At 34.3% G+C, this 288,358-nt stretch overlaps 14 protein-coding genes and 4 long non-coding RNA genes across 33 annotated transcripts; 15 read left to right on the forward strand and 3 right to left on the reverse strand.

The window, feature by feature from the left end:
- Nucleotides 1–467: 467 nt before the first annotated feature.
- spz5 (spatzle 5 Toll-1 receptor) lies at nucleotides 468–6,932 on the reverse strand. Of its 2 annotated transcripts, XM_015322537.2 has the most exons (8): nucleotides 6,468–6,932; nucleotides 6,146–6,391; nucleotides 4,846–5,000; nucleotides 1,721–1,810; nucleotides 1,466–1,636; nucleotides 1,224–1,385; nucleotides 903–1,148; nucleotides 468–804 (listed from the first exon to the last, which is right to left on the reverse strand). In XM_015322537.2, the coding sequence occupies exons 2-8, from the start codon at nucleotides 6,188–6,190 to the stop codon at nucleotides 630–632; spliced, it is 1,044 nt and encodes a 347-aa protein (XP_015178023.1). In that variant the 5' UTR covers nucleotides 6,191–6,391; nucleotides 6,468–6,932; the 3' UTR covers nucleotides 468–629. The 2 variants fall into 2 exon arrangements, with proteins under 2 accessions (XP_015178023.1, XP_089030769.1); XM_089174643.1 differs by having other exon boundaries at nucleotides 1,466–1,621; nucleotides 6,146–6,932.
- Nucleotides 6,933–7,075: 143 nt separating this feature from the next.
- Nucleotides 7,076–9,830, reverse strand: betaggt-II (geranylgeranyl transferase type-2 subunit beta). The gene is made up of 7 exons (XM_015322464.2): nucleotides 9,481–9,830; nucleotides 9,265–9,363; nucleotides 9,061–9,165; nucleotides 8,494–8,850; nucleotides 8,231–8,375; nucleotides 7,972–8,147; nucleotides 7,076–7,884 (listed from the first exon to the last, which is right to left on the reverse strand). Exons 2-7 carry the CDS (start codon nucleotides 9,271–9,273, stop codon nucleotides 7,672–7,674), a joined length of 1,005 nt encoding a protein of 334 aa, XP_015177950.2. The 5' UTR covers nucleotides 9,274–9,363; nucleotides 9,481–9,830; the 3' UTR covers nucleotides 7,076–7,671.
- Nucleotides 9,831–9,971: 141 nt separating this feature from the next.
- LOC107067190 (WD repeat-containing protein 43) lies at nucleotides 9,972–13,211 on the forward strand. 3 transcript variants are annotated; one of them, XM_015322463.2, is made up of 8 exons: nucleotides 9,972–10,127; nucleotides 10,204–10,435; nucleotides 10,786–11,283; nucleotides 11,381–11,828; nucleotides 11,908–12,217; nucleotides 12,316–12,560; nucleotides 12,634–12,797; nucleotides 12,871–13,211. In XM_015322463.2, the coding sequence occupies exons 2-7, from the start codon at nucleotides 10,253–10,255 to the stop codon at nucleotides 12,777–12,779; spliced, it is 1,830 nt and encodes a 609-aa protein (XP_015177949.1). In that variant the 5' UTR covers nucleotides 9,972–10,127; nucleotides 10,204–10,252; the 3' UTR covers nucleotides 12,780–12,797; nucleotides 12,871–13,211. The 3 variants fall into 3 exon arrangements, with proteins under 3 accessions (XP_015177949.1, XP_015177946.1, XP_015177947.1); XM_015322460.2 differs by having other exon boundaries at nucleotides 12,634–13,211; XM_015322461.2 differs by having other exon boundaries at nucleotides 9,988–10,127; nucleotides 10,236–10,435; nucleotides 12,634–13,211.
- A 2,609-nt stretch (nucleotides 13,212–15,820) lies between these two features.
- On the forward strand, nucleotides 15,821–18,504 carry Hex70c (hexamerin 70c). Its single transcript, XM_015322459.2, has 6 exons — nucleotides 15,821–16,093; nucleotides 16,240–16,570; nucleotides 16,653–17,065; nucleotides 17,142–17,458; nucleotides 17,532–17,887; nucleotides 17,988–18,504. The coding sequence occupies exons 1-6, from the start codon at nucleotides 15,872–15,874 to the stop codon at nucleotides 18,395–18,397; spliced, it is 2,049 nt and encodes a 682-aa protein (XP_015177945.2). The 5' UTR covers nucleotides 15,821–15,871; the 3' UTR covers nucleotides 18,398–18,504.
- A 2,043-nt stretch (nucleotides 18,505–20,547) lies between these two features.
- HEX70b (hexamerin 70b) lies at nucleotides 20,548–23,217 on the forward strand. Its single transcript, XM_015322458.2, has 5 exons — nucleotides 20,548–20,827; nucleotides 20,961–21,710; nucleotides 21,793–22,109; nucleotides 22,194–22,549; nucleotides 22,633–23,217. The coding sequence occupies exons 1-5, from the start codon at nucleotides 20,621–20,623 to the stop codon at nucleotides 23,040–23,042; spliced, it is 2,040 nt and encodes a 679-aa protein (XP_015177944.2). The 5' UTR covers nucleotides 20,548–20,620; the 3' UTR covers nucleotides 23,043–23,217.
- Nucleotides 23,218–24,552: 1,335 nt separating this feature from the next.
- Hex70a (hexamerin 70a) lies at nucleotides 24,553–27,473 on the forward strand. Its single transcript, XM_015322456.2, has 6 exons — nucleotides 24,553–24,842; nucleotides 25,058–25,394; nucleotides 25,609–26,018; nucleotides 26,118–26,434; nucleotides 26,524–26,876; nucleotides 26,942–27,473. The coding sequence occupies exons 1-6, from the start codon at nucleotides 24,624–24,626 to the stop codon at nucleotides 27,337–27,339; spliced, it is 2,034 nt and encodes a 677-aa protein (XP_015177942.1). The 5' UTR covers nucleotides 24,553–24,623; the 3' UTR covers nucleotides 27,340–27,473.
- A 317-nt stretch (nucleotides 27,474–27,790) lies between these two features.
- Nucleotides 27,791–29,058, forward strand: MagR (Iron-sulfur cluster assembly 1 homolog MagR). Its single transcript, XM_015322457.2, has 3 exons — nucleotides 27,791–27,943; nucleotides 28,272–28,325; nucleotides 28,550–29,058. Exons 1-3 carry the CDS (start codon nucleotides 27,833–27,835, stop codon nucleotides 28,802–28,804), a joined length of 420 nt encoding a protein of 139 aa, XP_015177943.2. The 5' UTR covers nucleotides 27,791–27,832; the 3' UTR covers nucleotides 28,805–29,058.
- A 138-nt stretch (nucleotides 29,059–29,196) lies between these two features.
- Nucleotides 29,197–35,375, forward strand: l(2)41Ab (lethal (2) 41Ab). The gene is given in 9 exon segments (XM_015322454.2): nucleotides 29,197–29,898; nucleotides 30,125–30,494; nucleotides 30,497–30,746; nucleotides 30,838–31,081; nucleotides 31,153–31,563; nucleotides 31,823–32,344; nucleotides 32,423–32,713; nucleotides 32,786–32,944; nucleotides 33,272–35,375. Coding segments are annotated over 9 exon segments (2,709 nt in total). The 5' UTR covers nucleotides 29,197–29,664; the 3' UTR covers nucleotides 33,500–35,375.
- On the reverse strand, nucleotides 34,842–143,050 carry LOC107067182 (uncharacterized). 2 transcript variants are annotated; one of them, XM_015322452.2, is made up of 5 exons: nucleotides 142,910–143,050; nucleotides 87,168–87,828; nucleotides 80,814–81,022; nucleotides 38,112–38,255; nucleotides 34,842–37,642 (listed from the first exon to the last, which is right to left on the reverse strand). In XM_015322452.2, exons 2-5 carry the CDS (start codon nucleotides 87,552–87,554, stop codon nucleotides 37,480–37,482), a joined length of 903 nt encoding a protein of 300 aa, XP_015177938.1. In that variant the 5' UTR covers nucleotides 87,555–87,828; nucleotides 142,910–143,050; the 3' UTR covers nucleotides 34,842–37,479. The 2 variants fall into 2 exon arrangements, with proteins under 2 accessions (XP_015177938.1, XP_015177937.1); XM_015322451.2 differs by lacking the exon at nucleotides 142,910–143,050 and adding an exon at nucleotides 142,419–142,572.
- On the forward strand, nucleotides 109,307–118,100 carry LOC149031783 (uncharacterized). Of its 2 annotated transcripts, none has more exons than XR_016177368.1 (3): nucleotides 109,307–109,690; nucleotides 114,926–115,223; nucleotides 117,546–118,100. It is a non-coding gene; the product is annotated as an uncharacterized LOC149031783 (long non-coding RNA). The 2 variants fall into 2 exon arrangements; XR_016177367.1 differs by lacking the exon at nucleotides 117,546–118,100 and adding an exon at nucleotides 116,333–117,145 and having other exon boundaries at nucleotides 109,311–109,690.
- LOC107067183 (uncharacterized) lies at nucleotides 138,506–163,837 on the forward strand. Of its 11 annotated transcripts, none has more exons than XR_016177365.1 (11): nucleotides 138,506–138,772; nucleotides 142,892–143,975; nucleotides 146,335–146,508; nucleotides 147,128–148,710; nucleotides 149,005–149,294; nucleotides 149,368–149,635; nucleotides 150,137–150,305; nucleotides 150,397–152,400; nucleotides 152,961–153,245; nucleotides 162,541–162,677; nucleotides 163,438–163,837. It is a non-coding gene; the product is annotated as an uncharacterized LOC107067183 (long non-coding RNA). The 11 variants fall into 11 exon arrangements; XR_016177362.1 differs by having other exon boundaries at nucleotides 138,507–138,772; nucleotides 142,572–143,975; XR_016177366.1 differs by lacking the exon at nucleotides 138,506–138,772 and adding an exon at nucleotides 138,889–142,120.
- A 37,528-nt stretch (nucleotides 163,838–201,365) lies between these two features.
- Nucleotides 201,366–201,960, forward strand: LOC149031784 (uncharacterized). The gene is made up of 2 exons (XM_089174723.1): nucleotides 201,366–201,608; nucleotides 201,737–201,960. The coding sequence occupies exons 1-2, from the start codon at nucleotides 201,423–201,425 to the stop codon at nucleotides 201,776–201,778; spliced, it is 228 nt and encodes a 75-aa protein (XP_089030849.1). The 5' UTR covers nucleotides 201,366–201,422; the 3' UTR covers nucleotides 201,779–201,960.
- Nucleotides 201,961–203,218: 1,258 nt separating this feature from the next.
- LOC149031785 (uncharacterized) lies at nucleotides 203,219–203,803 on the forward strand. The gene is made up of 2 exons (XM_089174609.1): nucleotides 203,219–203,436; nucleotides 203,569–203,803. Exons 1-2 carry the CDS (start codon nucleotides 203,272–203,274, stop codon nucleotides 203,617–203,619), a joined length of 216 nt encoding a protein of 71 aa, XP_089030735.1. The 5' UTR covers nucleotides 203,219–203,271; the 3' UTR covers nucleotides 203,620–203,803.
- Nucleotides 203,804–204,799: 996 nt separating this feature from the next.
- LOC149031786 (uncharacterized) lies at nucleotides 204,800–211,814 on the forward strand. Its single transcript, XM_089174726.1, has 5 exons — nucleotides 204,800–205,019; nucleotides 206,557–206,787; nucleotides 206,925–206,970; nucleotides 211,393–211,535; nucleotides 211,670–211,814. Exons 1-5 carry the CDS (start codon nucleotides 204,858–204,860, stop codon nucleotides 211,703–211,705), a joined length of 618 nt encoding a protein of 205 aa, XP_089030852.1. The 5' UTR covers nucleotides 204,800–204,857; the 3' UTR covers nucleotides 211,706–211,814.
- Nucleotides 208,105–208,627, forward strand: LOC149031787 (uncharacterized). The gene is made up of 2 exons (XR_016177314.1): nucleotides 208,105–208,358; nucleotides 208,485–208,627. It is a non-coding gene; the product is annotated as an uncharacterized LOC149031787 (long non-coding RNA).
- LOC149031788 (uncharacterized) lies at nucleotides 210,316–210,927 on the forward strand. The gene is made up of 2 exons (XM_089174660.1): nucleotides 210,316–210,558; nucleotides 210,691–210,927. Exons 1-2 carry the CDS (start codon nucleotides 210,370–210,372, stop codon nucleotides 210,739–210,741), a joined length of 240 nt encoding a protein of 79 aa, XP_089030786.1. The 5' UTR covers nucleotides 210,316–210,369; the 3' UTR covers nucleotides 210,742–210,927.
- Nucleotides 211,815–214,347: 2,533 nt separating the features above from the next.
- LOC149031789 (uncharacterized) lies at nucleotides 214,348–214,907 on the forward strand. The gene is made up of 2 exons (XM_089174812.1): nucleotides 214,348–214,514; nucleotides 214,672–214,907. Exons 1-2 carry the CDS (start codon nucleotides 214,389–214,391, stop codon nucleotides 214,711–214,713), a joined length of 168 nt encoding a protein of 55 aa, XP_089030938.1. The 5' UTR covers nucleotides 214,348–214,388; the 3' UTR covers nucleotides 214,714–214,907.
- A 3,922-nt stretch (nucleotides 214,908–218,829) lies between these two features.
- On the forward strand, nucleotides 218,830–219,254 carry LOC149031790 (uncharacterized). The gene is made up of 2 exons (XR_016177325.1): nucleotides 218,830–218,981; nucleotides 219,100–219,254. It is a non-coding gene; the product is annotated as an uncharacterized LOC149031790 (long non-coding RNA).
- The last annotated feature ends 69,104 nt before the right edge of the window (nucleotides 219,255–288,358 follow it).

Raw genomic sequence — 288,358 nt, forward strand, 5'->3', positions numbered from 1 at the left:
AAGTAGGATTTGATATTACCGTTTGTCAGAAAAGTAAGTTTCTTCTTTTTAATTATAAAAAACAAAAAACAACAAGTTTATTATATTATCTACAGTGAGATATTCACAAATCTACTACTAATAACAAAGGACTTAAATTATAGAAGTTCTAATTAAACGTTGTCGAAAAAAAATAGAATAGTTTTCTTTTCAATTTTATCTTCTATTAAACAGATTCAAATCCCTACTTTTTAATCGCTACTTTTTAATCGATTTCTTATTCAAATTTTCTAAAATCCAACGAAAGATGCATTTTAAAATTCCGACATTCTTCAAAAATCTACTTTCAATCTTTACAAATCTTACTTTCATCATTTCATTTGATCAACTCGTAATAAATTACTTTTTTCAACATACGACTTCCTGAATTATTTAATATATTTATAAACAAACTTATTGCATCTTAATTAATTAATTAGATTGTAGAATCCAGCCATATAACGACACTTTATTATATTTTTATGACTTCTTACCTTATGTCATACCAATATGAGAATTTACGATGATATTTCTTCTCAATTTCCTTACAGTTATTATATATATATATATATATTTTTTTTTAAATATTATTAATAACTATATTATTATTATTATTCGCCGTTAAATTTAACCTGACACGAACAGCCATGTGGAAACCAAAAAACATCGGTGTAAAGTCGATTGCCGGTACCTTCTAAGGCAACCAATCTCTTTTGTACGAACTGTTGTTGACATGTGCTCGTGTATCCAAGAGGAACAGAACATAAACCATTACAAGTTTTTGTCCTATAAAAATTAAAATTTGTTATTATACATACACGAAGTCATTGCTTGTAAAGTATTAAAAGCGCAAACAAAAAAAATCAAATGAAAAATCAACTTACAAACACTTTTCACTTTTAACTAACTGCGAGTACTTGTCGTTTTGTTCTAAAAGATTAACAACATACATCCAGTTACCCCGACTGTTAAGGGCAGCCCTTGGTGCAATGTACTGCGCTTCGGTTGGACAAAGAGAAATAGTATCGATATCTGTTTGTCTCTTTCTTCGTTTTGTTTTCAAATTTACAAATTGTAAAAGTGGATTCTCGTGAAACGTTCGTGGTGTCACTTTATTGCTACGTGCATACCTAAATCGAAATACAAAATTGATAATAAAAACATCGATCGATTTTTGAAAAATATTAACATTCAAAATGTCTTACCCGTTGTTCGTCCACCAAGTTTGATCTTGTTTGAATGTATTTAAAGATGGCGTTTGGGAAAATACAGGAAATTCTGAATGCTGTTGTGGATGATACTTTGATAAAGATCCTGCGTCCAACAATGGATTTCTTTCAGGTCTCGAAGTTGTTACATATTTGTATCTGATTTATATAGAATTTCATGACGACATTCCGATGTTATGATTAATAGATAAAACAAAACATACAATTATTATATTTACCCATTGTGATGAGTATTATTAAACAAAGACCCGTATATTACAGTTGGTTGTCTATTAACTGGACGATGAATTGGTAAAATAGGCAAAGACTGTGAATATAAGGTAGGAGCATCCTGTCGTGGATACTCATAGCCTTGATGATAATCATGCGATGGGCTGATATGATTATTTCTTTCATTAAATGAATATAGATAGGTTTGTTCGTAATATCATTTTTTTCTTTTATTAACATTATCTAAATATCATTTAACAAACCTGTATGGGTTCAAATTCTCATTAGATTCATCCCTCAACGCCGTACTGAAGTCAAAGCTACATTTATCGATGAGAAATTTGATAAGTTGTCTGTAACATAAAAAAAAAAATAAAAAAATACAAGAATAAAAGCTCATAAAACTCACATACTATTAAAGGTAAAATTTGTAAAATTTCTTAAGTCATGTGTCACCTAAAAGAAATGTCGTTGCAAAAAATATTGAAAAATATGAGCAACGTTTTATAAAGATCGTAAAGATTGAAGAACACGTTGTCGACACAAGTATCACGTATGCTAATTTCAAATTCTAATCGTTAGTACATAAAACATGAGAAAACAAAAAAGAAAAAGTAAAGAAGAAGAAGAAGAAGAAGACAACAACAAAAAAAGAATGTTTACACGCGTTCCATATTACAAACATCTATCTAATAGACTTTCAAAACGATCGGGTCAGAAAGTTGACGACTTCTTTCTGTCATTTATATTGTCGAAGGAAAAAAATGTCAACGGTAAGATGGTTGATGAGGGAAGGGGGGTGGGGATAGTTAGAAAAAAAAAAAAATTCGTAATTTTATCTACGTGTGTAAGACGAATTTAACATGTCGAAGATGTATACTGTAGGTACATAGATCTTGAAACTTTCTCCGTAGACGAGAAACATCGGCTAAAGGTGTTTCCGATGTTTAATTCATAGCCGGCAGCTATAATGTATTTCTTTCTTTTTTTTTCTTTCTTTCTTTCTTTCTTTCATTCGTGACCGTTATACAACCTCGAGTATTCTTTAACTATGATTAACTGTAATCTAGAATAATGTTTATCTCTTGTCTTGTCTCTCGTCCTCGCTTTTTCTCAATTCTAACGTCTTTCTAATAACGTCATAATTAATCTTCGAATGAATTTATTAAATTAGCTACATTCATGAATTCATCATTCAATTATATATCGTAGAATATCTATCGATATTTTTTCATTCGAATATTTCTATCTATTCGTGATAAAAAAAATATTCAATTTGCAATTACAACGTTAACGTACGATCATCGTATCGTTTGTTAACAATATATAATATACATTTTTTATTTTATTTATTTATTCTCACGAAAGTAAGAAAGAGGTCGACCGGACTTACGCGCTTCTCCGAAGTAATAAGAAAGCATTGCCTTTCACTATGAATCGATCTAAGAATAGTGACCACGATGAATTTATTTCTACATTGAGTGATCTTTGTACTAAGTCGTAAAAAAAAAAAAAAAAAAAAGATAGGTACTCGTGGGAGTGAAAAATAAAATATCGAAATGAAAAAAAGAACATAAAACTATCGTAGTAATAGCTAGATTTTTATAGATTATCTATGATTACTTGGAAACAATAATAAAACTTGATATAGCGTGATAAGTAGTTATGAAACAGATACATTATCAAACTAACTACTTGATGAATTTATTAAATGACATTTTTATTCAATTAGAAATACTAATTTATCGTCTGTTTAACAATCTGTAATAACTACGTGAAATAAATTACTTAATTGAATAATCAATGTGTCTTACGAACTAGTTAATAATATAACTGAAATAATTAGATAGAAAAAAAAATCGTATTGTATTCAATTAGAAGAGTATGAGAGGAAGGGAAAGATAGTGTGAAGAGTTAAGAAACTACACTTTCAAAGACTGTATAATTGTAGATGTGTGGTTACTCAAACGAGCATATACACTTTTTCCCAACCACCTTGCTCCTGTCTGTTTGACATGTGAGATAATAATATTACCTATCCCTAGTAATCTCATCTTGAATGTAATAGTCGAAAGCAGGGCATGTTCTGTCATTTCTACGTATAATACATAACATCCTGAGAAATTTCGTTATGAAATTCCTTTTCGTTTTCTATCATCGTTCATTCTTGTTGGATCTTTTACAGAGATTCCTCTTTTTCAATTTTTTTTTATCAAACAAAATTATTTGAAACAAATTAATATTCATTTTAGGCGAATGATAATATTAATACGTAATAATTAAATTTAAATACAAAATTAAAAAAAAAAATCAATTTCAATTTTCGATTGATAAAAATACAATAAATTACATTAAAATTGAAATATTACGTGGACTGGAAAGTAATGTCCAATTTTGTATATTTTTTATCAAAAAATATCAAAAACTTTGATTGATTTTGATCAATTTGTTATTAAAAATGTGCATACTAGATGATGAAAGGTTGTTGATAACGAGGTTGATTATGTTATTGACTAAAAATATAAATTTATTAGAAATGTATTCTTTTGAATTTAAGGTTAGAAAACAACGTTACTTTCCAGTTCATCTAATATTTATATTTATAACTATTACGTCAAACAAACAAAAAATAAAATAAACAAAATTAAATGAAGAATTAATTGATATTACAGTAAATATGTATAAGAAGGTGTTATTTAGAAAAGAAAAAGAAAAATCATCATTTTCGTAACGGGTTTGATAAATATCTTGACAGGTGTCTTGCATGACCACCACATCAAGGCCACGGTCATAGTCCGATGATCGTACAACAAAACTCATGGATAATATTGTGTTGTAATTTTCTTATCATTGTTTCGTATCTTTCACTTCGTTACATTTTACATAACATTTACGCGATTTTATACGATTCTAACTACATTATTTCTCTCTCTCTCTCTTTTTTCTATTGTAATGAGAATTTCGGTGAATGAATTGAAAGATAAAATAAAATAAATACAAAAAGGTAAATACATAAATAAAATTAAGTTAAAGAATATCGAATTATGGAACCGTTTCTTCCATAACTTTCCCTTCAGGGAGGAAGATTTGACACGCACGGAAATCATTCGTATGCCATACGAGTTTCGGAAACGTTCGTAAGAATTTCAATACCTGGAAGCGGGCCTGACTTCAATTTTTTTTTTTTTTTTTCTATTTATTTCCTTTTTCTCCTTCTCTTTTTTTTCGGTAATAGTATTAAATGGGAAACAAGACAAAGCTTCATTCGTACAACATTGACAAAAGTCAGCAGTGATATTACATCCGTTAATACATTATCTCATTTTAATTATGTATTACGAATGTAAAATGAAATATTTCAATATTTAAACTTGCTATTTTTACTTACTGTGGATAATGATCCAAAGTTTCGCAAAACGTTTGACCAGGTTTAGCACATCCTGGAGTATGTCCTGGAGGTGCTGGAACGAAGGGTTCATATTGTGGTCGTCCAGGACAACCATATTCCGTACAAGGTTCACCTCGTGTTCCCACTAAAAATATCTTACGATATTTTTTATTTTTTTTTTTTATTTTTTGCATTTATTTATTACAATGAAATTCAAATTATTTGTTATGATTAATAGAAATAGAAATTATTAGTCATAATTGTTAAATGCAATCTTATATGAAATGAGACTGTTGTTAAGCATATTATAAAACTTATATTTACGATTTAATTATTTTTCTTGATTTTATTTTATTACGTTTACTATGTTTTTTTTTTCTAATTTTTCATCTCGTTCATTTATCCTAAATCGATAGAATTAATGATATATATGTATATCTATGAATGAACATTAACATAAAAGAAATTTCGAAACCTGCAAAGAACATTGATAAGACTTATTCTTCCTGTCGATTCGAAAGTATTGTATTATACATTGATTTTAAAAGTGTCTTTTGTCGTTCACGAGGTCGTTCCACATTCACGAAACCAAGAGTGACTCAACCCGGATTCGTAGAACTAAACTCGTTCGAATCTATCGTTTTAATGGTTACCACAGTAAACATAAATTATAAACTCATACATAATAATTACGATGTTAATAGCATTATAATTTCTTCTTCGCAAAGCGAATTTGTTCCAGTTAAAGATAAAAAAAAAAAAAAGAAAAAAAGAACAGCACGTGCAAGGCATTAGAGAATAAAAAAGGAAGAATGAAACGTTGTTACGATGAACAATGATGCTAGTGATCGATGTGTATATTTTTCTATTAAGGATTATTATGTTTTCCATTGAATTTGATTAAGCGGAAATATACTTTTAATCGCAATTAATTTTTTGTTTTTTTTTTTTTTTTGTAATTAATAGTATGGAATTCTGATGTAACATCTTTATACAAAACGAATGAATTGGTATTACGTTAATGATCTTTCTTTCCCTTGACTCATCGTATGACATCGTCTAAGCTATTAACAAGTTGTCGATCGTCGAATGAACGCTAAGAAAACAAGTAATGAAAAATTATTATAATTATGAGCCGTTCTCTTGTGCGATAGAAGTAAAGTATACAATGAATTATATGAGAAACTAACTTGCAATAGTCAATGTTGATCGATACAATACAAACGTTAATATAGAAAATGTATAGTTAGTCAAAATAATATAATTATTAAATGAATGAATAAAATCGTAAAATACTTACAAATAGGAATAGTTGTGTTAGAATAATTCTCGTCTCTCGATCCATTATTGTTTGTTTGTTTTTTTTTTTTTTTTAAATTTATTCGTTCTTTGCACGTCTTATAAACGTGTCGATCGAATTATAATTTTAACGATTTTTTCTTAACGATCATTTATTATTTATATATATATCACATAAAATAATCAAAATCAATTCCGTTTTTGATCGCTGAATAATTGTATCGAACAAAACGCACGTGTTCGACAGCTGAAACCAACAAACTATAATTGTAAAAGATAATTTACAAGATCGTTAAGTAGTTAACAACACGATTACGAATTACGTTTTTAAAAGGAAATCACTTAGTCGAAATAACGAATAACACCGTTTGAAGAACGGTCCATCCAGAACGGAAGACGATTATAATATAATGATTAATAACGTTATGTGTTCGATTGATGATATATATTAACGTTGAAATAATTGTTAATATTGAAAGAATAATATTCCCTTTGATACAATGGCAATAATAATACGATTTCGATAAAACGTTCAATGACCCGTTATCAATATCGATTAATTAACAATAAGAGTATAAAGATCGGGCTTTTCTATGTTGAGTAGTTTCTTGGTACGGGGCCTAACGCGTTTTGTCCCGCTTCATTTTACGCGGGCCGGTCTTAGGCCAGTTAAAGTCAGTATGTCCACGCACATAGGTTTACTCATAGTCGAAGGTGGGGTAAATACGGACATGTATACTTTCACTATGGTCAGGAACGTGGACCAATTGAGTATATCATATGACTCACAATACTTATTACAGATTCATTAGATTTTCCTGTTTATTTATCTTATCGACATCTTTATTGAAAAATATATTGATTTATTCATTTTATTCATGAATTTGTTTAATTTATCTCTCAAGTGTAAACAAAATGCATCTTTTACGAATCCAGTAGAATTAACAATTTATTTGTTAAAATTACATTCTGTAGATATTAAGATTAAATAATAGACGAGTAAGGACATCTGTGAGACTCTCCAACAAAATAACTTTATGTGAAGCAGGATAACGTAAAGCAATGGGAAATTGAATAATTTCTTGACTGGAATTCTTGATTGGAATGAAATATCATTTACATTTTTCTAGATATTAAATAATTTCTTTTACAATCATTTTTTCTAAAAAAAAAAAAAATGTTTATTATTGCAATAAAGTTATTAATAATATAAGAGACAAATACAATTATCAATTTTATTTTGATTTGTAATGTTTCTGTTAATAATAATTTAATGTCATTTTCCCTTACCTAAAATATTTTGTATAATAAATACAACAAACATAAAGGAAAACCATATAAAACATAGAAACAAAAACCATATATAAAAAAAAAAATAATAATGATTTACCCAGAAAAAAAAATCTTTCACCTTTTAAATTGTGATATATAATGTAAATATATTCTTAAACTTTTTATAAAGTAAATTCATTTTTTAAATCGTTCATGTGTGTGTGTGTGTGTATATATATATATATATGTATTAAATCATGTTTCCATTCGTGCTGGTTTCAAACCTAAACGATCTACTACATATTGTGGTAAACAAAAAGTTGGATTAACTTCTTTCAATGGATAATCAGTATGGAGTAACGATAACGCAGCAAGTCCGAATAAAGTATGAAAAGGATCAGAAACATCACCAGGTCTATCGCCAAAGCCTCCAATTTCGGTATCTTGACACGACAAAATAAAACTTATCTGTTGTATAAAAAAAATGTAAAGAAATATTTGTTGAATATTTTCTTTTAATTAATGATATTATTTATATGATGAAAAATTACTCACTAAACGTTTTTTATCTATCCAATGAAGACGATTTAAAATTGTAAGCGTTGAAAGAACCCACCAAGAATAACATACATCTGGTAATTTTTCTGGTCTACCATTGAGACCACCCGATGGAAGTTGTCTTTCACACAACCACCAACCTAAACGATCTGCATCTACTAAGTGTAAATGTCCTAAATATAAAAAAGAAACTTATATATATATATATAACAAAATTCTATGTATATATTATTTATAATATTATAATATGAATTACCCGTAATTGATAATAATCCTACACAGCAATAAATTAAACCAGCATGACTTTCAGAACCAGGTTTAGAACCAAATCCACCATCAAAGTTCATACATTTCATTACAAATTCTACTGCCTTGTCCACATCTATAGCATCTAAACGATTCTAAAATTCAAAGTTATATGTTTTACATATCAATATATTGAAAAAAAAAAAAGAAAAAAAGATCTTTTTTTTTTTCAATTTGAACATCTGTTAATATATACATTGAAATATTTCTTACCAACAGTGTTAAAGTAGTAACTGCACAGAAAGAAAATCTAGTATCTATTTCACCCCAAATATCACCGGTAAAACTACCATCCGGTTGTTGCCTTTCTTTAACATATTTAACAACTTTTTCTGTATCAATTACATCTAATGCATCATAAAGGCATAATATTTGGACTGCACTTAGTGTGTAAAGTATATGTGGATCATGATGTACACTAGGAGAAATCCCACCGCTATCGCTTTGACATTGTTTGATAAATTCTAAAATTTCCTCTTTCTTGGTTTCATCAAGTTTTCCCATTAAATCTAATGCGGTAAGGCCCCAATACAATCCAGACATTCTTAAATGTTCCGTCATACAGTAATACTAAAAATTAACACATTAGAAGTTTAATTAATTTCATCCTAAATTAAAATTCATTGTCAAAAATGAATGTTTACAATTTTCAAATGAAAATTTTAGAGTCGCTGTAGCTATTTATCTTTAAACTGTATATATATTGTAGATATAAATGTAGACATATGTTAACATATGGAAAATCCTAAATACTAAGAACTAAATGTAAATAATACTTACATATTCATCTTTACTGTCTCCAAATTTCATGAGATACTTAGCATGTTTGTCTAATAGTAATTCTGGGAGAACAGGTGGTAGTTGAACATCGTGTGTCAAAATCGGCTAGAAAAAAAATATATATATATATATAAAATTACATTAATATAGAAATATATAAATGTATATATGTATATATAACCAAAATATAACAAATCTACAAACCATTTTCATATTATATTGAATATATTTCACTTATAAGTGATATCAATGATATATTTTAATATTTAAGGCTTCTCCTTAAACGATCTCTCTCACAGTGCACTGTAAAATAATAATAAACCAGTTTGTCAGGATATTATATAAATAAACTCTAAAAAAAAAAATTAAAAAAAATAAAAATTAAGGACAGGTATTAAAAGAGAGAAAAAACAATCTTACCATTTATAGGGTGTGTCTCAAACAACTTTCTCATTAAAATAATATTCCAAATACATATTAATTAGAAGATATATAAATATTAAAAATATCAAGAAATTCTAATCAATTCTATTAAAACAACTACAATGAGTATTTGACATCAAGAAGGTAAATCGGTTAATAAAAATAAGAATATAAGGATATCATATTAAACAGATAAAATCATGAATAAACATATTTAATAAGATTATTATAACTATAATAATTACAAAGAAATAATAAATATTGTTTAAATAAAAGATTTGGTCATTTCATTTAATCAAAATAATGATTTTAAGTTAACACGTATATATGTATTGTAATAAAACGTCCTTCTCTTTCCTTAGCTTTTTTTAATAAGTAGTAAAAGTAAGTGTCTGCACAAATCTGGACAAGTTATGCAGTTACTAAAAACGATTTGAGCGCTCCTACCGGCACTTTTAGAAACTATCAATTTAAGCTTTTCATCATAACAACTATAACCTATCTTTTCTACATAATGCCATGGGTTGTTAGCCCATGTGGCTTTATACTTCGACTTTATCAAATTCTTTTTTTCAACAGCCTTTGCCAACACGAGTTGTACTATCTAAATTTTTAAAGTGGAATAAATATTTGACTTAACAGAGGTAAATATTATTATCAGGATATTTCTAATGAAATTAATATGCACACACTGATATTTGAAATTAAACTTATTTACAGTTATACTTTAGAACTATTACAAATATATATAGAATCAGAAGATACAATAATGGCGAACATCACCGCTTGTACCGCGTTTTCTCACGATGGACAATTTTTCGCTCATTGTGGAATTGATGGAAAATTAAAAATTTGGGAGACAGCAACGAATAGACTCAAGCAAGAATATATACCTAATCTACATCTTAATTCGCCATGCAGTGTATTATGCTGGATTTCTGTAAATATTCAGGTAATAAATGTAACGGTATGCCATGTGTTTTTTTTTTTTTATTATTTGTCTATTCTCAATTATATCAATGTAAATATTAATTTTTAATTGTCGCTTTTTTGTTCTATTATTAGTTACTATTAATTTATTCATCTTACAATTATGTATAACATTTCAATTATTTCTTAATTATAAAACTTTAATAGATTTTTATAATAAAATGAATTTAGGTTATAGTAGATCTAATGTGAATATTTATTGAAGTACATATTTGTTCATTGATATAATTTAAATATTAAAAATAGTATTTTATTGCATCAAAATATATTATAATTATATTATTATTCATTAATATTTTAATATTATTCTAGCCATCACCATGGAAGAAACGCAGGAAGAAGGGGATTATGGAAGAGGTGGAACAAAAAGGAATTATTGTTATGGGATCTGTAAATGGAATGATCACTTTATATGATGTTGCAGCTGCTGCTGTTTGTGGTCAATTAGAAAATGGCCATTCTTCGTGTGTAACAGCATTGACTTGGTCTGCAAATAATGGTTTATTCACAGCTGCAGATGATCATTATATAATTGAATGGAATATGAAAGAAAATGGTATTAAATCTAAGTGGAAATCTGGTAAGGCAAAAGTTACAGCCTTAGAAGTAACGCAAGACGGAAAATCCATAATTTCTGCTGAAAGAATAATCAAATGGTGGAATTTATCTACGAAGCAAGTTATTCGGACTTTTACTGGACATGCTGGACAAGTTACTTCTTTAAATGCAATAACAGTGAATCAAGATACCAGTTATTTAATTAGTGGTGCCAGCGACGATAGATATCTTAGTATATGGTCACTTGATGAGGTATATTTATTATACAACATATGATTATCATTTGTATTTTTAACTAAATAGAAAATGTCACATCGATTTTTAATGATACTATTTTCAATTTGATTAGACGAAGAATGATAAGTGTTCTGCTGCTTCATTAACTATGCAAGATGAAGCCATGTCTGTTTCTGTACACGTGACTGAAGAGGATTCTCAGATGATGGTATTAGCCATTACTAGATCAGGACAAGCACATGTTTTTAAATATCAACCAAATGGACGTTCCAAGCCACTGAAGCCAACGCTAACAATTGCAGTTGCTTCTGATGGAAATCAAAAAGATGCTGTACAGTTGATTCCTATTTTTATGGCAAAATTGATAGAAAATGGAAAGTTATTATTAGCGTATGGTTCTTACATAAATTTAACATTTGAAAAAATAACGCCAGATTATTCGGATAAAATACAATATTTAATACGTTCTGAAATAAAAAAGACAAAAGAAAGGAAAGAAGAATTAATTACAAAAGTAAAAGCTGTCATTACGGAGGATAATGTTGAATATCTTGTTCCTGGTTGGTAATATATAATTTTTGTTTATTAAAATTTCATTATATTTCCTGTCAGCTAATTAAATGTTATTGTTACTTTTAGGAGCAACAAATACAACGACTAAAAGAAATAGGACTAGTTCGGCGGGTTCACAATTACCTTTAAAAGATAGATTAGAAAATCTTAGTTTTAATGTTGAAACTAATTCTACAGGTAAGATACCTTTGAAAGGAACTAATATGATACAGTTACTAATGCAAGGACTAAACAGTAAGGATAGGACCATTCTAAATAATGTATTATATACGAAAAATGAAAGAACAATTAGAAATACTATTGCCAGATTGCCCGTCCAGGCAATAACACCTTTGCTGAAAGAATTATGTACTATGTTACAAGGCAAAACTTATCCGTAAGATATATATATATATATATTTTTTTTTGTAATTAATAATGTTGTTAATTATTAAGTATTGTAATTATTCATAAAATAATGTTTTTTTTTTCTAGGAGTAAAATAGCTACCATGTGGTTAAATACATTGGTGACAACACATGCAGCACATCTTATATCGCATCCAGATATCGGAGAATCACTTAGTCCTATCTTATGCTTGATTGATGCGAAGTTAATGTTATTAACTGAAATATCCAAATTACGAGGACGAGTTTCACTTGTGACAGGACAAATATCCGGATGTAAAGAAGAACAAGACACCATGATGGATGATACTTTACTTGTCTATCAAGATGCTGGTAAGAATTTATGATTAATATTATCTTATATTTATATTATCTTAATGTTTAAAATCAATTTGTGTTTATATAGATTCATCTGATGAAGGTCCTGCCGTAGAAGATGTTGATTTAGAAAGCGAATCGGATGAGAATTGGGAAGGAATTTCGGATCAAGAAGAACAAAATGAAAATGATAAAAGTATTATATTTAAAGAGGAAGATGATATGAGCAGTTGAATTTTGTTTGCCATCTCTGTACGATTGTTTGTTATAAATGTTAAAAGTACAATGCTATTAGTACAGATTTTTATATAAAATTTATTTCTAGAATCGAGTTCCTGAGAAGTGTAAATAGCAAATACAAAATCTGTTGGATAAAACCTTTAAGTGGATTGCATTTTCAATCCTTTGACATCTCTAGATTTAACTCTGAAATATATTTTAAAAAGTGATCGTGCAATCTGCTGAGGGATTATGCCAAAGAATTATTCATAATATTTATGAGTAGACTTATTGTAAAGACTGATATAAGATGACAGCTACATTTATTTAATGTAGTTCTTAATCAGAAATGACTTATTCATACTTTTTTTATATTACTATATCTGTTAAATATATGGTAAGCATAAGGAAGGTGTATATACATAATAAAGAAACATTTATTTATCATTTCTGTTTTTTCCTTTTTTTTTGTTGTTGTTGTTGTTTTTATTTATTTTTACGTTAACCCAAATTTTGTTAACGTGTGAAAAATAAGATAAAAACGACAATAATTTTTGAACTTTAATTAACAAACTGATTGCACGATTTTTACTTCTTAGATGAATATTTAAAAAAATCTATTACTTTTATATCGTATTATTAAATTATTATTATTATTATATTATATTAATCTTGGATATGCACTTGCAATGCAACTGTATTTGAATTGAAAAAGAGTCAGTTGTTTAGTTCAAATAAAACAAAATAAATCGTTGAAACATATTCTGTTGTTCAATATAGTTTTCAATAACATTTTATTTAACATCGTTCAATATTATGTAGCATTCGGTATTGAAAGAATCATTTGTATTCGAATTTATAATGAATAAAATACAATATGGATAATATAACTACTATGAAAAGTTTTCATTATGTAATGACTAAGTTTGCTAATCTTCTGATTACATTAAAACAAAAAATTGGTAAATTACGAAGCAACATTCGTGAAGATATAAATAACTTCAAAAAAGATGATAATGGGAAGAATCAATATATTGTAACCTCTAATACAGAAACTCAAGCTAATGACAAATCTAAAATATATCAAATGATAATAGATTTGGAAAAACAATTAAATATATTAGTAAATATTTTTAACGTGCGTAATATTTGATTTCGATTTTATATATATATTTATATTTTAATTAGTGATAATTTATTACGTTAACATAAAATTATTGATAAAAAAATAACATCATATTTGTTTGATGTTAACTTTTCATTAAAAGTATATTTGAAAAAAGATGACATAAAAATATGGATATTTTTATTTATATATAAATTGTAATAATTATTTTTTGTAGGACTCATGGCTTCGTATTTTTCTTTATGTCAGTAATTACGTATGTACAATTCCTCTATCCAAACAAGATCGCGAAGAAATAACACGAAATATTATTCAAATGCATAAAATAACTTTTCCCAATTATGATGGTGATTATTTGCGAGATAATGAAAAATATTTTCAAAAAGGTAACATTGTTTTCGATTTTACGAATCTTTATGTATTATTCAAAAATTTGCAAATACAAATTTTTGTACATTCTTACAATAAAATAATATTTAACGATAATTTTACTTTTATTTTATTCGTAGAATATCCTAATTTACAAAATGAGACGATAATTTCTCAAAAATTTCGAAGACAAAGAAAATTGTTCGAAGAAAAAGAAGAAATAGAATATTGTTTGAATTAAAAATGTACGAGAATGTATCCATACATATTCTAACAAATAATTTTTCCATATCTTATTTTTCTTATTATTAATAATCTTGTGAAATGATAAATGTGCAATAAATCAAGTTATGAAGTGTCAATTTAATCACTCATTATAATTTAAATGAGGGTTAATGAGGTGTAGATAGTTCCCACTCCATCCATTTTTTTTCTCTCCCTTTTCGTTTTCTTTTCATATAATTATAACGATTAATGATAAATAAAAGATTATGACATAATCTATATTTTTTGCAAAAGATGTAAACAGGCACATGTACGTACAATTTAAAAAAGATAATCGATGATTATTCGTATTTGTATAATATCAAGGCCAGAAAAAAATATTGCATAATTAATTAATATTATCAAATTTGTTTTTTTTTTTTTTTGAACATATAATAATTTTGCATATTTGAAAAAAGAAAATATTAATTTTAGAGACACCAGAGACACGAAAAACTATCTTCAACTAAATATAAAATGATTATAAAGAAAATATTAAAATTCATTTCATGAAATTTTGATGATGACAAATAATTTATCGAGCATGTAACAGAGATAAAAATAACATCTGTAAAAAGGAAGAATTGAAAAAGTGAACAAGAGAAAAGAATTCAATACTCGAAATTCGAAATAGTCTTTTTTTTCTCCGTAATTGACATTTTAGAATAATCTACTTAATTCTAGTAAATTTATTAGCAATGAGATAATATTATAGCGATGACTTTAAGAGAAATGGAATTTTTCCAGTTTGGAATTTTTCTGTTTTTTTTTTCTTTTTTTTTTTGTAATCGTTTTTTATTTATAATGTATTGGATTCATTCTAACAACTTTATCTATAACAAATTTCTTTAGATTTTTCTAGTTAACGAAATGATACATAAGAATAATGCAATTCTTGATATATATGAGACTTTACTATATAAATATAATATAATGAAATTTATAAAAAATTAATATGTGAAGTAAGAAAACAAAAATTACGATATTTATCTAAAGATTTCCGAAAATATTTCAATCATAACAAATATTTATCGTATAAAGAGAAAATATATTTATTTCGTCAAACTATTTACGACACATCATTTCAATTAAATGGACATTTTAAATATCACAATAAAGTACTTTTCAACTGAAAAACATGTATGATTTGTTTTTGTAATGTTGTTTAGCCATAAAACGATTGATTCAATCATCTTGACGAACGATGAACATTTCAGGTCACAGGTTACAATGATTACAACGAAAAACCACCGGTATAAAAGCGAGGTCTCGTATACTGATGAAGCATCGTTCTCCCTAACACAGTTGGGGTAAAGATCTTAGTCAAAAGGCTAGAAATTATAGAAAGATGTTGCTGAAGGAAGTGCTCTTCCTAGTCTTGGCGGCATTATGTCTGTCAAATGCCGTCAGTATTAAAAGTCACACTGCTGACATGGATTTCATTCACAAGCAAAAGAAGATCTATGAATTGCTGTTCTACGTGCAACAAAACGTACTGACCGATACTGAATTTTACAATGTTGGACGCAACTATGAAATCGAGAACAACGTGGACATGTACACAGACAAGGTAATATAATCCATCATATTTCATTTTTACATGAACACTAAAAACCTAAGATCAATTGGATGTATCAAACATTTCTTTAATTGATTTTATTTTACATTTATTATTTCAACATTTTCATCTTATAATATGATCATTTTGATTTGCAGAATATCGTCAAAGAGTTTGTATATTATTACAAACATGGCATGCTTAGCCGTGATGCTGTTTTTTCCCCATTCCACGAAGAGCAACGTAACGAAATGATCCTATTGTTTAAACTTTTCTACTACGCTAAAGATTTCCAAACCTTCTACAAAACCGCTGCATGGGCACGTCTTAATTTGAATCCCGAAGTTTTCTCGTATGCTTTCTATGTTGCCATTTTCTATAGGCCCGACTGCAAATACATATATCCCATGCCACCCTATGAATCCAATCCTAGCTATTTCTTCGACTCTAGTGTTATCCAGGAAGCACACCGCATTAAAATGACACACGGTACGAACATCGAATAATTCTTTTTCAATTATTGTTCGTTTAAAAAATCTCTTTTATTTCTTCATTATTTGTCTATTTATAGGTTTAACTCCTACTGGTAATACGGATCACACTGACACTTACATAATCTACAATAATTACACTGACAGATCCTACTACGATGAAGATTATAAATTAGATTATTTCATGGAAGATTTTGGCTTGAACAGCTATTATTACTACTTCCGTCAAATTTTCCCATTCTGGTTGAACAGCAAGGAATATAACATTCCTCAGGAATTCCGTGGTATTTTCTACCTGTATATCCATCAGCAACTGATCGCTCGTTATTATTTGGAACGTTTGTCAAATGGCTTGGGTGAGATCGAAGATTTTAACTTCCAGAAAGCATTCTATCCAGGATTCTATTCTTCCATAATGTTCCGTAATGGTGTTGTAATGCCTCAACGCAAGAGTTACTATAACATACCTTATTACAAAAACTATTACTTAAAGGTCAGTGGAATGCAATAGGAAAAGTAGTGTTACAACAATAATGGATATACTTATTTTTATTTCAATTCCTTTATAGGACATTGATATTCTGGAATATCGTATTATAAACGCCATTGATTCCGGACTAGTTATGGACCACAGTGGCAAGTTCGTGAACATCTACACACCTGAAGGTTTGAACATTCTCGGTAATCTGATCGAAGGTAACTCCGATACCTGTAACTCACGTTACTACGGAATGTATGAATCGTTGGTAAGAAATGTTTTTGGATACGACTTCGACTATGCGAACAAAAACAAGTTCGTACCAAGTGCTATGCAACTCTACAGTACTAACATGAGAGATCCTGCTTTCTATCGTCTCTTTAACAAAATCAGCAACTTTGTATACAGGTGAGCATAACAAATAGATGCATCCCAATCGTGTTAGAATTTATAATCTAATTTAATATATGTGTATCTTCAGATACAAAGAAAATCTACCAGTCTACTCTCAAAACGAACTCAACTTCCCTGGTGTCAAGATCGAATCCGTCAACATGGACAAACTCTGGACCTACTTTGACTACTGCGATGCAACAATCAATAATGCCGTCTTCTTTGATAGCTTCAAAGAAGGATTATCCCTGCGCATCAAGGCTCGTCGTTATTGCCTCAATTACAAACCATTTACATATCATTTAGGCGTAAATTCTGACAAAGATACTAAAGCAATGGTTAAGATCTTCCTTGGACCCGCATTCGATAGCATGGGTGAAGATTTAAGTTACCTTCGCAAATACTATAAATACTTCGTAGAACTGGATCAATTCATTGTAACGCGTAAGTAAAAATAATTAATATTTCAGCAAACGTTTATGTGAACACAACAACAATGTTTCAACAAACAATAATCGTTTCTCTTTACTACTTCTTTTTGCAGTTAAACCTGGTATGAACAATATTGAACGTAAGAGCAGTGAATCTGTTTACACGATGCCAGACATGATGTCCAGCGATTCATTCTACAAGAAACTTCAAAAGGCTGCCAGTGGTGGCGAACCATTTACTTATTACGAAAAACTCTATGCATTCCCTGAACGCCTAACTCTTCCCAAGGGTACACCCGAGGGTATGAAATTCAAATTGTTCTTCTACCTGACTCCATACGACGAATCGAAAGTAGTGAAAATCGAACTACCGATCTTCGGCAAACTCTACTACGATGGCAAACCATGCGGCTTCCCTCTTGACAGACCAATGTACACATACAAATTCTTTACTCCCAACATGTACTTCAAGGACGTTTACATCTACAACACGAAGGATGCTGAAAAGTTCTCACACTATTAAGACTTAATGACAATTAAATCAATGGTTACTATTTCGTACCACCATGCGACTGTTAGTTTATAGACAAATTCTGAAAATAAATGTTAAATAAATTAAATATTCCTAAATTGTCATTTTATTATATACATTCTATATGATTTTTCTCCTTATTAATACATTATTAAAAATATGTTTTATAGATATAAAATTTAAAAGAAGAATTGCTACTAAAGTAAGTCGATCATAGTCGAAAACAAAATTTCAACAAACAAATTCAACTTATTATTAAAAACAGAAGGTCATGGTTCCTTTTTGAATGTGTCAAATGTCAAGATTTTAGCAGATAGATAATGACACATTTTTTCGAAAAATAGTCGATCATATATATATATATATGTCATGAAATTGGTTACCTCTGTTTTAGAAGAAATAACTTGATTTATTAAATAAATAATAGTAATAATAATATAGATGTAAACACTTTATTAATTATATTATTATCAATATTTAAACGTCTATTAATTATCTTATTATTAAATATTAGCATTTTAACGTTTTTATAATGAGCATGCATTTTAAAATTATCAGAATTGATTCTATAATATAAATTATATTATATATATATATATAGATATTAGATTACGTTTTTACTGAGCATGCATTTTAAAATGATCCGAATTGATTCTATAATATTATTATTATTATCTCCTAGAAATGTTTATTTTAACAGAGAAAATAAAATTGAATTAATTAACATTTAATTTTACCATATAAAAAACGAGTGTAATTAATAATGTATAAATATTACGAGATAATTTCTCTCAGCGAATCATTTATATAATATTTCATTAATTTTTATATTCAACTAATATTATATAAGAGTTATACACACACACACACACACACACACGATGTAGTATAATACATGAGCGGGTTGAAAAATTTTATATCTAACATGGAAACACATTTTTATTTCTCGACATAGTTTCAAAATTTTTAAACAAGAATAAATTCAAAACTTTTCAACAAACTCTAGTGTTGTATACTTTTTACTATAAATGCATTTATATATAATATTATTATATGTGCTCTTATAAGTTTATAAAATTAAAAGTAATAAATTTATATGTACATGAAAATTATAACACTTTTAGCAATATATTTATTATTTTATTTAATTATTTTACGTTTAGATTTAAACCAAAATTTATATTATTATTGCAACTGTTTTCTGATTAAAAAATAATAACTTTTGATTTTAAAATTCTAAAGAGAGATTAATTAGAATTAACTTACGTCTCATTTAAACAGTTTTTTTTTTTAAAGATAGCAGTAAACATTATAAGATAATATGTCAGAGAAAAAATATAAAAAAAAAAAAAGAAATAAAAATAAAATAAGAAAGATAAGGAAAAATATAAAGTTAATTATGTTATTAATGTACTTATATAATAGTATGCTTACAAATGCATCAAGATAGCATATCAAATTAGAGATTCGATGTTATATTTTCTTCATTCTTTTTATATTTTACTTTTTAATATAAATATAATATACTTTTATGAATATTGTTTTTTTAATTTTCAATTCATTATGCTATTAATTTAAATAAATACATCATCATATTATACTTCATTTAAAGTATTGTAAGATCATTCTTGACTATACCTATATTTATAATAATAATAGATTTATAATAGAAACATAATTATTCTATATTTTTAATAATGGAATATTTTTCTTAAATTTGTTTTTTACTTTTATAAAATATAATATTCCCTCTCTTAACGTACAAATCGATAAAATCAACTTGGATTTTGATACACTTTCTGGAATATTTCACAAGAAACGAATTAATGAGATAATCGGTATATCGGGAGGTCTCGGTTATATTGTATGTCAAAGGGTAATTAAGATTATACTTCTATTTAACTCAACATATTCCTATTTTTTCTTTCTTTAATATTGGTGATCCACAAATAAAAAAAATTGTTTATTTTATATAACTATAGAGATTATTTATTAATAAATATCACCTAATCATCTGCTCATGTATTTTGTCTTAATCCAAAGTCAGGGGGTTGTCAACAGGTCAAAACTGATATTAAACATAATTTAGGGTATATAAGAGACAATTAGCAATAGTGGATTACGTTTCATCTTCGACAAGGAATCACGAACGGATCGTACTTACGGCTTTGGAAAAGAAATTTCAATAGGGTAAGAGGGAAAGGTGATAAGAAAATGAAGGTAGCACTATTATTCTTGGGAGCGTTTTGCTTAACAAGCGCTTACCAAGTTCATACCGCTGACAAAGCGTATCTAATAAAACAAAAAAATGTCTACGAGCTATTTTGGCACGTTGATCAACCAACGAATTATCACCCGGAACTCTATCAAACGGCTCGCTCGTACAGCATTGCAGACCACGTTGACTCCTACACTGACAAGGTAATTCTATCTTTGAAATATTTAACAATGAAGAACAATTTTATTACTATTTATAAAATTATTTGAAAGAAATATTATTTCCTTAGCTGTCTGTTAACATCGTTAACTGATTTTTTTATTTGCTTTTTTAAAGACTGTAGTAGAAGAATTCCTTCAACGTTGGAATCATGGAATGCTACCACGAGGAAGAGTCTTCTCCGCCATGTATCCTCAACTTCAAGAGGAAGCTGTTAGCTTCTTCAACCTTTTATATACTGCTAAAGATTTTGAAACCTTCTATAACACTGCAGTATGGGGACGATTCAATATGAACGAGCAAATGTACGTTTACGCTCTTACCGTTGCTGTTCTCCATCGTGACGACACCAAATACATGCGTGTTCCACCTGTGTACGAAGTTATGCCACACTTATACTACAACTCAGATGTCTTACAAAAGGTATACCATCTTGGAGTAGGTGAAACAACCGTCAAGAAAACTGCAGGTGGTACTGAATATTACATGATTCCCGTTAACTACACTGGTTGGTACCTTCAAAGAAATGATGAATCAGAACAAAAATTGAGCTATTTCACCGAAGATGTTGGTCTTGGACAATACTATTTCATGGTTAATCACGATTTCCCTTCCTGGATGAACAGTGTTCAATACAAATTACCTACTAACGTTCGAGGTGAAATGTACTTACAAGGGCACAAACAATTACTGGCCCGTTACTATTTGGAAAGATTGTCAAATGACATGGGTGAAGTTGAATACGTTGATTACTACAAACCAATTCCTACTGGATACTACCCAACAATGCACTTTAGCAATGGACTCCCATACCCTCAGCGTGAAAATTATGCTATGGTACCACTTAACAAGCATCAATATGTACAGGTACGTGAGAATATCATTACTTTATAAAGTAACAAATTAACCTAATTATTTCACTTACACAATTAAACTTTCAAATTTCTAGAAAGCTCAACAGATTGAAACCCGTATTGCCAATGCCATTGATTCTGGCTATGTCGAAGATGTTAACGGTCAACGTGTCAATATCTATACTAAGGAAGGTTCTAATATTCTTGGAAACATCATTCAAGGAAACGCTGATACAATAAATCCAAAATACTACGGACATTATGACTGGCTTAATAGAAAAATCTTTGGATTCAGCTTGGAACCAGCTTCTAAATACCAAGTTGGACCTAGTGCATTAGAAGTCTACAGTTCAAGTACAAGAGATCCCGTCTTCTACAGCATGTACAAGAACATCGTCAATTACTACTTAAAGTTCGTATTTAAATAATACGATATATAATAAAAATAATCATTTTATATATAACATAGTATTAATGAGATAATTGTTTGTTTTAGTTACAAAAAGAACATGCCTAGTTATACAAATGAAGAACTCGCTTTCCCTGGTGTTAAAGTTGAATCTGTTGCTGTGGACAAATTGATGACGTTCTTTGACCATTTCGAATCTTTACTCAGCAATGCTGCTGCGGTAAAAAATCATAAAGACGCTCAATCCATGCTGATCAAGGCACGTCAATATCGTCTCAATCATAAGCCTTTCACTTACCATATTACTGTCGTAAACAGCGATACTAGAGTAAAAGGTGTAGTACGTGTATTCCTTGGACCCAAATATAATGTACATGGTCAAGAATTAGACATCAGCGAAAATTACATGAACTTTATTCAATTAGACCAATGGGTAGTCGATCGTAAGTATATTAATTATCGTTCGATCTTTAATTTCATTTCTTAAAGTAAACAAAATATCAATTAATTTTTATTTGAATTACAGTTAAAGTTGGTACCAACAAGATTGAACGCAACAGTCATGAATCGTCCTACGTTGTCCCTGATGATGTTCCTAGTGATGTTCTCTACAAGAAAATGCTTAAGGCCATCGAAGGAGCAGAAACTTATACCTACACCACGAAACCTTATGGATTCCCAGATCGTCTAATGCTACCTAAGGGCAAGAAAGAAGGCATGCCATTCAAACTCTTTGTACATATCTCTCCTTATGATGAAACCAAAACACACCAAGTTGAATCATCAATCTGGGGAACTTACACCACGGATGGACGTCCGATGGGTTATCCACTGGACAAACCAGTTAAAGCATACAACTTTAATTTACCTAATTTGTTCTTCAAGGATGTTGTTATCTTCCATAAGCAACTTGAAGAATTGAATACTACCGGTTAAAACATTCTTAAACTTGTTTGAATGTTTTATCAAAAAAATACACAAAAGAGAATTCAAGAAAAAGACTGCAGAGTTCATCGCTAAAAGTACATAAAATATTTATCTTCGTTAACTTCTTATACAGAACATCACAATGTTTTAAATAAAATGTTTCACTTATAATTGACACCTTAAATTTCGTGAAAATATTATTTTTTTTTTTTACCTCTACACTAATCCTATTAAATAATAAATCAGAAGACGATTTAAAACATACATACATACATACATACATACATACATACTTGTAGTTCATTAGCAGATTGAGAAAAAACCGGATCCATAAAAGATGCGAGGTCATAATTAACAAAAAGTTCATACAAATGATTAAGCATAGGTCAAGCTTTTATCGAAACTTGAAGAATAAATACGCGATAATGGTGGTAGGTATGTCATTATTCCGTACAATTATAATCGATTTTTTTATTATTGCGAATAAATACATTGATAAAATTATAACAAGCTCAGTTAATTACATATTTTAATGATTTATTTTTCAAGCCCAGATGTTCAACCAGTCTATCCCTTGTTTTGTCCTTTTCATTAATTCTTCCGTTACAAATCATATTAATCGTGTAATAGAGTAAACTATATTATAATTGCATAACTAATAATAACTTTAACAATGATATTTCATATGTTTATGTTAAATTAAATAATCTGTCTATAAAAAATATTAATACGATTATAATATGTTTTCTAACTAATAAAGATCAATTTATCAAGAGAATTGTTTATATCGCGACATTTGCAAAATAGAAATTTCAAGATTAAACTTATGTCAGAAGTCAACTGGATATCAGCATACTTTTCTTGATAATATATTCACGCGTTCGTTTTAATCTCAGGTTGACTCCATTATCTTAATAACCATCAATTTAATTTTAGCCTGCAGATATGTTTTTATGCATTGAATGTATCTTCATTTAATGAATAAATTAAATGTAGATTACAAATATGTAAATTATTTTTCTTTATTATTTATCGTTAAAGTTGATCACATTTAATAGATTTATTTTCTATAAGTGGTATTTTGCTTTTGAATAATTATAAAATCCTTTAAACAACTTAAAATTTAGAAAGAAGCTTGTCTGCACTTATATTTCACTTTATTTTATTTATAAATAATTCTATGATAAATTTTCTTTTTAAATTTAACAATACTAGTTTAAAAAAAAAAAAAGATACGATTTTTTAATATAAATATTCTTCTTTGATTTTCATTTAAAAAATAACGTAAAAAGAATAAATTAGTATTAGTTTAATAGATAATACGCGCGATAGTATGCAAAATAAAAAAAAAGGTATAAATAATTACACCATTAAAAGATCTCAACTGGAGTAATCACTGGTAAACATGACCGTTAATACCCTGTATCATTTTTGTACGTTCTTCCTTGCAAAATATATGAGTCGCCCTTATGACCTGAGCCATGTTGATTAGGAAGTGATGATACTATAAATATGGATGGATTCTGTTGTTGTGCATAGAATTGGTGGAGGAAAGACAGCTGGTCACTCTGAAAGTCTGTTAAACTAATCATGTACAGGAACTTGGTAGTTCTGGCCGTCCTGGCCTTCTGCCTTGTCTCTGCTGAATATTACACTGTTCAAACGGCTGACAAAGTGTTTTTATTAAAACAAAAGAAGATATACAACCTTTTGTATCACATTTCACAACCAGACATCGTCAATCCTGATTTATATACTGAAGGTCAACAATATAGTATTGAAGCCAACATCGATTCCTATACCAATCAAGTATGTAATTGATTTTAAAAAATAAAATCATATTTATACTATATTTTATATGTTATGAAATCAGAATAATTATGATAGATATATTGTGAAGTTTTTATAATCTAACATATTATAAAAATATACAATTAAATAATTGGAAACAAATTAATGATTTTGCAATTATATGAATTTATTGATTATATATAATGATAAATATAATTATGAAATATTTTTAGGATGCTGTGAAAGAGTTCCTATATCTATACAAACATGGAATGCTACCACGTGGCAACGTTTTCTCAGTCTATTATCCTAAAGTCCTAAAAGAATCGATAGCTTTGTTCCGTTTGTTCTATTATGCCAAAGATTTTGATGTCTTCTACAAAACAGCATTGTGGGCTCGCATATATATAAATGAAGGCCAATTTGCTTATGCTCTTTACAATGCTGTCATTCGACGTCCAGATACTGTTTATATTCAACTTCCACCTCTCTATGAGATGTATCCTTATGCATTTTTCAATTCTGAAGTTCTTCAAAAGGCAAATCACGCAAAGGTCTTTGGTAAACTAGGTAAGAAAAACAGATCTTTGAAATAACGTTATTTAGAATTTTGGGGAAAAAAAACTGGTTTTGTTAAAAAAATAAAAAATAACATACGTGAAAGTTTATTATTATGTAGATAATAATAAATTTCAAATTTGATTAAATTAACACAAGTTTTTAGATCAAATTTATAATTTATTGTCAGAGCATAAAGAATATATTTTTATTAATAATATTTCAGATTCGCAAAAGTCACTTGGATATGACACATACATTATCCCAGCGAACTATTCTGGCTGGTATTACAAACAAGAATATGATGGAGAGAGCAAACTAAATTATTTCACTGAAGATATTGGTTTGAACTTGTATTACTTCTACTTCAGACAACAATACCCCTTCTGGCTGAAAAGCGAAGAATTTGAATTCCCGGTTTATCGTGGGGAAGAATATTTGTACGGACACAAACAAATTATGGCACGTTACCACTTAGAACGTTTATCAAACGGTCTTGAGAAGGTAGAAGATTTTGACTGGTCCCAAGAATTCTATCCTGGATATTATCCAACCTTGACTTATCACAACGGCCTGCCATTCGTACAACGTCCACGCTGGAGTACGTTCCCATTTTACAAATACAAATATATCAAGGTATCTACCATTCAGTTTATACAAAATATACTATTTCCATGTAATTATATTTGTATAATAGATTAAAATTTGGGTGGGTCATTTTTCTATTATTTTCAGGATGTACGCGAGATGGAATCACGTATCACTGGTGCCATTGATTCTGGTTTTGTCTGGGATAAAAATGCCAAAATGGTCAATATTAATAGTCCAAATGGTATTAATATTCTTGGAAATTTAATTGAAGGTAATGCGGATTCATTCAACTACGATTTCTACGGAAGCTTAGACTATTATGCTAGAAAGATTCTTGGATATAACGTGGAACCTGCAACACCGTACCAAATTATACCAAGCGCTCTTGAAGATTATGCTACATCTTTAAGAGATCCAGCTTTCTATCGGCTCTACAAGAGGATCATCTATTATTACTACAGGTATTGTTTGTTAATAAATATGTCATATCACATTAAAACATTACATTCATTATTTACATTAACAACATTATTTTAATGGATTTTGATAGATACAAAGTACGTCAGGAGCCTTATACTAAGGATATGGTTGTTTTCCCAAGTTTCAAAGTTGAATCCTTTGCTGTGGACAAATTGTCAACTTACTTTGATCAATTTGATACATCCCTTAACAACGGTTTGGTGGTTGAGAGCCAAAAAGAAGCTGAGAGTTACGTTATCAAAGCAAGACAATATCGTCTCAATCACAAACCATTCAATTTCCATATAACCATTAATTCTGAAAAAAGTGCCAAAGTAGCTATTCGCATTTTCCTCGGACCTAAATATGATGCACGTCATAGATTACTTAACTTTGAAGAAAACTTCAAATATTTCTATCAGATTGACAACTGGATACTTGATTGTAAGTATTACAATTTATATACTGATTTTATTTTACTTTTACTAATGTGATAATTATTTTTACAGTAAATGCCGGTATAAACAAAATCGACAGAAGCAGCAAAGACTGTTACTACTTATCTCCTGATCCGGAACCTGGTGAAGTTTTCTACAAGAAGATCGAAAAGGCTTTGGATGGCTCAGAAACCCTTAAATACAACGAAAGAGTTTATGGATTCCCAGAAAGGTTGCTTCTCCCTAAAGGAAAACCAGAAGGTTTCCCATTACGTATGTTTATCTATGTCAGCCCAGTATTAGATGAACCTAAAATTTACTCGTCTCGAATCTTCGGTGATTACAAATTTGACGATAAACCTGCTGGATTCCCCTTGGATAAACCAACCGTTAATTTCCACTATGACGGATCTAACATGTTATTGAAAGATGTTTTCGTTTTCCACAAGGATGAAACTGAAAAGTTTTAACAAAATAATTATTTGATTTATCATTTACGTAATTCATTACAAAAATGTTAATTTTTATTAGTGCATATATGCGTAATATATACTTTCATTTTTCACGCTAAATAAAATCTTATTTTATGAAACTGTAAAAATAATTTATTTAAATTTATACACCTTATCATTTAAACAATTTTAAAAACATGTATCAATGTTATAATATTATTATAATATATATATATATATATGTGTGTCAGTCACTCGTGACGGACGCGACTTAAACGTAAAGTTGAACGTCAGTCATCGGCTGACTGACACTAAACGGAAAGTTAAGGCCGCGTCAGTCACGGATGACTGACACATTCAACTGTTTTATCAATACACAGTAACGCCTGTGGCCTGATAGGTTGATTTTCCTAAGAATTTGCGTGACGCTCAACGTGTTAACAATAAAAGTGTATCACTGCGCCATCTTACAAATGTAAAGTAGTTCATAAACTTTTTACTATTTCATATTATGAACAAACTACAGTGTATTTTACAAATGGCGTCATCCATGATGGCTGCCGCCACTGTTCGAGCTGTCAAAGGACGAAAAATTCTTTCTACGAGAGCTGCTTTGACATTAGTTAGTATTTAAACAATTAAAAATTTATTATCTTGTTTCTAAATATAATATATATGCAATTATGTTTCGAAAATTTTTTCTTTTATAAATGAAGTACAATATAACCTATAATTTTTATTATTTTAGTATTATTATGAAGATAATAAAAACAAATATGATTGTGCACAAATCATTATTAATTTTTATAATAATAATTCATAATTGCTAAAAAAAAAATGTTTCTATCATTTGACAGTACAATATATGTCAAAATACAGTAATGCCTATTTTAAGAAACAAGTTAGTATTATATATAGAATAATTAAATCTATATATTTACTTATTTCAGACACCTAATGCTGTTAAGAAAATTAAGGAAATTTTGGAAAATAAATCAGAATATGTAAGTACATATTTAGTGACTTTTATGTATGTCATATAATTATTACATAACATAGTATATTAGAATAATACTACATTAGTAAAATCTAAATTCACAATATAATAAAATATATATATATATATATATATTTAAATATTTTACATTGCGAAATAGAATGTTATTATAATTATTCTCAATTGTTAGTAGTTTTTAAAGAGCTTCCTTTCATGTGTTAATACTTACAGATTGGTCTTAAAGTTGGTGTAAAACAAAGAGGTTGCAATGGACTGAGTTATACATTAGATTATGCTAAAGAAAAAAGCAAGCTAGATGAAGAGGTGGTACAAGATGGAGTTCGTATAATAATAGATAAAAAAGCTCAACTATCGCTTCTTGGAACGGAAATGGATTATATTGAAAACAAACTAAGTTCTGAGTTTGTGTTTAACAATCCAAATATTAAAGGGACATGTGGATGTGGTGAAAGTTTTTCAGTATAGTCAATATTAGTGCTATATATATATATAGTAGTCATTTTAAATTGTTTATTTAATAGTAAAATATATTGATTTAATTAAATAACTATTAAATTTTTGAGAAATATAATCATTAGGGTATGTACTCAATTTAAAATGTTGTTTAAATTGTATATTTATTTTATTGTTTGACTGACGAACGAAGATAATTGTCCTCGATTTTAGTTATGAAGTAATATAAATTATTTTATGTTCAAATAAATCTATAATATTGTTTATTTATAAAGCTTTTCTTTAACTTAGAGTTTGATATTACTTTACATATGTGTGTAGACTACCACTTATCATAGTCAACCAATTTTAGGTTATGTATCCTTATGTATATATGTAAAACTAATCTTTTTTACTCGTTTAAGTAAAATTAATATAAAATAATGTAAATATAAATAGAGATGAATATTCTATAGAAATAAAAATATACATTTAAAACTATAATAATGTAGTAATATTCTATCTTGTAATGAACTCTGAATTGTATAAAATCTTATAGTACTTTTTCCTTTATACTTACATATATCTGATTCTTTTCTTTGAATGTATACTTATATTTAAGTCGGATTTTTCAATACATGCATTTATTTGGCTATTACTTTTATAATACCATAACTCGTGACCGTCATGTTTCATAATAAATAATCATTTGAATTAATCTATTCATGAGTTATTGATTTATAAGCATGTACATACATTATACGTTACTATAGTAACTCACACAATCTATTTGATCATCATAAAATATTAGATACATACCTAGTACTTTGAAGTTTTTTGTAGAGTTAGTGGATCTTTTATTTTGATTAAGCTAGCCTATTAAATATTGCACAATGTGTGAGACAGAAGTACAGAACCTATCATCATCCCTTAAATATGATTCATCTACATTTAATCAAATAGAGAATTCAAAGAAGCTATCCAAATCATTTTGGTTAGGCAAAGCCTCTGTACAGGCTCCAAATGTTATAGATCCGGATGACGCATTGATGAAAAGATTTCAAAGTGCACTAAAGGAACATCTTCTTCGCCTAAATAATAAACTTTCAGAAGAAATACTTGATCTTGTAAGAAGAATATTAATGTACAGTATGTTTTTACTTTACCCCCCTATAAAATTACAAATGCTTTAGTAATTTTTTATTTTCATTCACCAATTTGGTTGTTACATTTTATTTTCTGTTTTTCCTAATTTAGTTCTTGTTAACTTGTCAACAGTTCTTTCTACAAAATTATTTTTGTTTTTTTTTTTGATTAATTAATAGTAGTCTGATAAGAATAATAATATTTTAGGAAGCAATTGTAAAATCTATCAAAAAGAAACATGAAGAAGAAAGTCTACAACTTTATTATGCACAACAAGAAATTATGCAACAAGAAAATACTATTGAAGAATACAAAAATACGTTGATGAAACTGACATCTTTGCGAGAAGAAAAAAATCAGAAAGTTAATGATATCAAAGAATTGCATAAAAAAGCAAAGGAGAAGATGCAGGAGGAAAAAGACAAAGAAGATAAACTTTTGCGTGATTTGCAAAAAATGACCGCCTTACAAAATCAATTTGCCAATTGGGAAGAAGAAATGAAACAATGTTTAATGATTTCTAAGAAAACATGCCAAAAAGATGCAATTCTTCAGCAAGAATTAATTAATGAGAAACAAAAAAAGATTGCATTTTATTTAAACTTAGAGAAGAAGTTTGGAGATTGGAAGAAGAAATAACCAATGTTAATGAACAAGTACAACTAAAAATTAAAGAAAAAATAGCAACAAGTCAATTAGTTGCAGATGCAAATGCAGATTTAGAAGCTTTGCATAGAGAACATACAAATTTAAGTAATGCATGGAATGGAGTTGTGTTAAATATTAGTAAACGTGATAAAATATATGATCAATTAACAGAAGAACGCCAGTAAGTTAATGAGATAATATATAGAATCTTTGTTAATTAATTATAAATAAAATCATTAATATAATATTATTTCTATTTATAAATTTTGTAGAAAAATGCATGATTCCTTCAATACATTGCAAACAGAAATAGAAAAATTAAAAAAAGAAACGCTTAAAGAATCCGAAAATAATGAAAATTTAACATCATTACAATCAAGAGTGGAAGATGATTTAGCAGTTATCACAAAAATGGTTTCAACTGGAATTGAAAAAATCAATAATCTTGAATCTGAATTAATTAGAATTACTAAATTTGGGGAACAAACTCTGAATGAATATAATTTTGCGAATGCTGTATGTATATTCGTATTTTCAGTACTTGAAATATCATTGATTTTAATAATAACTTATAGATATTTCTTTAGGAATATCAAAATTATTTAAATAAAGAAGAACAAATCGATAAAGAATTAGCTAAATTAATGAATTGGAAAATGGAACAAGAGAATCTTATTTTTGAGAAATTAAAAGAAAAAATTACACACGACAAAGCAGCGCGTTATTTAAATAAACTTTTAATGAATACTAAGAAGATGATACAGGAACAGGAACTTTTAGTTGTTCAAGTAGAAAATTCATATGGAAAGAATTTATTAGAAATGGCGAGATTAAATACTTCAATAGAAAATGAAAAAATCGAATATCAAGAACTCTCGTTAAGAAATAATGAAAAGGAAAAGGAAATAAATGAATTGCAAAAAGAAATAAAAAAATCTGACGTAACAATTGAAAGAAAACAAATGAAAGTTATTAGTTTAAACAAAATGATTGATCAGGTATGTTTTCTTAACTCTTGTACCGTTGTTGAGATGCCTATAGATGCTTTTAACATTAGCTCATAGTATACTGTTGGTATTTATAATGCATACATATATTTGATCACCTAGACTGTTAACGTATTTGTAAAATGTGCATAGGAAGATAAAACTTTACTGTCAAAGTATATTCTTATCTATACAAATTTATTACAGTAAAAGGATTAAAACAATTTTATAATTACACTATATAAAAGTTGAATAATATTTTTTACTGTAGATTTTAGAGAGTAAAGGTGGTGAAGAAATCAGTCCGCAAGATTTAAAAATACTTACTTTAGAAAAAAATATTCAAGAGACCGAACAGAACAATCAAAGAGCACAACAATTTTGGTTACGCCAGCAAGGATACATGGTTACATTGAGTCAGCAAAGAGATGAGCAACTTCAGCAGCTTAATCTTCTTAACAAAGAGGTTACGATAATGAAGCAGAAAAATTTGAAGATACAATATCAGTTAGAAAAATTTGAGAAGGAAGATGCAAACATGAATAAAACAATAAATTTGTTGCATCAGAAACTTTTGCAATTAAATACAAATCTTGTTGTTCAAAAGGAGCTTAGGGAAGAATTAGAAGATAAAAATTGTATTAAGAAGAATGAATATTTGACGTCATTGGAAAATGCAGAGTTTGATCTTATAAAATTACAAAGAGATTTACAAGTATTAATAAATGAGAAAGCAACTTTAAATGAAGAACTAAGTACAGCACAGAGAGAAAGCTTATCTTGGGAGAAAAAAGTAATTTGTATAATATTATATTATTCAGCGATGCTACAAATTTGTATTGATTTATCTTGATATTTTCTTTTTCTTCAGGTTCAAATAATGCAAGAGACAAGTAAAGAAATAAAAAGTGAACGCAGTAGTGGTGGTGATATAGCAGTAATGAAAAGTGAAATTCACAGAATGGAAATGCGTCTTTCACACTTGAAAAGAGCCCAAGAAAAATTAATTAACGATATGGAGTTTTGTGTAGGAAGACGAGATGTTATTTTGAATAAAGTTATGGGCAAATTGAAGAAAAATCCTAAGGAACAACAAAATCAAAAAATAGTCTTTACCAAACGTATTAAAGAGCAGAAATTAAAAATAAAACAAATTTTAAAGGTGCTTTTTTTTATTAGATTAAAACTGTTTTAAAATCGATTAATTTTGATTTCATCTTATTATTGCTTTTAGGAAATGAAACAAATAGAATCTAATATATTACAAATGGAAGAAAAAATGAAAGAAATGGTAAAAGAATTAGATGAAAAAAGACAAGCACTAAAGGTGATTGAAGATACTATTCCTGACATAGATCAAGAAATCATGAAAATGGATATGCTTAAAAGTTATGTAAGTTAAATCAAAGATATGCAATTTTTTATTAAACGAAAAATGATTTTTTTCTAGGCTACGCCATTACGTAATGGCTTCTTGCTAAATAATGTCTAAGGATAAATAATTATTAAAGAAGATTTTTTTTTTTAATTTAAATTGACGTTACAATGTGCAAATATCTTTAATTCGTATTTGTAGATGAATTTGTATTCTTGTCATTTAGTATTAGCTTATTCTTTTGCTTTGATACACTAATATCGTTAATGCACCTTGCTATAGAAAAGAAGAATTTACAAATGAAGTTTTTATCGTTTTATAAGTATAATTTATAATTATTTTCAGAAATTAAAATCATTAGTGTTTAAACAACGTAAAGTAAAATTGCTTCAAGACATTAAATCCGGTCGTTACAAAATGCTTTTTAAGAATGAAGCGTTATTGAACGATGAATTACAAAACGAACGAATTCTTCACAGCTATTTAGTAGATGTGATGGAGCAAACAAAGCTGGATTTTCCACTTTTGAAAAATAGTATACATAAAATAATATTGACATTACAAATATTGTAATAAAATAAATTTCATTCGATTAATGCAATAACTCAAATCTTTACTTCAAACTTTTTGTCAACTATCGTTTAAAAAAACATTTCAATGAAATTTTTTGAAAAAAAAAAAAAGAAAAAAACGATATTATTACCTTCAATTCGTAGAATTTATTATATTTTTTTTTTTCATCGTTGTAAAAGCTGAAAAGAGAGAAGATGATAAGATGCGGTAATAATTAATAAGCCACATTCTCAATACATTTTTTTTTTCTAAAAAGTTGTATTTTTATTAATTAATAAACGTGTTCGTATGTGTGTCCGAGTCTTTCCGTGTAATAGTATTTTACAAGAGGCTTGCGAAACCGCATTAAAGATGTCCGGTCCCGGTTTTTAAGAAAAAATCGAGATAAATCAAATAACAAAATTAACTAAACGCAAAAGATCGTCGCCGATCTGTGCGCGCGTTCGCCGAAGAAAAACTGAGGACGTGTCCTGTCGAAGTTTCAACTTCAGATACTGTGGTGCGCGTCCCCCGTTTCCATTATATTTACACACATTGCCTCGAGATCCAAGAATGCCGCCTATTATTAAATGACAAAATAAATACTATTATTATAATAATAATATATATTATTGAAATTATACATAATGCAAATATTATATATAATATAAATATATATATATATATATATAATATACATATCATTACTATAATTATTACAATTTATATATTATTATTATTATAATAATAATAATTATTACTTATTGCAGAATTCGAGGATGCAGTTCGAGCATTATTTATTCCAGGAATCGAGGAATGTCGACCCTTCTGGCGCATTTCGAACCTTTTCTTATTGCTGTCTTTTTAAACGCGGACCTACGAGTCAAATAAGCGCGCGAAACATACGATCGATCCGCGAGACGTTTAAATAATAGCTGTCAATATGTTGAACATATGTTGAATTTGCTTAAACAATTAGCAAAACTCAGTAATAACACATTTCAAATAGATAATAAATTGCGATCTTAGAAAATTAATAAAAGCAAGAAGAAATACATTGAACAAAATGGTAAAAAGAAAAAAAAATGAAAAAATCAAGAAACTATAAATCATGTTGAAACATGTAATTTGTTAATATTAAAAATAAAAAATTCATAGCACGTCATCGCGCGGATGATAGGTTCGTTGGGTTCGCGCGGTGGACTCGTCGTCGTCGTCGCTTATTCTTTTGTCAATAGTAAATACATAACCATTTATATCACACAAACTTTTAACAATATACAAAATGGTACCCTATGTACAAGATTAAATTACACGATCCATCGGCGCGGCACTTCTTCCTCTCAATTTTTTTCTTGCACTCTCTCTCTCTCTCTCTCTCTGTCTTTTGCGCGCGCTCTCGCTCTCTTTACAAATCAATTTGCTGAGTGTTGGATGATTTAAAAGTTTAGATCCAGCGACCGATGACATATTTAACAGAAAGAAAAGTGCATTGCTTGGTCTGAAAATCGGTCGTTAGATCAACGCGCAGAACAATTATTTAATTATCTCTTTCTCTCTATCTCTCTCTCTCTCTCTCTCTTTCTCTCCTTCGCTCCAAAGATTGCCGCGTCGCTTTCTCCAAAAGTCCTACCTACGAGCCCTTAATATTTATTTTTTGTTTTAAGTACGCAGAGCTCTTGAGACAAAAGTTCGCTAATAACGGAACGAGTAAACGTATAACGATCGAGGTGTTTTTTTATTTTCTCTTATCCTTTCCATTATGGTACAGTTTACATCAAAAACTTGTGTCTTTAGTTTCAATATCGAGAGCTTCGAATTGGCTCGTCATCGGTGTCGCATTTTAGCTTCTCCCTCGTCTGTTCATCACGTAAAACAGAATTGGAAGGGATAAAAGCCTGTCCAACATTCGAGAAACGACATTGGCTACGTGCGGTTTATAGATTATATCGCAACGTGTTATAAGATTATACATTTATGTTACATTTATTGCGGATGATCGTAACCCTGTCGCTTGAAAAAAACAAAAAAACAAAAAAAACAAAAACAGTTTCTTCATGTCGTGCATCCCCCTTTTTTTATTCTTGCGCCTCGTAATTCAATTCGAGTTTCAAAAATGTGCGCGTCTCTCCTATAGAAAATAAAAACGATGTTCGTTTTTTTCTTATTTTTTTTTTATTTATTTTCTTTCTTTCTTTCTTTTTGTTTTTTTTTTTCGCAATGTATCTCATAGTCAGTGATCGAAGAAATATACGAAAGCTCGCAAAATGTCATAGATCGATGCTGATGCAAATTTCAAATTGCTTCATGCGTGACCCCCATCTTTTTATTTTTATTTTTCTCTCTCTCTCTCTCTCTCTCTCCCTCTCTTTCTCCTTTCTCTCTTTCTTTCTTACTCTGAAACACACATACATGCAAGACTTTGACATGATTCATTCACGGGAGAAGAAAGGGGATCCATACATTTACATCTTTCTACATTCACAGCCGTTATTCGAAGGCAGCAATTGGCTGTAAAAGAAAGCGTTTCTACTTGTCGTCGATGTGACCATGTGCAGAAGATACGTATTTCTGATTCTTGAGAGAAATTCGCGTTTATATAACCACTATGAATGTAGTGTGTACCACTCGTGCATTCCTCGTTCAATGAATTAAATCGATAATCTTCGTTAATAAAAGAAAAAAAATAAAATAATTTTATTCGCGTAACGCGAATGGAGTTCCGTTCAATTATTATGAGTAAAAGAAATAAAAAAAGAAAGAAAGGGAGGACAGAACAAAGATGGGGAAAGGATGAGACAGAGAGAGAGAGAGAGAGAGAGAGAAAGAGAGAAAGAGAGAGAAAGAGAGAATAAATGACGAGAAGCAAGACAACGTAGTAACCATCGAGGAAGATTAAAATGACGGTTTCAATCGTTTAAGAGTCTTAACGTTGGTACGGGGTTTCACCTTGCAGCAAGAGACACCATTAACGATCACGGGAACAAGGAACGCTTAACGAGTTTACGGAACGTGCTGCTCGGCGAGACGAAAGGACTGATAATTTTGAAAGAAAAATAATTTTCTAAGAGTCGAGGTATTTGAAATGGGTCGCTCGTTTGAATCGCCCAAGTTTCTTTATTGACGTTCATCGTGCATCCCTTCTTTGAGAATTTTCTGTCGTCTGCTGCTCTTCTGTGCGTTTCGATTTCTCGGAGGAACATAACTTGAAAGCTTAGATCGAAAAGGAAAGAGCATCATCCTTTTGACTCGTACACGTACACCGCCGAACATCGATTGAAGGAGCAGAATAAAGAAGACAAGAAAGCAGACGTGTTGGTTGAGCGAAGAGAAAAATCGACGGCGACTCGTCCTCCACGCGTGCACGAAAAGTTTGGCGTTTCTACTTTTTTTCGAGATCGAACGAAAAAGCAACATGGCAACTAGCGGCCAGTAGAATTTAGTTTCCGACGCACTTGCGACGATCGAAAGATCCATAACATAGTATATATATATATATATATATATATTTATGTATATATACGTACACGTTGATTTTCAATCGTCTTACAAAACGCACATTCTACTCCCGATGCGAACACGCATCACGCACGCCATCTTTTATTGACGACATTTTCTTACAACGAGAGAGGAGGACGTGATCTCCGAGAGAGAGACGCATGCTGGAGACGGGCCTGGCAGAATACCACCAGGTCGAAGGGGTCTGTTCAGTCACAAGGATCCTGCGCCCACGGCGGCCACTCTTGATAGCTGCCGGAGGATGGTTGTTGCATGTGCGTCGTTTGTTGAGCCGCCAGACCCGGATGCACGAGGCTCATCTGATGGTGTTCGTGATGATGGTGGTGATGATGATGATGGTAGTGCTGATGACCCGGCGGAGGCGGCGAATAGGGATCCCCTTCTACGGCAACGTCCGCAACGTCGACCTGCGTTGGTACGACAACGGGCGTCGCTTGTGGAGAGGGTTGAACCTTCTTCGGGCGACCGACCGGGTTGCCGCCTCATTCGCGGCTCCTTCGAGGCCGACCGACCTTACCTTTCCTTACAGGTGCACCACCGTTTCCTGCTGCTGCTGCTGCTGCAGTCGCTGCAGCGACGCTCGATGATTTCAATATCTTGTGCCAGTCCGTTTCACAAACCGGTGAACCGGACAATAGATAGTACCTGAAAAATTACATCAACGTTACTTCTATGTTAGAATACTTAATGAACATTTTTATTGAAAAGTCTGAGATAACTTAGAACAATTGATCTGACCAAAATCTGAATTACAGGATAATCGAAAATATTAGAAAAATAATTTTCATTTTCAATTGGTAAAGATCGCCTTGAATGTTGTAAAAAACAAAAAAGGGTGATGGAATTTACGATACACGAGTAGTGTGTACGAGGAAATACTCTGTGTAGGCCGTGTCTCTTTACGGATCTAGAATCCGGGATTATGGTTACAGCGTATCGGTGTTGTTCGGATATTCAAAGGATTAGTTCTATGCAGCAAGCTCGAATAGCCGAATAGTTTGATTACCGGAATGTACTATCGCTTTTAGCTTTTTTTTTGTTCTACCTAATGGACAGGCTAATTTGTAGTCCTTCCTATCTGAAATAAAGCAACAACAATGGCTTCCTATCTCACCTGTCGCCCGAAACAAGCTGTCCACCACATTTGCTGCAGGTGAAGCACTTTAGATGAAACACCGATCCACCCGCCCTCATGACCATTTCATTGGCAGGTATCGGATTGCCACAACCTGTACAGGCACCACTACTGCCAAATATTCTGAAACAACGAAAAAATAATATTGTAAATTGTTAATGTCATTATGATCGACAATAAGTTTTGTTCTTTTCTTTTCATTTAATTCTTAATCAAGTATTAAAAATTTCAGTCGTGTCGTTGCAAAAAAATAAAACATGTCAGAGACAACATTAGTTTTATTATTTTCATGTAATGCTGAAAGTTATGTTTAATTGGTTCGATCATTTCAATTAAGTTGAATTTGCTATAATTAAAGACGTAGTTTTCCAAGAATTACTTGACTTGATAAACACATTCTCGGGATAATGTTCACAGATAGAAGAACAGATTCCGAAGATCGGTGTGTATCGTAGTGTACGCTTGGTTGCATCGTCGACAAATCCTGATAGTAGAGGAATCGAACGAGGAAACGGGCGCCCAATTAGAGCGAACCAGGGAGCCCCGGGGATGACGTTCTTCGAGCCGTCTCAGCGCAAGTCGACGATAAATATGACGCGTTTCCAATTAAATCTTGCGCCAGTCTCGCCGCGTACAAACACTTTCTAACTAAATGAGGTTAGGCTAGCGACGGCTGCTGCTGTATACCTCATGCAGAATTCTCTGTATGCAGGTATACATGTATACGTATACATAGTAGGATATATATTATATATATATATATACATGTTCTTTATCTTTTTCTTTCTTTTTTCCATCATTCTCTTGACTGTCTCGCTCTTAAACGTGTCGTAGGTCGTCCCTTTCTAGTGTTCTTCTATCGCTCTCTTTTTTACTCCCATCTACGTTTCTCCCTTTCATTCTGTTTCTCTTTCTCTCTCTCTCTCTCTCTTTCTATCTTCCTCTCTCTTTCGTTCTTTCTTTCTTTTTTCTTTCTTTCTATCGTTTCCTCGCCAGTCCTCTCGTCCTATCTCTCGGCAGGGCAAACGAGCACATCGATATAATAAGGTGTTGTAAATGCGCCTTTTAATTGGCAGTCTGGCCAGATAACTCCGGGACTGGAGTGCACGGCGCGTTTCTATCGGCGTGCAGCACGGTTCTCGTACGAAGTAACGGTCCTGAGTAGATAACGACTCCGTTCTCTTCTTATCCTCCTACCAACAAGTACCCAACCATTTTCTTTCTCTCTCTCTCTCTCTCTCTCTTTTCTCTCTTCATCTTCGCTTTCTATATATTTCCTACGTTTATACGTTTAATGCTAGAACAGTTAGGCCAGAGAACGGAAAATCAATTTTCAAGTTGCACATCAATCTAGTAGAGATTTCTTCTAAAGATTACGATAATAAACGCATATATACACGTATATTCAATGATTTTCTTTAATGGATAGTTCGAAAGATGATTTCAATCATTTTTATATATAAACGTATTTTTTTTTTTTTTTTTTTTTTAATTAAAATAAAATCTAACACCCCGATGTGTCTAAGGAAAAAAAGATAATACTCGTCGCTTTCGAGTATTTGCTAATCCAGTCTGTTCGTCATTATATCGTAAATTGCGAGACTGGATAAAGGAGGCAGATGAAACCTTTTCGTTGAATCGTCTTGTTTCATGTTACCTGGAAAGAGAGAGAGAAAGAGAGAGAGAGAGAGAGAGAAAGAGATAACGCTGTCGCTTTTCCTTTAATATTGAGTTCTAATGAAACATGGGACAATAAACAATAGATCTTAGGAAAGCAATCATTTTTCATTCTAATCTCGTGTCATCAATAACTCTCATGTTTCAGTCGCTTTATTTACCGCTATTCTTAATTTAGATAATGGAAACAGGTTGTCAATTGGTACTGGACGTTTGCATAGATCTATGATGTTTGTCAGTTTACGAGATGAATATGTTAACATTGTGTATGGAAGGAAGTGAATGTACAATTAGTATAAGATGTATGTGACGTATGTTTTCAGTATGTAAAACACTTACGAAAGCGTTTACTTGATGTTCTTTATTAATGTAAATTGTTAGGTGAATATTATTAAAGTCAATTAGATACATGTTATACATATATATATCTTAGATGTGCGTCTCTTTCTGAATAATTATTCAATCGTAATAATAAAGCTAATTAATATTAATATTATTATATATGGCATGCGTGTTTCTCTTTAATTAATTAATGAGAGAACAGACTGAATGATCTCATGGGAGTTTTGAGAATAATGGTTAAGTACAAAGTTATTTGCGAATATACTTTATTTCATTTTATAATGAGATTTGTGTTAATGCAGACTATATTCATTTCTACATAATTAAAATGAAAATTCTGCTTATCAGTCTACTATTTGCTTATTATTGTGAAGACAAGAAAAAAAAAGAAAAAAGAAAAAAGAAAAAGAAAAAAAAAGGCTGAAATATTTTTTAACGACATTAAGACCACATTTCTGAAGGATTACTATAATTTTTCGGTTAGACTCTAAGCAAACGGTTGATCGTTAAAATTACATTTTTATTAAATGAAAGATATTAAATGCCAATTAAATTGACACGGGAATATTTCTCAGACAAGTTCCTATCGTAAAGTATTGTTAAAATGTTGTTGTAAAGAAAAAAAGAAAAAAAGAAAAAAAAATGTATTTTATGATCGGTATGAATGTTGGTTGACGGTAGTTAATTCCGCTCATTAAATTTAATTCAGTTGAAAATGAGTTAAAATTAATGATAAACGTACTACCTACCGGTGGCCGGGCCAGTGCGTTTAAAATAAACGATGCAATTATTAATAATTATTTATTTTTTATTTTTTTTATTTTTTTTTCACAGAAATGAGAGAGTCTATCGAAAGGTGCATGTAAACGTTGATAAAACGCGATGAATCGAAGGTTAGTAAAGAAAAAAAGAAAAAAAAAGAATAAAAGAAGAAAAAAATCCAAAAATAAGAAGATAAAAGAAATGAAAAAAAAAAAAAACAGACCTGAGCGCAATTTCCGAAACATTCTCGCTAATTACCTGGCGGTCCTGTTACACGGCACAGTAGTCTTAAACGCGAGTTTGGCCTTCCTTCAATGTGGTGACAGAGACACACAGCTTGCTTTCCACACTAACGCATCAATACGCACACTCTCGCGTCCAAGTTAATGGCAGTCAATGTTTGCGGTGCGGTTGCCGAGCGCATAGCGAGGCCTCGTAAAGCCCGATGTTTATGCAGCAATTAGCTATGTAACGATACGCGGATATGTCGAATCAAGATTCGAAGGGAACGTACACGTTTTCGAATCCAACAACGGTGTTCGTTCCACCACCGTAGCGCATCATCTCTTTCCTTTTCATTTAACTAAGATGAAGAAACCTTTTCATTTCCTACATTAACGGCGGCTATAATTATTCAAGAAATTCCAATGGTTATATAGACATTTATATCTAATTGGAATGTACTATCTTTCTTTTTTTTTTTTTTTATTTTGTTTTTTTTTTCTAAAAAGGTATGTATACTCTCAGTTGATTATATAAACTTCGGAAAGTAATATAATAAATAACAATCGATAAAAGAAATTTGATCGACTTTCATAGATGACAACGAATCAGTTTACTTTTGAATTTCGAAAAGAACGGTACGTCGAATTTATATACTATCTGTTTGTAGACTATAATATACATTCTTTTTGTGTTTTATAAATAGAAGTCTTTCATGCATTAATAATTTGTCTCGCGATATCGATTAGAAATGCAGATAAAATTAATTGATTATAATAATTGTTCTTCTTTCAACGGGGGGATAATTAAATTGCAGTATCATTTCTTTGTGTATTATTTTTTTTTCCTCTCCTCTCCTCTCCTCTCCTCTTCTCTCTCTCTCTCTTTCTCGTTTTTATTAATTTTTTTCAATCGGCCCCCATACACCTTCGACGTAACTACAAGCTTTAGTACCGTCAATAAAACTCCACAAAAATTACGGTGAAAAAGTTTAAACGAGAGTCTTTATCACCCACACCCACACACAGACACACACACACACACACACACACACACACACATACACACTCATACAACACATATATACAATCTCGACGCGCGCTACTTCCATAGCCCAACCCTGAAGCGAATCCATTAACCCCATAATTTATTATCGCCTAAGTGAATACGTGCACGAAACTCGTATCCCTCCGAGCCTGAAATCTCAAATACGCAATTAGCGTTAACTCAAGGGGCTCACTCGATGATTTTTCTCTCCCTCAAACTCGATCGTAACTTCGTCGAACGTTCCTATCGCCATATTCGATCGCGAGATTATCGTCCGTCCTCTTTGCCGGACGACACAGAGGAAGGAACACTCCTAAGAGGAGTGAGAAAGAGAAAGAGGAGACAAATAATAAAAAAAAAAAAAAAAAGAAAAAGTCAAGTCAAGTTGAGTTAAGTTAAGTTAAGTTAAGGAAAGGAAAAGGGACAGAAGAAACAGAACAACATCTCATTGTCGTTTTAATCCCTGGTTTTAGCCATCATCGAGTGTAACAGGTTGGCATGAAGGTACTTTTGAAACGACCCGTATTCGCTAGCTCTCTGGACGCCCAGCAGTTTGTTCCCTCCAAAGTTTCTACATTCATATCCACGCACATGGACTACACTATTCTACTCTTTCTACCTCTCGAGAGTGAGTGAACGCGCGCGAAAGGTTGCCAGGACGGATCGGATTGGATTCGAGGTTTCTCGTTATTAATTTAATTACCGCCTGACAGTTCTATAATTAAATTGCTAATTTATCTGTCGGGGATCTGCACTGGCGGGATCTCTCTCTCTCTCTCTCTCTCTTTCTCTCTTTCTCTTCTTTACTCTCACTCCACTGGCTGGCAGCTCGATGATTGCTCGCAAAATGACGTTTCAATTCTTTCTTCGATTCTTTTGTTTTATTTATTTATTTATTTATTTATTTCATTCGTTTCTTTTTTTTTTTTTAAATGTTCTTCCTCGACGTTTCCTCTCTCTCTCTCTCTCTCTATCTCTTTTTATTATTTTATTTGTCCTTATCTGTTGATCGCTATATTTCTATCTCTCTCACACACTTATCCTTTGCTTTCGTTAAAATGAGTAATATTAAAATCGGTCGAGATCGATCTTTCGTAGTTTGACGATACTTCGATGTACCACCGCCGTCAAGCAGTTAGTTCCTCTCTCTCTCTCTCCCCCCCTGCCCCTCTCACTCTACTTTTATGGCTGCTCGATGTATCTTTAATGATTCGACTTGTTCGCAGTTAATTATCAAGCTCTCTTGGTACTCCATAGATGGAGTAGAATGTCAAGTAAAAACGATAGAAGCGTGTATTCACGAAGCACGATACGCTTCGTTTCCGAGCTACGATGATGGTGAGAAAGGGATAGGTAGAGAGAAATAGGAAAAGAGAGAAAGAAAGAGAGAGATAAAGAGAGAGAGAGAGAGAGAGATAGAGAGAGAGAAAGTGAAGAAGAGGATTTTAAGCGAATGGAAGAAGGAGAGGAGGAGATGGAGGAGGAGGAGATAAAAGAGAATATTACGGCAGGTTAACGTTCCCCCTTTTCAAGCGAATATGGTTCATGCAATTTTTCACAGTTTATCTTTCTTATACTATTTTTCCCCCCTTTTGTTTTCTTTTTTTTCTTTTCTTTTCTTTATACTCATCTAATTAAATAATCATAAGGTGAAATCAATAAGGTGATAGCTGCTACTCGGCCAAGGACTTCTTCGATTTGATAACAATAGTTCAATTAAAATTGACTATAGATTAACTTTTATATGAATACCCATTGTTACTCGTTAAACGTGTCTCATTCGCATAGATATTAGAAATTTAATTAGTCATTGAATTAAAACTATTACAATCTACGTAGCTGATAACATTTAGTCTCATTTTCTTTTAATACTTTTGCACGTAAATTACCTTTGTCCTAAATTTTATATAGGTCAGTATTATCTCATTCAATTTAGCGAACGGTGGAAAGGGATACTCTATCATTTTGAGTTATAGCAATAAATGAAACGCTGAGTTCTTGTCGTCTTAACTGAAATATACTAAATTCTACTTTACGAGATAAAAGTAAAAAGTAAAAAAAAAAAAAAAAAAGTAAGGAAGAAAAAAGACGTGACTTTTGGTAAAGTGGAAAAATAAGAAATATGATTTTTTGTTTTGTTTTAATTATCTCGTCAGATCTTTCAGTTTAATTTTGTTTGTATAAATCATTATTAACGCGTCACGCTAATTACATAACAAATAATTGAAGAGAAAATGTTTATCTTGCACGGACATTGCACGTGAACGAATAAAATCATGTCGATCGAGTAAATCGAGAATGGCGAATTATTAAATTCCACAATAGGAAAATGAGTCTTGTGTCCAATGACGAGCGGAGTAACTGTCGGTTACGAGGGGTTGCAAAGGGGTTTTAAACTGGAAAGTGGACGTGATGCGGGAGAGTTGGAACATAATTCCAATTAGTTCAAACTGACTGTCTGCAATACCTATGCCACGTGGTGAATATATACCGGGTGAATATAATCTAACTGAACCGCTATTCTCAAACGTATTAGTTACATTATTAACGTGTTTTTTTTTTTTACCATTATCTTTCGTTGATCTTACAGATCACTTTAGAGACGTGTTCAAATTTAGAAAATTGTTTGTTCAACATCATATTTTAAAATCAAATTAAATTAGATAATTACGATTGATACGAATATTTCTATAATAGTCCGAAATAGTCAAAAGTTATATTAGTATTGATAATCAAGAGATAAGTAGGGGAAAATTAGGGGAGTAGATAGGGTGAAATTGTCAAGGTCGAACGTTGGAACAATGATAAGAATGACAAGCTTGAAGGGGGAGAGTTTAACGTTTTGTTAATTAAAAAAAAAAAAAGAAAAAAAAGGGATAGTAAGACTGTTCGAACAATGGGGCACGTAGTCGCACGAAGTACTAACGAATCTGTTTAGACAGAGCTCGGATCGAAGGCGAGAGGTTTGTAGAAAGCAATGGGGGTTGAGGGTGACGGTGGGGGTTGGAGGGTGGAAGGAGAAAAGAAGAGAGATAGAGAGAGAGAAAGGGTAGAGTAGTAGAAGGGTAGACGAGTTAGCGAACGAAGCAGGGAAGCACCAGCCACGGTCGATCCAGGAATCTTGGATAAACGGACAAACGAACCAAATAATTACGCTAATTAAAGTCGCCCAATTTGCGCTTTAGACAATTAAAGTGGCGAGGGTAAGGTGGTCTAACTCATTAGTAGGTACGCGCGCGAACTATCGCGTGTGTGTTACTCGTACATGCACACACACACCATGCAGAGAATGCATTTGTAAATGCGTTCATTCCGACGCGTTCGCGCGTCCCTATGCTTTTCTCTTTCTCTCTTTTCCTGTTACTCTCTTTCTCTCTTGTTAGCATCATCCCCCGTCGTCTGAAAACTGGAAGAAAAAGATAGAGAGAGTGAGAGAGAGAGAGAGAGTGAGAGAGAGAGAAAGAGAGAGAAATTATAACTTTGTGCCAGTCGTATTACGATGCGAGCCACTGAAAATTGAATGGCGTGGACTCGATTCGACGTTTCTTGTTTTTATAATGTACAAAGCCTTTCCTTCCGGCGTCTCTTACTTAAGTCAATAATCAGTTTACTTGGCGTTTAACGAAGATATACATTAAAAAGCATTAAAGAATTACGAAACGAGGACACAGAGGATGGGATCAAAAGAATACGATAATTATTGAAAATAAATGAAGAAAAATTATTAGAGTTATTGGTGTTGGCGAGAGTTAGCAACAACACTTGTAGATTTATTTCATGTCAAAGAGACTTTTTCAACAGTTTAGATATTAAGAGAAAGAGAGAGAGAGAGAGAGAGAGAGAAAGAAAAGAAAAGTAGCTTTATTGATTTCATTTTAGATTCGACTTGTTCTTCTTCATCTATATTTTCAATCTTTTCTAAAATTATAGTATAAGAATCATTGAATATTTTAATATTCGTGAAATTAGTATGATGGTAAAATTAGATAATACTATTAATATTTATAATAATATATATATATATATATATATATATATGTGTATGTGTGTATAGTTACGGATAGATTGTGTGCCACGTCGTATCATAAAAAATGACTTTCTTCGACAATAACACTCGGTAGAGGAAATCGTATGCAAAAATATTCCTGTAATCTTTCCGCAAGTTGTTTTCTCCGTGGAGTTCCCGATTCACATCGGTGTGTTCTTTTCCGTTCTAACACACAGTTGAAGGCAATGTAACTACGGCGGGACAACTCGTGTAAATTTTGTCGTACAAATCGTTTTACTATTCCGTTTAATAAACCAAGTATTATAAAACGTTTTTTAATTCGAAATAAAATTGTTGCGAATATTCAAGGGACGGAAGAATAATTTTCCTCCCTATTGTTTCATTTTCTTCGCAGAAAAAAAGAAGAAAAAGAAAAAAGAAAAAGAAAAAAAAAAAAGAAAAAAAAAGAAAAAAAAGAAAGAAACAGAAAAGGCATTTTTTGATTAATTTTTAATTTCGTATAAAAGTTTCGTTTGTTGTATAAGAGGGGCGGGGCGGGGCGGGGCGGGTGGTATGCAGTGGTGGTGTACTCGTATATATTATGGTATTTACACACGGAGTAGTATCGTGCAATTGTCTTTAAGCCAGTCGAGTTTAATTTTCCGGATAATAACGATTAATTCGTACGGTGAGGCTTCCAGTTTTAATTAAAAAGCGACACAACGATCGTTCGTAGTCGTGGCGTAACGTATGACGACGACACGTTTCTTCGTTCTCTCTCTCTCTCTCTCTTTCTCTACCACCCACACACCAACCCTCTTCTCTCTTTCTATCTTTCCCACCCCCCTTCTTTCACGAAACGAAATAGTCGACTGGCAAATTAAATTGAAATTGACTAGGTCCAGTAATGAGGTGGCCCGCAGGAACAGCTCAGTGTGCTCTGGCTAAGGTATTTTAGGTAGTGTGCGTTCTAGAAAATGAGTTCCGACTTAACAACAAATTGCTTCGGTGAGCTTTTTTCACTACCACCTCCCCAATCTCCTCCTCCTCCTCCCCCTTCTTCTCCTCCTCTCCCCCTCTAACCCTACCCAACCCATGCGAGCGAGCGAACGAACAAGCGAGGAGGTGCGCGTCCCTCCTCGTATCCATTTATCTTCGATCTTTTTTCTTCCGTCTCCTCTCCTATCGTATCGTCCCCGTTGTCGAGCTGCGACGGGTTCTAATAAAGCTAATCGATATAAAAAGCCGCATTTCCAATATCCATTTAATTCAGTCAATCAAAATTCCTATTAACTCGTGAGCGCAATTTGGCCGGATATATCGAACAACGCGCGCACATATTAGAAGTCAGCTGAGATATTGGGTCGGGCCCTTTCTAGCGATGGCTACGAACCATTCGAGAATTCAAACAACATTCTCTACAAATATATATATATATATATATCGTCGAGTCGATCGGATTAATTATTATCGAACCTCGAAACGAAGTCGACTTGAAACTCGGACGTACCGAGAAATTGATTTTAATCGTTTCCTATTCTCTATCTATCTGTCTTTCTCTCTCTCTCTCTCTCTCTCTCTCTCTCTTTCTCTTTTTCGATTCTTTCTCACGAGACAACTCGCTCGTTCAGAGGACCCACTTAATTCGAATTCGAGTCGTTGAAGAAGAAAAAAAAAAGAACAAGAAAAGACAGAAAAAAAAAACAAAAAGAGAAATAAAATGATTGTAGTTTTCTACGCTTCTCTCTTCGTTTTACGTTACGTTACACGGTTCGAGGCCATCAGAGAGAGAGAGAGAGAGCTTGGGGCGCATCTTCGATTGGCCCAATCTTCAACTCATTTTAATGTAATTAACGTTTTGATTGCATGCTTTGTTTCCTCGTCTAACCTCATCCCGCAAGCCCGTCACCTTACCCCCTCTTATCCCTCTCACTCTTCTCTACGTCAAGCCCACCACCACCACCACCACCACCACTACCACCACCACCCCTGAACCTACAACACCGAAGCAACCCTGCAGTAGGAGCATCGATCAGTCACGACTGCCACTACGAGTTCACGTGCGCGCGCGCGCGCGCGCGAGCAAGCAAGCAAGCATTCGTTGTCCCTTCTTCGTACTACACACGTACAACCACGAGTTTAGAAACGAATACTATTACTACTACTACTATAAGAACTACTACTACTTTCTCTTCTCCCTTGCACTCGAAAATTCTTCGACGTTCTGCTTCTCTCTCTCTCTTTCTTTTTCTCTCTTTCTCTCTCTCTCTCTCTCTTTAACGAGAAACGTTTATCCACCGTCTTAAGGTAGTGTTTACTCGAGCACGAGTAGGTGAGGGGCTTATACAGCTAGTTTTCTGTATGAGAAAAAGAGAGAGAAAGAGAGAGGTAGATAGTCCAGGCAAAGAGTCAGTCTTTCTCACTCTTTGCCCTCCTCTCCTCTCCTCCTACACCTCTTCCCCCTCCTTCACTCTACCAGGAAAGAAACGGCTAATTTAAATGAACTAATTAATCGAATCACTAACTTAACCCATATTTTTATTATTTCTTTATTCATATAATTTTTAAATTTATTTTCTTTTATTTATATAATAAAAATATCACAAATATATTTTGAATATACATCAAATAATCAAAAAAAAATAATCACCATATTTTTTAATTTTGATTTTTCATGTCCAATATTATATTATATAATATTATATAATATAATATTAAGTTTTATAATATTAAGTTATTAAGTAATATAAAGTTTAAGTGTATAATATTACATTTCATATTTAAAATAGATTTAGTATAGTTATTTTTATTTATTTGATTTTACAAATCTAATTACAATTTTATAATTTAATTTTACCTACTTACTATATCAATAGTTCGATAGATCGATCTATCGATCTATCGATAGTTCGATATATCGATTGTTCGATAGATCGATATATCAAAGTTCGATAATCGATATATCGAAGTTCGATATATATCGATAGATCGATAATCGATATATCGAAGTTCGATATATATCGATAGATCGATAATCGATATATCGAAGTTCGATATATATCGATAGTACGATAATCGATATATCGAAGTTCGATATATATCGATAGTTCGATAATCGATATATCGAAATTCGATATATATCGATAGTTCGATAATCGATATATCGTAATTTGATATATATCGATAGTTCGATAATCGATATATCGAAATTCGATATATATCGATAGTTCGATAATCGATATATATCGAAGTTCGATATATATCGATAGTTCGATAATCGATATATCGAAGTTCGATATATATCGATAGTTCGATAATCGATATATCGAAGTTCGATATATATCGATAGTTCGATAATCGATATATATCGATAATCGATATATATCGATAGTTCGATAATCGATATATCGAAGTTCGATATATATCGATAGTTCAATAATCGATATATCGAAGTTCGATATATATCGATAGTTCGATAATCGATATATATCGATAATCGATATATCGAAGTTCGATATATATCGATAGATCGATAATCGATATATCGAAGTTCGATATATATCGATAGTTCGATAATCGATATATCGAAGTTCGATATATATCGATAGTTCGATAATCGATATATCGAAGTTCGATATATATCGATAGTTCGATAATCGATATATCGAAATTCGATATATATCGATAGTTCGATAATCGATATATCGAAATTCGATATATATCGATAGTTCGATAATCGATATATCGAAATTCGATATATATCGATAGTTCGATAATCGATATATCGAAGTTCGATATATATCGATAGTTCGATAATCGATATATCGAAGTTCGATATATATCGATAGTTCGATAATCGATATATATCGATAATCGATATATCGAAGTTCGATATATATCGATAGATCGATAATCGATATATCGAAGTTCGATATATATCGATAGTACGATAATCGATATATCGAAGTTCGATATATATCGATAGTACGATAATCGATATATCGAAGTTCGATATATATCGATAGTTCGATAATCGATATATCGAAATTCGATATATATCGATAGTTCGATAATCGATATATCGAAATTCGATATATATCGATAGTTCGATAATCGATATATCGAAATTCGATATATATCGATAGTTCGATAATCGATATATCGAAGTTCGATATATATCGATAGTTCGATAATCGATATATCGAAGTTCGATATATATCGATAGTTCGATAATCGATATATCGAAGTTCGATATATATCGATAGTTCGATAATCGATATATCGAATTTCGACAGATCGATAATTCGATAGATCGATATATCGAAGTTTGATAGATCGATAGTTCGATAGATCGATAGATCGATATATCGATAGTCGAATTCAGGTTCTCTCCCTCTCGCTTTCTTTCTTTCCTTCTTTCTCTGATTTTCTATCTCGCTGCTGCAAATGAACGAGAAAGAGTGTGAGTGCAAGAGAGAGAGAGAGAGAAAGAGAAAGATAGAAAAGGTTTTACGAAATCAGGCAATTATTGTCAGTATAGTCTGGGACATCTGCCATGCCAGGCGGTGGTCTCGCTGGGTTCGATTATACGCGGGAAGAGAAAAAAGAAAAATTCGAACGAGAGTGGCTGCTGGACCGACAGCGGCTTTTCGATCCTTCGATAGCTTCTCTTTTTCTCTGTGTATGCATGTGTATATATATCTGTGTGTATGTGTGTGTGTGTGTAAAAAGGTAAGAGCAGAAAGAAAGAGAGTAGGAGGAGCATGTGTGCTCGGATCAAACGATGCCCTTTATGTTCCTACCTTACGAAAAGTTTAGTCTCTTTTTATTTTGTTTTTCTTTTCTATCTTAATCTCTAACCCTTTATCCTCCCCCGTCCCCCTCCCCTCCCCTCTCCGCCCCTTACCACCATCACTCCAACCATCAGACTAGCTTGAGTACATAAATTGGTCTAAGAATTTTCCTCCAGTAATAACGTTTATATTATAAAGGCTAGTCGTAACGTTTTATCATAATAATTTTATTTTTTTTTATTTTTTTAAGATACTACAAATAATTCTTGAATACAGATAGAAAACTGTATAACTATATTATGTATATTCGATTATTGGAATAATTATACGATTAAATGTACGTTTCTTATAGAAATGATTGATATCCCTAAGGCAAATTTAATACTTAAATACCTGTATCCTGTATCTAATTAATTCAACCGTACCTCTATGGTATAGTAGTAAAAGTCTGACAGACACGTACAGAACCCCGTATCTTACTACAAATTTTTGACATTGATCGAGTATAATAGGATTAACAAAAAACAAAAAACAAAAAAAAAGAAAAAATCAAGATCATTATCTATGATAATAATAAGATGATTCTCTCTTTCTCTCTCTCTCTCTTGAAAAATATTCTAAACAAATTTCTATAAATAATAACTTTTACATGTATATATATATATATATATATATATATATATATCATCATTTTATTCTCAATAAAATGTACGATCGGTGCTTTTTATTTGAAAAAGAAAAAAAGGGTAGCAACTTCTTTTGTTTTTTCTTTTTTTTTTTTCTATTATACAATTCGTTAGAAAAATTGTCGATAATACCGAAAGTCACGAAATAGATAGATGGATAGGGAGGGGGGAGGGGTATGGCATGTGGAGGAGGAAAGTCCGTAAAGATAATCGATTCGTAAACGAGACACTCGTGCACGGTGGTTCTTTCTGTATTCCCTGAGTTATTAATAAGATGTTTAAATATTAAACCAAATGGTGCCTTTATAATCGCGCGGGGGTTATTACCCTGATACATTGATATAATATCTATGTGTATATATATATATATATATATATATATATATCTATCCTATAAGGCACGTTCTCGCGCGCGTGAACGTTGGGTATACGAAGTACCCACACGGTAGCTGGCCGTTTCTCCTCCTACAAGAGAATGTATAATTCGAGATATCGACCGGCCGTCAGCCATTTCGACATTCTCGCGTTTTCGTTTCGTCCCTCGTTTCTACGTAAATTAGAAAAGACTTTTTTTTTCTCTTCCTTTTCTCTCTCTCTCTCTATCTCTCTTTTTGTCTTCTCTTTTGTTGTTGTTTTTTTTTTCCTTACTTATTTATTTTAACTCGCTATGAAATGATAATCAACTACGAGCACGACGTGTATTATTATACGGGTGGGGGAGAAGGGGGGAGGAGGGTAAAGAAAAGAATCAAGTTTTTAGTTAGGAAACTATTGGAAATAGAGGAAGAACGAAATGAAGTAAGAAAAAATGATTGAAATCGTGATGAACAATCTTGAATTTGAATATTTTCTATTCGGACGATAACAATCATCGTACGTACCTACGTAATCATAATTACACGATTTGCTTCGAGTTAATTTCCTTAACTTCATTCGAGTGTGATTAACTAACAAAAAAAAAAAAAAATACAATTTTCTCGATCTGTCATTCGGCATTTCAATCCGATCATTCTTGATAAATTTTCCAACGGTTTTTGCTTACACTACTATCTTGCCCAAGCGCACGCGTCCCAGTCAGCTTGAACCCAGGGCGAAAATTGTTGAATTAAATTACTCGCGAAATTTGAAATTGGATGTTTCAGGTTGCCACGCATAAAAATCCGCTAGCGCAAAATCAAACGAGCGAACGAGCGAACGAGCGAACGAGCGAACGAACGAACGAACGAACACGCGCGAGAGTTCGGTTTTACGATAAATTTCCGTGGCATCTCGTATTCAAAGCCCCTCCATTAATATATTAAATTATTCGAGAATTTTCAATTTGATACGTTTCGTTTTATGCGCTTTTATTTCACAAGATATTTTGTACAGCAAGATTAAGCCCGGTTGGTTAATGTCCGAAATACTATTGAGCGTTAGACTCTTCTCTAAACGGAGACACGAATACTATATACTTTTTATCTTGATATGATTTAAAATACTACTCTATATTAGAATTATTTTTTAAATATAATAAAAAAAAAAATAAAAAAATAAACGAAAACCAATAGATCGATTAAAAACTTGATCTTAATCAAGATTATACTACAAAGTGTGAATATTAATGAAAATCAATAAATAAATATATTTTAATAAGATTATATTACATTTATATAAAACGATGTAAACAATTTTACTATTTCAAGTTTATCCTTATCCGTGGTAATTGAAACCATAGTACATATCGAGAAATTAGAAGAGTGACTAAAAGGGTGGACACAGTATGAGACAAGAACAAAGCGTCGATAAGTCAGCCGAGACATAATCCACTTCATACGAGAGAAGATTAAAAGTTACTTGTTTAGTAATCTTATTGACTCTCCCTCCATTCTATCAGAAGAATAGTACAATAAAGTATTTCTCTTTACCAGAGCACCAATACGTAATAATAAATGCGTTTGTTTTACCTTATATATATATATATGATATTGATATTACTCGCTAATATTTTGGTCAAAATTACGAGGAAAAATTTATTTGTTGCGAAATGAAAGAAGAACTTCAAAGTAAATATCAGAATGAATTCAATAAAGTGTTCAATATACTTTATCGTATCGGAGTTAATTTAATTTAGTTAATTAAATTTAACGCTAATGAGAATGCTGTGATTAGATCTTAAAAAAAAAAAAAGAAAGAAAGAAAAAGAAAATAAAGTTGAAGATAAGGAAACAGAAAGGAAACAAAGTAAATGAAGAAGAGAAGGAAGGAAGGTAGGAAGGTAGGTAGGAAAAGTGGGTTGTAAGGTGGGTGTAAGTGGGTGGGTAGGTAGAACGTGAGCAACAAAAGTTTCGAAACGGTACGGTAATAACAATAATAACTTTTGTAACTCCACCGACACGTAGAGACGCTTACGCACGAGCGTGAGCCAGGTTAGCTAGAGCTAACGTGGGTTTTCCTACGGGTAAGGGTCGAGGTAGGATACGGCAAGGAGAAGGAGGTTGAGGGAGACCCTGGGCTTCGGAAGAGCGAGAGAACTCGGCCGCGTAAATTGAACGTCCAACTTGTATTTATATGATAATAAGCGCGTTTAAATATACCCGGTGTATCTAAACTCACTACTTAAATACCGGACGATTATATCCGACATGGGTTTTCTCTCTCTCCCTCTCTCTTTTTCTCTCCTCTTTCTTCTTCAACCTGGTTCTACCGCTACTTTATTCACGAGAATACATATATACGAGTATACACCTGTGTATAGATTATATATATATATATATATATATATAATATGCATATATAATATTATCCAGTAGCCCTGCGTATACCGAGACTACGAGTTTTCATAAGTTTAAACCTACATTATGACCACGGATCGAAAGTATTTCTCCGTTTTCCTCGTAGTTTTACTTCGTTCCTCACTCTCTTTCTCTCGAACTAACATAAGCCATCTCTAGATTTTTTTTTCAAGACGTTGTTCTTCCCCCCACAGCGATTGGATAATATTAATTAATCCAATACAAGGAAGAATGTTGAAAAGTACGTGGAGTGTAGTTAACGGCGCACAGAAATAAAAGGAAATTCTAATAAACTACGTTTAATAAAACTTCACCTATCGAATAATTATTTCTACGATAAAAATATTACACAAATATACGCGATACGATTAATAAAGAACGATCTCATTTGCCGAATCATCACGACTAACGATCAAAATTACAGTAAGAATTGATGAATCCGACAGCAGGGTGTCTCTGAACGTGGATTTTCCTGATTTCATCAGAGCTCGATTAAACGGACACATTCAGCGAGTGTGCGTTAAGGGAGTAGTAGGAATAGGAAGAGAAATAGGGGAAAGGAGGAAGGAACGGGTTGCCCGGGTTGTCGTTGCAAGCGAGTGAAAGGGGATGGAAAATACGAAAACGCGGAAGCTGCGAAACAGGATGGTTGGGTGGCCGGTTGGAAAGGAGTGTGATGGTTAGAGAAGGAAAAGGAGAATGAGATGGGGTAGAGCTGATGGGGTGGGGGTTGAAAAGAGAGAGAGAAAAAGAGAGAAAGAGAGAGAGAGAGAGAGAGAGAGGTGGTAGTAGGTGGCATAGGAGGTTGGTTATAATTTTAATGACGGCGTGTCCGCGCGCAGACTATTAAGAATACGCGTCGCTAGAAACTTTTAACGAGACGCTGCCTCCTCCTCCTCTCTTCTCGTGCAAACTCCGTCGTCGTGCAGCAGCAGGAGGATGCCTGCCGGTTGAAGGTGCTGGAAAGAGAGAGAGTAAGAGAGAAAGAGAGAGAGGGGAAAAGTAGAAGGGAAGAGGTGGTAGAGGGAGGATTCTGCGGCTGGTGTGGCAATGCCAGGAGGATGAGAAACGATGGGTGAAGAAGAAGAAGAAGAAGAAGCAGAAGGAGTAGAAGCAGAAGAAGAAGAAGAAGAAGAAGAAGAAGGGAGGACGAGCGGAAGGGGGTGAGGGGTAGTAGGCGACTCGGCATTATGTATTTTATAATGATCTCACAACAAAATTGCAATTTGCAGCGGCCGATGTCGCGCCCTCCGCACGCTCGTTTTCTTTTGCCTGTTTGCTAGGTAGGAGTATACCTCCCTCCTCCTGCACCCTTCCCTTCCCTTCCCATCCATTTACCCACCTTTCCCTCTTCGCCCTCTCCCACCCACTCTCTCTTTGCCCCTTCCAACATCTCCTCCTCGACATCCTACCACTATTCGCGTGTACACTCCACTGGCGTTTTCCTACGAACCTTCGCTTACGTCTCTGATTCAAAGGACGTTTCTACTTTTTCTTTCACGATCTTCTGTTTTCTACGTATGTGTGTATCTCTCTCTCTCTCTCTCTCTCGTTCTTTAACTGTGCCTAGTATCACACCCTTTTAACCTTTTTTTTTTTTATCGCAGCCTATGCCTTTAACGCAACACGTTTCTCGCTCGACACTTTCTGGTTACGAATTTTACACTTTCTCTCTCTCTCTCTCTCTCTCTCTCTCTCTCTCTCTACTGCACTTTTTGTTGTTGTTTTTTCTTTCTTTCTTTCGTTCGTTTTTCCTTTCCTTCCGGCATCGTTATACTACTCGTTTAAACTCAGCATTGTTCGCAAAATTTTCTCCAATCGAAAATGTAGGAACAATGTAGGGAAAATATATCGATAATAACGTGAATTTTGATCGGGTTATTTGATTGTAAAGATATACATATTGTAAAATTGGTTAATTGTCTCTATAAAATATTTGATGATCGTACTGTTTTCATATCAACAGATTTTGTTCGGCTGTGTTGTCGAAAATGACACACACACATACAGAGTGCAGATAAAATAAATCAACAGATAGAATACAGTTCGCAGATATTGTTTCCCAGTTTATACCTTCCTTTTCACACACCAACACGTTCACACACGAACGAGCGTATACATTTACACGTATTAATGGAAAAGCTTGGAAATTTACTAAAAACTTTTCAAACATCAAGTTCATCTCCACCATTATAATCATCATTAAAGGTTTAAGTTTTTAATATCATAATAATAATAATAATAATGATAATAATATTATGCAATATTAACTGGTTTGGAAAATAAAAGAATTGACTAATCGATCTGTTCTTTAAAAAAAAAAAAAAAAATAATAAATAAATAAATAAATAAAAAGAAAAATCAGCAACGTTTCATTAAAATCTTTAGTCATTGCGAGATCTCGCGAGTCTTCCTAAATCGATATCTCACGACACTTTGTGCCGCAAGTCGGTCAAAGGTCGAGTACGCGTCACGCCAAGCCACCACAACCTGTTTTTCCTTTTCCATCTCTTTTATCCTCGACTTGCTTGGCACGCGACTATTCGATGCGACAGAAGGAGCCGTTTATTCCGCATTAATCTCACGAACTAGGAAAACCAAAGACCAACTAATTCTATGCATTAACGATCTTGACAATATTGATTTTTCTATGGCACACAGTTATGCGTTACGAATAATATATTGTTTTAATAGGTGGTTTTATTAACTTATACATTGATTCTTTTTCTTCATTTTAATAAATTTAATATACTTATTTTAAAAACAATAGGGGATACTTTGCATGAGTTAAACATTAAAGTTTCAAAATGTAATCACATCGAAAACATAAATCAAATGATTACCAATGCAAATCGCGAACCGAGCGTGTAGTATGTTGTTGTTGGTAGAGGAAGAAATAAATAATTCAAAAAAGTAAAAAAAAAAAAATATAAAAAAGAAACCAAAAAAACAAGTAAGAAAAATAAAAGAGAAGAAAAAGGACAGAAAGATAGATACTATCGTTATTACTGGTGATGGTCAGCAGAAGAGAAATCGTAAAAATCTGCTGGCATGCCACGTCCTCGAAAATTGATTCCTGCGACGAGGTACACCAATGATTGGCTCTCTCCTCTTCCCTCTTCCAACGTTTCACCCTTGTTCAACCTTTTCTTCGGTCTTCCTCTTTCGCGAGGCAATTATCCTTAATTCGGTTTCGTGCAACTCCCCCTCCTACAGCACCCTTCTTCATTGGCCTTCTACCCTGTCCTGTCCCCTCTCTCGCTCTCTCTCTCTTTCTCTCCCTTTTCTTTTTATTCTCCTTCTAATTTCTTTTTCTTTTTTTCCCCTTGTTTTTTTTTTCTTTTTTTATTTCCTTTTCTTTCTGTCTTTCGTGAACGTTAACGAAAACGACGCGACACGAGGCGACGTATCGCCGTGCACGAAAAGAAATGTCGTTCAATCTACATAATCATTAACAGAAAGGAAATTTATTTAACCCTGCGGGCCCTGGTAGAGGAGAGGGAGGAGAAGAAGAAGAAGGAGGAGAAGGAGGAGGCCCTCGTTATTTCCTTCGAGCTAATTTGAATACATTTGCCTCGAGGCCGCTAAATTAAAATCCAATTTCGGCATAATTTCGTGCTATTAAGTGCGATCGGACCTCTTCTTCTCTTATTCTCTTTCCTCTTTCCTCCTTTGGCTTGCCACCACAACCGCCGGTTTTTGGAACATGCTTATTCTCTTTCTCTGTTTTACCATCGTTCGCTTTCACTTTGCTTCGTGAAAATATTTTCGAGGAAGAACCAACCCGTGTCTATTAATTTCGGTTCCGCACTCTTGTTCGATCGTTTATTCCTTGTTCATTCTCTTCAACTCCCCTCCCCCCACCCCCACACATACACACACACACACACACACACTCTCTCTCTCTTTCCTATTTCTTTTTTGATACCACAAAATATTCATTTATATGGAATTATTCCGATCGGCGAGTAGATGGCTCTTCTACCCGATGTCCACTGACTGTCCTTCCAGAAACTCCCCCTTTCTTCCTATGGCTTTACTTTCGAATTATTACTCGCCTCCCGTTATATTCCTTTATCCTTTTTTTTTTTTTTTTACTTTTTCGTTTACTTCTCTCCTTTTCTACTTAAAGGTCCTATTCGGAAGCAGTTTCAGAAAATCGATAGCCTTGTCCCCGATAGCGGCGCCGAAATTGAGTTCCCCCGATTCAACAGAGATAAGAAGTTGTCCTCCTTTTTGCTAATAAAAATTTACTGATGGAGATGTTCGTTCGATGAAGTGAGATAAAGAATTGATGGTCGGTCGTAAATTCAATTTTAAAATGGATATGGTTAGAATGAATTGAAAAAAAAAAGAAAAAGAGAAAAAGAAAAAAAAAGGAATGTGTAATTTTGAAAATTAATGCACCATTAACGGTAGAAATACAAATCAATTTTGAGAATTATAGTCGAAGAATAATGTATTCATTTATTTAGAATACAGGATTAAATGATTAAAGAGAAATTGAATAAGTTTATGATGTATTGTATTATTTTCAAATTTGTTCATCATATAATTATCGAATGAAAGTGTCCTCAATTTAGGTGAAAATTGAGAATTGAAATGGGTATTTTATATAGATGGTTAGGAGAACGAATAGAAAGGGCTATATAATTTCTTGTGCAACGGCACGCGTGATACGTGGAATAACGGAGACTTCTCGACGAGGCATTAAATAATCGTCCTATTAGGGTTCGGGGAACTCCTCGAAGTCTTTAAGGGGCAATCTGCATGTTAAGAGGCCGTTAATGCCTTTTCACCTAGTCGTGGTACGCTGCCCAGCAGTTATTCGTTCAATTCCCTGTCTCATTCCTTCCTCAATCTCTACAAACGTGTCCTCTTTTTCTCATATTCAACCTTTCCTACCTTCTCCTTCGCTTCCATACACTCTTTATTTTACAATTACATATCATACACACACTCAAGATTTTTTTCTCTTTCATTTTTATTGTATTTTAACTGACTACTAGTTTATTTATAATTTTTCAAATATTATTATTATTATTATTATTATTATTATGATTGTAATTATAGCGTCGTAGAATTTACATTCGATTATCTACACCCCTGTTTATGATATTCGTTTAAATCAAATGAAAGCAACAAAATATTAACAACGTTTTTATCTAATACCTTTCGTAATCGTATTTCCTAGCGAGACGGAATATATAATAGTTGTCGTAGTAGTTGTTGTTGTTGTTGTCGTCTATCGGTAAAGCAAAGGCAAATTTAATAGGGAACAATTTTCAATACAAAAAGTACTCGATTCCAATATAATCGATGAGCTGCAAATTCGGAGGTGGGCTCTACAAAACGAGACACTTCGCAACCACCTGTGGCGTGACGCTTTCGAGACGAGTCTTCTGTACCTTGCGAGAGGCCACTACTTTCATATAAAACGAGCGAGTCTATATACATAGACAACCAAATAGAAAGAGAGAGAGAGAGAGGGGGAGAGTTAGGGTAAAGGTTTATCGAATTTGTCAAAACGCGGTTCGCGACTTTTGCGGTTTACTGATTTATTGGATCATCGATCAGGAACCAAACAGACTCTACTAACCCGTTGAACTTCCTCCTACCGTGCTGCGGTTTTCGATTTATTTGATTTTAGTTTGAGCAAGAGGAAGAGAGGGGGGAAATAAAAGGACAGTAGTCAGGGGTTATGCAAAATACATGAATACATATATATATGTCTTTTTTTTTCTGTTCTACATATCACTGTTTGCAATAGTAAAATAAAACCGTTCTATTTTTCCGAAATATTCATATACGTCAAGAATGCAAACTCAGCTGCAATACTTTCTTCCTTCCTAGTATCCTCTCTCTCTCTCTCTCTCTCTCTCTCTCTCTCTCTCTCTCTCTCTCTTCTATCGCTAAAGCTAGGAACATCTATCAAGCACTAACCACAAAAGAGCAATCTCAGAGGCACAACGACGTATCCTGGATATATCTTGCTTCTTCTTTCCTCACCCACCCCCTTACAATCCCTCCCCCTCTTCACTCTTTCTCTTCGTTTATTCTACAACAGAGTTACAATTTTCGCTCGATGGAAATCCAATTAAGAGCTATCGGTGATACACTTTCTAGAAAAAAAAAAAAAACGAATGATAGAAATGCAACACTATTCTGCTATCGGATTAAATTTCGTTGCATGAAAACAGTTTGTATTTTTTCTTTTTTCGTTCTTTTTTCTTTTTTTCGTTCAGTTTCAAGTTAATCACAACTAGTACGTGGATTGAATTTATGAAAAAAAAAAGAAGCTACGCGATTAATAATCAATCGTAATTAAATTCAACGTAATATTAAATTCATCGGTTTAATATTCATTAGAAGTTTGGTATTATTTCACTACTACCTCGTTATTTAATTTTCCTTTTCTTTGTTTTTGTTTTAAGGATAGAAACTGTTATTATGCTGATTTTTCAACACGAATGCTTCTCTTCCCTCATTAATTTCGTTTTAACGATAGCACGATAAAAAAAAAAGAAAGTATCCTATGTCCCTTTTGTTTTCTCCTTGTCGTAAGAAGAAGAAGAAGAAGAAGAAGAAGAAAAAGAAGGAAAAAAAAGTAAAAGTAAAAAGTAAAAAAGGTAGAAAAAAAAAGGATTGACAAAGTGGGACGAGGCAGAGGAAGTCGAGCAATGCAAACATAATTTATTGGAAATATTGTGTACCCGCTTGTGTCCCTCCTATTTTCCTCCACTCCATCAAAGCTCCCGCATTGCACATCTTTCTCTTTTTATTTTACAACGCATGCGCATGCGCATTTGACGTTACTTCTACGTTGCACCTTTAGTCTTCTCTCTCTCTCATTCTATCATTCTCTCTCTCTCTCTCTCTCTCTCACAAGGTTGGAACACAGATGCGTCTTGTTTCATCCCTGGCAATTGCTTATTAAATTCCTGGAGGTTGGGACAGCACAGTAGCTTTGTCTCATTCACTCTCACTCTCATCTCTCACTCTCTTTTTCTCTCATTTACCAACACTCACTTCTCTTTTCTCACTAAAGCTTCTAGTATATAACGAGAGTTGGTAGAAAATGGAAGGGGAGGGGAGAGGAGGGTAAGTGGGAAGGTAGGAAAGGGAAACGACAGGGAGAATTGTTTTCCCGTTACCATGAAAATATGCCAGGCACGGATCTTGCTACGTAATTGGATTATTAATTAGATTGTTAATGAGACAGATTTTGCATCACTGGGGAACATGCGAACGAACGGGGTATATGAACGGACTAGTGACTCTTCCTTAATCAGTTCATGAGCCCTGCGTTATCCTGCGCCACCCGAACTACAAGACCCTTTTGCTCTATCGGCGCTGAATTAATTAATTAATTAATTAATTAATTAATTAATTTCTTTCTCAAGACGACAATGGTAGCGTTACTATCCGAGATTACTCGCTTCATGCGCGAGCACCACGTTGTTCCTTTATTTATGAAATAAAGAAAAAGAAATACTCTCGGTGGTTGATTAATAAGGGGAGAGGAGAGGGGAGAGGAGAGGACGGAGGAGGTGGTTGTAAACATTTAGTTATCTCTAATTTGAAAACGATAATATACGATGGGTTTTATGAAAGAAAAAGAAGAAGAAAAAAAAAGAAATATAAAGCTTCTTTCCACTTAAGATGGAAACGTGAAGATCGATAAACTACATATATACACATACACACACACATTGACGAGGGTAGAGAGTGAGAGAAAAGGAAAAAGGGGGCTGTGCTGTGGTGGGTGGGTAGAGTGGGACGAAACGGGGACTGCTTTTAAGGGAATTAAATTTAAAGATTAAAAAGGTCGTACGATATTGGTATAGCGCGGTGGCAATTTTTAAAACCACTTCGTTTACCAGTTTTCTTTTATCTATGACAATGGTTTTTCGAAATAAACAACAAATATTTTCAATTGGGCCAATTTTGACAGAAGATTTTTGAAAAGAAAGAAAGAAAAAAAAATTATCAAAAAGATAGAAAAAAACAAACAAGCAAACAAACAAAATGAGAAAACGACAGAAAGAGAAAACAGAATGATAGAACGAGATGAGGGAAACCCGTAGGATAGAATAGGATAGGATAGGATAGAGGGGTTGGAATGTAGGGTGGGGGTCTACTAGAATACAAGGTGCTCCGTTTTTGTGGCTAATCGAACGAGGTATATAACAGGAGGACTGGGGTATTTGTATTTGTATGTAGTATAGCGGATAATGAAACGCACGTACATGCATGCATGCATGCCCGCCGCGCCGTCCCGTCGTTACATGCAGAAGCTTCTAATTAAGTACGAAACAGCATGGTACGAGCTATGCTATGCGGTGCACTGAAAGCACCACCAACTCCTGGTGGGAGAGGTAGTAGTAGATGGTTAAAGGTGGAAAAGTTAAAAGTAGATAGGGTTTGACTCGGATGTAAATCTTTGATTTATCGACGCCATGATAGATTTCGAGTTCTTTTCCTGTATCCCCTCCCACCACTTTCCCCACCACTCTCGTCTTTCTATCAGACAAAATCAAATTACCCAATTAATCCACAGCGGCCTCGGTTATAGTTCGTACTCTACAGCTCACTTTGTTTGTTTTTTTCCTCTTTCTCTTTATCTCCCTGCCCCCTCCCCTGATCATCCGCCTTCCCTCTCTCTTTCTCTTTCTCTTTCTCTTTCTCTTTCTCTTTTTACGCTCCACGGGATAGAAATAACAATCCGAATGAAATTGTTTGATTTCGTTTTCAGGAGGGAGGGAGAACTCTAAAGATATTAATTTATTATTTGCTTAATGTAATCCATTCCGCGCACAATACTTTTATAATAAACAATATAACGCAGGATGTGTTTGATAATTATTTATTAATTAATTGTTTCAAAATTGACTTGACCGGAATGAAATATTGAAAGAGAGTCTAATTTAATGACGACGGGGCTTTGATACAATTTATTTAATGCACATTCCACTTATCATTGCCGATCCTTATTACGTGTTGTCATGAAATAAAGGACTAAATAAAAAAAAGATATAATATTATAATATAAAATATAATATTGAATAAAAGATCTAGAGTTTCATTTGTTCGATTAAAACACAAGCTTATTTTGTTGAAAAACAAATTGTGATGTACAATTTCCTACATTCTCAATGATCTCGCATTTATTTTCTTCGATTTAACGAAATCGGATGGATAGATGGATAGACGGATGGATGGATGGATGGATGGCTGGAGGGTTAGAGGAAACAGCATAAACACCAGTCTAGAAAACGGTGGTGGAGTGAGGAAAAGAGGGAGAGGAGGAGGGAGGGATTCGATCGATGTCGTATTAGCGTGATGCATTTCGCGCGAGTCGTGCGTGATACTCTATATATCGCGGCTTTTACAAATTTATAACTTTCTCCTACAGCTGGGTAGCTCGTTTCCCCCATAATAACACAGTACCTATCTGTGTAATATAACTAACGTATATTATATGGTAAAATAGATTTTGCTAGATTAGTCTCATTTGTTAGTGAATTTTAGTTCAACGAAACGAACAGTTAAAATAGTTCTCTATGGTAAAATTTGTCATTCGTTGTCGTGTCGTGAAAAACCGGAGAAATGGAAGTAAATTAGACGTAGAACGAATTCCGAATCAGTAGAGGAAGGAAGGAAGGAAGGAAGGAAACTAGTCGACTGAGATGAAGAAGAAGAAGAAGAAGAAGAAGAAGAAGAAGAAGAAGAAGAAGTGGAGGTAAGAAGGGAGAAGGACGTAGGACTAGAAGGGATCTCGTTAGCGGAATCTTTGAGGGAGTCCGCGAGATGTGGAAATTGTCTGGAATATTCAGACATTAATCACAGTGAATGCCTCTTTGATTTGCTAATTTATTACATAATTCATACGCGTTCTCTAGCGACGACGTGTCTTAGGTCTCTCATCTTCCATGTATAGTTACAAATTAGAAATTCGTAGCTTGAAGTAGATATTTGCAACATCTTTGATCGACGACGATTAATTAAGCTAGGTTAAATAAGTATACGTCTTCTTACTCTTCATCTAACCTTAGACCTTTCCTATCATTTAATGAATTCATACGCGAATCACTTCATCATCTCGAGAAATATTATATATTGTCAAGTATATGACCCGTTGACTTCATTTAAGCGAAATAACAAAAAAAAAGGAGAGAAAAAAAATTAATAATAGTTAAACGTAATGATTTATAATTTGCAAGAGAAAAACATACATTATATAATAGATACATATAGTTTATCTTGAATTATACGAATATTTATAAGCTTCTGAAACACTCTTTCATATATATACATTCATCCTTGACAGCAGGATATGTACACACAGGTTTAAATCGGTAATCATTTATCGATAAACAAATTCAATTGAAAAGACGTTAATTGCTTATCATTAAGGAAAGATTGTTCGTCGTTTGTCGAAGCAAAATGGGAATAATATTCTCTAACCAAAGGCTAATCTATTTTGGCACTTTACGAAGCAACCATCCTCTCAATGATGTTCCGCATCTCTCTCTCTCTCTCTCTCTCTCTCTCTCTTTCTCTCTCAAAGACACGACGACGACGACGACGACGACGACGACTGGGTATTGAGGGTAACCACAGCGGTTGTACAAGCCGCTCTTTCTGTGCCTGCAGCTCCGGTGGTGGTTTGTCATTCAAGGCACGTCGTCATAATTTGATATATTAGCTACACATAAGCGACGGCTGATCGTGGTTATTAGGTTGGGTACACGGTACAACCACCACTGTACAACCAGTCGAACCCCCATTGGTACACGACCCCTGACCTGCCGCGTGTTCGCCAACAACCAACCTCACCAACCAACCAACTTTACCTTTCTCTCTTCATCCCTTTACTTTTACACTATTTCTCTTTTAACCTCTCTTTCCCTTTTCCCAATCGCATTCTAAGTAACGGTGATACCACGCTCTCTTCTATTCTCTTCTCTTCTCTTCTTTACTCTTTTAACCTATACCAATTCAAAATGCAGGAAAAGAAGGACTAGTTGTTATGCTGCTAGCATTCGCGAAATACGATTAATATTGTAGTCTTGAGCATTCGTGAATTCTAACGTGAATTGTAAGCAACCTTGTATAGCCCTTTTTTTCTTTTTCTTTCTCCCTTCCAACTTCAGCAACGTCAAGAATTTTAAAGGGACATCATGGTTTAACATTTAACCGATCGATCGATATCCTAATTATCGTACGCGTTTGCTATTATTTTTTTCTTTTTTTTTGTCCTTAATAATACAACGGAATTTCTCGGTTGGTACCAACTAAATTCGAATGCTAAACGTTAGTTTGAATAAATTTGTTGGTATAATCAATTAACACAATAGCGGTATCAAACGTTTCACCCTCCGGGGAGTCTAGACAGTCTATAGTGGGGACAGGGGAAGTGGGTGTTAAGTGATAGACGTCTCGTTTCGTTTCGTTTCGTTTCGTTTCGTTTCGTTTCGTTTCGTCTCGTCTGGTCTCCTTTAGCAAACTCTCCGTGGCGGACGATAAAGTTTGTTTTCTTCATTTCCAGCCGGTCCGTTTGAAAAAATATTAACGTTTTCCTCTCTCTCTCTTTCTCTCTCTTTCGACCACTCATCGTTTGTCCGTGTAAAAAGGATTAAAATTCATGGATACGCTCTGCCGCGTTTAGTATCGGAGAGTTGGGGTTGGGGGGTATAGAGAGGAAAAGTGAGAGAGAACGGGGTGGAAAAAAGAAAAAAAAGAGGAAATGGAGGAAAACAGAATACGCTCTTGGCTGTCTACTTTCTTCTTTTCGTTATTGAGCCTCCAATTAAATTCATTCTCGCGTTATAATTTTGTTGTTTATCCCATTTACTATAGGATGTATCACGATTTAAGAATAATAATTTTATTAGAAAAAAAAAAAAAAAAGAAAGAGAATAAAAATTCGATGAAATGATCCAAACATCGGTGATATGCAAAGTAATAAAAAGTGATAATATATATATATATATGTCTGTTTAGAAGAAAACAAACATTTCCACTTCGTAACAGTTTCGTGTCAGTGAGAGAAAGAGACAGAGAGTTGCCAGAAGATGAAAATAATCGACTGACCCCAGCGGTACATAACGAATCAAAGTTATTTTCGATATGAGGAAGATATTCGTTGGAAGAAAACTGGAACAGCATCAAACGAAACACCAACGAATCATTCAGAAAGCAGAGATTTGTCAAAGCACCGATTTAATTTGTCTCTGGATTATGTCGCTTGGTTATAGTAGGACGGTTTATGCTTACAACGTTCAGATTTATTAACGATTATTTGTGGCACGCGGTACCATATTAAACTATCTTTCCGTGATCTTACGAATTTTCGTAAAAGCAAAAAGAAAAAGGGTTAAATAAAAAACGTATTATATAAAATGAATTTATTGGTTGCATTCCCCTTCCTATTTTTAATCATTTCTTTACTCGTGTTTTACGCGTAGAAGTTTAATTTCGCACATAAGTTTTTTTTTTTTTTTTTTTTTTTTTTCAACGAACCATTCATTACGAACAATCGTTATCGATCTCAAAGAACTTTCATAACGTGACCTATAACCTTTGACAACGGTGTCGCAGGAATAAGCAATGGTCATTATTGTTAGAATCAAGGAGATTAACAAAAAGAAGTGATATGGGGAATTGGTTGAAGTGGAGAGTGAAATTTTTTTCATCTCCTCTTTCAATCCCATCTTCCTTTCTCTCTCTTCTCCTCTCTCTCTCTTTATCGCTCATTCTGTTTCACTCATACCACCTAATAGTTCCACTTTTAACGACGAGGCCAATTTTCTCTTCTACCGAGGCGCCTTCGATAAATGCAACCGGTCACGAGTGTTTTTCAATTAGCCCTCGACAAAGGAAACCGAACGCGAATACTAATTGCGACAAAGCGAAAAGCAAAGGAAAGCCGTGGAATAATTGGACGTAGCGATGTCGATTGCAGGGCGTTATCTTCTATCCTCGATTTTCTATCTCTTTTTTCGTCTGTTTTCCTTCTGTTTCTACTCTACCTCTAACCCCTGACTCCCCACTCCCATTCCTCCCATCTATTTCTTCTTTCTCTATTTATCCATCCATATATCTATCTATCTATCTACATATCTATCTATCTATCTATCTATCTATCTATCTATCTATTTATCAGTCTGTCTCACTTGGTCTTTCGGTTTCATTGTTTCTGTGCGATTAACCGTACGTGGAATATGAGTATTGCCGTTATCGAGAATCCAACAACTATTCCTTTTTCCACCCCCTTCGTATCGTGTCCCAACCGACCAACCAACCAACCAACCAACCCTCTCCGTGTCAAAGGACTTCGAAGAACGCCGGGACAAATACGTTTCGAGGCATGACGATCGCGCCATTTATTATTCAGCGACTCGAAAGGGTCCGCCCTCCTCTCGCGTGTATCTATGCCCTCTTCTCTTCAACCCCTCCCGGCACCTTCTCTCACCCTCTTTCTCTCTATCCTATGTGCGTGTACTTCGATCGTGGCAGGTAAACGTCCCCAACAAACTACCTAACGTTATACGTACTGTGGACTTTACTTTAACGATTAGGTTCTCATTTTTTCTCTCTATCTCTCTTCTTCTCTTTCAATTCTTTCTATTTTATTCTATGTGTGGGATTAGTAGAGGTGGCATAGGGAGAAAGGGCTAGTAAAAGTATACGGTAAGAATCGTATCTACATTTGATTTATAGTATCTGTGAACGAATTAATATAAAATTTGGATTATTTTTAAGCAAGATAGTCGTCAGAGTAAATAAGTACTATAGATTTAGATTACATTTTAACTACGATAAGAAAAGAAAAGTATTAATTATTTATTGTTCATGAGATCACGATCAAATGGGTACGTATCAAATGGGTTTATAAAAATTTCATTTTAAAAATATAAAGCTACGTGTGTGCTTTTTCTTTCTTTCTTTCTTTCTTTCTTTCTTTCTTTCTTTCTTTCTTTTTATTTTTCTCATAACTTTGGCAAAAAAGAAAAAAAAACAGAAAAGTTGTTGTTTTTTCATTGCTGCCACCCACGATATTAAAGCCATTTTGAAGAATTCAGACAGACGAAACGATCGATCGAAGTATCGGCCCCTCTCCTCTTTGTCGAGGGTGGACGCTTTTCGAATCTATGAGGGAATACACATTTGTAAACGCTCAACATTGTGCTTCATTGTAACGATACTCTGGCTAACATTACACAAGTGGAAATGCTTAAACGATTGGGTTGCTCTCGATAGAACGAAATAACGAGTGGAAAATGTAATTTTCGACAGGTAACTTGATAACTCACTCACTCTCTATCTCATTCTCTCACTGTCTCTCTCTCTCTCTCTCTCTCTCTCTCTCTCAATTGCGTTTACTAGTAAAACTTTGGTAATAAAAGTAACAATTGTTGAACGTGACTATTATCAAACTCTTTATGATCGTTGTTTACCCGTTTCAATTTCGATCGAATAAAATTAATACACCTACTGACGAGAGTATTTTCAAAATAATTTTTCCAACGCGTGCCAACTAATTTGATACAACTGTGAGAGTACGTCCTTTTTTTTTTCTTCTTTTTCTCTCGTTTATTGGATATAAATATATATACATATAAAAAAAAAAAATAATTAATACACCGACATACCTTTTACAAATAATTTCCTACAATCGAATTGTACTTGTAATTATCAATATCGTTATTACGTATATATATATATATATATATATATATATACTAAATGAATAGAGTTCATTATAAAATAATTTCTAAATGCTTGTTTCGTGGTATAGTCCATCTCACAATTCATGCAAGTTAATTGTATTTAACGTATATTAACCGAATATATTTTTCTTCTTTTATTTTATTTTTTTTTCTGTTCATTTACCACCACCATCAACTGTTAGATCAAACAAAATGTGTGCTTCAATTAAGACCGACGTAAGTTTCTATTATTGGAGGACGTGCGAGAGCATGGCCACGCATAAATTATATTTGTGTACCTTAATGATTGGAACCTTGGAATACACACGCACACACGTTTCGCTCCCACGGAGAGTAAGAGAGTAAAAGTGAGTGAGTGAGTGAGTGAATGAGTGAGAGAGAGTGAGACAGGAATGAAAGAGGGATAGAGAGAGAGTGAGAGAGAGAGAGAGAGAGAGAGAGAAGAGTCACAGACACACGCAGAGATTTACACAACTAGATAAGCACGCGTATAGGCGACTCGATTAATCAGGAACTCGGTATACGAGAGCGAATCGCGTGTGTTTGCATAGCCAAACACATAAGTTTTCCACTCGTTTGTGTATTCTACGTTTATATCTCTTTGGTGTATATAATCAAGGAGAAGGAAGAGAAGAAGAAGAAGAAAATGAAGAAGAAGAAAATGAAGAAGAAGATGAAGAAGAAGAAGAAGAAGGAAAAGGAGCTAATTGGTGGAAGACATTTTAAGGTTCTCAATCTCTCTTATTACTATGTCTATGTCTCTCTATCTCTTTCTTTCTTTCTCTCTCTCTCTCTCTCTTTTTCTTTCTCTCTTTCTCTCACTACCACTTTCTGTTACCATTCATCTATCTCTTTCTATTTCTCAACGTCTTACGATTTTAACTTTAATGCAGTTATTAACCAACGTCACTCAAAGTTCCGTTTCCGATGATGGGATAGTGGCGCTTAACTTTAGTTCGTAGTTTAATTATACGAAATGTTATTTGAGAGCGTCTAAGAGAGATTTGCCAAGAAAATGGAGACAATATAATATCGACTAGGACGTTTTCTTACAATTCTATAATGATTATTAAGCGTGCTTCCGAAGATTGTATTCCTATTTTCTCTTTTTTTTTTTTGTTATAGCTTAATAGAGGAACATTAGTTAGAATTTGTATGTAAAACTGCGAGACAAATGAAATTATTTTGACTTGTCAATTAATTTGTTATCTTTTCAAATGAACGTATTTAATATTTGTGCATAAATTAATCATACATCTGACATACTTCATAATACAGTTACAAAAAAGTAACATATGTATATAGTTTTCTAGATGGGATGAATTTAATATCAAGACACCGAATTAATTGTTACAGTCTAATATTATTTAAGAACGTATTTGATCACACGGTTTCATGGTTTATTATTAACTTCAAAGGGGAATATCTGTCGTCAAGAACTGTCGACATAAATATCCTCGCTATGACAAACGTGACACATATCCTTTTCCTTGAGACACCCAAAGCTATGAGCCAAGAAAGAAAAATAAAGAAATAGCGAGTGAGTTAGTGAGTGAGAGAAAGAGAGAGAGAGAGAGAGAGAGAGAGAGAGGAAGATTCAAAGACTGCGAGGTGGTATAGTACTTACTTCTAGGCGTGTCTTTCTGTCGACGAGCATCACAAATCGTTTTCAACGTGTCGTTGTTAAATATCTATGGGGTCAACGAAAGCCGTTAGCATTCTCAACATGACGAACCAACCTTTTGCTAAATATTGTAATAGAGAAAACTCTATTACATTGCTTGAAAAATGATTATAACTCTAAGGGATATATTGAAAAAAATAATAAATACCGTATGTGTGCTTGTTGTATGTAATATAATGTCAAAGAATCAATGAATTCATTTTTCAAATGCACCAAACTAAAGAATAAATTATATATCCGTTATGTATATTATGTACAATATTATATATTTTCTTTCACACCGATTGAAGATTTCTTGCTAGAAGGACACGGTGTATATATGTATATATTCATATATATATATATATATATATATATATATATATATATATATATTTGTTTTTTTTTCAAGAAAAAAGTCAGAGAGCAAAGATAAACGACATTTCTAATTTGCGATCAAAAATCAAACGGATCGTAAATAGCAATTGAAAATCTATTAATGTTTTATTATTTATTTTTGATCTTGCTTTTAATTTAAAGTTTTTTCTTTTTTTTTTTTTTAGTATCAATGAAATAAACGCGATTAGAAAACACGAATTATTTGCAATAAATGTTGAAACATTAGAATCGTTTAAATTAAAACAATGAATATGAATATTGGTATATATCAATGAGATTAATATTGATATTTCCGAAAAATATGAATCATTCGAGTAAAATGTTAACACAAAACGTAGAGATAGATAGATTTTCTCCTGATTTCCTTTTATTATTCTATATAATTGGAAATAAATAAATGATACGATCAAAAACGAAAATGAAAATAAATTTGGTTTCTACGTAAACGATAAATCAATTCCGCGGCCCCCCCCCTCCTCACCGTGGAATATTATTATTTGTCATATGATTATTACTATTAGTCATAGATATTACTATTAATTTAATATTATTATTATTATTATTATATTTCAAATCGAAAAGAGTAATTAATGGGTCAAGAATATGGAACATAACTATCTTGAAAATTGTATCCCGACGCGATCTAATTTATATTTGAATAAATTAAATAACTCAACACACAATGCTCTGTGTTTGATTATTCTAACGATTTAAACGAAATATTATTCAATATTTTATAATTGTTTTTCATAAAATATTAAAAATTTCAATTAAGACGTTAATTAACGTTTTCCGTGATAATGTTTAAACTATATAATATGGCTATACGTCCCCACCCTTCTTTCTTTACGAGTTTTCTCTCTCGTTAATGCACGAGTTGGTTATCACAAAAAAGCGCAAACTCGACGAACTTTTCCTTCATTACATAGTAGAATTACAATAATTAGAAGCCGACAGCGAAACCAGCGATACATACACATACACACACAGATAGAAAAACCTAGGACACACACACACACACACATTTATATATATATATATATATATAAACGTAGTTATGTATATCTCTCTGAAAAATTACAAAGTAGAAAAAGGGATGTTGAACGTGCTGACCAAGGGTAGAAAATTTTAGCAACGGAAGTAGCTGGACGTGCGAGCGGGTAGGCAGGCAGGCAGGCAGTTCCGTCGAAGGTGAAAAAGATCAAGACTGAAAATTTGATTCTTTAGACCTAGTGATAGAGGTACCACTACCACGACCACTAGCACCACAATTCAACCCCCCAATCATTATCATCATCTACCCACATCCATCTAACGATAGTGACCTGAATTAAGCGTCTAATTGTGAGAACGACACGTGCAAAAGCGGCCAGCAGTACCTCCTCCCTCCTATGGACTCTTTAATGACCAAGAGAAAAAGGGTGATGGTTGTAATAAGTGAGTGGGTGAGGGTGGTAAGGGCAGATATGGAAGATAGGTTAGAGGTGAGAAGGTGGTGTGGTGCCGTTGCCGTTGCCGGTGGTATTGGCAAAGGTGGGAGTGAGAGTGGGGTTGGGGGTGGGAGCGGGGACGATGAGGAACGGGTGGAAGCAGCAATTAACTTCTCCTCGCGAGATTAGAGCGAGATATTACGAGATATCGAGCGACTTAACAGCAACACGCGAGAGACTTCAAAGGCAGTAATAAACTGCCTCTAATGAACCCCTTATCGCTCTCTCGGCACCCCTTCCCTTCGACCCTCCTGGCCCTTCTTTGACGACCTACCATCTACCAGTGGCGTACGTGTCCACCCTCTCTCGCCTCTTTCTTTCTCTCTCTCTCTCTTTCTCTATGTTTCTCTCTATTTCACTTGGCTCTACCACCTCAACATGAACGCGATGCGGGTTGGAATCGAGTCCTGAAAATATCAAGTCTATGTCTCTTTCTTTCTCTTTCTCTTTCTTTTTTTTTTTCTTTCTCTCTTGTGTCGCTATCGCTTTAACTTTTTCTTCGTCTTCTTTTGTACACGGCTTGTCACGAGGCTCGTGATAAGGCACTATTACCACATCGATCCGTCGTCGTTCACTTGGGCCACTGTGAACGCGGAAAACTCTTCTCGCTTCATCATCGCGTGCTAAACTTCTATTATGTTCTCTCGTTGTAAATATTTTTCTTAATAAGGGCGCGAAAAGTAGCATTGGATCTGATCATTCGCCCGTCACAGTTTCTTTTTCTCTCTCTTTCTCTCTCTCTCTCTCTCTCATATAATATTGTTTCATTTTGAACTCGAATATGGTTACTTATATTAGTATTTCTTTTTTTAGTTTGTATAAGGGATAAAGTGAAGAAAAATGTTGTTAGAATTTGTAGCACCATTTTATTGGAAATATAATTTAGTGGTATTACTATTATACGTTAAACGGAGAGAATTTTTTTTTTTTTTGTTGTTTTCTTATAATACAAGACTTCATTAAGTTTTTTTTTTCTTTTTTTATAAGAATATATGAAATAAATATGAAGACTTATTATATGTCGTATTTCATGATCACTAACGAGGAATTAATGATTGGTGAAGAAAATGAAAGGTGATATTAAGAGGTCCGTTAAATCGAATAGAATCGAAAGGTTTGATCAATAAGGTAGTTTGAACATGATGATTTATCAAATTGATCCAGTAAATGGTACGATGAAAGAATTTAATTGAAATTTAACGAGCATGAAAGTTAGTTACTTAATCATTTCTAATTACTGATGATTTCAAAAACTAAACCAGGTTATATTTTAACTTACTAAAGAAGTACAAAATAAAACAACAACAACAACAATAATAATAAAAAAAAAAAGAAGAAAAAAATCAAGATAGATTCGATCATAAGTTTCTGTACTTTAACATTAAATATAATATTTTATTATATAACAATAAAGTGTATTATGATTAATCGTAGTAATTACTTCAAATTGTTTTATTTCTAATCTACTATCTTTTAACGATGAAACAATAAACTAATCGTACAATCAAAAATTATAGATAATAGTTAAACATTTATATAGTTTATTGACTAACTGTCATATAACATCTGCTTGAAATCTTCCTAACGTACGTTTCGCGAGACTGGGAAATGGACAAGATCAACGTAGAAGATATTTAGATGCGATATAAAGTTGCATTACGTAGAAAAATGAAGATGCAAAGACGGGGAGAGAGAGAAAGAGAGAGAGAGAGAGAAAGACAGACAAACAGACAGACAGACAAACAGACAGAAAGACAGACAGAGAGGAAGAATCGCAGTTTTACCAAGTACAATTGTAACATGTGCTACTACGATTTAACGAATGCGATCAGATGGTGCGATAAGCGACACGAATTACCCTTATCTGTCGTGAAAAGAGTAATGGAGCGCTGACGAATCGATATTCGCCCTACGGTGACTACCGATGTAGTAGTTCTCTCTTTCTTGTTTCTGGGATTGCTTTGAATCGCATCACTGACTATCGGTTATATAAAGTACGCAAAATATTCACAAGCGTGGGATTGAAATGAAATTGATAAAATCAAAAAGAATTTAGTAGAAAAGGGTAAAAAAAAAGGATACAAGAAAGAAAAAAGAAAGAAAAAAAGAAGGAAGGTATGATAGATACATTTCGATTTATATTATACACATTGGCACGTTGTTTCAATCAAGTTCACGAGTAATCTATAATAGATAACAAACAACGGCATTTAATTAAAATAAAATATAATCATTGACGGATCTCTAACAAATGTCTATAATTTGATAAGCTCATTTTTAACGATAACACGATATTTCCTTTTCCCTTTTATCAAACCAACGTTCATAGAACGTGAGTGTGCGAAAACGATTTTTTGTCCATTTAAAAAAAAAAAAAAAAGGAAAAAAGAGACATCGATTATTGGACGACGGCCCATACTACACAACGACGAACGTCCATCTCACCTTCTTTCGTAAGCATTCATTTTTTTGTTTCTCTACCGGCTATCGTTTTGTCAGTGTCAGAAATGATTTATGATTACCACCCCCTCTATTCTCCTTCATTCTTCTGAAAAAAAGATTGAAAAAACAAACCGCAATATAATGTTTGTATTTTCAAATGTATTTAACTATTATTACCGGATGCGATACGAATTAACGCGAGAGGACATCGTTATTTGGTTGCACCTATGGCAAAATACTTGACTGTTGGATCATCGAGTATGTTGGAACTTGTAGTCCACAATTTGAGTTCTAAGTAAATAACGACTAACTTTTAATTAAAAAAAAAAAAAAAAAAAAAAAAAAAAAAATCAGAATTAAGATTTACGTTTGATAAACACATATCGTTACGATCATTCGTTACTTAACATTTGTCAGAGAGGAAAAGAGAGAAAGAGAGACGACCAAACAAAGAAGTTATTCTTAGTTGTAACGTTAAGTGTTTCATCGAACTTGACGATGTGGGCGAAGATTTACGTTGCTTTAATACTTTAGCCGTTAATGGGATTACAGGGAATACCTTTCCTTCATCCTTTACTCTACTACCTCCATTCTCATTCCATCTCCCTTACTCTATGTCTCTTTCTTCCTTTACATTCTAAAGGGTTAGGAATTCGTGCGAAGAACTTCGCTCGCGATGTCTTCCTACTGGTGTGTCCCCTGTGCGCGCGTGTAAGCAAGAAGATACGACATTTCCACTACGAATACGACAACGACAACGACGACAACACACAACTACGAAAGGAAAGCGTATGAGAAGGAAAGAGAGAGAGAGAGAGAGAGAGAGAGAGAGAGAGAGAGAGAGAGAGAGAGAGGAAGAGAGAGAAATATATATATATAAGCGTTAGAAGAGACGCACCCTGTCGCCGCGCTCCGTCAAGCCCAATCATGTTGATTCAACAAAGTACCCACCTACCAAATTGCTGGAATTTGGTATTCGGCCAGAAGCTGAAGGAGGACGACGCGACGGGGAGAATGCTAGAGGGTATGGTAACCAAGAGAGAGAGTAACAGAGACAGATAGAGAAATAGAGTGAAAGAGTGAGTGAGAGAGTGTGAGAGAGAGAGAGAGAGAGAGAGAGAGAGGAACCTGAAACGGTCTGATTGCACATCTAGGCCAAACCAGCACAACGACGACGTCGCTCCAGCGGAAAGCCGGGCGATGATTGGCCGCTCTCCTCGCTCCGAAATCCACCGTCAATCCCTTCGACCCTCTCTCTCTCTCTTTCTCTTTCTCTCTTCCCTTCACACTCACTCTTTCATCCGAAACCCGATGGCGCTGCTCTCTCAGGCTCACTCCGTGCGAGAAGCACGGCAGGAGGGGGTGGACGTGAAGAGGGTGGGGATGATTGGACGCATCTCGGTGATTGTGGTACCATCCCTGCACCTCACCCTGGTCCACCACACACAGTCACCAACCCCTTCCAGATATCTCTCTCTCTCTCTCTTACACTCTCTTTCTATTTCTCTCTCGTTCTCTTCCTATACGGCGCATCCTCTCCGCACGCGGTGGTCTACCCTTCCCTTTACTCCTGGCGCAGCCACCCCCTACTACACGCCTGTAAATCGAGTTTACCCTCTTGCCGTGGCTCAGCCCTTCAATCAAACTGATTGAAACATTCCTTGAATCCAAAAGAAACGAACCGCCGACGCTGTACCCCCTTCTCGCTCTCCTCACCCCCATTTACCATCCTTCACGTTTTCTACCTTCTCTCTCCTCCTCCTCCTCCTCCTCCTCCTCCTCTTCTTCTTCTTCTTCTTCTCCGCTTCTTCCCTTTCTCATCCCCTTATTCTATCTCATTCTTTTACCATCTATCTCTATCTTCTACTTATTCTCCCTTCACCGATCGACTGTTCTCTATTTCTCCGTTTTCTTCCCTTTTTCTTTTTTTTTCTTTTTTTTTTTTTTTGCAAATTGTCGGATTTTTTTTTCTTCTCTCACGCCTCTCTTTATTCGTCCACCCTCTCGCGCGTAACTACACACATTCCCATCTAGCCAGTATTCTTTTTCTCTTTGTTTTATTTCTTTGTATTCTTCTTCTTCTTCTTATTCCTGTACGAGGGCCTGATTTCGATACCTCGTCAACACCGTACACCACCACCACCACCCCACATAACACATAGATGTTATCTACCATCGTCTTTAGAGCAACGAGAATTCGATGCTGCATTTTTTGTGTCCTCTTTATCTTGATTTTCATCAAGGAGTAGCAATTTCCGCGACATGTTTGACTTTCTCCGTCCTGTTTATGTATGTTTGTATCCATCGTCCAGGAGGAGTTTCTCTTCGTTTTTCATCTAAATAAGTTTTCCATTCTTGAACAGCAAACGGGGAAGTTTTCTCTCTTTATCTTTTTCTTTTTTTTTTTTTCTTCTTCTCTCCTCGTAAATATTGATTCTCAAACTGTAATGCATTATCTGTTTTCTTTTTCTTTTTATCTTAAATAAATAATACTTTACATGGAAGAATTTAGAGTATTCATCGAAATCATTATCATTCGAGGAACAATTGAGAAGATATATATATATATATATATATATATGTATTTGTTGAAATGAGACAATGCAATTTCCGTCACGATTTCAGAACAACTACCTTCGAAGGTACAGCTACGAATAATCATTATATTGTACCAGCTCGAAATTCGATTTATCGAAGCAATGTTCCCATGAACATTAGCTGGATGGACGTCTGGAGATGTTCCATGATCAAATATTGATACTACGTTAGACCAAATCGTTCCACTATGCCAACAGATTAGGAAGTACGTGCACGACGCCCGAGAGTCGTATTGAGAATGTATATACCAGTAGGTCGAATATATGAACAACTTATGAAAGAGTCGTCAAACTATTTTGGGTAGACTTGAGAAATGTTTAAAATTACCAAGAATCTATCTACTATCTAACTAACTACACTATCTAATGTCTATTTATTGAAATCTATTTTCTGACTCGATTTCTCAGTTTATTTATTTAGTTAAGAATAGTTAAGTACAAGGGTAATCAAATATTACTGAGAAATAATTTCATTTCAATGAAACCTGACAAACACAACGAAATGCTTATTGTTAAAAAGCTAAGAATTAAATTGAATCATAATATAAATTTTATTCCCATCCTTATTAAGTAATATTGATTTAGTCTATCTTTTAAATTCACATATTTATAGTAGTCGTTCTTCGAAATCAACAAAAGAGTTTTTAAAATACTAATTGCAGTTGCAACATCTGGATTCTGAAAGGAAACATATGTGACCGGCCATTTTTACAGTCCCCATATTCTGATCCGCGGTAAATACGAATACCTGGGACGGTAAATACGTCTGCTGACGTGACACGTGTGCTCGACGCGGCCGCAGTATGAGACAGAGAAAGAGAGAGAGAGAGAGAGAGAGAGAGAAAGAGAGGGGGAAGAGAGAGAGAGAAAGAGAAAGAGAAAGAGAGAGAAAGCAAGAGACTGGTTGTTCTTCCGAGGAACGTTGCATTACGCCATATTGGCACCAGTTCGTGCTTATTCGTACGGGAATATTCAGACAAATAAATGGTCGAATATGTATATATATATATATATATGTATATGTATATATATATATATATATATATATATATATATATATATATATATATATATATATATATTCATTGTAATCTCAACAACACAATGTCTCTTAAAAATAATAGAGAAAACATTGAAATAAAACGTTGAATACTCAAGTTCTTTCGATGCGAGGAATAGACAAATGTACGTTAAGGAAAATTACAACGAGGACGACTATGACGACGAATCAACGAGAAGATAAAGGGTCAGTAGTCATTTAAATGATTCGATACATATCATATTGTCGGAAGAAGAAGAAGAAGAAGAAGAAGTATTGCGTAAAAGTTAGTGCGAGACTCGGGAGTTGTTTTACAAAATTCATAGTAGCATATCTGTTCGATCGATCGGACGAGATTTAATATTTAATCGGTTGATACGTATAAAAGAAACGGTCGTCGAATAAAAAATCAGACGTATTCATTACCTTACGTGTGCACTAGGCACGCAACCGGACGGACACACACGCACAAAGAGATATACAGTATAGAGGTAAATATATGTACTTAAGATAGAAAGAGAGAAAAGACACAGGTTGTGTCAATCTATTTTCGTGTGCCGACTAAGTTCAACGTCTGTTTCTCATTAAATTGCGCTCTGACCTCGAATCTCTCTAAATTTGGAACGGTCCTCGTGGATTAGGTGTACATATTCATTCGTCCCGGCCAGTTTCTGGACGTTTTCAATTTTCTATCGAACACAAACGGGATACTATTTGTTAGAATGTTAGAAAAAAAAAAAACACCAAAAAAGATATTTCTCTGAGATACGGTTAAGGTTTACCGTTATTATCGGGACCAACATTACAACCACGTGTTGTGTACTACTACTACTACTATTACTATTATTGCTACTATTCGGCCATTTTCGATTGATTTCTTATGTTAAACGGAGATGCAAAAAATATATTACAAAATTATTCGAATTCATTTTACGATTCTTTTTTCTCTCAATTTCTGACGGAAATCCGATATCCTCGTTGTATCGGCGAAGGTTTCCCCCATTTTTTTGCTTTTCGTTGTTGCTGTTGCTGTTGCTGTTATATTACTATAGAAGCAAATAACTCGTGATTCAACAAACCGACATCGGTTAACTTTCGATTTGGTGGAATAATCCATTTTCTTTAATTTCCGTGTATCGTTCTCGAATATCGATGTGTATTACCTTCTCTCTTTCTCTCTCTCTCTCTCTTTTCTGTCTTATCGCTCTTCAAATATCGCTATGTTCGATTACCTAGCTTCACTATCTTTGTCTTGTCGCACGACTTTTATCGTAATTAATACTTTATCTTAATTAACACACTACGCATTATCTATACCCACACGATTTCTCGTCATTTTTCTTTCCCTTTTTTCTTCTTTTCTTTCTTTCTCTGTCTGTTTGTCTGTTTGTCTGTCTGTCTGTCTGTCTGTCTGTCTGTCTCGTTCTTATTCCCTGTTTGTACTTTTTTTCTCGTCTCTCATTCGATTCAAACATTTTTTCATCTTACAAGCACGATATCGAGTCACAAGTTTTATCTTTAATCTTATTACTGCACATTGCACATTCCCTGCATCGTTCATCGGCAAACGTTTATCGTCATATCCTGTACTCTGTCGATATTCGATATTGTTTTCTTAAAAATGATCCTTAACGTATTTAGTTTGCTTCTAGATAATCACATTCAGTTCAATGTCAATTTTTAAACATATTTCTCAAGTGTTTCGACTTATCATCAATCAGTATATTATAGATTACCTCGAGTTTTATTTTATTTTATTCTTTTTTTTTAAAAATATATTTTATTATTGTTTTCTTTTTATTTGTTATGTCTTTTTTTGTTCATTAAATTAATACTTTGTCCATATGTAATATTTAATCAAATTTACGTATGTATTCTAAGTTTCAATGAGATCCATGGGGATCGATAAAAGGCAACATTTTTATTTCTCAACCGTGTGCTAATTAATTTATTTTTTGTTTTGTTTGTATTAAAGAAAAAATCGAATAAACAAACAGATAAAAATATAAAATATGTATAACTTACCTTCTGTAGTCGGTCTTACAGAGAATCATGCCGCTTCTGGTGTAGCAAGAGTGGCCGATTTCTGCTAGGGTCGCATTACAATATGTGCACTTCAAACAGCCATTATGCCAATAGCGATCCATCGCTAGTAACAGCCATCTTTCGACTATCTGACCGCCACAACCCGCGCATAACTGAGTGCTCGTTGGTGCACTTGGACCGCCTTCTTGCTGCAGAAAAAGAAGAAGACAACATTTCTTATTACCTTTTGGTGCAGTCATGTAAATTCATAAATTACTAACGTTAAACGATATTCTTAATAAGGTGAAGAAGGAGGAGGAGGAGGAGGAGGAGGAGAAGGAGGGGAGGAGTTTAGTTTACCGATAAGAAACGAAATTTCATTGCTACACGTGCACAACCTTCGTTTCAAGAGACAAGTTAACACGAGTTTCAAAGTATTTTAATTAAGTTACGTTGTGGACAAAAAAAAAATGAGTTTTTCGAAATATTCAATTTGCATCGTTCTTTATATATACATATATAGCTACGCATACAGACACACACATATATGTATATAAATTTTGAAAATTTTGGAAGAATCGTTGAATCGTTTGAATGAGCACCACTGCGGACGGAGGGAAGGAGGAAGGCTAACGGATGGTTTCCCATTCTTCTCGTGTCCAACTACGCAGTGGTACTCCGCACGCTTTGGTTAAGACGATACTACTTTCCTCTTTCTAAATTGATCAACTATATTTTTTCTTTTTATTTTTTTTTCTTTTTTTTAACGTGCGCACGACAAACCTGGAACCATCGTGTGGCACCTGCGCGTTAGCGAGCGAGCGAGCGAGCGAGCAAGCGAGCACAATGCATGATTAAACAACGAGATTACATCTCGTTAACCGAATATACAATCTCAACGTTGAAATATCAAGAAGTCTTATATATATATATATATATATATTACGAAATTATTCAAATTGAAAAGTGACGTTATTTATAATCGCCTATATTAAAAAAAAAAAAAAAAAAAAAATCAATTAACATAAATTGAATTACACTTTCGATTATCGTAAAGTAGAAAAATTGTTAAAAAATTTACTAAAGTTCGTTATAAGATGAATACATTAAATTCAAGGCACACATAATAGTACAATGTAAGAATAATATTAAATGAATAAGTAATGAAATGCAAAGAATAATAGTATAATAATAGATCGATTTGACGAAAATGACGTTGGTAGCACAAATACATACACATACACACACAGTGAAGAAGAGAGAGAGAGAGAGAGAGCTTGTCACGCGGGTCAAGTCTAGCGTGGGTTCGTAAGTAAAACGTGAGAAAGTTCAAGGCGTGCCTGCCTGCCTTCTTTGCATTAATGCAACCGCCTCTGACAAAAAAATGTCCTTGCAGCACACGAAGTTGGTTCAAGCAATAATTTATTAGCCTGGAATGTCTCTTATACCGTCGTCGTCGTCGTCGTCGTCGTCGAGAGAGTAACGCGCCTTGAGAAACTATTGTCGCCAGCACCAAGTCAATTTCCGTGATGCAACCTTTTCTTCTTCTTCTCTCTCTCTTTCTCTCTTTTCCTTATGAACAACAACGCGCTCTTGTGTGCGCTCGGTTGCGCGCGCGCACAACAGCGCACAATCTCACTCTCTTACTCTCTCTCTCTCTCTCTCTCATTTTCTATATCTCTATCTTTGTCTTTCTACTAGTGGTCCCCTGTACGTAACTCGTTCCATCCCGCGCACTTAATTAAGCCTCTTTCGTCGTTGAGATTTTATCGAGACGGCGAAACGAGGCGCTACTAAGTAAAGCTACGAACAATTGCATAAACATAAGATCTCATGGCACCGTTGCGGAAACTTTGCCCTGCGCGACAGGAAAGTGCGCGGCACTGTGCACGTTGCACGGTGAGAGTTAAAGAATTTAAGAAAAGAATGACAAAATAAGAAAAAGGAAGGAAGGAAGGAAGGAAGGAAGATAGAATAAAAGGTTGGAACAGCAGGTTTCCGATATATGTTACTTATATTTTATATACAATTGTAACATGAAAATGTTTACTATAACAACTTTCTACCAATTCAATTGAAATAACAAATTAAAAGGATTTTATTCATTTAAATTCTTAAGCACGACGCGCCACTATATTGGCTCATTCTATTACTTCACTAGCTCAATATTTTTGTACCAACTATATTATTAATTATTGAATTTGTATTTATTATTATTATTATATAAACATTTGTTTGTTTATTATTAATATTAAATTATCAAAGTTAATTTATGTGTTGTGTATCTTATGTCTTTAAGAAACATTATAATTTAATTATCAAAAACTTTATTTTAATGTACTCGCGTAAAGAATATCATTGTTCATCACATACTGTGTAGTTATACAGTTTACACGCAATCCTCGTTGAACTCTGTTGTACAGAGAAATAGTACCGCGCGAAATTTAGCCATGCTTAAGAATTTAAAGGAATTTAAGAAAAGAAAGTAAGAAAATGGAAGGAAGGAAGGAAGAAAGGAAGGAAGAATAAAAAGTTGGATAAGAGGACCAACAAGTTTCTTAAATATGTTACTTATATTTAGTATAAAATTAAACGTCTTTCCTCCTCTATAACAACGTTTCATCAATTCATAAATTAAAATGACACTTTATTAATCGTACTTTTACTTATTTCAATATTGCCGATAAGAATATTATAATTAAATTTTCGATTATACGGAAATGAGTTACACTTTCGACTTTCACCTTTTATATTGAATTTTTAAAATTTTTTTTTTTACTTTTTTTTTTTTATTTATTTATAATCTCGCGCATTAATGAATTTTTAAAGGAAAAATGAGATACGTTAATTGTGCAACAATGTGTTAGGTATATATATATATATATATATATATATATCAGGTATTATTTGTTGTGTGCGAGAGACGACGCACGTTCTTGAGAGCGTTTTGTCGAGCGTTCACGAGGCCCGCGGGAGAGCCTTATCTCTGAAACCGGTCGAGCCTAACGAAACAAAACGAGGATTTGTGCGGAAAAAGGTCCAATAGAAACGATCCTCCTTCTCCTTCAACCACCACGTACTCTCTCTCTCTCTCTCTCTGTCTCTCCTCTCTCTCTCTCTCTCTCTTTTTCTTTTTCTCAAGTTCCGTTCCGTAGAAAAGGATCTTCTTCTCTTATTCGATTTCACTTTTCACCAAAAATATGTTTTTTTTTTCCCCCATCCCTTTTTTCCCTGCCGAGTCTTTGTTCCCAAACGAACTTTTCCAAAAGAATTTGTACTTTTCAATAGAAAAGAAATATAGAAAGACCTTGAGAAACAGTTTTAGGACAAGTTTTTTGAATTAAGAATAGGATTTTTGTATTTTTACAACTAACGGACCCCCCAGCATGTGCGTGCATGGGAACATTGGAAAATTTGTCTTCATTTTACAATGAAAGTGAAATTTTCTCAAAACAATAATGAAGAATAAGCGTTGAACGTTTCGATTTAACTATCAGTTTTCTTTTGCCGTCGCTAGACGAAATACGCATGCAATGTGTTAAAACTAAAATTATAATAATAATAATAATAATAATAATAATAATAATAATAATAATAATAATAATAATAATAATTCTTACAAGTTTGTCTGCTGGAAAACACTTGATTTGATTCATCCGCGAAGTTAGGGCGCTGTAATGATGCGCGTGAACCTCCATGATATCTTTTGCCAATGATATTACACAGACAACAAAAAATAAGTATTTATATTCGTTCAAACGTGGATCCACACAAATTGAAGCAAACCAGTAAACAAACGCATTAAACGCACATTCCTTTCCTTTAAATTTGATTTTCACTATTCCGATGAAACGGTATTAACAAAGGCACTCGCGTCGTTATCGTTGCTTCCCATCCGTGGTGTACTCTTCGGGAAGAGATGCACAAAAATAAAAAAAAATAAAAAAAGAAAGAAAAACAAAAAATTAAGTAAAAGAAACTAGACGAGAAACACGATGAGAAAAAGAAGGGGAAGGGAAGAGGAGTAAGAAAAATATCGAAATAATCGCACCGACAGGTGAAACACACCGTGCGTTCGTTCCGTAGAGAAGGTGTCTTTAACGTTAACCGTAGAACCTCAGGAATTTCACGGCTGTGAAATATAGGCACTAAAAGGGAAAGAAGATAAACGGAGTTAGGTAACTAATGTGGAACAGAGAGAGAGAGAGACGTAGTAAAGGATGATGCTGTAGTGTCTTGAAAAAAAGGAGTTTATGTTCGTGATATATCCAAGAGTGTCGCGAACAAAGATTGTGAGAAAGAGAAGGAAGGAAAGAAACGAAGAAGTTACGAACCAGTTCCGACCAAAGTCAGAACTCAACTGACTGGTCGGACGATGCTTTGGGCCCCTCTCTTTCTCTCTATCTCTCTCTCTTACACTCTTCACACACACTAACACACATATATATATATATATAGACGCACACAAACTCTGATCTCTCTCTCTCCCTCTCAACAGAGCGTTGGGGCCCTGGGTTCAGGTACCCTGAGAAGGCAAGACGGGCCGTTGTGGTGGGGAGAATAAAAAGGCGAGCCTAGAAAGGACCTAACTAAGGCTGAAAGAGGGGACTGTAAGAGCGGTCCGTGGAAGAACGTGGGGGGAATAAAGGGAAGAGAGAAAGAAAGGAAGAGAGGGGAGAGCTACTCTCTGTAGCCTTCCTTCCCTTGGCATCCCCTCTGCCCTTATTCAATTATGTTTCTCCATGGTAAATGCCCATATTGTTACGTTTGTCAATGGCGAGCTAAGTGAGGATCACATAGACGGATAATGCATCGTGAATTCTAACTTCGCGACCCTTCACCTTTATCTATCTTCTTTTTACCTTGTCTTTCTTGACCGTTTCTCTTTCCTTTATCTCTTTCTCTCTCTCTCTCTCTCTCTCTTTTTCTATTTCTATGTGCTTATCTTTTCTTTCAATATTTTTTTTTCTTCTTTTTAAAAAGCTTCCTTGGTTAAATCTTGTGAAGACACCTGTGTATAACTGTGTATACATCATCTACCATAAAGAAATTTTTCGTTTCAGGGGTTGAACATCGTGGCATGGATCAAGCATGCGATGCTGATGGTGTTTATTACTGACTTCGATGAATGTCATGGGAGAAACTTAGGGATGGACGTCAGGTAGTCTCTTCACTTTTGTAAAACTCAAGGGTCAGGAGAAACATTTTACTATTTATACAGTTCGAGGTCAATAAAGTTGATTTCGTGAAACTTTAGAAGGATGTTGCTTGAATTTTAATTGGGATATCAAAGTTTTATGAAACGATGAACAATTTGTCTCTGTGTTTCATCGTGTCAAAAAAAAAAAAAAAACTGCTTTTAATCAAAAGATTTTCTTTTTTTCCCTACTCCTACTCCTCCTTCCCCTTTCTCTCCTACTTCCCAATATTTCACGTAGAAATAAAATTTGTTTTGTAAATTAAATTTTTATTAAGTGAGGAACATTTCGAGTAAAATGGTATTTTATTATTTCGAAAGTAATTAAATAACAAATTCGGTATCACTGGGAATGATTGAGGAAGAATCGTTATGCTGCGAATAATTTTTTTTTTTTTTTATGACGATAGAAAGTATCTTTCGCAATAAAGATCCGCACATTGATTATTAAATGGATAGTGCGATACTGGTTTCAAATACTTCCGTTCAAAGACTTTCTCCCATGGTCATTCTCGCGCAACGGATGAACATAGAAAGTAGAGTTTGATCGCATTGAAACGTGAAAACCGTTCGTTGCGTGTTGCGTTATTAACGATAAGAAACAATTCTAAAAATGAACACATCTTTATCTCCATTGTAAAATCTAGACCACGTTAACTTAATTAACTGGACGACAAAATGTACATATAGCTTTGTATTTTCGAGCAAATCTTATCGAAATAACATCGGTAAAAACAACAGATGTACATTTGTCAATGAAGTATCCTGACACTGATCTTAACGAGCAAAACGAAATAATTGCTTTTTCTTGCTTTTAAATATAATATATATATATATATAAGGAATACATTAGTAAACTAATAAAATTCTGTGTTGTTATATGTCGAGAGAAGAAGAAGAATAAGAAGAAGACTCGTAAATAGTCAAATAGATATGCAGTGTTTTCTTGAAATACTTTTATCGGATAACGAGAGATTAATGTTTAAATTTAATTAAGGCACCTGTACAGCGTGATATTTTAGATGTAATATACAGAATAGTATACACATTTATTATTATCATCATCAATATATCCTTGATATATAAATAGAGTTCAACTTGTAGACTACATTGCACGCGATATTCATTTTGGTTATATAAAACATGGGTTATCTTACCTTAAGCGTACAGTTGTTATTGTGATTGACTGGTGGGTAAGCAGGATGACCTGGTAGATGGGGATGAGGATGTCCCGGATGGTGCGGATGGTCGGCCATCATACTACCGGCTCCATGATGATGTCCATTGGCACCCATGCCTTGGCCAGCTTGTAATGAGCCATAGGGAGTAGCTGGGTCCGTGGAAACTCCATGGGGTGGTGAATGTGGACTCGGGAGGTCCGGGGTTGTTGTGGTGCCTCCACCACCGCCACCACCACCTCCACCGCCTCCACCATTCGCTCCATAGCCGTGGTGAGGCCCACCGGGTCCTGTATGGTGTGGACTGCTTGACAAAGACGAGTGGTGGGGGTAGGCTGCGGGGTGGCCCGGGTGGTGGGGGTTCATACCAGCGGTTAGAGCGCTCGCCAGCTTGACCGATGAGAGGTGGGCCCAAGGAGCCCACCGACAGCTTGTCACGACAAAAAACAAAAGCTTTTGGGCCCTACCTCTCACTCTCTCACTATATCTTTCTCTTTTTATCTGTCTCTCACTTTTCCTTTTTTCTTTTGAACTTTTGTTTTATTATTTTATCTTGCTCCCGCCGCTAACCCCTTAGCGGACCTTACTGAGGTCCGACTATACGGAAACCGGTTCTCTTCTTCCGGTTCTCTTGGACTAACTGAAACAAGAAAGATGGTAGTCGTATTAGGAAAAATAGTAATATACTTTTCTTTTTTTCTAAGTTTACTTTGCTTTCTATGTATAACGAGTTAACTTAATGAATTATTTCTTTTTATTATTTTTCTCTAACATAGTTATTAATTCGTATAGTATAAATCTTTGACCAATGGGAGATATTATATCGTGCCAACGCACCTATGTATATACATATATCTACCGTTCAAGTTTAATTCTTTTTTTCCCTTATGGGTTTGTGCGATGGATCGTAGGCGTGTCAAGATCAAAGGCCTAATTTTCCGGCTGTTAATTTTGCGCTCGGATCAAAAACTCAAAACGAAAGAAGAAAGAAAAAAGAATCAAAAAAAAAAAAAAAAAGAAAAAACGAAAAAAAAAATAAAATAAAATAAAAGAAGAAAGAAACGAGAGAAAGCTTCTAAAACCATCGGTCAGTGTTAACGGCTGAACGCCCGTCTCTTTTTCCCAATCAAATTCGACCGATCGCGATGATGGGGTTGTAGTTTGGAATTCGAATGGGGGCAGAGGCGGAGGCTGAGGTGGCGAGGGTGGTGGTAGGTGGTGGTTGAACTGAATATGTGGATCGAGGATATGGCTCGAGGGTTGAGTATAGTGTGGTTGGATGACGGAGTTCGAAAACGAAGCGTCGCATTGTCACGTCGACGAACAAAGCTCGTTCTAATTACTCTCCTTTATGATCTTTTCCGGCATACCCCCAGTCGAATTTCCTCGGCCAATGTGGCGGCTTCGGTCCCCGTATGCTTCTACTATTCTACTACTCTTACGGAAAATGATCGCGTTACCCTCGTTATCCTCGTTATCGTTCGCAGTGTAAGAGTAAGAGACCGTATAACCAAACCCACAAGTGCGAGCTTTTCTCTAACGAATTAACGAAATGATGATTCTTTTCGGTGTAGTACAGTTCAGTATTATCGGTTCGCGAAAAACAAAAAAACAAACAAAAAAAATACGTCGTTACATCTAGATTTGACTGAAATGAAATTACAGAAAGAAAAAAAAATGCCAACGTTGTGATAAGTTTTTGTTCTTTAATTTTGTCCACGTTATTATTCTGATTCTCACCCTGACGTACTTTTTTTGGATTAAGTTGGACCCTTTGATGATCAATTATCGGCTTCAAAAAATCATTCGAAGAAGAAATATTACAAATAATTGTTTGATCTTTAAGACAAACATCAAAACATTCTTTTATTATCCTGTAATTCACACATACACACACACACATTACTATACGTAATCATATTAATTCATAAAACTTAATACTGACGTAAATATGGTACAAAAATTTGTAAATACTTGTTCATTTTATATTTGTAGTTTACGAATGACTACAAATATATTTTTCTATAAACTGTTAACGATCAATTTTTACAGGTTAAAAAAATTATACCGGACAAAGCATCGTTAAGTCTTCGAAACGAAATGCAAACACATGGAAACTCCATGAAAAGCGGAATTACTCGGCAAGGGACGGACAAAAAGAAATAGAGTGTGTGTGAGAAAGAGAGGTAGGTAGACAGAGAGACAGAGAGAGAGAGAGAGAGAGAGATAAAGAAAAGTGAAAAGTATAGAGAAGAGGAAGAGGGTTGGAAAGGGCCATTAGAATTCTAAAAACGACCAGGTCCCTTCGTTAAGAAAGCGTGAAACCCGCGTGAATCCCTCTATGCGGACACGCCCTGTTTAATTAACAATAATCGTCCTTTTTTCCCCAGTAAACGCAGCGGGTCGTTCATTCGTTGTGTTGCGTATCGTCCGAAAACTTGTACGTGTCCTTTCCTTTAAGGATAACGAGCACCTTATTCTTCTTCTTCTTCTTCTTCATCTTCTTCTTCTTTCCTTGGTTTTTTCTCTCTTCCATATACCTTTTTTTCTTTCTTCCTTTTTTTCTTTTTTTCCTACCGACACCGGGGCTCTCTTTATTTCAAATGCCGTGTCAAAAAATACGAGCTATAACGGTTTTCTTCTTTTCTTTCTTACTCTCTTTCTCCTTTTCTTTCTTTATCTTTATCTTTGACTCTTAAGCTCTATATCTATCCATAACTCGAGAACATACACACATACCACCTGACAGCTGCTGCTGCATCCAATTAAGCCTCGCAGCGTTATGCGCTAATTTCACTGTTAATTGTTAACCGTTCATTATTAATTACTCGTTCGCCTTATCGGAACATCTGCACGGGCAAGCTTCATTGGACGCCTTTTGCGTTGACAAGAGAGAGAGAGATAGAGAGATAGAGAGAGAGAGAGAGAGAGAGAGAGAGAGAGGGATACAGAGAGAAAGAATGAGTGAGCAAAATAACATAGAAAGAAAGAGAAAAAGAATAAGAGCTTATTTTATTACTCGTAAATGAATGTATTACGTTGGTAGTTCTGCCGGTGATACAACGAAGATGGATATAGCAAGAAAATACCGGAATGGAGAAACAGAGATAGAAACTAAGGTAGGGTACGGGGCTAGTGAGTTAGGGGGAGGAGGGTGGTAGGGAGGGAGGAGGGAAGGCAAAGAGAAGGATATTAATTAGAGAGAGAAATGTATTTTCCGCGTATTAATACCTACCTGTTTTGTTCTTTGCGTCTGAATCATTACGCAGATTGCCGCGTAGCAACGATATTAATCCCGAAGTAGCGGATATTTCATATATAACGAGGCCATGTGCCTGAGCCCGTTATAACCTGTCGCGACGAGAGAACACACATACATTTATACATACACATACACACGTCTTGCGATCTTGCGCAAAGTCCCTTTTCTTTCAGAAACCAAATGATGGATAATGATGGAACTTTTTCTCTTTTTCTTTTTTTTACCTTTCTTTAAAATTTACACAATATCTACAATAGTAAAACAGTTAACCTAGTTAGTCTTTTAATTAGATTTTATCTGGATGCTATGTCGAGATTATATTAAATATACGATTTGAATGATGAATAATTCTTATGATATATATATATGTATGTATAATTATCTTCAGTTGCCATCTTGAAACACTACGAGAATGTTACAAATGTATAACAACGGGATCTCTCTCTCTCTCTCTCTCTCTCTCTCTGGGTAGGAAGGATTAAATGAAAAGAATCTAACAGAATATATATATATATATATATTGTACTAGAGAGAGAGAAAAAAAGAGCGAATAGAACAAAAAGTTATCCTTCACATCGACGCGACGATGTATACGACGATGTAAAAATAATAAAAACAAAAAAACACACACAGACGTACACGTACACAAAAAATATCCACGTAATATTCCAAAAAAAAAAAAAAAACCAACAAACAAACTGTACACTTAGAGAAGAGCTAGAAATTTAATTAGTTTTTAAACAACTTAAAAGATTATACGTTTTCATTGAAAAATATAAAAAAAAAACCAACAAAATAAAAAAGAAAAAAAAAGTGCGTTTGTTCAACGAAACAAAGATATCTCTTAATCAGTTATCAATAAAATCCAATAAGAGTTGGCGTTTCCTGGGTAAAAATTTCATACCTCGGACACGTTTATTGTTCGTCAATAGCACGATTGAAAAAGAAATAATATCCTAGAGAGAGAGAGAGAGAGAGAGATAGAGAGAAAAGGGAAATAGATAGAAATATATAGAAAGATAGACAGAAATATAGGGAAAATAAAGGAAGATGAGAGAGAATTCAGCATGGATCCGAACAAATTTACGACCTATGACCCACCCTCGCACGAAAGCCCGCCCGCCGCTCGATTGCACGGGAATTTCGTGCGAGAGAGCTTTTGCGGAAGTGCGACGGTCGGGCGATAACAAGATGAAAACGAGGGGATACACCGGTAATTACTGAAATGATAATGACGAGGAGAACGACGACGACACTGTTTGCCCCCGTTTACCCCCGCTACCCTTTTCTGCCATCCTCTTCCTCGTCGTCGTAGTCGTCGTAGTCGTCGTCGTCGTAGTCCTAGTCGTCGGCAACGATAGAGAAGGATAACGACACTAAAAGGAAGAAAATGAGAGAAAGAGAGAGAGAGAGAGAGTTAGTGAAAGAGGAGGTGAGTGGGGTGAAGATGAAAAGAGGACTAGAGAGAGAGAGAGAGGCAGAGAAAACGGGGGAGAAGGTGGGAGGGTGGGTGGTAGGAAGGGAGAGCACGATCGGCTGCGATAGGGATAATTAACGATCACAATCGTACGAAAATGAGAACGGGGCGAGTGCGACGGTGACGATAACGAGCGGTCCAGCGATCTTATTAGCGATAAGCGACGATAACGAGGGCGCCTCGTTCCATACGATAACGACGGCGTTCCGGTGCTTGTAACAGTTGGAAAGGAACTCCGTCTAAAGATTGATACCGACGGCCCGGAACTCGTTTTCGATGCTAAACGTTGCTCCTGCTGCTGCTGCTGCTTCTGCTGCTGCTGCTGGAGGTGGCTCGTCGTCTTCGACGACTTTGCTTCCCCACTGTCTCCTTCGAATTGCAATGTAATCTTTCCTTCTGCTTCTTCTTCTTCTTCTTCTTACTTATTTACTTCTACTTCATTTTTTTGATTTTTTATTTGTTTTTTCTTTCTTTTCTTTTCTCTCTTGTTCAACAACCGCACTTCATCGAAGAGTAAAAAGTGTTATTCTCTTCTTCCTATTAATTAGTCCAACGAATATGTGTATATATGTATATATACTTAATAAGAAGTACGATTGATTTAGATTTGATTCTTCGATTTGTTTCTATTCGATACGAATCTTGATATGATCGAATGAATCAGGTGATACTTTTATCAAAATATATATATATATATATACACTTGTATTGATACTTTTGAGAGATAAACAACACAATGTATTTATTGTTCTAATGAAGAAAAAAAAAAAAGGTAAATTAAAATAAATACCATCGATAGAAATACTTTGGATATTTCTTTCTATTTATTAGTGTAATACATAGTTCTATTAATATCTTCATCTTGATAAAATAAATTATCGAAACAAATTCCATTCTATAATGATATAATTACAAACACGTTTGGAATAATATAGGTATACGAAAGAGGTGTGTTTGTTAAATGCATTTTTTACGATTCGTATATAATAAGGTACAGAACGGGGGAAAAGAAAAAGTAAGAGGCGTCGAACGTAGGAAGATCATCGGTGTCATGCGAACGTATAATTTCGAACGTCTCGCGCGAGAATCAGCGTCAGGGATGGTCTTTGTTCGTAGAAAAGACTCGAGATAAGTCTGGTGGTACCTACAAAACATTACTACGTATATACTATATACTATATATATATATATATATATAGACTCGAAGGGAATGCTCCGGTAATGACGGTCAAGAAGAGTCGGTACCCTCCCCCTACCAACCTCTTCTTCTCAAGCAATAATTTTCCCCAGGGAATGGTTCAGGCATTCCTGTGCAACTGGCCGGCAACAATAAAATAAAGCATTTATATCTTGTCATAATGCCCTTCCCTTCTCTTCTAAATACGAATACTCTCAGAGATGCTGGAAGATTTGCTTTACGTAATAAACGTTGTTTCGTGGACGAGCCAGTAGAAAATATCATCGAACTATCATCATTCGAGGAACAGACAAAGTATATGAGAGAAAGAAAGAAAATGAAACAGAACGGAAGAAGATCTGTTTGCAGAAAGGAGTAGGGTCCCACTTGGAGATGCAAAAAAAAGAAAAAAGAAAAAGAAAAGTAAAAGAAAAAAAAAGTAAACATAAAAAAAGAATTGTGAAGATAGAAGATAGGACCAATTCTGAAGAGAGACAAAACTCGGCAAAGGTTTGTAATGATAACCTGTGTTGCTGAGTTATAATAACCTAGAGAGACTAGTAAGACAAGTTTGAAAATAATCTAATTATTGGTATAAATGATTATAGTAATTAGAAATGAAGAGAGAAGGAAAAACATAGAGAAAGAGAGAGAGAGAGAGAGAGAAAGAAAAAGAAGATGGTTTTGATTTTTGGTCCTGGTTGCCTCGTGGACCAACTATTACAGGTATAACTTAGGAGGGCGTACAAATGAAAAGGCATACACACACACTCTCTATCTCTTTCTGTTGCGGCCCTCTTTTTCGTGGAACCGGCATGCCCGCGAGAGAAAAGGAGGTGGAGATTACGATGAGAGGAAAGAGAAAGGGAGAAAGGGAGAGAAGGAGAGAGAAGTAGAGAGGGAGGATCATCGGGTGGCCGCGTTTCTGGTATGCAATTACGTAGAGAGGAACCCCGACAGCCGGAAGAATCGGTCCGTAACGTTCCTCGTGTATGCAACAAGTACGACGCGATAGCTCTTTGCCCTTGAGGATCACTTAATGACGCCGCGCGTAGCAGATACATTTATTAGCTGCGTTCCGTTGGGTGTTCTTTATGATTGTCTTTCTTTCTTTTTTTTTTTTTGTTTTTTTTTTTTGTGTATTTTTTGTTTTGTTTTCATTTTTATTTTGTTACGTTACCTTACTCGGCAGGTATCGTAGTTAGTGATTCATATGATGAATATTCGTTCTATGGGTTTAATATTTTTCCTCTCCCTATGTTTTCCCATTTAAAATGTCAGTCTTTTTTTTCTTTCTTTCTTTCTTGATAATACGTATCGAAGATAGATCGAACCTTAATTTTCTCCCTTTCTCCTTTTTTTCCCCCCTCGGTCAAATGTATTTAATTGCATTTGACTTTATATATACAGGGGAATCGTGATAATTACGATTAATTGTTCCTAACAATGTGTAAGTTAAATACAAAAGTATAAAGTAAGGTATGATCGTTTTAATATGGTAGGAAAAGAAAAAACTGAACAACCCCGTACAGGTTTAACATTTAAAAGGGGAATCGATTTAAGGCCGTCGTTTAGAAGGCCTCGGTGGTTATGAGCTCATAGAAGATACAGCAGAATGCCCTTAGACCCTTAATACGTATTTAATTAAGCGTGGCATAGCTGAACGAAGAGAGTGTAAGAAGGATGTTGGTGTAAGAGGTAGTAGGGATATATTGAGAAAGAGAAAGAGAGAGAGAGAGAGAGAGAATGAGAAGGAAAACGGGGTGAGAGGGGTCGGGTTTATAGTGGATATCAGTAGAGGGTACCATAACTCTTCCGCCTCCAGCAGAGCCAGCTTCACCGGCACTTATGCGTGCACCTACCGCTATGGAATTTCATCCTCGCCGTTGCGACATAAATCTCCGTCGCATTAATGCCCCGTACGTAGGGTAAGGCCCGTACTACAGCAGCAGCAGCAACAGCAGCAGCCAACAGAGGCTTCCTGCGTTTCGGTGTGACGGCCTCCTAATAATAATACGTTCTTCTATCTCACTCACTCATTCACTCACTCACTCAACTCTATTTTGCACTTGCTCCAATCTCTGAGAAGATTCTGTCCTTTGAACGAGGGGTAATTCAAAGTTTTCTTTTTCTTTTTGAGAGAGAGAGAGAGAAAGAGAGAGAAACATTTAATGAATACTTTTAATACCATTGATCTAAGCTAACTAACATGTTAATACCTCAACTCGTTAGGATTATTTAATACTTCATACTTAACAAGATATTTTATCGATTAAGGAATATTTTGTAATCGATTATATCTATTTAAAAATGAGATTTATTCAACAATTTTATTTTGTATTAAATGACGATATATAAATGGTGTGTTAATGATAATCCTTCATTTCATATAAATTCATGGTATTTAATATATAATGTTGAGAAGGTTAAAGGTTGTTGAGAATATTGTCATAAGCATGTCAAGTTGTGTTTTATTCTTTTTTTAACAAGAGTTTAAGAAATATTATATTCCTAAGGGTCAATTCATATAGGAACATGGAATTTTCTTGGTGTCTCTTTCGTTCGTTTAAGAAAACAAGAATAAGACTAAGAAGAATAAGAAGAAGAAATAAGAAGAAGTAGTAGTAGTAGTAGTAGTAGTAGTAGTAGAGAAAGAGCAAGGTACGTTCCGGCATTAAAGTTAAAGTGTAAAAGTGTTATTTGCGCACGGCTCGGTGCGGGCAAGCTGTACGAAGCGAAGCCGATACAGGCTTCGACCCCCGACGGCCCCCATAAATATCCGGTAGTGGCAGCTTGTTACTACACACTATGCGAACTTCAAACCGACCACGACACTCAATATCTCTCGGCTACTCGTTCGTCAGGATTCCGTTAGCTCTCTCTCTCTCTCTCTCTCTCTCTCTCTTTCCCTCCCTCACACCACACACAGTTTACTTGCCCTGTTGAAAATTTTCATCCTTATTTTTATTTTCCCCCCCTTTTACCGAAGAGAGTCGTTGTCACATTTTCCAGACGTGCCATAAACGCTTCGAGAATAAACCTTTTTTCTTTTTGTTTTCCTATACCTAACCATCACCCTATTCCTCATTCTTTTCACTTTTTACAAAAGGTTTCTTCTATTTTTTTTTTATGGTGTTGTTTTTTTTTTTTTTTTTACTCAAATTCAGGTAAAGAGTAAACTCAGGGACTTTTTTTTCTTTTTATTCTAACGAAAGAGTAGAAGAGTTGAGAAGAATGTTGCACGAAGATTCACAAGGTGGTACTAAAGATGAGAACGAGAGAGTGAGAAAGAGAGAGAGAGAGAGAGAGAGAGAGAGAGAGAGAGAGAGAGTAAATACGATGGACGACGAGCAGAAAGTGCGGAACTGGAATCGTTGCCAATCACGTGGACAGCGGGCTTTGTTTCTAAAAGTGTTCGCATAGCGGCTCATCGTCGTTTGAAAATAACCATGTCGACGTTGGTGTGTTAGCTTAGGATTAAATCGTGCTGACGCATCATTGACGCGGAACTAGTTGATTGAGTCGTATCTTTATCTTTGTCTCTTCTACTTTTGTTAAACGAACAGGAAGATGATTAGTCGACTATATTGAATTCTAATAATTGTAATAGTCATTTGCTTACATAACCGATCGTTCAATCGGTAAATTAATTTTACATTTATACACTTGTTAAACGTATCATTACATATATATATATATATCTTTATATATAAAAATTCAGTGCTACATTGTTGGTTTCCAATGAACTTCGAAACTACTGAACCGATTTTAATGAAATTTTTTTTATTTTGTTTGATTTTTTTCAACTTAGGATATACGATAGTTTTTATTGCAATTATTTTTATCTTTTATTGCTAATTTAAGGATTTATTATTTTAAGGTTATCTAGGTCTTTAAGTACTGTAAGTTTTTAATAGATAACACTGGGGATTACAATTCAATTATTTCAAGTTTTATTTTTTCAGATTTATATACGACATAACTTTACCTTTTATTTTTTTGAGTATTATTATTTTATGTATTCCATTCTACTTGTGGTATTATTTTGTGTGTTGTTATAATTTAGTAAGTAGTTTAGAATTATATTAAATCAACATTTTATAACAAAACTACAGCAACTACAGTGGCCGAAGCCTCCAAGTACATATTTTATATAAATTATGAAAAATGTAATATATTTTGTTGTTGTGTTTTAATTTTAATTTTAATTAGGTAAAATATCTAGAAGGAAATAAAATGCAAAGGAAGAAAAAAATTTGTCGATCGAAATATACGGAGTTAGTTTAATACTCTTTGCAGTATGTTTCTAGTTCTAGGAAAGTATAGAAGAAGAGAAGGAGTAGAGGATAGTAAGGAGTAGTAGTAGTAGTAGTAGTAGTAGTAGTAGTAGTAGTAGTAGTAGTAGTAGTAGTAGTAGTAGTAGTAGACGATCGACTGCTGTTTTACTAGGATGCTAGTGATGCAAGAGAGAGAGAGAGATAGGAGAAAGATAGCAAGCGGAGAGAGAAAGGTGGGTGGTAGAAGCCTAATTGGTCGAAATTAGCAAGTTTAGTCATTAGCGGAGTTTCCGGCGGTAACGTTGGGTCCACTTGACTCTGCTTCCTGGGAAAGGAAGGACGGAAGGAAGGTGTGTACAGCGTACGAGTCGGTTACGCTTCTCCATACACTCCCACACATGAACACACACACACACACACACATACCTATGCATTCACTTGGTATATAAATGTATAAGTATATATACATTGATGGTAAAATGTACGCTCGCGTGTATGTACTGAGGAGATTTCGCGCGGCGCGGAATTACGCGGAGGAGGAGCGCTCCGTGACCGCAAATAACTGTTTCCATTGGAATCCTGCGGTTTACACTTTACCGCCGGTGCCATATCAACGCCTTAACGTGCCGTATTTAAATCCTGTCGCCGCTCCCGCCAACAGCACGCACCGTCTGTCTGTCTGTCTGTCTGTCTATCTCTCTCTGCCTTGGATCGACTTTGAACTGCAAGACCGGGAACGGGTACGGTACGGTTTTGCTTCTATCAACATCATGACTTTCTCTATAGCGATTCTTCTAGATTTTACTTTTCCATTTAGAAGTGTGGGAAATCTAGGTGCGGTAAGAATAAATTTATATATATATATATATATATATATATATATATATATATATATATATATATAGGTATATATTCTTCTACCTTATACGTTTACTTGGATTATAGATTTTATCGGGTATGATTTAATGAAATACACGTTGAGAATTGTGCCTGCGGTAAATTAGATGTTCAATTTAACGGAATAAGTAATATAAGAAAAAAATTCAATTTATGATGTTCTTTTGTTTTTTTTGTTTCTTATTTTTCTTCTTTTTCTGGAACACCAACAAACAGCTGCTCCCTTGTAAATTAAATGTGTTTCCTCTTTTTTTTTTTTTCCCTTTTCTTAAACCTAAAGACGTGCACATGTATCCTTCAGTATCTTTTCTACCTTAGTCTTGGGGTTTTTATGATACATTAAATGCGAAAGTGCAAAAGATCCCGTAGCACGATACCGGTAGAAACCTACTTTGTCATATACTATGATATCATACAACGCATACATACCACCATGCCGTCGGCCTACCAAATGTTTTGAAATAATCATACACGGAACTCCGGCTGCAGGCCACTTTTCATGAATGCATTAATTCCGCTTAGTCCTTCTGACCCCCTTGTGTAATACGAACGAGCTACCCTATGAAGACGACACTAGGAGAGAATTCAGCTTGCTATATTCACACACACACATATATATGTAGGAATAGTGACACGTAGAAGCAAATTTTGCGTTTCTTTCTTTGTAAAAGAATAAAGAGGCTTATGTTCCGTAATGGTATAAGCATGATGTGCGTGTATGTGTGTCCATGTTTCGACTATCGAAGGTTTCATTTATCGTTAGAGGTTTTATTTATTCTTCAATAGAAAATAAAGCAAAATATTGATTTATATAATATATTTTATTAAAATAATATCGAGAAATTCGAAATTTCTCTCTTTTGATATCAAAGTCAGTCAAATGTTGACTCGCATATGCGCATTAATTCATATAGTAATTAGCTCTGAGACAAATAAACGTTAATGCTGATGTGGGACAGCTTGTATATGTGTATGTTCATACGTCATTCTCCTGCGCGTATGTACCGTATTACCGTAGTATATGCGTATGAACGTTGGGGTAAGGGCATCAGCTGCCGCACAAGGGCCCTTAATTATTCTATTAAACGAGCCGCGGACTTATTGTAACGCACATACGTACCTACGAATATGTGTATTTATATGTGTGCATGTGTGTTTGTGTGCGTATGCGAAGTACTAGGGGGAGAGGCGGAGAGAAGATGGAGAACGCAAATACGAGAGTTCAATGGGAACGTACGTTTATATCGCATGGGAAGGGATGCTGGTATCGAAATCGATCGGGAGGACCAATTGAGATGCGAGACGTTTAATGATAGAAACACACAACTAACCGCAAATAGATATTTTATAATTGTCATATTTACTTTTAATGTAATTAATTAATTTTTATATTATTACAAATTGTCGCATCAAAATTCTAATCGTCCAATTTGCAATTCTTTTTTTCTTTCTTTCCATATTCTTTGTCACGTAGGTAGAAAAGAACATTTCGATGGGACGGAAAGAAGGAAGGAAGGAAGGAAGGTAGGAACAAAGAGGAAAAAGGGGAAGGGTAAAGCGAAAGCCGTTTTACAACGTTGTTTTGAGTAACGCTGCGAAATCGCTATGCAATTTTCTTTCCACGGAGAATCCGCGCTCCAAAGATAGGAAGGCTTATGTTAGAGAAACACAGAGAAAAAGAGAGAGGGAAATAAAAAGGAACGAACGAAGGAAAGAGAAAGATGCGTACAACGTTCTCAGTGGCCACGTGATTGGTCGTAAACGCCAAAAATATGCGCCGATTGGCCGGCAGTCCGGCCGGCTTTATAGCAGCATCGGTATGCCAGCCAGGTTTTATGGTTAATTTTTGCAATTTTGTAATTGCCTTGTGCCCCATGGGCATCGTACGACGCCCCTGTGTCCTATCTTCTGTTACCTCCCTGTTTTTCTCCCTTTTCTCCCACTCTTTTTTTCCCCACTAGAGCTCCATCTATATTCTTCACTTTTCCCGCTCGAGCCAACGTAAATGGCCGAAGCATCGTAAACCAGAGCATGACCAACGTCTTCTTCTTCTTCTTCTTCTTCTTCCTAGTTTTCTTCATGTTCCTACTTTTATTTTTTTTTTTCCAAGAAATGGAATTTTGTCGTAAAAGGAAAAAATATTGGCCCTTATAAACTATAATTAAAAGAAATATACACTGATAGTTGGTTAACGACTTTTTAGGTTATGCCGAAACGTTCCCAATTCAGCCGGTTTTACTGTTTAAGAGAGTTGACATTTTTATAACATCTTTTATATAGATGAAATTTTGAAAATGAACACTTTAAAATGTCTACTTGGATTTAATATGTATCTTTCAAAGTTCCATTTTGTAAATTGTTACGATCTAAAATTTCGATGTTACATCTTTCTACTATATATACGTTATAATATATGAATCTCATATTGTCCTTTGGATTTTTGCTTAAAAGAAAAAGAAAACTTTCATGGACTTTTCAATTTGTCTAATATTTTTCTCCATTATTTTACATTTAAAAGATATCGAGCCGATCGAGAGTACGAAGACAATCTTGAATCTAACGAGACGTCGACATTTTTGAAAATACTATTGGGATCCACCCGGCGTAGCCAATTTTGCCTGCTCGCCCGTAAAGTAATGATTTCAATTTCGTGAGATCGCTCCTGCCAGCAGCCACTATGCATCCCTATTTCCCCCCTCTCTCTTCATCCCTCTCTCTCTTTACCTTCTCCATGTTCGACGATTCGGATTAAGCCACTAAGGAAATTCAATATCAGTAGCTGAGATGGGCACATAAAATTACTGACTGCCACTTCGCTTTAATTTGCGCAGTAAAGTTACCCGCACCCCCGGTCTTTCCTGCTGCTCCCCACCCAATCCGCCACCACCTCACCCGATTTTCCTGTGACTCCATCCGGACACGAAGCCTTCCTCTCTCTCTCTCTCTCCCCCTCTTTTTCTCTTTACTGTACACTTTCTCTAAGCTTACACATCCGATTAGCCAACTCTTCCGTAAAACTAAGAAATTATGATTTAGTTATTTGCTGCCAGTTTATTTCAATGTTTCATTTGATGAAATTAGTAATACTTATCGATTTTGTATCCAAACAAATTAAGTTCATGATAAAATATTAATGGAAATATCAAAAAGATTTTTATTCTTTATTATTTATTTATTTTTCTTTTTTTTTATGATACTGCATTAGGTATTAAATAATAATTGCTTGATAATCTTTCGCTAATATGAAATTTCAATTCATCAATATTCTTTCCAATTAAAAATAAATTTATCAAGAATATACATCTATTATTCATTTGTCATTGATACTAAACATAATCGATTAATCGTGTCCTATATTATTTAGCGAATCACTCAAAAAAAAAAAATCCACGAGTCTTCCAGGTTCTTGGGAAAATTCGCCTGTTAAATTTATAGTCCTGCGGGCCGCAAACAGTGCACGTAAAACGTATCCGCGTACGAAATTGAAGCCACCGTAGTTGGGAGGGGTGGTTAAAGGGGGTGGAGTCCGTGGGCTCCGTGAAACTGAACGAAGGGAGAGAAGTATCGTGGCAGTGTGATTGTGTTTTCCCGTGTGCGCACGTGTGTGTGTGTGTGTGTGTGTGTATGTGTGCGTGTGTAGAGTTTAGGAGGGGGGTGAGTGGTAGCGTAATACGAAAACCATAGAATTCGCAATATCTTCCCAACGCGTTTTCACTACCGTGTACATACGTATTCTCTCCTCGGCGTGTTCGCATGGTAGGGATGAAAAAGAGGGATGGAAAGAGGTGGCTAGAGGGTGTACACGAAGCCCAATCTTCCACTCTCCCTCGTTCTCTCATTCTGTCTCACTCTTGCTTGTGTACAGTTCTGGCGTGTGTCAGTACTATCAGTTTATCAGATGTTGCGGCCAGCTACGACAGCTGTTACCTCAAGATATGGTAATTTTTAAAGTAACGGAAGAAGAGAGTGAAAGAGAGACAGTACTGGCTCGAGGGTGGGGTGATAGAGTTGGTGGAAGTATCGAACTTGAGGGGAAGTGAAACAGACTCGAACGTTGGGGTTGTTGAGGTAAAAAGGAAAGAGAGTAAGAGAAAGGGTACAAAAAGAGAGAGAGAAGCAGACTGAGTGAGTGAATGGGGTTGAGCAGAGAGGGAGTTAGAAAAAGAGAAAGAGAGAGAGAGAGAGAGAGAGAGAAAGAAAATACCAATATCTGTCAAACACATATTTTTTCAGATTTATCAGGTTTTTCCTTCGCAAAGCAAATCCAATTTAATTTTCTCGATGCAGCCCATGAGTGACTATTACTCTTCTAACCGTTTCATGTGATTCTTTCTTTCTTTCTCTCTCCCTCTTTTTTTCCTCCATTAAGCTGACCAACATTTTGTCGATGAATTGTTTATTCACGGACAAAAAAAATGTGGTCAATCAAAAAAAAAAAAAAATAATTTGAATTCAAATAAATTTCGATATAAATGTTGCGTCGTGTGTGTTTGGTTTTTTTTTTCTCTTTCTATTTCTGAATCATAATATTAATTATTTTTTAATGTAACAACGTTAAAGGCGTTTACGCGTATCGTATTATATTTTCAAACTAATTAACCAACTTTTATATATGCAACAAAAATTGGAAGGGATTTGAGGGGATAATTGGTAGCTAGCGTCGCAATGGATTCGCGAACTAACAATAAGACCAATTAAAAAATCGTTGTTACGCTGTAAACGTCTATCACTGTTTTTATCATTTTATTTTCTACCTAATGAGAAGTGAAAAAAAAAAAATAAAAAAAAATAAAAAAAAATAAAAAAAAAATAAAAATAAATAGAATAAGAAAAGAAAGTAAATGAGGAAAAATTCTCAACGCGGTGCCCTTATCGGATTAATTTGTTTCTATAGCAACAAAAGGACCGAAATCCTTAGGAAACGAAGATTTTTCCTTCTTTTCTATCTTTAACGTTCACCTTCTGATCCCTCAACCTTTAGTCTCCTCGATGTGACTACCCTTCTCTCCTTCCCCCCCCCCCCTTCCACCTTATGCGTGTCTCCAATGGCAGTAATGAGAAGAGACGACGGGGCCTTTTCAAGAGGTGCAATCCAGCGTGACGTTGCTTCTTACTCTCTCTCTCTCTCGCGGCTTCCAACATTTGTCGGTTCTCAGCTTACGTTTCCGGACGCGAGAGGGTGGGAGAGAGAGAGAGAGAGAGAGAGAGAGAGAGAGGATGAAGAAGAGGATGATGCCCTAGCAAGCAACGCAGTTGCTATTGCTTGCGGCTTACGCGTTGCGAGTACGCACCACACCACTACCATGTAAGGCGATCAAAAGGAAACGCACGTATGCTACAAATCTTCATATGTGTGTATGTTTGTATGTATGAGTGTATATCTATATATATATATATTTATGTACAATAGTATATTCGTATTTCTCTACTGTACGAATATTTGCGTCACCCCCCACCCCTCCCCACCCACCGTTATCCCTCACTGTATATAAATGTATTAATACAAAAGAAGGGTGTTAGGAAAAAGTGACTAAAATATAATTTAACTAGGGTTCTTTACTCCCTGTCCCCACCCCCCTCCCCACTCCCTGAATGAAAGAAAAATATAGGGTGATACAATTCTACTAATGACACGAGATTATTTCGATGAAACGTCCAATTATTAAATAGCTTGTTCTTATTATTATTTGTGTCAAATGTTGTCCCTTTTTTTGTTTTGCGAATTATCAAGTAAGTTGCGAAGGATTTAAAAAAGAAATAAAATTAAAATGTTTTTTTCCTAACAAATACGAATAACGCATAAATGTAAAAGATTAAAACGATTTAGTAATAATAATAATAATAATAATAATAATAAACGGACCACAAATACATTTTCTTCAATCTAATTTACAATAATTTGGAGTAAATCGTTTTGTAACGTTGAAAAATCAACATTATTTTTCTTCCTTGCAATTCCACCTACCCTCTTCCACCTCCTCCACCTCCTCCTCCTCCTTCCACCCTTCCCGGTTTTTCCCTATTTGGATAAAAATATCTACGCACGCGTATGTGCAATATATTGAGATCTCGCGAGAACGTAGGTACGCTTACGAAACAGGAAATAATGGTGCGCATTAGTAACGACAGCTGCGATGCAACCCCGGATTGAATTGTTGTACGGAGTGTTCGTGGAAAAACGGGGTGCGCGCTGGGGAACTTCGATGGGTGAGGAGGGGAACGAGGGGTGGGGATTTCGAACTACTCTCCCCCTTGAACGACGGAACTGGAACGAAAAAGAGCTTCGAATGTCGGTGGTAGAACTCGGTTGTTGTATTGTACGACGGCGACGTTAATTGTGCGGATTTGTCATCGCGCGATGGCATCACGAAGAAATACGTTTTCAGGATGATGTGTAACCCCCCTTCCCATCCCCCTCCCTCTCCGCCTCACCCTTCCCCTTGGGAAAAACGACGCTAATCTTCATCGATGAACATATGCTTATTGTATGTACTTTTCTGTAAACATTAAAAGAATAATATTTTAGAAAGAAATAACGTTAATTATATTATAAGTTATTATTATTCGATAATAAAGTATTAAAAACAAAAATTAATGAGCGTTTATTTTCCATCGCGAAAGAAATTAAAAAAGTTACATTTAAAATTTGTTTAAAATAACAATGATGAACACAACAAAATATATTGATTATGTTTATTCGAAAAAGATATAATACGCAAATTATCGGAAGATTGAATATATACACAATCAATAAAATTTCGATCTAGGAAAAAAAACTTTCGTCGTAAAATAAAATAAAAATTTGTCTAATAATTACAAAATCTTTAAAATTTGATGAAAGAAATATTTTACATATATATATTTCTTTACATATTAAATCTTTCCTCTTTTAAAAAAATGATAAAATATATGACGATTTATATTAGAAAATCAAACACAAAATTGTATATAAGAGAACGAAATCGTTAATTAAATTTAATCAGCAATCGTGTAACCAGAGCATACCCCTACTCCTTCTCATCTCGTTTCATGAAACATAGGAAAACGTAATGATTTTAACTTTGAAAACGCCAAGGCCTTTACATTTGCGACGGCGCTCGTCGGCACAGTGCACATCGCCGTTACGAGGCCGTAATTAGTCCGAATTGACAAACAAAACTGCAGGAAAAGCGGGCCATTCTTGTTTGTGTGTACGCACAAAGAGTCTCGGTTTCTCTCTCTTTCTCTCTCTCTCTCTCTCTTTTCACTAGTACTACAGTATTTTCTCTCTCGTCTTCTCTCTTGGACGCGTGGACGACTCGTCGGGGCCAAAGACTGGCCAAAATTTTAATTAATCCAGAGAGCTTATTAGTTTGAGTGCCGCTAAGGACTGGGGTACGGTAGAGAACCACAAGAAAGAGAGAGAGAGAGAGAGAGAGAAAAAGAAAGAGAAAGAGAGAGAACAATTTCCAACTTGAGTGCGGAACAGGGGATGAAAGGGGCTCGTTTCCACGGCCTCGTACAATCGAGTGAAAACGAAGAAGCAAAATAAAAGAGGTAGTAGTACTGCGAGGAAAAAAAAAATAGAAAAATAGGAAAACAGAAATAAAAAAATATCGCGATAAAAACACAGTACCCGGTCGGATTGCCGCTACCTTCTCTCGCTTCCGGTCAGATTACCTTCAAACTTTCGAGCACCTTCCGACATTTTTATCCTTTTACTTATCCTCTGTACAGCAGCTATTCGTCTTTCTTTTTGTTTTTATTTCCTCACTCTCTCTCTCTCTCTCTCTCTCTCTTTTTATTTCTTTCTTTCTCTTTTTCTTTCACTCTATCTCTCTCTATCTCTCTTTCTCTTATATGTGGATTGTATATTTTGTTGGGAATACGTATGTTTTATTTGTCTTTTTTTTTTTTTTACTCTTCAGTATATAATATTGCAATTATTTGTATCTATATTTTTATAACCTAAAACAAGAGAGAGAGTGAGAGAGAGACAGAGAGAGAAAGTAAATAAATTGGTAGGAGTTACTTTATGTATATTAAAAAGTGTATAAGTATTGTTTATTGTTATATATCCGTGGCCTCTGTATAAAAAAATATATATATATATATATATGAATTTAATTTGTAACAGAGAAAAAATGGATACTTGAAACTCGACAACTTTCGTTTTATTGTTGACCAATTGGAATACTCGTATTTTGTATTTATTATATCGCTTGTTATACATATACGTTGTTTACGTGCTCGATTTTGTATTTACGAGTAAACTTGTTGCACTGTTTAGAAACGCGTTATCGATTATTTGTCTTTTTATCATTTAAATTTTCGTTAAGTTTATATCGACGTTCGGTCAAAATGGCAAATTCAAATTGTTCATTATTACATGTATTCAATGATAATTAACTATTTGATAATTTTCTCAGATTTGTTAACAACGATAAAAACGATCAAATAAGAAAAATAATGATCTTACTCGTATTACTCCTTTCACAAAATCAAAAGCCGATTTAATTTGGCGAATTTGAAGAAAACAAAAAAAAAGGATTTTAATTACTTCAGGCAATATTGTTAAAAATAACATACGGATAAGTAAGTTCGATATATTGAAAAGAAAAAGCACACATATCAAGGAGAAACAGAATCGAAGGTGAAATCGGAAAAGGTGGGGTGGGGTGGGGTGGTGGAGGGAGAGGGGACAGTGAGGGGGAGAATAAGGGAGTAAAGACTAATCAAGAATCTTTTCGATCTCTCTTTCTCTCTCTCTCTCTCTCCTTGAGAAAGAAAAACGTTCGAATCGAATAAAAAAAAAAAAGAAAAATAAAAAGAAAAGACACAAACGATACAGAAAGTATACAGAAAGATTCAGGAGGATTGAAACAAGAAATAGAATGAGAGAAAGAGAGAAAGTCATGGTGAACGGTTAACAAGCGTCACATTCGTCAAACTACGCGCGTCCAATGCCACAGGGTGATACGTGTAACGAGCTAATTAACTTAATTTATCGCCGTTTGACGGGGATCCAATCGCAGATGCGCGGCACGTTAATTGTACGTCCATTAGCTGCCGATACGATCGTATAACCATCTAGCGTTTACTCCCTAACGATCGCTTAAAGCTTCCATTCGTTTCTTCTTCTTCTTCTTCTTCTTCTTCTTCTTCTTCTTCTCTTTAGAAGATGACTATGAACACAACGCTCATTGGAGAAAAAGAAAGAAAAAAAAAAACATCTTTGCTTAACATTTATTTCGTTTTTTTTGTCTCTTTTGTTTTTATTCTTTCTCTCTCAATATTTCGCTAACAGCTCGTCATCATTTCATTTTCTTATTACATCATTTGCACTTAATATACGATTACAACTATATGTATATCAATTGAGATTCGTTTAATGAGCTATTATTATTATTATTATTATTATTATTGTTATTATTGTTATTATTTTAACGTTTGACTATACATCAAAATTATGCATGTAATAATTTTCATTAGAAGTATTGCAGGTCATGGCATTAGTTTTGTTTGAATATCGAGTTATTGTCAACGAAGAGCAAGAGAGAGAGAGAAACAGAGAGAAAGAGTAAATGAGAGACAATATTTGGATGAAACTATTTAGAAATGTGTAATAGGACAATTGTGCTGTGTAGTCAATGTCTTAAGCATACAATTACTAAATTTGGTATTATATATAATTGCTATTGCTTTGTCGTGTTTTCTAGTGAAAATTAATACGAAATATAACTGTGATTATTTCTCCAGATGGGGCAAAGATGAATAATAAAAAAAAAAAAAGAAAAGGAAATAATAATAATAATAATAATAAAAAACAACATTATTTTCATTTAAACAGAAAGAAGAATAAAAAGAAGTTCTGTTTTAATGAAGGGACAAGTCATTCAGTGACCCAAAGGTTCCTCTGCAACTAACTCTTCTTCTCATAAATCTGTCGACAAGAAAACCATGTTTCGTGCTTGATCGCGTAAAACCCGAAGACGAAGAGAAAAATCAGGTAACAATTCAAAAGGGTATATATCGAGTTGGTAGCAAAAACAAGATACCTTTCTGGGAACTAATCTACTCGTCGATACCGTCTTACACCTTTCTTTGTATTTCTTTAACGGAATGTAACCTTGCCATCTTTGTTGCCCATTATGTTTCACCCTTTTCCTTTTCTTTTTCTTTTTCTTTTTTTTACTACCATTTAAAAGAACACCTTTCCTACTTGGAAAGGTATCCAACTGAGCTACTCTTTTCAACATGACAGACAACAATAAGATTATTCGGTGTTTATGGTCAGCTACCAATAACTCGGATTCAAAAATCTTACGAAGATGAAAAACATTGAGGGTATTTTTACAGGAGGCTCGAAGGAAACCAATTCTATCATATATACATTTCAACGTATAAAATTGTTATTTATTTTGTCCTATTTAATAAAATTATCCGTTGGAATATTATTTAGCTAATATTTACTATCGCGATTTGATTAAAGTAATAACATCTTATTAATTTAACTGTTAATTAAAATTGACTCTACTTGACTCTTTAAACGTTGAAAATGAGATGCGATTTTACATTTAAGGTCTCGGACTAATAAAATAAATTATTTCTTCCAAAGCTCTTCTCTTCCATAGGATATTTCTCTGTCTATGTCCCATCCCAGACAGCAGATATCTGGCCACAAGAGCAACGTAGTTACGCCGTTACGCTACGCTCGGGTACTTAAATTCATAGGATGAAGAGGAAAAGCGTGGAGGAATAGGAGTTTGGTGGGAGGAGGGGGAAAGTGTAGAGAGAGAGTAATAGCGGGAAAGAGGACGAGTAGAGAAAGAGAAAGAGAAAGAGAAAGAGAAAGAGAAAGAGAGAGAGAGAGAGAGAGACACCCGCAATTTCGTGATTGCTTTTCAGACGACACTTTGTACACCCATGGACAGCACCAACCAACTCATTACGGTAATGACACGTGTGCATCAATTCGCATTAATATTCTAATGGACGTCAGGGAGAGGGAGAGTATGACTAAGAGTGAGGGGGAGAGAGATAGACAGAGAGAGAGAGAGAGAGAGAAAGAGAGATGGAAGGAAAGCTGAAGAGTGGGAAGAAGGGGAAACGGGAGAAAGGGTTGGGGGTGGAGGGCATACAGACGAGGAGGGTATGTAGCTTGCTCGACATGGTAGTGTGATACAAAATTGGTATTGGTATTAGTGTTGGTAATGGTAGTGGTGGGTGCTGCTGTTGCTGCTGCTACTGCTGCTGGGTCGAAGTGTGGAAGGCTAGAAAGGAGTTGGCATCGGAGACGAAGGGGAGACGCCATACTATCTTGCACATAATGCCAATTAATTAATGGATACTACTGTGGTTCGGTTGGATTATGTAACCGGTGCCCAGGACGACTGCTATCGATCGACGTCTCGGCGCTGCTAGACGGTGAATGTAAATTTCGTTTCGTTTCGTTTCGTTTCGTTTCGTTTCGTTTCGTTTCGTTCCCGACGTCGTCGTTCCGTCGTTGTTGCTTGTTCGTTCATTCGCTCGTTTGTTCCTTCGTTACGGTAAATATTTTATTTTTTGTATTTTTTTCTAACTTTGTTTTTCCACCCCTCCTCCTCCTACACCCATCTTCCTTTTTTTCTTTTTCTTTCCCTACGCTTTCGCATCAACGGAGACGTATGAATGAAAGTGATGGTTATTGATCGAGTCGTCTAAAGAGAAACGGTCTACGTAATAAGTATTGGAAAGATTGGATGGACACTTTCTTCTTACTCGATATCGAAACAGAGACTCTCTAGAGTACAATTCTATTATAATATATATATAATATTGTATGTATATATATATAAGTATATGACGGCTTTTAATAAAAAGTCCAATAAATTCACGGTATTTTTCATCGATTTCCCGTATAAGTTTATTTCTATACAACGTTCGTTTTTTTCTCATATGAAATAATTCCGTTCTTCTCTATTTTATTTCAAATAACTTGGATAAAATAAAAAAAAAAAATAAAAAAATAAAAATATATGAAAAGTTAAAGTCCAGATAAGGAAAAAGATTTCTTTTGTTTTTTTTTTTTTTTTCGTAAAAAATACCAAAAATCTTAGAATAACATAAAGTATCGAGTGATTTTTCGATCGAAGTGAAAGAAAAACAAAAGAATGAGTAACAAGCGCCATGACACTTCTTCGACGGCAGCGCCACCTGCTATTCCTTCCTTGCGAATGCCACGTTATAAATGTGCTATAATGAACGTTATATATATATATATATAGTATGAATGTATGTGTGTGCATGCGTGTATTGGTAACTGAAACGCGTCTCGATCTCACGCAAAACGCATGTCATCCTGCATAATGACCGATTACGTTGAACGAATGTCATCGTCATCGACGAACAACGATGATGTCGCACTGGCTACACGTCTAAATCGTATATACCCGTACGTTTAGTGGAGTGTGCGTTAGTGTATTCTCTCTCTCTCTCTCTATCTCTCTGTTTCTCGCGTGCACGCGCGCGCGCGCGCACGGATCGTTATTCAATTACCGAGCGATGCCTATAACCGAATGATCATTACGCACGCGGTTAACGAGGTGCGTTAAACGATCGAGCTTACTGTCCATCGGGGAAAGATCGGGCGGACGTGCGCGGGAAATCGATAATCCTTCTCTATCGGTGGGATAATGAGCCTCAGCAATGAACTATATCCAATAGGGAACAGAGATAGAGTGAGTGTCAGAGAGAGAGAGAGAGAGAGAGAGAAAATCTCTTTTATTATCGATTATATTATTTTCTACAAATATACTATTTTATTGGAGATCAATTAAATATTAATGTTTTTTGTCTACGCGTGAAAACAAACGCGCGATGAAAATTTAAAAATCTCTTTCCTAGGTAATAAGGAATAATCCTGGTATTCTAAAGACAACCAATTGTAGAATATTTTATAGATTGACAGAAATCCGTTGGGCATTCTGTAGAATGACCGTAACATATATTTGTAATGTATGAAAACTTGTATACCCAAACGGGTGCTTTTAAAAGTAAAGGTTTATATTACATATTGCAAATTTATGACGTAAGTTGCAACGAAAATATATTCAACGTCGTGCTATTCTTTCGACAAAATATTCATTTATACGTAAAGAAGTAAAAAAAAAAAAAAAAAAACAAAGAAAATGATTAATATTTTAATCAAATTGTTAAACGATAGACAAAGAGAGAGAGAGAGAGAGAGAGAGAGAGAGAGAGAGAGAGAAAGAGAGAAAAATGATAAAATAGAGTTATAAAATAAAGTTTGAAAATGTTGGTAAGAATTTCCGAGAGTCATTTGAGGAACTTCAAGCATCATCCTTCTCGTATCCCTTTAAACCACCTTAAACCAGCTTTCAGAACGCGACGGCTTGGTTATTCTTCTTCATTAAGCAACGATGCACAACGAGACCTAAGTAAATATACTTCAAGACCACGTCACGAAGAGGAAGAATAAAAAGGAAACAAAAAAAGGAAAAGAAAAAGAGTAAGAAGAGGAAGAAGAAGAAGAAGAGGAAGAAGAAGAAGAAGAAGAAGAAGAAGAAAAAGGAGCAGGTGAATGCGCCTGTATCTCTCGTTGCCTTATCTACCTTCTCTAACTATATATATATATGTATACATACCTTCGACTTCTACCTTAGAGAATGTTTTGTTTTAATAATTTATCGATCTTGTTCGACAAGCAACTTTTAGTTTTTTTTTTTTTTTTTTTTTTTTAATTTTGTTCTTAACAATGAGAATACACAAACAAGGAAACTATTCGTTTATCAACCATATTGCAATATACAAAACTTGTATATCAAATTTGAACGATGCAAAACGAAATTGACACTAATCAATACCTCTACCTATGATTTCTAATTGTAAATATTAATTTAATACAATTACATTATTATAAAACACATAAAACGTTTCAGATGCAAAAGAAAAAGAAAAATGAAATCAATCAATCAATCTCGTCCAACACGCGAGTGACCCAATATAAAATAAATGATCATTTTTAAACCTGTATATTATCCTTGAGAAAAAAAAACAACTTGACATTATCTAGAAGAAACACGTATCCTAATTAGCGATACAAAAAACAAAAAATGTTCGAAGGGGTATAAGTGGGAGGAGAGAGGGGTGAGGTGAGAGTTGGGGATATTTTCCCGTTAAGGTCGAGGATGGTAAAAAAAAAAAAGAAAAGAAGAAAAGAAATCTTTCGAATCCTATTTTAGAATCGTATGTATAGTGAATTATTTTCTATATTCAACCGGAATACGCCGTTCCCCGAGAGTTAACTCTCTCGTCGCGTTTTAATCTTGGTACAGGATCTTCGTGAGATGTCTTAAGAGCACGGAATCAATTACCGCGACTTTCACCGCGTGGGCGCGCCACATCTGGCGTGTCCGGCTCACCTACGTGTGGATTAGTATATACGTTCTTTCTCCCTCTCTCTTTCTCTCTCTCTCTCTCTCTCTCTCTCTCTCTCTTTTCATATATGTGTATATATGAAATCGGTTCATGTGTAGGTGCTTAAATGTGCGTATAAAGTGTAAGTAATAGTCCCCATGGCACACACACTCTGACGTGGAATTAACAACGACAAGTTAAAATAGGTGGTAAAGGTGGTGGTAGTTAACGTTTAAGGTGTGTGTGTGTGTGTGCAAGAGGGAAGGGGAGGACGAGGGGGGGACAGGGACCTGACCGTTAACTGAAAGAAATACGATGGAGATATTCATTGATCTCACTCGTGAAAACTGATAGAAATAATTTTATGATTCTAACATTAATAAAACTTGGACAAATTTCTTTTGTAACCTTTTATTCATGTAATTTCATTGAAATTTTATTTATTTAATGTTGTTTCTTTTTTTTCTTTTTTTGGATAAATTTAATAATACTTTTTGTATTATTCGTAATGGTGGATAGAATTTGAAACTAACTGTGTGTTAGAATTATTATACGTGCAAATGAAATAAAGGAATAGAAAAAAATATATTATTGAATAAAAGTGATTTTGCGTTAGATACGATGTGGTTTCCGTTTTTTTCTTTTTCTTTTCTTTTCTTTTCTTTTTTTCTTTTCTTCTCTTCTCTTACTTACAGGATTTCCCTTTAAAGCGTGCTTGATTTAACAAGAGAGTGCCGAGCGTTCTCTATCTTGACATTACCTACATCAAGAAACCTCCTTGACCGTTCCCTACCTCCCTTTTTTGATCTTTACATCGATAAATCACAAAAGAATGAAAACGAGCGAGTGTATACCTCACGACGTTAGGATAATGTTAAAGTTTACAAAGAGAGACCAGTTTGAATAAAAATACGAATATACTGTTGTAGTTTTCTTTCTTTTTTTTTTTTTTTGCTCGAATAAGAGATATTGATTTGATACGATTTTTCATTTTTATGTATTAGTCGGTTCGATAAAATTCATATGATAAATGTAAATAAATTTCAAACATTTTACTACGATTCAAATGAACGATCAATGTAAAGAAAGAGTATCGAATGGTTTAAGGAAATAGCATCAGATAGTTTGGAATTTCGAAATGGCGGAATAATCGTGGCAATGCTTCCCGATGTTAGAACATTTTCGAAGTTATCGGGAATGGATCTTAGGAGGGCTCGATGGTTCACAACAACATGCAGTGTGCTAGATGGTTGGGGCCCGCGTTTATCGGTTGGTGGTGGAAGTGGTGGTATAATGCGCGATTACAAGTTGCACTGCTATCTTGATCTGAGATTAGTCGAAGCACGACCTCCAGCCACTTTGACTTTCAGACATCCTCCTTCGTGCCCTCACCTTACCGAATACTTTCACGTCAAATGAACGTCGACGTTTGGAAGTAGCGACCTAAAACCAAGTACACTGTTCGTGTACCTTCTTTTCCTATTACTCTATCAACTCACTGTTTTTTTTCTATTTACTTATCCTCGATTAGGGAGCTTGTCATTTCAAGGCGACTACAACTTGTTTTACATCAGTGCAGTTGTTTTTTTTTTTTTTTTTTTGTATCATTTTCTAATCAAGAAACAAACGGTTTAAAAACTATTAACCCAATTACATGTAATTAGAGATCTCTTTGAACGTTGTGTATATTTAGATCGTGTAGTAAAAGAGAGAGAGAGAGAGAGAGAGAGAGAGAGAGAGAGAGAGTATCTATAGTGCTATTAATAATATTGAATTTAATTATAATCAAATGTAACGTAAATATATTGTTTTAATACGATTAGTATACTCCTTGATCTCAATTAACTGGTTACAAGTATTACTCCAAATTGTTATTAATTTTAAAATCAAGGATCTAACAAAATTAATATACATTTTATAAAGAATACTTTAGTAGCACAAAATATTGAATACATGGGTGTTTAAAATGAAAAAGAGATATTTAATGTTTTTTTAATATTAAATACACATGTATTCAATATTTTGTGCTACTAGGGTAATTAAAATTTGTAAATCAGTTACATTACAAAATTGTTAAAAAATATAATGTAAAATATATATATATATATATATATATGAAAATACAAAATAACCACACATGTTTATAATATATAACGTTAGAGGAAAAAATATGAAATATATATATATATATATAAAAGGTTCGAAGAATTTGTAAAACGAGAGAGGTTTAACTGCGTGGGTCTGTTAAAGGATCGGATTATCCAATGGAATGGGACTTTGGATAGAGTAGAGGGGAAAAGGGATGAGGGGTGGAGAAGTGGAATAGGAAACCAAGCGAGGGAAAAGAAAGGAGATTTCTTGATGGAAAGGAAGAGAGAACTTCCACTTGGGTGCACTTGAATGGATCTCTGAGCGAGGGGCCGCAAGTCCCAGACCCATACCTCTCCTCTACGATGGAAAACCAACAAAGCTTCGTTCTTCTTTTACAATGGGACTCTCACCAAGAGAGAGAGAGAGAGAAAGAGCCGTCTATGCCATCGGGCCACTAGTAAGTTCCACGTTTTTGTATATAAAGCGGAAACGTTGCATACACACACACACACATACACATATACACTGAAGTTTTACATCACGTATAAATAATTTTATGTATTTAAAAAAAAAAGGATAATAAAAGAAAATAGAAAATACAAAAAAATAAAAGAAAATAAAGAAATACAATTTCGTTCACATTACATTTCGTAAATGAAAAAAACGTTCGAGAAGAAATAAAAAAAATAAAATAAAATAAAATAAAATAAAAAACGTGAGTTTAGATTGATTAATTATCCGACAATAATTAACCTTCATTATTCTTCGGTACTTTTATTACTGTGCATTGTGTTTTGTGAACAAAGGATACATCCCGGGCGTAGATTAAATATGACGAAAGATAATATCGAATATGAATATTCCGACTGGATTTCCATCGTAGCTAGCTGTCATGGGGTGGAAAGGGACGGGGGAGGAGGGTTCGGGTATACGATACGCGAGACGGGGCGGCGTGCACATAGTCGATTAAAAATTATTTTAAATTTTAAACGGCAATAAAGGAGTCATTATATCAACGGCCGTAGTATTCGGTAATATTTGACGCACGATTCCCATGTAAAATGGGTATTTTAGTGATAGCAAATGCAAATAGAGACGTGAATGCGAACTTGACAAAAAAAAAAAAAAAAGAGAGAGAGAGAGAGAGAGAGAAAAAAAAATATACTCGTCGTTCAAATTTATTTCGTGTCTACAAAAATTTAATAAAATTGTATACGAAACGCGTACAGATCCGACAAAATATATTATATGTATTACATATATGTATGTATGTATGTATATATATGTATATGTATATATATATTAAAGATCCGGTTATAAGTTGGATACAACGAACCGACATATTCAATCGACAAATACAGACGACGGCTATTCTATTCTACCACCCCGTTTGTATAACCATAAAACGTATAATAAATATTAATTTATCTCGGTCATACCTCTAACTGCTATTAATCATGTTGATAATTAAAAAAAGGATAGGGACTAATTATTTTTTGATGTAAAGTACACACGAAATGGGTTAAATGTTTCATAATTATACAACAACAGTACCTTTTTCCCCAGCCCTCTTGAAACAGGCAGGAAGAAGGAAGCGCGCGTAAGCACGAAGCTGAACGACCGACCCTACCCGATTTCTTTATACTAATTGAAATTAGTAGCGAGTAACCGACAGGGCAAAAGAGATAAAAAAAAAAGAAGAAAAAAAAGAGAGAGAGAGAGAGAGAGAGAAAAAACACTATGAACGCCAACGCGAAAAGGGCTGACGTGTTCGAAAAAAAAGAGAAAAAAAAGAAATAAAATAAAAGGGCTAAACAAGGGAGAGACAGACCACTTTTCTTTCTCTTTCTCTCTTTAAACCCCCTTTCACCTCCACCTATACTACCCTATCGTTTTTTTAACTCTCTTTCTCTATCTCTGTTTCCCCATGTGTTTTCGTTTGGCAATGACTGGCGAGATGTGCTTCTAAGTTCGACTTTTAGACGTTCAACTTCAGAAACTAGACGGCCGAGAATAACAAATGATCGTCATTACGGCTTTGAGCATGATGAAAGAGTGAAAGAAAAGAGAGAATGAGAGAAAGAGAGAATGAGAGAAAGAGAGAATATCGTCGTTTCGAAAACTTATATACTAACGTTTAAAACATATTATAGAGCTTATGTATGTATACACAGTCGTTTCCTTTTTCGAGGAGATAGGTCATTATTACATAATGATCGTTATCCTTGCTTCCTCCTTTTTTTCCTATATTTTTTTTTTTGAAAATCGTTAATCTTTTCCCTACGTAGTTACTAAAACGTACACGACAGAAAGATAATGGTTCCTACGATTATAATGTATTTAGGTTTATCACTTTTTCTACATCCTGAAATTATTTTCTTGATTACATTTAATTATGGCGTATACTCCGTTGTTGAAATTATACTCGAATATTTTTGAAAAAATACCTTAATATAATGTGAAACAATTTCAAGTATAATTGTAATAAATGCAAGATAAAATATGATTATCCAATGAAGGTTCGTATCGAGTACAAAAAAAAAAAGAAAATGATTGAAATTATTGTGTGAAATGGTTTTTATAGTTAGATGTTAAAGTTGAGTATTCCCAAATGTATATATATATGAACAAAATTGAACATGATTTTCAAATTATCATAGACGATTCGTATTGAGAGGGATACATTTGATTTAAAAAAAAAAAAAAGAAAAAAAAAATGATTGAAATCTTTGGGATAGCTTAGATGTCAATGTTGAGTTTTCCCGTATGTATATAACAGTGGATGGAAATATCTGGTCATATCCAAACCAGCCAGCCAGCCAGGCAGGCAGGCAGGCAGACAGACAGACAGACAACTCGGATCCTAACACTGATCAGTCGGCAACCTCGTACCAGACTCGTCAAGATCCATTTGCGGACTGGGATGTACAGCTGCATTACCGTGTCGTGGTGCCAAATACTAATGGTAGGGAAGCGAATAGTGTCGTTACGGAACCTCACACTCACCGCACTACTCCATCCCACACACATCTACCAAACCCTAACTCTCCTATCTCTCGCGCGTAGTCGTGTTTCTCTGCGTTCGGATGCATAACACGACGAACACGTTGTAGGAAAAGCAGATTGAGTGACCTTGATGGAAAGGCAAGAAACGCGTACTCAATATAAATTTGTCAGATTTACCTCTCATCGATCAAAGAAAACGGACCGAGATGATATTATCATGATTCAATAATTTTGATCATATATCTTCTTTATATATAAGAATTCAGTGTCACATTGTTGGTTTTCAATGAACTTTGAAATTAATGAACCGATCTTAATGACATTTTTTGTTTTTTTTTTTTGTAATTTGTGTGATTTTTGTCAACTTAGGATGTAGGATAGTTTTTATCGCGATTATTTTTATTTTTTATTTATTATTTAAAGGTTATGTAGGTCTTTAAGTACTGTAAGTTTTCAATAGATGGCATTGTATTACAATTCAATTATTTTACGTTTTTTTTTTTTCAGGTTTATGTATCATATAACTAAACTCGCTTTTTATATTTATTCGAGAATTATTATTTTATGTAATCCATTCTAATTGTGGTATTATTTTGTGTGTCGTTTTAATTTACTAAATCGTTTAGAATTAGAAAAAGAAACAAAAAATTATTATTATTATTATTATTATTTGACATTAGGAACTCGAAAGTTCATTGCCGTAAATTCCATCAAAAATTCCGCCATTGAAAAAAAAAAAATTATTAAGACAAAAAATATTTAACGACGTTAAAGAAGATTTCATTGATAATAACGTTGTTAGTTTGAGAAATAAATTGTAATTATTGGCGTAGAAAACGTGGATAACTGAAATTATCAAACCACGGAGCCGAGGTTCCACCAAGTGGGGTAAGCGAGATTACTGGAATGAGAGGAACTCAAAGAGCGAGAAGGAAAAAAAAACAATCCGTGAGAAGTAGAAGTAGAAGTAGAAGTAGAAGTAATAGAAGAAGAAGAAGAAGAAGAAGACTACGGAGGGTGGAAGGGGTGGAGAAACGTAGGGGGTTAAGACGTTGTCCTGCCAACAGGTGGTAGCAACCTCATACCACTCTAGCTAGCTAGCTATCCTCTTCTACCCAACCCCTTTTTCGCCCTCTGTGGCAGCAACCACGACGATAACCCGCGGCGACACCCGATAAAACGGCTCGTAGAAGAGGGTTGGGGGTCTCTGTTACGACGATGCGCACGGGATAAGTGGGTCGTGCAGCATTAGATAGAAAGAGAGAAAAAGAGAGAGAGAGAGAGAGAGAAAGAGAGAAAGAAAGAAAGAGCGTGCTGGTAGCAAAGAAGAAAAACACACTGGAGAGATTATCGGCCTTGGCTACTACTACTACTACTACTCACTCTCGCGCACTACCAAATAATCTTTCGTTCTACCAACGAATTTTCAAAAAGAAACAAAAAAAGAGAGCAAAAGAGAAAGTTGGTAAGGAATACATTTTTCTTGATTTTATTTTTTTTTTTTATTTTGCTACGTTTAAAATAATAATTATATTAATATAAATGAAATTTTATCAAGATCTATGATATCGAGATGAGAATAAAATTGATGGTTGATTCTTCAAAAGATTATTTTCTTTGGATCTGGAATGTAATTCTAAAGTATTATATACGAAAAATGGGAGAATATACGTGGATAAAAAACAGGTATCGGATTTCTTCTAATAAAATAAAAATAAAAAAAAAATAAACAAAAGCAACGATATTCAGTACACGCAACAACAGTTTACAATATTATTTGCTCAAACTTTTTTACGCGGCAAACAGCACTTTCTGAAAAGGGGAGGGAGGAGAGAGAGAGAGAGAGAGAGAGAGAGGAAGAGAGAAAACGAACGAGAAAGCAAAGAGCCAATAAATCTGACGATGTGGAAAGGGTAGCGCGTTCGAAACCGCAGAACTAAACAAACAATAAATTCCATTTGGTAAAACGAACGTTTTCGATTCCCCCGGGGTCCCCTTTTACAAGAGGACAAAGGCCCGTTTGTTGGGTCCGTTGCTACAAAGGATTCCATTGGCAGCTACGCTGCAGTGTACCAATGTGCACCATGAACGCATATACCTCCTCTCTTTCTCATTCTATCTTTTTTTTCTTCTTCTCTTGTGTACCTTGAGATATATCGCGAAGTTCATCGCAGAAAGAAACGAAAAGATGAATTTTTAAATAATTTATCGAATATGTAAGATTTGTTCCTTTTTTTTTCTTATTACAATCACGGATATATTATAATCACGTTTAAACGAATAATACGCAAAATTAGAAAGTTAAATGAACATCTTTGTAAGATATGTTTCTAACAATAATTTATTCACAGAACGATGAAATAAGTTGAATAGATCTAAAATGGTCATTGATATTTTCCAATAATAGTCTATTGAAGAAGTAGTTTCTTCTTGGTAAGATGTAAGGAACAATGGCAAATGCAAGCCCATATACGAAAATTATATACATTGAAGTTGAATATAAGAGGGAAGAATTGGCGTGGAGAAAATGGCAAAGAAAATGATGAGAAGAGAGGGAATCCAAAGTAGAGAGAACTTATAGTGAAACGTTCGGAAGGCACAAACAACGCACAACGGGCAAAGACATACATATATATATATATATATACAGAGATACTACGTTCTATAGCTGTATAAAATGGCGCGTCGCATGAATTATGAATGGATAGAGATACTTCGGAATCGTTGCGTACAGTCCAAAGTAATCGATACCACATAAACTTGCTAGGCAGGCAGGCAGACAGAATAGAAAAAGTGAGATGGGGTGGAAAAGAAAGCATAATACATATGCATGTTCATGGGTATGTATATGTTCATATATACATGTATATATGTATACGTACATTAGTTCTAAGAAGAATCTAGAAAAGAAGTGAACATATTTCAAAGAGTAGTAGTAGTAGATCTTAGACACGCGTTTAGTAAATTACAAAGGAACGATGATCTCAACGTTGGACGAATAGAAAACGTGAGGTGAATGGTGCCGGCGGTACACTGATTCTCGGCATTCGAGAGTTCAAGGGTTTTAAGGTGAAAACGGGACTGTGATTCCAGGCACAAACTGGATCGACGGGTTCCCGACTTGACGAAGCCCTCGACCTCCGACCTCCACCTTACTCTTGGAAATGGAGCTGGAGGTTGAGAGAAAGAGAAGGGAGAGGAAGAAAGTGAGCTTTCGGTAGGACGAAGAAGTTGGTAGTTTACGTATAACCGTGTGGCTTTGCTACACGATACAACTCTCACAGTATCTAATCTCGAAGGGTCGTTTACATACCCGAAACCTTTGTGTCCAATCCAATTTCAAGGAAATTCATTCATTTTTTTTTTTTCACCGTTCAATGTTTCACTTATAGTTTGTTATGTTGGAATAAATTGTACGAAATTGTATGTTAAATAAATAAAAATCAATAAAGAGATATTTCTTAATAATGTATATTGAAGATCTTTCGTTAAAATATTAAACATAGTTGCATAGGTTGCATTTAAAATGTTTAAATGTTAGAAATGTTGTATTCTAAGCAACGCACAGTGCATAAAATGTACTTCTATGTTCTTTATCTTGACGTTAACCTAACATCAAGGAACCTCTTTGACCACTCTCTTCTTTACTTTCTTTCTGATCTTTCGATCGATTGATCGCAAAAGAAGGAAACGATTGAATGTACTTCAGCGCAACGCTGATGTAAAAGTTTAAAGAGGCCACTGTGAATAAGAGCTCGAATAAACTCTTCTCTCTTTTCTTCAAATCAGAAGTATCGATTTTATTCGGTATTTTAAGAGTTCATCAGTCGACAACTATCATATAGATGGTAGTCAAATAGTAATGAACGTTTCATTAACTACACAAGCAATTATTAAAGACATTATTAATTATATCAAAGTTAGAGAGAGAGAGAGAGAGAGAGAGGGAGAAAGAAAGATGAGGAACAATCAATATAACGAATATTGAGTAATCTATAAAAGTATTATCCCATCGTCTAGAATCTCGAAATGGTGGATTAATCGTTTCAAAGGTACTTCTCTGTTCTCTCGATCGTTCAAAGGCTTCCTTCGAACTTAACGGTACCTGCTATCTAATTAATGTTCTCCAAGCATCTTCTGAACATTATTATACACTCACGTAAAGAGTTCTACTACACTTAACTGACCATGGTTGGCTAATAACCGTGGTCACTTCTTTAAGTAATTCTTTTCGATTTTCATTAATTAAACGATATTAAAATAACAAATCGAATTTAAAAGATGCACCGAGTGTCTAGAAAATACAAAAAAAAAAAAATAAAATAAAATAAAATAAAACAAACTACAATAGAAAATTGGTTACTTTTCTATAGTAACATTAGTGACGTTCATGAAAGTGTAGGAGAGAAAGTTAAAGAAAAAGAATGAAGAATGGTGTGGAGGTGAAAAAAAGAAATAAATAAAGAAATAAAGAAAGAAAGGAAGGAAGGAAGGAAGGAAGGAAGGAAGGAAAATTCGCAAGCTTTTCTGGTAGTATTTCGACAGGACGCATTGGTCCATGGTAGAGTGCTCGTCTCTCAGTTCTCGCAAGAAGGACGGACAGATCCCAAATTGAAATGTAATGTACACTCCTCTCCCCTCGCCGACCCTTCCTCTTGGTCCCACCCTTTTCACCAGTTTCCTTCTTCCTCTTCTTCTATCCTTCTCTCTCTCTCTCTCTCTCTCTCTCTCTGTTGCACGTTTCATCCTCATTGGTTTCTCTCTTTCTCACTTACCATCCCCGAAGGAAGATGGTTCGTTCGTTCGTTCATTCGTCGAGGGTGGACCAACTCTCCTAGAGTGAAGCTAGAAGGATAAGTGTAGGTGATTTACCGCTTCGAGCTTAATGGAGGCTGTTTACTGCTAATTAAAACGAAGACCCATTTATTTATACCCCCGTTGTTATCCTGGATCTACCTTGAAACGATTTCACAGATTCGTTGTTGCTACGTAAACTAGTTTTTTTTTTCTTTTCTTTTCTATTTTTTTCTTTTTTTTTTTTTAGATACCATCATCTTTAGCTGTCATTTAAACTACTTTATTTTAAAGAATAACAATTAAATCGATGATGAAATAAGTTATTCATAATATATAGAACAAGTGAAAAAATTACTCATAGTTATACAATAAATTAATTGGTTATTATCTTCGTTCGATTAAATAGCAAAAGGAGTTGTCAAGGTGCATAATATCACACACACACACACACACACGCACACAAACATACAGTTAAAAAGGTAAAAGGAAAATAATGATATCAAAGGTTGAAAGTGAAAGAACATAGAAATCATAAGAAGAAAAAGAAGAAGAAGAAGAAGAAGAAAAAGGAGAATGAAAATAATGGAAAGAAGAGTAAAAGAAATGGAATAGAAGTGTTGCCAAAAAAACAAGAAATGAAAAGAAACGTAAAGACATAATGAGAAAGAAAACTGTCAGTGTTTTAACGAGCTACATCAGCGAGTTGTTCAATCGTCCTTGTTCAGTACAAGTCAACTGGCTGCTGATAATAATAATCATGGGAGTTTAAAAAGGATATGTGAAGACATAAGTAAAATGCATGCACTTTAGCATAGTCTAGATATTTCAAGAGACAACAATATTAACCATTTTTGATATACTTTAACAAACATTACCATATTTTAACATATTCGTTATACGAATAATCTACAATAGTTTCATTTATTTCTTAAATATACACATAAGCGTATCCTAATCAAGATTTAATTGAAGTTTCTACTAACCCAAGTAAGCTACTGCTCACTCAGACTTCATTTTGCAGACTGTTTTATTATGACCGAAGTAATCATTGCGAATAGAAAAGGGAACATTAGCTGCGTAGATAAAAGAGAGATACTTCGGTAAGGTCAATACAGAAAACGAAGTCCTTACAAACTTTCACGAGTAGTAGAAAGAAAGAAAGAAAGAAAGAGAAGAGAAGAGAAGAGAAGAGAAGGGAGAGAAAGAGAAAGCGTCGAAGGTATTCGAAGGAGCAGTGGAAATGGAGCTTTTATACGAAAGTACTCCATATCACTTTATTTAAGATTTACCCTCTCACTCGCCCCTTTCAACCCCCAACAAGACTCGTCCATTTCACTGCCCACCCCCCCCTCTCCTATCACTCTCTTTCTCTCTCTCTACTTCTTTCTTATTCTCTCTTTTTCTCTTTCTATATCCCTTTCTCTGTTGAGTCTGCCTAAACCACCTACCCACCCATTGAAACCCACCCCCCCTCCCAGTTCACGGGACGGCCGCTTGGTCGTTTTACTATCCTTAAGCTCGATCCTCGCTTCTCGAGCTTCTTTCTGTATCGACGTCTTTACTTTGCCTCTCTTCTTCTTCTTACTACTACTACTACTACTACTACTACTATTACTACTTCCCTTTTCTCAACCCACTCCAAAACGTTTTGTTTGTTTATTTCACACTGCCCTCTTTTAACATGATCCACCGTTCACAACGTCGTACCACACTTTATTCCTATCCATTGAATAGCTCACAAAATCACCCTTCTTAAATCGTAGTATGTATATATATATAAATCATTCTGGTGTTTGCACACTGTATTTATATAACCAAATGAAAAAGACCTAATTATTCATTAGTTATTTAATATACGATTTGGACATACATAAATAATCATAGATTTAATGCTTTTCTCAGAGAGAATACTATTATTATTTTTATTATTATTATCATTAATATTAATATTATTATTATTATTATTATTATAAAGGAATTTGTTTGCATTTCAGTTTAAAATTCTCGTAATGTCAGTTGACTTTATTGTTAGTGAGTACTGTATCTCGTATTAAAATTGGCAAAATAATACGAACGAAAGTGGATAAGAAAAAAAAAGGAAAAAAAAAAGAAAAAAATTTTGTTGAATCGAAATTATGAAAAAATAACAAACGGTTTATTTAAATCTTCGCGAAACAGGTAAAAGTTACTCATTTATTCTTAGAATTATTCAAACTTTAGCATAACGAATCAGATTTGCTCTGCTACCAGCTTGGAAAAAGGTTTTCCCTAGGACAAACTATTTTTAATACGACAATGGGATACTGTTGGGTTTCCTTGAAAGAAGCAGCGTCTAAAGGCCTTTTTGAAAGAGAAAAAGACAGAGAGAGAGAGAGAGAGAGAGAGAGAGAACGAAGGAAAAGTAGAAAGAGGAGGGTGAAGGTACTCTTAAAAGGTGTTGTTAAAACCTTCCTTCGTCCTGTAAGACACCGCTCGTCGGCACCTTTAATTAAAGTCATAAATCAATGTCAATTAGCTCGTTCGTGAGACGACGCATAATTAATTATAATTAACAATTAATAATAAAATAATGATTCGTAGCAGGTGCGAAGGCTTCACGCGAGTCATCCCTTAGAAGAAATCTTTCTCTAGCTTGTCGTTGTTTTTAAATTAAAAAAAAAAAAAAAAAAAAAAAAACTAAAAAAAAAAAAGGCAAAAAGAACAAAAAAGAAAAGAAAAGCCATAACGAATGAATGAATTTTGTTCATAATCGCAAAACTTCGATTTCTTTTCTTTCTTCTGATTTCTTTATTATTATTATTATTACTATTATTATTATTATTATTATTATTATTCTTGTTTCATTTTTTTTCTCTTTTTTACACTAATGACACGTCAATTTTAACAAGTGGGTTACCGAACGCACAACCGGTCGCGTCAAATTAAACGTAAAATGATCTTCGAGGCGGAGGTTAAAGAAGAAGAAGAAGACTGGTACGAAGTTGGGACGATTACGATGAGATATTCGAATATATTTAATGGAAGGGTATCTCTCTTGGTGTGTTCAAAGGGTCTTTCGCGAGGAGGCGAGGAGAGCAGGTGATCGTTGTGATGGGGAGAGAAACGACCAGCTCGACCGGTTTACATGAGCTCCGAGGATCCAAGAGAACGCCTTTTACCCTTAACACGAGTGCGACAGAAATCGAAAGAGAGAGAGAGAGAGAGAGAGAGATTGTAGGAGTCGTGGGGAAGTGGGGAAGGGAAACGATTGTGAGAGGTTGCATTCATGTGTATGGGTATGTGTATGTATGTACGTGAACGAATACTAGAAGAGGGTGAAACAGAAGAGAGAGAGAGAGAGAGAGAGAGAAGGTGAGGTTCGACAAATCGAAGCCTTTATATAGTTGGATCGTTCTTGAATCCTTGTTTGTATGCAATCTAATACAATTAGAAATGTTCTTTGTTTGTTTGTTGTATTTGACAAATATTGTCAATGCTTAAACGCGAATACGATACTATACTATACGAAACTTTTATTACGGTACATAAAGTTTTTTTCTTAAATAAAGTAAACATTAGGACGTTCGTCGTGTAATTTAAAATCATTGATTTAAAAAATACAAAAAAAAAAAGAAAGAAAATGATTGAAGCACGTAATTAAACGATATAATGTTTTTAATGCAATTTATAATTTGTTTTTTTTTTTTTTTTTATTTTTTTTTATAGATAGCACCAAAAATTTAAGATGAAACTTTAAGATAGTTGCGATTGCGGAGGCGGTGGAGGATAATAAAGAAAAAGAAAGAAATATTAAATCGAATATCGAATCAATAAACGAAGGGAGAGAGAGAGAGAGAGAGACAGAGAGAGTTAACGAGGTATTCAAGGAATCATCGTAGGGATCTAGCAAAGCTCTTTCCTCCTCCTCAAATACGACCAGCCTTCTTCTTCTTCTTCTTCTTCTTCTTCGTTTATCCCCACTTCCCAAGTTCTTCCTAACGAAGCTGGCGTTGTGCTCACTCGCTCACTTTATACTCTTTCTTCTTCTACACATTCAATCCCCCTGTCGTTCTCTCTCATTCTCTTTTTCTATTTTTTAGTTTCTCCCCCTCCCTTCAACCCGTGTTGTGTTTTACGAACACACTAGTACCATTACACGACTCTTCTGTATGCTAGGACTTCGATTACCTACCACTTGTTTGCCGAACATCTGCAAATGGAAGTGAAAGAGAAAGAGAGACAGAGAGAACATAGAAAGATAAGAGATTACTGTTGTATGTGTGTGTGTGTGTATGTGTATATATATATAAAGATTTCATTAGAATGAATATTATATAGAAAATGATTTCAAAACACGTTCAATCATTTGAATTATTTGTAAATATCTAAACAGAAATTATCGTATTTTTACTTAAACAATTTCATACATATATATACACATATATATTAATCCAATCATTCGAATCGGGATTTAAAAAAATCATCAAACCGGTTATTGTAATCCACTGGTACTAAAAACGAGCTTCAAGTTGTTTAACTTGTCTTTTTCTTTTATTTATTTCTCATTGAAAAATCTAACTGAAAAGAAAATGAGGAAAGAAAACATGGTTCTCTTTTCTCTGGTGTTATAACGAAACTGAGGAAGCTTCCAAAATACGAGAAGAAAGAAAGGGGGATGATGACGTTTAAGCGAGAGATTCTCTCTCTCTGTCTCTCTCTTTCTCTCATCTCTATTTCTTCTCATTTTATCTCTTCAAACTAACGAAAAATCGAGTCTTCGTTCTCACCTTCTCGCAAGCTTACTCTTCTGGCTACATAATGACACTTTTACACGCGGATAATGGGGCTCCAAAGGCACGCACAATGTGGCACAAAGCGTGACTGGAACCCTGAAGCGGGTATAAAAACATACGCGTGTGCAGCACATCGGGGAGAGTAAAAAAAAAAAAAAAAAAAAAAAAGAGAAAGGAGGAAAGGAAAGGGGAAAGAGAACTGGTGGGAGAAAGAAGATGGTCGTAAAGGGATAAAAAGACAAAGACAAAAAAAGAGAATGAAAGAAAGGGAGAGATCTAAAGGACGAAAGAAGAAGAATAAAGATAGACAGAGGAAACAGGTCTCTTTCTGTCTTTCTGTCTCTCTCTCTCTCTCTCTCTCTCTCTCTCTCTCTCTCTCTCTCTTTCTTTCTTCATTTCTGTATATGTTCTATTTATTACATCATGAACACGCGAAGCTCGTATTTTAAAACGCAGAAGAAGTAAAAAGAGAAAGAAAGAGATAGAGCGAGGGAACACGAAGCAAAAGGGTAGAGAGAACTACCGAGAAAAGGAACAACGTAACAAGAGATGAAAAAAAAAAAAAAAAAAAAAAGAACTGAACTCATTTGCGAGACATTAACCAATTACTTTTTGCGAAAAAGGGGTTTCGGTTATCTTCAACTTTTCTTTACGTTCTACCCCACCAATAATCTTTTCATGCAAGTAACCCTCTCTTTTACCACCAATACCCGTTTCTTTTTCTCTCAACTTCGATAGAAACCAGACTCTTTCAGCAGGCATCAACCCGTCATCGGTTAACCATCTCAAATCCTGTCTATTCATTCCGTTATTATTTTCTTTTCTTTACAAACGAGCAAAAGTATCAGTTAAACGAAGGTCCATTGTAATGAAAAGAAATGTATTATTGTTTATCGCACACGTGTACGCATGAATAACAAAATTGTAAGTATGTATCATCAGGTTTATGAGGTAAACCCCTCGTGCACATCAGACGTTATTCTTTCAACCAAGCGTAACCTGCTATAATGAATCAGTTTGACTCAATGATGATTCCCCACATTCTCCTCTAAATCTCTTCTATCCTTAATCACTATCACAGATGCACGGAATATTCTCTAACTATTCTACACTCTGCATTTTAACCCTCCACCCTGCTCGTATCCAACGAATACTCTGCGTGCCAGGATAGTTCGTATTATTCTGATCCTAAGTGGAATCGGTGCTTCAATGTTCGATTAGAGTATTTTGGGCATACGAAACTAAGTTTATTCGTTAAGAGTGCTGATCCTTTTGATGATTTATAACTTGACCAACAATTTCAACTTCAAACGGACAATAATTATTGGGTCTTTGATTCTACTCTTCAGAAAAGCGCACATAATTGAAGAAGACTCCATAAATTATACATTAACAATATCAAAGACTAGAGAAGCGATTCAATGGACATCGAATATTGGAAATTTCGTTCGATATATTTCACGCTTGATACTGTTCTTTTTCTTTCTTCTTTTTTTTTTCTTTTTTCTTTTATCTTCTTCCTCCCAAATTTAGTTAAATTTTTTTGTAACACTAAAACACTTTTCCGCTCGCCCACAACCCGTTCCAATTCAGTAGCTTAAGCAACGCTTTTTACTACCACGCTTCGAGTCACTAATGGTTCATCAGGGTGATACGTTAATGGATGCCGCCGCATTTACCTCGACCTTTGCTATAATAGCGATTAAAATTTAGGTTGTATGAGAGATTGAAGCTATTTAAAAAAAAAGAAAAAATCAAAGTCTTTCACTTTTATTTTGTGAAAGCTTCCATCTTTTAATAAGAAAGTACGCTTACCTAGGAAAACATTATCTTGCATATAACAAGTTACCTTCAGCCTCATCCTACCATTTTCTATACTAAAAGTTCGTATTCCGATGAGAAAACGATGGTAAATGGTCGATCAAACGAAGACAGAATGACCGTCAGGTTAACGCAATAAAGAGATGGACTAGACGTTGATTCTATACGTCAGGGGTATCATGATAATGAAATATCGGATGTAACTTACCTCGTTTTGCAATGAACTTTCATTACAAATGAAATGCCGTGTTATATTGAGAAAAATGTTGCCAAGGCTATAAATCACGTCTCGCTTTAACTTAATTCGGATTGGTACACCAGCTGTAGGCACAATCGTTAGGCGAGCAAAAAAAAATGTCTAAGCTTTGATTTGATTTTACTTTGATCAGACTGTAAAAACGAAACCCAAATTTAACTGAACTTTTAACCTCTTAGACACGGCTGAATGTTGCGCGGTACCGTTTCTTTGAACGACAGGGTTCAACGATACAACTACAATGTGTGACAAACAATGCTGTTCTCTACGCGAATATATTTTAATGAAGTTTTAAATAATTAAATTATAATATTTCTTAAAGAAATAATACCCATATGCTTTAATATTAACAATTCAATTTAATAATTAATAATAAAATTAGGTATAGTATATTTTAAAAGATGTTATCCGTGAAAGCCACTACAGTGGCGCGTAGTGTCTAAAAGGATTAATCCCAAAAAAAGAAAGAAACAAAAAATAAAATAAAATAATAACAATTGATGAACAATCATAGACATTTGTTTAAAAAATAATATTATAAATAACGTTATTTGATTTTAACGAATAAGAAAACACAGACTATCTAACTAAAGGATAGATAAGACGAAACCATGATATAGACTAAATCCCGACAAACGAAGATAGAAATGGTGGCAGTTATTCTGGAGAGTAGCGCGTAGTGTGTACTCATGAGAAAGGATGACGAGAGGAGAACGAAGAGGTTAGGTTATATAGAACGGGGGCTGGCTCTCTCTCCGATCTAATATCTCACGGGGTGGTGTGGCGAGGCGGTGGTGGCAATGTCGGAGACGGCAGAGAGCACATATCATATTGTTAATCTCAAAACCGCGTCTATAAGAATCCACTTAATGAAATTTCCGTCGTAGTCGACCGACCGCACGAGCGCCGATTGGTCGGCTACAGGAGAAAGCCTCCTGTGCTCGTGTGTCCCGGTGCCTGCATGGCGGTGGCATTGTGGAGCAATTAATAATGTCATATTGCACCCCCCTTGCTTTCTACCCTCCTAGCCCTCATCCCCACCCTCTTTCTATCCTGGGTCCCTCCACCCCACCCCACCCACTAAAGTACTTCGTCTAAACGCCCCAGGCATACAACTACCACCAACAGTACCACCACCCCCAACTCCCAACCCCCGAGACGAATAGAGAAAGAGAGAGACAGGGAACTATGTAGGAGTGTACCTACTGTACCGTGGCGAAGCTGGAGTAGAAGGAAGAGGTGGGCACCCTGACTGCTGGCTTGGATATAGGCTGTTGTGAATATTACATTCCCGGTGTATATAGACGCTGCGGGTCTCTCGGTAACGCTTCCAGGAGGGTGAGACGGTGCGCCCGTCAGGGTGGGACGGGGACGGAGCACAATAAGACGGTGCAAGCAATTAATTTTCGGGCTTTTGCTAATTAAATTTTTGCCTGTCGCGTAGACCGCTCTCTCTTTCTCTCTCTCTCTCTTTCTCTTTCTTTTTCTCCCTTCCTTGAGAGTCTGCCTTCTATCTATATTGGGTGATCTTATCGCGCCGGCCTTCTTTTTTCGATTATTATTAGTTTTTTTTTTTTTTTCGTAATATCGTGTAATGATAAATAAGGCTTTATTGATTATTCGTCTATCGTTTTTTTTTTCTATTCTTAAACAACGATTTTGAATCTTATCGTAATTCCCACATAAAAATTATATATTATATTTAACATATTTTACAAACTAGTATTATTTTCTTGTAATAATATATTAGATAAAAAAAAATATCAAACGACAAACAAATAACTCAGGTTACATGGGAGGGAGTTTCTTATCGATATTATTCTCTATGTGGAAATAACATTTAGAAAAAAAGAAGTCCTAGTTGTATTTGCTTAGCATGTTCTAGCTCGTTTACCGATAAAATATACCATGCGCAGGCTCGTAAAAATCAAGCTTACGCGAAGTTTTTCGATATTGATATCACCAAACCGAGTGATATGAAAATTTATTGAACACGAACGTCTCTCTCTCTCTCTCTCTATATTCCAGTTTTATATTCTTTCTATAAAATAAAAGAAAAATAGAAATAGAGAAACAGCTAGAGAATTTTGTTATTTCTTATAAATGATATATATATATATATATATATATATATATATATATATATATATATATTTTTTTTAATATTCTTTATCATTATAATTATCTTTGTAATTATTTGCTTCTAAAATGTGCTGTAAATAACGATCTTTGTAATAAGATATAAGAAGAAGTATCGACGAGCCAACAGGTTGTAAGACAATCGAGAAGACCTTCGAATTATAGTTGAGACGTTAAGAAGACCTTCTGCGACTGGTGTATCGGTTTAATCGAATTTGATGCAATTAAAGCTTCCCGATGTAGAAAATTCTATCCCCTGGCATCGTCTTCTCTCAAAATAATTACGGACTCAGGTGTCCCTCGTTCATAGGTGTTCAAAGATACACCTGTATCCGTTGTCTTGTTTTTTTTTTTTTTTTTTTTTTTTTTCAATTTCCAGGCAAACATCTATTCCTACAACGATAGTATAATAGGAAGAGACGCGAAATGACACGCAGACAATTGGGTCGTTAAAATCATTCTATTTGTTTCATTGAAAATTTCATTATACCACCAATATCTTTTGTTTTATTTTATTTTATTTATTTTTTTTTTTTTTTAAAAACAACGATTCATATCGTAAGAATAAAGTGTATAAATAGAGAATACATTAAATAAATAATAAAATAAATATGTATATCATAAGAATATATAATCATAAAAATAAATTGAAAAATTAAATTACAAAAAAAAAACAAGTATAAAAGAGAGAGAGAGAGAGAGAGAGAGAGAGAGAGAGAAATGGACAAAAATAAAAATACATATGTAGAAAGAAGAAGGATACAATGTTGAGAAAGAAATGAATTGCTGTAAATATTAGTCAGTCAGTCGAGGAGATAAGTGTTAGAAAGAGAAAGAGATAAAAAGAAAAGAAAAGAAAAACAAGTAAGAAAGAGAGAGAGAGAGAGAATCAAAGGGAGGAGAGGTGGGCAGAAAGAGGGTCATTCGGCCCACGGGCCCCGATTTTCTTCGGTTGTAAACGAGCTGCCGTCTCTGCCCACCGTTTCGCGACCGCCTTGACTCTTGCTCTCGTAAAAACCCGGTCTGGTTCTTTCGCTAATCGACAACAAACACATTGTCTCTCTATTGTTGCACCGACCGGTCATCCCCTACGGCCAACCCGCACGCGGGTACCTCTACCTACCTTCTTTAGTTCTACTCTCGTACTCGTAATTTCAATTTGACGTTTTAATTCGTTTTCTTTGTTAAAAATGATTTTTGTTTTTTCTTCTTTTCTTTTTACTATGTAATTGATTAAAACGAGGAACGTGAAATAAAAATACAAAATAATAATTATATTATGTAAAAATGAGCCGGCTTTGAAAAAAACCAAGGTAAAATACAAACGTAAAGCTCTCGGTAGGGGTACCTTTTGCAAAAGCTTTTTTTTTTTTTTTTTTTTTTTAACAATTTAGCACGAATCGTAGTTAATCTAACGTAAATTCTCTTCTACGGGCGTTTGGCGTTGTTATAAAATAGCTAAAGAGATACGGCACGTTGTACGTACATAAATGGTTATGTAAAAAAATATGCGTAGAGACCAACAAACACAAACATATACGAATCATATATATATATAGAATACATATATGTATGAGTATGTGTATAGTATGGAATTATAAGCCGATATGCGAGAGGATAGGTTTGTGCGTGCGTAGGCGTGAACGTGCGTTCCCGAAAGAAGCATGCGACAGTAGAAGCTTTTACTTCGGAAAGTATCGTACGATATCTCACTGACGGTGTTCGTGAGAAATTCTATTTATTCTCGCCTGCGTCCCAATAAACGTAACGCTCGAAGCATGCATAAATTACCGCAAGCTAGCGAACGAACGAGTGTGCTTGCCCGTCTCCCTAACCACCCACCAACCCATCCACCCATCCTAGCACGCTCACACATACACACGTTATAGTGGCAAATGTACCTACTACGTAACTTGCATTTTTTATTTTAACATCGTCTCTATAAATTTAAATCGAAAATGATGGTCGTTATTATACGGCACAACGAATGTACAATAAAGAAACGACGACGACGATGACGACGACATCGGTGTAAATTAATTTAAAAAACATCAATCAAATGGTGGTAGTAGTAGATGGTTTATATCGTATTATGTGATTTTCAATACACATCGAGACACGGTTTTACTATGCACGTGCATTTAACCATTTAAATACGCTTAAGTGAAAACGTATATATATATATAAAATTTAGTTAGATTAAGTGAAAATCATTTGAAACGTTAAGGAATTCATCAGGTATATATCAAGATTTGACTAAGTAATTAACGTAAAGTCGTTGAAAATGAAATCACGCTATTCCCCGTAACTTTCATCGTAGTTTTGTTGATTTACTAACTGCTTTAGTACTCCTTTCAAAAGACGAAGAGAAAGAGTAATTTTAGTAAAAACAAATTATCGTCGAACTATGCTAGCGATTATTATGGACAGATAACTGATTTTAACCGCGTTCTTATATAATTTTATTTAAATTAACAAAACTATATATATATATATATATATAGTATATTTTGTATTACGTTTCGAAACGAAAAATTTCTTTATGGAAAAATTACTTTGCTTATTTCAAAGCATAAATCAAAGAGAGAAAGAGAGAGTGAGATAGAAGCGAATTCAATATCAAAGAAGGCAGATTACTCAGTTTATGCAACCGTAGTATGATCGGCTAATTAACTTTTCTTTTCGATTTAATTTACCACCAATTATCTCGAATAGCATGTCTTGAGTGAAACGTTGCAGGGAGAGTGGAAAGGAGGGGACAGGAGAGAGAGAGAGAGAGAGAGAGAGAGAGAGAGAGAGAGAGAGAGAAAGAGAGAAAAAGTGAAACGATTTAAGCATTATCAAGAGTCATTTTCCGTCATCAGAAGGTACGTCGAATAACATGAGGCTGGTCAAGTAAAGGAGTATATTTTTCCCCTCCCTCTCCCCCACCCCTCATCTTTTTCCACTTCCATATATTTTTTTTCGTATTTTTTTTTTCTTTAATTCTTTAATTTTTAAACACAAGATAAGAATCCGTTGTATAATACTCGTCACTCGTTGGTATATAACAATAACGTAATTAACTCCTACCAACCAAGACGATTTCCTTCTACCAACGTTAATCGTTATCTTCGTTTTTTTTTTCTTCTGCAAATTTCCTTGATTCCATGAATTTTGTATAAAAACGAGGTACTTTATCACGTGTTGGGTTTATGTTGCGTGAGCGATTGAAATCGGTGGTTTTTTTTTATTTCTTTTTACATGTTCCCCTCGTACACACATATTCTCCAATATGCATGGAAAAACGTGGACTTGTCACGATTATTTACATTGTTTGCATATTTTAATACATTTTTGCTTTTTTCTTGTTTAATAGACGCAGCATATAGCGAAAGGGAATACACATAAATAAAATAAAAAAAATAAATAACAAAGAAAAGTACGAATTAACTGCGAATTAAAAAAAAAAAGGGGGAAAAATGTCTAAAGAAACACGAAAATATACAACGGAAACAGTCAGAAGAAATTAAATGGTAGTCCTTGTGTGATTTAAGAACTATTTCTTAATTTGCACCGTCGCTAATACGTGTGAATATTTTATTTTTGCTTTCATTGTAAAGCATAGTTAGAACAATAAACAGTCATGTCAGTCCCGCAATAGTAGTAGTAATAATAATAGTAATAGTAATAGTAATAGTAATAGTAGTAGTAGTAGTAGTTCCTTCTTGTTATTCCGGAAGACCTCTCTCGTAACGCAAGTGGTGCTCAATGCGAAAAATCCTTCGATTATATTATTATTCAAAAATAATTGCGATAATCTTTACAACGAAATAAGATGATGATGATGATAATAATAATAATATAATATAAAACAAATCTAGAAAAAAAGAAAGATAAATAAAGAAATTATTACGTTATTACATTAAATTCTAAATAACGTTTAATATTCGTTAAACTAATAAAAAGTATTTTCAAGGAATATTCTGAAGGAACTATAATGAGAAACAGAGGAAGAAAGACACACACATACATACAACACACATACATACACATACACAACAGCAGCAAATATATATGAGAACTCAGGCGCATGCGCGTCTCTAAATGTATGCGTATGCAGAAGAGTGGGAGTGAACGGGGTAAGAGGAGGACGGAGGAAGAGTAATGGTGGGTGGAGGTGGAAGAGGAGGAAGAGGAAGAGAAGGGTAAAGAGACGGTGAGAGAAAGAGAAAGAGAGAAGTAGAAAGAGAAGGGGAAAGAGAGAGAAAGATAAAGAGAGATAGAGAGAGAGAACGAAGACAGGAACCCCGGCTAATTAAAACCGCGGATAGTAATTAATTAAGCAGACGTCAGAGGAGATCCTAGGATTCTACATTGGGCAGGGGTTCTCGACTCTCGCGAAATTGCTGGGAAATCGATGTCGAATTTCACCGATCCTCGCTCGTCCGAGGATCTCCAGCTCGCGACAGGATAACAGCCGGCTAGCTAGCGTTTCTTCCTTCTCTTTCTCTTTCTCTCTTTCTCTCTTTCTTTATTTCCCCTTTCGATCTAACCAACCATTCCCCTATCTCTCTCTTTCTTTCTCTTTCATTTTATCTCTTTCCTTCCAACAATGTGAATGACTCGGCAATTGAAAATTTTCTCTTACCCGCGACGATGTTTAATTAACGTCTTTTTAAAAAGAACGATCCTCGACTATTTTCTTTAGACCCGCCCGCCATAATCCGAGAGGAACGTTCCTCTCGCGTACAATTAATTGCGGAGGTAACAAGGAAGAAGCATAATATAAGAAAGGCACCCTTGTCTACCCTATCCATCTCCCCACCATACCCCGTGACGATGGTTGGTCGTCTCTTCGAAAGAACGAAAGAGACAGAGTTAAAGAGAAAGAGAGAGAGAAGGAGAAAGCGTTTCTCGATTAGATCGAAGCACTTTAGCCGAGGAAAAATTGACCTTCCCACTCTCCTTCTTTCTCTCTCTTTCTTTCTCTCTCTCTCTCTCTCTCTCTCTTTCGCTCAAGAAAATTGCCCCTTATCGAAAACTAGCTCGCTCCGATTCGAACTTATACCAATTAATGTTATTACTTTCTTGGGGGGATGTTAGAAAGGAGTAGTAACATCGTACATATCCACTTCTTTTTCTATCCTTTTTACTCTTTTTTCTGTTTTTCCTTTTTTTTTTTTCTTCCTTTTGCTTCAATCCAGTATACCATTCGTTTCTCTATCTTTTCCTTTCTCTCTTTGTAGTAGTAATAGTAGTAGTAGTGACTTTCGTGGAACCTACCGACGAGGGGTAGGTAACCACCATGTTTCGGTATAGCACAGATGGGGTTGCTATGAGGATCGTGAACGTGTATATACTATACGTTTGTGTGTTAGTGTGTGAATGTCTATGAAACGAACGAGAGGGTGTACGAGTCGACATCTTAAGTATATTGTGCTAGATAAGAAGCGGAGGCGACCAATCCTTTTTCGTATTAACAATGGTGTTATACAACGTGATGTGGAACCAGCAGCGAAGATCTGTTAACGACGATTGCTTTTCTTCTATTTTTCTTCTTCCTATCTTCGCTATGTGCTCGATGATACGCTTTTTACGTGCTTTCGGTTACTTCTTTTATATTATCATGGTTGTTAACGTCAAATATTTCTTTATACTTTTAAGGGCGAAACTAATGTAAGATTTATTATCAAATATAACCAATGTAATAGGACATTTTCTTTTTTCATTACCGAATATTTGATATTATTCGAAATCCAATTTCGATTTAAATTTGAAAAACATTATAATAAATCAAAGTTCATAATAAATAATGTTTCTAACAATAATACTTTTACGATCAAACAGTCGAAAACCAGGTGTATCGAAATATAATATATTATGGACATTAGTTTCTTTTGGTCCTTTCTTCCATCCTACGTCTAACCCATAGAAACCCCATATTTCCATTTTGCACTTTGGCCAACCGTTAAAACCATCCTCGTCACAGGATTAGCAAAATCCTCTTGAATCGAAGTACCTTTAGACCCTTGCCTCTTACATAGCCATTAATGTATATGTGAATAAACGTATATATATATATATATATATATATATATGTGTATATAAATACAATTTTAATATATGTAATAAACGTAGAAAATAGGTTTACTAAATGCATTCTTTATTTAAAATTCATACGACAAAGATAAATAACCATTTTCCTATTATTATTTCTCTTTATCGTTTAACAATAAGAAAAATAGATTCAGATCTTTAATCTAATTGAATTTATAACCGTAAACAATTAATTAGCATTTAAATTTATTATATATATACATATATATAAATTATTACTGTCGAAAAAAAAAATGAAGCCAATATTGAAGGAAATATAAATCAAACCATCGACTAGGGCCGTAACAAATGGTGTCAGATCTCAATCCGGTCACTGTGTGGAGTAAAGAGTCTGGGGATAATATATGGTAACAGAACACCTAAGAGCTGCGGTGTACGTACCGTTCGCGTAATATTTGTCGGTGTATGCTTGTGCGCCTAAGTCTGACCACGTATAACTGTCAATGTATTGCACGAGCGTGTATATGTATATGTATATGTAGCTTATATTAATGTATGTTTGTATGAGAGTTAGATGTATATACAAAAGATGAAGAGAGAGAAAGAGGGAGGAGGGGGAGTGTGTGTGTTATGTGTGTTTATGTGCAGGGAGAACCGAGTATATTCGTAGACGTATGTGAGTGTATGTATGTTTGTGAAAACGACCACGCATGCGCACGCGAGCATGTACTGGGATGGCCAGAGGGCAGCTAACGTTTATAATATTAACGCTAATGGACTACCTTATACCTTATATACTAGCCGACCCCTTGCCAATCTTCCCCCACTCCATTCTCTTACATCTCCGGAGCATCTCCTTCCCCCACTGCTACCACCACCACCACCACCACCACCACCACCATTGCAATCATCGCCTTCTGAGTGTACTCGCCAAAGTACGGGATAATATTCATGGATGTATTCAAGTTAATGCATCAAGGCATCCCGCCTAGTAATAACGAAGAAAGTCTGAAAGAGTTTATATGTACGCGCTTCGAACGTGTGTGTGTGTGTATGTGTGGATAGGGTTTGAGTTTATGCATAAAAAGAAAACAAACAAAAATATGCATAGTGGGCTTAACTATTTTTCGTATAAATTTGGAATTATTTGAAGAAAATCTTAAGGATATAATATAAGTATATATTTGTTATTTTGTTTATTGCTGTTGGTTAGCAAATTATTTATCGTAGATTTATTATTAAAATGATTGAAGATGAATATACGTATATAAAAAAATATATATATATATATATATATTTATATATACAGAAAAACGATTTATTTGACGCATATTTAAATAATTATGTTTGTCTATGTTAATATCTTTTTTAACGTAGTAATAACTATCACGAGTAACACGAACTATTTTAAATATCGGGAATAATAAAATACGACGTGGCTCTATGCCGTGTTTCCCTTCTTCCCTCCTAGCACCACTATCGCTACCCCTGCTTTTCTCCCCACTCCTCCTCATCAATATACGGAGTAATATTCATAATGTAATGGAAGTACCGTAATGTAAGCTAATGCATCCTACAATTTCTTGAAAGCATTTCGATAATTTATGAAAGGAAGCGTATTCATAACATAGTTATAAACTTATCTGTCAGGTTGGCAGAAAGAGAGAGAGAGAGAGAGAGAGAGAGAGAAAGAGAGAAAGAGAGAGGGAAAGGGAAAAAGGAAGGGAGGAGGGGAAGAAGGGCCATCTAAAAGTATTGAATTCGGTCGACGAATATATGAGAAAGCGAATATACATGACTACTAAGAATTGTGAAGATGTGTGCTTCTTCCACCAAGCAGTGGAGTCCTTTTTAATAAATTGGCGTGAATAATAATTGATATAGCATCTTTCTTAGCTCGCTATATACTTTAGTGCTATCTCGTTTATGCATTTCTTCGCTATGATTACATGTCCTATATATGCGATACATTATGCGAATGTCGTTTCATTTCTCTTTGCCAACAGTTATATTTTAAACTGTTACTGGCTCTCTCTCATATACAGTATATATATATATATACGGTTATACTACTCATTGCTATACTTTTTGTGTTTCCATTTTTTTGTTGTTGGCTCGAAGAAAACCTTGGCCTAAGAAATCATAACGGTTAGCTAGCATTCTTTACAATTTTATCCTGAATAATGTTGAATTAAACAAATGAAAGAGGAATAATTTTTCATAAGTTTTAATTAAAATAAAAATAAAAGAGAAAGAGAGAAAGAGAGAAAGAAAGAAAAAAAAAGAAAAAATGAGAATGAGAAAGAGAGAGAATTACAAATAGAAATTTGGTAAAGAGCAGTAAAATTATGAAAATATATACGTCACAATGCTACAGTATGCCAACGAATTCTTTAGTTAGAGATACGTAGGTATACTTAACTTTTAATTACCATAATATAACTAATTAGTCTCAGCGGCTAGCAGAAAACGGGATGGGGTATTGTATTGTATTAATTTAATTTTCAATATCACGGGGTAATTCCTGACGCAACGGTAATTTTAATCAACCCTCTGCCTCGCCATTCCTTCATTGCATCGTGGACTCGAATAGAGGATGTATATATGTGTATACCGGTATATGAGAAAGACAAAGAAAGAAAGAGAGAGAGAGCCTTGCGAAGGGAGAAACAGACTACACCTACTCAGCTAATAAAAACCGGCAATAAAAAGCACCCCTTAGGGCTACTACCACCATGCTTTTCTTTAACTCTCTCTCTCTCTCTCTCTCTCTCTCTCTCTCTCTCTTTCTCTTTATCTTTGTCTATCTACCTTTCTCTTTCTTTCTTTCTTTCTTTCTTTCTTTCTCTCTAATTCTATGCTTCTTTTTTTTCCTTCCTTTTTCACTTTCCCTCCAGTTGTCTTCTCTCTCTTTCTCTATCATACGAGCTCTTACACACCCTTATTCTGTTCTTTCTTTCTCCGTCTCTTTTATACCAGTCTACCCACCTGGTTGGGATTAACTTTAATCAAATATTTACATTTTAATTCATTCCCGTATACATTCAAGCAACCTACATAGACCCTGGTTACGATAAGGTCCTCGTTTAATTACAAACTGCCACTTTTGCACTAAACCAACAATATATACAACAGATATCTTCAACTCTTTTTTTATAATATCGATTGGTATCATCATATATTCATGGTTATGACGTTGAACAAAATGAATGACTAATTTGATGTTATTGTCATTTACAGTAACGAAATATACGAATACTTCTTCAATAAGATTAATTAGTGAATGAAAGGATTGTAGAGAGAAAGGGTTTAAAAAAAAAATAGTTTACGTTCTTTATCAATTAAGGTAACAAGCATTCATTCGATCGGTCCTGTGTGCGATTCAGAAAAATTTCAAAAATCGAAGGTTGACATATGCACTTCATAAAATCCCTAATTACACTTTCATTGAATGTAAGTTACTTCTCTCTCTCTCTCTCTCTTTCTCTCTTCCTCTGTAGGTATATATATGAAGGCCAAGCTAATTGGACGCGCCACAAAGGCGATATGGCGGCAATACCCCGCGTGAATTACAGAAAAGAGAACGGAAAGACGAAAAGTGGGGGAAAAATAAGTTGAGCGTGTCCCTACGCGAGTTAAATCACGAAAAAGAGAGATAGAAAGATAGAGATATAAATAGAGAGAGAAAGAGATAGATAGATACATAGATAGATAGATAGATAGATTGAGAGATAGATAGAGAGAGGGAGAGAGAGAGAAACAGAGAAAGGGTTAGTAATGTAGAGAAAAAGAAAGGGAAAAGAGATTCATGCTCAACGTTGAAACTTCAAAGCTCTTTGGCGGTTCGCCAGCACTCACGTAACTGACTACTTGTTTTGCCAACGTAGCGAACTCCAACTCGCTACGTCGCATTCTATCTACCCCCTATATATATATATATACCTATATATACATACATACATATATATATATATATATATATATATATATATGTGTGTGTACAGAGAATACACAGAAACTATTCTCGATGTGTATATCGCGTTTGTTCGTTTGGTATATTACGATTTTTAAGAAAAAGAAAGGGAATGAGGGTATTGAAAAGAGAAAGAGAGAGGAGCAAAATAATGAAAGAGAGAGAGATAAAGAGAGAGAAACAGTTAACACCTTTCTTCTTCCATACAACGGCATAGAAATCTGAACGAAGTGCAGGCGAGCACGTGGCGAGAATGGGCGCGCCTGCGTGTCCCGACACTCTCTCTCTCTCTCTCTCTCTCTCTCTCTTTCTCTCTCTCCAGACGCTTCCTACACTGAAATTTCTTCTCTCTCTTCTTCTCCTCCTCCTCCTCCTTCTCCTCCTCCTCTCATTCAGTCACCGTCGTGCTCTACGTTCGAAATGAACCCCTCTTTCCTTCGTCGCGTCGAGATATTTCGACTTTTAAGATTGTTTCAAGGAAAAAGAAAAACAACAACAAATATTTTTTCTATTTTTCTACCTCGGTTAAAAAAAAAAAAAATGCAACTATTGTGAGTATTTAAATCGTATGATTTATTTACGTTCGAACAACGATTAAGGAATTCGTTTTTTTTTTTTTTCTTTAATTTTTATATCCGAATATATAATAATATTAGAATTAATGTGTATATGACAGTGAAAATATAAAGGATATGTATATATGTATTATTTATATCGATTATCGAACATTGTAATTTCGCGTGAAGAGATATTAAAAGAAGAACACGATGTTATTTAAATTGAGTACTTTTTAAGATTCTCGTTATTTAAGTGTCATCGATATTTAAGAAGATAAACTTTATTGCTCACCTCGAGCCACGGCATGCCGTGGTTTTTTGGTTGATCCTACAATTTCCTTGGGAAGAAAATCGCTAAGAGAAAACTTACGAGGATTATCTTCCTCTCGCGTCCAACCACTTGTGTGTGTCACGTTTTATTTATTTTTTTCTTTTCTCTATTTAGGATTTCAAAATAATTCGAAGAAGAAGAAGAAGAAGAAGATTCGAATTTAATCACAACCGTCAGGAATCGGTTTAATTGGGTTTTTTTTTCCCCCACTATTTTTACTCTTAGATTCTTGACATCGTAATATACACTATTTCTTTCGTAGAACACACGCCGCTGTCTTTAGATTTCTTTTCTTTTTCTTTTTTTTTTTTTAGTTAATTATTCCCTCGACGACGTAAGGTGGCAGAAGTTAATTTAAAAAAAAAGGCGCGCGAACGAGTTTGTCGTAGTATAATAGGTTCTTATTTTGTTTTTCGATTTTTTCTTTTTGAAAGAAAACAGATCCTCCTCACCGTCGTGAGCCGTCGTCTTCTTCCTTGACCAATCGTTCTTCATCGAGTTGAACACGACGATAAGTTAGGACGATCGAGTGGCTCTTCACCGTAAAAACGATCCCGTGGCATCAATCCGTGTCTCCAGGAAGGATCCTTCGCTGGCGAAGGAGACGCATGACGGTCGTCTCGAGAATTCATATCCGTGCACTGTGTCACACTAAACTCTCTGTTTCACACACACCATTGACTTTCCGTCACGTTCGTTCGTTCGTTCGTTCGTTTCGTACGTAAGGTACGTAAGGTACGTAAGGTACGTTCGTTCGTTTGTTCGTTCGTACGTTTGTATCTATTATCGTCGAATAGAAGAAAGATTCTAACTCGATATATTGAAAAAGAAAAGTAATCGAATAAATAAAAGCACCACAGTGTATAAACACGCGCGCGTTTAGATGATAAACTATCGCTCGCGTATAATAAACAACAGATAAGAGAACATCCGTACGCGGCGACGTCCGACGAGCGAATGAAGCTACGGGCAATACTCCCCACCACAGGTCTCCATACCGCGCGTCGCGTTCGCGGAGCGTCTGTCGGAGTAAAGGAGGGGAAGTAGGGAGCCGAGTAAAGCCGAACGCGATCGAGCTCGACAGTAGAGCACCATAGTGGGAGCACGATAGAAGGGACTACCGCGGTAGGGGAGTCGCGCGCCGTTAACGCCGCCTGGTGGGGTTAACGTCAGGGGCGTGAGCGAAGAAGGGGCGTCCCAGCAAGAGGGACAGGGAGAAGAAGATAGAGAGTGAAAAAGAGAAAGAGAGTTCCTCTTAGCCTGGTCGTCTACACACCACCTCCGGCGGGTACGTTCAGCTCCACGCGACTTCACGAGTGAAACATTTCGCGGGTTTCGCGGGGAGCTTTTCCGCAAGACTCGCTGGGTGGGAGGCTCAAGGTGGCGGAGGAGAGAAGGAAGGACAACGGTATTCCCGTTAATTGAACGACTCTCTCGCGTGGGGAAGGAGGTATCTGGAAGGGAGACGCGACACTCTTCTCTACTCTGGATCGAGAAGAGGGAGAAGGATTACTTGCAGTAATTACTTATTTTTATTACGCTCCGCCTTCCTGTCCTCTTTTCCTCTCCTTCATTCTCGATACTCATTCTACTCCCTTCCCCAATCTTCGTCCTCCTCATCGTCGTCGTCGTCGTACGTTCAACGTCGCCAACGGTTAGTCACTTATCGCCGAGGAGCGTTATTGTGCTTTTTCCTTTTTTTTTCCTCTTTCCCTTCTCCCTTTACTTTCTTTCGCCCTTTTTTTTTACCTTTTCTTCCTTTTTTCATGGTTCTTTCACTCGTGCGCGCTAGCTTGTCCGCTTTTGAGCAGTTCGAATACACTTTTCTTTCCCGCCCGTTTCTCGAGCATGGATCTTCGTTCATTCTTTTCACTAACATCGGATCAATTCGATTTAGGTATAACTGTGAAATTGAAGAGACATCTTACCAACTCCCCTTTTTATTTTTTTGTTTTTTTTTTGTTTAATTTTTTTTTAGTGCTAATTAAATTGTCTTCCAATTTCAAAAGGATTAATCGAAATGTTGTACTCTGATACTGTGAACTACTTCGAATAAAGGCCATTTATCATTCTGACGAACTTTAAACAACGATGCTCTAGTTTTGTTAATCAATTGGAAGAAAGTTACTCTTCTTGTATGTTAGATGAAGAAATGTAAGAGTTATTTAAACGGTAACATGCTGAATAAACACGTTTATTCCGCGTAACTGTTTGAATGAATCATTGTTTTTACCAATGATATCGATTTGTAAACAGAGATTAAAATTGTTTTATAAATAACGTAACCATATATATATGTATATATATATTTCTTTGTCCACGCAATATAAACTGAAATTTTCGTTTAATATAATCGATCTGATATTTGACATCTCACGTATCGAGTTAACTTCTTTACGGTTGTTGCATTTCCTTAATCGAGCCAACCGGATACTTTGAGGCTATCGGACAGGTGAATGAACCGGTAAAAGAACATCGTCTCGGACCGACGGTAACTTGGCATGCGATCGAGAGTCGCTTTTTTGAACAATTACGTAGAAACGTGCTGAACTAACTTCTCGTACCGGCTATTTTCTTCTTTTTCTTAACTCTATAAGCCGATAAGGACATCACCAGAGTCGGGACACCTTTAACGCAAGTGTGACAGTTACAGGACAGTAATCGTTCAAAAAAAGAAACCCATTCATAAGTTAACAAAAAGTAATTTGAAAATGTTTAGCGTAAGTAAGGATCATAAAAAATTATATTTTCCATTAAGATTGAATATATTTTTTAGGCAATTGAATCATTTTTTTCACGTTAAATGGATAATTTGTTAAATATTTAATAAAACATATTTAATTGTATTTATTTCAATTTCACATTTCAATTATTTAATTGTAATCAATTCAATTTCATGAACAGCGTTTCACGTTGTTTATGGTCATCTGAACTAACTAATTTCCATTAAAACAATTAATCACATACTTTGTAACATTAGAAAAGCGTATTAGTTGAGTATATCGGTTGATTGATTAACGATTATCTGCAATCATGCGAGTGCTTTTATCATCGCGTGATCGTACAATATACAATAAGCTTATCGTTGTTTTTAACTTCAGTGCAAACATTATGTTGTTTTTTATTTTGTTTTTCTCTTTTTTTGTTTGTTTGTTATTGAAGATATACCACAATGTAATACCGTAGAATAAATTTCGATTGAAGAGGATTGACATTTTAATCCGAAATATTCAAATGGAAATTGGAAGATACATATCGATAGGTATTAAAAATGTAATATATTATTGCCAAAATGTAAACTTTATGGTTGTGTAGAATAACGAAAAGAGAATATTTAAAATACCTCCTCAAACAGGTTTTCCTAATTTCTTTTTCAAACGACCGCATTCCTGTTTCGGTTTCAACTTTGAGGTAGCTTATTTTGACAGTTCTCGGTTCAGCTACCCCTGAAACATGCCGCGTATCTCAGTCGGCGAAGAGAACAAACAATTCCTTTTGACGTCGATCCTTATCGTGTTCGACCTCTCGAGAGAAATCTTATCCTTATTGGATTACAAAGAAACAATCCTAAAATCTTTTAACGAGTCTTTTCGGGTCGTAAGGAAGTTCGCTTCTTGCGATAGATATACTAACGCCTCGTGACAAGCGTACCGATCGGTGAGCCCTTCATGGTCGGCACCTTTTCGAACTATCCACTGCAATTATCCGAAACCTTCCTCTGAGCTTGGTCACGCCATTGTTCTTTTTTTTTTTTTTTTCGTTTTTTTCCAAACGTAGCCAATCGTGTCGTCGTAGGTTCCTCGAGGATACTCCATTGTTTTCTTCCTCGGTTACTCACTCCTTCTCTCTCTTCACTTCCATTTTTTTTTCTCTACAGGACCTAACCACCAGTTCGACCAGTTACCGCGGTTCAACTTTGCTGTTTTTCTTAACCAGTAGATGCGACTTTAGATAAGAGTTTTGACAAGTGCGCCTGCGACCGTCTATGGGGTGCCGACTGAACGAAGAGCCATGCCTTCAGGAACTCAGGGAGAGGCACGTACGAGTGAGTGTAAGTGTGTTTTTGTATAGTTACCGATCGACTGACAGGTTCTCAAACAAGGAGAGATCGTCAATCGAGTAATCCTAAATATGTATGCCTGTCTCTTCTTGGTTTGTATTCCTTTACGCTCTTTAACGGTATATACTCAACTATATCTTTTTATGAGAGTTATCATCAGGTCGGATCGTAGAAACGTGATGTTTAGTTCATATCTACAATACTAGCACGTTTCCGATATAATGCTCAGCACGTTTCATAAACTGCAACGAGTGTCATAATCTATTGTTTGATTTACGTTGATTTCTAATACAATTTTGTTAAAAATCTTCTTTAACTTTTTCATTAACAGTATGATTTTTGATGGTAAATGACGTAACGAGAGTTACGATGTGATCAATAAATTGTCAGTTGTAGGATTTTCAGACACCAGATGACAATTCACGCAAATCTTATAACGTAGAAAATGTCGATAGATGATGGTAACTCGTTTTATTCGGAATACAACGATGTAGAATATTTCTCTTGGGTTAAAATGAACGAAGAGGAGAACAGAAAGTCGATAGATATGCAAGAAGCGTTATAAATTTCGCGCGGAAACCTCGGATTTTTAGTGGCAATGATTTTGCAGGGACATGACATCCGCCTACGCTAAGCTACCACCATCTAAGGTGCGTTTATTTTGGCGACCTTTACGACACGAGTTTACGATCGGCTGAACGCATTCTGTTGAACTTCGTAATGATTTTCGGAAGTTTGCGGAAAAAACATCGAGGAAGAGAAAAAAAGATTTTTAGACCGTTCAACTCTATCTCAAAAGGGTTGGTTCCATCCAGGAGAGACAATAAAATTCGTTAAATTATTAGCCGTTATCTTGGACGGGACTAGACAGCAGAAATAAGAAAGTGATTCTTTTGAAAAATGAAATAGTATTAAAAAAAAAAAAAAAAATGAAAGAAAAAGGAACAACACAACACAACAACGTTCGACGAACGTAGAGAGAAATGACCTAATGGTGAAAGAGTAGGAGGGAGGAGAGAAGAAGAGAAAGAAGTGAGTGAAGAAGGTAGAGGGGGTTGAAGAGGGACGCGAAAAGAACGACGCGTATCGTAGTTCATGGAGAAAGGAACGAAAATGTTAAGAAAAGGCAAAGGTTCAACAGGGATAAGTCCAACAGGAATATTGAAAGCCGGTCCTTCGAACGAGGCCAGCGATCAAGAGAGCCAATTATCTCAAAGACCCACCACACCACTACTCCTCGTTCCAACCCTCACCCACCCCCTTTCTCTCTCTCTCTCTCTCTCTCTCTCTTTTCTTCTTCGCCCCCACATACGCGTACTCACGTTGAACATATTTTTCCTACGTACCTTATGCGAATACTCAAAGTACACTCAAGCTACCGAAGTACTCACATACTCGAATAGTATATTCGAACGCGCGTTCGTTCGTTCGTTCGTTCGTTCGTTCGTTCGTTCGTTCGTTCCATTTCGTTTCGTTTCGTTCGTTTATTCGAAGAGCACCGTATACATAATACCTACGTACGTAGATAGATACGTGGAGGTACATTATGCGAATCGAGCCTCATAGATCGTTGCCGTTCTAATAAAGCTAAGGGTACTTTCTCGCGACTACCCCCTCGCTTCTCCCTCTATCCTATTTCTCAATCTCTTTTTCTCTCCTTCTTTTCTCCTGCTAACATTTACCTTGTCAACATTTTTATTAAAAAAATATCGTTAACTTTTTGCACGTCAAGTTTACATATATAAATATATACACATACGTATAAGATATCTCTGTCTATTCAAGTATAAATTATTTTCTTATTTTTTTTTTCGACAATTTCGAATCGAATAGTTCATTGCTTTAAATGTATATGTGCATGTATTATTTGGGGGTTGTTTCTTATTAAGAATACAATTTCACAATGGTAGTTTCGATATTGAGTTAACGATTAATGAAAAATAACAACGTTGGCGTACCTGTTATCGTTCTTTGATAAATTTAAAAAAAGAAAGGAAAAAAATACTCTTAGCGAGAAAAACGAAGGACTTTGTGGTGTAGTCCAAGTTAGATTATATGGACCGACGGAGCAATCTTATGGAATGGAGCTACTGAAATCTTAATTCGAGTCGGCGCGCTGTGCCATTGGATACGTCGACTGGGGGTGGCGCCTTTCAAAAGCGACGCTTACAAGCACGTTACACACACGGTTAGGTAATTATATTTACCTTTTCAGCTTTATTATTTATGTCTGCTGCAAAGGGGTAGAGCCTTATGGTTCCTCTCTCCTTCCTTCCCCCTCTAACCCCTTCATCCTCTTTCTTTCTTTCTTTCTTTCTTTCCTTTCTTTTCTTTTCTTTTCTATGTTGCACTCAAGGACGAAAAATCAAATTACATAATCCTTTCCTTTAATAGTCAGAAGGCTTATATTATTTTTTAAATGAAATAACGTTGAGTAATTCAAAATAATCTCTTAACTATTTCGAAAATAATTTTTACTTTACACAGATTCATTTTGGAAAATGTACTTATTCGAAAAGTTTGTATGTAACCTCAACATCGAGTAAACAACTGCAGATTTTAATATGTATTCAAATGAGTTTCTAGATACGCAGAAACCATGTTGGAAAAATTACAAGGAAAACTTTTAGCAAGCAGTATTGATGTGTAAAAAAATGTTTGTTTGTTTTTGTTTGAAAAGATACAAAGACAAATTAGATCACGAACGAAGTTGGAACTATAATGACAACGAAAAATGGTTTGAGGTAATTGAATAGGACAGCTATGAAAGAGAACAGGTAATTAGGCGTTAAAAAGTAAATTTGAATGAGTAGAAAATGAATTATAACAATGACTTTTTCTTTTTGTTAGGAGGAAAGCAAAAAACTAACTTCGTGTTACGCAAGATAAAATTTGAAGATCCACTTGAAGGCGAGATGATCAAGTTGAACCTTGTAGTAGAATTGCATAGGATCATTTAAGAGTGTGGGAAAGGGTTGGATAGTGTGGGAAGGTTAAACGAGAACGAGTTAGAGACGGGATACGATTCTGCTTGTCTCTGGGACGGAAGTGACGTCGCAGTCACCAGCGGAAATTCGTACTGGAAATTCCGATGGGTTCGAGAGGTTGTGGGAGAAAGGTAAAGGGAGGGCAACAATCAGGGTAGACCCGGTATTACGCTCCATTCATCCCCTACTGACACCCCTTACCACCCTCGAACCGTATTTGGCTGACAATTCTTCATTTGCGTGCAGCAAACTCTCTCTCCTCTACTGTGTGTGCCACGACCGTAACGAAAGATTTAAACCGGTGGTTGGCTCATGCTCGAAAGAGGCTACTGATCCCTCCCTATCACGTGATTTTCCTTTTATTCCTCATAATCGTGAAAGTAACTTTTGTTCTTTCGTTAAACTTCAAAGATGATTATTTATCTCTTCTTTCAAAATATAATTTCTTTCGTGTAAACGTTTAATCGCTTGAATACAAATTTATTCTCAAAAATTAATCTCATTTTTAAAACAACAAATAGTCTTTTTTACTTTTATAATAATTTTTTTTTTTTTCATTTAAGCGTGACAATTTGTATACCTAATTTACATAAGTAATCAAAATTTATCTGTTAAATGATCATCATTTTCAGATAGGAAAATGGGGTGGTAGTCCTTGTTAGACCAAACAGTTACCCAGAGATTTGAGTAGACCAAGTACCATTCTTGCTCGAGTTTCCTCGCAATCCTTGGGATTGTTTGAATAAGATGCCAATTGAACTTGTCGAAGACATCGCTGGACCAAGGTTAAACGGACATTCAGTATGTTTCATATTGTAATGCTCGTATATATATATTACATAGAAAAATCAAAAATTTGATAACGCTTGCATTTTTAATTTTTCATTCAAAGGAATTTGAAGATTCATAAAAATCAGGATAACAGAGAAAAAGAGAGAGAGAGAGAGAAAGTCTGAAGGTCGTTTGAACGAGCATCCTCCCCCTTGGAGTGTTAGGTGGTCCAATTTGAGGAGGTACTTCACAGGGAGAAAAAAAAATAAGATGAAAAAAGTAAGAGAAGTGCCGTACGTGTGGTGGGCCCAAATGGTAAGAGGGGAAAAAGGCAAGAGGAGGAACGTCAAATTGATCCATATTAATAAGAACGGAGATTCGCGTTGCCGGACTTTTGCATAAATTTGAATCGGCCCTCATGCAGCTCGCGGCAAGGGTTGCGAATTTGAATAATCGAGAATAATTTCCGAAGTTTTCTCGTGCAAACGCGAGGTAGCGTGCGCGGGTCCGCGACTACGGACGTGATCAGCCGACGTTTCGAAATATTTCCTAGTGTAACGCTTTTCTCTCTTCTTTTACCTCACTTCCCCGTACTAGAGTACCATCCATCCACCCACAGTGCCATCTCGTTCCGTCCGGTAGATGTAGGTAATTAACCGCATGCACCAGCCGGAATTGGAAAAATACAGAACGCTTTAGAAATCAGGCTGCGTTTCCGCTGTGTTTGTGGTTTTAATAAATTTTACGGACACCCGCGCCTACCTGCCCGCCTGCCTGTCTGCCTGCCGCACGCTTCTTTCCTTTTCTTCCTATCATTTTTTTTTTCCTCACCTCGAAAAAGAAAAATGTAGAGTAATTTTTACCATACGCTCTGTCACGAATCTAAAGTTTTTGGCTTTATGGAAAAGGTGGTTGGTTATTAACATATGAGTCTAGAACCCTGGATGGACGAGACGCGGCGTATCGCGTGATTCGTTTAAAATATTCTAGCCGAAGGCGACACTAACGTCTAGGGAATTCCTACTTGTTCAAATACAATTGGATTTTGATTTGAGAGAATACCGAAAAGTGTCTACGGTAAACTTGATTTTCCTATTGCATAGATTATTAAAATTGAATTCAATGGAAGAATAATAATAAGTGTGATAGATATTTATTTTATAGAAAAAAATATAATAAAAGACAAAAATTGAATAATATTCTCCATTTCTTACCATAGACGCGTCATTTTCTCGTCTTGTCATTTTAAATTTCAAATTGATCGTTACAATTGGAATCGCATGAAGACTTTGACGCGTGTCGGACCGACGAGAGGTATGCTGTTCGTTTCGTTCCGTCACTTGGCAGATTAAAGCCAATCTTATCATATAGAATGACGAGGTCATGTGATCGATCAGAAAAAAAGTATGCAACGGAACTATCGCATCACTAAGAGAATAGACAAAGACGAATATATTCGAGGAACGAACCACCCGTTGAGAATGAGGAATGTGGAACTGTACCAGCAGGGACGGAGATCATTCTCTTTCTATATTTCTTTCTCTCTCACTTATCTTTTGCCCTTCTACACATTTCAAATCAAATTTATTTCAACCGTGGTACCCCATCTATGATACCTGTCCCTTTTTAAATGACTCAGTATTTTTATTATTAATCCTTTATATATTATATATACATATATAAAGTTCAGTTTACACTTTAAAAGTATATTTTCTTCCTAGAAAAAAGAAAACGAATAGGATAAAATAAAGTCTATACATATATACGCGAATGGTAGAAAAATAAATAAAGTTATATATACATTCGTAGGAATGAAATTCTTCCTTTTACGAAATCGCGTTCCTTCCGGGGCTCCCAGAAGTTGTTCCACAGTCCCTGGTCTCTCGTTTAGTATGGTCTATCCTATTATAATGTCGACCATGCGCGTCTGTCGTTCGTAGGTTCTCTAGAGAGATGGAAGAGTGTAAAACGTCGGGCACCTGGACAGAGAAAACGATAGAGAAATAGAAGAAAAGAGATAGAGCGAGTGAGAGAAAGAGATAGACAGTTTAGCTGGGCATTGTGAGGAGACAAATATGAGTTAATACATCATCCAGGGACCTATTCAAGCTCCAGGGACGACGACGTGAGTGGTGATCACGAATTGGTTGGTGTATAAATACCTTTTAATTGCTATCTCTCTTTCTTTCTCTCTGCTATATTCTCTCGTTATTCTTGTCTCTTTTTCCATTCCTTCCTCTTTCAATCACCTTCGTTGCAACGAGGAAACGCAAACGATGAGAAAGTATGACATATAGAACAAGACTAAAAGAAGCATTCTCTTTCTCTCTCTAACTCTCTCGTCTTTTTGATTATCTTCAAAGTTCATCAACCCAATCTTCTGCGGATTAAATTGGACAAAAAAAAAAAAAGAAAAAAGAAAAAAGCAAGATGACAATTTAATTCTTCTTTTCTTTTCTTTTTTTTAAATTTTATTTTTTGTTTTGTTTCATCGAATGAATCATCCTAATCTTCTTCTGGCGTATCTCTGAAAAATTTGATGTTTTAGTTTTATTTTTTAAACTTTGTTTTAAAATATTATACAAAAGAGACAGGTAGATATAGACGAGACAATTAATTTATTTTGTACATTCCTTCCTTATCGATATACCCTTTAATTAATAGAATTATTTTCTTTGTGTTAAGGTATCACGAGGCAAACACAACCTGTATTGAATCATCGATAGATGGATTAAACTAATTTGAACATTACAAACGAACTTTGACATGGTCTTGTTTAAAGTTACGTTATTCAAGGCGCTATACTCCAATTATATGTACGGATAGTACACCGAAGTACTTTGATCATAGTCATTCTCCGTGTTTATCATAAAGATACTTGGATGCATTGGTGACGATCTTGGTGGATCTTCCCTTTATTATTTCTTGTATTTATTTAGAAATCATTTATGGTTGAAAAAAAGAGAACACGTAAGTAATATCAATTCTTATAACATTATTTAATTTTGTACAATTTAGTATTAATACATTTTAATATATTAATTTGATTTAAATGGTATTTGTTAATAATCGGATTAATTTAATTCGAAATGAAACTTTAATTAAAATTCTATAATTTGTATAATTTTTCGAAAATCCATGTTAAAGTTGATATTGTTGATAAGAGTACACAAACAAATAGATCAAATTCTTAATACAAAAGAAAGAGTTCTACGCCAATGAGACGAAGGGATACTTACATATGCACGTTCTTCGTACACGCATGTACTCAGAAATGCACGTCGGGGAGTATACGAATGTAAGGTATACGTCAGGCTCACTGTCAGTGTCGTATCTTTGCATTGACATGATGGACGGTCGACGTGAAATTAACAATGTTATCCGGTCATTAATCCGTACGTGCATGTACAACGTGACCGTCCAAAGCCTATTAATTAAATTAGGTCTATCTAGGTCCCTTTAGATTGCCGTCTATATCTTGGATGCCTCAGGTTATTTCGCTTGATTACCTTACCTCTCTATTTCTCTCTCTCTCTCTCTCTTTTTTTTGTCCTCTCTTTTTCTTCCTTTATCCTATGCCCTTTTCAACATGGGTTTTTACTCTCTTTATTCCTTATTACATAGATTGAAAATCAAAGATTTAACTACAAGACTTTATCAATGAAACCATACGTGTATATAAGTACATTAAAAAAAAAAAAAAAAAAAAAAAAAAAACAGAAAATTAAAATGACAAGAAAAAAAAAAGTAATGATCTCTCTGCTTCCAAAGTCCATTTTCTTTAGCTTTCTTTTTAAAAACTTCAATTCACGCGTCACGTAAGATCGACAAAATCGATTATAAGGATAAAGATTATGGAAGAGAAGAGAGAAAATTACAATAATAATAGCGGACAGAGAAGATGCGCGTCAATGGGTAGAAAACCTGTGTCCGCGAGAAAATAATCTCTGGGAGATTAGGCGAGTCGCTTAGTGGTACAGAAAGCTCTATTCACATGCAAATATCTGTCAACAGGTACTCTCTCTCTCTCTCTCTCTCTCTCTCTCTCTTTCTCTCTATCTTTCCTCCCCATTCTACCCTCCCCCCATCCACCCTCTACACAACCTGGGACCTTCTCTCTGTCTTTCTCTATCCATTCTCTACTTGTGCGACACATTCTTTTGAATATCCTAGAAAGATCATACTCTCGTTGTAAGAGGATTGCTGAATTTGAAAAAAAAAAACGTTCAACTTTACTTGTTGCAATCTTAAATATATAAATAAATAAGTAAAGATATATATACATATATAGAGAGACAATTTGATATTATAATAATGTATCAATGAATATTTATATGAAATTCTATATTATAATTCTAATCGAATAGCTAATAAAAATATTGTCCACATAACATAGATGAACGTAATATACGTATATTACTAACCTAGACCCAGAGCGAAGCTGCCACTGCGAATCAGGAACTGCGATACACAATAGTACCTGAATTAGTACTTAATTAATATGGAATACGCATTTGACATGATGTTGCCGTTGCGATAATTAACAAATCCAATAGCGAATATTGTTCAACGAGCGCTTAAATCAAGTTATCCACAATCATAACTAATTTGAGATTCTAGTTTGAGATTGGTAGTTAAAAAAAGAAAAGAGAAATAGAAGATATTGATAATTATCTCTAGCAATAAGATATATTTAGTTTATGATATATAAAATAAAAAATTAATAAACCTGTATATTAAGCGTATTAAAACACTTTGAAACATATCACACATACATTGCTTGAAATTTTCTAAACTATTTTCTTATTTTTCTTCTTTATTCTTGTTATCTTTAATTTTTCTTGTTTATGTATTTTATTATTTTTTGACAATTATCAAGCTTTTAGTAAGAATAACGTATTAAGAAACGAATTGTTAGTTAGACGAATAAAAATCTAATCTTTCCTCGTTTTTCGTAAAATGTATAACAATACCATTTGTCCTGCGTTCGACGTATATATACGTCGTTGCTTGTTTTTAATTCCGCACCCTGTGGTGATTTTTTGAAACTAAATTCCACAGTCAACTGGTTAATGCGTGTCATTTAAAACCATCCAACGTTGACATTTAATAAAATGAATCGACGAGATAACGTACTTTTATGATTGCAACGAAAATAGGTACATATATATATATTTGAGGTATAAGTTGCCATCGGGATGTAGGTTTGAAAGTTAAGACGATAATCGATTACCAGGACTAATTATTTCCGATGTTACGGTCGAAAAATTTCAAATGGGTAAGAGTGAGAGAGAAAGAGTGAGCCCTTGGCAAGTTTTTAAATGTAGAATTTTTAAGGTGACCTTTTAAGAAAGGAAGAGAAAGAGAATGAGAGAATGAGAAAGCATGAGAGAGAGAGAGAGAGAGAGAGAGAGAGATGATCAGGTATTTACGATGGCATTCGGCCGGTGACATGGGTTTCTGAGACCAATGAATTTTAATTCCTTTTCACCCAGAGCTCGTTCTACGGGGTCCTGGAGGAGATGCACCGTGGTAGCCCCCGCTGCGACACCAGGACGATGATTTAATATTTTAAGAAAATGAGGGGTCCACCCTTAATTTAAGTTCACCGTAGACGGGCCCATGTTCTTGGCAGCGGGAGTCCTAGGGAAGCCATTACCCAGAAATTCGATTCGACAGTTTGAGAATGCTTTCGTATAATCTTTTCTTTTCATTCCTTCTTTCTTTTTACAAGGTTTTTTTCTTCTTGTTTATTCTATTTTTTTTTTTTTTAAATCCCTTTTAACCTTCTCGTTTGCTCTATCCTTTACAATGATAATTTCTCATCATCGCGATAGCTTTTTGATACGTCAAACGTAAAATCAAGAGATACGAGAGTCAGATAACGAATATCCCCGTTATTGATAAATATTTTCAAAATATTTTTCTCCGTTGTTGTACTTAATCGAATCGAAGATTTTATTTATATATATATATATATATATATATATCTCGTTATTAACAGCATTGTAAATTCTGTTAGACAAATAATGAAATAAGTATTTTTTATTCGTTACATGTGAAATAAAATAAAAGTCTGAAAAATAAATGAAAATGTATTTAAATCTTGACGTAGAAATATATGATAAAATAAAATTACAAAAAAAAAAAAAAATGAAATGAAATAAAATAAAATTCTAACGGGAAAACATTTTTAAAATGTGAACGGGGGGGAATAATTTATCGTTACGCTTTTTAAGGATTAATCAATAGCGTATCAAGAAACGATTAACGTCAACCAAATGATTTCTTTATTCCGGAACAATAAGCCCGCATTCGCTTGCTTGGAATAGATGAAAGCAAAGCGGTAGTTTTTTATAATCCTTGTTTTACTGTTATTAACGCGAAACCAGAACGGCCTAAGAACATAAGAAAGAGTGAGAGAGAGTGAGAGAGAGAGAGAGAGAGAGAGAGAGAGAGAGAGAACAAGCGAGGGAATAGCTTTCACCATGGATCGGCCGCAGAGTTTCCACGAAGGCGCGATCGATCCAATAAATTGCATGACATGACGCGCGGTTGCGTGGGCCCGAGAGAGATAAGGGCCCGTTCCGTGAGTATGGGACTTGAGGCCCTGAAGTCGACGAACTGGCAACGTCGGGACGCCATGGACCGCCTCTCTCTCTCTTTCTATCTTTTTCTTTGTTTTTCTCCTTACCTCAGAACGAGAAAAAGAGAAAAAGAGAGAGAGGGGTGGGGAGGGGGAATCGCCCCCTAGAATGTCCTTTGTCGCGGTCGCCCCCTTCTCTCCCACCCTTCTCCCAGATGCATCGTCGGCAAGTCGAGTCCTTAAGGCCCTCCTTTCAGGCCCTTCTGCTCGCATGGAGGAATGCGTTCCTTTCGACCGACATGATATCTTTTGCCTATTACTCGACGTATAGTATTCCAACATTTTTTTGTCAATTTAGTTGGTACAATATTAATAGCATATTGAAAAGGGGCAAAAAACAAGTTAAAAATAATCAAATTTTATTTTTCATTACTTCTGTGTCTACGTACAAATATTCAAATATATAATATAAATGTTGTTAATATTTATAAAAATAAAAAGAAAAGATAAAAAATTAAAATAAAATAAAGCATTACAAAATATCTATCCAACATATTCTTATTTTAAAACGTATCAATATTTAATTTAGACAAATGGATCTCGTGTTCATTCCTGTAAATCCTTAGTCAAACTCCGACGGAAATATTAGTTAAATCTATCAGAATATTTGCTTTTCTTTTTTTTTTTTTTTTTTTTTTTTATTTTAAAGAGGGAAAAGGAAGAGAGATTGTTGGTAATAAATCTGGCCCCCGTTATCGAAAGGTCGGGAGGCGGGGGGGGGGCATTGACAACGATTACTATCGCGATACCTACATGGAACATAGATACAACGTCGTCATCCGACCGATTGATCATGCCGACGTCTAATATCGAGTCCTATAACGATTATCTGCGTTAGGAGACGCGGTGTTACTGAATAGACTTGGTGGTTGGTATTATAGAGCCCAGTCACGACGGGAGTTACTCGTCCTCTCGTATAGATATACCCAATTCCTCGTCGATGTAATTGAAACGTAACCCCATTGTTAAGGCATAATTGACTGACACCGTGCAAGGTCCTCCCTCTATCTATCTATCTTTCTCTCTCTCTCTCTCTCTCTCTCTCTCTCACACACACACAACTCTCTCGCTTCTCTCTTAGTTTACAGGCCACCTTGTGTTAGTGCTACCGCCAACTGATCGAATCGGACCTCCAAGCAAAAACACCAATCAGGATGCCGCGAGCAAAAAACCAAGGCAGTAAAGCGACTCTCTAGCCTCTTTCCAATCCCCTTTCCCTCCCCCTCTGACTAAGGCATCTATCGAAACGATAGTCTCTCTCTCTCTCTCTCTCTCTCTCTCTCTCTCTTCTTGGTAGAGTGGAAAATGATCTTCTCTTTGGCGACAAAACCGTTTCGTTTCTACCTTACTATTCCACAATTTCTCTCTCTTTTCTTTTCTTTCTCTTTATTTCTTTAGTTCTGTCTATCTGTCTGTCTGTCTATCTTTCGTGTTCTTCTTCTTTTTCTTCTTCTTTATTTTCTTCCTTCCTTCCTTCCGTCCTTCTCACTCTTTCTCTCATGGGACTCTTGATAGGAAAGAAGGCACGCGCGAAATGGTTCGCTTGATATGTCAAGCCGGTTATCGGAACATCCTACGTGGTTACGTCCTGTTGCTTCTAATGTTTTGCGGTATAAGAAAAAAGAACGGATGTATGAAGTGGCGATTATCGAAAGAAGCGGACATCAAAGAAATTTCATCGTTCTTAATCGATCCTACTTCGAACGATCGAATGATCGATGAATAACCGATATTTCTTATCGAAAATAGTATCGTTCAACATTGTTCATTTTAGTTCCTTAGGGGTATTTCATATTTTCTACTTAAACTAAACGTCATTTTTATGACGAAATGAACTGGTCTAACGTAAATCGTTGATAAAACAAAATGAAAGATCTTGTTATTAACTTTTTTGTTTATTATATAAGTCGATTATGATGATAAAGTGATGTAAAATTTATCTTAAAAATGAAAGTATGCTTTAAATATTATTCAACGCTTGAGTCATAAGTATACTTTTATTGGCATTTGTGTAACTTTATTATATTTTTTAATATTATCCAGGTAAAAATGATGTAACAATATTTCGTATATGTCCCAGGAATTGCACGTGTTTCGAGAGGCACAGTTGTTCGTATAATAAATTACGAGGTCACAGAGGCCTCGAGCGGAGATTATACGACGAACGTAATTCTTGTTTGTAGTAGATAAGATAGGGCCCCTTTGGCATGACTGTACTCAAAGGGAGAACTGTGAGTGAGAAAGAGGTAAGGGAAGGGATGGGAATAAGGCTTACGCCTCTATCGCCACGGCTTATCTCAGGAAGTTGTCGGGCAGGATATCGGGACAGAGGAAGGGCCTGTTTTAGTCGGCAAACTTCTTGGAAACGTGGAAATTCGCACCTTTCTTTTAACGTTACACCGTGTCTTTCTTTCTTTACTTCGTATACTTCTCGTTTAGATGGGAAAACGTGTGCACAAGATATCCTATTTAACTATTCAAATAATACCAAAAACGTTTAAAGATTTTAAGATAGTTCTACGAAAAACTGTAGATTCAATTTCAATGTAATAGTAGAAAATACACTAGGAGGAGGAGGAGGAGGAGGAGGTAAGGTGAGAGGGTGGCTCGACACGTTCGTGATTAGTTTTCAATCGAATCTATATAGTAAATAATATCGAAAGAAAATGATAATCATTTATTTAAGTAATTTCATTCGTAAATGTTATCCGAGAGAAAATACGGGCAAACGAGTGTCTGTAGAAGGAGACAAAAGAGAAACGCGAGTTCATAGAAAAAGAAAAGAGAAAAAGTTCAAGCATGGGCTCTCCTTTTTCTTTCCTTTTTTTCCCCTTTCTCTCTCTCTCTCTCTCTCTCTCATTCTTTTCTGGTCAGGAGAAAAAAAAATTATAAGAAGAAAAAGTAGATGAGGTTAAGAGAAAGAAGAAGAAGATGAAGAAGAAGAAAAAGAAGAAGAAGAAGAAGAAGAAGAAGAAGAAGAAGAATGAGTTAGTGAGTGAAGAATAAAGAGAGAGAGAGAAAGAGAGAAAGTTAGAAGAAGAGGAAGGATTTTAAACGAGTCACCGAAGCCTCGCGCTGCGCTTCACCTCAAACTCAAACAACTTTAAGCCGTGTGTACTCGTGCAAACAAAACAGCGCACTAATTGCTTACGTCACTCGGCAAGTCAATGGACTTCTTGAGGGAACGTTGTCTCTCTCTCTTTCTCTCTACTTTGGTCGTTCTGTGAGTCATGCTACAAATCTAGTGAGAGAAATAGAAAGAGAAAGAGCGAAGCACACACCTCGATTTTCAATTAAATCACGTCCACGCACTGTTTACCTCATATAAACGCACCGGGTTCTCTACTAAATGTATATATATACATATACATATACATATATACATATATCAAGTTGATCTGTTGGTAGGATAATGACGACGTTGTAAGAAAAGATGGCAACCAGGATTGCATTGCTAAAACCATTGATCGTATTTACATTTACCTAAACTTTTTCATTTCAAAAATTAAGAAATTATATATATATATACATATATAATTTCAGGTATGAATTACCAAATGTAAAGCATTTTATTTAAATTTCAAAACTTCACACTGAAAATCTATCTAAAACTGAAGTTCACATACCTAAACCATAATCACTGTAATTGATGCTTTTAAAAATAAATTATTTATCGTTCATAAACGATTGCTCTTGACTTTGGAACATCGTTACTTGCTAGGCAATAAGCAAATGCGTAGTCCCAAAGTATGATTAATCTCAAAATGGATCGCGTAATCAAGCGTCAAATGTCGTGGGGCTATTCGAATATGGTGCGCGCGCAAACACACGTACGTATATTCGACTTGGTATGCGAGGGACTATACGAAGGGACTATATAGGAGCTATCTTAGATCGAACGGAGTCCAATTACCAACGTTATTAATTAATCCCCTACCCTGCGTACTCGGTCCATCCTCTATCTCTCTCTCTCACTCACTCACTCACTCATACACTTACTCACACATTTACTGACTCACTCACTCACTCCTTCCTCTCTATTCTCAACCCCATCGTCGTTCGTCGTCTGTTCGTTAGAGATACCTGCCACGGATATCCCTGGTTTCGCATGTGTTCGCGCGCGTTCGCTATTCTCCATTACTATCCTTTACACGTTTGTTCCTTGGAAACGATTTGGTCGATGATGCGAGACGATCGTCAGCTCTTAATCGCTAATTACTTTACCGATACGACGTATCTCCGGGATATTCATGAATGAAAGGAGTGTACGAAGAGACTGAGTTAGGTTTAATATACTTGCATGTTCGATCACGATGATTGACTCTTTTAGATTACTTTTGTTTTTATTTTGTTTATATAAAATCTTGATGTAATCAAGTACGTCGATACTTGTGATATGTAAACTCTGTATATATATTTATGACCGTTAACTTGTATATAATTAATAATATTTTTCTAAATATTGTAGATCGTGTTTGTTATTATAAATATTACTACGTGACCAATGGAAATGAATTATATTCATTTTATTTGTATCACACACATACAAATAATTTTCTATTCGAATAATATATATGTAACAAAATTGTTTATAGTTAATCTTTGTATACTTTAGAGTTAAAATTTCGTATCATATAAATCTTTGTAGGCATTACACGTGTACTTGAACAAAAAGTATAGAGAAAGTACGAGACAGACAAGGAATTAGAGAAGAGAAAGAGAAAGAGAGAGAGAGAGAGAGAGAGAGAGAGAGAGAGAATAGCCGGAAAACATTTTTCTGCATTTTTCTGGAAATGATCGCAACTATGTATGCTTTTTGGCAGCAATGAGTGAGAAAGAGAGAGAAAGAGAAAGAAAGTATATTCGCGGTGTGCAACATCGAACTACCGTAGTCGTGTCGTCATAGCAGGGATTATTTTTCTTCGTTACTGGTGTTTTTCCTCTCGAGTAGACCGGTCGGTTGGTCGTTCTGTCCGCGAGCGGGAGTGACACAGAATTAATTTGCAGCTGCCGCGCAGAACAAGGAATAAATTTCCATTGCTCGTCTCTACGGCCTCTTACCCTTTCCCTTTTTCTATCTCTATCACACTTTTACCCTTTCTCTATCTCTTACTCACGCACAAATTTACTCGAACGCGGGGATAACATTGTTAATAGAAATATGTCGGAATAACAAAACAAAAGTAAAAATCTATCGAGTGTTTTAATTAAAACTCGAAGAAGTTGATTAATAGAAATTGTCTTTCTTAATCAATTTGATGTTATACTATTCTTTAAGAAATACAAATTCAATGATCGAATAAAGGTTTATTCACAAACGATAAGATATATATATATATATATATTTATTTATTATACTTATGTTACACTCTTAAGGGAAGTACACGTTGACTTTTCAAAATTGAATGAGAATAACGACAAAATATATTATAATCTACGAAACGTAGCCGTTTTTTCTTTTTTTTTTTTTAGAAGATAGATAGAAATTTTTAATTTACATTTTAATTTGAATTTAATCGGTGACAGTCACCAACGACGTCCTTTGAACGGACGACGAGAACTCGTCGTTCTCTCTTTCTTACTCTTTCTCTCTCTCTCTATCTCTGTCTCTCTTTACAGGTTAGAGAAACTGTGGATATATCCGCGAGGTAGAACTTATACAAGAGTGGAGGAGAAGTTTACGATTAACTTTCTCGTTTATCGTACATCCAATTTTTTTACCCATGCAAAATGATGATATATTCTTCGTTAGGCACGTAAGTTAATAAGTAATTGTACGTAAGTAGTTATATAAGTATAAATAAGTAATTGAAAATTCGATTAAAACATTTTTATTACTATTCAATTTATTTGTTCGAAACTTTTCATTTAATTATAAGTGAAAATTAATGTTCTAATGATGTTATACGACATATCCATATACCCTTTAAACTCATGACGAAAGTATTGTCTATTCATTTTAATTACATTAATTATTTCTTCCTATTCATATTTTTTTGATAATTAATGAACGTAAAGATCGATTTAAATGACGTTACATCATTTTACTTAATCAATTCGGGATACGTTTTCATTCGTTATCTATTTCCTCATTAAGTATTGTTAATATTTCGGTCAAATCATTTTCTCTTACAATTAATATTATAACATTGTTCGTTAATTATATCTACTGTAAATACGATTATAATCATTCGTAAATATCGTCATGAAATTTATATTCACTTACTTTAGTGCTACATCGAGACCAAACATTTCTTAACTTAATTCATTTATCTCATTAATATACAAATTTATAAAATATTAAAAAGTATTGGCAATACTGAACATTTCTATATTTTTTTTCTTTATTGTAAAATCAAGTTATTTCTTTCTAATTTGAATTATAAATTTTTAGAATAGAATCTTGCAGAAGCAAAAAAAAAAGAAAAAAAGAAAATAAATGTAAAGGGGGGGGGGAAAAATCATTTCGTTTGTTATTGGTTTGTTCTTTTTTTGTTTTTGTTTTTTGTTTTTCAGTACGAGTCTACTCTTTCGTCTTTTCTTACTGCAGTTAATACTCATTCTACCTTCGTCCTTACCGAAGAGGTAAGTTTCCATGCGGGTTAGGCGAGTAATATGAGCTGCCACTCAAGAGAAGGGCGCCCTGTATTACTGGCCGAATAATTATGGCAAAGCCCCCTTTGCACGAACATTGCCCAGCACCTTAGAGCAACCTCGACGAATACATTGTAAGGTTATGACTTTGAATTGTTCGAAGAATAGGAAGACGAACAAGAAGAAGAAAAAAAGACAGACATACTATTTCGTTTCTGTCACGTGGCTGAACGAGTAATTAAGTTCTTATGCATCTCATATTTCTTACAATATAATTTTATTTAAAAATATTGATTTAAATCATAAAGATGAATACTATATATATCTTCAATCCATTATTGTACATTTCGATCGAATATCGGTTAACAAAACAAAACGAAACGAAACGAAATGAAAAAAAAGAAAAGAGAATAACAAAAATGTCGAGTTTACAGGTTACTTTATGATAGTTATTCAGAAAGCAATAACTATTTCAAAACCACCGAGAGCCGCCTTTTTCTCTTTTACATTTTTTTCTCTCTCTTTTTTTTTTTTAACGAACAGTATCGATAGATATCTCCATACATGGGAATGAAAAAAATCATAGGATGACCATTGTGGATGGGCCCTTAGCGCGTTTCGCGCTAACGCAAACGGTTTTGTTACTTTTGTACGATCCATACCGCGTGATACGTTTTGTCACCGATCGGCATACCCTTTTATCCCTTTCTTTCGTACACTAAACAACCCTGCCTATTTTCACTCTCTCTCTCTCTCTTTCTCTCTTTCTCTCATTCTCCCTTTTATCCTCACATATAAGCTTCGTTGAAACGCACGCTAGCTAGCGACATAGCAAGCTAGCGAATCTCGTTTCGGAGTCGCGCGCGTTGCACGATTACGAGCCGCGAAACGCATTTTTCGGATCTATCAGACTATAACCGTGACTCTTTTCTCTCTCTCTCTCTCTCTCTCTCTCTCACACTCCTATCACACGTTCGTTTTGTATTTCCGCTCTCCGACGGGGTAGCCACCACCTTCCTTGTCATCGTTCCGACAACCCCCTTCCCTCTTCACCCCCCCCCCCAGTATAGTTTCCACGCGTCTCTACCACTTCCTCCTCCTCCTCCTCCTCCTTCTCCACCACCTCCTCTTGTGTCTCCTACATCTCTTTATCACCCACGATATTCACAGTAACCCCGCACGAACATCGTTACGAGAGCAAGAGAATATGAGAGAGAATGAGTGTGAGAGAGAATGAGAGAGAGAGAGAGAGAGAGAGGGTGATAGCGTAGATGGTACCTGCACGAGGTAGCTCAGCTCTTTGTTTCGTCGTGTCCGCCATTGTAACCGCTTCCCGTTTGCCAGACTATCGCGATAAACAGCCGGAAAACCCACGATGAATGACGCGACCACGCTGCAACAGTGTCGTGTGTAGTACTCTCTTTCTCTCTCTCTCTCTCTCTCTCTCTCTCTTTCTAGTTCTGTATATCTATTAATCTCTATCTTTCTTTATTTCTTTCTCTTTTTGATTCTTTTTTAAACTTTATTTCGTTGGTTATACAAAATTGTCTATAATTCATGGTATAAATGTAAAAAAAAATGTTCACGTTAAGATATATGAAATTGTTCGATGTACGATTTGATAATATTTCTTATAAATGTTGTTAATTATTAGGGTAAACGTTCGTGCGTTTATTGTATTGTAAATTGTATTATAAATTTCATAATGAAATCGTTTTTTGTAAAAATTTATTTGAGAAATATTAATTTAATAATGCACGAGCTTTTGATTAATCCTAATAATGTACAATCGATAAGTTAATTATTTGTAATTTGATTTCACTTTGTTTGGTTTCCTTTCCAGATCTTCGAAGATAATTAATTGTAACTTCTTATCGGTAATTATATACGATGACCCAGTTTATAATCAATTGGGTTAATTTGAAGATTTAGAACCTTATTCGCGATCCGATAATCGATTTGTATATTGTATTCGATTTGTCATTTAATACTTCATTATTATCTCTGTCCAGGTGTTATTATAATCCGATTCTCTAATTTGTGGATCCGATGTTCGTCCTTTCGTGATTGGATAACCGAATATGTTTATATGTGATGATAAATTTGTAAAAATCTCGACCCGAATCCGACAAAAATGTCCCGACCTGACCTGTCGTCGTGCTTTTAAATTTCTGCCACTCTCACTGCATTTATCCCTTGTAAATATGTATAACGATTCGTTTCGCGGTCTTGTACGTTCGATTAAGTTCTTTTATAAAAGGACCCGCTATTAGCTAACGCGATAAATAATAATTTGCCAGCACGTCGCCGAGCAATTACGCGCTTACGCGTTATGCGCTTAAAGGTTTCACAGCCGTGAAACTTGACCGGGCGTGGATAAAAAATGATCTCTCTCTTTCTCTCTCTTTCTCTCTCTCTCTCTCTCTCTCTGTTTTTCTCTTTCTCTTTCTCTTTTTTTCTGGACGATTTACTTAAATGGTTTCGCGTCGTTAAAACTCATTAAGGTTTCTTAGATCTTCTTTCTTTATTTTTCTCATCCTTGTCAATTTCCATCTAGTGAGAATTATTCTCGTATATTTATTTATTTATTTATTTTTTTCTTTAATTTTTTAATAAATACAATTTATTTCGATTCGTATTACACGATAATTAATGAGATATATGTTATTAGAATACTATTTTTCCAAAAAGATGGTTCTTCCTTTTTTTCTCTTTATATATATATATATTTTTTTTTTTAATTAATACAACTTTAATAAACGATTGGAATGAAAATATTGGTAAATACAATATCGATAAATTATATATGAAAGATTGAATAATGTTTATGCATGAGTTATAGTAAATGATGTAATCGTTTGATGTAATCACAATAAATCTTATACTTCGGTGTGTGTGTTATTTCTTTAATTAATTGTTTCGTACGATCTGATCGAAAAGGAATGTAAAACAACATAATATATTCGCGAAAGAAGTTTCTTGTACAGGTGTTCGAACGTTCGGCACTTTCGAGCAAGATGCAAAAGAGAAATTCCGCGTGTTAACGTGAGAGAGAAAGAGAGAAATAGAAAGAATGAGAGAATGAAGAAGGAAGGACTCGGTAAGGTTCTATCTGAACACACACGCATACTAAAAGTACAAGGAGAAAGCAGGGGATGGTGGAGGAGAGAGGGATTCGATTCTTGTCGTTCGAATTCCACCATACTTCGAACATACCGTAGCACGAGGAAGAGTTCAAATGAATCAAATTCTTTATCAATTCGTATACGATGATTCATAATTAATAATATTAACGATGTACAATTTTATTTAGATCAATTTTATCATTTATCAATCATTATTCCTTTATAATTTTGAAATATAAATTTGTTTGAAAATATATTCCCCGATAAGAAGATATCGAATTGATTTTGTATTACCCAATAGAACGAGTTCGTCTCCTCCTTCTATCTAAGCATATTTATATACATTTTCTCATATTAGTATCTATACACTATCGACCAAAAGTTTGATCAAAAGGTCAACTAAAACTTCATTGATTTTTTACACACATCATTTATATCTAATCGTGATAGAAATTAACGATTCATTATCTCACAATCAATTAGTAAAATATTAAATACTTGTAAATGAAAAAAAAAAAAAAAAAACAAAAACCTCCAACGGTACAGGTTATTTGCAAAATACCTTAACAAGAACAATCTGAAAAATCTGACGAATTCTCGTAATAATAAAATCACATGAGACAATATATTATATACGTATAAGAATAAAATAATAACAAAACGCAGAACTTAAGAATTGTTTTTTCTACGTAACAACCGTATAATGCAAATAATATGCATTGGTAAATGTGGCAAAAACTTTCGGCAGATATTGTACACATCCCTATACTCTACGGTTCATAGGGGTGTAACGAAACAAACACACATGGCCGGTGGCACGAAACGCGAGAAAATAATGTGAGAACGATTTCTTGCCAGGCCGCATCATTATCTCCTCCCACAACTGGCTCTCAACCTCACCCACCCCTCCCCTCCCCCAGTCACCCCCTTTTTCTCCACCCTCTCTCGGCAACGATCGATCTGTCGAGCCGATTCCGAGCCGGGACGGGCCGGCCCGGCCCCGGACAAGCCTGCAATTACTATCTATTATCTCTTGGCGTGGGTGTAGGTATAATCTCGCGATCGTGTCGAGAGCCACTCTCTCTCTCTCTCTCTCTCTCTCTCTCTCTCTCTCTATTTCTCTCGTGTATTTCTCTCTAACCTCGTATGTACGTTTGTTCGAAATGTGTCCGTGCCATAGAAAAGGAGAGCAAATAAAAGGGCCTTTGCTCGATAGAGCCTTGAGATCGGACACTTCGAGCGTGTCCACGTTCTCTTTCTCTCTCTCTATCTATCTATCTTTCTCTCTATCTAGCTGTTAAAAAGAATTGCCTTTTTCTTCGACCCTTCAAGACTTTATACTAGTACTTACGACCGAAGACGGACATTGTTTTTCTTTAGATTTTCTCTCGGCTCTCTTAGAGTAGGTTATTTTTAGATCGAGTGTCGTTTGATCGAGTAATTGCCAACGTGCGCGTACCGAGATTTGCACCTACACGTTTTTATATTTTTTTTCTTTTTCTTTTCTTTGCTCTCTCTCTCTTTATTTATATATCAATTGGAATAATTTTTCTATGAAAATTTAAGAAGGTTAGTTACCATGAATATCATTAGAATTTTTTATCGTGTAAAAATAAAACATTAACTTATTGATCTTGACAGTATTATCATTATCATTATCATTATTATCATCATCATAATCATGATCATCCTATCTATTATTATTATAACCGAAGAAAAGCAACACTTGTGAATTCAAAATATCTTTACCATCTTTTCTTTTCCCTCCCCTCTCTATCAAACTACTATCTTTTCAAACTCACAAGAACGATCTTCCTCAAGCCGCCGCCCTCTCCCCCTTTCCCATCACTTCGAACAACGCATCCCATTCTCGTCCCTCAGCAGCAGCAGCAGCAACAGCAACAGCAACAGCAGCTAGCCAGCCAGCCAACCAACCAGCCAGCCATTCCACTTTTAAAGACCCTACGCAAGCGGGGACATTGAGATTCCAGTTGCTCGTTTTCTATGGATTTACATTATTTACAAACTGGTTTCTCGCGATGTGAAATAAAAATCACTTCGTCCTCCTCTACGTTCTTCTACGTTTCTTCTTCTTCTTCTTCTTGTTCCTTTCTTTCTTTCTTTTTTCTTCTACTTTTCTTCTTCCTTCTTCACAACGACTACCACGTTGCCCCGGCACCTTCGTTTACGACGAAGTTTCCCCGAGAGTCTCTTCTGAATGTCTTCTCTCTGTAGTTATAAGTATGTATATGTGAAGTTTGTATCTGTATATTTGTCACATATTCTAAACTAATATTCTAACACTTATGTATATATATATTTTTCTTCATAACATTTTCTTATATATAAGAACTTGAACAGGAAATTACTGATTATACATCAGTGTTTCTTGAATAGAATATCTCAATCTAGAACAATTATAAATTTTATTATCCTAATCCTCTAATTAGATATGATTTTTTGAAATATCGCATTCGAAATATTATAATGATCGGAAAGGAATATTTTTGTTTGCTCGTAAAAATATAAGGGACCGATAATATAATAATATTACTTTTTTTTATAGTCATCGGATTCTACGGAAGATAGAAAAAGAAAGAGTGAAAAATAAAGAGGACAAAGCACGATGGTATATATCGTATACAAGTTCTTATAATACGTTCTTCTACCTTTTTGGTTAGGATTTGGAAGATATTCTTCTCTAATCCCCGGACAAGCCCGTCGTTTTTAATCAACGCCTTTCTGCCGATTAGGATACTTATAATGATCGGTATTTCGCAGACACCCCATATATCATGATTTTAATGATGCCGTAAAAACGTGCTCACGATCGTAGACACGAAACGGATACGCAAGAAAAGAAGGTGAAAGAGAAAGAAAGAAAGAAAGAGAGAGAGAGAGAGAGAGAAAAAGAGAGTGTGAGAGTGTGTGAGAAAGAGAGAGAGAGAAAGATAGCTGATGATCACAGTACGCGTCACCCAATCAGCCGGATGCCCCTGACCGTGGCGAATTAATATAATTTATGAAAATGAGCCTTACCGTCTATGGCCACCGATTTGCCCAGCATTCATATTTATAAATGCATATATATGGGTTATACAGTAGCGTGCAAAAGTTTAAGAGATAGCAGAACATTTTCGATAAATATATCACGTATGTGTTCATGATTATACACGTGTATTACATTTGTTATATAATTTAAATCATACAAATGTTATTTCTCGGTGAGGTGAACGTGTTAAATCGAACACGAAAAGGAAGAACGAAATTATTGTCTACATTGTATATATGTGTATATAATTTCATAAACAGTATATAGATTTTACTAACGAAAATACTATGAAGTGTGTATTACAAAAGAAAAAGAAAAGGTAAAATACAAAAATAAATAGTTTTGATAATTTTTGTAATTCGTATTCGAAGTTTCTCAACCTTTTGAAATAATATTTTTTTAAAAATTCATATTATATCATTCCATGCATATTTTATTTTATAAACCTTTCTAATATTCTTTATTCCAACACAGAATGTTCAGATGGATCATTCGAAACTTTTAATTGCTATTGTAAAGTATATACATCTTTATATTATATATATATACCGAACTTTAAATCCGCATATTATATATTGTAGTTTTTATTATATTGTACGGAATGACGGGGGAGGAGGAGGAGGGGGGGGGTAAAGAGTTGAGAATTTATATAAGAATTTCATTTTTAACCTTTACCAACGAAAATGATCTTTTCCGAGACTATACTACGACGCGTAATTTCACTTTCATTCGTAAGTAATTATTTTTCAATCACTACGACGCATTATTCATGTACAAATTTTTTTTTGGTTTTTTTATTTTTTTTATTTTTTTTTAATTTAAATTATAGAAAGTGATGTTGCAACATTATACGGATAAATTATTTTAAAGTTTTGCCTTTTTTTATTTGTTTATATATTTTTTCTGTTTGATATCATTTGAATAACGTCGACATAATGATTAATTGTTCATACGAATATGAATAAATATTATTATACAATCGTGTGTTGATTTATTTGATAATTTGTTCTTTTCTTTTTTTTTTCTCTCGATTCATTTAATTTTAAAAAATATTCAAGAATATAACGAATCGAGTTATGAGTTTTTTTTTCTTTTTTCTCTTTTTGAAACCTCTCTATCGTATTTATTTCTACCGATTATATTCGGCATCCACTATTAAATATTAGCATTAAATTAACTAACGAAATCTGTGGTAACGAATTAGAAATTATGCATATGATCAATGCAAATGAAAAAGTTCTTGATACTCGTAAAGTGGATACGTTTTACAAAAACATACTGGAAACTCAAAAAATGCGGAAATATTGTTAACGTGTACGGTGTGCATTAATGGTACGACGACTCGTTCATTAGTGGCATACTGACGGCTAGTTATCGAGTTGCAAAAGGGTTATAATATCACAATAATTAGTATTTATTATTCTCTGTACTTACTCGTTACCATAATCGTCAATTTCTTGATCATTCGAACATTTTACGTTTTTGTTATTTGTTATTCTACCGTTGTGTGTTAAAACTTTATCAAATATATATTACGAATAAACAATCGAAACAATGAAATACCAACAAACTAAAGGAATAATCGTAAACTTGTAAATACCAATATCAGGAAACAGAATGGCCATTTGCCGATAACTTCATAATCATCAGTTAGTTGTATAAGTTTCAGGTTTCGAAAGATAAGCATCTAACTAGGGCTATGATTAACGTAATCATATCTTACGTACGATTAACGTAATCGTATCTTATAATACATACGAAGAGAAAATTTGCATAAATTGTTTTTTTTTTTTGTAATTTAACATGTAAAAGGCAAGAAGAAGAAAATAAATTGTTATCTAGGGATTTCGTTAAAATATCGGTATAATCAATGGCTAAACAATTTTAACATGAACTTGAAATTTTTTGAACAATGTGCAAACGTATGCATATATATATATATATATATATATATATATATATATATATAATAATTTGAAATATAAGGTCAGGTAATATTATCTTTAATATATTTCTTTTGGGTAATTTTTTCTTTCATGTTGCAAATAAGAACATTGTTTTTTAGTTGTATAATGTGGTTAGTTAATAGCAGGAAAATTTACAGTTCAAATAGTTAACGAGCATGGCTTGTTAGATTAGCTCCCATTATCTTCTTTCGAAGTAGTTCTACTTCAGGAACTAGAAAAATATATAGCTTTTTAACATGTCTCGTTGTGTTAAGGTATTCCTGTCGATTGTTATAGTTCGTTACATATTTTTTCTTTTGTATTTCTTTTTCTTTTTTCGTTATCAGTCACACTTGGTCATTTCAAGCATACATACACATATATACATATATATAAACGTCCATATATTAAGTATTTCTCAGAAAGTGAAAAAAGAAAAAAGAAAAGAAGAAAACAAATTGATCGTAATAAAAATGATTTTAGTTGGATGAATTGTAAGAAAATTTACAGACTTACTATACACGGTCATGAATGTAAGTAGAAACATCTAAGAAACTTAGTGACGGGATAAACTCGGCCTTGGCAGTAATTCATAGCAATTGCAAGAGGGAAGCTGTTAATGTGCATTTGATATCTCGCGAGTCGTTTCATCGTTTTTCTTGTTTTTTTTTTTTTCTTTTCTGTTTTTCTCTTTTTTTCTCTTCCACACTCTCTGTGACCTCATCCGTCCCTTAAATTCTCCCGCGGTCATTTACCCCCGTGGAATTTTTTTATCGAAAAATTAGGTACGTCTTTTATAAAAATACGTTTACCAAATGACTGAGAAAAAATTTAATCGAGCTAATCAAATATCTGAAAAAGAAAAAAATAAAATCTTCGATCTTTGTAGTAATTAAAATTAATCAAGATCAAAGAGTGTTTTATTATTAAACAAGAGATTAAAAATTAAAATCAAAATAATTATTACGAAATATTCATCAAAATTCTCCATATTTTCTATTAAATTATAATATTCTAACGTGTGTCTTAAAATACATTTAAAAGTAACATTGGGATACTATGAAAAAGTTAATGTCTTATGGTATTTCGGATTAAATGGAATTTTCATGGAACGCCGGACTTCTATCGATGGAATTTTGGCAGGAATTTAGATTCTAATTAGTGGCAACTCGATGAATAATTATATCTTGAATGGTGGAAATTTAGCGGAATGTTCTGGGGCCTAACGGCGAATCCGAAGTTTCGACCTTCAACGGCAATGGCGGCAAATCCCACGCTCGTTTCTACCTAAATATTTCCTAACGATCTACACTATTCATTAGGTATTATCTCCAATTTGGTATTTCGATCGTTTGCTTGACTCATCCTACGATTCATTAATGTGTTACCATTCTATTTCTAACAATAAGTATTCTTCATTGTTAAAATGACGTCAATAATTCGTTTCATTTCATTATATAAGAATTTCATTTTTTACCAAGGTAACATATTGCTTTTTTTTTTTTCATTCATTAATTATACATATTTCCGAATACAAAATTGATAATAATAAATGACTGAAAAAAAAAACACACCCGTATGTATTCTTCATATATTACGAAAAATAAATAAACAAACAAAACTGAGTATTTCAGAGATGTACTCGTGTAAAAAGGATCGGATGGTTAAAACGCAAAAAATACTTAATTACAAAATCTCTACGAAATAGGATACACGTTAATCTTTCGATGGTTATCTACGAAAAATGTGTTTATCAAAAAAGTTGTTAATTTAAATCGAAATTATATTTGAGTATTTCTCGAATATTGAAAGAATTATTTTCAAAATGTATTCAATTTCAATGATATTCTCGTTATAAATATATGTATATATATATAAATGAAAACATTTTTAATTCGCAGAGATAATCAATTTAAATTTCAACTTTTGTTCTTTTTTATTTTTTAAAGATATACATAAGAGAGATTCTGGCCAGTACAAAGTTCCAAAAAAGAGAAAGAACAAAAACATTAAGGATGACTCTGATAAGACTCGCGAAGAGATGGGTAAATAAAAGGTATATGGTATTATAGGCCCAGTACGAGTAAAACTCGAGATCAAATTCTACACCATAAAGTGTGAGTGTGTGTGTGTGTGTGTTTGTATTTGTATGGACAATCCGTACGAGAGAAATCCCAAGGAAATTGAACGCGACTTCGTGTTGCGATAATTAATGTTACGCGAGCGGGCAAGTTTCTTAAGTGTGGGTATACCGGTTTTGCGAACCGCCCCTGACCCCCCCCCCCGTCCCCTACCCCTCCCCCACCCGTTGAGCAATAATCAACGGCCCTGCATATCAAAGAAATCAACTGGATTTTGCCGTTAGTTTAAACACTGAAAAACAAAACAAACAGCTGTGTCACGTTATTCTAATTGAAGTATAAAACGCTTGATATAAAAATCAATGAGAGAGATTTATGTGGGATTGATTGTTTTTCATTTTGTTTTGTTTACTTACAGATTTGTTCCTAAAATAATGCAAAAATTTTTAATCGATAGAAAATTGATTGCTTTTGAAATATAAACGAACTAACGTATTACCGACATGATCTAATTTTCAAACTTTCCGCGTCAAATCAAACGCAATACTTGTTAGCAGTAGTTTTGTGATCGTAGTTTTATTTATTGGACAAATTTGACTGATAAAATAATTCCGGTTGTTTTGTAACACACGAAATTTTTGTAAATCTTTATAACCACGTTCTGACCATGTAACACCACGCATCGTACACATAACGGGAGAGTAATAAAACTTGTTTTAAAGGAATCTCTGTCTCTCTAACGGTTTTACATTAATAAATATATTTTTTCCAATAATACGGTATGCTTGTACTTTTCACGTGTTTTAAATTAGCGAAATATGATATCTCGTTATCTTTGTTCATGATTAAAAGTACTAGAAAAATTGTAATAAAAAAATTTCTTTTCAACTTTGTAATTGATTATCAAGTTAGATAGAGGAACGAAATGAATGTGAGCATTGAAATGAAAATATATTGCTTTGGTTCATTATAAATTATAATTTTCTCTTGCACTATCTTGAAATTATTTTTGTGATTAAATCCAAATGAAAAAACTAACACGGGGAGGGGAGGAGGAGGGGGCGGGGGCGGGGTGAAGCGGGGGCGGGGAGGATAGGCAACGTTGAGCGTACTTTTGCATTTTTTTTTCAAAAAGCATTTTACAAAATCAACGATTTTCATTCGCGTGTGATTGCAAGCATTCAATTATGGTAACACCGAGTGAACATTGCGTAATGACATTTAATAGATTCCAATTTTTCATTCCAAAACTCTTAAAACGTTTTATATTAGAAAAATAAAATGAAAGAAAAAAAAAATTATAAAGAAGAAGAAGAAGAAGAAGCAAAATTTATCTCTAAAAAGGAAAACAAATTTAAAAAACGTAAATAGATTTATTTCGTTTTAACAAATCTTACTTTCTATTTCGCATACCTCGGTAAAGAACAGTTATTATTTTAATTTGATATTCAATAGGTTAAACATCTTCGAAGCCCTCGAAGTTTTAATTATTTCTAACTCTTCATGCTTTCAATTATAAGTTACTTGAAAGTTGTCCTTCGTGAATAATAACGTTTTGAAGATCTGCACATTATCCAATTCACTTTTAAGAGAACAAACTAAAATACGTTGAATCCGGAATGCAGTTTTTACAAAATTACAATTCATTCATGTTAACCGTACCGATTAAATTGTATTCATTAAACGAATGCAAGAAAAAAGAAAAAAATGAGAAAAGAAAAAATACAACGTATGCGTTTACACAATATTGATCTTAAAATAATATTATAAGATGGTCTCTCTAAAGAGTTGTATTTTAATTTGAACATTTTTCATTACAAAAATTTCTTTGAAATAAAAGATATAATAAGGTAGTTATAGTAGAAAAAAAAAAAAAAAAAATAAATAAATAAAAATGCATAAATATGTATATTTGTTTGTCATTTACGCGTATACCCCCGTCGAGTTCTCTCTTCTCTTGTGTTAGAGAAAAACGCATATATAAATAAATAAATAAATAAAAAAAAAAAAAAAAACAGAATCGTTCTAAAGAGATTCAGAGCGCATCTTCGCGAGCGCTTAAAAGTCACCAAAATACGCGTAGCATTAACGAGCTCTCTTTTTCTTTCTCTCTTTCTCATGCTTTTGAAGAATTCCACTTACTCTCTTTCTCTCTCTCTCTCTCTCTCTCTCACACACCCATACACATACACTCTTTCTCCAATTCTCTTTCTCTTTCTGGTTGTACCATGGAACGACGAAAGCCACGGTTATTTCAGGCCGCTTAATGAAAAGGGGACATTAATTTATAATTTACATTGGGCCAATTAAAGGCCAATTAAATAGCAAGGGGTTTAATTTGCGCCAACGAAAGAGGCTGCTGCTGCTGTTGGTGCTTGGTACTGCTTGCTTGCTTGCCTGCTTACTCCCACCATTTTACCTTACGCTACTTGTCCGTGTGTACAGGTTTTTTTCAACGATAAACTGCGCAACCTATGTATGTATGAATGTATGTATGTATGTATGTATGTATATGTATATCGTATCAAGTAGTGAACGCTCTCGTTGTACGACCGTTTAAAAATAATTTCGTATATATTCCTTAACCATGAAAATTCTAGGTCCCTTTTTTTATCCTGGAAAAGGTTGCTGCTGTTGCTGCGTTGGGGATAAGCGAGTAGAGTACTCATAATAATTGCTAGGGGAAGAATTGAGAAATATATATATACATATATGTATATATATGTAATAAAATACGTACCTTTAAATATAATGTACGAATTATAAGTGACTTACGATGAACAAAAGTAAGTACGATAAAACATTAGAGGGGTAATAAATAGAAAAAAAATTTTAAATCACTTATAACATTATCAATTTCCTTATGTGTTGACCGTGGAAATAAGTTTTCATTAAACTAAATGAAGCATTATATATCATATAAGTTTCTAAATTTGTATTATCATTAAAGTTATGTGTACGTATACGTGATCTTAACGATAATAGAATAGATGTACCGGTTGAGATGATCTCTTCGTTGGGATTTAACGGAAGACTCACCCACGATCCGTGGGAATGAAAATGACGGGAATGACCTATGAGGTAGTAATCTTTATATTCGTGGCCGGTTCTTAAACGGTTCTTAACTGTATATACAGAGGGAATCAGGATTCAAGGGTAAAGGATAGAACGGAGGTAGAGGTAAAACGTCGCCTACGTCGTCAGAGAAGGTGGTGGTAGTGATGGTGGTTGTTGTGGTGATGTGGTGGTGGTGGTGGAAGAGGGAGAAAGGAAAAAAATCAAACACCACCCCCACCACTAAAGTTGCAGCTCGCCGCTAGCATGGAAACCTGTCCCTAATTGATAGGAAATTCCTGCGCACGGATACCTGCAGGATTTTTCAGCGTCCGTAACAGGTTGGAACTGGATACTTCGCGACGATTTGTAACCGTGCGCTTCGACCGTATGCGGTCTCTCTTGCGTCTTTTCAACCAAGAAACTCTTTGACTACTCCCCAACAACAACGTACACCATTGGTCTCTATTGGTTCATTGGTTATACACCAAGTGATAATAAGATGCTTCTTATATATATATATATTTTGTTTTAATTCATTTATAACCAAATTTACGAAATGAATTATTTATAATATTTAAGAGCGCAATAAAATTTTTGTTTAATTCGTATTAATTCATAATAAATTGATTGAACACGTTTGTTGTTGTTTGTTTCTTTTTGCATTTAGATTAGAAGAAATACGAGAAAAAGAAGTTAGCGGTGCAACAAAAAATAATAAAAAAAAAAAAAAAAAAAAAAAAAAGATAAAGAAATGAAAGAATGAGTAAGCAGAAAAGAGAGGAAAAGACGCAAGATCACGTAGGTGCGTGTGCAATTAACGACAACGAGGTGAGTATAATGAAGACCGGTCGAGTACTGTCCGTGCTCCAAGAGAAAGGAAAGAAAAAGGGAAAGAGAGAGAGAGAGAGAGAGAGAGAGAAAGAGAGAGATGGAGAATGTCTCCGGATGCCGTTTGCTGGGCGCGAGAGAGACGTGAGAGACCAGTTCATTAGCGACACTCACGGCCTGCCTTCGCGACGTCTATCTTATTTATTCCCTTATTTTCTTCGTCCTTCTTCCCTCACCTTCAGCTCGTGACTACCACCACCACCACCACCACCACCAACACTTCATTTCTTTCCTTTTCTCTTCCCCCTTCAACGATCTCGCTCACGTTTAAATGCTTTCGATCATTCTTCTACCATTGCAATATCACGTACTCAATTTTTATTTACATATACTCTCTTTGAAAACTGACAGTATTTTAATTGTTTAATTTAAAATTGATTTTAAAAGAGAAAAAAAGAAACAAAAGAGATAAAAACAAACATTGTATATTTCATATTAATCCAACCCTGGACTTTTACACTTTTCGATTTTCGTTCTCGTTTTATTACAGCGAAAAATGTTGATAACGCGTGAAAATAACGATTAGAGGGGATGGGGAGGGGGAGGGGGGAGGGGAAGGGAAGGGGTGTGAGATCTCCTTTGAAGGGCGCGAACTTCGTTGGGAGTTCTACGATGCAACTTATCGGAAACGACCGGTCCAAAGTTTTAACGGGTCGTTCTCCTTTGACACGGTTGAACGAGTAAACGGAAAATTATGTATAATAAATGCTAAAGATGGGTCCCCTTCGAGTTCGACGCCAAAAGAAATTTCCATTGTTCCCGCTAGCTTATCGTAACTCAACGAACCAATTTTAATGTGTCTCTTTTTTTTTTTTTTTTTGCTTTTTTGCTTTTCTATTATACAAACAAGACTTAAAAAAGGCTTATCAGAACTATTACTTTTACTTTACAAGATTTTCGCGTTCTATCTAAAGAAACGTTATTATTCCTTATGGTCACATTTAATAACACAGTTATACAATTTACTTTTAGGTCAAGGATTAAATATTTCGAAAAGTTATTCGTACTTATCGTCTCGTTAAAAATAAAAAGAAAACAAAGTAGACCAGGACATTTTATTATCGAAAGAAGTTAAACACGTTATTATAGGGTGAACCCAATATAAAGTTCGTAAGTTTTAAAAATTAATATTTCATACGTACGATTAAGTAATTTTATTGATTAGAAAAATATTGCTCTATCTAAAAACGCAGCAATAAATGTTTAAACTTTTAACTTCATCCTACTAAATGCACAAAAAAATGACATAATTTTTATTCTTCTAAAACCAAAACTAAAATTAAAATAATAAAAAAAAAATAATAAAACGAAGATATCGTCGAGTTAGTTTTGCGCAAAAAGAAAATGTTGTCCTAGTACCGGGTTTCGCGGTAACGTCATTAATCGCGATACATTCTCACGAAAACGCGTGTGATTTCGTGCCGGTGGAATCGATGGAGCGCGGAATCGGTCGTGGAGTACCGACCAATTAGTCGGTCGATGATTGGCGCGTGTAAACCGAAACGATGACGTCGCTGGCGAACCAACAACCAACGGCTTCGTCGTTCGTAAACCGGCCGCTACTCTCTCTCTCTCTCTCTCTCATTTTATCGCTGCTACCTGTCTACATAGAAACCTAGAGAGAGAGAGAGAGAGAGAAAGAGTGAGGTATACACACAAGCTCACATAGAAATATCCGTGTGGACGGTTACAGGCCGGACTAATGGAATTGATTAAAATGTGTTCGATCAACCGAACCGCGGGCCAGGTCTCTCTCTCTCTCTCTCTTTGTGTGTGTGTTTCTCTCTCTCCTTTCTCTCCCTCCAGTCACTTACTCTCTTACTCGCTCACGCATAAACGAGCTCAACCCTTTCCCTCTCCCTTTCCCGTTCGTAAACCGAGGCTCTGACCCTAGCTAGGACCTGGCGAACGCAATCGAATATTTGCGTTTAGGTAGGCACGTCGACGCGGAAAATGCTATCTTTGTCAATTAATTCAACCTGTTGTCGCCCGTCGCTCGTCGCTCGGACGACTATTTCGTTCGGTTCCCGGTATACGATCGGGAAAATTGGCGGTTTTGCGGCCGTTGTCTATGGACGAGGTAGGGACTCTTCGCTTGCCTGCCCATCTATCTCTATCTCTATCTCTTTCCCTAGCTAGCTAGTTCTCTCTCTCTCTCTCTCTCTTTCTCTCAGTCAATCGGATCAACACGCTTGTACAATATTTCTCTCCTATCTTCGTTCGAGCGTGTTCGACATTTCTTTTAGTTATTACTACTACTACACTGATTTATAATATTATCACGATTTATTTCTAATTCGGGGCCCTAAGATATTTTCTCCTCGTCTTACGATATTGAGTCTTGTTGTTTAATTGTTTCATAGTATTTATTTTTTTATGAAAAATATATTTAATTGTATCGTAAAACAAATTACGTTAAATATTATATACATATACCCAGTTGTTTTATTAATTTGATCGAATTTGTTTTTTCAAACGAATCGAATATTTCTTCCTACCTTCCTTCATTCGTATTAAAAACAAAAAAAAAAAAAAAGACAAATCTCGAAAAACTAGATAGAATTTTCATATTGAGCTAGGTTTTATCTGCGCATACATACACCACCATCCAGGAGGAAGGATGACGTAGAGTGAAATCTCGACATCATTATTCTCGCCACCGAATGATTCCATGCATGTCCCAGCGACTCTCAGATAGCAAATATAACGATTATCAGAATTTCCCATGTGTCATCGTTGTAATCATGTACCTACCTAACGCATACGCCCGTGTACGACGAACTTCTCACGAGACGAATTGAACGAACCAAAAGGGGAGAGAGGACGAGAGAGAAAGAGAGAGAGAGAGAGTTAGAGAGAGAGAGAGAGAGCGAGAAAGAGATAGAGAGAGATTGAGATCGAATACTCTATCCTGATCACGCGGAATACCTCACCGTTGGCTCGTTTGCTCAGAAAATTAACATATAAATTAGGCTCGAGCTGCAATCTCCATCCCCACGGCGTTACCCTCCCGTCTCCTTCTCCTCCTACTCCTACTTCACCAAGCTTCTCTGTCTCACTCTCTCAATTTTCCATTTATACGCTCGTATGCGTAGGCCACGTTCGATTTCGTCCTACGAAATGTTTTTCAATTGTCCGGAATAATCATCGGGGTCTCCCTGAGTGTTAGGCACAAACCACCCTCCCCCTCTCCCAAAACCGGAAATCGTTACGGCTTTGACCCTTTCGAGGGTCAAGTCAGTCACGCCGCTTGGTTTCTCGTGCTTTCGAAAGGATATGCTGTTTTTAAGACGGCTATGCGAAAGGACGGTGTAATGCTTCGGGATTGCTTTTAGAGAGGATTAAATTTTATATGTTATCGTGACAGGTAGAAAAGAAGAGGATTACAAGCGTTAAAGAAGTAAAAAAAAAAAAAAAATAAATAAAAAAATAAAAAAGATAGAAAAAAAAGAAACGTAGAAGAATTAAAAATATAAGCTGAAATACGTTCGTGAATTTGTTAGCTTTGTTTCTCGGCAAATGATCATTATGGTTAAAGTCAATGGATACAGGATTTTCAAAGAAAAATCAAAGTAGTATTAGTTATAGTAGTAGTAGTAGAAGTTAAATAATTGCACCGGATGATGTTATCGTAACCCACGGTCATTGTTATTTTTATCAGATAAATGACTTCAATTTTCTACCTAACAATAAATCTGCCTTATCTTAACAAACACGTTTAAAGAATCATAGAGACATTAACAATACTACATCAGAGAGATCAACGTAATACCATAAGAAAGGCGACACACAAGAACGTACCTAATCTAGGATTTTTTTGCACTTATAGTAGGGAATCGGAGATGAACGTTTGTATGCGCGCTAGGATTTGTCAAAAAAGTAAAAAAAGGAGGAAAAGAAGAAGAAGAAGAGAGAGAAAAAAGAAAAAACTGGAGGGAACTCGAGGCGCATAACCCAACCGAACGAGAAAAGGGCGTGCGTCGAAGAAGTATATCGGTAGGGTAGGTGCCGCTGGTACCGGCACCTAATCAAGCAATAACTATTTGTCAGTTCCCCGGGCAACCTAAATCCAAGCTAATTCGACATCCGTGTCGGACACAGATTCGCTATCGGGTATCTCTTTCTATCTGGACGACAGCATATTCGCATTAGCCTGGCCCGCAACCCACGCTCGATCGACTCCCTCGACCACCGTCAGCAATCTCCCTCTCTCTCTCTCTCTCTCTTCTCTCCTCTCCCTCCATCTTTCTCTCTCTTTCTCCTCCAGCCCCCCTCATCCTACTTTCTCCCTACCACCCCCGGACCATCTCACTCAGTTTATCTCGTGCTCTCTCACTCACTCATTCACTCACTCGCTCCAGCCATCCCTCCGACCTTCCACCACGATCCTTCTCCCTTTTCTCCCGTCAACCGGAGCACCTTCTCTTTCTCTTCCAAGTCCCGTCGACTTAGTATGCTATATACCCACGCGCAGCATCACACCATAGGAGCAGATCTCAACACGATTAGGGCGGTCCTCAATTCGACGTTTCGTCGATTCGGTCCTTTCTTTACTCTCGAACGATCTGCTTTTATACGAAATCTCACCGAATCATCCCGTTTTTCTTACCCCGTACGAAACTCCGACGACGACGACGACTCCAACGACGACGACGACGAAAGACGACGTAACTGTGATGACCAACCCTTTTACATGTACGTTGAGGTTTACCTGTGGTACATGTGTGCATCGATGTGTACGTGAAAACTGTCTCTCTCTTTCTCTCTCGAAGATCGTACGAGAAACGATGTCTCCGAAAGAACAGATTTTATCATTCTACTTCTTCTTTTTCTTCTTCTTCAAGAAAATCGCTTTCCGATTCGCCACTTTTTCTGTTCACGAATTTGTCTCAGCTAACTTACGGATAAACTCTTCATTCCCTTCTTCTTCTTCTTCTTATTCTTCTTCTTTTTCTTTCTCTTTATTGCCTAGGATCAACCAGGGGAAAATGTTCGCCGAGAAATGACGATTAAGGACCCTCTCTAGGCGTTCCTTTCATTTTCTGCTTCAAGAAAATTGTTTCGTATAATGGATTATATATCATTCATTGGAGGAAGAGAGGGGATGAGAAGCACGATCAATTTTTCTTTCCATGTATTCCTTCGATGTCGTTGCTGACGATTAGTTAGATTTTTATTGATAATTCGCGAGAATCCTTTCAGAGTAAATAATTTTTTGATTGGACAAATAAAAGAAAATATACTTAGAGTCTCCTCTCTCAAAGATAAAATCCGATATAGTCGAATGCTACAACTAATACCATCATGTTTGAAATCCATCAAGGCTTTCAATCCTTTATCTTAACGCGGTCTGTCAAGACCTTATCTAAAGTGATTCTCACTTTCAAAGGCAGTAAAAAGAGAAGAAAAGAGAATGCCGATAACACAAAGTATAGGGGATTTAAGAAGCAAGAAAATACATAGTGGATGATTCCAATGTGAGATAAATAAAAGTAAAAAAAAAGAAAAGAAAAAATAAATGAAACACGATCAAAATGTAAAAGGATTATAAATATTATTGAAGATTATCGCTCAATTAATACGAAATATCCTATCAGTTATCTGAAGTGGCACGCGAGCGTGAAGAAAAAACCCTAAAAGGATTTCACTTGGAAAGGAAAAAAAGAAGCTTTTGTATGGAATTTTGTTACAACGATGAGAGGATAAAATGGATGCAATAGGACAACGATGAAATGAAAAAAAGAACGAAGATAATATATCCTTCCTTTTCGATTCTACTTAATGTACTTGAATAAGTAGTTGGTTTGCTTTAACGAGAAATATTTGTCTTCTTTCAAAAATTTGACGCTAACAACAGAAATTAATAGTTACCAAGGAAGAAAACAAAGGAAGGCAAAATACAGTCCGCGCGAAGATGGTCAAACTTTTCGAAGTAATACCATAACTCACGTATATAAATAGACAATGAATGCGAAGAACGTTAGTGGATGTCCTGGGTGGGTTCAATTAAGGCCCCATTACACTTTTACACAGGCAATTTTAAAGCTCGCAGCTGGTCGCGAAGTCGGGTATTATTTATCGGTTGACTTACGCCGAGCTCATTTACAGGATAAAAAGAAGGTCAGGAATAAGAGAGAAGGGACAGAAGATGGCGCTGGTGATTACCAGTAACGTCGGCACACGGGATTGGCCGATCTACGGTAAATCTACGTCTCGATTGGTCAACACGTGACCGTGGTAGGATTCCTTTCCTTTGAAACGGTCAGGCGCCGACGGCACGACGAGAGATGATAGAATATCTTATTAGTCGGACAATGGGCAATCAGAGACGCCATACAGCCTCTCTGTTAGCGGTCCAGTCTATCTTTCTCTCTTTTCCTCTCTTTCTTTCTCTCCCATTCTCTCTTTTTCTTCTTCTTCTTCTTCTTAGTCCATACATCTGTCCGTCCTACGTATGCTTAGTGTGTTCGTGGCTATCCAAGGTTACCTTTAGAGTCAACTTCTTTAACTCTCTTCCCTTTCTTTACTTTCTTCTCTTGTCTTTTTAATAATCGACGACGCATTATTGCAAGCTTGTTTCCTTTATTTCATGTACATTCTTGAATGGGGTTATTCGTAAAACTCTGCTGATAACAAAATACTCCTAATGCGATACTTAGCTGTTAGCATAGATGGGCATGTCATTATTTAAACTTACTGGACATAAAAGTATCGTTAAAGTAAAAAAAAAATAAAGAAAAAAAATAAGACGAAAGAAAAGAAGACAAGTCGTTATTCACCTTTAACTTCTTTCCCATACCACTACCGTTCGACATTATCAAGAACTACTTACGAATCGAAGCTAGCTTTGATACTGGACACCGATAAGCATTCCCTCCTAGTATACCTATCCAGTAAAGGATCTTGACGATCATAGGAAGGGATAATACGACGTAAAAAAAGCAAAGAGTGGAATCCTTGTGAATCAGAAGAAAAGCCAAAAATCCCTTTTGGGTGTTTGAAGATCCAGCCTGCGATATAAAAGCAGCAGTCAGACGAAAAGTCGTGAAAGACAGTATATCTTTTCTACTGAGGTCTGGATTTACCAAGTTACGATCCTCCCACTGTCTTTGTCTTATTTTATTTCCCTATCTGTGTGTTTTTTCTCCTCTCCCCTTCCCCTTCCACCTCTTCTTTACTAAGCAGATAGTTTTTTGATTACTAATCGGCATACAATCGGAGATAATAATGATGATTCGATTGGTTGGAAGACGAAATCGAGCGATTTACTCGCACAGTGAGGAATCTCCTGGAGTTCAGAGGGCAGCGCCCTTGCTGCGCGTTAACTCACCCCCGCTGGGCGTACAGCAACATGCGATGCTGGCTAGGGTTGATGAATGGATCCCACGTAACGCGTGCGTGCGTGCGTGCGTGCGTGCTGCGTCCGGGTTCATTCAAAGAGTGCGTCGAAAATCGGACGGATTTTCGCGCATTGGATGCTTGTTGAAAGGACCTACCATGTGTGATTAAAATTTTATCATAAATGGTAACCTCCGATAATGCAATCAAAGAGAGAAATTAAGCCGACAACGATAAACTTACTTTATGAAAGTAAACTCGAATTTATTCACGATGGATGATATATATTATAATCATTAAAATTTGTATTTAGTTTCTATTTAATATTATTTTATAATTTATTCTGCTTTCTTTTTCTTTTTAAGGGATTTCCAAGGGTACCATGAATTACAGGATTTGATGGAATTGACAATTTTTTTGTTATCTATAATAATACTGACGAAATTAATTGAACTAAACAATCGCTATTCAAATATCTAAATACAAAACCAAACCGGATCCCGAGTCGGAAATGGGGTCTCGAGTCGCATATTCGGGTCCTAAATTATTGGACACCCGAATATGTTTATACATCGTCAAACTTCCGGGATCTCAATTTGATCCATCCCGATCGTGACCCGACTCAACCTATAGTTTGGCTAACTCGTAATTTTGGGTTTCGGCACACCTTTATTATGTTTTCGTATTCCTACATATTAAAAAAATATATTCAGCTAATCATCATTGTCCCTAGGGGAAAATTCATAAACTTTTAGGGAAGTTTTCGTACACTTTGTAAAAATGTTTCGATTTGGATAGAAACGTTTGAAATACCGTTAACGCATTATTGTCCGGTTTAAGTCGCGTATAATATTACGCCTTTTATATACCTTGAAATGCAATAAATACGTCACACGGTACGTTGAGTTTCATAAATGTTTCATTGCTTCTATATAAATGCGTTTGCCTTGCCTGTGGTGTGCTACGCTCTCGCGCATAAATGTTTTATTCGCACAATTACAGATAATGGACTCGCACGCAAAGCTTAACATTACATCATGATAAAAATAGTTTCTTCTTGAAAGTGGTTCGAAGGATCTCTCGAACTAAAAGTTACGATCCCTTGTGAGAGATATTGAGCTACGAGTGATGAGGGTTTTCGAGGGAAGAACGTATTTCGGGTATTTGCTTTTTTTTTTTTTATCTATACCACATTTAAGCAATTTTAATCGTATCCAGTCTACTACCTATATATTTTACTATTGGTAATGAGAAATAAAAAGAAATTACGCATCGTAAAATAAAAAAAAAATATAAAAAAAAATTGCAACCCAGTAGCCAATATCTTTTGGCAGGTTATTGAAAGAATTTTGATGAATTAGTCTTTGTAACAGTTCGTCAGTTGACAGATTGCATTTTGATGAGCAAACGAGAAAATAGCAAGTAGAAAAAGAAAAATGAAAGGAAGAAAGAAAGAAGGTGAAAGAAGTTAGCTTTCTGGCTCGCTGGCTGACAGAGACGGACAGAAAGATCTGAATAAAAGCAATGAGAGAGAATCATTGTATTTGAAACCCGAAGTGAGACAGACCCCCAAAGTGCTTTCTCCCATTGAAAAAATAAAAATATCAAGCTGCGAATTTACCGATGGAAGCCCAACTTGATTTATTAATTCGATTAAACCTTATAAGCGGTGAACCGGTGGTTAATCTTACTTGAGTGCGAAGCAACCATTTTTACATAGTGCCTACTCTCACGCGAACCTTCTTCGCGTTACTCGATTGTTCTTGCTATGGACGATTCTCCAGAGAGTTTAAGTCTAACTTTATATTATTATATGCTCTATCTTTTTATCTCGTTTTCGCAACTCATCGATTTATTTAACGATCATCTTGGTACAAATACGTTTAAAATAACCTTTCGTACCAATATGCTATGATTTCTTATTAATAATCTAAACGCATTAGAAAAGCTTAGTACAAGCTACAATTACAATAAATATATGTTTAAATAGAATACTAATCAATCGAGGTGATAGTTCGTATACTATTCTTATACTTTCAAACACCGTCCATAACCATAATTGAATATTGATCCTAACAAATAAGGATCTCTCTAATAAAAAGAAAAATGATATTATCTACCCGTTAAACATTACATACGTGAATTTTGTTTAAATGCGGAATAATCTTAGAGAATAATCATTGATTCTAGGAAGTAAATAAGCCCAATATGGTTTGGGATTTATCAACACGCACAAATTCCGCGAAACGATTGCCATATAAGCGACCACCGAGCCCTTTTACGACGATCAGTACCATAATCTACATATTACTAATATAATCTCGTAAACGTTGTGAGCGGTACCTTTAAGATTCATGCCATATAACCCGTAAGATTTTCAATTTCCTCTTTATCCTTACGACCACCCCCCTTACCCCCTTCGCCCTTTAAGCTCCCCCCCATCCGCCTTTCAACCCCTCACCATTTTCTCTCTTTTTCTTTCTCTCTCCTCGAGAGAGTAACTATATAGAGTACCACCCGACTGTTCACCCCTCTCCGGCCATCTCGTCCGCTCCATTCATTAACGTAACACGATTTATCAATTAGCGTAAAAGGCAGCGATAGATAGTCGTTCTGATATGTTGCCCCGACGTGTCCTCTCTCTCTTTCTCTCTCTCTCTTTCTCTCTTTCTCTCTTTCTCTTTCTCCCTCTCCCGATCAGGGCTTTCACTGGAGGTATATCCAACCACGCATACTATATATGTGTATATACATACATATACGTATAGTTGTATACGTATATAGACGTAAACTTACGTGTATAGGAACAACCACCCACGCACACGTCCATCCTTTCTCTCTCTCTCTCTCTCTCTCTTTATACACCTCTCACACTTTCTGTCTCTCTTACTCTACGTTGGACTACCACCAAAATCGTGATCAAGGGGAGAAGAGGGGGAGCGAAGTATTCCTACGTAGCGAAGGGTTGCACACGCTTTCGGTAATGGAAAAGTGGGATTTCGGATTTAAAGTGCATATCCGAATCGAGTTACTCCGACGTTTCCTTCGATATGTTTTCTCTCTTCTTCTTCTTCTCTCTCTCTCTCTCTCTCTCTCTCTTTATCTATCTCTTTCTCTCTCTATCTCAAATACACGTTTTTGAGCTCTTTGAAAACTAATCGATGTTAGATCGCGAAGTTCTATAACGAGATGGACTAAAATGCGACTTTTAGAGATTAACCGGAGGATTAGCCGAGACTACACGGTCTAATCAAGATTAAAACAAATAACTTTTACCCCCTTTCCATACGAATCGTTAGAACTACTAGACGTATATATACATATACATATATATATAGATATGTTGTGCTATCGCAATAAATGGCGGGAAGTCACGATAGGAAAACAAAAAGTCTCTCTTATCCTTTTCCAAAAAGTTAATTGGATCGATTCAACTTCAAGTCCTTCAATTCTAAAATGATCACAATGACATGAAACGTTGGTAACACGGTAGAGAGAACAAGTCTTACGGGCGTCTAAAATAAGTACGATCGAGTTGGGTGAAAGAGAGATGGAAAGATAGGTGGTGGAAGTGGAATAAAAAAAAAATAAGAAGAAGAAGAGAAGAAGGAGGTTAAGGAGGATGAGAAAGAGGAGGAGAAGGCAAAGAGACACAAAGTCAGGACGGGAATTAATTTCTTCTTCAATAACAGTTTTGCGCTTGGTTGCACACGGATGCCACTTTGCAACCGCGAGTCCAACTATGGAGACTGCATTCCTGGCAGGTGCAGTCGTTGAGCGGAAGTGGCCAAGTGTACTCGCGCGCACGTTCAACACCAAGAAAGAGAACGACAGAGAACGAGAGAGAGAGAGAGAGAGAGAGAGAGAGAGAGAGAGAGAGAGAGATAGAGAAAGAAGAAAGATGAGAAGGTGATGCGGCTTGGATCGTTGGAAAAATGTTCCCAACTACTCTTCTCTTTCACTCTTTCTCTCTCTCTCTCACTCTCTCTCTCTCTTTCTCTCTTTTCTGCTCTTCTCGTTCTCTTCATCTACTCTTGAAGATTGATCTGATTCAGCGAAGCGTTCAACGACGTTGCACTGGACCGATCGACTTACCGATCGCTTACGATGGGTGTTTTGTGTATCAGCGTACGGCTATTTCGATGGCAAATAATTTTGCGTCAATCTCTGTTCCTGTGGCCTTCGTATAATCCTTTTCTTTTTTGTTATTGTCTTCTTGTTTTTTTTTTTTAAGTGAAAACTTCTTTAGAATAGGGAGTGATTTGAAAAAAATGAAACACGATCCGTCAGGTAACGATGCGGTAGGCGGCTAGGCAACGGAGCGGTAGGCGGCTTTGTAACGGCCATGATATTTAGTAAGGAGAGAAAAAGAGACAAACATATAGGATTGAGCCTGCGAGAGAATGAGACAGAATATATCTATACAGTTTTTCCTATTCTCGATCTCCTCTTTAGAGTTTTTTGAAGGTTTCACTTCTAATACGTGTGTTCTGCACACATGTTGTTTTCATTCAGCCTTGATTTATTTTCTTTTTTCTTTTTAGTTTAGTTTAGTTTAGTAGTTTTGCTTTTACATTTCCTTTTATTCTTTTTTTCTTGTTTTTTTTTTTTTTGTTTCTTTTTACTTTTTTTACTTTTCCTTCAACTTCGACTAGCATCATTTTCTCCACAAGGAAAAAAAAATATAAGAAGAAGAAGAAGAAGAAGAAGAAAAATGAACGGATAACGGATAACATTCTTCTTTTACGTCACGCTCGACTACTACTCACCGGACGTAATACTTTAAAATAGATATTGAATATTATTTTCTTTTTGTTGCAATCATTTGTCTTGTAAAATAAGTGTAGATATATAATTGTATTTTATTGCATCTTTTTTTTTTGGCTTAAATTAGATTTCCTTTTTTTTTTTTTAACTATCTGCAACGGGGTTTGAAGGGTAGATTAAAAAGATTTATTTTGTAGGCGATTAACATCTGGCAATAAAATAAACAGTAGTACGTACGAGAGTATCCAAAAAAATAAAAAGAGGGAAGAAGGAAAAAGGGGGAAAGAGAGGAAGAGAGAGAGAGAGAGAGAGAGAGAGAGAGAGAAAATTAAAAGTACCAAACAAGACCCATAAAAAGCAACGATTTCGCACTCGCTTGCCATCACCAATTTTCGCCCCGTGGTCGTTGAAAATCGATTGGTGAGTCCATCCCTTTCTCCCTTTCACCCTCCTCTCGCTTCATCGTTCGTTTCGATTAATCGAAATCATGTAGCACCACTTGCATTTCCAGTGTATATCCGCACGAGCACGATGCACGTTCTGAAGGAATGCGAATAGCAGAGGCGTGCCGACGATTTGCAAGAAGGATCGAGACTTCAGAGTATTCGTGTGAGAGGGAGAAAGAGAAACACTGAGAGAGGAAGAAAGAGAGAGAGAGAAAGAGAGTGAGAGATGAGAGAAAAAGAGAAGAAACGAGACGAAGGGGAAAGATTCCGTTCTCGGGCCGGTTCCTACAGCGTCTGGTAATGAAGGTGTTATTAAATAGATTGAGATTAATTGCGTGATTAGTGCTTTATGTGTAATTGGATAGCGTACCAAGGGTAAAGATGAGAAAGAAAGAAAGACAGAAAAAGAAGAATAAGAAGATAGAAGAATAAAAAAAAAAATAGAAAAGAAAAGAAGACACGAGGGGAGGGGAAAATTAAATTGCTCTTCGTATATGTGTTTGTATCCCTGGATCCGCTTTCTCTCTCTCTCTCTCTCTCTCTCTCTCTCTCTCTCTTATTCTTCTTCCTTTGTATTCTTTACATTGGAGTATTGCCAGGAACAATTTTGTCGACTTACACTCTAATGATTATCAGACGTCTACCGAGAGACTCTCTTAAATTTCATACAAATAAAACAAGAAAGAAGATTCATTTGTTTTGTAAACTATTATAAATCTTCGATTTTGGAATGGGGGTGTAGGGGTGCACGGTATGTGTTTAATGGAAAAGATGTTAACACAAAAGCTTATAAGAAATAAATATAAATATGTAAATGTGTCGTAGAATAAAGCGAAGGACAAAATGTATAAGGCTTGTGGTGCATTTGGATTAAAAGAGAATAAAATAATGTTGGAAATAAAAAAAGGTAGAAGGACAGGTGCAGAAACGAAAGAGTAAAAGTTGAAGGATACGAGGTCAGAATTAAATGGAAACCTGGTGGAGAAAATGTGTGATAGTGGTGGTGGTGGTGGTGGTGGTGCTGGTGGTGGTGGTAGTAGTTTATCGAATTAAGGCAATTAGCGGCTACGATCGTTCTCCCGCGGTGCCACTTAACTGCCTATCTTCCTGAACACTCGAAAGCTTTTTCGCTTTCCAACGCGAGAGATAAGTTTATCGCTTCGAGGCACTGTTAGTTTCGTTCGGTGCACGAGTGCGCACGCGCGCCCGCCAATTCTTTTGCTACTTTTTCAAAAGCGACAAAATATGACGCGGAAAATAACACGATATGCGAGAAAAGAATATCAAGATTGATTAGTAATCCTTGATATATATATATATATATATATATATATGTTGAATGACGTTTTAGTATATATTATACAGTATATAGTTAATAATTTTTCATTTTTATAACAGTAATCGTGACCTGCATTGATAGATAGATTCAAAATCGATAGATTATTTCAAACATTTTTATTTATAATAACGTTAAGTGTAACAAATATGTAAATTATTCATTTCGTTGAACGTATGATGTATTTAAGAAAAAAAAAACAAAAAAATTTACGCGAACGTATGAGCATCAATTATTGAAAAAGAACTAATTAACAATGTATAAAAGTATAATAACAATGGTTTATACTAAAAAACAATTACATCGAAAACAATCGTTTCGATAAATATTCTATGTCAATTCCATACCCCCTACCCTATACCCTTTTTAACCTGGGGGTATCGGTACTAACGGTCGATGTGCTTCTAGAGTTACAAATTTTCTCGCGGCGCCATCGTAAACGGCCTATAAAAATTCGGTACGGCCATTTGAATTTGTCACAAAAAAAAAAGAAACTAAAAAACCAAAAAAAAAAAAAAGGAACTGTTTCACCGCGACCGTCGAGTTCAATTTTGTTATTCGCCCTTTTCGTGAGATGGACTCATAATGGTGATTACGCTTTTACTGTGACGCAACTGGGCTATTTTGGTACTACCTACAACCAATCTGTTTTACGTTGGTTTGTGCATATCATAGACGACTATTATAGATTACAGTATAACATAGTAAAGATAAAAATAAATCTTCTCAATCATATTATATTAACAAAATATGTTTAAATAGAACGTTTTATTATTATATTCGTTTTAACGATTGCAACGTTTAATTACTCGTTAATGTCATTAATGTTTCTTAGTGAATAATACTAATAATGATAATATCAGATAAGAGGGTTGTAAATAAAGATGTGAATTGAATGAAGTATATATTACTCGACAAACCAGAAACGAAGTTGGTTAAATCGAAAATCCGTCGAAAGCCGAAAGTCCACAAGCCGACTTTATGACAAAAGGGAAAAGGTAAAAGGACTTTTCCCGATTTTCGCATTTCGCGCACGTTTAGGCCCGACCTGTTCACTATCGTTTCTCTTCGCTAACACACGCTTTTCGTTGTAGTCCTCGTCGTCGTCGTCGTCCTCCTCCTCATCGTCGTCGTCGTCGTCGTCGTCGTCGTCGTCGTCGTCGTATCTCGAACGCGATGCCCCGAAAACTCTCTTTTAATTTTCCAGAAAATTCGAATAAAGTTGCCTGTCCAAGCATAGAACGAAGCAAGCCAAGGCATTATGCAGGATTCGTCCATGCACGTCCGGTCCGTGGTAACATTTTAAACTCGCATTTGGCTGGCTTGAGCCCTAACTTTATCCCAGGGATTTCGAAGCCGCGCGATGCGACAACGTGTACCATCAAAACGACGTTTCGATAGCTGCTACGTTCAACGTCCATTCTCTTCTTTCTCCTTTTCCCTTCCAATGCCCTCCTCATCCTCCTCCTCCTTCTCCTTCCCACCCCAATGCTTCCCTCTGTCTCTCTTTTTCTCCTCTTTCGACTTCACGACAAAAAGAAAAGTTTACTATACTTCCGTTCTTTCTCTTTCTGTTATCCCTAAACCATATACTTCCCCCCCCACCCGCCCGTTTTATCCCGTCGCGTTTGTTCATTTTTTTCCTTTTTCTTTTTTTGCTTCTTTTTTTTTTCCTATCCCTTACCCGTTCATCCCAACATTCGTATCTTTTTCCAGTTGTAAAATATACTCAAGTAAATATTGATTGTAAAATAAAATACAGTTTTCTTGAAATATCTTCATCGTTATAGTAGTAATAATAATAATAATAATAATAATAATTATAATAATTATTCTCTTATATAGCAATTAAAGTTTCTCGGTCGAAGGTACGCTTTAACATAATTATATTTTAACACGGGGTGGGGGTGAGGTAAGTGGAGAGGGTAGAAAAAAGAAAAAGAAATAGAAAGAGAGAGCGAGAGAGAGAGAGAGAGAGAGAGAGAGAGGAAAAAAAGAAAGAAGAAGAAGCTTAGAATTTTTCATTATAAAGAAATTTTTCCGCGGTTCTCTTCGCTGGTCTCCTCGTCATCGGATTCCGTTATTTAGCACCGTAAGAGAGAGCTTACCTTCCGCTCTCAATATCCCAACATGTTCTCAATTTGATGACCGATGGCCAAAGTTATTCCAGCCGCAAATTCTTTCGCTTCGTCATCCCGAACCGAACAGAACCTAACCAAACCCTTTCCATCGATCTTTATAGCGTGAATAAGTCTATGCATCAAGAGATTTATATCGACCTGTGGAAGGTGAAACCGTATAAGCGTTGAGGAAAAATCTACGGGGGAAAAAACGTGAACATTTTTAAGCCGAGGTTTTTGGCTTGAATTCGTACTCTCTTTTCTTTTCTTGTCTTTTTTTTTCTTCTCTTTTCTCTTTGTTTTTTACTATTTTTTTTTTTTTTTCGTAAATATTTCGTAGAAACGATTCTTCTTGTTTTTTTTTTTTTTGGAAATAAAAAGGAAGATTCGAAGAAAATGCGAATAAACAAACATGGATAAAGAAAAAGAAGAAATGTCAAAAAGAAGTAGAAAGTAAAGAAAGTAAGTTGAACAAAAGCTTAAAAAGTTGATGGGTTAAACTACGTAAACATATGACACGTTACTTTTATCTCTCACAACTATCCCTAAACGATCGATGACCCCGAAATCGGACGACGCGTAGTTGAAAAGGAAGAGGAGGAAGAAGAAGAAGAAAAACCAGAGGAAGAAGAAGAAGAAGAAGAAGGAAGGAGTAAAAAAAAAGTGTACAGGTGAACGAAAGAAAGAGAGAGAGAGAGAGAGAGAGAGAGAAAGAGAAATAAGATAGAAAGAGAAAGAAAGGGGGCACCACCTCGGCCCTATTAAAAAGCCCGTTTCCGCCTCCGTTTCTGAAAGCCTCTTACGGTACTCGAGGCAACTGCGAAAGCACTTGAAAGCTCCTGAAAAGCTCGACGACACTTCCCTGTTTGAGTGCCACGTCTCGCCAGGAGGCCGCTTGCTCTGCGACTTCGCACCCTGTCACCAAGAAGGTCTACGCGAGTAGAGAGAGAAAGAGGGAGAGTCACCCTGTGTGGTGTTGCAATATCGACTCTCTATCCTATGTATTAAACATCGAGTTACCCCCCTTACTCGCACCATCTTCTACTCTTCTATCCCTACCATCCCAACACACCAACTCACATCTTCTCATCTTCTCTTTCCATCATTCTTTGCTTTATTTTCCTCTCTATTCTTTTACTATACCCGACGGTTAGTTTTAGATCAACTCTTAAAGTTCCTAACCCACCCCCACCTACTCAGTGGACTTCAAGAAAACTTTGAAGAATCACTGCTGATCTTTTTGGAATCCGAAAAACCTTCTGAATATAAATCTCAAATATAAAGGAGAAACGATTAATTGTAACAATATGATAAGGGCATTAACCTCAATTCGGTATTCATTTATTTTTCTTAAATTTGTTCATTTCAAAAATACGCGATACAAATTATATACTGAAAATGGAAGATAAATAAATAAAAGGATTTAGGATAAACCGTGTACTAGCCATAGGGATTCTTTAGAAAACGTTAAAATTAGTGGAATACGACACTCCTACTCGATAAATCTCGGCTAGACTATTCTTTTCTTTGCAAAAGTCCACGGGGGAGCAAGTTAGTGTTCTATCGGAAAAATAGAGCAAGAGAAAGAAGAAACAGGAGTGAGAGAAAAAGAGAGAATGAAAGAGTAGGTAGTAGCGAAACGAAGTGGGAGGGAAAGAATGGAAAAAGAGAGGTAGAAGGAGGGTTAGAGGGAAAGAGTAGTCGGGCGCCTGTAATCCGTGTGTTGAAGCGTACTCGACCGGAGGTAACAGGAACATACATAATGCAGTGTTTCTACTGTAGACGACCAATCGTCGGCTTTCTTAAGGAAGAATGGACCAATAGCTTTACACTCCTAAGCCTTTATTACAATATATTACAATATCAAGTTGAGAAACTTATAATAACCATTGATTCATATCTACGTTTGATATTAATAAAAGCAGACGATGGGATAGGTTAAATTCTAATGATTTTGTATAGAATAGAAATTTTGAAATTCGTTTAACACATATCGGATATTATATATATAATATTTCTAAATGTAGTTAAAAAATAAATATTCCCGATTGTAATAATGAGTCTTTGGACGTTAAACTAGAGCAACACGTAGGTCAACGTATAAGCGATTTTGGCCAACGACTCGGCCACTTTCCCTTCCACCTTCATTCCCATACTTCTTCTCTTACTCTCGCACACTTGGTTGCCGAGCTAAATGAAACAATTCCTGAAATTCTTCCTAACTTCCCTACCAACGGAGGCTGAGTGTCGGTTAATTTCTGGACACGACGAAGGTGGTAGTGTCGAAAGGGTAGGAAAGTAGTAGAGGGATGGTGCGGGAAACAGCCTCGCTTAATCTGGCGCAGTTTAGACAATTTAGCGCGGTTTCCCGGTTAGCGTCAAACATAACCTCGCCACTTGGCCGGGTGTAAAGAATGGCGCTTGTAATGTCGGTCCACGATGCGGAGTTACCCAGAAACCTGTGAGAGGAATAAGTGAAAACGCTACAGGGTTGGAGAAAGAGAAAGACGGAAGGTATGTGCTTACGAGTTACCGAAGCAAGAGGGTAAGAGGGGTAGCTCGACACCTAGGATAACCCAGCTCTTTAATTTAAAGCCGCCGGACAGTAATTAAAATAACCATCCCCGGTACATACTCTGTAAAGGGGTGCCCAACTGGTTCAAGACGTTCTCGTACGATTTCTACCAGGTGTTCTTCATTTTTTCTACGTACCCATTAATCTGAAACATAAAATGTACGTTTACGTGAAATATTTTCTTCCCAGATATTCTTAATAATTAAAAACTACTGTGGATTATATATATATATATATATTTAGTATAATCTTCTTCATTGGAAATATTTGAAATTGTGATATAATTTTTTGTGATCGTTAAAATTCGCGTTTATTACTTTTTTATTTTAAAAAGGAAGAAAATTAATTTAATAATATCAAGAGACGTATATATGTATATATTCATAGATCGTGTAGTTTTATTTTTTTATTTTTGAGAGAAATTCTAAGTCATGTTATGATGTTGATTAAAATCGAATTATATTAGTTAAAGTATCATTGAGCACCCGCGCCTTGTCCATACGAAAATAGAAAATGTAATTTAGCCGGACTGTAGTCGTTTTCTACCGTATTTGGTCCTTTATTGCGTTGAAAGGGATTCGCGAGTTGACCTTAGCTGAACCGAACACGTTCAATATTGATTTCCGTGCTGGCGACTAACTCAATCGAATTTAGCACTTGATCGTATTAACAAAAGCGAAGAAGTTTGGTTATCGAAAGGTAGAGATCAAAATTCCGAAGAAAAACCAAGCGGAATGGGGCGGGGGTGGGGCTTGGGGTTTGGGGTAGGAGGGGTTAGCAATAACGCAGGCACTTAGCGTTTCGATAGCGTACACGGTTTCCGATAGAGCAGGTGTTACGATAAATTTAAACGATATTTTATTCAGGCGGGTCCGATCGCTAGTTTTCAATTTGCCGGCTCGTATATATTTCGCGAAGGTCGCTCGTGGAATGGAAGATGGAGGGGTTAGCAGCAGTAGTAGCAGTAGCAGCACAACCACCACCACCACCACCACCATCACCATCACACACTAGCGGCTTGACCACTGGAGATGCAATTTCTCGGGGTGGTCCGTCTGGACCCTTCGCATTTGCTCGAGTCTTCGCTCCCTCCGTAACTTGATGAAAAAATAATAATCCCCGTGGAACGGTCAGTTATAGGGAATGAAATCATCCGAGCACATCGTGTCGACTTTCTTGAAGTCCTAACATCAAAACTAGACTTCGTTTTATTTAACGTTTTTCCCGTTTTCGTGAATAGATTTTTCTTCCTCGAAGCGTTTGGGCTTAAATTGTATCGATAAATACAAATGTACGTTATTAAATATATACTATACAAGAATGAAATGAATAATTAAAATACAATTCTCATTCGGATAAATATTACTTTAGCAAATTCTAATTTTTTGGGTCAAAGGTTTACCCATCGTTTAAACGCACTTTTTGGAGTAAACAAAAGAATAAGGACTTAGTAGTAAACGGTAAGATCTGATAAAACCATTAACCACTTGAAAACTCGGTGCACTCTCCTAGTCGTCGTCGTCGTCGTCGTCGTCGTCATCGTAAAGAATATCAAACGAAGCTCACATAGCAAGTACGTTATTCACGTTGAAGAGTCAATCGTGCAGTTAGATCGCGTAGTTTGGGTATTTAAGAACTCCTTCGGTACTCGGTTAAAAAAAGAAAAGAAAAACAAAGAGTAAGAAATGGTGGTATAAAAAAAGTGGTTTGAGAGGTGGGGGAGGGCGAGGGGCGGGAAGGGGGAGTTTCAGCTTAAACGAAAGAAGATAGCGTAAGGTCAGATAGAAGTTGTAGATGTTTGGCTTCTACTGAAATTAAAAATATCGATTCCCATTCGCACGCCGGGCTTCATAGAAGCTCAATTCATTTCTCTCCTGGAAGACAATACCTATTCTTCCCGCGGACAGTAAGAGGTACAAATTGCAGTTGCATCCCCCGTTCACCCTCAGTACCCTCGACCCTCGTAGCTCTGTGCAGGAATCCCAAATACAAAGGCTCTTTTTCATTTGGTTTTTCCTCCTCTTCGCCAACGATCCTTCCCACCTCTTTCTACCCCCCCCCAGGTCCCCACTTCCCACCCCGTTCTCAACCCTTCCGCATAGTCCTCCTTCCATAGTCCTCCTATTTGCTCTTTCGTTCGTTACCACCTAGCACTCTTGCTACTGGCTGACCGATTCTAACACATGGAGACTTAATGCGATACATAATTGACTAATCCGATGGATTACACGCGAAAGAGAGGAGTTGTCTTGAATAAGGTGGGTTCCCCCAGGGGAAACTTTCGTTCTAATCGATCGGAATGACACACAGGGCCGATCGTCCGCTTGTTTTAGTCGATTCTACTGTCCAATCGAATGGAATCGAAATTGAATCCAATGTTCGAGTTCTACGAATTAAATCTATCATTATTTTTCATATGATATATAAAAGATAAATTAACTTTGAACGAATTATATATTTTATTTGATTTTAATATACAAATTTTAATACACTATTTGAAATGATCTTATTTTTACGTAAATCAATTCTTTAATAGTCATTCAATTATATATTATTATATCATTAAACGAATAAAAAAACCGCTTAATGTTAAAAAACAAAAATTAGTTCCTTAAAATAATTTTCTATGAGAAACGATGCAAGCTGCATAGTGTCACCTGTACGAAGGGTTTGCAGTTTCGAAGGGCGGTTTCAACGATGCGTAGCGACTGCTACTACCCCCGTTCGACTACGAGCCTTGATTAGGCTTCCGGTTAATTAATAACCTCTCCTGCACACATAGCCACCGGGCTACGTATGAATATGCATGCGGCCTGTTGTGCGTTTCGTCGTGTAGGTGAACCGAGTGTATTCACGTAGGGGGTGAGCGAGCGAATAAGCGAGTGAGTGAGTGAGTGTGTGTGTGCGTGTGTATGTGAGTAGGAAGGAGGGTGAAAGGGGGACAGAAATAGAGAGAGAAAGAGAGAGAGAGAGAGAGAGAGAGAGAGAGTACGGCTGTGGGGTTGCAGAGAGAGAAGAGAACGATTGAGCTAGACAGATAGATGGGAATGAAGAGAAAGAGTGAGAGAGAGAGAGAGAGAGAGAGAGAGAGACAGACAGAAACAAGTGGGGAAGGGAAGTGAAAAAGAGGATGGGTGGTTGAGGCTACTTATTTGCATTCGGAAAACAAAGGGTGTGGGCTGTGCGTATGCTTGTTTCTCGTTCTGCGTAACGAAGGACGAAGGAAGGCCAATCAAAAGCTTCTTTTCCATGTTATTCATTGCTTCAAAACGCGATGCCCTAGATCGAGGAGGAATGATGGTAATTATTAGAATCCCCGCTTGAAAATAAAATAATAAAAGATTGTTAGGAAATATTGATTTGACGAAATATTAAATCTAGGATAAGGCAATGTATATACGGTTATTTAACAATGAATTTATGTAATTATAGGTTAATTAAACGTAATTTAGAATCCTATAATGATTCATGTGGATCAAATGAATCCTAATTGGCTATCTCCAAATATGTAGATTCGTCATTCATTATATCGATGACGTATCACATATTTCGTGTTCATGAATATACGAATAACTGTAAATTTTGTAAGTAATATATTAATGAAGAACATGAAGATATTTTTCACGTGAACTTAATTTTATGTTTAACCTTGACAACTTGTTTATCTTTAAAGAAAAAAGTAAATACTTCGTTTATCTAGAAAATATTGGTCGTAATGTTACCGTAATAAATGTAATGTTTTTCAGAATTTTTTTTCATACTACAGATTAGATAAATGGTATGTATAAAAGACAATGCGAATACAAGGTAAATAAGTACAATATATTACAGAAGATTGAATTCTTAACAAAGTTTCATCATGAAAAACCCGATTCTGATTCTATTCGCTGCTATAATAGTAGCTTTGGGATTCTTGGAGATAAATGCTGAACCTGTAGCAGATGCAATGGCTAATCCAATTCCTCATTCAAGGAAAAAACGATTAAATGTAAGTTTTTATTAATTGTTTTATTCGTATAATTTTTTTCTTAAGAATCTTGTTATATTTTTAATTCAATATAAAAACGTAATTATTACACAAAAATGCGATAAACCGATATTTAACAAGAAAACAATATTATTATAAATTTTCATCGATTTTAAAAGGAATATTTTTGTCTGATTTTAGCCAAAACTGTTGGGATCTCTTGTAGGCTAACCACTTTTATGATTGCTTCAATTCAAGGATTACATTATGAATAATTGAACTATGGAATGAACGAAAATATTATATATACATATATATATATCCTATATATAAATATCATATGGTGTGTGAATACAATACATTAAAATAATAAAAAAAATTTTAATAAAACCTTATATTCAATATTTCATTTGTTTTACCTAAACGTGAAATATTAGTGTAATTTTCTATATTAGAAAATACTATTTTTATTTTGCAAAATAAACTTCTAAAATGATTCTAAATAATGACAATAATGTAATTACAATTACGAATTACATCATAATAAATATTATACTTATTTGTTCTTCTGTTAAATATTAGTAAAATTATTTTCATTATGAGTCACATGAGAAATTAAATATTTTTATTATGAAATAAAATAACAAAAATAATTTATTTAATCTCTAGAGACACAGTGATATTTAGTAATTAAACGTATAATTTTTCAATATCAGTACTAGAAATATAGAAAACATAAATATATTTATTTACAAAAACAATTTACGTGATAATAAACCCAAAATATTTTTCAAGGTGCCCAACTACAATATGAAAAGAATTCGTCATGTTATATATCTGCATATTCTCAAATATTATTGTCACAAATGTAAATATAATTCGTGAGTAAAAAACTATTGAAGTACATATTCAACAACTTCTGTTCATTTTTATAAGTTACTAAACATTCATATATATATATATATATACGCTTTTGCAGTTTTACTATAAAAATACTTCGTGTGTTTCTTAATCTATATTTTAAAGTTTATCTTCGTTATTAAAAGTTATACTTCACGCATTAGGCATTAAAGCATTTGTAATGTTAGTTTCGTGACATGTTTGATTACGAGGAATGATACTAATTTGTATATAAGTCTACCCGAATGAGATCAGTAGCATAAAGTATTATACTTCACGTCAAAAAAAAACACAAACAATCTTTTCATCATGAGAAATATGATTGTAATTTTGTTCGCTGCTTTCATAGCAGTCTTTGGTATCATCGGAGCAAATGCCGCTCCTGAAGCCAGTCCACTTGCAAGCCCACTTGCAAGTCCACTTGCTAGTCCACTTGCTAGTCCCAATCCTAGTCCACTAGCTGACCCAATTGCTGAAGCCAATCCAGATGCTTTTGTAAGTATTGATTAATATTTACGTTAACCTGACTAGTATTTTTTAATGCGTCATCATATCTTATGTAATAAATAAAAAAAAGCTTATTTACAAGAATATTTTGTAATTGACTTTTATTTTTGTTTTAGGTGGGACCCCTTCTCGGCCTTCTAAAGAAACTGGTTGGTTAAATTGTTGTTTTTTTTTCAGAAAGTAAATAAAATGTTTTCATGGCTTGGAAGAATTATCTTAAGTTATGATAATATGATTTATTGTTTCTATTAAATTCACCAAAAATTATAAAGCTATTCTATTTGCTTTGTTTCTTATTTGATTAAATGCACGAATAAAATTCTATTACATATTAAAAAAACGTATGATTGTCACTTTCTTTAAACATTATTACAATTCCATTGCTTCCTATATTCCTGCCAATTATTCCCCTGCAAGGTGAAAGAAGTAATGCAGTTCTATTGGATATTGAAATTACTTTAGTACCTAATTTCTCAAAACAAAACATATGTGTCCTAATTAATGAAAATGGTCTAAGTCATGTATCTCTTGTTTCGAGATATTTAAAGATTTATATTTGAACACTATCTGAATTCCATATAATACTGAAATAACAAACATTATCTGACGATTCATTTTTAACAATATCTTGAAAATTACATTGAATTTATTTAGTTTAAAATAATGTGGTTTGTAATAACTGATAAACTCATTTTTTTTTTCATTTTGACTTAGACCATTTTCTTAATTATGGGCACATATATAAATCAATATAATTTTAAATATCTAATTTTGTAAAAATTATTATTATTGTAAGGGATAAATTGCATGTCAGAAAATTCTTAACAAAAGTGATGACCAAAATTATAAACGAATTATATTTACTATAAAGCTATGTGTGTGTGTGTGTTGCGTTTTCTTAGTACTTTATTTGTATTTTTATAAAATTTTAAAACAGTTTACCTTAATTACCAGTTTAAATCAAAATTGTTAATAATTTTGAAGAAAACATAATAACTTTATGTTCTTCCATGAGGTATTAGTAAGATTATTTTTATTATAAGTCCCAGCAGGTATTAAATATTCTTCTAATGAAATAAAACAACTAAAATAATTTGCAGAATGTTATTTATTTAATCTCTTGAAACGTAGTGAATATTTGATAATTAAACGAATACTATTTCAAAATAAGATCTTGAAATATAGAAAACCTGAATATATTCAATTACCAACAAATTTTCATGATAATGAACCAAAAATATTTTCCAAGGTGACCTAACACAATATGAAAAAAATTCGTCATGTTACATATCTGCATGTTCTTGACTATTATTGTCATAAATGTAAGTAAAATGCGTGAGTAATAAACTTTGGAAGTATATATTACTAGATTCATTTTTATAAGTTATCTATTAACAAAATGTAAAATTACGTATTGGCATATTTGTAGTTTTATTGCAAAGATACTTCGTGTTTCGTGATCTATGTTTTCAAGTTTATCTGTATTATTAAAAGTTATACTTCACGTTTTGTTCATTAAAATATTTCCAATGTAAGTTTCATGACATGTTTGGTCACGAAGTATGATACGAATTTGTATATAAGATTATGCGAGTGCGATGAGTAGCATAAAGTATTTTACCTCAAGTCAAATACAAACAATCCTTTCATCATGAGAAGCTTGTCTATCATTTTGCTAGCTGCTTTCATAGCAGTTTTTGGAATCATCGGAGCAAATGCTGCTCCTGAAGCCAGTCCACTAGCAAGTCCACTTGCAAGTCCACTTGCAAGTCCACTTGCTAGTCCATCAGCTGAAGCCGATCCAGAAGCAATAAATGTAAGTGTTGATTAATAATTACATTAATCTTACTAGTTTTTTTTTTTAATTCATTAGTATATATATTTCGTGATATATTGCATAATGATTATTTACAAGTTAATGAACTAATTGAAAAATGTTCTTTTTTAGTGGAAAAAGATTGCAGAAGTGGGAGGAAAAATTTTGAGCTCGCTTGGTTAACTTACTGTTTATTCTGAGAGAATAAAATAGGATGTTCTACAAGGAATAAATGAATTATGCTGACTCTCGATAATATGATTTATTGTTTCTATTAAATTCACCAAAAATTATAAAAGCTATTCTATTTGCTTTGTTTCTTATTTGATTAAATGCACGAATAAAATTCTATTACATATTAAAAAAACGTATGATTGTCATTTTGTTTAAACATTATTACAATTCCATTGCTTCCTATATTCCTGCCAATTATTCCCCTGCAAGGTGAAAGAAGTAATGCAGTTCTATTGGATATTGAAATTACTTTAGTACCTAATTTTTAAAAACAAAATATCTATAAATCCGTATTTTTCTTAAATATTTAACTTTTGAAAATTATTTTTTTTGGTAAGAGATAATGTTAGAAAATTCTCGTCAGAAGTAATACTTAAATTATTAATAAATTGTATATATTATAAAACTGTGTGTGGGTGTGTGTTGTTTATTCTTAGTACTTTATTCGTATTTTTATACCATATTAAAACAGTTTCCCTTTAGATACCGGTTCAAATACTAAACGTTAACAATTTTGAAAAAAAAAAAAAATGATACCTTTATGTTCTTCCATAAGATGTTAGTGAGATTATTCTTATTTTGTGTAACAACAGATATTAAGTAATCCTTTAATGAAATAAATCGACTAAAATTAATGAAAGAATTTAATTTATTTAATCTCTAGATACGCAGTGATATTTGGTAATTAAACGAAAAAAATTTTCAAAATCAGATTTTTAAATATAGACAACATAAATATATATTTATTTACTGAAAAATTTTCATGATCATAAACCGACATTATTTTTCAAGATGACCTAACTCAACATGAAACGAATTCGTCATTACATATATTTGTTTATTTTTGAGTACTATTGTCACAAATGTAAGTATAATTCGTGAGTAATAAACTAGTGAAGTATATATAGCTTCAATTTATTTTTATAAGTTACCAAATATCTATATATGCTTTTTCATATTTGTAGTTTTATTACAAAGATACTTCGTGTTTCGTGATCGATGTTTTAAAGTTTATCTTCGTTATTAAAAGTTATACTTCACGCATTAGGCATTAAAGCATTGATAATGTTAGCTTCGTGACATATTTGATTACGAGGTATGATACTAATTTGTATATAAGTCTAAGCGAATGCGATCAGCAGCATAAAGTATTTTACTTCACGTTAAATAAATACAATCCTTTCATCATGAGAAATATGATTGTAATTTTGTTCGCTGCCTTCATAGCAGTTTTTGGTATTATCGGAGTAAATGCCAAACCAGAACCCAATCCACATGCAAGTCCCCTTGCAAATCCCAATCCTAGTCCACTAGCTGACCCACTTGCTGAAGCTAATCCAGAAGCTATTGTAAGTATTGATTAATATTTACGTTAACCTGACTAATATTTTTTAATGTATCATCATACCTTATGTAATTAATAAAATAAAACTTATTTACAAGAATATTTTGTAATTGATTTTTTTTTTTGTTTCAGTGGGGAACCCTTCTCAGCCTAGCCACATCACTGCTTGGTTAATTTGTCATTTATTTAAAAAGTAAATAAAATATTTTCATTGCTTGGAAGAATTATCTTGAGTTCTGATAATATGATTGGTTGTTTCTATTAAATTCAACGACAGTATAAAACTGTTCGATATTTTATGTTTCTTATTTCATTAAATAAACGAATAAAATTATATTACATAATTAAAAATCGTATAATTGTCACTTTCCCAACACATTATTACAATTTTATTGTTTAATATATTCCTGTTGATTATTTTCTTATAAGATGAAAAAATAGTTCAGTTGTACAGGATATTAAAATTATTTAAATATTAAATTTATAAAAATGTTACACATAAATAAATTTATATTTTTTCTAAATAATTAATATTTGATCATGTTTTTATTTTAAGAGATAAATTGCATGTCAGAAAATTCTTAACAAAAGTGATGACCAAAATTATAAACGAATTATAGTTATTATAAGACTGTGTGTGTGTGTGTGTGTGTTGCGTTTTCCTAGTACTTTATTCGTATTTTTATAAAATTTTAAAATAGTTTACCTTAATTACCAGTTTAAATCAATATTGTTAATAATTTTGAAGAAAAAATAATAACTTTATGTTCTTCCATGAGATATTAGTAAGATTATTTTTATTATGAGTCCCATCGCATATTAAATATTCTTATAATGAAATAAAACGACTAAAATTAATTGCAGAATTGTATTTATTTAATCTCTAGAAATGCAATGATATTTTTTAATTAAAAGCATAGTTTTTCCAAATAAGATTTAGAAATATAGGTAATTTAAATATTAGTTGGTTCGGAATGTCGTTTCATTTTTTGCTGACGCAATAATGGCATTAGTTGATGCAAAACGACAAATAGTAACACATGAGATCGATGAGAAGTTACATTTATCAAATTCAACTATTTAGAACCACGTGAAAGGTTTAGGTTTAACCTCGAAGCAAAAATTGTCTTCATTTTTACAAAAGAAAAACGAAATGACTTTCCAAACTACCTAATATATTTATTTACCAAAAAATTTTCATGATAATGAACCCAAAATATTTTCCAAGGTGACCTAACTCTAATATGAAAAGAATCCGTCATTTTATATACCTTCATGTTCCCAACTATTATTGTCATAACTGTAAGTATAATACGTGAGTAATAAACTTTCAAAGTATATATTACTAGATTCATTTTTATAAGTTATCTATTAACAAAATCTCAAACTACGTGTTTATATATTTGTAGTTTTATTACAAATATACTTCCTGCTTCGTGATCTTTTTCTTAAAGTTTATCTGCTCAATTAAAAGTTATTATTCACGCATTATCCATTAAGATATTGATAATATTTATTTCATGATATATTTGATTACAAAGTATGATACTAATTCGTATATAAGACTGTACGAATGCAATGATTCACATAAAGTATTTTACTTCACGTCAAATACGCACAATCCTTTCATCATGAGAAGCTTGTCTATCATTTTGCTAGCTGCTTTCATAGCAGTTTTTGGAATCATCGGAGCAAATGCTGCTCCTGAAGCCAGTCCACTTGCAAGTCCACTTGCTGGTCCATCAGCTGAAGCTAATCCAGAAGCAATAAATGTAAGTTTTAATTAATAATTGCATTCATCTTACTAGTTTTTTTTTTATACATCAGTAGATATCTTGTGTGATATATTGCATAATGATTATTTACAAGAACATTTACTAATTCAAATGTTTTTTGTTTTTTTTTTCAGTGGAAAAAGATTGCGGAAATTGGAAAGCAAGTTTTGAGCGCGCTTGGTTAACTTATTGTTTATTCTGAGAGAATAAAATAGGATGTTCTACAAGGAATAAATGAATTATGCTGACTCTCGATAATATGATTTATTGTTTCTATTAAATTCACCAAAAATTATAAAGCTATTCTATTGGCTTTGTTTCTTATTTGATTAAATGCACGAATAAAATTCTATTACATATTAAAAAAACGTATGATTGTCATTTTGTTTAAACATTATTACAATTCCATTGCTTCCTATATTCCTGCCAATTATTCCCCTGCATGGTAAAAGAAGTAATACAATTCTATTGGACATTGAAATTACTTTAGTACCTAATTTCTAAAAACAAAACATATATAAATCCATATTTTTTTTAAATATTTAATTTTTGAAAATTATTTTTCTTGTAAAAGACAAATTGTCTGTTAGAAAATGCTCGTCAAAAGTGATTACTAAAATTATAAATAAATTGTATTTATTGTAAAACTATTGTGTGTGTGTATATTGCATTTTCTTAGTTCTTCATTCACATTTCAATATTTGAAAACATTTTTCCTTTAGATACCAGTTCAAATCCTAAACGTTAACAATTTTAAAGAAAAAATAATAACTTTATGTTTTCCCATTAGATATTAGTAAGATTATTTTTAATATGAATCACATCAGCAATTAAATATTTGTATAATAAAATAAAACAATTAAAGATAACAGTAAAATTTACTTATATTTATCTATGAAATACTAATCTCTAGAAACATATTAATATTTCGTAATTAAACGCATAATTTTTACAAATCAGATCTCCAAATATAGAGAACAAATAAATACATTTATTTATTCAAAAATTTTCATAATCATGAACCGACATTATTTTCCAAGATGACCTAACTCAACATGAAAAAAATTCGTCATTACATATATTTGTATATTTTTGAGTACTATTGTCACAAATGTAAGTATAATTCGTGAGTAATAAACTAGTGAAGTATATATAGCTTCAATTCATTTTTATAAGTTACCAAATATCTATATATGCTTTTTCATATTTGTAGTTTTATTACAAAGATACTTCGTATTTCGTGATCGATGTTTTAAAGTTTATCTTCGTTATTAAAAGTTATACTTCACGCATTAGGCATTAAAGCATTGATAATATTAGCTTCGTGACATATTTGATTACGAGGTATGATACTAATTTGTATATAAGTCTAAGCGAATGCGATCAGTAGCATAAAGTATTTTACATCACGTTGAATAAATACAATCCTTTCATCATGAGAAATATGATTGTAATTTTGTTCGCTGCCTTCATAGCAGTTTTTGGAATTATCGGAGCAAATGCCACTCCTGAAGCTAGTCCTGTTGCAAGTCCACTTGCTGAAGCCTATCCAGAAGCAGTTGAAATAAGTATTTATTAACAATTACTATAATCTGACTAGTTTTTTAATCAGCAGTATATCTTATGTAATAAATTGCATAATGCTTATTTACAAGAATATTTTGTAAATGAAACGTTTTTTGTTTTTGTTTCAGGGGACAGATGCGGCTATAGCTCCTAAGAAATTGTTTGCTTAACTTATCATTTATTCCGACAATAAATAAAATGTTTTTTATAGCATGTAAGATTTATCTTGAGTAATGTTAATATATAAATAAACTGATAAAATTCTATTACATATGAGAATCATTTGATCGTTTATTTCCTATAACCTTATACTATAACTAGGGATGCCCCGCCACACGTTGCTGTGGCTCACAATCAGTCCGATACATACGTCTTTAAATCAACGAATTACCTTATACCACCATCTGTTAGAATCTTATCGAACTAACAGATATAATCATGACTCTTTGTTAATAAAGAAATAATTCGCAATAAAATAATATTACGATTATAAATTGATATATAAACTATCCTATCTTTCAAATGGAATGAAACTGCACACTGTGTGGAAAATTTGATTAAAATCGGTTAAGTAGTTTAGAAGTCCATTGCGAACAAACAACGTAACACGTAATTTATATATATATATATATTAAGATTTCCTATTTTTCAAATACTTTATTTCTTTTATACAAATCTTTAATTCAAAAGATATATTTGTAAACGATGAATCTTATATTTTAGTTCCATTTACTTTAGATTCAATTTTCTGTTTGAATACGCTTTCAATCTTAGTTAAACAAAACTCTGTGATAAACATATGAAATAAAATATCATAGTAAACGATAAGCAGTATATATAAAGATATCGTTTACTTAAGAGAAACTGTTAGCGAGATAACATTCAAGACAAAGTGATACTGACGATAAAAGACTGCTGCTTCCGAAAAGGGTCTGATTTTTTCCGATTTTCAACCCCACCTCCAGTAACACTTGAGGCCAATAAGATCATTTTGGATATAAATATTTGAAAGAAATTTTAATGTGAATAATAATTATATAAACTTATATGAATATTCATCCTAATAAATAATATTTCAATTATGTTCTGCCAATGATTTTCTTATTAAATGAAAGAAATAATGCACCTCAATGGGATATCAATGTTAAAAAAAATTATCTAATATCTAATAATTCTATATAAAAAGAAAACATATTTTCAATTTTATTTTATTTTTTTATAAAATTATTATTATCATAGGACAAAATTGTCAGCTAGACAATACTTCCAAAAACTGATTATAATAATTAAAAATAAATGATAATTATTATAAAACTGAAGCGCGTTACCTAACTTACTTAATGCGTATTTTAATATCATTTTTATAAATTTTTTTTAGTAGTATAATTATTTTCATTATGAGTCTCACATTAGAAATTAAATATTCTTATTGCGATATAAAACAACAAAAATTATTTCAAAAATAATTTATTTCATCTCTAATGACACAGTGATATTTAGTAATAATTAAACCTATAATTTTTCAAAATCAGATCTATAGAAATATGAAGAACCTAAATCTATTTATTAACCATAAAATTTCCATGATCATAAAACGACAATGTGACATTTCCAATGTGACCTTACTCAATGTAAACAGAATTAGTCATGTCACATATCAACACATACATAAATATTATTATCACAAATTTAAGTATAATTCGTGAGTAATAATCTATCGACGTAAATAAAACTTCAGTCCATTTTTATAATTTATCAAATATCCATATATACGTATGTGCATATTTGTAGTTTTATTACAAAGATTCTTCGTGTTTCGTGATCTATGTTTTTAAGTTTATCTGTATTATTGAAAGTTATACTTCACGTTTTGTTCATTAAAATATTTCCAATGTAAGTTTCGTGACATATTTGGTCACGAAGTATGATACGAATTTGTATATAAGACTATGCGAATGCGATGAATAGCATCAAGTATTTTACCTCACGTCAAATACACACAATCCTTTCATCATGAGAAATATGTTTGTAATTTTGTTCGCTGCTTTCATAGCAGTTTTTGGAATCATCGGAGCAAATGCCGCTCCTGAACCCAGTCCACTTGCAAGCCCACTTGCAAGTCCACTTGCAAGTCCACTTGCTAGTCCCCTTGCAAGTCCACTTGCTGGTCCATCGGCTGAAGCCAATCCAGAAGCAATAAATGTAAGTGTTAATTAATAATTGCATTTATCTTACTAGTTTTTTTTTATACATCAGTATAAATCTTGTGTGATATATTGCATAATGATTATTTACAAGAACATTTACTAATTCAAATGTTTTTTTTTTTTTCAGTGGAAAAAGATTGCGGAAATTGGAAAGCAAGTTTTGAGCGCGCTTGGTTAACTTAATGTTTATTCTGAAAGAAAAAACAGGATATTCTACAAGGAATGAAGGAATTATGCTTATTCTCGATAATATTATAAGTTCTGTCTGTTAAATCAATCGAATTTCTTATCATACTTAATATTCCATTTTTCTTATTTCATTAAATGGAAAAATAAAATTCTATTGGATATTAAAAGCATATAATTTTGTCTTTTTAATGACCTCACTGCAATATCCTTTTTACCTGTGTTGTATTTGTAAGATTAAAGGAATATTTAATGGAAAATGAGAGACAATGATGCTCGCAATAACTAAACTGTTAACATAAATAAAAAAAGAAATCGAATAATATGTTTTTTAAAAATTATTCTTTTATTTAATAATATTAATAGCTACGTGCATTTTTATGATAATAACTATGATAATATATTTAATTCTTATTTTTCATGATATTTTTATCCTATGCTTATTATCTCTAAAATAAACTGTTTAAAGTATTGACAAGAAGATAAAATGTTATATGTTTTTTCGATAAGATATTAGTTATATTACTATCATTTAATTATTGTTCGAAGAAATTGACATTCGTGTATATATATATATATACACATAGTGCAAACGCAAGTAATTACAGAAACCTATTTTGTTAAACACCAAAAACACAGTAAGGCAACATCATGAAAAACACGTTCTTGATTCTACTTTTTGCTACGGTTACATTCCTGGCATTCTTTGCAGTAAATGCTGAACCAATTGCAGAACCATTGGCCGAGCCATTGGCAATTCCAAATGCTGAACCTTTGAGGAATGCAGTAAGTATTTATCATTAATTATATACATCCAATTATTATTTACAAAATATAATAATTATTAATATTATTATTATAATCTTTAGAAAGATCAACTTTGGAATGAACGAAAATATGATAAATTTATTCTATTTCAGTTGATGCAAAAACTTATAAAGAAACTCAAAGGCTAGATGCTTTTCGTTATTTTCAAAAAATAAATTCTATGCTCTTTATGGAAAACATAACGCATGTATTTAAACACACGACAATGATATTATATAAATTACTATGAATATTAAATCTTTTGTTTATTCTTAATCCCTTATCTCACGTTATTTTTTATTTATATAAACCAAATAATGCAATTTTAATAAATATTGAAATTGTATATAATATGATTATTTTGTAAATCTTTTTTCTGACATTTTACATAAATACAATGTCAATTAATTTAAACTGAATATTTTTAAATGGAAATATATAGTCTATAATAAAACTTGGGAGTTATTTAATACTTTCATATTAACAAAATGATATATATTATTATAATAACTTTCCATATAAATATTCCCAATATTATTTGTTGAGTAAATATAAAAGAATAATTTTTTTCTGAAACTTTTTGTCGTCCTGTAAAGTATTGTACTGATGAAATTTTAAATAAATGCACTGAAAATTTAATCTCGCACATGTTTTCAATTTTTAATAAAATTTTGTTCAATTTTTTTACTAAATTATTGCAGTTAAATGTACTATTTGGTACATTACAATTACACAACTAAGTTACCTAATAAAAATAAATTAGTTATTTGTACGTTTTATAGATTACATGTTCTTGTTAATGAATTTCAAGAAAAACATTTAAGTTACATTATTCTCAATAAAAATGGAAGAAATCATGTTTTTTGATAAGATATAACTACTATTATTATCATGACGTCTTCAGCTATTTATAACAAGATACTTTCGTGTATATGTAATATTATTAAAATGAGACTATTATAAATAACTATTTTACTCAATATAGTTAAAAACACAAAAAAACTTCATTATGAAATTAACCTATTTATAATTTCTCTTATTCGTTGTTAACTAATGTATAGTAAGTTCCATTAAAATTATTAAATGTTCTTTCAAATTAACAATTTAATATTTCATACTAATACAACTACGTATTACAATTTTGTACTGTTACGAAACGTAAGTTCACTTATCAGATTAACGGTTATATAATTTTTTAACCAAGGTCTTGAAAATTAAACTTTACTTCTTTTACTGTAAAAACAAAAAAAAAACAAAGAAACAAACAAAAACCATGATGCACGATTTTTGATAAAAAAAAACATTAGTAATGGTGAATATCGTGACATGTTTGGTCACGAAAAAGATTTTGGTTTGTGTATATAAGCCCGTAAACTCGTGTAAGAATAAACATAAACAGAATATATTTTACTCAACGCGAAATATACATAAACAAATTTCATCATGAGAAGTATCTCCATTTTACTTTTTGCTGTAGTAGCAGCTTTGGGATTTTTGGCTGTAAACGCCGAACCAGAACCAAATCCAGAACCTGAAGCCCGACCAGTAAGAAATATTAATTCTTTAATTACTTAAATTATATGTTTCTTTACTTTTTTTTTATTCGTAACTTATTTCAACATTGTTTCATAAATACATTTAATTTATTTGTTTGTATTTCAGCCTGGCTTCACACCCTTCCGTCTTGGCTAACCTGTCATTGTTTCTGAACTTCAAAAAATGGTCTTCATATTAATGATATATATTACATGATACATTTTATGATCATATTATAGATACATATTATGATGATAATATAATATTCTTCAAGCATTAAATCTTAATCATTTATTCTTATCCCCCTTATTCGCTCCTATGTTAATTAAATTCGTTTATACGATAAGATTTAATCACAATAAATACGTCGTTTAAATATATGCTAGTAACATTTAGAATTGTCGTTGGTAATATTTTACTTTTTATGTTGTTATTAATTTTTATGAATTAAACCTTTGACTGCCAGACATATTTGGAGCGTCATGCTTTAAACTTTTGAAAATATAATATTATTAAGTTACTGATATAATATTGTAATAGTATTTACAATAGTTGATAATTAATGTTTTTTACATCATATAAATATTTTTTTCAACCCTTTTAATAATTCCTTACGAAAATAACTATTTGTAATTAATCTAAAATGGCAACAAACACTACGAAATATCTCGTAGTTGGCAGTCAATGGGTTAAAACGATGACCTAATTATTGAATATTCAGCACAGCTTTGAACTATTTCTCAATGTTATGTGTGCCTCACGTGAACGGATCAAAGTTACTCATTATTTTTCATACATAAATACAATGTACATTAATTTAAACTGGATATTTTTAAATGGAAATACATAGTCTAAAATAAAACTTGGGAGTTATTTAATACTTTTATATTAATAAAACAATATATTATTAAAACTTATGAAAAAATTATTCCTAATATCATTTGTTGAGTAAATCAATTTCTTAAACAATGTCTTGTTAATTTATTGAAGTCTTGTTAAATAATATTTTCATTGAACATATTTAAATGTTAAGAATAACACAAAATACAATCATTAGAACTTTATGTGTCAAATTTTGGATTATCTAATCTAAGACAATTTTGTGTATTAAATAAAAAAAAAACAATAAATGTGTGTGTGTGTGTGTGTTCATAGTAAAAAAAAAAACTTGTCATATTCATGTCGTGATATGGTTGGTCACGGAAAAGATATTAGTTTCTATAAAAGCCCAGGTACAAAAGTAGCAACTGTAAGAAACAATTTTACTAGACTCCAAATACTTAGAAACGATTCATTATGGAAGGAGCAATGGTAATCCTACTGTTTGCTATGGTCTTAGTTTTGGCATTCTTCGAACTAAATGCCGAACCATTGGCTGATCCTTTTGCATGGCCAAAACCTTTTTCTAATCCTTGCAGACCGGTAATTAAATTTTTTCTTTAATCTTATATACATTTTGAATTACTTTATCGTATGCGTTAATAATTTTAATGTAATAATATTTATTACGATTTATTTTTATTAGTATAAGATATTATTATAGAAAAATTAATAAATGTTTTTCTTCTTTTTATTTCAGATTAAGCCTGGACAAAGTCCACCTATAGATTGTTCACCCTAATATTTTCTTTTTAAATATCAATTGAATTTCTGTTATTGAACATATGTGTGTTCAACATATGCTATACTTATTTTAGAGCAAACTTATTATTATATCTATTCAGAATAAAATTATAAATTTCTTTAGAAAATATAAGAAATATATTGTATTATGAAAAGAAAATATATATATAAATAAAATTTTTGATAAACTAATTATTTTTGTTGATTTATTTTAATGTTACTGTCTTTACCCATCTGATGTTTAATTGTACACGTAAATAAAATTCTTATTAGAACCTAAATAATAATTCCAGAAATAAAGGAAATATCTTTCATGAAATGTAAAATGTAAATTACCTAAGACATATTATCTTTTTTACAAAAATATGTAAACATTTTTTTTATTTAAGCTTTAAACGACATATATTTGTAAAAGTAATAAACGTGTAAAATGCAACTGTAATATGTTTTTATGTTTCAAATTATTATATAACTTAAGTTAATTACTTATATTTATAGTTTTCGGAATTACCTTACCAAAAAAAAAAACTTGTATTATCTTTGATAAAAGAAAGCAAATCAACATGTTTTCTAATAAAATTATTACTAATAATAATTTTATGATCCATTAAGTAAGGAAATAGATATTTACGTGTATATAAGCCTAAGCAAAATTAGTAGCTACTAAGAGTTATTTTACTGAAATAAGTCAGAAAATTAGTAGCTACTAAGAGTTATTTTACTGAAATAAGTCAGAAAATATCATCATGAGAATTACATATTTGATTTTGTTATTTGCTTTTGTCATATCTCTGGCATTCTTCGAAGTAAACGCTAGTCCTCATAAAAATGGGGGATGGGCTAAGATAATTTGTGAAAAAATCAAGGTAATCGATTAGTTTATGATTAGTTACTTTGTTCTAATAAATAATGATTATTTCTAATAAGATAAACTTTTTAATGGAATAAATACATAAGTGATTTTTATTTTACAGCATAAAGGTGCACCATTACCTCCAATATGCAAATAAGAAAATGGACCAATGAATAAAATATCTTCTACGAATTTATAAAAAATGTTTTATTAAATATTACTTATGAATATATTATTGTAATTGTTTTATCAGCTTTGCGTATGGATTAATAAAATCAAAAATATATTAACTTATGCACCATATGAAAGAATAATTTTTTTCTGAAACTTTTTGTCATCCTGTAAAGTATTGTACTGATGAAATTTTAAATAAATGCACTAGAAATTTAATCTCGCAAATGTTTTCAATTTTTAATAAAATTTTGTTCAACTTTTTTACTAAATTATTGCAGTTAAATGTATTATTTGGTACATTACAATTACACATCTAAGTTACCTAATAAAAATAAATTAGTTATTTGTACGTTTTATAGATTACATGTTCTTGTTAATGAGTTTCAGGAAAAACATTTAAGGGGACCTTCTACTCTGCAATTTAAAAATTTTTTTTTTTTTTTTTACATTTTTCGAATGTATATATATGTAGAAATATTGTGTTAAAATTTCAAAAAGATCCGATGTCTCTAACTACATTTTTGGTGCCTGAACGTAACTACCTCGGACCGCTTTCCTGAGCGTTCGGCGCGCACGGACGACTCTTATCTTGTTCAATCCCTTTCTCTTTCATTGTTTATTCAAGCAGTTTTTTTTATTGTAATCTGTATAATCGGCCGGTAATGGGCCGATAATAAATGCCGGTAATGGGCCGATAATAAATGCCGGTAATGGGCCGATAATAAATGCCGGTAATGGGCCGATAATAAATGCCGGTAATGGGCCGATAATAAATGCCGGTAATGGGCCGATAATAAATGCCGGTAATGGGCCGATAATAAATGCCGGTAATGGGCCGATAATAAATGCCGGTAATGGGCCGATAATAAATGCCGGTAATGGGCCGATAATAAATGCCGGTAATGGGCCGATAATAAATGCCGGTAATGGGCCGATAATAAATGCCGGTAATGGGCCGATAATAAATGCCGGTAATGGGCCGATAATAAATGCCGGTAATGGGCCGATAATAAATGCCGGTAATGGGCCGATAATAAATGCCGGTAATGGGCCGATAATAAATGCCGGTAATGGGCCGATAATAAATGCCGGTAATGGGCCGATAATAAATGCCGGTAATGGGCCGATAATAAATGCCGGTAATGGGCCGATAATAAATGCCGGTAATGGGCCGATAATAAATGCTGGTAATGGGCCAATAATAAATGCCGGTAATGGGCCAATAATAAATGCCGGTAATGGGCCGATAATAACTGCCGGTAATGGGCCGATAATAACTATTATTAATCGGCCAATGATCAATTACCATTAATGGGCCGGGGTTATCATTTGGATATTGAGCCCTCTATGGGCTATTAGAAAACGTCAATGATCGGCCGTTAGTTGTCATCCTTTGCCCGGCGATTGGCCATCCAAGGGCCTGTTTTCAAACTTTGTATGGGGAATTATTAATATCACTCGACTTGAAAAAAAAAAAATAAATAAATAAAAGAATAACTCCATCCCAACTTTTCACCTTTACCAACCCCTACCCCAACTTCTTCTTCATATTCTTCTTCTTCCTCTTCCTTTTCCGCGTTGTGTTTACACTTCCCTTATTATTTTCATTTCAATTCTCATTATAATATCTTCGACAAGGAAACATTTTTATGTCATAAAAAGAAAAAGAAATGAGAAATGTTTAATTGATCATTGAAGTTGAATTTTATAAAATAACAGATTCCCATGTTCTCAACCCTTTTCAAAGTTTGTTTGCATTTTAATTTATTTTCATTTCAACTTGTTCGTACACTTTCGACGGAGACTGTATCTTTCCTTACAAATAGAAAGGGATCATAATATCTCACGATTCATACAAAAAGAAAAAAGATAATAATAATTACCATACGTGTTCCATCGACTGGTGTAAGTACCTCAAAACTAAGGCACAGAAGCAAAAATACAAGCATCCTCCGGCACTTTCTAAAGATGTACAGAAAGTGCTGAAGCCTATTTATGAGGATCTAAGACGGACTAAGAAGGATTTCAAACAGTGATGAAGATAATGGAAACGATGGGCATGAAACTTGGGCCAGGAGCGATCGACTTTGCTAAAAGACGCGACGACCGACGTATCGAATCTGCGAACCGTCGAAGCTCTGAGTGCTCAAAAGATACCAGATCAAAGTGGAAGAAGGCAAGACTGGAAGAAATTGAAGAATATGAACAAGAAGAAGGTCTATTGTACGGTCCAGGCATAGCAGATTAAGTTTAGGTAAGAATTTTTAACGATTTTGAGTAGAAAAAAACTTTAAACGCGTTTATCTCGAAACTATGTTTTGAAATACTAGCTCCATCGTATCTCACGAACCAGTAAACCGATTCTTATAAAATTTAATCCACATATTCTACACATGAGCTGTAACAAAGTGACGGAGAGTTTTTTCTTATATTTTAATTTTTACTATTTATTTTTAGTCAAAAACAATAAAAAAAAAGGTCAAATTTACGTTTTTTTTGTAATTTGTCCACCATTTTTTTATTTATTGATAAAATTTTTATATAAAACTGTCACTTTGTAGCTGAAGTCATACAGAATATAAAACCATTTTACTTGTATGTTTCAGGTAAGCCATTCTCAAGTTCTGATGGAGCTACCAAAGCACTAAAGTTTTAAGGTGTTTTTTTATACTACTGTTTTTGCAATAAAAAATTAATTAAAATGAAAAAATAAAAATTAATTTATATAGTTTAAGACTCAATTTAACAAACCCAACAACTTTTAGATCGATATCTTTTATAGTTTTCTTGGAAAAAATTCGCGAAAATAGCCTTTTTTTTAGGTGCTCAGAGTAGAAGGTCCCCTTAATGAGTTTCAGGAAAAACATTTAAGTTACATTATTCTCAATAAAAATGGAAGAAATCATGTTTTTTGATAAGATATAACTACTATTATTATCATGACCTCTTCATCTAATAATAACTAAAACCGTGATGCACGTTTTTTGATAAAAAACATTAGCAATTTGGAATATCGTGACATGTTTGGTCACGAAAAAGATTTTGGTTTGTGTATATAAACCCGAAAACCCGTGTAGGAGTAAACATAAACAAAATATATTTTACTCAACGCGAAATATACATAACAAAATTTCATCATGAAAAGTATCTCCATTTTACTTTTCGCTGTAGTAGCAGCTTTGGGATTTTTGACTGTAAACGCTCAACAAAAACCAATTACAAAACCCGGAAAACGACCGGTAAGAAATATTTATTTTTTAATTACTTACATTATATGTTTTTTTACTTTTTTTTTTATTCGTAACTTATTTCAACATTGTTTCATAAATACATTTAATTTATTTGTTTGTATTTCAGCCTGGCTTCTCACCCTTCCGTCTTGGCTAACCTGTCATTGCTTCTGAACTTCAAAAAATGGTCTTTATATGGATGATAAATATTACATGATACATTATATGATCATATTAATGATACATTTTACGATGTTAATATAATATTCTTCAAGCATTAAATCTTAATCATTTATTCTTATCCCCCTTATTCGCTCTTATGTTAATTAAATTCATTCACACGATTCCTATCGTGTGACTAAATCCTTATAGTCACATTAAATACGTCGTTTAAATATATATGCTAGTAACTTGTAAAATTGACGTTGTTAATTTTACTTTTTATCATGTTATTAATTGTTATGAATTAAAACGATGACCTAATTATTGAATATTCAGCACAGCTTTGAACTATTTCTCAATGTTAAGAGCTTCACGGAGGTGAACGTATCGTAGTTATTAATTATTTAGTTTAGTCGCATACATTCTATTCATTTTTTTTATATTCGTCTGTACGTTATGTAATAAATCGTATTATGATTATTTTTGTATATTATAATTTTTCATTCTGACTTAAGCCAAGAGACAGAAATCATGAATAATATATGCGGTTAACCTACCGTTGTTGTCCTAAATAATAAATAAATATCTCTACGAAATGTAAGACATATATTACATCATAATAATATACAATTATACGAGTATTAACTCTCGTAAATACATTTTAATCCTACTTTCTCGAAAAATATATAAAATTAATATACCCATTGTACAACATTGTCACATTTTACCAGTATACTTTGAAATCTCACGTAAATGATGATTCATTGTCACATATCTTCTGTTTTTTTTTTCTTTAAGTTTTGTTTTTTTCAATATAAATAAATTGTATAATTAAAATCATGGAAGTGATATATATATATATTACAATTAAATGTTAATCAAATAAACTTAATTTAAATATAACAGACGTAATCGTTAATAATATAATAAATATGAAAAATAATAAGAAAGTTGTAAAAATATCCTTGCTTTTCATTGCTTTTTTTTTTTATCTTTCATCTTTTATTATTTAATGTATATTTTAATGGCACTTTTATCATATGTCTCGTGACTTACATATCTAAAATTATGCTAAATAATGGAAGTAATATAGCGCGTTCTTTGTTAAAAAAAAAAATACTAGTTAATGATATTATCGTGATATGTTGAGTCACGATGTAAATAAATACTAAACGTTTATATAACAACATGTAAAAATGTAAAGAAATAACAAGAAAGTATTTTTCTTGACGTCAAATATACGCAGAAACTTTTTATCATGAGAAGCACGATCTTGATTCTACTTGTTGCTGCGATCGTAGCTTTGGGATTTTTTGGAGTGAATGGCGAACCTGTAGCTAATCCATGGGGCTATTGCCTAAGCTTTAGCTGATCCGTAACCTGGCGTAAAGGTAAATAAATTTAATAAGAAAAAAAAAAGAAAAGAAACAAATCTATATGATAACATTCTTTTTCTGTAAATACAAATTGAAATAAATTTTATATATTTTATTCGAAAGAAAATGAAAAATGTATCTTATTGAGATACCATACACGATAGAATATAATAAAACAAATAACAAATAATTATTATACATAATAAATCATAATTGGTGTGATAAATAATATCATTTATATTATGTTTATTGATATGATAAAAACTATTTTAATCATTTCTACTTGTTGTTAATTTTTTAAATAAAACATACCAAATGATATAATTGTACTGTTATGATTACTGTTATGATTATCGTAGAACAAGTATGTGATCTCAACTAGTCAGAATTTATGTCTAAAAAAAAAATGAATAAACGGAATTCACACTAAGTAAGTAATACGTTTCGATAGACCTTCTTGTTTCGAATAAATTGAGAACCACTGTCGGTGTGTAATATTCCGGTGTATCGTGGTAAAAACACTGAAAATGAATTAACTTTTTGTTCAGGTGGCTCGACTATAGGTCGGTTATGTTTGAGTCACATTGTGAGGGCCGAAGAAAAGAAGTGAACACTGAAAACTGATGGAGAAGTTAAAAGAAAAAGATCTATAGTGATCGACATTGTATCGTGCTTACTATTCGGTATATAGTTTGATGTGTCCTAGGATACCGGGAACATAGCGAATTAACTAGCCGTATTCTCTCTCGATGAACATCAGTTGCAATCTCAACGACAACGACGAGATTGTCTCAACGAGAAAACAGCAACTACTATACGCATCGTCGAACCTTAATCGAGGTCGGATACTGTACATAATTTTTTTCTTTAGATCCGTTATAAATACTCTAGAAAAAATCTAACGATTCCTCCTCATCTCGAATGATCCTTCTTTTTTTCGCTTGACAATTATAAAAAAATTTCTATTCGTTGATGCACACAACTTGTGTATTCAAAAAAAGAAACCCCTACGTTATTTTATGGAAAACCTTAATGTTAAGAAAAAAAAAAAAAGAAGTATTTAATTTAAATAACTAGTTTTTGTTTTGTTTTTCATATTTGTATATTTTGATAATAATAAATTATTTACAATCGTTAGATTCTCGAATTTATAATTAGATGTTTTTACATTCTGATCACTGTTTAATTTATTATTATATAAGACTTTGGGAATAAATGAGACCTTTTAGTCAAATTGATAAAATTTAAATAAATCATTACAATTACTTTTTATTGTTATTACACTGAATAAAAAAAAAAAAAGAAAAAATAGAAAATTTTGGTCGAAAGATTCTTAATTTCTTCTTCTTCTTTTTTTTTTTCTTCCACATTTCTTACATGAATAATTTCGCATAATGATGATCGCACTTCTACGTGCGATTATGATCGATAATAGATACACGAGGGATTGTGAATTGTTTCGAAAGAGCGTGCCTGCCCTGGCACTTGCTAAGGAGAAGAACGGCTATGATAATAGTTGTGCACGATCACAACTACGGTCAAAGCGGCCAAAGTGTAATTTATATTTAAATAAGCTTGAATCGAAAACCACAAGGTAAATATGAGAAACGATTCGAGAAAACGTAAGAGAGAGAGAGAGAAAGAGAGAAAGTAAGAGAGAAAGAACAAGAGAAAAAGAGAGAGAGAGAGAGAGAGAGAGAGAGTGTGGGCCGTGACTAACCTGTGTGCGTGCCGATTTGAGTGCGATGTGATTTTCGATCAAATTGCGGTCGCGGCTCAATAGTGCCAGGCTAATCGATTATCATCATCGAATATTTTCAGTTCGATCGTTGTCTCTTTCTCTCTCTTGTCTTTCTTCCTCACTTTGTTTCTCCCAAAGAAACTCTTACAAAGTTCGAAATTATCTTTAAGTGTTTACGAATTTGTATGTTGAAATAATACGTTGAAAGGCCATAAATAACTGGACCGTTCTCAATGAAAGAATATATTATTTATGATTTTATATCATTGAAACTGGTGTATATAATAATTTGTTCACATATATAAATATTGTTTCAGATTGATAATCGCATGTGTATATGTGTGTGTGTGTGTGTGTATGTTCGTTAACATTGATTCGATTAAATATTCCATGTCACGGATTTACACTGCATTAAAAAATCTCGATTGAAGTCAACATTATTAAGAAAATAAAATAATCTCATTAATTGGGGAAACATTGACATTAAAAGGGGAAAAAAAAAGGAAAAAAAAGAGATTAGGACGAAATGTTATCCAAGGGTTATCGGTAAAACAACCAACTAACCAACCAACCGACCAACCAACCAACCAACCGACAGACAGACAAACCGACCACGGAGGAAACACACATATCTAACCGAACACCTACCTAATCCTACCTCATACACGTCCATCGCAATTTTATTTCGATTCCCCCCTTTCACCAAGGCACGCTACCTTTTCCCATCAGGAGGAAGGGCTAGGTCGAAGTAGTACGCTGTAGCCCAGTCGTATAATAAAGGATGCCTGGAAACAATATAAAACAATAAAAGGGTTCTTACCATAACCGCGTGGCTGAGTCGGTGCGATATTGTATCTGGTACACTGTGGTGAAGGAAGGAAGGAAGGAAGAAAGGAAGGAAAGAAAATAGAAAGAAAGAAAATAAAAAAAAGAGACAAGGAGAGTGAACGGGCCTGGTCTGGTGAAAAGAAAGAGAGAGGAAGATAAAGAAAGAAACTCAAGGTAAGGGAGAAACAGGGTTAGGGATAGGGGTTAGGAGGGAGTGCGAAACGAAAGAAGAAGAAGAAGAAGAAGGAGGGTGTACGGGTCAGTTGTCTAATATATGTGATAATAACTTCGAGCTGGGAATCGAAGCCAGCGGCGTGCGAATCTCGGATCTGCATATATGGATTGCCGACCATCTTTCTCTCTCCTTCCTTCCACCCTACTTTCCCTACCCCCTTACTCTTTCTCTCTTTCTCTCTTTCCTATTCCTCTTTTTCCTACGATCTATCTATCTCACTTCTTATTTCTTTTCTTACTATCCTACACAAACGTATTTTTCATATTCGTATAGAGAGAGAGAGAGAGAGAGAGAGAGAGAGAGTGAGATAGGGCGTACGCGTGCGCGCGAGCCAATGCGCCAGCCGGGAATTTCAAGATTGAAATTTGAAATATGGAAATATAACAGAAAACGATCTCGAGCATTCGCTATGGTGGTAGATGGTGGTGGTATAGGTGGTGGCAACCCTTATTCCACACTCGCATCGAACTGCGGCTTTCCAAAAATGATGCGAGTTGTATATAAGCCGAATATTACGTATATTTATACTTAAGTGGTTAGAGAGTTACGAGTTTAAAGGAGATCGTAGTCAGAAGAAAGAAGAAAAAGAAAAAAAGAGGAAACAGAGAAAGGGATGATAGGAAAAATAGGGAAAGGGAAAAAGAAATAAAATACAATATTATTGTTTCATTGGTATTTAGGATGAATAATATCTGAAGATTACGTTAACGATTCAACTTCATCTCATTTCATTTTTATATTTGATTAAATCACAAATTGTTTTGTAACTTTTGACCACCGTTATCATCGCGTTTAAATATGAAGAAGAAAATAATGATATGTATGTAAATTGTAAGTTGACTACTGCTACTACTACTACCATCATTATCATCTATCTCTCTCCCTCTCTCTCTCTCTCTCTTTTTAGGTACATGCAAACAGTCTTTGTTTCGAGAGAAGACAGAACCCCGGCTAGAGTCCTGGCCACGGAACATTAACCAAGCACCGAGCATAACAGAAAAGATCGTAATGTTCCGCAGCGGAGGTTAGGTGCATAATGTGACGTAACGTAACATATAATGGCGACGAGAGCGTTCCATTGTATTGCACATAGAGAAAGAACGAGAGAGAGAGAGAGAGAGAGAGAGAGAGAGAGAGAAAGAAGGAAAGACTTGAAAGACCAAACGTGGAAACCATATAGAAAGAAGTACTCGAGAGGATGCCCGAGCTACCCGTTCGGAGAAAAATTTTGTCGAGCGAGCCAGCATTTACGTTACTCTACTTGCTCTCCACGTCCTAACGTTAGCTTCGTACACTTATGAAAATCTCCTTTTTCTCATACTAAAGAATAGACGGTACTATTCTGTTCTGAAAAGAATAAAAAAAAAAAAAATAAGAAAAAAAAATAAAGAAAGAAAGAAGAAAAAAAAAACGAAAAAGAAAAAAAAATTATCGTACCTTTTGCCAGAAAAATATTGATTTTATATTATTGTTCACGAATATATATAGAGTTGACTTTTAGAAATATTTTATAATACATTTGGTTTTGGACGATTGTCAAGAATATATATATATATATTTTTTTTTTTTTACAATAACGAATATAAGGATAATCATGAATAATTGATTAATTGGCATAGTCAAAATGTAAAAAGGAAATTCTTTTTTTCTTTTTTTTTTTTTATAGATAAGAAGAAGAAGAAGAAAGCAACAATAACAATAACAATTATAACCATTCGAAGTTCGTTTTGGTGCCATTATATTCACCCTTTGACGAGACGAGAGAGTAATAAAACGATTTAACAAGCGATACTGTGGCGAATATTAATGAGAAAATTGCTACGGCAATTTCGTTCCAGGTGAGAGAGATTCGACGAAAGATTTTAAAGAAGCAGGTGGTGGTGATCTTGATGGTAGTGGTGGTGTTGCTGATGGTGGTGGTGGTGGTGGTGGCGGTGGGTGTACGCGTTCGCGCGCACGTGCCCGCTATACGTAAATCCCATGGTCCGGGGAATATTCAAGTTGAAAGCCCTTACAACCGTGGAAAAGGGAGTAATCGAGTAGAATTCAATCCTTGTCTTTGGTCCCTGTAGGCAAACGTTTATTCGTTTCTTTTCATTTTTTTTTTTTTTTGTTCGGATATCCTTCCCATAAATCAAAAGATTGAGAAAAGATCTTTCGTAAGTGTAAGAAAATAAAAAAATTCAATCGATAATAAAAATAATTGTAAAATATTCTTATGCGTGAAAAATTTCTATAATAATAATAATAATAATAATACATATGTTAATAAACCATATGTTATATAAACGACAAGTATTATCGAGTTGTTTGAAAACTTATTCAAAATAATATGGTCTGTATTTTATCTATTAATTAGAATTTATTTAATAAATAAATTTGCCCATTAGTCTTTTGAAAATGAACATTAAAAAAAATATGCTTGTTTTCAATGTGAAGAAAAGATCATGAAATATTATTATTATTATTATTATTATTATTATTATTATTATTATTATTATTATTATTATTATTATTGGAATAAAAGACAGAGAAAACGTGAACTATTGCGCGATCGTTAATAAATTGTACTTATGCAAGAAAACGATACTCATTCGTTTTATCAGTCTTTTAGTAACATAGGTCATTAGAAGGCTCTTGTTCCTAAGCGTTTATAATGTCTTCGAGCTTTGAACGTGGCTTACGTGAAAGAGTTTTCTTGCTTACTTGCTTGCTTGCTTGCTTGCTTGCTTGCTACACCGTATCTTAACGAGTAATTATGCTTTCTCGATAGAAAGAGGGGAACGAACGAACGAACGAACGAACGAAAGAGATGGGATATCAGAAACTAATGAAGAAAGTGAAATATGGTTGTATTAAGGAATGCTTATGATTAGTTGAAAAAAGAAACAAAATAAATATCAAGATAAATCGTTAATTGAGTATCCCTTAATAATATTATTTTCAATTAAAAAAAAAAAAAAAAAAAAAAAAAGATAGAAAAAATAATATTCCCAAAATCCTTTCTAACAACGATAGATATTTGTATTTATTTCCTATTATCGTTTGATTATATTATATTAGAAAATATAATATAATCGAGAATATCGAGAGAATAATGATGCACGATCGAATATCAATAGAATATAGGTTATACAAAGTATTTTATAGATTCCTTTCTTAATAATATTAATAAAAATAAAAAAAAGACAAACTAGTTTCTATAAGATATGAAAAATATTATAATCACGATCTTATTACAAATATAAGAAACTACCTATAACGTTAAATAAAATCATTTTTTTATGTTGATACGTTAAATTTGAATTGACAAATCATGAGAAGAAAGAATAATTGTATATTCCAATATTATTAATCTCGATAATAAAAAGAAAAAAAAAAAGAATACTTTATTTTTCCATTCCTAAATCCTCGCCTCCTCTCAAAAAAAATCGAACAGTTAAATCCTCCCCATTTGAATCGTTTGTTACTCGATTACATCATATCGGAATTAAACGGCCCAATTTAAGAGTAAGAAGAAAAGAGAAAAGAAGAAATCGAAAGGGTCTTCGCGATCGTTTCTCAACGTCAGAAACCAAGAGCCATCGGATTTTCCTGACGGAAGAGAAAATACGAGCTCTTCCAGTTCTGCTGTTCTTTACTCCCGTTTGTCCCTCTTTTTTCTTGAATCCCCTCTCTCCTCCTCCATATACGCATGCTATACGCGCGACTTTGAAAAGCGAAGAAAGAGAGAAAGAGAGAAAGATAGAAAAAAATAGAAAGAGAGAGAGAAAGAGAGAGAGAGAAACAGAAAAAGAGAGAACACAGACCGTTGTCCGGGTATAAAGAAGTTCGTTATCGTGACGTTTAATTATGTATTTATTTTTAAAACCCTTTGTCGAGCCAGAATCCTTTTACCAGAAAAAGAGTTACGCCGATTCTCGGTAACCACTCTCTCTTTCTCTCTCTTTTCTCTCTCTCTCTCTCTCTTTCTCTCGTTGTCCATTGCTAGCTGACTGCTAATGAATTTTCACCTTTTTTCACCTTATTTGCTCATTAGTGCCTTACCCACGCTTTTGCCCCTCTCTGTTCCTCCCATTCTTTTCCTCCTTCTTCTCTCCTAAACTCTACCACCCACCTTCCTTTACTCACCTCACTCCATTACTTCTCCTTCATCATTCTCTCATTCCTTTCTTTTACTTCAGACTACCTCTTATATTTCTTCTTCTTATTCTTATTTTTTTTTTTACCCTACCCTACCTCCACCTTCTTATTCCTCGTATTTTCTTACGTCAATTTTACTTTATCTATTGTTTTTTTTTTTTTTTTCAGTACCTATTTCAAACTTGATTATTTTCAAAAGAATACAAGTTTAGGATTTTGTAATAAAACTAATGTAAAAAAAAAAAACGTTACTTCGATAATTCTATGAACCATTTAACACCGCAGAAAATACAGTTCAAGTTTTATCATACACAATCGTGCCGATAATATTTGTTAATTGTTACACACAATTATTTTCTAATTAATAGTATTAAATTAAGAAATGAGAAAGGAAAATTAAATAGATTATTAATTTGAATAAATCAACATGACAAGTAATAACAAATAAATAGACGTTAATCTATGATGGTAAAGAGTAAAGATAATAAAGTAAGTAATGAAAAAAAAAGGAGAAATTTAAGGGATGAGAGGGGTAGGTGGGGTAGGTGGGGGGGGGGGGTCAGAGGGAAGGTCAGAGCACAGTCCTCGAACCAAACCCTAACTCTAACCGTAACCCCTTTGATCTCGTTATCTCTCGCGACGCCTACGCGGCAAAGTAACGATGTCGCCGGAGAATCCCATCCGGTCCTATTAAAACGAGCTAGCATTCTACGAAAGAGAGTATACCCTTATCCTTCCTCTCCTAACCCTTCCTCTCTTCCTCTCTCCCCTCCTTCCATCATTCTCTATCTTTCTCTTTCTTTCCCATGTAGGATAGATCTCGCAATTACAGCCGTCACTCCCCGTCGACGTTTCGACGATACAGATGAGTTGAATGAGAAAGAGAGATAGAGAAATAGAGGAAAGGATTGGTGGGGGAGGTTAGGGGAGTTAGGGGTTGGAAAAGGGTGGAAAGCCGAAATCCGTTCGATTTCGCTAGTGGCCGGCTGCTGACGATCGATTCTCTTTCTCTCTCTGTTTCTCTCTTTTACTACGTGTATATATCTCTTTCTCTAGCTCTCTCTCTCTCTCTCTCACTCTCTCTCTCTTTACTGTACGAGTTCTCTCTAATTTCGACATTTTCACCCTGTCCGCTATATTTGTTATATTTTCGCCTCGGATCATTATTACGCGGCACCGCACGCAGTACGAGGGGATTACGGCTTAATCCGGTCTGCTATAAATTGGGCGGAATCGCAGTTCGTATTCTCTCTCTCGCTCTCTCGCTCTCTTTATGTGTATATGTGTGTAAGTGTGTATGTATATATATCTCTCTTTCTCTTTCACGCTTCATAGCTTTCTCTATCGTTCTCTCACAATGATTTCGCGCGTTCATTTGTTCATTCGAAAGTCGAAATTTGTAGTTCTCAATTTGGAAATAAGTATTACAACAAGTGAAACGTAAATAGGGTATATTATATAATTATATTATATATTTATTCTTATATCATTAAGATAAATATTTTATCTCTTTCTCTCTATCTAACCATGTTATTAATATTATTATTATTATTATAAAAAAAAACAACAAAATATGGTCTATTATAATATGTAAATAATTTATCATTGAGTTATTCGATGATTATTATAAATACATATTATATATTTGTAATAAATAGGAGGAATACTATTACTAACTTTGACATGTTTGAAAGTGTTTTCGAAAGAACATGAGGATAAAGAAAAGAAGAAGAGAGAGTTGAGAGTGGGAAGGGAAGGAGAGGGGGGGAGGAGGGAAGAAGAAAAAAAAGATAAGAGAAGAGAACATCGTCGGAAGGAATGAAGAAGATCCAAAAATATCGTACATGTTGTGATAGAAGGAGTGAGATAGGTAGAAAGAAAATGAGGATGAAGAAGAAGTAGAAGTAGAAGTAGAAGTAGAAGTAGAAGGAAGGAGAAGAAGAAGAAGAAGAAGAAGAAGAATTTGGTAGGTCAAGCAAAATGAGAATCGAATCGCAGCAAGCAAGCAAAGAAATATCGTCGGTCAGCAGAGAAAATCCGTATCCTGGCAGTAACGACCAGGATGGACGAAGGAAGAAAGAAAAATAAAGATAGAGAGAAAGAAAAAGATAGAGATAGATAGATAGATATAGAGAGAAAGAGAGAGAGAGAGAGAGAGAGAGAGAAAGATGGCGAGGGTGGTACCCTTAGCTGGTTTCCCTCAGGAGGTTTTATAATGGCGTCCAGTTACTACCGACAGGACCTCGGGCAAGCCCACGGACACGATACGATCCTTCTCCAAAGGACGAAGGCCGATTTAACAAGTGCTCGAATATACGGCTACGAGTGGTCTGAGCATCCTACGAGAAAGAGATTTTTACAATGTACGGAAAGCAAAGAGGGTAAGAGAAAGGGAGAGAGAGAGAGAGAGAGAGAGAGAGAGAGATGGAGGGAGAGTGGGAGGGTTGAGAAAATCGCGATAGTAACGATAGTGACGATAAGAATGATCCATGAAGAAAAATGTATGTGTATCTTTACGTATTTATTATGATTTATGTTTGTTAAAGAACAAGTATATATTTATAAGTAAACATTATTACAGTTAATTGATATTTGAATTAATCTACTGACATGATTTATTCGTACGAATGTATTTTAACTTGTTAGCATTACACGTTTTCTTATACTTAAGCAATAAGGAAGATGTAATATCGTACAAAGGATGTATAATATTACTTCACGATTATTTGTTTTAATAATAAATTATACCATAAGAAACAGTAAAATGTTACGATAGTGATCACATACCAATAATAAAATATTAATATACTAGATCATAGAATACTGTATAATTCAATTGTATTACTGTTACGTATATTATTAACGTAAATTGAAATCGATAGTTGCTTTCGTCAAAAAATATATATCCTAATAGAGAGAAAGGAAGAGAGATATATTATTACGTATCTCTTACAGAAAAAAGTTTTTTTTTCCATTTAAGCGTTAAAAGAAAATTCAATCCTTGAATATATTTCACAACCACGAAACTTTGCCAACGTGTTTCCGTCAAAGAGCTTCCGTTTTATTTGTACTCGCCATCGCCGGAATTAATTCGGTTCTTGTAATTCTCTTGTTTCATCATGATATAATTGGTAACACGATATATTCTCTTCTCTCTCTCCCCCTCGGCCCCCTTCTCCCCCTTCTCCTTTAAACCACCCACTAACCTACCTGCCTGCCTGCCTGCCTGCCCATCCACCCACTCTCTCTCTCTCTCGCTATCTCACATTCACACACTTTCTTTTTGTCTTTGTTTTTCGCGAATACGTTGAGCAGTGAGTGTCATTATGAATAAAGAGACGCGTTCGCGTCGAGAGTTAACGATTTTGCGACGTGATATTTTACCGGGCGATATCATAATAATATTAAAATCACGCTCGGCCGGCACACATTTAGCTCTGTTCTTGCTACGATCCAACTTCAAAGGAAAATTACATTATATATATATATATATATATATTTTATTTTTGTTCTATATCTTTCATTGTATTTTTCCCGTTAAAATTATTCCGATATATGTATATATTATAATATATTTCCAAAAGAAAAGAGATAAAATATATGAATTATCTTTCTAAATAATTATACGGGAAGAATAATTTGTTATACGTTTGTTTAAAATATACAATAATTATTGTTTTAATTATTTATCTCTTTATTATTTTCCATCCGCAAAATTTGTAAAAGAAAGAAGGTAAAATGGCGATTCGATGAAAATAAACATTTGTAGGAAAAAAGAGAGGGTGAAAAACATCGATTTAGATGAATATTCAATTGAAATCAAAGTAGGATATTTCTTTTGAGGAATTTGAGTCTAGTATATTTGGGGTAGTTACTTGTGAAACGCGGTTAGAAGTTTAACCGAGTCGACGGTACATAGCTTTCGTATTTGGCGCGTTTTAAAACAACGAAAGTGGTACCACACGTTCCTCGTCTATTTTCGCTAATTGGGTTCGATTCTTTGAGATTCGTAGTTGCCGTGGTATGCAGCCGTGCTCTTAAATCGAGCTTCTCGAGAAGAAAAGAAAGAAAGAAAGAAAGAAAAAAAAAGAAAAAGAAAATGAGAAGAAAATCAGAGAATGACAGAGAATGACAGAGAAAGAAAGAGAAAGATAGAGAGAGAGAGAGATTTATTGTACCAAAGGCTAACTCATTTTTAACGCAAAAAGAAAAAAGATGATAATAATTGTAAACTTATATTGTGTAAAATAAACATTAAAATGTATTTTAGTTTAAAATACTGCATTTACATGAAAGCGAGATTTATCTTTAAATGAGAATATTCCGCGACTGTGGATAATATGCGTATAATTTTTTTTTTATTTTCATAAAAAAAGAAAAAAAAATGAAAATAATTAAATAGTTTGAAATAAATGTGTTATAACGTTTTGTACGAGAAATTAAAAAATATATAAGTTTATTTTCTTTTTTTTTTTAATCATTCGTATAACAATATAATTTTTATATAATTACTTTTATCGATTTTTCAGTTAATTTCAGCGTTTCTCTTTCTCTTTCCAAATATAAATGAAAATCAACTTTACAAAAAAATTAAAAACTTATTCAATTATTTAATTCTTCGTGTTTCTTCTTTTTTTTTTTTTAAATAATTAAAACGCTAAAGTAAATAGCCAAAATTGTAAGGATACATTTAATGAAAATTGATATCACGATTTAAAGTCGATGAAAAATAAGAAGATGAAGAAATATAAGACAGGTGGAAGGAGAGAGAGAGAGGGAGAGAGAGAGAGAGAGAGGGATGAACTCAACTCTTGGTTGCTGAGGCAAATCGTACCCATACTTCTCGCTGATATACGAGATGTCAATTTAATTGCATCCACCAAAGTGGCCCTGAGCGACGTGCGAGTTCTCATTCTTTCACTTCTTCCACGAGAGATTGAAATTAGAACGAATCCCCCTTCATAGGAAACCTTTCTTAAATCTTGGAAAATCTTCGAACTTATTTACGTGTATTACAAATGTAAACGAGATAATTGGTAAAATGTTTTAGAAGAAAAGAGAAAGCCAATAACAAAATCAAACGACTTCATTTTAACACTAAATTTACCGATGCTTTTAACGTATGTCTATTTATATTGAAACAAATCAAACGATTTGTTTTTAAAAAAAAAGTCTTATATAATTTTTTACTATTATATATAATACAAAATATATACCACTTTTGTAATAAGAATTATTTTATCATCAAATATAACTACAACTTGTAAAAAAAATGTCGTCAATAATAGTACGATCGATCATTCGACCGATTCGTGATACATTTTAATGATAAATCGAATTGACGTAGGTGAATCATCCTATTTAAAATTAAAACAAAAGAAAGTAAATATTTCTAACAAATGTCATAGAAAAGATCACGATCTCCCGTGCGTCTAAAGTCTTCGAACGTGATTAGAAAAAAAAAAAAAAAAAAAAAGAATCATTATCGTTCTTCCGACAAACCGAGAAGAAGAAGAAGAAGAAGAAGCAGGTATATTCCATGTTAGAAATAACGCTAAGATAAGAATCAAAAATAAGAATTCCTTGACGTAGAAGAGGCAAAAAAAAACATAGAATGGGAAGACGGGAAGAGAGAGAAAAAGAAAGAAAGAAAGAAAGAAAGGAAGGAAGAAAAAGAAAAAGAAAAAGAAAAAGAAAGAAGGAGAGAGAAAGAAAGAGAAGCAGAGACTGTTCCCCATTAAAGTGTCTCCGCAGGCGTTTAATCACCCAATTAAGAGGATTTTCACGTATGTTAATTAGTCGAAACACATGCAAAACGTTGTGTGTCCCCTCGCGTACCCTTCTCCCCCTCGAACGGTCCTCCCTTTACCTCTTCAGCCTCCGGTGGTGCTTAAAGCCTTGCGGGAATGAGGGCCTCGATTGCACTCGAGGGCTAAAAAGAGATCAAAAGGAGGCTCCCACCGTCGCAAGAAATACCACATGCGCATACATATGTATGCGAGTTGCGATGGTGGCTACATATGTACGGCCACCTACGCACACGAACGTTCATCTCTCTCTGTCTCTCTTTCTCACACTCTGTGTTCCTTTCTTTCCCTCTCTTTCTCTCTCTCTCTCTCTCTCTATCACCTTCTGGTACGCTCACGCGCACAAGGGTTGGAGACGCGTGTTAAACCATCCTCGTTAGTGCTCGACACGCGGAAAGGAAAGCTATCGCAAAGTTGGTAGGAACAAACGGGCTCGGTGCCCGGCCGTCGGTAAGGACATTAATGACCCTGCTCGTCTAGAAAATAATTGGGAGTAAAATCACGTTAAATTAAAAATAATTGGAGGTTCAATTAAATACCGCGACCTGGTCCCTCCGAGTGTACACCACGGAGGAGAGGAGGCCTATAATACGGGGGTTAGCCCTTAACGCGAAACTCTTTCTCGAGTCTCGATTAATGTTGTTGTTGTTGTTGTTGTTCTTGTCCACGTAGACTATTACTGTTGATCGATATAATCCAAACATACTTTATTGTTCCTAAGCTACATTATTACGGTCTTGGTATTTCTTTTAATTAGATCAAGTTTCATTTTCTAATTGATTGTAGGAAACTTACTGAATTGTTAATCTCACGCGCGTTGTGAGGTATGCAAATGATACTCGTAAAATTCTAAGAGATCTCGTATTTTCAAAAAGTTAACATACCATATGTTTACTGATAACAATCTAAAAAAAAAAAACTCCCGTGAAACAATTATTATGTATATATATAAAGAAGAATGTTAGTAAGTTATCTCTAGACTTTGATATAATCCGTAGTTTAACGGAAAGGATCAGATAATTAAAACTTGACTTGGTTGCTTTGATAAGATGAAAAAAAGTACCGATGAGAAACTGTGGACACAGAAACATATATATATGTTTCTATATATATATCAAAGCGTTTGTTGAACTAAAGAAAAATCGACGAGAAGAAGTAGAAGACAGTAAAGTAGAAAAGAAGAAGCGTGTCTATCTATTCAATTATCACCTCGGCCTCGGCCCCTCGGTGTTGCATATAAGTACAGAACAGGTAATCCCATTTCACGACTTCCGGCCATTCTACCAGCTTTGAGCGACGTGTCCTGTGACGTCATTTCGGCGCACTCATCCACGTCTGTACGGAATACGCGTTCCCTACCAACGTGACCATCCAACCATCCCCCCATCCCCCATGTCTCATTCTCCCTCTCCCCTCCAGTTCACTCAGTTCTTAAGACGTCATATCGCAATCATTTTGAATACCTAAATTATATAGGTAAATTAACTTCGAACTAACACTTGCGAACTCGTGGAAATAATATCGACTCGCAAGCACTTAGTTGCAGTCGTTAACTCGTCGAGAGTTATGACGCAATTATTTACAGCTTAAGATTTCAAAAGTTCCAGTCCTTTCCCCGTTCCCCCATGCTTCTCGTTTTCTCTCTTTCTTTTTTGTTCTCTCTCTCTGACTCTCTTATTTTTCTCTTTCAACAAGTACAAACGTCGTACCGTAAAACGACATGTTCCTAGTCATCGTCCTCTCATTGCGATATTATTTGAATATAATTATTTAAGGTGAAAAAAAAAGAGAGAAATAATAATTACGATTTTAGCGAATTACTCGAAGTATTTGATTAATGGATGAAACTTGTAACAATCCAAATTTCTTTTTAACTCATGAATATTTTGTAATTAGGAGGTTGCATGTTGGATAGCATTGCATGAGGTAGCATTTTAAACCTTGCCGTAAGTAATTAAGTGAAACGAAAAGGAAGAAAAAAGGGGAAAAAGAATGTTTTATATTAGTACGTTCTAGTAGTAGTAGTAGTAGTAGTAGTAGTAGTAGTAGTAGTAGCAGAGTGAAAAAATAATAATATTAATTTGAATTAAGAAGAAGAAGAAGATAGGAAAAAAAAACAGAACATAGAATTCTAAATACGAAAAATAAAAGGGATTAAGAAAACAACGCGTTGATTTTCATTAAGAAGTCTTATAAACAATTTCCTAAAGAAGGCTTTGATCCATGAAAAGAGACTACGACGACGACGACGACGACGACGACGAGGGGAAATCTATTTTGTTTCTCGAAACGTGCCTCTTCTTCTTCCGGAGGATTCTCATACCGCGACAGGAAGTTTCTAAGCTGCTACACATACAGGAAGAAGAAAACTCGATCCCCAGGTGACTAAGAGACTCATTTGCGTAGCTTTTAATGCTTATAAATCTCTTAGTACCTTTCTCGTATGTTTCAGAATCATCTTTCCGTCGTTCCACGGTAAACAACAACAACAACAACTAAATCATTTCATTCGTAATCATTGCTATTTAGTTCTACTTTGTTTTTTTTTTCTTCAAGTTAGTAAATTTATTTCTATATTAAACGTAACGTACAGTGATAAGTTTGAAATTTCGTTGTCGTAGGAACACCTCACCCCCACGTCGTATGCATCACCATAGCGGCGGGTGTATCATTGATACTGTTGTGTAGTACCTGGAAAAGGGGCTCCTATTTCTATCGCTTGGAATTTCGTCACGCGTAATTCTATCCGCGTGTACCGGCAATTGCCGTGTAATGCGCATAATATTGTTGGCCAGGAGCAACTTCACTACATACGAGTGTACGTGCGTTCTCTCGGATTATTGGACGCTTGCATTATCACTGAATTTCTCTATCGGATATACACATATACATATAACTATATATATATTTAGCAAGAGAGAGAGAGAGAGAGAGAGAAGGTTGGAAGACTGGCTTGTTAATAAACTGAGTACGTGGGTTGCCCGTAGGCATGCATCTGTCCTATAGAATAACAATTGTTCGCAACAATAGGTATTTAATCTTCCGTAATATCCCAATGCGCGTTATGCACTTCGAAATTTGAGGAAAGCAACCGTATTACGATCCGCAAGAGATTATCCTTCCAATACCGATATAAACTCTAAGTAACACTTTAACGATCTCAGTTTAATTTCTATTGAAGATTCACTCGTAAGACTAACTTTCATATTCATTTGTGATTTGTCTAAATGATCGATTTTTGAGAAAATAATTTTTCTTTAAAGTTGTCTTAAGTTATATACATTATAATAGTATCAAAAAGTTGTAGGAAAACGTAAGACAATACGATCAGGTGTGCGTGTCGCGAAAAGGTGTAGAAAAGAATCTCGAGAAGAGAAGAAATAAGAAGAAGAAAAGGTGAAGTAGAAGGAAGAAGGTGAAGATGGCGACGATGGTGGTGGTGGTGATGGTGGTGGTGGTGAAGCAGGATGAAGGTAGGTAGATACGTTGCAGAAGATAAGGGGAAGATACGGCTCGGTTTAAGGAAGCGGTTAATTACCAGAAGATGGAAGATTGCCGGGGGCACGGTCTTATGCTTCGCGTATAACCAAAAGAACCGATCCTTTAGCCCAGGATCGCGGATGCTTTCGAGTAATAATCTTACAAGCATTTACGGCCATTACCCTTCTTCTTCCACGTATTGATCTACGCTCGATCGAACTACACGCGGGAGACGAAGCGAAATCGAAGCGGGCCCGTTTTAACGTTAAAGGTTCAACGCGTGTCTTGACAGGACGCGTACCTAATCTCTTCTTCTTCTACTATTACTACTACTACTCTTATCTCCTTTCACTAGCTATTCTAATAGACACGTGTGGTGTTGTTTCTCCTTAAATTCGGTTTTATTCTCTTCTAATGTAAGAAGAATTTCTTCTAAATCAAATTGCGAATATTAGGATGAACCAAAAGCTCGTAACTTTTTAAATTAATATTTCAACAAAATAAATCTTACTAAAAACACTCCACATTATGAAGTTTATATAACACAATTCATAATAAGATAAATATAAGAACATTTAGTTAAACCTAATAATATATTATAAATAATAAATTATAATCTATCAGGAGATGTAGAATTTAAGAATCAATTTGGCAAGTAAGTATATGATAAGGATAAAAGACAAGGGAATGGACATTACGACCTCGCATTGTTCCGTATAATTAATTGAATACAATTCACTTCGATTATTGTGTATATGTGTGTGCGTGTGACCACGCGCGTTCCGCGATGTTTCGCCCACGACACGAGGTGGTGCCGCGGCAACCCTCGGCAACCTCCCCGCCCTCCACCCCCAGCACACCGACGAACCGAAACTTCCGTGATTGTTTTGAAACAAAAGTAAATTTAATTTACCGGCTAATTATCGCCCGCGCAAAGTTCCGAATTAAACTTGTAATTGGCTTTCGCTTGATTCGAAGAAATTGTACTAAGCTCTCTCTCTCTCTCTCTCTTTATCTTTCTCTCTCTTGTTGCGTCTCTTTCCCTACTCTCACTGTTTCATCCCAGAAACGACTGAGATGTTCCGTGTAATCCAACATGAACGTGTAACAGTAAATGTGTGTTTGTCTCTTTGCGTGTGTGTATGTGTAAGCGTGTTTGTGTGTGTTTAAATGTGGTATACACAGAGACGAGTATACAGAAGAGACGTAACAACCTTTCTACATAATTACAGTCACGTGTACGGTTTCCCAATTAAAATCATCTTCGCGTGCTATCCACTTACAGACCGGAGACAGATCGCTTTTCCCTTTATAGATCAACGGTATTCGTCTCTCTCATCGGCTTCCATGTTAACTACCCGTTTCCTCGACAACGAGCATGCCTCGTTCGTTGCTGGTTTTAACATTAAAAGGATATAAGATATTTATTTTAAACAAATAATATATATATCCAAAAGAAAAATTATAATTCACTGAATCGTATTATCAATCGAAAATGATTAATCTTAATGTATATATTCTAATAAGAAAATTGAAAAAGTTACTTCATTCTTACCATTTCACTTTCCCTATTTCTCATTCTGACGTGAACATATTAATTTCGTTAGAACGAGAAACGAATTGCAGTGTCGCATTGCGTTATCGTAATGGACAACGTGGCCCTAGGAGAGAGAGACCGAGACTAGGTATAATATACATTCAACCCTGTATTTGTATTCGTAACAGTAATTACCGGAACGCACGGATACATTCTCGGTGGGATTAATCGCGCTGGTATTGATCAACTCTCACAGTAGAAATGTGTAGTTTCGCTTTTACGCGCACGATTCAACTATACAAAGAGAGAAATAGAAAAAGGAAGAAATACGAATTGGAAGAGATGATAGAGAGAGAGAGAGAGAGAGAGAGAGAGAGAGAAATAGACAAAGAAGAAAAAAAAATTGAAGTTAAAGTTCCGTGAATATATTTTCTTTTACTTTAAAAAACGACGATAGAAAATAATAAGAAATTTAATCGATATATTATACTACTTATCGTACGAGACATATTAATTTAAGATTAACTTAGATAGATGGATGAACAATGATGATTCACAAATAACTGTGTTATCCGAGTAGTCGATGTCAAATATATCAAAAAGGGGAGAAAAGATTTGATAAAAAAAAAAAGAAAAAAACGTTTTTTCTTTCATTTTTCTTTTCTTTTTAATACAGTCGATCTTGTTCATATAGGGAATAAAAAGGGGAGGGAAGAAGAGAAAAATGAAGAAGCCGAGAAAAAAATCGGACAAAGTGACAACGGTATATCGTGTATCGCGTGACTGAGGTCGACGAGAGAGAAAGAAAGACGAAAAAGGGTGAGAGTAAAGAGGGAGAGAAAGAGAGTGAATGTATATAGAAGGGATGTGGAATTTCAATGGCGCATAAAAATGAGATGTTTAGATGAAAACAAGGAGATAAGGGACACCACACGAGAGGGAACGTACAGCGGTCATTTAAATTGTAATTTTCAGTAGGAGTTCTATGGGAGGGTTCGCGTGTCCGTAATGTATGCGCATCTCAAGATGTTCCGCGTTTGCACGATAGTCTTAGTCCTTGTGTAAGGTACGATGTACGGTTCACAGCATTAGTAGAAGAGAAGCACATTCGTTGTTTCTCTTTTTGATTTAGTCGTATACGTTAGAGAAAATTTTTCTAAAGAAATATATTCTTTTCGTTGTACAAACGATGTATCTTTTTTATTTACAATTAATCGAATAAATAATTTCTCTACTAAAAAAAAAAGAAAACAAATAAAAAGGACTATATATATATATATATATATATATCTGCGTTTTAATATTAGTATTAATGATTTACGATTAATATCTCGAAATATAATAACCTATTAAAAAAAAAAAAGTATTATTAAATTTGAATTTTCTTAAAACTTAGAGAATATTTAAAAGTAAACCTGAGGTGTAATCATTTCTTACGTGGAAAAATGTAAACTATTCTTCGTTCTACCTTAGTAAGGTCGAAAGTGGAGGCTCCTGGTTCTTCGTCTTAAACGAGCGCCCTGCGGTGAGATCGTATCTACAAAATAGAACACCGCAATCGGATAACATCTATTTTCTTTTTCTCTCTCTTTCACTTTTGAGTTGGATAAGGAGAAACATCGAGAGACTACCAAAGAACGAGGACAATACGGAGAAGATAAATTTTCTAATTTCTCAAAAAAAAAAATAAAGAAAAAACACGTCTTTCTTTTTATGTTTAAGAATAACAACTTGAATGTATAACAACGCGTGATCTATGTAAACATGAAAACGATAACGTGAAAACAATCCTATAAACAACAATGTTACATTAATATTAGAGTTTTCATGATTAATGTGCATTTCTTTTTGTTCAAAAATTTAAAAAAAAATGGTTATACCTATGATAATAAATAATAGGTTGTAAAATTTCTCTCTCTACATGCAATGATTCAACCATGTTAAAAGTACAAAAGAAAACGAAGCAAAATAAGAAAGGAGGGATGAATGAAGTTAATGTAGAAGAGTTTAAAAGGCAAACACCAATAGTACACCATCGTCCAACTCATTCTCCCATGGCTAAAGGCATAAATGAAAATCTTGGTAACAGTTTTGCCCCCGCGATCGTAAATTCCTCCGAATATTTTATTGTGTGACAATTTTTATGATAATTATCATTATAAATTTGCCAGGTTATTTATGTCACGTCGAGTATAAAGAAGGTATAATATAACCAATGCCGGGGATGAGGGTTGATGGTTCGAAATGAGAGAGAGAAAAGATCCCTACATCATTCCAGAGAAGATTGGAGGATGCGTGAACCATAAGAAACATGATGAAAGAACGAGAGAGATAAAGAGAGAGAGAGAGAGAGAGAGAGAGAGAGAGAAAAGGGTATTTCAATGAATCTCTCAGATTACCTGCTGAGATATTCATTAAAGCGTTCTCTTTAATGACACCTTCGTCAAGAAAATTTACAAGTCTTTCGTTAGATGATACTGACCAATCGCGGACATTTTATCTTTTTTTAGAAATAATAATAATAATAATAATAATAATAATAATAATAATAATAATAATAATCTTTCCTTTCAATAAATAAATTTCAAAACTTGTTACACTATTTTATCCATTACTTCATAATAATTTACATCTCGCGTATGTTTCTCGTTGATGACAAAAGAAAAAGAAGTTTCTATTGTTAATGGAAATAAAAAAAAAAAATATAACAATCAACTCGTTGGTATACATTGTAAATTGGAACATTTAAAAAAAAAAAAAAAGAAAATCCGTATAACATTGGGATGATAAAAATTAGAAATGAACGCGGGAAGGAAAAATTCGATGAATGAAGAAAGCAAAAGGAAAGATGAGTAAAAAGACGCTTGCGATAGGTGGATTCGAGTGAAGTAAAGCTGGAGAAGAAAGGGGTGGGTGGGTGGTTGGTTGGTTCGTTGGTTGAAGGAAACGTAAATCAAGCGACAGCTCGAGGCACGGGCTCGGACTTTGTGTAAAAGAGAAGGCGGTATAAAGAGTGTAATGAGGAAGAGAACGGAGGCTGCGAAATGATCTCATTAGCACATTCCTAGCGGACCGCCTTCGTCGTCGTGTGTCAAGAACGAAATTCCCTACCCCACCGATATTGTTAGGAACGACTTAACTCCCACATAAATAATCTCCTATTCGCTCGTGGTCTGGTTCTTCTTCTTCTCCTCCTCCTCCTCCTCCTCTTCCTTTTTCCTTTTATCCACCTTCTTCACCTCATCCACCACCTTCATCTCCCTTTTAACGAAGCGAAGCCACTTCGACGTGTCACGATACGCTTTTAGACACAACGACACGAATATATACCACAGTTCGACATTCCTCACGTCGATCTTTGAAGGAAAAATTAATACATGGAAAAAACTTTCAATGCTTTTTTTCAATTATTTAATTTTTCATTCACGATATATAATTGACTAGATGATCTTTCATTTATCATTTATTTCTATCAAACACAATACATTATTAAAACGATATATAATCAAATAATTTGTATATTAGGGTGAATTAAATTTTTAAATTAATATGTTCAAAAGCAATTTAAAAACCAATCCATTAAAAAGTTTATAACACAATTTATAACATAATAAACGCACGAATTTTGGATTAATCCTAATATGTGTGTAATATTTGTTGTTTTGTTTGAAATCATAGATAAACGATTACTCACGTGATATACGTGATTAAAGGAATTTTTGTTTATTTTTTTTTTTTTTTTTATTTATTTCCATGTATCGGTTTTGTTCCTTTTTTCTTCCTTTTTTTTTTCTTCTTCTTGTTTCCCTTTCGACGCAACGAAAAACAATGACATCGGTTACATCGAATGGGCAACAAACCCGACGGGCAATAAGGTTCTACAAAGCAACACAACGCCTTGTCTTTTTCTTTAACGTCTACTCTCTTGGGCTCACCAAGAATGTAATACCGGACCAATTACTTGGGATATCTAGCTCGACCCTAGTCGTATCCAACCCACAGACTCAAATATATTGCACACTGGAGAGAGGCCAACACTTTACGCTATTCTCATCAGTCCTTTGGAAACTTCGATGACCGATCATTGTTACTCTTATGTGATTAGATAATTCCCTCCCAAAATACATGTTTTTGCGTATTCAAAGTTTTCATTCAATTTTTATTCTCTCAGAAAATGTTTGTCGAAATATTCTACTAAAAATCTTTCGAAAATCGTTGCGTAAGTAGCTTAACGAAATCAACGTGTAAATAAAAGAAATACATTTTTAATATTTGGAAAAATACTTGTTCGGAGTTAAACGAAATTGTGAAATTAAAAAAATTAAAATAAAAATATATATATATATATATATATATATATATATATATATATATATATATATAGTATATACATATATATTTTTTCATAACACCACAAGTATAAACTGGTTGATGAAACATAACAAATTTTCGTTGAGGTTTTGAATGAAACTAACATAAAAAAAAAAAAAAAATAAAATAAAAAGTAGAGATACCCTTGAGGCTGTAATTGGACACTTTTTTATAAAGTTCTAAATTACATTCAATTAGTAAAAACGTCGCAGTGTGCATTCAAAACCATGCAATGTAATCCGTCTTTAAAAAATATACATGAATTAATGAAATTTAGTTGGTACAAAAAAAAAGAAAAAGAAAAAAAAATAAGATAAATAAATAAAATATAAGAAGAAAGAGAGAAAGACAAAAAAAAATTATATTCTACGTCGAGAAATTAGTTTTTATCGTCGATTAATGTTTTGCAATAAGACGTAAACGGTAAGTTGCCTTACTCACACGCAAACACACTTATCACATACACGTAAAGAGGACTAAGGGTGGTTCGACAATTTCGTCTTGGAGGGGTACTAATTTCGTAACATCTTCGTCTAATCATCCTAAAGGTCTCGCGGTGTGCACCATAGTCCATGTGTATTTCTCTTCGTGCTGACACGCACACTTTTACTGAAGATAGAAAGAGATACTGGAACTCAGAGAGAGCGAGGAGAGAAACGGAGAAGGAAAATGTGCAACTAGCAAGAGAGCTTTAGTATAATTAAAACAGTACCGAGGAGAACGGAAAAGAGAAAGGGAGAAAGAGAAAGAGAAAGAGAATCTGCGAGAGGAGACAGATACCGTGCTGATTTCATTAAACGTCTTACCTCGGTGCAACCTGGATTCTGTTTAGTTCAAGAACCGAGCCTTTCATTTCGTTTTCCAAGCCCTAGAGAGAAAGAAGAAACTTACCCAAAGGAATTCAAACAGGAGGGAGAGAGATGATGGGGGTGGTGGTAGTACAGTGGTCGCTTGAAATAACGTCCCTGTGGTCTTTTTCGCATGAGTCTCTGAAAAGCACGCTGCATTCTTTACCCCCCACTATTTTTCCTTAACTTTCCCCTTTATTTCTAACCTTTATTCTTACTTCCTATCTCTTTCTTTCTCTCTCTCTCTCTTTTATCCTTTTTGTTTTTATAATTAATATAATACAATTTGTAATTGATTGCAATAACATTATATTATTTTATATGTCTCAATTATTTAGAAAAGTTTAAAGGTGAATACCGTTCCATCGAGAAAAGACAGAGGATATTCTTCAATATATGATATCAAATGTCAAACGACGAGGGCGAGCGCGCAAGCATAAATAGGCGAGCATCGGGGTATAAAAGTTTAAGGGTGAACTGTGTGCAGACAGGCAAACTAAGTGGATGTTGTTTCCGAAGACAGAATCTCGTCTCGAGATCTTCATTGTTTAATCTGAATAGGAATACTTCAGAATATCAAGGTTTGTTGATCGTCCTAGAGAATTGGGTTTTTGTTTTTAATTTAATTAACAAATCATTTTTCTTTTTTTCAATGTTAACACCAGTTAGAACAATTGTGAAAAATACATTTCTTTGTTATCTTGTTTATACATATTGTAAAGAAGAAGAAAAAAAAGAGAAAAATATAATAAATAAAAAAGATACAATAGTTAAGGCATCAAGGGTGATGTTCGGGGTCGTTAACTCTAGACGGTCTCGTTCTTAATTATCCTAAACAGTATTTGCATACCTTTCTCCTATACACTCACTTTTTCCTAGTAAATTAATGTTTGAAAAGGATAGCTCTCTTCATCCTGCCACGAAGCCACAGAGCTCTTTCTCGATGCTTCTCTCTTGCTTTTCCTCTAGATACCATCCCTCTTCACGCATCTACCTACCTACCTACCTACCTACCTACCTACCACCCCTTCCACACCCTCTCATTTTCTCTATTACATGGGCAAAGATCTTGCTTTCTCTCTTTCATAGACACGTGAGAAGAAGAAGAACAAGAAGAAGAATAAGAAGAAGACAGCAAGTTGTTGAATCGAGTGTGTTCTCTCTCTTTCTCTATTTCTCTCTTTCTCACGAAATAAGTCCGCACACACGTAGGAGAGAAACATTGAGCGTTCTATACTCTAGCGCTAGGCGGATTTAATCCTAGCAAATTAATTCCATTTTCTCGGAGCATCGCGCATTCTCTGTGTTTCGTCCTTCATCAGCTCGGCTATGCGCGCGGAGCTACTATTCACCTACCCCTACCATCACCACCACCACCCACAACTCCCACCATCACTACTAACAGTACCCTCCACACCACCATTCCCTCTCCTTATTCTCTCAGAGCGCCCTCTCGTGGGCCACCCATCCCTCGTGCGTCCTCTCTCTCTCTCTCTCTTTCTCTCTCTTTCTCTCTCTTGGTTCTACACCTTACTGAAGCATCCACTTCTCCTTCTCCTTCTTCTTCTCCTCTTCCTCCTACTCAACCTTCTCAACCACCCCTTTCTCCTTTTCCTCCATCCACCTTCTCTATCTTTCTCTCTCTTTCTCTCACTCTCTTCCTCCTTCAAAAGCTATACTCGCCCTGGTCTACAAGGAATTGTTAATTGCTCGTGCAGCGCCAATTTGCATAAATCAATTTTAAATCAACCCTCCAGACGTGGAAGAGCAAAACTTCGCGAATGCGCGCTCACGTCCCATGGCCCTGCCTGCCTGCCTGCCTAGTGTCTCGTCCTACGTCTCTACTCGCGTAAAAGGAATTCGAAGCTGGAAAACCATTACTTTCTTTTCGGATTGGTTGATCGATTGGTATGATTGATATGTTAAGAAACATCGGTAAACATTTTTCCATTCGTTCATTCGTTCGTTCGTTCGTTCGTTTGCTCTCGTTCATTTTATCTACCTTATATCAAAGAAGATGCAATGTTTCTTTTAGTTTTCTTTTTTTTAATTCGCATATCAAATTTATTTATTATACAAAATTTAACGAATAAATTAAAATGTTATATTTTTAATTCCAGGGAATATAATTTTTTTTTTTAATAATTCTTTTAGAAAATCGGTCCCGAGAAAATTTACATATATCTCTCATCGCGTTTTCCGGATATCAACTATTAACTCCCTTTCCCTTTCACCCCACCCACCCATCTTTGTACGTACGTATGCAATTTTCTTCCTTGCATTAGATTTGCCCACTTGCACTATAGGAGAAATATTTGGACGAGAAATATCGACGTTAATGTTTCTACGCGTAGAGAAGGATTACTAAAAGGGAAATGCATTTTGTTAAATTTAAATCTCCCCGTACGGATATTGCAATATAGAAGCACCACTCTCGTTCGTTGTAACTAAAATGTTTTAAATTTATATTATTAATCGAAACAAATATTCACGATGCTAATAACTATTACATTTTTACGTAATTATTAATATTATTTACGTTGAAAATCATTCGATATTTGTTTTTCTAATATTTTATTTATATCTTATTTCCGTATTATTACAACCTATCAAAGAATCAATCGTTCTTCACTAAACAAGATACCATTGTTCTTATACAATTATCCAAAATATATTAAATATAACATTAGAAATTTGGTTTAAATAATTTTCACAGGTTTACTCGAATAAGATAGTATTCCCAAAAGATATTGCACATACATATAAATAATTATTTTCATAAAAACTAATAAACTGAATCAAAATTTCGACTAATTAAACATTTTCCTTTCAATCATTAGCACAATTCGCGATCTAACATAGACAAGTAATAAAAGAAAAAGAAAAAACAAAACAAAAAAACGAATGGTGGAATTTAAGGGTTGTGATAAGAGAAAGAGAGAGAGTGAGAGTGATAGGGGAATAGAGAAACAGTGAACGAATGAATGGAAGAGAAAAAGAGTGGTACGTACAACATCGTGTAGGACAAGGGCGAGGGTTAGAGGGGGGGAAGTAGAGGGTGCACCGGTACCTAGAGCCAGTAACCCTCGGGCATTGTATCCCGAAGGCCGTTATTCAGAGGAGTCGGCTCGATTTGAGAGCCGCGGCTGCGATGCAGCTGGCATTTAGCAGGCATTCAATTAAATATTGATCCAGCTCCGTTTAGCGCCGGTAAACAATTATGCACGCTAATTAATGCTCGCCGTTGTCGGCGCAATCAAACCGTATCGTCCTCGAGAGCGTCGGCCTGAATCCGCTTCGGCACCCTTTCTCCATCCTCGAACTATCAAACTCCCCCCTCATAGCCCACTCATCCACTACCACCCACCTAACCCCTTTCTATTGATCATCATCGATCCGACCAATCTCGATCCTAATTAGAAACGAAAAAAAAAAAGAAAATATAAAGCTCCTACTAAAGTATTATCGATGGTGAACGATGGTTATAGTGGTACTCGATCGAGAAATGAAACTACGATAACGATTAATTTTTCTAAATAATATATTTGTATTATTTTAGATCTTTTTCAGAAAAAAAAAAACATAAATTAGATTAATTTATATTTATATATAAACGAACTAATATAGTTACATAATATATAACAATGCATAGTATATTATTATATACTGTAATATAGTAAGTAATAAAATTATATACACTATATTATATATACTATAATATAGTATATAATATAATATAGTAACATTGTAATATAGTATAGTATATCATAATATAATATAATAATATTGTTTATCTATGTATATATATATAAATCCTATCTTAAAAAAAAAAATATTCTCTTAGCGTTAGGATTTTTGTTCTTACGCTTAATAAGCTAGATAATATTTGATTGGAAAAAAAGAAATGAAAGATTCGTTTTTTAAAACAACACATTTTACAGGAGGCGTGCTCATACGTTTTGTTTTTTTGTAAAAAACAAAAGCAAAAAAAAAAGAGAAAAAAAGAGAGAGAGATAGAGAGAGAGAGAGAGGAAAAAAAATTGATTCTGTCGAGTCACTAAATTGATTTGGAAAATGCTAGGTAACGTTATTTATTAAATTGTTTGAATACGTTGAACAAATCTATTTGGAAACCGATAGAAACAATGCGCCGCAACTGAATTTTTTAACGCAATAACTATCTACAAATTTGATCAACCTATTAAAATTCTGAATTTCTCTTTCTCTCTCTCTCTCTCACACTCTCTCACTCTCTCTCTTGGCTTGATACATACATTCATGTTATCAACGAAAAAAATCAGTCTTGAACCTATCGATATAATACTTTTACTACATTTGCGATATTTAAATTTATACATATTATTGAAAATTAAATTCTAAGGATCATTATCTCTGAGTATACAAATTGGTCGAAATTAGCAGCGTATCCATTAATTAATCATAACAAATTAAAAAGAAACAAAAAAGAGATAAAAATGAGAAAAAGGTTTTGACTTAACGAGAAGCTATCACCCTTTAATGTCCATATTTTAACGATAAACTCATCTCAAACGAACGTTATAATATGATAAAAGTACATATATACATATATGTATAGTATATATTGAACGAAATATTCAAATCGATAGAAGTGCCGTCAATTGAATCGTTTGCAATCGGTTTCTCGGTTGTCTCGTAGTGGTCTATGGTTAAATTAGGAGTTGGTGTTAGAGAGGGAAAGGTAAAAGGTGGTAAAGACAAAAGGGCGAGCTACCAACACGCGACTAATATCATTTCTAAGTACACGCGCCTGTCGATGCCGCACACAACATACAATTTTCCATGGTGGCAGTTTGGTCCTGTACACCACGTTGCTCGGTGTACCTGCACTGTGCTTTAACTATCCCTCGATCTAAATGCACTCTAATGGACTGCATTAAATAGAGAGGCTGGGAGGGAGAGAGAAAGAGAGGGAGAGAAAGAGAAGGGGTGGTTGGGGTAGGTAGATCGGGTAGGACTGGATAGCCGAGTGCTTTGAAAGGGTCCCTCACAGGCACGTTGGAAGGAATTTTTAAGCAAATCCAATCCACTACTTCCCATCCACTGAAAACTTTCTCTAATCTGTGTACGTTCTTCTTCAACATGCTTTATCGCCTGTTTTATAGCTTGATTATTTTTTCAAAGACATCTCCATAAGGATCATTTTATTAATGGTCAGACTAAGGGGTGGGAGGTAATAATTTAATATGAAGATTTGAAAAGATATATACTTTGACTCTATTACCGGATAACATTATCAACATCGTTTGATATCACACTTTCAAAGTTGGATTTTTTGATATATCGTTGGTATACGAAGTATAATACAATTTGTGAATATATAGATAGAAAAATAGATAAAAATTTCATTATTTTAATTATACTCAGAGATGTGTGTATGTTGGATAAATGTAATATATTTATACGTTATTTATAATTATAAGTAATAGTTGGATATTGCAAGAAAATAAGTTTTGTAAATTAATTTGAACTTTTTTAGATTATATGCGTCACCCCCCCCCTCTCCCAAGCGGTCTATGTATTTGTTATTTAATTAATTGCAATAGTACTAGTAACGTAGTAGCACTTCCTGCCCTTTCTTCGATCATTAAAAAGTATGCTTAATCGCTTCTCGATTAAACCGTGAGCCTTTCTTTACTCAATGTAGACTCATTATCTCGAAAACGAGGCGAGAAAGAGAATTTAAAAAGTAGCGAAGGAAGGTATGAACAATGAAAAGAAGAAGAAGAAAAAAAAGCAAAAAAGAAAAGAGAGAAAGAGAGAGAGAGAGAGAGAGAGAGAGAGAGAAACAAGAGGGAAAGGAAGGAAAGAGAATTTATTTGAAAAGGAACAAAATTTGTATAATATAAAAAAAAAGAAAGAAAAAAATACAGAAGAACAAGTATTGCCACAATGGGAGTGGGGGGATGAAAAATAAGAAAATGTAAAAACTATATATGTGAATTCAATATTATCCAATCAAATATAACGAAATAAGTATCCATATATACATGTATTTAATTGTAAATATCAAAAATTTAATATAGCAACGATGTAAAATAAATAATAAACATTTTCAATCGATTTTAGAAAAAAAAATTGGCGTACGATCCTTCGAGACACTTCGCGTTTCCGAACGATTTAAATGTAAGTACTACTATTCGCCAATATCAGAGTACGAGAATGAATCAGAACGATAGAGAGAGAGAGAGAGAGAGAAAGAGAGAAGGGTGGAATAAAGAAAGAGAGAGAAGAAGAATCGATCGATCGGCGTCGTTCCCTGTCCATCTGTCCGATTGGTCCACACTCACTTCTCTACCGCGAACCAGAGTAAAGAGTCTGTGTCCGAACAATCGGTAAGAATAAAGTTTCACTTGCGTTTCCTAGTGCTACTCTACAACCCCTCCCTCGTCGTCCAGTATGATGACGAACCGGAAGGTGAAAAAAAGAAATTCTACAAAGAGTGTGGTGGGAGTAGGAGTGGGGGGATAGAATGGAAGAAAAAGTACAAGTAAGAAGAAGAAGAAGAAGGAAGAGTAACAGCTAAACAAAAAGCAAAAGTAGAAAAAAAAAGGAAAATAAAAAGAGATGGAGAAAAAGGTAAAAGAAAAAAAAAAGAAAGGAAAGCAAAAAAGAAAAAGAAGAAGAAGAAGAAGAAGAAGAAGTAAGGATGGCGACGATGGAGAATACTTGGATGGCTGAATGCTACTGATTCCTACCTACTACTACCTTCGCGAAACACTCGAAAATCCCCAAGGCAAATAGTTTTTCTTCGATATCCATCGGCCAGAAACAAACAAGATTCTTTATAGACGGAGCAAAGCACTCTTCTATAAGTATGCCCACCGCGTCTCTCATCTTCTTTTTATTCTCTAGAATCGAATGTATGTATGTATGTATGTATGTGCGTGTATGTATATATATATATTTGTGTTAGAATCTGCCATCCTATCTCTGCCTTTATTTCACTCTTCTAAACCACACACATACATGCATCCACATATATACATATACGTATATATAGCGCTTTTTACAAATTCCTCTTTCCCTCTTTCTCTCTCTCTCTCTCTCTCTCTCTCTCCGAAACTTTTTTTTCTTTCTTTTTTACACATACACATGTGTGTGTGTGTGTTTGTGATGTGTGAACGCGTGTACGTATCCATTCGCGCACGCGTCCCTGCTTGTTTGCACGCGTTCGCAAGAGCTCGCCAAAGTAAAGTAAGCTTTTAGCGGAGTGGCTGATTTATCAATGTATTTATTCCGAGATATTGAATTCATTTAGTTAAGTAGCTACCGAGACGCGGACGCCCACGTTTTCTATAGCTATTTGCACCTACCGCCGACGCGACGCGTTTCATCTCTCTCTCTCTCTTACTCTCTATTACTCTTTACTTACTTCTCTTTTCCTCTACCAGGCATTGCTCTATCAATCTTTTTCCTCAATATTTATAACGGTTTCTCTTAATACAATTTATGTTTATTTTACCTTTTATCTTTCTCTTCGACCACTCTACTTTTCCATTTGGTTTTCTTTTTCTTCTTCTTCTTCTTCTTCTTCTTATTATTATTATTATTATTATTATAATCATTTCATCTTTCTAGTTTTAGTTTGTTAAGCTTATTTTTACGACTAATAATACGAGCATAAACTGTTTTTTTTTCTATTTTTTTTTTTAATAATAATAATAAACGAAACTAAAAACAACAAGAAAAATAATGCCCACTTAATTATCCGCTATCTTAATCTTTAAGCGTCCGCAAGAGTACCCGTGTGCATATCGTAAGGAAATAAAACTCGTAAAGAAATCCACGGAATTCGTGGAATTTCTTCGTTCGCATAAACAGCCCGATTTGCGGTGTCGTGTGATCCCGTGGGTGAAAGAAAATAAAGGAAAGGGAAAAAAGGGAAAGAAAAGAAGAAAAGGGAAAAGAAAAAAAGAAAAAAGAGAGAAGAGAGAGAGAGAGAGAGAGAGACAGTTAACTCTGATTAAAGAAAAATCCGCAACTTGTTGAACGTCTTAAATATTCATCCACCGATGTAGTATCTACTTAATAACCAGCGTTGCCGACATCCCTTGGAACGAAACGCCAACCCCTCTCTCTCTCTCCCTCTCTTTTTCTCACCCCTTTGCAACGGCAGATCACTGCCACGCAATTCTCTCTCTACCTTTCTCTCTCTCTCTCTCTCTCTCTTTCTCTCTTACTCTCTCATTTTCTTTCTCTGTTCGTCTCTTGTTCCTCGGTATCCCTTCTAAGATCCATCGTCTCAGGACCCCTCTATTCCCCAGGCCGCGACGACGGGCAAATGAAATCCGCTAAAACGTTTTCTTAGCGGTATCGCCCGGGCTAAAAGCTAAAAGCGCTTTTAAATTCCACCAACTTCTTCCTCCTCTCCTAACCTCACCCTTCCTCCCCACACCTTTCCATCCCTCTCTTAAACCTCCTTCCTACCACCCCTTCCCCCCATACTACAATCTCTGTCTCGTGTTAACTCACACGACGCCAATCTCGAATCGGTTGGGGAAGTAAATCGTTAAGTAAATTGATAATCGTGATAATATTATTATTATTATTATTATTATTATTATATTTTTCATTTAATAGTACTTTGGTTATAAAGAATATTTTTCTATGTATTTGTGTATAAAAATGTTTCATTTAACGTGACAATTATTATTATTTTTTTTTTATGTTGTTAAAAGAATTTATTTTATTTGGTTTATAGTATACGATAGCATGGTTTATTGTTTTAAAGAAAAATTATTGTAAAGTAATAAAACAATAAAATAAAATAAAATAAAATAGGAATAAATTCGTATCGTCGATTCATCGGGATAAGAAGTTTTGGATCAAAAAGTTCGACAATAACGACGACGACGACGAGGAAGAAGAAGAGGAGAAGAAGGTGGAGGAAGTGGAAAAGGAACGCGTCCAAGTTTCCACGAAGCCCCGTACATACGTCAATAGATTACTATACGACTGACTCAACCTATTGTAAGATAAAAATCGTTTTTTAATAGCAAACGAATGTAATGCGTTGCTTTGTTTCTTCAGTAATCCAATCGACTAATGTACCCAAATGTGTTTTTTTCTTTTTTACGTAAGATCGATACGTGGCTATTTTACAATATCTTACACTTAATCTAATAACATATGGATATTTATTAAGATAGAACGATAACTACACGTCATAACAAATGCAATAAAAGAAAATGAACAAATGACGAGTAGTAGTAGGCAGAGTAGGGCAGGGCAGGGCAGGGCAGGGCAAACGAGTAAACAGGCCAACGTGTTACCAAAATAAAGATACAAAAGTGTGACAGAGAGGTGGTCCTTAACTAGGTATGGTGACAGGATTGGGGTTGGAGGTAAGGTTTCCGATGGTAAAAGAAGTTAAGTGGACGCACCTCCTCTCTACGGTAAAACAGAACGGTCTCCGAATCGAGCCTGGCAGCGGTCCAGCCTAATGGAGACTCTTAGCGTAATTAAACGTAAACACATTCGAGGCGTCATGCTAATCTGAATGCTTATCGAGGTCCGCCGGTGTTGCCTCAGGGCCGTGTCTACCTGCTGCGTTCGTTCTTGGGAATCGGTCCGTCCGTTACATCCACGATACTCGAGAATGTATGTGTTGTATGTATCTATAAGTGTGAGAGAGTGAGATATATATATATATATATCGTTCACTGTTCTAGCCTGTTCGTACGAGACTACTACGATAGCTCTTACGACAACAATGCCGACGATTGTTCTCGTGCAAATTGATTCAGTCCACCAACTCTACCACTAGTTCGTTGATCCTGTTGCGAAACTCCAAAAAGAGATATATATATATATATATATATATATATACTAACAATAAGAAATAGATAATACTAATTGATACTACTTTTTATTCTTTAATAACATTCATTCATTTTTCCCTATAGTATTGTATTAATTAAAAACATTTTATGAATGTGTGACGATAGTTTGGAAAAAAAAGACGCGTAAATACAAGAAAAGCATAGGTTTCACGGAAAGATCAAAAGGTGAGGAAGATCAAGGTGAAACATCGGAAACGGACGTGAAAGGGACACTTAATTGAATGGCTAAAAGTAGAGTAAGAGAACAGTTGATTGGAAATGAAAGAAAGATATATATATATATATATATAGAAAGAAGGTCCGAATCTACGATGCTAATCGAGACTTCCGAGTAGTTTCGATTAGAGCCGGTATCGATAGAAAACAAACCTGTCGTCTCTCTCCATCTCGTTTTCTTTTCTATCTCTCTCCCTCTCTCTCTCTCTCTCTCTCTCTCTCTCTTTTTCTCGTTCTCTTAAGATCGAGACACGGAACGGCTGTCCAAACAAATGAGAGCTAATGGAAGGTGGAAGGTGGAAGAGAAAGTAACCCCTAAGCTGCTTTCTGTCTTTCTCATTGATCGAATCCATCGATTCAAACTCTCTCTCTCTCTTACACTTTCTCCTATCCCACTCTCATTCTTTTACAACTTTTTTAAAGAGAGAGAGGGAGAGAGTTAAAAAATAGTCGGTGTTTATTATACAATAGGTTAAAAAATAAAAAATAAAAAAAATAGAAAAAAGGAAATGTTGGTATTTACGTTGGATAATTCAATGAAGATTAGCTTTGAATTAAAAGTTTCTAACAACTTTTACGTAATATCGTTAACAATAATCGATGGTTATTATTTGGTTTGACTAACAGAATATAGTAGTAGCTAATAGCCCTTCTACGTTTCCTCCCACACTCCTTTACCCTTACCCATACCTTTACTCCTATCACATTGTAAGCTATAAGACCCTAATGGACGTTTTTCATTATGCAGATGCAGCAGGTGAGTTCGTAGGTTTTAAACGCTTTTAAGATCTCAATCGGTTACTCGTTTAATCTCTCGTATCTTGTCTCTCTCTCTCTCTCTATCCCTCTCTTTGTCTGTTTTTATCCTTCTCCAGTTTTATTTTTCGAACGATAGGTATATATACCATCTCTCTCGTGCCGTAGTACAATAAAAATTAAATGTTTTTAGAAAAACGCAATGAAAATAAGATTAACGTTAAACTAAAATACCTATCGTTAAGTACATGAATAAGAAAATAATTCTAAATAATGTAGTATTTTTCTTAGAATCTCGGATCAAGTTAATACGTTAAATATTTATTTCGGGATAATTTTTTGTATACAGTTAAAAAACGTACATCGTAAGAACGTGACACAAAGATGAAGTAATTAATATGTATAATTTCCATTAACGAGCTTATGAATATTAATAGTAATAACTTTTTTGCTAAGTAAGTAAAGTGGTACATATCAATGCATCCTTTGCTCTTAATAAATTAATAAAGAAAAACAAATTGTCTCTACTGACCATAGAAGGTAGTAATTAATAGTAATGCGAATAGTTATCCGTCAGAGTTTGCGACATAATACGAGTAGTTGGTTAGCGGAACTCAAAATACCGAGAAGAGGGTAGCGGTTTGAGCAAGAGTTTTGTGGAAGGAGAAAAGGGGTGGTGCGGAAGGGAGGAAGGGGTGGTTGGGGGGGTGGGGGTAGTAGGGGCTAGGGAGTAGTCCGCACTTCTACAAGTCGAGAGGAGCCTTTGACTGGTCGTTGTAATACAACAGCAATTAGCAGTAAACCTGGCCCTTTCTACCCAAGCTTCCACCCCTTCATTCGCTCGATTCCTCCCTTCACTCCTGTCCCTACCCCTGGCCCTTATCTCACCAACCCCTGTAACACTTCTCTTGGCGCTTGCGTCGTCAACGAGGAGAATCAAGATGAGGAAGAGAGAAGGAGTAACAAGATGAGGAGAGGTCCTGCTGAGGCCGAGGAATATATGTGAAGAGGTTTAAGCCTTGTTTAACTCTACAATACGCAATTAGCAATTTCTGCACCGGCAAGCAAATAGTTTATATATCTCATTAGACCGCTAGGAGGTTTATATGTATATATATATATAGTACATACATATATCTACGTCGTGTCATCGTTATCATATTTCGTTTTAATCGTAACGATAATTAAATGCAATACTAACTGCAACTAGTTATTATTTTTCTTTCTTCTTCTTCTTCTTCTTTTTTTTTCTTCTTCTTTCATAAATTAAATATTATTCGTAAAATAGAAAAATGAATTAGTTTATTTAATGTAGTTAATTACGATATAAATAAACAAGATTATATCAGTTTGATCATTGTGTTAAATCAAATTCATTCATAAATCAATAATCTCCATTGTCGAAAATTAAACTACGAGACAAAAGGATTCTTCGGTCAAGAAACTCATTTATTGAAATCCTTAAAAGCTTATAACAATAATCGGAAGAATACCTCGATCCACCTTCCTACTCGATACAAAGTCTCGCTTACAAGAGTACCTATTCACGACAGTAAAGAGATAAAAAGGAAGATAGAAGAGAAAGCTGAGAAGAAGAAGAAGAAGAAAAAGAAGAAGAAAAGAGAGAGAGAGAGAGAAAGAGAGAAGCAGAGGAAGGGAGAGATTCATTTAATTTCATAGCTGTTAGGTCGGCGTCACGCGGAATAATGCGGCGTATCGACCCTCCTCCTTATATTCTAATACGAGAACCGAGATGAAAAAAAATTCCTCCTTTTAACGAGCTAATTTTGCTCGTACGCGACGATGCGTGTTAATCGTCTGCAAAAATGCTGCTAATGGATCCTTCTAGTATCTCTCTCTCTCTCTCTCTTTTCGAATTTTGCATTGTCCTTGACAATTTACAATGATCCACATATATAATTGTATTCTTTTTTTATTGTTTTTCTCTTTTTCGACGGTAAGGTGGGAGAAGGTAATGGGGATTGGAAAGGGGCTTATGTTAATTAATTTAATATGGGAAAATAATTAAATTACAAAATAAAATAATTTCACGAATAATATATGTGCGTAAGCTTTGTAAGTTAAAATATATATATATATATATATATATATATATATATTATTACATACATTGTTATGGTTTTCAAAAGCATGAATAAACTTTTACTAAATTCCTATATCGATCGTCTTTCCTTCAGCTTGTTTTAAATAGTAATTTCGGGTCTCCGCGGTTGGATAAATAATGCGAATAAATGAAATAAATGAACGTACGAACGAATGAACAAATAAATAAATAAAATCGTCCAATTTGTAATGTAGCTTTGTGCTCCAATAAAACGTGCACTCCATTTCACCCTTCTATCGTATTCGCAGGGGTAATGTATGTACATATATGCACGTATACGTGTATATTTTATCGTATCTTACGCGAATACATATTTAAAATCAACGTTGATTATTCTGGTAAAATATCCAGTGTTTAATTTCAATGTATAATTCTTTATTTGCGTAATGGAGTGTTACACTTTCGGCATTTCCGTTATTTTGTTTTGTGAAATTCTTTTTCGTTCGCTCGGTTTTTTTTTTATTTTTATTTTTTTCTCTTTTTTCTCACAAGATAACAAATATCGTTATCGCAAAAACAAAAATTGACGATAAGTTCATTTTCTCATTCGCAAAAGAAAATACGGTAAAAAAAAAGTAAGTAAAATGATAGTTCGATAAGTTAATCAGAATATATTCTTGATTAAAGAGAAAGCGTGTGCGTGTGGCTTTTATGGAAATGAAAAGAGCTCGAAAGATGTCTCTCATTGGTTTTATGCTAGTTTTTTCTATTCAATCTGAAAAATATTTCACCGTTAGATGTAACCGAGAATGTCATTTTCATCTGACCTAGATCACCATTGATTATGTTGTAATCTAATATGACAAACATGACTGACTACCAACATGATGATACCACCCTGTCAACCAGGATACGGTAAGCTTTTCATGAGTTGGGAAAAAAAAAGTGATATTAAATGTTTCTAGTTTTGTATATATATATATATATTTTTTTTTTTACAAGCTACACGCTTCTCTATCCAACGTTTGTTTATTCCTCTGACAAAAAAAAAACAAAAAACAAAAAAATAGGACGATAGTGAATAACTTTTAACACTTTATTTATTTTATATCATTTTTTATCGAAATTTCATTTTGTCAACGCCTACATAGCGTATAACTTTTGTATTATTTTTGATCGTATTCAAAAATACACGAATACATCCCCCTAAAAAAAAAATGTCGTCTCTGAATATTAATTTTACCCGTACGAGGAATTAAGAAGTAAAAATAAATAAAATAAAATAAAATAAAATAAAAAATAAATAGGAATAAATAAACGCTTGACAGGCGTAGGTTTAATTTGGAAGATCGTAACGAGTGGCCGCCGTTTCGAAATGGGCTATGTTAAATGTAAATCCAAAGCAATCCTTCGACTCACAAAGGACATTAGAGATTGCTAGGAATGGGGGAGTCGGAAGAAGCGAAGGAATAGAAAATCGAGCAAAATGGAGGATGGGAGACGGGTCGTTTGGCTATTTACTAAACACAGCAACACGGAACAGGCGCGTCGGTCCATACATCAGTGTCCTTTTTTATCGAACGTTTCTCGGAACGCACTTTTGAAGGTAACGTTTTAAATTTGCCGTCTCAATTTTACTCGAGCTAACCGTAGATATAAAAAGAAAATAAGTATAAGAAGATTATCTCGTTTTCTTTTCTCTTTTTTTTTTTGGTCTTTTATATTATAAACTAAATTAAAAAAAAAAAAGCAGATCGTTGATATAAAATAAAAATTGTTTATCATGAAAATCTTTGCCAAACGTTTTTTTTATTTTTTGTAGTTTAACACCCCCGATTAATCAAATCAATATTTATTTACTGATAAAATTTTTTTCTCGCGATATTGATCAAATGAAATAATAAAAAAAAAAGATTATAGTATTAGTTGTAGTAGTAATAGTCGTTGTTGTTGTAGTAGTAGTAGTAATAGTATTAGTAGTAGTCACCGTCGTCGTTAGGAAAGTGGCGATGTAAATAGAAAGCTCTTTAACAGCATAACTTGGTGCACACCGTCCGTGAAAGATGCATGGGGTCGAGAAAAAGAGAAAGAGATGAAGAAAGTGAGAAAGAGAGAGTGAGAGAGAAAAGGAGGGCGTCGCCCATACAACATTGCGCACACTTCGCTTCTGTCTTCTTAAGCAGCTCTGACGGATAGCGCCGGAAATAGCGAAAAGGGATGGTCGAGACTCAAGCCGAGCTATCGTCAAAGGTTAGAAGCTTCTACGGTCCGTTTCTCACTCTTTCTCTTTATCTTTATCTTTATCTGTCTCTTTCTTTCTTTCAGGAGTCGTCTGGGAATCCGAAGACTCGTTAGAATTAGATCTTTTAGAAAACAAGATTGATACTGGAGCTACGAAAATGATATCTATCGGATACTAATTTATATTTGTTATTATTCAACGATCACGTGTCATCAAAGTATCAAATTTACAATTGATTTTTTGTTATACGAAACTACATTTCGAAATAAAGATAAATATTTTTCTTCTCTTTTTTTTGCTTTACAATTATATTGGTAGAGTGTTAGTTGAAACTTTCTTTACTCGTTCTGTTTAAATAGAAAGGGATGGTAATTACTACCTTCAGGATTGTCGTTTTCTTTTACAATTTTTATATAAATAAGTCAAACGAATATGTTTCCTTTTTAATCTTTTTCTAATGCAAGTTTAGTCTACGTCTTTTTTGTGACTAAAGTTGTTTGGAGTTTACTGAAATTTTCTCTTTAAATTTTGTTGTGCAATTTTGTTTATTTCGTTCATTACGAGAAAAAAAAAATCTGTCGACATTTTCCATCATGTTTCAATCGAAAATTAATAAAATTAATTTGGATGGTAAAAAGAGAGAATCACGATGTCAGAACAATTTTGAGAAATGTTTTAGACTTTACGATCACGTTCATGATGGTGTTGGTTCGTGTCTAAAAGGAGTATCCAAAGTCACGTATTTTCGAATGGTCCAATTAAGCGTCGTGGGGTCTTTATACGTTCGTGAAATCGATAAAACCGAAAAAGAGGTTTAAAGTTCGATCATGGAAACAGCTATTGAAATGGTTTTAAGTTTTCAACAAAAACTTCCTGTATAATATGTGCATTTGTACGAAACGATTTTTTCAGGATTAAGAATTGTTTAAAATATTTTTATACAGACGGGATAGAAAATTTTGACGAAAAAATTCTCAGACACCTTTGGACCGTGTTCGCCCATCTAGGGATTTATAACATTTACATTTGATAGCGTAATTCGTTAAAAAAGCCGCACACGATGTGTGATATCGTGTGCTCGCGCTCGTGCGTATACGGGTTATTACTTTAAAATTGAAATGCCTAGGAGAGAAATGAAACAAAACAAAAAAAAAAGAGGAAAAAAGAAAAAAGATAGCAAAAAAAAAAAAGAACAAAATAAAATAAAATCAAGTAAACACCGACAAATGAAAATATACGTTCGTGCATGAGTTAAAGTTACGCAGCGCGTGAAGTTTCATGACGTGACCGTGATGTTTAATGAATTTACGAGCTTACAACTAAAAAATATAAAAAGGTATATCCAATTTCCATATAATATTATAAACATGTATTGAGAGATCTGTTATTGAAAATCAATCAATGGTTTAAACTTACGTTATTGTACGATCAAAATGACGATGAATCTTGAAGCTTCTATCTTGAACCAACGGATTTAATTGCATATATTGAAAAAGGTATTTATTTATTTATTTATATATGTCAGCGTTAATTTGTGAAATATCTAGTTATTTAGTTAAATAAAGAAACTAACTAGTTGAAATATAAAACAAAGACAGAATGAAATACTTCAATTAAGTAATATCTTGTAAATTCATATATAAACTCGTTATTTTCTTAAACTATTAATTGTAATATATAATGAAATGTATTTTATATACTTTCTCAAAAACTCTTAATTAAAACGTATAAGAACTATAAGTTTTCTACAATTTATCAGATGTATACAATTTAACGTTGACATATACACGTATCCACATATATATCACTCACTAACGCAGTACACACACTTTCGCGCACAAACGAATATCACATTTGCATAGCAACAAAAAACACGGGATACGTATACGCGAAATAAATTTGACAATTATCTAATAGCGTTTATACATCTTCCGAGATTCGAAGAAGACTGACTGATGTGAGAATAAAAACAACTACGCAATACACTCGACGGATACCGAACGTGAACGAAGGTCAATGTGTTTATAAATTCGACGACGAAATTTTTAATTGAATAAAAACGACAACATTGGAATATTAACTCCTACTTAGGAACGTGGGATATGTGTAAACAAAACATTTAACGTCCGAGAGAGTATTATATACATAAGTATAATACATTTGTTTCTTCTATTATTTATCTTCTCATTTAGGTTGAATACAATTATTATTTTATATTTTATCTTTTCTTTTCTTTTTGTAACAAGATACTCTAATTAATAATAATTTAATTAATCGCTTTAGATCGTCTTATATACGATGCTCATGCATACATATGTATATATATATATACACATATACACGTATACGTATATATCATTTTCCAACAACAAACTAATTCGTACACATATATGTATTATACGTATGTATAATGAAATTGATTTAAATTTTTAACATACTACCGCCGCATTAAATTATATAAATAATCTATTTCTTGATAAATATTCGACAAAAAACAAATCCGAGTTGGATCGATTCGAACGTGTACCATACAAAGATCGTAGATACAGGATATAACGTGGAAAAAGAGCGAAAGTAAAGTCATAGAAATCGTATACAATTTTCTCCGTATAACGACTACGTATATGTATGTATGTATGTATGTATGCGTGTACGCATATCTACCGTATGTATGCAGATGTGTGCACGAAGCCCATCTGTCTGCCACAGAAAGGACGCGTATTATCCGAGCACTTGTACACCGTGCATTAGCAGGAACAGAGTGCTAATGCAGAAATCTGGTATCGGTTAATTAATAACCGTAAAACTCAAACCTCGCGTGTAGTACGCGCGTTATTCGATTTCCTCGAGATATTCTTCTCGTCCTTTACCTGCAAACATAGTCCATGCAAATGGTATGAAACTCGATGCTGGAAATATCTTTTCTTCTCATTCCCAGTTCTTTTCCTATTCCCCTTTTTCAGAAAGAGTTCCTTTCTCGTGTCATTTTCGATTCGTGAATCTACATATTATTATACTTGTCGTATTATTATTATATATGCATAAACCTATAGGTATTCTTAACTTTCTATTTTCTTAATTTCTCTCTCTCTCTCTCTCTCTCTCTCTCTATCTCGTACATAACTACATTTTATAGACATATCTCATACATACTTAAGTATATAATCATTCTCCCTCTCTCCCTCTCACTCCTTTTTTTTACATCAGTTAATGTTGAATAATAAACGAAAGCGTGTACGCTCGTTAATAACTGCAAAATCGTGGAAAGACAAGCTCCGGTGTTGTGTATATACTCACCGGCATATATTATATATAATATGTATATATTAATACATACGAATACACCCTTAACAAGGAAGAATGAGAGAGAAAAAGTTAGGTAGTGGGGTGGGTGGGGGGAACATCGGTCGCACTTGACGACACATTCGCGCGTAGCCCTCGCCTCGAGCTACGGAGGAGCCTCGCAATTTAACCGGTTCGACATTCGCTTCGAGCTCGTAATTGGCAGGACGAATGAAAGAACCCCACGACTACGACGACGACGATGGTGACGACGAAACGACGACGACGACGACGACGACGACGACGACGAGTGGTCGGGATTAACGATGGCGAATGGATCAGAAATTCTCCGCGAAAATAAAGTAGGTAGGTAGTTAGGTGCCTTGGTTATAGTACAGTCCGTTCCCACCACCAGTACCAGTACCAGCACCAGCAGCAGCACCACCACCACCACCACCATCAACTGGGAGAACGTAGGTACGAGCCTTTGTTTGTCGTTCGCTCCAATTACCTCCGGCCTCTCCCGGTAGCTTCATAATTAACTCCCACTCATTTAACAAACTTTACTTTTAATGTTTTAAAAATAGTAATTAGCAGTGGCGGCAAGAGAAGAAGAAGGAAGAGGAAGAGGAAGAGGAAGAAGAAGAGGAAGAGGAGGAGGAGGAAGAGGAGAATGTAGAGAAGGAAAAGAGAGATGGTGAGCTTTAGTGGGGTGAGTGAAGAGAGAAAGAAGAGGCTTGCTGCCGGCGAAGGAGAGAGGGAAAGGGTGATGTTGGTGCTGGTACTGCTGCTGCTGCTGCTGCTGCTGGTTGTGCTAGTGGTGGTGGTGGTGCTGCTGCTGCTGGTGGTGGTGCTGCTGCTGCTGGTGGTGGTACTGCTCTGCTGGTGGTAGTGGTACTGGCAGGGGCTGTAGAGGGGGTGTAATTAACTATCATGCAACCCCTTCCCAACAGCAGCAGCCGGCGTAGCAAGGAGGTAATTGGACCGGAGTCTTATACGTGTGGAGCTCATAGTAGAGGGGAGAGAAGAGGCTGCCAGGATAAAGGGTTGCTTAAAATTGCACACAGTGCTGCATTATGGAACCTCTGACGAGCTTCCAGGGAACGACCGTACGGATGGCGGCGTGGAAATCCATTAACTCACCCCACCCCACTATCCTTCTACCCCTAACTCTCCCATCCACCCCCTTACTACTACCACCACCACCCCCCAACCTCATACTCCCACCTACTCCAGTCGCGAATTAATTGCGATCGTCTAAAGGCGAGTCTTTGTTGGAGTATGCCTCTAAATGACTACTTGCGCGACTTGGTGTTAAGGCTCGATTTTACGAATATGCTGAATATATTCTCCGAAGAAACGAGTTCCTATAGCCTTCGATACTCAAACAGACACTCAGAACAGGACCTATATGAATTCTTGTTTTTACAGAAATCTACATTTTCGATCGAGCTCGATCCGCAAATAAATATCTGCATTGTCAGAATATCTTGTGTAGATCATTACACTTCTCACATTAAGAAAAAAATAAAACTGAAAAAATTTATGTTGCAAAAACATTGTATTTAATAAACGTCAAATTCCGTGTACGAAAGGAAGCTTAGTAGTCGTATATCATCAGACGCAACATTCTAACCTCTAACCACAATTTCCACGAATAGTAGGTATTACTAATGAGAACAGTCATATACTCTATTTTAGAAAACTAAATTTACGATTAGCAGATGCACAGTTTTAAAGGAGATCTTGCACTATATTAATCCTTTAGATTTATTAAGAAAGGGAGAGTAGGTACACCTGTACTCGCAAATTATGACGATATAATAGTTCCCAAAATGGCCTTATCAAAGGGATTATGACATTGGTAGAGAGTTCAGACCGTGTTAATCAGGACTTAAAGACCTTCTGCTGGCTGAGGGTACGCGGTGTCGTAAGGGCTTCCCCGTAGGGAAGAGAAACCCCAACGGTGCTGCCAACTAATCAGCACCAAGACACCAATCTGCGTCTCTGTGTATCTATATGGGGTCGTACTGTACGGAATTCATTCTGCCTAAAGACAATTCCTTCCTTCTCCTTCTCTCTTTCTCTCTCTCTCTCTATTTCTCTCTATCTCTCTCTTTCTTCGAACTTCGAAGAATATAGTTACATGATTAATAACTGCTTCCTTTCCAAAAAGGTTCTTTCTTAAGAATATTTTCTAAACCTGAAAATGAACATTTTATTCACAGCATGACCTGATCCTTTAATATCAACTACTTACATGTATATGCATATATAAAAGAATGAAACGAGAAGAAAAAAAAAAAACCATTTGTAAAGAGAAAATTAAATGTAAAATACTTTAAATAATTTTAAAACCTTCACAAAAGATTAGTCTGTTCCGAGAAAACCTTTTGGCTTCTTTTCTGTATGCAGATTCAAACTAATTATCCTAATTTAATTACCTAGTACGTACTGCTAGGTAAAAAGAAACGATAATAATTTCATAATTTCGAAAGCCACGTGAATCATTGGATAATGCATTAAAGAAAAGCTAATTAGTCCTGTTCCACGTATGCGTCCTAATTAACTATACTTAATTTATTACCTTCAATTAGCTAAGATAAGCAATAATGCCGTAATAATTTCGATATATTATATAACGTCGAGAATAATATGAAATATTTAATTTTAGATAAACGTTCTATGGTAAATATAATGCATACATTTTCGTATTATGCTGAAACAATAATTATCTTTCAAAAATGACGAATAAAAGTAAGAAAATTTGCGATATCGAATAATATAGTCATCATTTTGAAAATTAAAAATAGTCATGTAAATATAATCGAGTATTAATTAATTAATCCAAATCAATCGTTCCAAAACAGGTAACCCGTTTTATAATTTCCAATTATACAACTTCAAAAGCATTACACAAAACGATAGACTTTTAAAAGTAAAATAGAAAATCCATCGGTGAAAAGTGCATTTCTCAGAAAAGCTCACGAAAGCACAACGCGAAACATTGGACTTTGATTAGCTTCTTTACGGATTAAGACGCTTAGCCACGTTGTTGAGAGAGAACACCGCCGATTTAGGAGGCATAATTAACGAAATTAATTATCCCCGGAGGCGAAACTAATTTTGCACAACACCCTGCTTGGCCTCCTCCCGCTTTCCTCCCGGTAGGTCCCTTAATCGCGAAAAACCGTGAAATTTAATTAAATTTAGGAAAGCGAAAGTGAACGGAGTAGGGAAGGATGAAAGAGCGAACGAAGGGAAAGGACGCGCGGTGGTCGATGCTAATAACGTTCTTGTCGTGCCGTAAAGGTATTAAACCGCTGATATAACGATATTTTACATTATTACGCGAATCCACAGAGATCGATTTAGGACTATATAGATGCATACACTGTCATTATTAAGTTATTGACTAAGTTGACACTTCGACGTCTATCTAATACGATATGAACTAAATCAATCAACAATGTTGTTCTTCTAGATAAATATTTAACCATTCTTTATGATCAAAAATACGATTTAAAATTCTTACATCATTTATAATCTTACAAATTACTTTATATATATATATATATATATATATATATATATATATATATATACTTGTGACCAATAAAAGTATCTTTTATCCGTGTAGCGATCTTATTTCTTCAAAGTATAGCAGCAAGTACATATTAGCACTTACCATAAATTAACTCATACATATTAAAAAATATTTCTTTCCACTCGTATGCTTTAAACGCATCAAACATATGTGACTCGTATCGCATATGAGTAAAATTTTAATTTAACGAATATTACTTTTCATCGATTTCAACTTACAAGTAAAATATAATATATTTGCTATCAACATATGTACATTTAATCGATTAATATATGATCGTAAAAAAATATTGCAGTTAGGGTTTTTTTCTTTTTTCATTTCGCACCTTATCTCTCTTTGGTAATAAGTAGGAGAAACATATGCATAAACACACGAACGTATAATAAACACACAAGCAGGGCATTCCCTTTTACAAGCAAGTGTACGCGCGCGCGCATACACAACATTTCGTGTAGAGAGAGTAAGATAGAAGAAGAGAGAGAGAGAGAGAGAGACAAAGACAGAGATACATGTTGCGCGTCATAAGATTGGACTTCCACGAAGCTGCGTTTCCTAATTAATTAAAGTAATTAAGGCCCGGCCGAGTTATTGCTCGGGCGTCCGTACGATGGCGCATCACGGTCATATTATATAAACCTCGTAACGAAGGTGAAACAGTCTTCGAGTGTACGTATACTTGTGTTTGTTGGTGAACTACTCTCGAAAGAGATGAAAAGAGAGGGAGGGGGTGAAAAGATAAAAAAGCATTCTTGCGTAAGTATTTTTTTTGTGTTACCATTTTATTTTTTTTTTCCATGCTTCCTTGTGTTTTTTTCCCTACCCCTTCCTCGTCCCACCCTTTATTTTTTTTTTTGTGCATTCCCTATTATCTTTGTGTGCTCGTTATCAAAGAAAAATGATGATACTTATGTGAAGTTATTAAAATTATTACCTATAAAATGAACATAAAAGTATTTGTCTCGTATTTAAAACAAATATTCTCTTCCACTCTTTCTCTCTCTCTCTCTCTCTCTCTCTCTCTCTCTCTTTCTCTCCCTTTTTCATATCATTTATGTATCATTCATATATTTCAATATGGTCGAGAATACAGGAACTGTTCGTACTTGCTAAACAAAATTTCAAACCGTATGAACATTATATGCGCATCGTTAAACACGCTAATACACGGCGCATACGTCAACGATAATGCCTCTAAACGTTAGCTGAAAATTCTTCGCTTTCCACATTTTTCGACGTGCGTATTTTTTAATCTCCACTTCACAACAAAAGCAGCAAACAGTAGGAGGACCGTTGGTAACACTGCCAAGCTATCCATGCTCGTTTCTACCCTCTCTCTTTCTCTCTCACTCTCTAAAAACATATACATATATATATATGATATATATATATATATATATATATATATATATATATATCTTTCTCTCTCCATTTTTTTTTTAAATATTTCTACATTATTATATCCGCTTTTCATTTGTTTTGCCAGTGCAGACCCGCTTAGGCAGATACACGTTCACTCGAGTCGAGTGGGTTTAACAGTTCGGATGGGGAAACAGAGCACAATGTATATAGATATATGAGTAGACGGAATTGTAGAGGGGGAGGGGGAGAGAGAGTGAGAGCCTGTTCTGGGGTGGGGGGAGTGGGAAGGAAAGAAGTTACGAGTACACATGTACACGTTCTCACATATACACATACCATACGTATACTATACTCTTACATATATATATGATATATATATATATATATATATATATATATATATACCGGTTGTACGTTCAATATTTGAGAGGATTTAAATTCGGACGTTGGACGTCCGGACGAATTTCAGTTGGACCGTTTAAAGGTACGCTCGCCGACAGAATCTCTTGAATGATTAAAATCCTGCCTTCTCTAAAGAAGCACGCGAGGAAAAAGAAACGGGCCTTATATACAAGTCTTATCGAGACTTTCGAGAATTGTCTACGCGCGAGCCGAGCTTAAAACTCCGACGAAAAAATATCAGCCTAGACGTTTTCCTTTCCAGGGTCGAAATAAAAAAAAAGAAAGGGATACTGTGACAATCTTCGAAGGAAACGATTGCAACATTGTTATTTAAAAACCCACGAGTCGTGTTGTTTATTTTTAAACACCTTTTTAAGTTATGTGTGGGTTATGTTAAATTAATAATAATAAAAAGTAACACACGGATCATCGTATTATTAAATGTGTCCGAGAACCCAAAATTACGGATACCCGGGGCTTTTGTTGAGTCGGATCATGTTGCGATCAAAATAAGTCAGGTGTCAGGGATATCGACAATTTTTCGATGCATAAATGTATTCGGTTAACCGATATATCGAGACACGATTATCGACACGGGAATCACGAAATTCAATTTGGAAGAACATTTTCTATCTGTTCTACTGTTTAAAATTTAATAATTAATGATTTAATAAACGTAATCTAATGTATTTATTTTTATCAATCGAATCACGAAATGAAATGAAAAATTGATTATTAGAAATTGAATTAATAATATAACGATAAACATTTATGATTTAATAGAATGATTAATTGACGTATCATAGATAATTTAAAAGAATCTAAACTAGTGTAATTCTCTTGGTGTATGTAAGCATAGGCGTGTTAAGAAGGTCTAAGGAAAACACGAAGTCATCCAGGTTTGTACAAGACTTAGTCCCATCTCTTGGTGAATGGAGACCCCATTATCAGAGGGGAAGAGGAGGGAGAGACTCTGGCCAACAATGGTCTCCTTTGAGTAATTCGACTCTGTCGACAAATTACAAAACTACACGCTGGCGACGGGGCGTTCACGGTGAAAACAATAAACGCTTAAAAGCAAAACTCTCGGGTTAACTTCTCTCTCTCTCTCTCTCTCTCTCTCCTCTTTCTCTTTCTCTCTCCTTTTCACGTTTCTGATTCTTCATTCTCTCCATAAGTTCTCGACTGGCTTGAGGATACACAAGACTCCGACGTAGACGTACTAACAATAACAAAATAGCGAAAGATTTTTCGTAAAAATTGATCCATTATATATATTGAAAAATATATTAACGAAAAAATTCGAAAAATACACGATCGATTTTTTTCTTATTTGTCTCAAAATAATATCATTCCATTTAATTTTTCTTCGATGATTTCATGTGCCTATCTACGTAAGATAATTTCAGTTTAATCACGCGAACGAATTTTTTCTGTTTACCTTTAAAAATCGAAGAATATTTTTCTATGTATTATTTACGCGATATATATATATATATATATATATATATATATATATATATATATAGTTAAGAAGTATACATAAATCGAAAATTCGTGTTTTATTGAAATTACGTCAAGAATTTACGTCGCTTTACTTGGGAATAATTTCACAGGTTACTCTATATACAACTCAGAGAGAAATTTGATTTCAAAAGAAAACAGAGCAGACATATTGTATTAACCAGAATCGTAATGATATCAGTATCGATTGCACGAAATCAGATAGATGGATAAAGATACTCTTGCGACTCGTTTGTAATTCGAACTCGAATAAACGAATTTCCATCCTGTCGATCAGCCTGGTGCAAACGTCGGGAATAAATATTCACATTCGAAGAATCCGTTATTTTTGTCAATTTTTCAAATCGCCGAATACAATCAGAAATTTTTGCACAGATTTATTCACCGTCGATAATAATGTTATTTATACTACGGTCTGAGAAGTTAGTGGTATCGCGATAATTGAAAAAGAAACGCATGGGTCCCCACCATGTTGTTTCCAACTATTTTAAAACGTATTGCAATGCAATTGAGTTACATTTACAAGGACATAAACTGTAAAATAAGTATAAGCTGTGAGTAATAAGTTTATCTCTGTTTCGTAGAGAGTAAAAAGGGAGAGAGAAAGAAAGAGAGAGAGAGAGAGAGAGAGAGAAAAGAAGAGAAAAAAAAATAACGCAAAAATAACAAACGAGCGGCGCGTGTAAAATCGGTAAACCAATGCGCATCGTCGAAGGTGGCGCCACCACCCGTTCCATTACCGTTTCCGACGTGTCCACATTTTTTTCTCATTCCTTTTCGAAAAACCAGCCGCGCACACCTAACTATACAAAACCATCTCTCACTCGGCCACACCTCCTCTCCTCTCCTCGAAATCCGCGGCACGCCGGACAAATATAAATAACGGAATGATAATGAATCAAATCGCACGTGAAAAACCAATAAGTTATTGGCAGGCTGGCGCGAATGATTGGACGAAACACAGTGGTATGGCGACGCACGGGTCTCTCTCTCTCTCTCTCTCTCTCTCTCACTTACTCTCTCTCTCTCTCTCTCTTTCTCTTTTCTCTTTTTCTCTTGATTCACCAAACGCGTTTGATGCTGCTATTCCGTATAACTGTCCCTCTCTTTCTCTCTTTCTCGCGGACTAGCACGATCGGACAACACACACAGTGCATATTTTTCAATTAATTTAAATTACAAAACATCACGGTAACGGTCCAGCACAAGCCCACACTCATCTACACTCGGGCCAATATCTGTAGCCGCGCATAAACGCTATATACGCTCCAGGACACGCAGTGCACGTTCATCGGGAACGTGGGGTGGGCCTTGAAAAGGGGCAGGGGTTGTACGTAATCATTTTTATTTTCGTGCGTGTCACTGACATTTTTTTCCACGGCGTTATTCCACCTTCCCTATAACCGCCCACTCCCCCGTACCCCCATGCACTCTCTTTCTCTCTCGTTCTGATTTTCTATCTCTTTCTTTTTCATTTCGCCATCTCTTTCTCTTTGGTGTTTGTGATTTTTTGCAGTCAAAATTACGCAACGATCATAAATTCGTGACCCCCTCCTACGTCGGATATCTTCCAGCGTTAACGCCCTCAGCGTACGATTTCGATTTCGATCGTGATCGGCGTTTTAGTTCGCGGTTTTCCCGTACAAGTATGGTAAAAGAGAGATAGAAAATAATGGTGTGAGAGAGTAAAAAAGATTTACATAGGAAATACTTTGGTAATTTATCGTTTTACATTTTTCGATAACCATGGTATTATAGCTATTAATTTTGGATTTTTCATTTGCAATAATAATGTAACATTCTGATTTGTATATCGTAGAAAGGAAAGAAACACAGATCAATGACAATTATAAATCCTAAAAAAGGACGACTTCCTTTTGAATTACGCCGATCAAATCCTCTTTTCTTTTGGTTCGAAATCAGTTACAATATTTTTTGTTGTTGTTGTCCGTCGGTCGTGATTCCTTTGTAATTTATTCGCATTACGAGTAAATTACGTAGTTACGTTGGTGTGGTACCGATCAACCAATTAAACTCTTCCGTTACCACATGGTGCTCTCGATAAATCACGCGGTTCTCACAGTACAGTCGTTGCAAGCGAAAGGATTACTCGGCTTCATACACATCGCGTGATTGTGTGTTTGTGCACACAAGTAAGCGCTTGCATATATGTATTTATACATATATTTCTTCTAAAGTAATTGCCTTGGCTTACGTACGCTTTGTTTAAAATATATCACATAATGTTTGAGTCAATCTGTACTAGGTTATTTAAGTATACAAGCAATCTGTCTTCAATTTTCCAATTTTTAATTAATTCCATATATTTCAATATATATTATTACACATTTGTCATTTAACTATTGTATTTTATGAACGGAAAAAAAATATAATCTTATAAAAAATCATTGAAAAAATATTTGCATTTAGGAATAAATAAATAATCAAATATTGAAGTTGGCACAGGTACGAGAAGAAAGGTAATAACATTACTAATATTGTGGTCGACTAAAGGCTCGTTAAATCCTCGGAAACTTACTTTGAAGCATTTTCGGAAACTCCGGGAGTACTTAGGAGACCAGAGGATAACCGAGAGTGGGGATAGGGTGCTCGCTCGTGGGAATACGATTACGATCGTTATAGTCGTATATTAGCATAGACGAAAAACAGACTCGTAAAACGGCGCGCCAACACTACTACCAGTTCTGTTTCCATGGAAATCGTACGTTGCGTGCTTCTGACACTTCCGGTCGAATCGTTTTCGACGAAAAAAAAAAAAAAGAAAAAAATATAAGAGAGAAATGATATTTACTTTATAGATGCCACAGACAACGGCGGAGTCACACGTTTCGTTTATTTTCAAATTTGTGTACGATCAAAATTGCAGCTAAAACGTTCGTTTGAAAACAAAAGAATTCAGTTGAATTATACTAATACTTGATTTTTCAAAGAGAGTAAGAGAACAACGTTTTGTCATTTGATCCTTTTTTAATTTGACGTTTATTTATTTTTGTTTTTTATAAATATATTTTTAACGTTTATCTCTTACGATCCAAGTCATTATTATAATATCGAGTTAAATTGAAAAATAGTCAAGGAGGAAAAAAAATAAAATAAAAAAGGAAAAAAAATATCTTTTCAACTTAACAATGGTTAAAAACGCAAACTACCACTCATGAAAAGTCCCATAGCGATTTCGACCGCACTCTTAACAAGCGTAGAAACAAGCTTAGCTATCGTTCACCCTCGCAATTATTCGCCGAAGTATCCTGTATTAACGAGCAAAAGTCTTCACGACTTATTAACGAGGGAGAAAGGGTGAAGAGAGAGAGAGAAAGAGAGAGAGAGAGAGAGAGGGTCGCGTCGGGAGAATAACAAGTAAGGAACTTATTCAAGGTAGGGAACGAAGTGGTTAATGTCAAAGAAACACTCCCCCGCATTGGGATGAAATCACGTGGTACGTTTATAAATTTACAAAAAAAAAAGAAAAAAAAATCTTTATATTTCCATCGTTATTATTTATCGTAACATTTAATTGAATAAATTGATTATTAAAACATGGATAAAATATCATGATTGGATTTTATTTATAAAACTGAAGTCACAAAAAAAAAGCGATAATAAATAAAGTGTTAAAAAGGAATCCAAACAGTTGACCATTTTTTGAGCTGCTACAACCACGAAATGCAGTAAGGATGGAAGGGGAGAGGGGATGGTAGTCTCCTAAATAAATCGACGATCGACCTTTAACCCGCTGTCGCCTTCCGATAATTTAGCTGTATCTCCCAACTCAGAGGGATTTCGACTCCCCTTGTAGGTGTAAGGTGTGCCTTAGCTTGTATTTGTGTTGGTGTTGGTGGTGGTGGTTGTAGTGGAAGGTGGATGGGGTTGAACGGAAGTCAAAAAATCGTCCCCACAAATCACAGCACACAATAGACCCGATTGTGTACGCTACTGCTGCGTTCTCGTCGTTGTAACCACCCCACACCCTTTTCCTCCTAACTAACTACCCTCTCGTATACCCGTCCATCTCCACCGTTCCCCTCATCCTCGCGTCCTTTTTATCTCTCTGATTCTGTCGTTAAGGCAACAAAAATTAACAAAGCTAGCTGTGTATAATTTTCTTTATGCAATATAAACACTGTTTGCATTATAATACCACGAATTAATAATTTAACAACGGATGTAATATTTGTGTAAATTTGTTTAATAATTAATATACACGATATGTATACGTATCTATTGCCTTATATGAAATGTTAATTTGAAAAATTATAAATAAAATATATTGATTAAAATTATATTATTCGATTTGATCGTGAATATAAAACTATTCTTTTTACTACCATTACTATAACTGTTATTATCGAATTACTAACCGCTTATATCTTTCTGATCACACTGGGCTATTTGCCCATGGCAATAAACTTAACTTTCTATCTCTATCTATTTCTCTCCGTCTCGTTCATTCTACAAACGTAGGATTGGATGCTGGCTGGGTAAAAAAGGAAGGGGGTAAGGGAAAGGGGAGAAGGATGCGGAGGGGGAAATAGGCGAGTAAGGATTGGCGAGGAGGGTGGTGGCGTCAACGGGGTGTGACTCGCAAAAGGAGGAAATCTATTGCCGGAAGTGAGTATATTCAAGCGGTAGTCTGCGGTGCGTGTATGGAAATTCGAGACCGCCCTACCACGAAAGGGTCCTTCCCAAAACCCAAGGGAAGCCGCACGCGACGACGATTTGCTCGAAGAAGAAGAAGAAGAAGAAGAAGAAGAAGAAGAATAAGAAGAAGAAAAAAAATATAAAGAATAAGAAGAAGAAACTGAGAGAAAAAGAGAGAGAGAGGGAGAGAGAGAGAGAGAGAGGAGTTTGGTTAGTTTGAGAAGGGAAAGGGAAAGGGAAAACGAGCGGTGCTGCGCTCGGCGATTTGTAGCGGAACGTTCCCGTTTCTGTTCCATCCCTGATTGTGCTTTTGCCAACGATTGATTTGTAGCGGATAAACGGAATTAGAAATAGAGACACGATCATCCAGCCTTTATCTTTTATTTTTATTATTTTCTTTTTCTACTATCTCCTATATAGTATATCCACAAAAATCGGGGTTTGAGAAAAACGAGAATTCATCGTGAATCAATATTATGCGCATTCATTTCGTCGTTAGGTTGTAATTCTTATTATCTTGGAAAAATACAAAAGAATCTAGTTTTTAGATACAGATTAAAATAAATTGTTATAAGACCATTCCCATTCCTGTTTTAAAATTCTAATAATTCTACCGCTCTTTTTCACCATTGACCCACACTTTATGATTAAAAATCATATATCTAAAAATATAATTGGTTTCATAATATTGTAAGCAATTACACATTTGTTAGCAAATACCATGCGGGTGAGATTCTTTGGAGGAGTTTCTGGGTTTACAATTACATGAATAATTCATCATGCATCCTTTGCAGTTAACTTCTTTATCAATTCTTGTAATGGTGCTAATTCTCGTCGTTCAATTAAATTGAATTCCTGAACAAACGAAAAATGAAGTGTTTAAAAGATGTATTTAAATGCGCTTCCTCGCCAAGTTGTACAACTTCACCGAAGTGTTGATGATAAATATGTGCGTATACTCTAAATAATCGTTTCAATATTGTTTTTGCAATTGACAAAAAATTCTTTGGGAATGGTTATAAGAGATATATATATATAAAATACGTAATTTGAAAAATTGTAAATAATTGAAACGACGAATGGTGAGGAAGTGAGGGGAGTAGGATTCGTGGTATTGCGTGCGAAAAAACACGTTGGCCAAGTCCCACGGGTTCGGTCCATGGATCGGAGTCTAATAATCGCGAGAGATACAGTGCTCATGCGAGGTAATTCCAATCAGAAATTAAGTCGAGGCCTATCGGAGATCGCAAGATGGATCGTACCTCTCTCTTTCTCTCAACAAAAAAGAAAAAGAAAAAGAAAAAGAAAAAGTAGAAGAAGAATAAGAAGAAGCGTTGCGAAGGTGAAAGAGGTAGAAGACGATATGAAAGGAGGAGAGGAGAAAAGGGAAAGGGTGGGGTGGGGTGGGGTGAGGGGGGGAGGGGAAGAGGAAGAGGGAGTATGGTGGCAGGATGCTGTGCTCTTGTCTGATTCATATAATGAAATGTCTGCGAGTTGATGAGCTCGGGAGGCCCGGTAAGTATAGCGTTGAGTCCTGGCCCGTGACCCTCGTCCTGTAAAAAGAAAAAGAGCCGAGGGCAAGAAAGGAATACGAAGGGGATGGAGAGAAAAAAATATAGGAGAGGAAAAGGAAGAAAGAGGTAAGGAAGTTAGAAGAGAAAGAGAGAATCGTATATATACATCATTTCGCGTAAGTATGAGATTCATCTCACAGTTCTCTTACTCTAACAATAAATACTTACTATTGCACGAATGTCTCTCGTTAATGGTATATTACAATACTTTCGGCTATTCCGTTATTTTTCGCGATATTATATTACGGTAGACATTTATAAATATTTTTCCATGCATGAAATTACACTATAATGTCCTATTTCAACGTGGCAATTGCAAAAATTATCATAACCAATGTATCCGAGTTATTATTTATTAGAAATATTTTTTATTTTACATTATACGAAACTTATTTCTAAATCTTCAACGTAAAACAATATTTTTTCTTTCTTTTTTTTTTTTTCTTTTTTTAACGTTTCTCAAGTAAGGTTGAAAAAAAAAATATTGTACATGGGGGAAAATAAAAAAGGAAATAACAAAAATGGTCTATCTTCGATATTTTTTCCTAACCATTGTACAACAACGAAAATGGGAATGGAGAAAAGCGGGGGGGGGGAGGGGAAGAAGAAGAAAAAAAAAAGAAAAGAAGTGAGGGGAAAAAGAGTAGGATATTGGAAAGCCTTTAGACATCAGTGTGCACCAAAAGCAGTGCTTCTTTAAAAATTGAAATCGAAGATGTGCACACGAGATACTACGCTATCAAAAAGGACTTAAAAGGAGAAACAAATCGATGTAGACGATCGATTAACGGCTTTGGCGCAAGCATTATGTGTTGTGTGGTGTGTGGGAGTTAAGAGAGAGAGAGAGAGAGAGAGAGAGAGATTGGACGAGTATGCGCGAACCTGTGGAGCTCGTACGCATCTAGGTTAATGTACATACGCGTGATTGCACGTTGTGCACCACATCGTAGGTAGGTGCACGTGTAATCAGTGCTAATGCGTCCCTAATGGTGACTAAATACCAAATCATAGTTTGATGTGCTCCCATCAACGGTGGTCCATCAGCGGAGTGTTATGCGCCGACAAACAAAATCAAACCGATCGTCGTCATGTCCGCTTGCCTAATAACAAAAATTATATATCATTTTGCCCCTTCAAGCAATTACCCCACCATCGACCGCTATAATTATCGCATATAATAATTAAGAGCGAAATGCCTTTGCGAGTTGCGCACTATCAACGAAAGGCTTCAAAACTCACCTACACCCTACCTCTCTCACTCTTTCACTCTCTCACTCTCTAGACTAATAACGATCTAACAAGCACAACGCGCGAACTTAGAAAGAGGTTCTTCGTTTGAGAGTACCACCTCGTCAAAGCAATCCAAAAATAACGATTGACAAATCAATTAGTTTAGGTGAAAATTAGCTATTCAAAGGAACCGGTGTCGAGAGGAGATACTGTTTACATCAAGGGTTTTGATATTTACGTCTAACGATAGTTTTTGATGCAAGTATTGATGTTGAAGAACGAAATTGTTATACCTAATTAGATTAATTCTAATATTGAAAAGAAAAAGAATAAATAATATTAATAATTATATATCGGGTATAGTAATATATCGAAAATATATAGATATACATTAACGTAATCCACATGAAGGAACATGGGAACGTAATTACATGATAGCATACTAATGTCAGATCAAACGAACATGATAAAATAGCTATTTCTCTGACATACGATCGATAACTGAGTATTGAGATAACAGACAATTTGCGGTCATGTTGTAATAATAAATAGATAATATTGTAGTTATTGTAATTTTGGCAAATATTACGTATAATAATTAACGTTATTCGTGGTTATGAGAAACTGTTAGTTTCATTGATATTAATAAAAAGAAGAAAAGAAAAAAACCAAAGATTTTTATATAACGTAGATATATGTTGAGAGGATAAGTTCTGCCACATGGGGAAACGGGGTATCATTAGGCTCATAGCTTATGGAATCTACCCACGCACGCGCGTTCCCATACTATTTACATTTGGTCGTGCGTATCTACGCGTTAGGACGTGAACACGTAGTAGACATGCTCTCTCGCTTCAAAACGAGAAGCTATGGGCCCACGATATTAACCCATAACCGTGATATTCATCGAATAAGTCCGTGGTGGATGCTCACCAAACTTAATGTTCTTTACATTCTCCTACTTTATTATCAAAAGATACGATCGGCAGATGGTTGTTTACACATTATCCACAATGATCTTAATAATTTCTACATCAAACTCTCTAATGCAACGAACTAATAATACTCGACTATACGAATAACAAATAATAATTGTAATAATAATAATAATAATAATAATAAAATAACAACACTGCTGTTAGAACTTTTTCACAATCTTGTTAATATTAAGATTTAGATACTTTTGTTAAAAGATATTGAGATATATGAAAAATAAAAACTAAATACAATTATTAGAATTGAAAATAGGTATTAAAATTGATAACACTTTTAATATTCTTTATATATATACATATATATATATATATGATGCAGTCGTATTAATATGAAATCAAAGTTAATGATTATTTTATTTTATTTTATTTTATAGATATATATTTTTTTTTTCAACAGATAACGAATAGCAAGAGTATATCGAAGGCCACGGTAGGATTCTTGGACGATGTTATTAAACGTAAGGCCGATGGGTCGTCGTCCCGGGAGACGTATCGTTCCAATACCGCGTTAACGAGTTCTAATGGGAGTTGGGAACGATAATCGTCGCCTCGGAGCGAGTCAAAGTTTTCTTTCTAATTAAGAAACAAATAACCGGAGTTCACGCTTGGCCCGCTTTCGGGACAGCTTCGTTAATAAACGCGGCCCGGTTATTAAACCAGAAAATTAACGTCTGCCTCGTACGAAGAGAAATAGAAAGGAGAGAAAAGGAACGGGAGGAAAGTGAGCTCGCGAAGATGGCGGATCAGCAGCAGCAGCAGCAGCAGCAGCAGCAGTGTGATGGTGGTGGAGATGGTGATCGCAGTAAAGGGCGAGCAGACGAGCACAGGAGAAACGAAGAAAGGGATGATAGGACAGAGGGAGGGAGGGAGGGGGAGGGGTAGAAGTTCGCAGAAAGAGAAAAAGAGAGAAAATGAGAGACAGACGGTGAAACGTCGTCATCGTCGTTGTCGACCGATTCTCGTCTATTCATCAGAGATTTTATTCTTCCAGGTAGTAGCTAATCTTTTGAACACCGACGAGGACGAGGACGAGGACGAGGACGAAGACGAGGACGACGATGATGGCGATCTTAGAAAAAAGTGGAAAAAAAAAGAACTTGCATACGATCGCTGCACTCATCATACCCCATTCGATTTTTTCTCTTATATTACTTTTTTCTCATTACTAGACTGACTAGGATGTTCATGTAAATGCATAGCTTTTTTTTTTTTTTTATAGGAAATCGGTAAAGTTATAGGACTTCTATAGAAATTTGTATTGTCATTATAGGAGATTTGAAATATATCATTTTTATTTTGCACATTGCGTATGTGTTTTTGTTTTTAACCATATGTTTTCTAAATTCGATGGGTTTGCGTCAGGGTTGCGTTAAGATTTTGTCATGAAAATGCAACCCTTATTTTACTTTCAACGAGAGAGAGAGAGAGAGGGAAATAGAGAGAAGAAGAAGAAAAAAAGAAAGAAAAGAAGAACAAGAAAAATGACAATGGATGGGCAAAATTAAAACACTCGATTCTCACACATACGAAAGCTTTCTGTTATTGCATCCGTTGATGGGGGGTGGTGGATGGGAGAGGGAGGGAGGTAAAAGTAATTTTTAAATATAATGAAGAACGATGAATGAGAAACGTCAACTTCTAGATGGAGATAATTAAAAGTAAATAATAATTTTCAGTAGAAATTCTTAATTTAGAAACCGTGAGCGAGCGAGTGAGAGAACGAATGAACGAACGAACGAACGAACGAACGAACGAACCAACGAGCGTTTGCGCGCGCGCACGCATACAGTCATACACACACACACACACAAACATACACGAAAAGAGAAAGGGGACAGTAATTTCTTTAAGGATATTTCCAATTGTGTGACGGCGTTAAGCGTTAGCAAAGTAAAAGAGACGTTCCTGCCGCGCCGTAGTCGTTTACGACCACGGAGTTGGTTAGGTTAGGATAAGGCACGTTCTCTGTAATTACGTTGGATGTGATAATTATGAGGATACCGGGCACTTGTCACAGTGTAACGAGCTTTCTTTTAACCGCCCGGTATCCTGCAACCTCGTCCTTCTTCTTTTGCATCCAGAAACGTAAGCAGTTTGCTTAACAAACCAGCAAACTGATACGCTTTACCCAACGTCTCCTCCACCAATTAATCTCACCGCATTTTCTTGTAACATAATTATGATGTAAAGTTAACGAAACAGTGTCCATTGTTTTATTATGAGTTATTTTTAGAGTTCACGGAATATTATTATAATATACACTACTACGCGCTTAAGGACTACGTTGATGATAAGAAATATTTTTACTACTACGAGAATCATATAACACAGAATTGTTTATTATTTATATCTATTTTTTTTTCTATTTAACAGACACAATAATAATATTGCAGATTTTTTTAAAATAAAATCTTAGTTGTTATTTCTAATTATAAAGTTTTGAAAATATTATCATCTCGTAGGAAATTCAAGAAACATTCCAATACCCTCCACGATTTTGTACAAAAGTTTCGTGTGATGTTACGTAATACAACGAATTTGAGGGAGAACAAAAAAAAACTGCAAAAAATAACTTAAAAAACGATACGACACACTAAAACGACAAATTCTTGGTAAAGAGACATAGAGAGAGAAAGAGAGAGAGAGAGAGAGAAAGAAAAAATAACGAGGGAACGAAAATGAAGAGAAATGAAGAGGAACAAAGACAAATAGAAAGAGGGAAAGAAGAAAAGAAAGAAAAAAATGGTAAAGGAGAGAAAGAGAGAGGGTGTCGTTCGTGGCATCCTTCTTCCTGGAAGCGTCTCACGAGTCGCTCGCAAATAAACCGATCGTAAACCGTACTCGATTCGAGTTTGTCGGTACATAACGCGAGTACTTCCCGTGCCGTATGCATGCGACCGCGTCGCTTCGCATAGTTTGTGAGCGCGAATAAGAGCAAGAAGAAGAAGAACGAGAAAGTGAGAAAGAAAAAAAGAAAGAGAGAGAAAGAGAAAGGGGAAACCGTATAAAAAAGTGAGAAAAGCGTGCTGGGGTGGTCTTTTTACGAGCAGTGTAGCGAATGTGATCACGTACGGCATGTGTACATTCGTGTATATCTATATATATATATAAATGTATATGTATATGTATATGCATATACATACAACATAAACCAATAATTAATCTAGAATACTTTAAATTATAGTCATTTTGATAATATAAAGTTACAACACATTAATACATAATAATTTAATCAAATGATACATTAATCGAGAATATCAATATATTATTTATTATACATACGTGTATAAAAGAAGAAATGAATTCTTTTGATAAAATAAAAAAAATACATACGTTGTGTGTAATTCTTAGTTTAATGCGTCCACAAAATGTAGTTAAAATAGGCGAAAATGTATGTACGTACATATGCATTTAGGAACGCGTTAGTAGATTTATCCCCTCCCCCTTTTCCCTCTTTAACCCACTGTTGCAAACCTACTAGTATTTCTCGTACTAGCAACAGCAACAGCAACAGCCATCTCCAAATGCCCCACGATGGAAATCGCGGTCTGTAAGCACCACCGCGGACGACTTTAATATCCCTATGTGCACTTTTTTTTATTAGCGTTACGGCGCTATGAATAAAAGCCACCGGAAGAGCCAACGAAGAAAGGGTGGGAAGGCGTTTCTTTCTCCGACACCATAGTTCTTGGATAGACGTTTCAAAACGAACGATGAGAGAAAAAGAGAGGAGAAAGAGAGTGAGTGAGAATGAGTGAAGAAGAGAAGGGTAGAAGCTTTTACGACTACTCTTAGAAGAGTATGGGTCCTGTGGTTACTTCTTTTTCATAGGAGGTAAGGACAATCGAGGTGTGAGATACAAAAATAGCATCTCCCTCTGTAGGTTTATTCTAAAGTAGGAGGTACGTAGACAAAAATTGTGGTTTTAAATTTAATTATTATTTTTTTTTTTTTTAGTTTTCTTTTTCTTTATTCTTTTCTCTTCGTGTTATTCATAAATTACTTAACACCTAATGTTATCTCGGAGACAAGAAGAAGTTAGGAAAAGAAAAAAAAAAAAAGAAAAATTTCAACTTCATTAGTCTTTTCGCGCGAATGATGAATAGCCTGACAATGTGGGTATCGATGTGGGTATCTGGGAAAACATATAATTCCGGACTTTCACCTTACACCCGTGAAACCATTAATTTTCTACTTCGGGGAAAATAACCGATTAAGAAAAAAAAAAGAAAAAAAAAAGTAAAAAATTCGCGATAAGGAGAACCGAACAATCCTATCGTCTTTTTCAAGGCCCTCTACAAACACCCTATCCAACCCTTCCGAAAAATTCCTTGATCCTAAGTACAAGGGAGTTATTTTGGCACGGCACATTTACTTCAATCTTCATATTCTAACCATTTTCCATCGAGAAACCATAAAATATCGTTTAGTGTTTCGCAGTTTTCGACGAACATCTATTACCAATCCAACGAGCTATCGAAAAATTTAACATCGTGTGTTTCGAATGAAAAAAAAAAAAAAATATAAGAAGAAAATAATAAACTTCGAAAAATGTAAACCTTTCTCGTAATACTTCGTCCCCACGATTTTACAGTTCTTCTCGTGTAATTAACATTGTAATTAATATCCATACAAATGCTACGCCATTAACATTCATTTACGTTTTAGTTTGGGACCAAGAAAAAAAAACGAACTTTTCATATTTATGATATTTTACTCAAACACCATATCATTGTTACGTTCTCCAAATTACTAACAAAATCATTTTTAATATTAACTAATTTTTTTGTCCATCCTTTAATACGAGAGTTGTCCGAGTAAAGAAAAAAAAAAAAGAAAAAGTTACTTCGGAAGTAAAATTTCAATACGGTGTCGTATAACTTATTTAATAAATCTACCTTGTTGTTACGGATTATTATGAAATTATCGATAAATAACTCGAATAATAACGTTAATATTACTTAATGATTATTGACTATACATAAAGACGATAGGATATTTATTTTAACAATCATAATGTTTCGTTATAACAACGTTCTTAGTTTCTAGTTTGTCCAGTTTTTATTACATTTTTTGTTCAAATCTGAGAGAGAAGAACGTTTATAAGGGGGGTAGTTACCAACCTCCTATGCGATCACATATAAACTGTAGGTCGGATGTGGCACGATGCGTTGGAGCAAGCCAAGAGCTGTGTTGCTCGTTTATTAATTATTAATAAACTAATTGTGGCTTCCGTTCGGGGCACGCCTTTCTCGCGTAAATCAAGACGTGCCGTCGCGATGAACACACCGAGGCTCCCTTTTAACCAATCCTCTCTGTCTCTCTTTAGCATGAACTTCATGCTCGTTACACGCCACGTGTGAAATATTTATAAGGGTACCTTATAACAAACGTATTTAGTTGATAAAACGATATTATAATATAAAACAAATTCAAGATTATATTTCTTTAATTCGAGATACGATAATTTAGATAAAAAAAAATGAGAATAGTACCTATGTATTATATTTATTTCATTTCTACGTATATATACGAATTCGCAAAATCCAATTTTATCGGAATAAATGGATATAAAGAATAATAAAAGGGGTTTTAATGATAGCACGAACTAGATTGTTTTAATTTGTCGTCTATCCGCGGGCATACACATTTGATAGATCGTAAAGTCAATAATTTTCTATAGTCTTTCTTTCCTCTATAACTCAGGAACATAAACGGGCGATCATAATAAGCCACGTTGAGTCGATGATTTATCGTTCGACCAATACGTGTATATATATATATATACTTCTAACGTGTGTTATAAACGGCTGTGCAATTACAGTTATATCGAACTCAAGAGACTGGTTTCCACTCCTTAAACATTGCTAGTATTGAAACATCATTTATTTTATTGATTATATTCCCAAAGCAACGAATAATACTGATTGTAAGATATACAAAATTTCGAATAGAATATTCGCTTGATTTTTCTACATGTAAATGTACCTTTTTTTCTACATATGGGGGAAAAAAAAAAGAATAAAAATTGAGCAAATCAGATACAATGCCAATTTCAAAAAAACAAGAGAACGCGTATAGCATTTTCAACGGTTGAATTCTCAAAAGATAACGAAAAACAAAAAAAAAAGGAAAGGGGGAATATCATAGACCAGTAGTAGTAGTATTAGTAGTAGTTGTATGGTAAAAAAAGGTACTGGGTATCCATGGCGAAAAACACAACCCCCTGACGTCACGTACCACGTGATATTAGTTCATATATCGCGAGTAAACATGCAGCGACGCATAGAGAGTGTAAAAGTATAGCTGTGGTCTCGTACGGCTTAGGAGAAAGGGAGTAAGAGAAAGAGAAAAAGTGACAGAGAGAGAGAGAGAGAGAGGGAGGGAGGGAGAAAAAGTGAACGAACGAGAGCGAGTAAGAAGGGAAGAAGGGCACGTATTTGATGTAAACTATAAAAGCAACCCCTTCTTCGTGCCACTTGCTACCCCTTGTCCCACCATTCTCTCTTTCTATCTCTTTCCCTTTCTATTCTTTAGCAACCTGCTCACTCGCGTAGCATATTGAATCTTATGAATCCACAGGCCGTGCGGTTGGAGTAGGGTAGAAAGGAGCGGATGGTGCGGGGTAGGGGTAAGGGAGGAGTGCGGCCACCTTTTACGAAGAAAAATTTAATTTCCAACGATTTCAGGCTTTACGCTGACACGGGCAGCAATGATTGCCATGATTAAGCTACGATCCATCTGTTCTTCGAACGAAAGGGAGAGACAAGTGATATGTAATTGAAAATATCTATATATTTGTATATGTATACATATATGTTGTTTCGTGTTATTTTCTTCTAGGTAATGTCACTCTATACTTTCGAACGATACCATTCATATGTGTTTTAAATAATATTATATTAGCAAATATTTGTGAATCATCGTAATACAATATTTTAATCATTTTCATTCTCATTCAGGATGAACAGAACGTACGTTTAACAACAGGGGAAACAAAGATAAAAAAGAAAATAGTTAATTGGTTAAACCTTTTTACCTGAACGATACTAAATGAGAATAACGGAGCTCTTGGTACGTATTCGAAACCAACGAATCAAAACAACGACGGCTGTGTTTTGAAAATAGCGAGCAAAAGAAGAAAGAAAAGAAGAAAGGTAGAGAAAACGAAAACTACGTAGTTAATCCTGCCTTTCAATCGTACCGGAAGACCGAGAACGCACGCACGCACCGTACTTTTCCGTTCACTTTTTGAATTCCCGATCCTTCACTCTTTAGTCCTGCTCTTTTTTTTGCTTTTTTTTTGTTTCTTTTTTCTTTTTTCTTTTTCCTTCTCTCTTTTCGATTCGACGTAATGCGAAGGCTGTTTCATGCCGCCAGAAAAAAGGCACCCGCTCTCCTAATCCCCCTCACTCTCTCTCTCTCTCTCTTTCTCTCTCTCAACCTGGCGCATTGGTTACAGCGGAAATAATGTCGGTGCACTTTGAAAGTCGGTGAGAGAACGGAGAAGAGAAGCTTCGGAGGATAACAGGAAAGTGGTGAGACGCAGGGGTGGTTTCGAAGGATGGTGCTCGAAGAAGGAGAAGGGTTGGAAAACGAAGAGAGAAAGAGAAAGAATGAGAGAGAGAGAGAGAGAGAAAGAAAGAAGAAGGGAAGGAGAGAAAGGATGCTAGAGGAAGGGATTCGAGGTTGGGGGGTGGAAAGATGGTTGGAGGGAGGCAGAACGGGGGCGAGAATATTGGTTGACTTGTAATACCGAGAGTGGAGGAGGCAGGGACCCGGCGAATATTAAATATATTATTACATTCATTCTCATTTCCCTTTTAGCTACGGCATACTTGCTTGTTCCCTTCATTCTGGCGATAACTTCGAGCTGACTTTGAGCGCAAACAAATAAGTACCTCTAAAGTATATACACATATCTTTATTCCTATATATCGTACTTAATAAATATGTTAATATAATAAATTAATTAAATGAATTAATATGAAACAATGATAGCCGTCATTATCGATATACGTTCTTTTCATATTATAAAGAACGAACAAAAGAAATATATTACAATGTCTATAGTTTAAAAAATAATAAAAACAAAATATAGGGATGAATGAAAAAACTAGTTAAACAAATCCCACACATAGTCATGTGTACAAACATGCACTTGAAAATTTCTCATTACTCTCTCTCTCTCTCTCTCTCTCTCTTCTAACAGTTGCTCATCATAGGCAGGAACCGCGACTAAGGGAAAGAGAGAGAGGGAGAGAGAGATATATATAAAGCATCACGGAATGTGTGTACGATGCAAACACATAATCGAGGATATTAAACGTAATTAGCTACTCCTGTAAGCATGCGCCGCTGATACATGGAACGGAATATGTATCGATATATCGATCGATGGTTACGCGTTCATAGACGACGAGCTGGACTGAATGTGTATCGAAGGCCTTTCCATTAGCGTACCACCCTCTCTCTCTCTCTTTCTCTCTCTCTCTCTCTCTCTCTCTATCGTTTCTCCCCCAACCCTCTCAGCTCACCCCACTCTTTTATCTTTACTCGTCTCCCGTAGTCTCTGATTTCTCTCATGGGAAATACATCCTCTCGTTTCTAATTATTTTGCCTCTTCCAACGGGTGATCCATCTCTTCATAAGTCTCAGATCAAACATCGCTCACCTTACACCTGAAATTAAAATAAACACAAGGTTTAGAAATAATTTTTTTCATATTTTTTAATTTAATTTATTTTTTATACCTGTATATATATATATATTATATTTAACGAATTTTTAAAAACTTTTCTGTTGAAACCAAAAAAAGAAAAAGAAGAAAGAAAGAGAGTAGTCACATAAGATCTGAAGAAGAAGATGAAAATGGAAGCTAAAAATAACGTTTTCTTAGAAACGACGTAATTACTTTCAATGGCGTTTTAAAAACGGTGTCGTTTAAGTTCTAAACGTTGAATAATAACGGACACTCAACTACCATACCAGGAATGGATACTTTCGGTCGCAAGTGTCTTGCCACTAGAGATATTCGGGCTATCATTATGCACGTGTATATGTGTGTATATATATATGTGTGTGTGTGTGTGTGTCCTCGAGTACGAAAGCATAAGATGTATCCTCCCACATATACAGGATGGTGTTTTACAACAGAACCTAACACGACTTGCGAGAATCACAAAACACGTGGGCGTACGTAGATGTCTCTCTTTTGGTACCTTGCATGGATGTTTATCTCAATGGCGTAACACATTCGATGTTCCATTTAATTTTTCTCTTTCTTTCTTTCTTTCTTACTTACTATATTTATCCATAATGGAAATTAAACGTTTCAAATGATCGAACAACAAATTACTTGCAATTATTTTACACGCATCAATAATTATATATAAATATTGTCGTGAAATATTTTATACAAAAAAAAAAACAAAAAAAAACCTATGATATTTTGTTTCGTGATATTAGAATTTTTTTTCCCCTCAAACATTGAAAAGTAACATAAAATTTACTCAACTTCGTTGGCTTATAAAGTTTCGATCTTTTCTTGTATTTTTTTTTTTTTTTTTTTTAATTTTTGTATTCTTAACGATACATTAATAACTGTTTCATATAGGGTTTCAAGAAGAAAAGAGATAAATTGGTAGCTACGCTAGTGGAACTCATACAATCTACGTATTTCTGCCCACGCGATCTCATCGTACGATCGATGGAAATCGATACGATCTCGTTAGGTATCTTATGAACCATTCTCGAAAGCGATCTGGATGATCCAGAGACATCGATAACCTCTCCCTTTTGTTGGCTTCATTTTATACATATATGTATGAGAAAGAGAGAGAGAGAGAGAGAGAACGTGCATTATTATAGTAATAATAGATTTTTTAACAAAAATCTCTGATTTGGATAATAATCATGTTAATACGTAGATATAAGAAATTATCAATTAAAAATTACTTAATACTAATTTATTTATTTCTTATTCATCATACGTCTTTTTAATTTACTTCAGGTCTTTTGGAATATGTGTTCAATGTATGTAATATTTCATCATAACTATGAAACTGACTAATGTATGCATTTAACAATCAACAATAGTAAATTTTTACATTCAGTGCATGAACAATTTTGATTTTATTGGATATTTATTGTTAAAACTTATTACTATGTTATCAAATACTTTTGTGGCATCAATGAAATTTGAGTTTATAACAAATAATTTATAATTATTGTTATTTACTTGAAATTTTATCTTAAGTATATAAACTAGATAGCCGTATTTAATTATGTATATTTAATCTTTTACTTAGATCTACCAAAGAAAATATAATTAACTTCATAAAATAATTCTCAGCTAGATGAGATCAAATAACGTTGATTTAAAACTGTGTTTTTTTTTCCTATCATTGAAATTGTAGAAATCATTTAGGTGACCGGTCTTAGCTGATTCACCCTGTATACCTACTCAATTTGACCGTTTCGTAAATAGAGTGCTTTCACCATGGTATCCGCATACCTTTCGTAAATAACTTTTTTCGAAAATGGTCTAGATGGTCTATACTTTTTCACAGAGCTATGAAAAGCTTGTTGCCATGTAACGTATATCAACGATTTTTGAAACATTGCAAATGGACGTAACAATGGTAAAAAAGGAAAATGCATTTTTCGTAAGATTTATTTTTTCTCCTTTTATTCTATTAAATTCAAAAAAATATTCTGCATATATATATATATATTTTTTCATAGATATTTATACTTCTTTCGTGAAATTCCCCATTCCCCCTACCAAAACAAATAAATCTATGATTAATCGTCTTCGAAAGTCCACACCTTTGATAGAAAAATTCTTCAAAAATTCGTGAAAAGAAACAAAATTGAAAGGACATTTAAAAAATGTAGAAAAATCGTCAAGAATAATCATTAAATTCGTTCAACCGACAGTCGTAGTATTTGTTCGATATAGAAACGAAACAAGAAAAAAGAAAAATGAAAAAAAAAAGAAAAAATAAAAGTGTACTTGCGGAGACGTAATATCGGCGGTTTAAGAGAGAAAAGCGTAGCCA

Source organism: Polistes dominula, unplaced genomic scaffold (genome assembly GCF_049000335.1).
Source record: "Polistes dominula isolate Pdom_NZ unplaced genomic scaffold, Pdom_raw_medaka contig_16, whole genome shotgun sequence".
Classification (NCBI taxonomy): Eukaryota; Metazoa; Arthropoda; class Insecta; order Hymenoptera; family Vespidae; genus Polistes; species Polistes dominula.

Coding starts and splice junctions, on each gene's coding strand:
- spz5 (XM_015322537.2), bottom strand. CDS start 6,190: ATGGATCGAGAGACGAGAATTATTCTAACACAACTATTCCTATTT. Junction 5,001..6,145: donor TAACACAACTATTCCTATTT/GTAAGTATTTTA, acceptor AAATATCGTAAG/ATATTTTTAGTGGGAACACG. Junction 1,637..1,720: donor GAGAATTTGAACCCATACAG/GTTTGTTAAATG, acceptor ATTTAATGAAAG/AAATAATCATATCAGCCCAT.
- betaggt-II (XM_015322464.2), bottom strand. Junction 8,851..9,060: donor GAGACAGTAAAGATGAATAT/GTAAGTATTATT, acceptor GTTAATTTTTAG/TATTACTGTATGACGGAACA. Junction 8,376..8,493: donor TTACTACTTTAACACTGTTG/GTAAGAAATATT, acceptor TTTGAATTTTAG/AATCGTTTAGATGCTATAGA.
- LOC107067190 (XM_015322460.2), top strand. CDS start 10,253: ATGGCGAACATCACCGCTTGTACCGCGTTTTCTCACGATGGACAATTT. Junction 12,218..12,315: donor TTACAAGGCAAAACTTATCC/GTAAGATATATA, acceptor TTTTTTTTCTAG/GAGTAAAATAGCTACCATGT. Junction 12,561..12,633: donor ACTTGTCTATCAAGATGCTG/GTAAGAATTTAT, acceptor GTGTTTATATAG/ATTCATCTGATGAAGGTCCT.
- Hex70c (XM_015322459.2), top strand. CDS start 15,872: ATGTTGCTGAAGGAAGTGCTCTTCCTAGTCTTGGCGGCATTATGTCTG. Junction 16,571..16,652: donor CCGCATTAAAATGACACACG/GTACGAACATCG, acceptor GTCTATTTATAG/GTTTAACTCCTACTGGTAAT. Junction 17,459..17,531: donor ATCAGCAACTTTGTATACAG/GTGAGCATAACA, acceptor GTGTATCTTCAG/ATACAAAGAAAATCTACCAG.
- HEX70b (XM_015322458.2), top strand. CDS start 20,621: ATGAAGGTAGCACTATTATTCTTGGGAGCGTTTTGCTTAACAAGCGCT. Junction 20,828..20,960: donor TTGACTCCTACACTGACAAG/GTAATTCTATCT, acceptor GCTTTTTTAAAG/ACTGTAGTAGAAGAATTCCT. Junction 21,711..21,792: donor ACAAGCATCAATATGTACAG/GTACGTGAGAAT, acceptor TCAAATTTCTAG/AAAGCTCAACAGATTGAAAC.
- Hex70a (XM_015322456.2), top strand. CDS start 24,624: ATGTACAGGAACTTGGTAGTTCTGGCCGTCCTGGCCTTCTGCCTTGTC. Junction 26,019..26,117: donor ACAAATACAAATATATCAAG/GTATCTACCATT, acceptor TATTATTTTCAG/GATGTACGCGAGATGGAATC. Junction 26,877..26,941: donor TGACAACTGGATACTTGATT/GTAAGTATTACA, acceptor TTATTTTTACAG/TAAATGCCGGTATAAACAAA.
- MagR (XM_015322457.2), top strand. CDS start 27,833: ATGAACAAACTACAGTGTATTTTACAAATGGCGTCATCCATGATGGCT. Junction 27,944..28,271: donor CGAGAGCTGCTTTGACATTA/GTTAGTATTTAA, acceptor TACTTATTTCAG/ACACCTAATGCTGTTAAGAA. Junction 28,326..28,549: donor TGGAAAATAAATCAGAATAT/GTAAGTACATAT, acceptor TAATACTTACAG/ATTGGTCTTAAAGTTGGTGT.
- LOC107067182 (XM_015322452.2), bottom strand. CDS start 87,554: ATGAACCCCCACCACCCGGGCCACCCCGCAGCCTACCCCCACCACTCG. Junction 81,023..87,167: donor ATAACAACTGTACGCTTAAG/GTAAGATAACCC, acceptor CTTTTTCTGCAG/CAAGAAGGCGGTCCAAGTGC. Junction 38,256..80,813: donor TGTAAGACCGACTACAGAAG/GTAAGTTATACA, acceptor TCGTTGTTTCAG/AATATTTGGCAGTAGTGGTG.
- LOC149031784 (XM_089174723.1), top strand. CDS start 201,423: ATGAGAAATATGATTGTAATTTTGTTCGCTGCTTTCATAGCAGTCTTT. Junction 201,609..201,736: donor AAGCCAATCCAGATGCTTTT/GTAAGTATTGAT, acceptor TTTTTGTTTTAG/GTGGGACCCCTTCTCGGCCT.
- LOC149031785 (XM_089174609.1), top strand. CDS start 203,272: ATGAGAAGCTTGTCTATCATTTTGCTAGCTGCTTTCATAGCAGTTTTT. Junction 203,437..203,568: donor CCGATCCAGAAGCAATAAAT/GTAAGTGTTGAT, acceptor GTTCTTTTTTAG/TGGAAAAAGATTGCAGAAGT.
- LOC149031786 (XM_089174726.1), top strand. CDS start 204,858: ATGAGAAATATGATTGTAATTTTGTTCGCTGCCTTCATAGCAGTTTTT. Junction 206,788..206,924: donor CTAATCCAGAAGCAATAAAT/GTAAGTTTTAAT, acceptor TTTTTTTTTCAG/TGGAAAAAGATTGCGGAAAT. Junction 206,971..211,392: donor GCAAGTTTTGAGCGCGCTTG/GTTAACTTATTG, acceptor AAACACAGTAAG/GCAACATCATGAAAAACACG.
- LOC149031788 (XM_089174660.1), top strand. CDS start 210,370: ATGAGAAATATGTTTGTAATTTTGTTCGCTGCTTTCATAGCAGTTTTT. Junction 210,559..210,690: donor CCAATCCAGAAGCAATAAAT/GTAAGTGTTAAT, acceptor TTTTTTTTTCAG/TGGAAAAAGATTGCGGAAAT.
- LOC149031789 (XM_089174812.1), top strand. CDS start 214,389: ATGGAAGGAGCAATGGTAATCCTACTGTTTGCTATGGTCTTAGTTTTG. Junction 214,515..214,671: donor TTTCTAATCCTTGCAGACCG/GTAATTAAATTT, acceptor TTTTTATTTCAG/ATTAAGCCTGGACAAAGTCC.